Here is a 249,560-nt window from a genome sequence, read left to right on the forward strand (position 1 = left end):
TTTTCTTGAAAAAGCAAGAAGCAGGTGCCTGTGGGGACCCTATCAGCCTCTGCTGCACCTGTGTTGGCTCACAGGGGTGCTCTGCTTGGTGCAGGGGTGCATCAGGGCGGGCGGGTCCCTACCGCTGTCCTCCTCAGTTTGCCATTGGCCGTGTGAGTGGGTTCAGACCCTGCGGGACCAAGAGTTTGGGGGAGAATTTCTGGCACTAAAGTTATAATGACAAAGCCCATCGCAATTATCCCCACTGACTAGTCAATAGAAAACAAAACAAAACCAAAAAGCCCAACGAGAAATGGATTACATTTGTGGTTGCATCGTGACTATCCGAGGCCAGAGGTAGGCGGTGGCGAACGGGGATCTCACCTCCTGGAAAGCTGTGGCTCATTCTGCAGCCACCGTGGGTGCTGGGAAGCATTTATGAGAGACGAGGCCGTGGGCCCACGAATCTGAGACACGTTCCAGTTCATGCCTCAGGAGCTCCTGAGATGGAGAGAGTTTTCAAATACAAATGAAAAGTCATTCATAAAATCAAGGTCAGATAAGTAATGCCAACCAGCAAAAAGATGAGACAGTGTCAAACAAGAAAAATATACTTTCAACTTTTGCTTCCAGGAAATATGGAGTAGATGTACTTTACTTTTTCTTCCCACTCAGTACAACTAAGGCCCCTGGATACTATTTATAAAACAATTCTAAGAGACCAAACAGTGGAAATAAAGTCAGACTGGCTTGGGACACCCGGGCCCAGAGACACAGTGGGTGAGTTTTCTTCCGGGTTTTCTTTCCGCTTCACGTAAACCAGACTGGGTGCTGGAGAAGCCCGCCAGCCAAAAATACCAATAGAGGCAGGCACCCTGAGCCCCAGCAAAAGCCTGCTCTCTCTAGATTCCCAGGAATAAGTCAAAACTTTTTTTTATGAGCCCTGTGGACATCTCGTTCCTCTTTCCTGTGTTTTGGTCGGTATCTTACTGACTTCAAATCATTTTTGTCTCTCCAAATGGTCTTGAAAGAGTGTCCGAACGCCATGTGATGTAGCCTTCCTTTCAGAGTTGCTGTCTGCAATTCTGCAGGGTGATTTAGTCATCTGAACAAGTGTGCTGAGCACCTTGGACATTATTCCCTAGCTGGGAACAACTGGCAGGGACCAGCTGTCACCTAGACCAGCCTCGGACAAATGTGTGGATCCCTCAACAAGATCCTCAGCCTTGGAGGCTGCCAGCTTCACTGCCTGAAATTTCTAGTTATGGAAAGGTGCCATCTTATGCAATTCTGGTGCCTGTCCCTGTCCAACCTCTACCTACTGGACCTCGTTCTCCTCTCCGGATGACCAGAATGAGGACTTCTTCCTCTTTGAGGGGACACTCATCACACGGCAGAGACCTGCACCACTGCTGAGGCCGACGTGAAGAGACTCAGGTGGTCTGTGATTTCTCCTCAGAGTCAAACGTGGCCAGCTGTGGCTTTGGTCTTGGCACCGCGCCCTCCCCCTCCAGCCTCTTCTCCCAGGTGCCGATGACAGAAACCGGAGGTGGACTTACAGGGCCTGGGACCGAGAGGATGGCACGGAGTGGAGGAAGGAATGGAAGGGACGTGGTCTGCACGGGATCTGCTCCAGGTAGCCCTCGAGGGGCTGTGTTCGTGCGACTTCTCTCCTGTCATCTGAACAACACCCCTGTGTGGTGGATGTGAATGCTTCTTTTTCACAGACGGGGATGCCGAGGATCAGAGCAGTTTCGGGACTTCCTCAGGGTCAGCTAGCCAGTAAGGATGGGTCAGAACCGGAGGCGAGGGTGTCCCTCGCTTCCCCTGCCTCCCGTCATTCACCAGAAATGCTGTGAGAGTGGGCTCCTTAAAAAGTGACCGAGGTCGTGAACCTTGACTCCAGTCCCAAGAACCCAGAGGTGGTCCTGACTGCCTCTTCCTAGGACACCAGACCTTCATACGGGGAACAAGAGGGCACCAGGTGAGAAGCAAGACGAGTGTCGTTTGCCAAGGAGAAATGATGTTGAAATGCACCATGAATTACTTAGAGTAAACAATCAGATAAGGAGAAGGTAAGACCTCAGATCACTTATAGCAACTGGTTGCCTGTCGTCCACACTTTCCCATGGGCTAGGAGCACGGGCACAAAGCCCACAGCACGGCTGCCGTAACACCCACCCTTGGCAGGTGACAGACCAGACTCCACAGCAAAGCCACAGGCAGCTGAGCCACCGGACGAGAGAAACCACAGAGGGAGATGCGGGACCTAAGATAGAGCGAACTCAGAATTTACTATTTGAATCTGGTCTCTTGTGCACTTATCACTTCCCGTGGTGTTGGGGGGTTGCTTACATACTCACAAGTATGATAAGGGGCTAATCTGATCCTATGGTGAATGATCATTTAATCCACATAATTTGATGATTATTATAATTAATATCAGCACTATTTCTCAATCTGTTATCAGGTTCTTTTGCAATGTAAATAATTATTGTCCCCAGGCTGCTAACTTCTGGAGGCACGGAGGAAGGCTGGTTGTGTCTACACTAACTTTCCCAGCTCTCCCCACGGGAGGACAGGGACTGGTTCAGGTGGGCAGTTAGACTCCTACTCGGCAACAAGCCAGGCATTGGGTCTTTGAAGGACGACAGGGCAGAGCCAGGTGACCCATCAGCAAGGGAGAGGAGGGACTCTGGTCTTGTGTCGTGCAGGATGGCTTTAACACTAGGTGTCTGATACAGTGAAAAAGCAAGATGTGGCCCTGGGTCAGTGCTGCCCCTCGGGTAAGTTGAAGTCTACTCGAGACAAGGATGACTGAAGACAGATTATCTCACGGTGATGCATGTTTTGTTTTCTCTCCGTGACTCACAGGGATAATGGCAGGAGGCCAGGTGGGGCCAGGAGGGGCGGGGCCACATAGACCGTGGTCCTGCCTTGCCCCAGGGCATCTGTGTCATCCGGGAAGGCTCCTAACTCGTGAACTGGCTACTGTACCCAAGTCGGAGAGCTGATGTGCAGGAACACACGGGACTACCCTGGGTGGTTCACACTGGTCCGTGTTGATTCACGAGACCTTCCTCACTCCATCCCTCTCTTCTCCCTGTTCCCCTCCTCCTTGTCCCCCCACCTTGTCTTGCACTTGCCGGGGTCTTCTGCAATTCCCTGCTGCCCATGTGCATCGCTGCCAGCTGGTTAGGCATCGGGTCCTGTGGCCAGCCGTGGTGGCAAGAGATCCGCTTGACCCAGAACATCGGATGGAAAGGACCAGGCGACATCAGAATAGCACCGCGCTTAAATTCCCCGTAGACATCTGTCCCAGATAGTCACACACAAATGCTTCCTAGGTCAGGTGAGCACAGTCCGTTGTTGGATGTTACAGATTGCTGGAAAGATCTCCCACCTATTGTATCAGAACTTGTCTTCCAAAATCTCCCACACACTTGGACGTTGTTCTCCTTTTTTGGGGTCAGGTAGGTTAAGTTAAAACTTTCCTACACAGAACTTTAGATGTTGGAAGATGACTTTCTTTGACCTTGGCCTCTCTTCAGGAGTAGACCCTCCCATTCCGCCGGGACAGGCATTCAGTTGTCCCCACCCCCGGGGACAGCCCTGATGTGCAAGATGGCTTCTTTCTTCCCTTAACGGGCTGCATCCAGGACCCCACACAGCGCGCGGGTGGGGTGGTATGTGTGTGCCACACAGCCAGCTGGTTGCTTTCCAAGCACGGTTGGGGCCACGGCAGAGGAGGCCACTGCTTAATCAGCCCACTGTATTTACCTTCCTGCTGAGGCTGGAGGCCCAAGGGCTCGTGGCAGCTCCCTTGGGGCTCCCTTCAATAACGACATCTTTTCCTTTGTCTACTGGTTCTCTTTTCCCTATGAAAGGATGGCTCTGTGCTTATTCCTTTTAAGCATGGAAGTCAGAGTCAGATGGGTGTGAGATCAGGCGGTCTTTGCCAGGAGGGGGAGGCTTGAGGGTCACGTTGCTGGTTCCAAGTGCCCTCCCTCCGGTAGCACCTTCTCTCTCCCATAATGTGTCCACCTCCACACCCAAGCTGGTAGCTGTTGGTCTGGACTCTGCACTTTAAAATACAAGACACCCCGGGGGGCCTGGGTGGCTCAGTCGGTTAAGAGTCCGACTCTTCATTTCAGTTCAGGTCATGATCTCACGGTTCATGAGTTCAAGCCCCAGGTCGGGCTCTGGACAGTGCAGATCCTGCTTGGGATTGTCTCTCTCCCCTCTCTCTCCGCCCCTACTCTCCTTGTTCTCTCTCTCTCAAAGTAAATAAACTTAAAAAAATAAAAATAACATACCATTTTATTTCTTATGTAAAATTAACTGCAGAGTATCGGGGCTTCAGTATCCAGAGCTCCTCGATTTGGCAGCTCAGCACGTCCAGTTCTGTTGGCCAAAGCAAACACCTGATTGATATCCAAAGACCATTTAAACTGTCGTGGGTGGTTAACCTCTCCAAGAGCCAGGAAAGAGTGAACTTGGTTGGACTCCTGTCTTCGGAGAAATAGTGAATCCAGGTGGCATAGAAGGAACACCCTTTAAGTCTTACCTGGAGAACTATTGGAGACTGAGAAGAGAAGAATCGTTGAGATTTTAATTTCTATGGGGCGCTTGGGTGGCTCAGTTGTGAAGCGTCTGACTTCGCCTCAGGTTTGTGAGTTCGAGCCCCGCGTCGGGCTCTGTGCTGACAGCTGGGAGCCTGGAGCCCGCTTCGGATTCTGTGTCTCCCTCTCTCTGCCCCTCCCTCTCTCTCTCTTTTTCAAAAATGAATAAACATTAAGAAAAAATTTTTAAAGATTTTCATTTCCATAATTGTCAGCTTTTATTATTTTTTAAAATTTAGGATTAGTGGCCAGTTTCTTCCTTGACCAAGTTATTGTTGCTTAAAACCATTTATCCAAAGCACAGAGGATAACAGTGTTTACAACCTCTCATCTGCTTATGATGTGGCACAGATGCACGAGGAAGGAGGGAAGGAGGGAAGGAAGGAAGGACAGAAAGAGGGAAGGAGGGAAGGAAGGACAGAAGGAGGGAAGGAAGGAAGGAGGGAGGGAAAGAAGCAGAAAAGGAGGGAGGGAAGAAAGGAGGAAAGGAGAGAGGAAAAGAGGGAGGGAAGGAGGGAGGAAAGGAGGGAAGGAAGGAGGGAAGGAGGGAGGGAAGGAGGGAGAAGACAACTGATAACTTGTACACATCTTTTCTGCTTCTTTGTCCTTCCTTGCTTCCTCTGCCTGCAGCATTCTGATGCTCTTGCCTCCACCGTGGACCATGAAATTGAAGGTGAGGATGCCTGACCCCAAACCAAAGGGGACAAATTCCATGGTGGCTTTGTGGCATAGAGCCTCCCTGCAGGTACTATGATGATTTCTTTTGGCTTTTTCATGAGAAAGTAACAAATGTCTATTTAAATCATCGTTAGTTTGGATCTGTGTTACCTTGCAGTGGAACCTAATATTTTTAAAAAACATTTATTTATTTTGAGAGGGGGGGGGACAGCACACGAGCAGGGGAGGGAGAGAGAGAGGAAGAGAGAGAATCCCAAGCAAGTTCCATGCTGTAAACCCTGAGCTCAACACGGGGCTCTATCCCACAAACCATGAGATCATGACCTGAGCCAAAATCAAGAGTTGAACGCCTAACTGACGAGCCACCCAGGTGCCCTAGGAACCTAATCTTAACAGAAACTCTTATCACTTAGAAATTCCAGATGACTTGGCTACTCATTTATCATGTAAATACCAATTCGGCAGCCCACAGTACAAACGGCCATTTGAGAAAAAATTCTAAGCAGATATCAGAATAATTCATTATACCGTTTGGGCAATAAAATCAAATTCCACTGGATTTTGAAGTTATAGAAGTGATTTGCTGACCCCTAAATTAGAGATATAAAAGTCAGTGCCCAGCTTGGGGGCCAAAAGGAACCCAGTGATCATTGTGTGGTATAATGAAACATGTACTAGACTAGGAAAGAATCTGTACTTTGTCTTAGATGGGCTATCTCCCCCAGTTACTTTAAGCTAGTCAGTTAATGAGTCTCAATTTCCTCTTCCATAAATAGAAGAGAATGACCCAGATTCTCTAGGGTTCCTTTCACATGCCATAATTTAAGGACTTTGAGATTTGCTGGTGGTAAATCCAGTCTGTTATGTCATGCACAGATAGACTCATAAAACTTATTATGCTAGAGATCTATCATCACAGCATAAATATATGTAAACATTTCCCTCTTTCTCTCAGACTTCCACTTTAGCATAGGCAGAGCCAAGTTGGTTCGTGCGAGGCGTATGGTTTCTGAATCAACGGCCACCCACGTCCTCTTGGTTTCCTTGGATTATCGGCCTGTCTAATTAAGAGAAAAATTATCCAGCATATCACTGATATAATCACTTCCTCTAGAAATTCTTCATTTTTTTTAAAGAAAGACAAATTCAACTGGAAGTCTAGGAAAGATCTGTGGACTTCCTACTGAAACGAGCGGCCATGGGAAGTTACCGAAGTGTTGTGTTTATATCTGAGATTCCCTCAAAATCAGCTCTCAGAGTTTTAGTTTCTTTGACTCAGGAACAGCGAGAACAGAGAGCCTAAGGTCATAGTTTGCATAGGTTTGGAAGTCAATTAAGGGACCAGCAAGCTGTATTTCATTTACCCAGAGCAAGCAAAAAAGGAATACGATGTGAAGCGTATAACTGAGATTTAAAGTTTTTAAAAAATTTACCTCTTTTCTTCATATTAATGGGTGACACAATTCATTCTTTAGGGAAAAGAATGAATTTGTTCTAAAAGCCAAAATGAACAAGTGTGGAAATGAACAAAAACCACCCAAATGAGAAGAAGCAAATGCTGTTTATTTGGCGCTTGATGGAACAAGGGAGTCAGGCACCATCACTTGTGTTTCGGCAGAGACTCAAAGGCAGGCAGGGTGGGAAGCTTCTCAGGGAAGAAAGGAATGGCTTTGGATGCGTGCTGACGGAGGCTGTGGGCACGGGGCTGCTGGGGGCAGCTGACGAGGAGGGGGGCGTCCATGGGATTGCTTAGGGGCACAGAGTTGGCTTTTCTTGGCTGCTTATAAATGGGAAACAGGGACAAAAATGAGGAAAAGCTGTCAATTATTAATCAGGTCCTGGCCATTTTAGTTTGATTGCTACAAGTGGTTATCTGGCTTTCCGGACTGATTGCTGCAGTCAGTCTGTTTGCGTGTTTACATCTTCTGTCTCTCACAAACTAGTCATTTGTTAGAATAAGCTTTAGCTGCTCTGTGCAAAGAAACCAAACTGGCATTGGCTGGGGAGACAGAACAATGTGATGGGTTGTAGTCACAGAAAATGATATGTGATATCACGTTTGGGGGTGTGATTCTCAGACCTCATCAGAAAAAATCACCAGGAAAAATACAGATCTCAGAGCGGAGCAACTTTCTTCTAGACTCTCCTAGACTCTAGGGCTCTGAGATTGTAATGGTGCAATCAACAATCCAATTTTCCTATTTGATTGAAGAAAAACAGCTCTATCAAAGTGAGGGGAGAAGTCTGGTAGGGGTCCTTATTCTAGAAGATTCTCTAACCTTTTTTCCTTCAAATATTATTTCATTTTTCTCCCCTTCAAACATTATTTCTGTTCCATTCTCCCAACTGGAGTCTTTTCATAAATAATTTGGAGTTTTTCATTCTTTCATTCGTTTAAAAAAAACTTTTGGTCTATTTTTTCCATCTCCTTATTTCTCTGTATTAAAGTCTGCTTTGTTCTCCGAGATATTTTCAACTGATACTTTCCTCTTCTGCTGTATTTAGCCTACAGTTCAACTTGTGTACAGAATTTGATTTTAATGGCTGTTTGGTACCTTTTCAATCTCTTTGCTGTTTTTAAGGTAATTCTGCATTCTTGCGTTACATATTCAATGATCCATATATTTACATATTCAAACTTTTAAAACCTACTCATTTGAAAATATTTTTGAGATTCCCTTATTTTTGTGTTTTTGGGAGTGAGTTATCTCCCATCTTTAGCTTTATTTTGGGAACTCAGTTTCAGCTGCTCATCACCAGTAGGGCTTAAGTCCCTGACTTCTGTTTTTCCTTAGGCAGTAATCTCCAGTGACAAGGGGTGGATGGCACCCCATGGGCTCAACTCATGTTGAAACTCAAGAGCCATTGCTCTGATTTAGAATTCCTTCTGTGGACTCAAGCCTCTAGGGATATCCTTCTCTTGCTTTTGGGCTTGGCTTTCTATCTAACAATGCTTCTATCCAGCATTTCTCTGAGCGAGGAGCAGTGAGATCTGTTACCTCTACCATATTGACCAGGGGCAACCGATACTTACGATGTGTCTGCTGTATATCTACTGTAGCTAGGTGCAGAGAATGAGAAATAAAGCATGGGCTTCTTCCTCAGGGCAAGTAGAGTCCAGAGAGCCAGACAGACCAATGAAACATTTATAATAAATACCAGAGGTCTAGCGGTGCAAGTGTCCTGACGTATACCAGGGTGGGGGACATCTGATTCAGGCTTTAGGGGAAGGGTGCAGGTCAGCAAAGAAAACGCGTATTCTTCGAGACAAAGTCTCCACTGGCAAAGATGAATGTGAAAGGGAATTTGGTGTGGAAAACACTTTTGGCTTTACTTTATTTTAGAATCTATGTGTGGGCCCAACACCCACAATCACACACGGAAGGTCTTGCCTCCCTAGATCCCACAGCCTAGATTTTCACAAGCTTCCTGTTTCTTTCAGCACCAAAGACGTTATTTGATGAATCATTTATTTGGCAGACATCGTCCCAACAACTATTAAGGTAACTTCCCCAAAGATTAATTTTACTGCTGGGATATAGATTATATCCTGGAAGACTTTGAATCATTGTCAACAGTCATTGTAAATGTTTTTATTGGGAAGATATTCCCAATGACTAAGAAGCTTTATTCTGTTGTTGTTGTCGTTGTTGTTGTTAAACATTAAAAAAGTGCCTATTAAGCACTCATTTTTGGTAATACGTGAAATTTATTACTTACATTGAAGATAATAATTTGGGACAATTTAAAAATAAGGGATCTGGAATGGAAGAAATATATTGAACTATCTGCTGAACCACAGGATGTTTGCCCTGGATATTACATTGTTGAAAATTTAGTCCAATCTAATTGCTATCAGGGTTTCTTAATCTAGCAGCATCCCTGGTGTCTTACCCACTAGATGCTCTTAGCATCACCCCGACTGTAAGTCATGACAAAATGTTTCAGACAGTGCTGTATGTCTCCAGATGTCCCTAGAATCCCAATTCTTTTTTTTTTTTTTAATTTTTAATGTTTTATTATTTTTGAGAGAGAGAGAGAGAGAGAGAGAGAGAGAGACATGGAATCTGAAGTAGGCTCCAGGCTCTGAGCTGTCAGCACAGAGTCCGACGCGGGGCTCGAACCCACAAACCGTGAGATCATAACCTGAGCCAGAGTTGGATGCTTAGCCAACTGAGCCACCCAGGCACCCTGAATTCCAATTCTTTATTTTGAGATAAGAAATGGAGACCAAGAGAGGGTAAGTGATGAGCCTTAGATTCTGCAGCTAGTTGCAAACAGACTGGGGGATAGCCACCCTGGTCTTCCTTTGCCTGTCTTCAAGCGGTTTCCACAGAAATCACAAGAGCTGTTGGCCAGTATTAGTTAATCAAGCATCCTGTTTGTATCAGAGCTCTGGTTCAACCCTCAAAATAGCGTCGCTTCTACTGAAAAACTCAGGCTTGGCGAGCCATTTGAGTTGTCTACAATTTACTAAAGAACCAAGATTTTTGTGAAATTTCAATGATGCTCATTGATGTGATTCTACGTAACCGGGATGTTCCTTTCAAGGTCACGTTTTCTTTTTGAGAAAATATCTCTTCCCGCCTCCTTTACTTGTGAAAAAAACAAAGGCCTTGAGCCAGTTTCCGAGGCTTTCTGTATAATCTGATCATTCTCTGTGGTACTGGTGCCTGTGTGACCAAGATGTTTGCCAAACAGCAAATAAATCCTTACACAGCCTTTGTCCGTTTGATGATTGGTTGTAATATATGCAAAGTTAGAGTTTGCTTCATGAAAACACCTAGTTTTATTGGAGGTCATTTCTTCTCGTCAGTACATTCAGATGCCCAGGGGAAAAAGAAACCTAAATTCATATTTTGAACCCCTACGGTCCTATCATTCGCCTCTTACTACCATATTGACAAATCAGTAAAGGAGACAGCAAAGGGCGAATGAAAGCAGGCTCCAGAATGTTCTGCTTTATCCTTGGAGATTTGTGTCTCTGTGAACCAGCCCTCCCTGGTGCGTGAGAAGCTCCCTCACTAATAGGTTGCTCAGGGTCACTCGGCAGGCCTAGCTTGGACTCTGACACTGCAGGCCCGTTGTCATCGACTCTAGAGGCCGGCGGCTGGAAACGACCACCAGCCATATTCTAGCTCCACTCCAATCTATGTCAGTGTGCCAGTGACAAAATTCACAACTTTTCCTCGGCGCTGCTGGGGATCTGTCTGGCAGGGCACATCCTCGCCGACAGCCAGTGCCAGTGGCCTCAGCAGCTGTTCCTTGCCCTTCGCTGAGATGGCCGGCAGCTCCGGGAGACAGCTCAGGAATGCCGCTGGCGTCATCAGGGGCTCAGCACCCTTACCTGCTTACGCTGCAATCTGCCAGCCGGTAAGAGGAACCGCGTCTCCAGACTGTGGGATGGACACACCGCACCCGGCGATGAATTCCGCGCTGGCTTTGCGCAGAACCCGGGAACACTAGCAGTCCACCTGAAGTCTGGGGGTGGAAACAAAATCAGGCCGATGCTGCGTAGTCAGGACATCCATCTGGAGGCCCCACAGAGCCCTCACTCCTTTGCCCTGAATTACCACCTCTTCTGCGCTGTTCCCAGAATCGTGTTGTGTCTCGGTCCAGGTAGACAAGGCCTAGCTCCTGGTCTCTTTTCGCGCACAGCACATGTCCGACGTGGCAGCGTGGGAGAGCAGGAAGATCACCAGTTGAGTCTAAATGTCTGGATTCCATTCACGCTCTGACAGTGTTTACGAGCTGGCGTAAAAAGCTCGGTTGCTGGGGGCCGTGTTTCCTCTCAACTGCCTGCAGCTGTGGTTTCCCACTGCTTCGGAGAGTCGAGGGTGCTAGTTCACGGAGCTGTGCACGTCCCCCTGAGAACCTGGCCACAGGTAAAGTCACTGACTAGGCTTCTGAAAACGTGGTTAGCTCAGACACTCCGGTTCCTAAGATTGTACTTTAGCTGCTTTCTTTGATGCCTGTTCGGGGTCACTTCGCAAATTTCACGAAGAGCCCACACTGTTGTTCCACAGAGCCTTTCCGCTTGAACACGATATACGTATACGTATGTATATGTGTGTGTATATTGGTAGTGTAGAAACGTGAAAAATACGTTGTCATAACAACTTCATTGTGAACCAAGATGTAGAACACGCAAACATTTGTGGCACACTGATGTATTTTCTGGCCACTCATGAGCAGGACCCCTTCCCTGATTTCTGGGAAGGCACGGTGAGGACAATGAGGCCCGACTGGTGACCTCTTTGAGACTCTGGAATTCTCCCTGCACGTCCATTGTGATGACGTGTCTTGGCTTGAACAGCACCTGATCAGATATCACTGAGGTCACTTAAAAATATTTGGAATCGGGCAGCCGGTCTCTGCCCCAGGAGAGAGGACAGCAGAGATCCAGAGACGTGCTGTGCGATGGCAATTTTCCCAAGGACTGAAGTGTTCTGTGCGTGTACCGTTCAGTCTGACAGCAAGTGGCCACGGGTAGCCCTTGAGCTTTGGGATGTGGCAAATGCAAGCGAGGTACCACACTTTAAATCTTACTTAAGTTTAGTTAATTTAAATTTAAAGTTACAGAGACATGCGTGTTTAGCCACGAGCGTATTGGACATCAGTTTGAAGAACCTTTCCCGTGGGCTTCCCCAGGGGCTGTGGTGGCCAGCTGGGGCAAGCCTGGAGCTCTTTTCTTCCCCCTCTCTTTTTTAAGTTTTTTGAGAGAGAGAGAGAGAGAGAGAGAGAGAGAGAGAGAGAGAGAGAGAGAATCTGAGCTGTCAGCCCAGAGCCAGATGCAGGGTTCCGACTCACAACCCTGAGATCATGACCTGAGTCAAAACCAAGAGCTGGCTGCTTAACCGACTGAGCCACCCGGGCACCCCAGGCCTGGAGCTCTTAACTGAACACCCCAAGCCCTGGTCCTGCACTGAAGACGGCCGGCCGCTCCCGTGGATTGTGCGGGCTTCAGTCCGGGTGTCTGCTCACCCATCTGGGCTCCAATGTCTCACTCGCTCGGTCCCCCAGCGTGCATGTGCACACGCACACACACCATCTCGGTTACCGTGTGTGACCCCATGCATGTTGCGGGGTTGGTGGACCGCCGGCCTCACCACCGACTTTACTTTGACAGGAAGAGAATTTGCCTCGGCTCCCCTCTCCCCTCCATCCCCTGAAGAGAGCCCTTCGGTCTCCTCGAGGATCCGCAGCTCCACAGCACCTGCCAAGCAGCCTGAGTCTTCCAGCCCTTCCCCCTCGAAGGCAGCTGCTCTTACCCCCACGCTCCCTCTCTCAGCTGCTCCCATCCAGCCCCAGAGATGGTCTAGCTTATCTTTCTTTGCGGCTCCGCTTATTGGTTTTACGTGGCGGAAGCCACGAGCGAATGAAGAATAAATTAAATAATGCAGGGCCTCTCCAAATATATTCCTGCAAGGTACTGTGTTGGCCCAAACTGGATTCAGTTCAGCTGCAGCTAAAACCAGATTCGGTCTCTCACCAGAAAAGAGCTTCTCAATGTCAGACTTTTTCTCTAGCACATTTTTTCCCCCTTGGGCTCATTTGGCTGCTACCAATTTTCAAGCAGGTAGCTAGCTAATCTAGTAGCAGATGAATTTGTTTTATTTTTAAGCTACAAATATTCCTATTAACAGCCTTTAAACAAAAAACCAAGTTCATATTTTCAACTTTTGGGGGAAAAAAATTGAAGTAGCCAAGCTTTGTAAGATGAGACACCTGAACCATGGATTAATAGCAATTCCATTCTTCCGGTGACTCAGGACAAAGACCTTGATTTCCAACCCAGCACACAAAGGGATCCCGTTTCTCCTCTGAGGCTCTCCTCACTGACTCTAGAGTAAGACCTCCAAATCTCCCCCGCTCCCTGACTCTGGCACACTGGCCTCTTGCCTAAGGTACAGCCTCTTCTGCAGGACCCGCCTCCTCATAACCCCTCCTCACCTCCTTCAGGACTCAGCAGTGCTCACCTCATCAGAGCAGACACCCCAGCACAGGGTGCAGACACACAGCTCTTGCTTTAGTTTTCCTTTCCAGCATTTTGCTCTCGAAAGCATATTTTACATAGTTCCTGTGTTTTGTTTCTATCTCCCCCATCACAGTGCAGGTTCTTCAGGTTGGGGATTTATGTTCCCTGCTCTGTCACCTGCCCAGAGGAGCCTCCAGCACTGGCCCACACTCATGAATGAGTCTTCTCCAGTGTAGTACCCACATTCTGTACTTTGGTGTAGAAATTGGCGTGCTTTGAAATGACTGTCCCTAACATAGATACACAATTCAAACCTTGGTTCCAGCCCCCCTCCTGACCCTACAACCATGGAAGGAGTTTCTCAAACTTAACATTGTAGAATCTTCTTTCCTCTCTTTTCTCTTTTCTTTTCTTTTCTTTTCTTTTCTTTTCTTTTCTTTTCTTTTCTTTTCTTTTCTCTTTCCTTTTTCTTTTCTTTCTTTCTTTCTTTCTTTCTTTCTTTCTTTCTTTCTTTTTAATTGGTAAACCATAAACTGCACATATCTCAAGCGTAAAATTTGATGTGTGCACCCATGAAACTATTACTACAGTCAAGATAATGAAAGCATCTCTCATCTCCCCAGATTTCCTCATGCCCTTTGTAATCGTCCCTAGTGGTCCAGCCCCAACCCACTCCACACAGCCACCTATCTGCTGTCACTAGAGGTAGTCTACATTTTCTAGAGCTTTATGTAAATGAAATCACACATTCTGTTCTTTTTTCCAGCTTTGTTCACTCAGCATATTATTTTGAGAACCATCTATGTTGTGTAGATCAGTATTTCTTTCCTTTTTCCTGCTGTTGATGGACAGCAGTCCATCAGTCTTGGGTGATTTCCAGTCTGGGGTTATGACTAAGAAAGCTGTCATAAACAGTCATGCATGAGTCCTTGTGTGAACATGTGGCTTCATTTCTTCTAGGTAAATACGTAGGAAGGAGGTGGCTGGGTCATATATGCTTAACTGTTTAGGCAACTGCCAAACTGTGCCTCAAAGTAGTCATGGATCATTTGACATTTTCTCCAACAGTGAATGAGAGCTCCAGTTCCTCCACATCCTCACCCACACTTGGTGTGGTCAGGCTTCCTAATTTTAGTCATCTATGCGGATGTGTAGCAGTATCTTACTATGCTGTAAATTTCTATTTCTCTAATGATTTGAGGCTCTTTGAGGTACAATTGAGATATAATAAATTGTACATTATTAAAGTGTACAGCTTAATCTTTTTGTTTATTTGCCACCTATCGTCTCTTGTGAAGCGTCTGTTCATGTGTTTTGCCCATCTCTTATTTGTTGTTTTCTTATTATTAAGTTTTCAGAGTACTAGATGCAAGTCCTTCATCAGCTATGATTCACACTTTCTCCCAGGAGGTGATCCATCTTCTCATTCTCTTAATAGTCTTTCAAAGAGCAGACATCTTTTTATAAAGTCCAATTTATTAATGTATTCTTTTATAGATGGTGATTTTGATGTCATACCTAAGAAATATTTGCCCGACCCCAGATCATAAAGATTTTCTCTTATGATTTCCTTTATGAGTCTTATAGTTTTAGGTTTTGGTCATGCATATATCTATATACCATATGATAATGTATACGTTGGATCTGTGATTCATTTTGAACCAATTTTTATATCAGGCATGAGATATGTATCAGAGTTAATTTTTTGGCATATGGATCTATCCTGTTGTTCCAACATCATTTGTTGAAAGGCTGTGCTTTCTCCCATTAAATGCCTTTATACCTTTTCAAAATTCCTTGTTCATATATGCATGGGTCTATTTCTGTATTCTCCCATTGATCTATTTGTCTATCCTCATGCTGGTACCACACTGCCTTGATTACTGTAGCTTTATAATACATATTGAAATCAATATGTATTATATTATATTATATTATAATTATAATTATAATTATAATTATATTATAATTATATTAATTATATCAATGTTAATTATATTATATTATGTAGTGTTAACTCTCCAACTTTGTTCTTTCTCAAAGTTGCTTTGCTTAATTCTAGGTCCTTTGAATTTTAGAATTATTTGCTTGTGGAATTCTACAGAAAAGACTTCTGGGATTTTGAATCTGTAGATCAGTTTAGCAAGAGTTAAATAACAGTATTGAACCTTCTGATATATGGAAATGGCATACCTCTTTTTTTATCTGGGTTATCCTTAGTTTCTCTCAATCTTTTAATTTTTCAATATAAAGAGTTTGCATATCTTTTGTAAAAAATTTTCTAAGTGTTTTTCTTTCTAGTGTTATTTTTTTGGTGTTATTTTAAATGGTGTTTAACTTCAATTGTTGATTATTGCTAGTATATAAACACTTTTTGCATATTTAGCCTGTATCCTGCAACAGTGATAAACTCGCATTAATTTTAGTAGCTTTTTGATTTTTGTAAACTCCTTCAGATATTCTACATAGATAATCAATTCTGCTGTGAATGAAAACAGTTTACTTTTTCCTTTTCAGCTTGAATGCCTTTTCTTTTTCTTGCTCAACTGAACTAGATAAAATCTACAGTTCAATTTTGAATAGAAGTGGAGAGAGGGAATATCTTGTCATGTTACTAATCTTAGGGTTAAAGCAAGTAGTATTTCACCATTATTATTTTAACCATGGGTAATTCATAGATCCTCATTATTAGATTGAGGATGTTCCCTCTATTCCTAGTTTGCTGAGAGTTTTTATTTTTAATCACAAATGGGTGCTGGATTTTGTTAAATGATTTTCTGCTTCTATTGAGATGATAATACGGTTTTCCAATTTGAATTTGTGAAGATGGTAAATTACATTGAAAGCAAAATTAAACTTTTAGGACTACACCAAAATAAAAAGCTTTTGCACAGTGAAGGGAACCACCAACAAAACAAAAAGGCGATCTACTGAATGGGAGAAGATATGTGCAAATGATACAACAAATAAAGAGTTAATATTCAATTTATAAAGAATATATGCAACTCAACACCAAAAAAACAATCTGATTTTAAAATGTACAGAGGACCTGAATAGATACTTTTTTTTCCCCAAAGGAATCATACAGATGGCCAACAGGCACTTGAAAGGATGCTCAACATCACTAATTATCAGAGAAATGCAAATTAAAGCCACAACAATATATCATTTTACACTTGTCAGAGTGCCTAAAATAAAACACCCATGATTTTTGAATATTAAACCAACCAAGCATTCCTTGAGTAAGTCCTTCTTGGTCATGACATATTATCTTTTTGCTATACAGTTGAATTTGGATTATTAAAATTTTGTTTAGGATTTTTGCATCTATGTTTTTGAGGTATATTAATCTGTAGTTTTCTTTTCTCATGATATCGTTGTGTGTTTTTAGTATTGGGGTAAAGCTGGTCCCATAGAACAGACTAGGAAGTACTGTTTTCCTTTCTCTTCAAAGTTCCGGAAAAATTTGTATAAAACTGATATTATTTCTTTCTTAAATATTTGGTAGAATTTTTCAATGAAGCCATCTGGATCTGGAATTTTCTTATTGAGAAGGTTTTAACTACAAGTTCAATTTTCTTAATAGATGTAAGGCTATTCAATTATCTACATCTTCTTAAATGAGTTTTGGTTTTATGTCTTTCAAGGAATTTACCCATTTCATCTAAGTTGTAGGATTTATAGGCAGGAATTTGTTCATAATATTTTCTTATTATTTTTTTAATGTCTGTGGATTCTATAGTGGTGCCACCTCTCTCATTGCTGATATTGGTAATTTGTGAATTTTCTTTCTTTTCTACTGATTAGTCTGGTTAGAGGTTTATCAATTTTATTGATTTTTTTTTAAGAACCAGCTTTGGTTTCATTAATTTTCTCTATTCTTTTCACTGTTTTCTATTTCATTGATTTTTTGTCCTTATTAGCAGTATTTTCTTTCCTTGGCTTATTTTGGGTTTAGTTTGCTCTCCTTTTCCTACTCTCTTAAGATGATATCTGAGGTTTTTGACTTGGGACCTTTTGTCCTTTCAAATAATAGGAACTCAGTGTTATAAATTTCCTTCTAAATACAGCTTTGGTGTTATTCCACAGAATTTGGTTTGTGATGTTTTAATTTTTATAAAGTTGTTTCTAATTTTCCTTTCAAGTTCCTGGCTGATCCATGGATTATTCAAAAATATTTGAATAATATTTAATTTATATAATTTTAATATTATGTTTTTATTTTAATATTTTAATTTAAAACATTTTAATATTTTAATTTTAAATTTATTTAATTTAAAATACTACTTAATTTTCAAATATTTGAGGATTTTTCAGTGATGTCTCTGTTATTGATTTCCAATTTAATTTCACTGTGGTCAAAGAACATCTGTGTGACTTGACCCTTTTTAAATTTATTGAGACATATTTTATGGACTAGAATATGACTGCCTTGGTAAATGTTGTGTATACACTTGACAGGCATGTGTATTTTGCTATTGTTGGGTAGAATGTTCAATAAATGGCAATTAGGTCAACTTGGCTGGTCGTGTTTTCATGTCTCATATAGCCTTTCTTTCCTGACTGCTTGTTTAATTGATTGTTGAGAGAGTAATATTTAAATCACTGACTATAATTATCAATTCATCCATTTCTCCTTCTATAGCTATCAGGTTTTTATTCATGTTTTTCAAAGTTGTGTTGTCAGTTATATGAACTTTCAGGATTATTATACCCTCTTGATAAATTAATCCTTTATCTTACTGAAATAACCTTTAATCTCTGGCAATATTATTTGCTCTATAGTTTACTTTGTTTGATATTAGTATCTACTCTAGCTTTCTTTTCACTAGGATTAACAAGTCATATCATTTTCCATCCTTTTGTTTCACCCTCTTGTTTCTTTACGTACAAAGTGTGTTTCTTGTAAGCAGAATTTAGTTGGATATTGCTTCATTTATGCATTCTGACAACTTGTGCCTTTTAAAACTCTTACCTAAGATCTTTAGATCATTTATGTTTAATGTGATTATTTACATGGTTAGATTTAAGTCTATCATCTTGCTATTTACCTTTTTTGTTCTTTTTTCCTATGTTCTTTCTTCTTTTGGATTGTTTATTATTATTCCATTTAATCTCTTTTGTTGCCTTCTTAGCTAAAACTTTTTGTTTTGCTATGTTAGTGGTTGCTTTAGAGTTTACAGTAAAAATACTTCAAGAGATATTATGTGACTTCCATATAAGTATTTATATACAGTAGTAGAACTCTATTTTCCTCTTCTTTTGCCTAAAAACTTAGCTATTTTTTAGAATATTTTTTTTCATTTTAAGTAATCTCTATGCCCAATGTCAGACTCAAACTCACACTCCAAGATCAAGAGTCACATGCTCTTCCAACAGAGCCAGCCAGGTACCCCCAAAAGTTAGCTATTTTTTGTTTATTTTTTACTTTGTAAAATATTTATTTATTTTGAGAGAGAGTGTGTGTATGCACAAGTAGGGAAGGGGCAGAGAGAGAGAGGGAGAGAGACAGAATCTCAAGAAGATTCTGCACTGTCAGCACAGAGCCCCGTGGGGGGCTCGAACTCACAAAGTGTGAGATCATGACCTGAGTTGAAATCAAGTGTTGGGGAAAAAAAAAAAAGAAATCAAGTGTTGGATGCTCAACTGACTGAGCCACCTGGGTGCCCCAGCTATCTTTTAAACAGATTTAAGTGATAAAAAAAAATCTGACATATTTACCAATGTAATAGCATTCCAGGTGCCTTTATTTCTTTCTGTAAATCAGTGGTTCTGGGCTGGATGTGATTCTCAACTGCGTGTGATTTTGCCCACTAGAGACATTTGGCAATCTCTGGATAAAGAATTGTCCAGTCCCAAACGTCACCAGTGCCAGGCTTGAAAAAATGCTGGTGTGAATCCCTATTTTCATTTGGTTTCACTTCCTTTAGCCTGAAGGGCTGCCTTTGACGTTTTTTATAATGGGGCTCTGCTGGCCTGGAATTCTTTCAACCTGGTTAGAATTTGGTTTTTATTTTGCCTTCAGTTTTGAAAAGTACTGGGTGTAGAATTTTAGATTAAGGTTTTTGGTTTTTTTGTTTTTTTTGGGTTTTTTTTGTTTTTTTAGTACTTTAAAGATATATTCCACTATCTTGTGTGCATTGTTTCCAAAAAAAAAAAAAAAAAAAAATCTGCCGTCATCCTTATCTTTGCTCCTGTGTACTTAATGTGTCCTTTGGCTGCTCTTCAGATTTTATCAGTGGTTTGTGCAATTTGAATATGAAGTGCCTCTGTATGATTTTTAACTATTTCTCATTCTCAGGGCACCTTTTGCTGTGGGGACAGGCACCTTTTCTGGTCCTGTGTGAGTGCTTGACCCTCTTCTCTCCAGCTCTCTCAGACAGTTCTTTCTCCTGCCTCAGAGTTTCCCCGTGTGCGTGTGCCCTACCTGCATTCTGCTGGATTCTTGAGGGGTTCCCTCCGCAGCTCTCAGAAATTCTCCCTCCGTGCAGCTCTCTCTCCTCTCTGGTGCTTTATTCTGCAGACTTGAGGTACCTTGATCTCTTACACTTTCAGCTCTGTGTTTTCAGTAGAGCTCTGTTTACCCAGGGAGTCCACTGGGCACTACCTCGATTCCCCATCCCTGTACCATGGTCTGGAAACTCTCACGACTATGAGCTGGGGTGATCAGAGGACTCACCTTGTCTATTTCCCAACTCCCTGGATCGCTGTCTTTCATTGTCTGGTGTCCACTACCTTGAACACTGCTGATTGATACATTTCATTTGGTGTTTCTAATTGTTTCAGGAGGCAGTCTGGTCTCTGTTACTCCTTGTTTGTCAGAAGCAGAAGATGCAAATTAGCCAGTTTTTACTTTCTTCTTACAAACATGTATGCGTGTGGCTATGATTTTACACTGTACAGTATTTCATAGCTATCTTCTTAAGCAAAATTGATCCTAGTTTTATACTGGAACTGAACAGGAACCGAATAAATCATGGGTTTGTTTGCTAGGTAAATCACGCCTTGCAGGTACTGAATACCTTGGAGTCTTCCTGCCCTGGTAGATCTGCCTGTCACTGATTTGCATTCAGAACCCTCTTTTCGCCTGAAGGGAATGATTCCCTTCTCAGTGAAGGTCTTTGTTCCTATTAACTACCCACTTGAAGTCCAGTCAAGTTCACTCTTTTCAAATCTCAGTTTTTTGTTTTTTTTTTTTTAATGTTTATTTATTTTTGAGATAGAGAAAGAGACAGCATGAAAGGGGGAGGGTCAGAGAGAGGGAGACACAGAATCCGAAACAGGCTCCAGGCTCTGAGCTGTCAGCACAGAGCCCAACGCAGGGCTCGAACTCACGGACCGCGAGATCATGACCTGAGCCGAAGTCGGCCGCCCAACCGACTGAGCCACCCAGGCGCCCCTCCAATCTCAGTTTTTGCTCCCTTGAGCATGTTACAAATTGACTTCTCCTAAAGGGATCAGAGCACATTTCTAGTTTTAAAAATCTAAGCCTAAAGTAATACAAGTTCTAAAAATGTATTTACCATGATAAAATACTGAGGCATGGAAATGCCTAGATATTATACATAAATGTTCCATAAGTAAATAGTTGGTAAGTAAATGGTAGGATCTCCACTCATGGTGCTTCTGTGTCTCCAGAGGGTACATGGGCACAGAGATCTTAAAAGCAGAAATAAGAGCAGGACAGTCTATCCCAACACAGAAATAGCCTGTTCTCCGCAGAAATGGCGAGCAAGGCAGAGTCAGTACATTTTAGGAAGCTGCAAATTTGTGCCAATGATTTTTTTTCCCCCAGCTTATTTTTGGTCTTCTTATCTTAAGGAGTTTCAACTTACAAAGGCGATTAAAATTTAAATAGATGTTTTTCTTTTATTTCTTCCATTGCTTTTATGTCTTATTGTTCTTTTGTTAGGGGTGTGCGATAAGAAAACAATATGATATTTTCCAAAATGTCAAGAAAGTTTCCCAGCACCATCGCTTTAGAGACTCGTCCTCATTGATTTCTGATGCCATTTTTGTACAATATAGACGTCTTATATATACTATGATCTGGTCATGGGCTCTCAGCTCTGTTTCTTTTTCTGTCTTCTACGTCTATAATGCTACTCTAAATTCTAGAAAAGGTCTTCTGTAGAAAAGACCTGTACTATTCCTATTCACTGATTATTCTTACTCCTTCAATCTATCTTCCACATACAATTCATGTTAGCTTTTTCAGGTTCAGGGCGGAGGAAGAAACATTAGCGACTTCCTTGTAATGAGCATCCAACACATCCCAGCGATGTTACACTTTTAACGTTACCTGTATTTTTCTCAGCAAGTGATTTCATCATAACCCCCTTTTGTCTCAGAATGATGCGCTTTATTTCCAGGCAGAAGTGGAAAGGAAGGTTCCACTAGCTCCGCCAAGCTGCTCTTCTGGGCTGTTTTCTAAGTGAGCGGCCAATTGCACTTGGCCACATCTCAGGGAGTGTCTGTAACGGCCAATACAAACAAACTGTGAACCTTCAGGAAGAAAATCACTGCTCTGGAGTCGCGTTTGCCTGGGGGGTTGAGGCGGGTGCTTGGAACTCAGGGCAGCTCCATAGGAATAGATACCCCGATGGGAACTCGTATCCTTAAAACCACTAAACATGCTTGAAACTAAACATGTCTGCAATCACACACCCTGAAAGACCTGGCTATTCAGATCCCCTGGAGGGAGCCAGCTATGCAAAGTGGATTGCAAATCTCTCCTCCTGTTGTGGCTTCAAAGCCCTCTGAAAAAATTCCCTGGGGGAAGAAATGAGCTTGACCCCAAGGGTCAGGTGCAGCCAGGTTCCCCAGAGGCTGAGGACACTCAAGTGTTTGCAGCATAACCTCCAAAGTTCACAAAAAAAGGGGCATGGGAACTGGATCTCTAGCTTCACAGAAAACATTCGTTAACTTCTTCAACAGATCCGGAGTGAGCCGCTATGTGCCCAAGACTTTGAGTTACAGAGAATGCAGAAGATCTGGTCCCAGGCATCAGGGAAATCAGTACCCAAGTGTGGGCAGGAAGTCGGGAGGGACCTCCACATTCAAATGCAGGGGCTTGTTACTTTCACCTGTAAGTATCAGGGACCGAGCCAGATGCCCAACGTGCGGAATAGTTAGAACGGAGTAGGTTGTCGGTGAGCACAGAGGCTCTCGTACATGCATATCACATGGGGAAGTTATGACGGGTGAAAAACAGTGAGCTATTTCAGAACACCAGGGCTCGAATCTATGCCCTTATCTCCTCTGTGGTCTGGAACACCCCCAACGTCTCTTTCCCCACCTGAAAAATAGAAACAGTTGTATCTACGTCATAATGCTATGGAGACATCTATGGAGAAAATGTGTGTGTAAGATTTTTGTAAACAGAAAGTCCTCCACAAATATAGCTCTGGGTGGTAGGTCCTGGTAAGAAAGTTCACTTCAAATTCACCAACACTTGCTGTCACCGTGCTAATCCCAGAGCGCAGCTAATGGAACTGTACAATGAGCAACTGGGATCATGAACATGTGTGACAATTTGTTTTTCTAACCACAGGTTAAGATTATGATTAAGTACATGTTTATTTCACAAGCCTGCAGGGCATGTATATATAACCTCTATTCTGCAGGCTAAATAAAAATCCCCCACCCAAAGAGCCCACATCGGTGGGGTAAACCTTTGATTTGGGGGTTCAGAGGGAAAAGTGATTATGTTGGTGGTTGGTGGATGTCTGTAAAAGCATATACAAACCACACGCATACGTGCCAAGAGGCTTCAAAGTGGGTTATGTAAAGCAGGATGACTCAGGAAGACGTGCCCGGAGAGGTGGTTTCTGGCATCGCTGCAAGGGGACAGAGCCAGGAGAGGAGGGAGCCTGAGACACACACGCTCCCGTAGGAGCTTTTCTACTTTTTTCTTGGGGTAACAGAGCAAGCCCTGGGTACTCTAAGAAGGAGTCCATGTCCTCGTGATGGATTCCTTCCATGGACATTCGAAAAACAGATTCTCCTTAAAGACACAGGTACGCAGCAATCCGGGCCGTCACTGTCCTCATTTAGGAAGCCGGAAAAAAAGTGTTTTTCTGATGAAAACAGAGACCCCGCAGCGTGATTATGAGCCACCACTGGCACGAAGCCCTTCCTACTTGCAAATCTGAAAACTTCACTAACTCGTTTCGTGGGTTACCAGAGACCTGGCCTTCAGGGTTCAACATCAAGAATTGTCTCCTCATCTGGGTCCATTAGATCAGATTGTTCCACAGCTTGTACCTCAAAATATTTTTGAGGAGCGTGTTAATATTCCACATGAATGCGCAGGAACATCGAAAGTGTGGGCAGTGGTTTTATACTTGTACGCCCGTCAAGTGTTTGTCGAATGCCCACGCCTCCTGTCTGCTCACCTTTCCCTGGATCGTGAACCGCGCAGGGATGATGACATTCACGGGCGCGCGTGCTCTGTCGCTAACACTGTGCCCGGAATATGGTAGGTTTCCATACAGGGATGAATGAGTGAACGGGCCCCGAGCGTGAGAAGGATGGAGAGGAAACATCGGGCAAGTTCCCTGTCCGTCGTGAGCTGGGGAGGCCTGGGCGGAGTTTGTTACGATAGCTTTGCGAGTGTGGTCCGGGCTGCTGGGTGAGCGGGGTGGGGCTCCCCAACCTCCCACTCCCCGCAGCGTGCTTGAGTGAGATGGTCACACTTGGCAGGGAGACTGCGCTCTGATCTGAAGCAGAGCTCCAAAGCTGTCCTCGTTCTGAGGGAGGCTGAGCCGTGGACTCCACCTTGTGGTGTTTGCAGAGTCCTCAGGAACGTGACAGGAAGCAAGCAGAGGACAGCTGCTGAGCCGGCCGCATGGCACCAGGCCACTCAGGGACGCACTTCCCAGGGCCGAGGGGCTGAGGATCCATTGCTCCCAGGAGCTGTGGGCTCTACTCCACCCATCTCCTGCTCACAGAGCGGTGTCCTTGGGGAGACGGTCAAACAGGACAGTGGCGCCTCCTGTGAAAATGCTGTCTGATGTCCTGGATGGTCCAGCTGTGGACCTGACAGCCGGGAGGGTGGCTCTTGTGTCCTTGCTTTCCCCGTGAGTAATCCGAGGTTCAGAGGAAAGTGCCCAGGGAGAAACCCGCCCCCGGACCCCCGCCCCCCAGCCCGCCCTCCCATCCCCGCCACACTAACACCACCTCTCGCTTCCCGTTGGCATGGGGCTCTGCCATGGGCGGGCACGTTCGTGTGTGATCCACAACCTAGCTGGCCGTCCAGTGGAGACATAAGCAGGAGTGTCCTTGTCCACGACAGCGGGGAGGGGCTGGTCAGGTGAGGTCATCCAGCTAGTGAACCGCAGAGCTCACTAGACCCGGCCAGGGCTCTCTGGCATTTGGTTTGAAGAATGATACAACAGGTAAATGGTACAACCTGGTCCACTTGGCCGAGCTCTGCGGGGCAGTTCACTTCCGTCCACCTCAGGGTTTGCACATCCCATCAGAGTCTGGAAGCAGGAAAAGGGAAGATGTGCAGGTTTATTGGAGGCGCTTCTTCTCCCCAAACGAAGTGCTACGTTCACCCACGCTGAATGAACAGTCCAACGCAACCCAAACAATGAAACTACACGGTTTCCAAAGCCTGGTTTATTCAAAACCAAAACCAAAACCAAAAACCCACGTCTGTGTTTTCTTTGGGATGCTCCTTGCGGATTCAGTGTTACAGCATCTCAGTCCCCTGTCGCGTCATGCTCACAGAGATGTGGGAAGTGTTTGGCTTGCTGTGGAAATGCCTCCAACACTCAGATATCAGCTCACGCCGGTCAGAGTGGCTCAAATGAACAAATCAGGAGACTGTAGATGCTGGAGAGGGTGGAAGTGAATTAGATGGGACCAGAAAGTGCAGGGGAAAGAAATCTAAGTTGGCGGAGGGGAGGGAGGATGAAGTTGTCTTGAAGATATCACAGAGCGATATACCGGACGAAGACACGATAAGAGCAAAGGTATAAACTTCAGGACAGGTGGAACCAGAATTGAGTGGCCGGATTGTGCTCTCCGGCCATTCCACCCCAAAGAGAAGGGGACTCTCTGTGTCATTCCACAAACACCCTGTTAGCAGAGAGGACTACCCTACCCCTCATCATTTACCAAGTCCGGGTTTACCTAAAATGAAGCAAGAGTTACTGTGGCTTTCAACTGGAATTAAGAAAACTCAGGAAATGGGGCGCCTGGGTGGCGCAGTCGGTTAAGCGTCCGACTTCAGCCAGGTCACGATCTCGCGGTCCGTGAGTTCGAGCCCCGCGTCGGGCTCTGGGCTGATGGCTCGGAGCCTGGAGCCTGTTTCCGATTCTGTGTCTCCCTCTCTCTCTCTGCCCCTCCCCCGTTCATGCTCTGTCTCTCTCTGTCCCAAAAATAAATAAAAAACGTTGAAAAAAAAATTTAAAAAAAAAAAAAAAAGAAAACTCAGGAAACACTCAACCCTATAAAAACATTTGTTTCAGAAGAGCAAAAGTCACCAAATCTTTTTTCAGGAAGAAGCGCAGAACAAGCCATAATGGATGTTTGCTTGGACTGGGAGCACATGGGATGATCAGGGTGAAGGCTTTTGCACGTGCATGGGCACACACACACGCACACTCACACCTAGTCATACTGATTTGGGCGGGATCCTGTCCTTCTCAAATTTGTATGCGGAAGGTCCTAACTCTTAGTACCTCGGAATGATTGTATTTGGAAGTACAGCCTTCATGTTATGTTATGTTATGTTATGTTATGTTATGTTATGTTATTTATTTTATGTTACTTTATTTATTCTATTTTTTTTAATGTTTATTTATTTTTGAGAGAGAGAGAGAGCACAAGCAGGGAGGGGCAGAGAGAGAGGGAGACACAGAATCCAAAGCAGGCTCCAGGCTCCAAGCTGTCGTCTCAGAGCCTGACACGGGGCTTGAACCCACAAACTATGAGATCATGACCTGAGCCAAAGTTGGACGCTTCACCAACTGAGCCAGCCACCCAGGAGCCCCGGAAGCAGAGCCTTAAAAGAAGTAATTATGTTAGAATGAGTTTGTTACGGCGGACCCTCATCCAATAGGATCAGTTTTTTTATAAGGAGGAAATTTGGACACATACAGAGACGCTACAGATGCACATGTGTGTGAGGAGAGACCACACAAGGGAGGACACGAAGGTGGCCACCCGCAAGTCCAGGAGAGCCCTCCGAGTGAAACCGACCCTCCCGACACCTTGATCTCGGACTTCTGACTTCCAGAGCTGTGAGAAAATAAGTCCACTGTTTAAGCCACCCAGCCTACGGGGTTTGGCAGCCCTTGGTGACTAACACACGCATTGTTTTACACGAAGTACAAGATAATGATGGCTTACAGTGCACATTAAAGTTTATTTATTTATTTTGAGAGAAAGGAAGAGAGAGAGAGGGAGGGAGGGGCACTGTCAGTGCAGAGTCCGACACGGGGCTGGAACCCACGATCCATGAGATCGCGACCTGCGCTGAAATCAAGAGTCAGACGACCAACCGACTGAGCCGCCCAGGCGCCCCGCACATTTAAAATTTTTAATGCAGCGGGGTACCTGGGTGGCTCAGTCGGTTGAGCGTCTGACTTCAGCTCAGGTCATGATCTCACGGTTTGCAGTTTCGAGCCCCCCATCAGGCTCTGTGCTGACAGCTCAGGAGCCTGGAGTCCGCTTCGGATTCTGTGTCTCCCTCTCTCTCTGCCCCTCCCCCACTAGTGCTCTGTCTCTCTCAAAAATAAATAAACATTAAAAAATTAAAAAAAAATTTTAATGTAGGCTTTCTCTTATTTTTATGCTTGACTCGTTCTTCTGCCTCTGCCCAAGGTCACCTGTGTACAACTCATCAGGTTGGAGTTCACATTTCTCTATATCATCATGTAATCAAAGAGGCATTTACCCGCCCCCCCCCCCCAAACATGTATATATTATGTGAGGGCAGGTCATTGTTTCACACGATTAGGATCATATATCACACAGCTTTCAACATCTTGCTTTGAGTTACTCATTACGTATTTTACATTTTGAAACAATTTCAAACTTACAGAAAAGTTGCAAGTATATTTTGAAACAATTTCAAACTTACAGAAAAGTTGCAAGTATAATACAAAGTACCTGTTTTTGTCGTTGTTTTTTTTGTCGTTTTTGTCGTTTTTTTTGTCGTTGTTTTTAAGCCCTGATGCACGTGGATCAAGGTGTAGACATGATGCCTCATTACGTCTGATTACTTTGGTCTGTATTTCCTACACACAGGTTGGCATCGTTAGCAGGAATATTACAGAAATGATGCTGGCTTTTCACCTGGAACCCCATAGGTGGTGCGCAGTTTCATTTACCAATACTCGCAACGTTCACCTTGACAGCTTGATCAAGACGGTGTCTGCCAGTATTTTTTTTTTTTTTTTTTTTTACCATACGGTTACTCTTTTTCCCTTTGTAATCAATGGTTTGTGGGAAGGCATCGTGACTCTCTGCAAATATCTTGTTCCTTGGCCGAATTTTTGTTTACTCGTTTATGTATATCACATGGACTCATACTTGGTTTTTGTATTTAGTAGGTTATAATCTATTAACTATCGTTATGCATTTTGATGCCCGTGTCCGTATCCTTTTGGTAAGTCCTATCACTATTCGAACTCCTTCCTGCTTACCGACACAAGAAGTTTCAAGCCCGTCTTGGATTTTCCCTACCCCAGCATGGAATCTGCCATTTCTTCTTTTTTTTTTTTAATATGAAATTTATTGTCAAATTGGTTTCCATACAACACCCAGCGCTCATCCCAACAGGTGCCCTCCTCAATGCCCATCAGCCACTTTCCCCTCCCTCCCACCCATCAACCCTCAGTTATTCTGTTTTTAAGAGTCTCCTATGGTTTGCCTCCCTCCCTCTCTAACTTTTTTCCCCCTTCCCCTCCCCCAAGGTCTTCTGTTAAGTTTCTCAGGATCCACATAAGAGTGAAAACATATGGTATCTGTCTTTCTCTGTATGACTTATTTCACTTAGCATAACACTCTCCGGTTCCATCCATGTTGCTAAAAATGTCCATATTTCATTCTTTCTCATTGCCACTTAGTACTCCATTGTGTATATAAACCACATCTTCTTTATCCATTTGTCAGTTGATGGGCATTTAGGCTCTTTCCATAGTTTGGCTATTGTTGAAAGTGCTGCTATAAACATTGGGGTACTAGTGCCCCTCTGCATCAGCACTCCTGTATCCCTTGGGTAAATTCCTAGCAGTGCTATTGCTGGGTCATAGGGTAGATCTGTTTTTCATTTTTTGAGGAACCTCCACACTGTTTTCCAGAGCAGCTGCAACAGTTTGCATTCCCACCAACCATGCAAGAGGGTTCCCTTTTCTCCACATCCTCTCCAGCATCTGTAGTCTCCTGACTTGTTCATCTTAGCCACTCTGACTGGTGTAAGGTGATATCTCAGTGTGGTTTTGATTTGTATTTCCCTGGTGAGGAGTGACGTTGAGCATCTTTTCATGTGCCTGTTGGCCATCTGGATGTCTTCTTTAGAGAAGTGTCTATTCATGTCTTTTGCCCATTTCTTCACTGGATTATTTCTTTTTAGGGTGTGGAGTTTGGTGAGTTCTTTATAGATTTTGGATACTAACCCTTTGTCCGATATGTCATTTGCGAATATCTTTTCCCATTCCGTTGGTTGCCTTTTAGTTTTGTTGATTGTTTCCTTTACAGTGGAGACGCTTTTTATCTTCATGAAGTCCCAATAGTTCATTTTTGCTTTTTAATTCCCTTGCCTTTGGAGATGTGTCAATAAGAAATTATTGTGGCTGAGGTCAGAGAGATTTTTTTCCTGCTTTCTCCTCTAGGGTTTTGATGGTTTCCTGTCTTACATTCAGGTCTTTCATCCATTTTGAGTTTATTTTTGTGAATGGTGTAAGAAAGTGGTCTAGTTTCATTCTTCTGCATGTTGCTGTCCAGTTCTCCCAGCACCATTTGTTAAAGAGACTGTCTTTTTTCCATTGGATATTCTTTCCTGCTTTGTCAAAGGTTAGTTGGCCATACTTTTGTGGGTCCAGTTCTGCAGTCTCTATTCTATTCCATTTGTCTGTGTGTCTGTTTTTGTGCCAATACCGTGCTGTCTAGATGATTACAGCTTTGTGGTAGAGGCTAAAGTCTGGGATTGTGATGCCTCCCGCTTTGGTCTTCTTCAATATTACTTTGGCTATTTGGAATCTTTTGTGGTTCCATACAAATTTTAGGATTGCTTGTTCTAGCTTCGAGAAGAATGCTGGTGCAGAATCTGCCACTTCTTAAGGATCCTCTCCCCCAGTCAGCAGAGTTAGAGATTTTATATGCATGTTCACACACACATACACATGTATATTCACACATATGTGCACACACCCATATGTATCTATGCATACACACATGAGAATATGTATATCCGTTCTTATATATTATGTATTATATACATACTGTAATTGTGTATATTGGCAACCATGAACTCACATTGGTACCCCTGCTTCCAATTTAAAACTGCTGGGTTTATCCCAATTTTGGAGTGTTCTTATCTGTCAATTCCATCTCTCACAAGGAGGAATATGGCTCTATCATTCTTAACATGTCATGTGATGGATCCCCTGACATACAAACAGCCTTCCATTGTGCCCTACATCCTCTCCTATGTGGATGCTCTCCTCACCTGCTGCCTGGACCCCACTTTATGCCCCTGCTCCCCCTCCCCGCTGCTGGGGCTCCAGCACCCACACGCTGGGCTGTTCCCCCAGGTAGAGTCCCTCTTAGCCCTCCTGGACCAGTCATCCCACACTGGGCCCCCCCCCCCCCCCGTGAGCACCTCCTTGACCTTCTGGGGCTCTGAGACCCCAGGCCAGGCTCCCACACTGCAGGACCTGTCTTCTCTGCTGAGCCTCTGACATCTTGCCAGGGCACCCCCTGGAAATGGACGCTCTTCTCACTCCCTCAGGCTCTGACACCTCCATTGGGCCACCCCCTTATGTTACGTTCTCACCCTCCTCTCTCTGCTCCGGGTCCTCTGTGCACGGACACTCTCCATGCTCTGTTCAGAATCTGACTTGTCCTACAAGGATGCTGTCCTCCCCCTGACCCTGACCGTCCTTCCCTGACAATCCCAGACTTTAGCCTCTACTACAAGGCTGTAATCATCAAGACAGCATGGTATTGGCACAAAAACAGACACACAGACCAATGGAATAGAATATCCAACATCCCATGTGTGACTGCCCACCCTGCTTAGCCCCACCAAAGACGTTAGGGCTGAGTTGTTCTGGAAAGGATGGGAAAGACAAGGGAAGGGAGAGCCCCACCTTGCTACTCTCACTCAGCAAGACCTCCGGCAAATCATTCCCAGTCACTTCGCGGAGGTGGGCAGTCCCCCTTCCCAATAGCACACACGTTCCATGGTGTGGGTACGTCACAACAGCTGCGTGTGTGCCCCTCAATGGCATTCTCGTCGTCTTCAGTGCGTTACCACCGTGAACAAAGCTGCAACAAACATCCTTGTATATGACTTAAGCGTTGGAATGTGCTTTTATTTCTATAGGACGAGATTTCTGGATCAAAGGTAAAGATTGTAATAATGTCTGGCGACCCTGTGACAGTGTCTGAGAAACTGAGATTTGGTTCTTCACGTGGGGAAATGGCAGTGCTGAGAGGCGTCTCAGATCCTTAGCAGCCATTGAGCCTTGGCAGGTGCATAAGCCTGGAGATGTTGAATCTTCTCCAGTAGCCATGCCAGCCAAGGAAGGCTCCCTCTAATCCTTGTAGGTCCCCATTAGGGGGCAGAGTGCACCCCCTGCCCCCCAACGCTCAGCAGACTGTGATTTGAATGCTGACTGAATGCTGGGCTTGGAGCCAGGTACTGGGTGCTCACCGCCTACTGGGGAGGTCGACCAGCAAGCCAGTCCTTGTCCCCACATGTGCTAAGGCTATGGGGACACAGGACAGGGGTGGCTGGGATACAGTGCCAGCAGGGAGGCCCACAAGGGCTTCCCAGAAGAGTGACGCGTGACCCTGGTCCTGAAGGTCGGGGAGGTACCAACTGGACAAAGGAGAGGCAGGGCGTGTCCCTCAGAGGAAACAGTGACAGGGAGTGGTGTCCCACTCGGGGAACAGGTGCACACCCTCCGCTGAGGTTCCAGGACCTCTGCCTCCTTCATATCTTGCTCCGCTTGGCACCGCTCCTCACCAACACTCAAATGGGTTCGGCCCAGCCTCACGTCCGCACCGCCGCACCCTCCCAGCCTTTCTTCCCAAACAACACCACTTCCCAAAGACTCGGTTCCCAGCTCACAGGTGAAGCCTTTCCTGGCTGCCACAGGTCACGCTCTGGACCCCGGAACAGCGAACCCTGTGCCAGGCACTTTATCAAATCCTTGAGGGACTTATTGACGGGAACACTCCTGTGCTGCGGAGGGGGGTTGGGGTTCCTGCTCCCCAACTAGACGGCTCGGTGAGAGGCCAGCCCTCACCCTGCACAGATGGGGCTCAGCTGGCTGGGTGCTGACGAGGAGCAGCCCGGGTCGGTAGTCCATAGAGGCTTCACCCGCTGAGAGCCCTCCACACCAGTGGGAGGCTGGGCTGGGAGGCAGGTGCACAGTCCAGACCCTCCTCCGGCCTTTGCGGTTTGCAAAGCGGTCCAGTGTCCACCTTTCCATCTGAGGGCTGGGGGAGGGGTGCAATGGTGCAACCATGGAAAGAGGACAGCAGTTTTCCTTCACGGTTTCTCTTCCCACCAAGGCCCTGGCGAGCCGAGTAACCCGGGTCTCTCGTGAGCTAGGAGTTTAGCCTAAGGATTTGGCTCAGGGAACTTTCAGGTAGATCAGGAGCACGTTGTAAATACAGCTTGGAGAGGGCTCAGAACGGCCGAGCGGGGAGGCCAGGCTCCTCCGGGTTCCGGAACCTTCCCCCTGCAGTGCAGGCAGCCGCTGTGCTTCCAGCATCTCATGGTCGTCTGACCAGTCGCTGACCGCCGCTCACGCTGCTGAGACAGAGTCGATCCGGCAGTTTTGAGGTCTCCCCTTTGAAAGAGTTACTACACTTGTCAGTAGAGCTGATCGTTCGAGGCCACTTTCTATGGTCAGTATTTTATAGTCTAGACACAAGTTGCTCTTTGTCTCAAATTGAAATAACTAAAATAAGGTCCAGTTTGGTGGAAAAAGTCACAGTATATTAAGGAAGAAGCTGTTTATGCTAAGAAGTATGTGCACCAGGGGTCCTGCGGTTTGAAATAAGTGTGTTGGCCTGCTCCAGGGATTAATAGATGAGCTTCCTGAAATTATTAGACATCAAAGTCCTGTTCTGTCTAGAGGGCAGACCATTTGCAGATGCAAAGTGTGTGTGTGTGTGTGTGTGTGTGTGTGTGTGTGTTATGGAAGGGGCTGTGATTTCAAGGATCCTGTCGAGGCCTTGCCTTCGAAATGTCAAGCTCAGAGAAGTTGGATCCATTCTGGGAAGAGGCAATTTGTAGGAAACTATTATGCCTGGTAGTCAATCTCTACAAGGACTACTAAACTTTATTTTTTTTAATGGGGGGGAGGGGCAGAGGAGAGAGAGAGAGAGAGAGAGAGAGAGAGAGAGAGAATCTTAAGCAGGTTCCATGCTCAGCGCAGAGCCTGAGGCAGGGTTTGATCCCACGACCCTGGGATCATGACCTGAGCCGAAATCAAGACTCAGAGGCTCGACCAACTGAGCCACCCAGGTGCCTGCCCCCTCGCCCTTTTTTTCCCGTGAGGACTCTATCGAAGAGATATCACCTAGTTAGATTCTGAAAACACCCAGTAGGGGTTAGGTTGGTGCATCGAAACCACTGAAGTTTCTCCCGGGAATCTGGACTCGTGATGGGAGAGTGGCGTGCCCGATGTTACCAACACTGGCAGTAAGAGACAGGCGGCTGGGTCCAGTCCCTGCTCTTTCCTGAACCATCTTGGTGACCCTGGGCGTGTCACTTAGCCGCCAAGACTTTTTTCAGTCCTAGATGTTCTGATGTATTCACCGTTTGGAGGTAGATAAGATGTACTGAGTAGAGAAAGGCATTGCTGATGAGAACCAGAGAAATACACATATATACAATTGTTGCTTCCCATCATGAGCTGGTCCCATTTCTCCGCATGAATGCCATCAGGCTGCAATCACTTAGATGACAGTGACTGGAACAGAGAGAAGCAATGTTGGAAGGGTTTGCGATAAAAGGCAAGTCTTCACTTGGATTTAGAAGGAAGGGAGGAGCCTCGCCTGGGATGGGTGGGATGTTCCAGGCGGGGATTAGCTTGTCTGGTGGCTTGGAGGGGCAGCGGCTGGAAGGAAGAGTGGGTGCTAGGGTGTGAGTGACAAGAGGAAGATTGAGGGACCGAGATCGTGGTAAAAAGGCTTTAATTAATTTGCCGACATAGATACCACACAGACTTTTCAGCCCCAAGAACAGTAGACTCAAAGGAGAAATCCACACTCTAGCAGTTCCAATTGGTTGTGCTTTACGGACCAGGACGGTGCATTTAAAACCTGCGATGACTGACCCGGAGCTGCTGGCAAGACCCTCAAAAGCAGAGCACAAACCGAAGCAATGACAGCAACAAATGTTCTCCTCTTGCCCGGACTTGAAGCAAAAAGGACACGCGGAGACTAGACATTGCAGGCATCGTCGCAGAATGTAGAAATGGAATAAATGTAGCTTTAAAAAATTTGAATGACATTGTATTTTCGTATCTTACCCCCATTTTGACAGAAGTCAGCAAACGCCGTGGGAGGCCAGCACCGCGATGTAACTGACCCATTTTACAGACAAACCGAGCCTGGGAGAGAGAATCACGCACGATGTACCTTCGCTTTCATGGCCTCTCCGACTTCCAAAGCACTTGCGCAAGATCCCCGAGAAGAGAGGAAGGTCGTGTCTTGCTTTTAATTGCAGGGGGATCGTGGAGAGGGACTTAGCGAGAGACCTGGATTGTTTACTGCCTCGTTAGCTCTAAACCCTGAAGTATAGGATAAACTCAGAACCTTTAGCATCAGGACTGTATAATTATGGAAATGCGCGAGACCCACAGGTCCGGTTTGTCTCCCGTTCAGCAGATGAGCCCACGGGGGCCGTGGATAGACGCTTGTGACTGGTTCAGCTTGGTGCCGGACGTGGAGCTCGGCGCACGGACCCACAAGGAAAGCCGGGGGCCGTGTGTTGGCCACCCAGGTGCATTCCAGCGATCACGATTAGCAAGAGTGGGGAGGGGGAGGCCCACCAGATGGGAACTTTTCTATGTGAACGTTTGTTGCAGGAACACGTTAAATTGGAGCTAATTTAAAATTGGTCCAGCGGCACACGGCTGTCTGCCGAAGAACTTAAAAGGAAACCCCTGCACTGTCAGTGTGCTCCCCTCCCTTTCCGATGGAGTTGGCTGAGGACTGCCCTGAGCGGCACAAGGGAGCCTGGGCACCCTCCGGCTCACCTGCCATGGGCCCCCTGGGGAGGGGAGAAGGACCCTGGACAGTGGGGGCAGGCAGGTGGCTCCACCGGGGTGCCAGGCTGGATCGATGCCGGCTCAGCCAGCCGGACAACACGGTGGGGCTTTTGAGCTTTCACGAGCACAGAACCAGGACGATCATTCTAGGGCTCCCCCCACGGACTGGCCATTGTTACTCATACCACGTGCCGCTAAAGGAGGCCCTGCCTTTAAAATAGGACTGCTTTAAAAATAGCAATCATACCCCGTGCCTGGAAAGTACCTCTGCTCTACCAGACACCATCACATCCGCCTACTTATTTGATCCCCACAATGACCCAACAGAGGTGACAGGGTGCAGAAGCTATCCAGGAGAGAGACTCACTCATTTCCGGGCCAGGTATTTGGCAGGAGTTCAGCTAATGCTGAAAGAAAGGAAGAAAGGATGGAAGGAAGGGAGGGAGGAGTCCAGGGTGCGGGTGGTGTCTTGAATTTACCGGGGAGGAAACAGCTCAGGGAGAAGGGATTTACCCAATGTGACACCACTGACTGGTGGGGTGGGGGGTGCTGTGGACCCCTGGGCTAGAGCTCTTCCTTCCCGGGACCCCTCCAGTGTCTCTCAGCTCTTTGCTGACTGGTGCAGTTGGGGTGATCTTTTCAAAGTGAATCAGCCCACGGGGTTCTAGGTCTTGGACTGATGGCTGTAAAGGGGGTCAGGCTATGCCTCTGTAAAGTGCCCAGGGGCCCAGCCGCCCCGGGAAGTGTCTGAGAGAGAGCAGCAGGGTGGCTCTGTGATGTGACCAGAGGATCTCGGGTTACGTCCACTCTATAACACAAGCTTGGTGCATCTTACCAATAGCTGGCCCTCTCCAGGCCACAGTTCTCTCAGGGATATAATCAGGGTCTTCCTGACCACCGGACTTTTTCCGTCTCCATCTTCTGCCTGTAAAGTCCATCCTGGGTGCCTTCCAGAAGTGTTCCACTTGCTGATGCCTGAGACTCACTCTGCCCAGCCTCAGCCTCAGGGGAACATGGTGGGATGGGGGAGGTGCTGGGGAGAGAAGGCTGCAGGAGCCCTGGGGTGCATAGTGCCACCACCCCAGAAGTGTCCTGCTGTCCTCTCCTCCCCTGTGGCCTTGTTGGCACAGAAGAAGAGATTCTGCAGCCAACAATCAAATCAATGATCCCTTGATAAGAGTGTTTAGTGTTTTGCTTTGTCCTTTTGAGTAGGAAAATGTGATCCCTTATGACCTTATTCTTCAGTTTTATTTTAAATACTATCCTTTCAGAAATAATTCCACAGTACAGAATTTTCTCCTGGGACTCAAGATATGTGAGGAAAGAGGGGAAGGAGGGACAAAGGAAAGGAAGTATCTAAAGCAAATGGAGAAGATACATGCCGATAGAAACTGGGTCAGCCCTGAGTGTCTAATCAATGTAAATGAAATGTATTCATTCAATAAACCTCTCCTGGAAACTCATTGTGTACAGAACTCTGGATGGCATGTGGCAACCTTCACCCCTAGAGAGCCATGAAGTCTTTAGCCAAACAATAACTTGCTTGTGAACAGAGCAGAATCTACGAGCCTGGCTGAGCAGTTGCTGGGGATGATGGAAGACGGTAGAAGGTGTCCAGTGACCAGAGTCAGGGGCATCCAGCCGGCCAGAGGAGAGAGACCCACTGAACATCCCAGCTTTCAGCTCACATACGGGAAAGGCCACACTTACAAGCACAGCTACTCTGGTTAGGGTAAGGGCTGCTCTAGACTCATCTGATGAAGCTTAAAATCAAGCCTCATTAGAAGAGCCTGATGTGCCAATAAATCAACTGCCTGTTGGCACAAAAATAGATGGTTGCTGGATGAAGACATTACAGTGTGGGCTCTTAACAATGCAGCATTCATAATTCCAGCCTAAAATTGAAAATCGATGAGCGTGTGACAAGGAGAAAAATGTGACCCATAATCAAGATAAGAAAAATCAGTAGAAAATTACCTTGAAATAACCCAAATGTGATAACGAGAAGGAGACAAGGAATTTTAAAGAGCCTTATAAATATATTAAGGAATTAAAGGCAGCAATGCCTACAATAAAAGGACAGTTATAATATTTCAGTAGAGTAGTGGAAACTGTAGAAAGAACAAAATGGACATTGTACAACTAAAAAGTAAAATAACCAAAACAAAAATTGGATGGGCCTAACAGCAGGCTATGTATGACAAAATAAATGGTCAATAACCTTGCAGATTGATTAATGAAAACAATTCTGAAAAACAAGAAGAAACGGTTTGAGAAGATATTGATCTGTGAGATGAGATCAAACAATTTAAAGTATGTAACTGAAGTCCCAGGAGGAAAAAAGTGGGGCAAAAAATATTACTTGAAAAACTAATGATTTAAATTTTTCCAAGTTTGATGAAAACCCATAACCTTATAGATCCAAACAGTTCACTGAACCTAAGATGAATATATACAAAGAAGCCCACACCTCGGCATGTCATAGTCACACTGCTGAAAATCAAAGAGAACAAGAAAATCTTGGAAATGGTAAAACAAACACAAAAACCAAGCAAGCTCACAATAACTATAAGGAAGCAAAAATATGAATAATGGCTGACTTCACGGCAGAAAACTTGGAGATGAGAATATGATGGAGCGGTGTCTGTAAAGTACAAAAAAGTATCTGCCAACCTAGTAGGAGTGAATAAGACCCTTCAAAAATGGAGGAGACCTTTGCAGATGTCTGACAATTGACAGAATCTGTGGCCAGCAGATTCACATGATAAGAAATAAAACAAGTTCTTCAGTCTGAAGAGAATTGACCCCAAATGGGAATTTAGATCTACAGGGGAAGAAGAGAGCGACAGGAGGAGAGAAAGCACCAGGAATAGTAAATATGTGGGCAAGTATAGAAGAGTACATAGTTTTTATTCTCTTAACTTTCAAAAAAAAGACTTAATATGTGTAACACTGTGTGTGTTGAGAAGACCATGGGGGAAGGGAAGGGGAAAAATAGTTTCAAACACAGAGGGAGGCAGACCATAAGAGACTCTTAAATACAGAGAACAAATTGAGGGTTTATGGTGGGACAGGGGGAGGGGGAAATGGGTGATGGGCATTGAGGAGGGCACTCGTTGGGATGGGCACTGGGGGTTGTATGGAAGCGATGAACCATGGGAATCTACCCCCAAAACCAAGAGCACACTGTATACACTGTATGTTAGCCAACTTGACAATAAATTATATTTAAAAATAAATAAATACAAAAAAAGTAAAAAAAAAAAGACTTAATATGTGTAACACTGTGCGTGAAGTACGTAAATATAATACATGTGGCAGCAGTAGAATCAAGAACGGTGGTAAATGGAACCATATTGCTGCAAGGTTCTTACATGTTCTGAGAAGTGGAGGGATATGAACTCTGAGTGGGTTGTGAGGAGTTTAGGATTTGTACGGGAATCCGTACGGGAACAGCAGAAGCATGAAATCCAACACAGGACCTGACGGATGCTGAGCTGCGCTTCCTACGATGCCCCTTCGATGAGCTGTTGGCAAAGGTGAGCTATAAAGAGCCATTTTGCCCTCCACTGCCTTGGGCAGCACGCAGGATATGACTGATCGATTGAAAAGTATAAAGGTCTGGCTCTTTTGGCCCAATCAGGACTACTCTGAAGAACCAGTGTATTTCTAGAAGTTTCTGTGGGGTCTTTCTGAGGCTAATGCTGGACCCGCGGGCAGGTCAACCTTTCCCTCTGCCCCATTCTCCTTTCTCTTCTGTTCCCCTGGCATGGCCCTCCAGGGCACTCCCGAACAAGCACTTCACATGCTAACCTCCATCTCAGAGACTTTCGCTGGGACCCAGTCTGCAACAATTGGCAGCAGGAATGTGCTGAGACAGCAGGCCAAAAGAAATGGAGTTTGGAGTGGGCACACTCACGAGTCGGGGTGGTAATGAGGACCCCGTCATAGCCCGTGGTAGAAGGCAATAGTCTAATGATTTCAACCCTCTCTGGTGGAGGACTGGGGTGGCAAAACAGGGGAAGAGATTGCTACAATATGGCTGGTGTGATCTATCGGTGTTTAAGCGAAGAATACTGCCTGAGGTCGCTTAACAAGCAACGGAAAGCTACCTTGGTCACATACCAACACGCTCTCCCCCGGTTCTCCTGCAGCAGGGGGGACACAGAGCTGAGGATGAGACCCAAACTGAATTGCCAGAGTAGCCAAGGCCCAGAGAAGGATAAGTGAGAACCAAGGTAGGATGTAATGCCAGACCTTATGGGAAAGAATATGACCGTGGCTCAGGGAACAGGGACAAGAAGTCAGTGTTCCTTCAAATACTTTAAAAACATTTTTGGGATAAAATTCACCACCATATGATTTTAAGTCTGTAATTCAGTGGTTTCTCATCTACTCAAAATGTGCAACCATCATCACTACCTGATTCAGAACATAGCCATCATGCCCAAAAGAAAGAGTGTGCTCCCCTATTTCCTCTTCCTCCCACGCCCTGGACACCACCGATTTACCTCTTCTGGGTATTTCACATAAAGGGTGTCTTACAAAATGCAGCATTTTGTATCCAGCTTCTGTCACGTAGCATAATGTTTTATAGGTTCATCCCTGTTGAGACACGTGTCAGGTGACTAAAAATTACACGTATGTTTCCAAGAAGTTTACAGTTTTAGGTCTCTGGTTCATTTTTAAAAAAAATTTTTAATGTTTATTCACATTTGTAAGACAGAGAGACACAGAGCATGAGCGGGAGAGGGGCAGAGAGAGGGAGACACAGAATCCGAAGCAGGCTCCAGGCTCTGAGCTGTCAGTACAGAGCTAGATGGGGGGCTCGAACCCACAAACCGTGAGTTCATGACCTGAGCCAAAACCAGACGCTTAGCCAACTGAGCCACCCAGGCACCCCAGGTCTCTGATTCATTTTGAGTTCGTTTTGAGTTCATTGTTCAATTGAGTTCGTGAAATGAGGACCGAAATTCACTCTTGCATGTGGATATACAGTATTCTAGCACCGTTTATTGAAAGATTATTCTTTTCTCTTTTGAATGGTCTTGGCACCCTTGACAAAAGTCAGTTCACCAGATCTATGGGCTACTTTCTGGACTTGTAACTCTATTCCATTGGTTTATGCATTGATTCAAAACCAGAACCACATTGTTGTTGTTTTTTTAAATTTTTTTCAATGTTTATTTCTTTTTGAGAGAGAGAGAGAGAGAGAGAGAGAGAGAATGAATGAGTGGGGGAAGGGCAGAGAAGACAGAGACACAGAATCTGAAACAGGCTCCAGGCTCTAAGCTGTTAGCACAGAGCTCAATGTGGGGCTCGAACTCATGAACCGCAAGATATGACCTGAGTTGAAGTTGGTGGCTTAATTGACTGAGCCACCCAGGTGCCCCAGTAACACATTGTTTTCAAAACTGTAACTTTTTAATATATTTTGAAACTGGGAAGTATGAGTCTACTACTGTGTTCCTCTTTTTTAAACGTTCTTTTGGCTATTTGAGGTCACTTGCATTTCCACGTGAATTTTAGGATCATCCAGTCCATTTCTGCAAAAAACATATTGGACTTTTGATAGGGATTCAGTGGAATCTGTAGATCAATTTGGGGAATGTTGCCTTTCTAACAATATTAAGTCTTTCAATCCACAACAAGGGATGTGTTTTAATTGATTTAGTCCTCCTTTAATATCTTACATTAATGTTTTATTGTTCCTGGTGTACAAGTTTTGGACTTTCTTGATTAAATTTATTTCTAAATGTTTTATTCTTTTTGCAGCTGTTGTAAACAGAATTTTGTAAACTTGAAATCTGGGCTGTTGATTGTTAGTGTATGGGAATACCACTGACAGGTGCATATTGTTCTCGTATCCTGCAACTTCTCTCAACTCATTTATTAGCTCTTAATTTATTTTTTTTACATGTGCCTGTAAATGTTTTTGACACAGATAATGGCTTTAGCTCTAGGTGGGTTCCAAGTTAGGCACTATAAAGGCAAGCATTTTGAGCTGGTCTTCCATGAATCCACCAGACTGACCAAAACAAATAATACAATTCTTTGTGAAGGTTTGTCCTGCTCCTTCTGGACTGGTGGCAGGGACACAGGATGGGGTTTTCAAGGCTATCGCTGAGCTGGGGCATGGTGGATGGGATTAGGCTGAATCAAAAAGACACAAAGTTTGCTTTTCTTACAGAGATTCAACTGTTTTTCTTGTATATGTGTTCCCTTGGTTACTGCAAGCTTTTGGTTAGTTTCCAGAGTTCTGAAAAGCTGATTCTGTTAGTTTTTGCCAGTCTTTTTTCATTGCTTTTATGAGGGGATGGGCTTTTGGAGGTTTTTGCTCCACCATTTTTGCAGACATCAAGCTCCCCACCTCCCCACCCCCATCTTGAATCTGGATTCTTGTGGATTCCTCCGAATTCCTCTGAGTCTAGGAAGTGACTTACCCCTCCCTCTTATTTGCATACAGTGCAGAGGTCACTGCCTCACAAGACACCATGTGGCCCTTCAGCTCCACAGCCATGCCTACCCCCCCCCCCACCCCCCCCACCCCCCCCCACCCCCCCCGCCGTCACCTCCTAACACCAGGTCTACAGCTAAGGTTACATTACAGGGACCCAGCCAGGGATGCACTGATCCTGACAAGGGAGGAAAGGGATTACCCCCAAGAAGAGTGATAATAAGCACTGTCCATGTGGGAGCTGGAAGGGAACACATAAGACTGGATCCTGTGGGTGCTGATTCGAACAAAGAGACCAAAACATAAGGTCAGATAAGGGAGAGTTCATTGATTTGAGAGCAGTTTTCCAGGTTATGAGATTTAAGACTCTGGCGAGGACCTCAGAACGTAGTGTGAACTCACTATTAGGGTGGCGCTCACAAGCCCGGAAATAGTGCTGGCCCATGCCAGGTGAGGTAGAAATGCCAGAATTACCATGGCTGACAGTGGGAAAGATGAAAAGGCTCAGAGAAGTGGGCATACTGGGCTGGAGAGACTCTGTAAGACCGGAAAACCCATTAACTGCAAATGTTCCATGGAAAGGCTTTGATAATTCACCCAGGCCACGAGGAGTGCACTGGTGGGGGGCACCAGCATCACTGAGAACTTTGTGATGGATCTCTTCTGTAAGCCAGGGCCGATCAGGGAGAGGCTATGACAGAATTTGGCTCACTGATAGCAATGGGATAGGACCCGAAACCCGAAAGCCGGTGGGGTAGTTACTCACCCAAAGCCAGATGGATGCAATTACCACAATAAATGGCAACGTTGGAGGCTCGGTCAGGGGACCTGACTGCCCAAGTTACAGAGATGATTTATACGCTACAGCATTCTTGGGAGAAAACCAAACATGCTGCCAACAAGGGTACCACTCAATCTGTGCCAAGAAAAAAAATCACGAATGAATGATCAGGAGGTTGAGGGCAGTTGCTCTAATAAAGCATGATTCTTTAAGGAGCTGCTGAAGCTGAACCAATTTTTTGACCTGAAATTCATCTATTAAAAAATGATTCGGTATCCAGGAGGAGGGATTCTGTTACCTCACAGCAAGCATACGTGATAATGATTACCCCAGTCTTTCCCCAAAAGGACTTATGGCCATTTACTCAGGAAACTGTGCACTGGAAAAGAATACCCAATATTTCAACGATTGTTGAACACGGGGTCAAAGCTGACGTAGATATGCAGGAATTCAAAGCATTATCATGGCCCCTATGTTAGAGAGTGGTGGCCAAGATAAGGTTCACAGAGTCCAATGGCCATTTCCCTGGTCCTCAAATAATTATATTTGGAATTGGACTGGACGTTATAATTGGAATAGACATCCTTGATGGTTGGCTTGACCTCCACGTTAGGTCCTTGGACTATGGGGTAAGAGCCCAAGTAAAAGCCTCTGAAGTGCTCTCCTCCCCATCTTGTCTCCATGAAGACAATAAATAAAAAAACAATATTGTATCCTCGGGGGAGTGATGGAAATTAGTGTGCCCTTTAAAGATCTACAGGGTGTAGTGACAGTGTTTTCCAACATATCTTTATTTAATTGACCACTCTGGGCCCTGAAAAACCCAGGTGAAGAAGGACAATAGACTACCACTAACTTAACTGAATGGTAGCCCGGCTTACAGCTGCCATGCAAAATGTACTATGTTTGTTAAAATTTGCTGGAACAAATTTACACAGCCGCAGGTGCATGGTGTATGGCCATTCATTTGGCAAATAGGTTCTTTTACGTCCTTTGCAGAAAAGAGGGTCAGGAAGATTTTGCATTCACATGAAATGGTCCATAGTCTTAATTTGCAGTTTGTCTCAGATCTATGCTAATTCTCTCACTCTCTGTCATAATCTAGTCCCAGGAAATCTGGATGGTTTGAACATCCTGCACATTGATCTACTATGTTAATGGCATTGTGCTGATGTGGCTGGATGACAAAACCTCCCAAGCACTTTGGAAGTTTGGTAAGTCACATGTCTTCCAGAGGGCGTCACATAAACCCCATGAAGATTCAGGGACTGGCCATATCAGTAAAATTTTTAGGGATCCAGTGGCCAGGGATATGCTGTAACATCCATCCCATCCAAAGAACAGGACAAATTACTGCATCTTACATCTCTCACTATAAAGGAAGAAGCATAATGTCAACCCCTATACTGGGTGGCACAAAATTGTCACGTTGAAGTGGTATCTTAAGCAGGAGAAGGCTTGGGAGGATGTCCAGGCTTTGTCACATGGGACATACAACCTGGCTGATATTGTGGTATTACAGCTGTCAGTGGTGGGGAAAAGTGCCGTGTAGAGTTTAAAACACACATCTTAATGGGATATCATAACACTGACCCCTAAGTTTCTGGGACTCAGTCATGCCATTTGCAATAAGAACTGGGTGAATTCTGGAAAACAACTGGCATGTTCTGAGCCCTGGACAAGGAGCCCTGACTGTGAGGTACGAAATGCTGGCATGACAACAATTGCCCACCACAAGCTTGGTTCCATCAGACCAACCAAGTCATGAGATCAGGTGGCGGGCCCTTATGTGATGGAATTAATTCACTTGGGGTTGAACAGGAGCTGAGTCAGAAGGCATAAGCAAGCTCACAAGCGTGTGGCCATGTGACCCACGATTGTTGCACAGTGGCTGTCACTTGCCTTACATCTATGGCTCTAGGGAGCATCATCAGTGGCCAGCCGGAAGTGGAAAAAGGCCCCAGTTTGATTTACGGGTAGGCTGGCCTGATGTGTGGATGAGTTGACAAGAACAGCCTCACCACCCCTCCCGGTGGGGGCTTGGAAGGCCATGGTGAGAACTTTAGGTAGTATACCTGGTCACCCAATTTTTATAGGACGGTAAGTGGCCTGAGTTAGAATATAAGCAGACACATGGGCAGTGGCAAATGACTTGGCTGACAGGTCAGTGAACAACTGGAAGACTGGGGACAGAGAGATCTGAAGCAGATGCGTGTGGATGCAGCTACAGGAGTGTGAATGTCTTCATATTGTATGTTTTATGCTCACTAGAAAGTATCCATCATGGAAGAGGGACCAGCAACCATAGAGAGGGAATGGCTAGGCCAAATGATTACTAGCCAGCCTCTGTCAATGGCTGCTTCAGGGCCAGCTTACTTCCCTGTCCTCTTTTTAGAGGACAAAGGGGGAAAAAATGACCCTTTCTTCATTTTTTTTTAATCAAAACATACTTTTCCAGGTGCGGCGTGGTTGGCTGAATGGTAGCTCCCCCCCCCCCCAAAAAAAAAGATGCGTCCATTTCCTACCCCTAGAAGCTGTAAATGCAACCTTATTTGGAAAGGGGGTCTTGGCAGAGATAATGAAGCTAAGTATCTCAAGATGTGATCTTCCTGGGTTATCTGGATGGGCCCAACATCCACAAAGTGTCCTTCTAAGAGACACACAGAGGAGAGTCACACAGGGAGAAGGGGTGAAGGCCATGTTAAGATAGAGGCCAAGAATGGAAGGGTGCAGCCACAGCCAAGGAATGCCCACAGCCATCAGAATATGGATGTAGTAGGACTGGATTCTTCCCTAATGCCTCAGGAGGGAGCATGGCTCTGCCATGCCTGATTTTGGACTTCCGGTCTCCAAAGCCATGAGAACACATTTCCGTTGTTTTGAGCCACACATTTTGTGGTAATTTGTTACAGCAGACATGAGAAACTGATACACGCCATTATAGGAACTGGGTCCTCTTTCCATTTAGCCTATACTCTTCACTTCTTTCCACCTCTGACTTTCAGCTCTGTCCAGGAGAGGTTAAAAGTCTTCTCGGGTCTTCCTTTGTGAGTGTACCTCAAAGCAGACTAGTACAAACGTGAAATAACAATTACTGGAGGTGGAATAAGAGAGTCCTCCTCATTTTCAAGTGCTAGCAGCCCACAGAAAGATTCCGTTGACAACGGACTTGCAAGGAGCTCACAGGAGAGTCGGCGAGATTTATTACCCACTTCGGAGTTGTTCATTTCATCGTCCACACCGGAGGTCTTCTCACTCTTGACAGAGGGTAGTAAAAAAAGTGGAACATTAGGGATGGAGGGATGCCAGTGCTTCTGTGGTGGAGCCAGGGGATGCTGTCCAGGATTCTAGGACAAGAAATAGAGATGCATTTTATTTAAATAGGGAAAACTATAAATTATTCTGTAGTCATAAAATACTTACAGGATTACAGGAAAGGAATGCTTTATCTTTTGCAGAAGAGGGTCCATGGATACTGTCAAGACTGGCTAAACAAGAAATAGAAGGAGAGGCTTAGAGTTCTACGTGACAGTGGTCATGTCCAGTAGGATTGAAAATGGAAATCATTAAAAAGTGGTCAGCTCTGGGGGACGTGGAAGGGTCATGGGATGAGAGATTGTTGTTTCCTCATAGTCCCTTCGGTATCATTCAATTTTTTTCATGTGCATGTATTATTTTAACTAAATTTTTTGAAATAAGCTATCCCAAAAGTAAAGTGTATGCTCAAGGTAGAAGTTGGGGAAGAGTGAAGAAGGTCAGACAGGGGAGGCAGTACAGTCATGAATCAGGCCCCCTGCCCTTCCCTCCCAGTCCTGGGTATCAGCTGCCTGCCCCCAGAAAGGACAACTTGTAATGGGCTCAAGAATTCTTTTTTTTTTTTTTTTAATTTTTTTTTTCAACGTTTTTTATTTATTTTTGGGACAGAGAGAGACAGACAGAGCATGAACGGGGGAGGGGCAGAGAGAGGGAGACACAGAATCGGAAACAGGCTCCAGGCTCCGAGCCATCAGGCCAGAGCCCGACGCGGGGCTCGAACTCACGGACCGCGAGATCGTGACCTGGCTGAAGTCGGACGCTTAACCGACTGCGCCACCCAGGCGCCCCTGGGCTCAAGAATTCTTGGAAGGTCTCCAGTGTCATAGAGCCCTGGTTGTACTTATTCCTGAGGACCCACATCTCATAAAGCCACCTTTCGCAGCACCAGGGCACATCTGTGAGAAGCCCGGGCTTGGATCACAAATCTGTGAAGACAGGAACAATGGGAAAATTCACCGATTGACGAAAGCAGCACTTGAATCATCTGGGATGCTTTTATAAAGGCATAGCTACGCTGCTCCTGAGTTCATTCGAGAAGGTACCACTAACATTAGTATCTGTAGCAAGGGGCATAGCATGTTGTCAGCGTTCAAGGGCTTGCAAGACACCAGAGTCCCGTGGATATTGTTGGCTTTGGGAGGGCTTTTAAATTTGCTCAGAAAAGAACAATTTCCATCTGGTCCCACCCAATTTTCTCTCTCCCCACTCCACTGAGAGTTGGTTTCAAAGATGGATTTGGGGACATAATTTTAATTCTTTGGGGGGTTATGTAACTGTGCCTATCGAACACTCAAATGGGTGGTCCTTTCCAGTAGAGCTGGAAAAGCCCATGCCTGGAAGTGCAAGGAGCTATCTCTTGTGCAACAGTTTTTGGGGTGGAGATTCTATTTTCTATATTCTTGGCCAGGTTAACTTGAGAATTCAGGCAGTGGCCATTTTCCAGGAGGGCCTTTTCTAAGACAGACTTGGGACCCAACAGAGTGTGGATGACTTCAGCAGTGATCCATGAGCTTTTCTTGGGGCTCTACCCAAGCACCTAGTGGTCAAATGTCAATTACTTTGCAAATGCAGAGGCAGGAACTTGGGAAATCCATCGTGACGTTGATAAAGATATAGAATAGACTAATGTAAAAAGGACTTAGAACCCTGATTGCAGGCTTAGAAACCTGAGTCTGAATCCCAACTCTGTCTCATACTGATGGGTAATTTGTTCTTGTTTGAACTTCACTCTTTCTGAAAGAGAAAAAGGCAGCATGACCAGGTGGGAAAACCATCAGGTTTAGAATTCGACAGGCTTGGATTTTAATTCTGTCCTTGTTATGTTTTGGGTGAATTCACTCTCTCCAATCTCAGTTTTTCTCTGTGAAAAAATAGCATAACAGTTTAACTGAGATGAAGTGTGAAAAATGTCTGGAACATTCTAGTTTCTATTTCACCAAAAGAGGTAAGAGCCTAGGAAGTATAAACAAACAAACAAACAAATAAAAATTCTGCCTCCCGAAATGAGGTAGGAGAAGGAGAAAGAACGGGTAAGAGTAAGAGAGGGACAAATTTGGGGACATGAGGTGACCAGGCTCTGAGTTTCTCCTTGACTGAGCAAAACTAAGCAGCCATTAACTTTGAGGCATTGTATATTTGGGGAACATTTGCTACTGCAGTTACAACTACTTTAATATGAATAACTGAAGTTATGGGGTGGTTACGATTGCCCAAGGAGAGTTGGTAGAAAAGGAGGAGTGCGATTTGTGGGGAACCCTGTGGTATGCCCACGTGGAGGGAGTGGACAGGAAGAAAGAACGCACCAAGAGGTCTGAGGAGTGGGCTTTGGGTCTCTCAGAACCCAAGGGAAGGAAGTGCTTCGGGAAAAAGGAAGAATTGAGTAACATTGAAGGTGACCAGGAAGTCTAAGAGGAACAGATTTCTTATCAATTGGGTTTAGCCAAAAAAAAATTTTTTTTAAATTCCAGTGTAGTTAACGTACGGTGTTATCTCAGTTTCAGGTGTATAATATAGTGATTCAACATTTCCATATGTTAAGTGTTCTCTTAATCCCTGTCACCGATTTCTCCCATCCCCCTACCTACCTCCCCTCTGGTAATCATCTGTTTGTTCTCTATAGTTAAGACTCTGTCTCTCTCTTTTTTTATTAAGTTTTAATTTTATTATTTAAAAAAATTTTTTTCATGTTTATTTTTGAAAGAGAGAGACAGAGCATGAGCGGAAGAGGGGCAGAGAGAGAGGGAGACCAGAATCCGAAGCAGACTCCAGGCTCTGAGCTGTCAGCACAGAGCCCAATGCAGGGTTCAAAATCCACGAACCATGAGATCATGACCCGAGCTGAAGTCAGTTGTTTAACTGACTGAGCCACCCAGGCGCCCCAAGTCTCTCTTTCTTGATTTGTCTCCCCTCCTCCAATTTGTTCATTTGTTTCATTTCTTAAATTCCACTTATGAGTGAACGCATATGGTATTTGCCTTTCTCTGACTGGCTTATTTTGCTTAACGTTACACTTTCTAGGTCCATCCAGGTGGATGCAAATGGTGAGCCGAAAGGAGGTCCTTAACGATCTTGCTATGATGGTCTTAGTGGAGTAGTGAGCACAAGGGAAATTATAGCAGTGGAGGAGATGCTGTAACCAGAGAAGGGGTGGACGGCACCCTGGACGGATGGGGCTGTAGAAAGCTGGGTTTCTTCCTTCTTCCTCCTTTCTTTTCTTTCTTCTTCTTCTCCTTCCCTTTGTTCCTTCCCCTCTCCCTCCCTTCTTTTCCTTCTTTGAGTAGAGAGACGTAAGCATGCTTAAATAATAATGAAAAAAGAAACGGAAGACACAGGCGAACAATTTCCAAAACCCTTCTCTCCTGCCCGGATGACTTTCTCATATGAGCGGCAAGTTGCCAAACAGCTCCATGTGGATATTCCCTGGGTACCTGAAGTTCAACAAGCCCAAACTGATTTCCCCCTCTCCTCCTAGCTTTCTGCTTTTTGTAGGCTCTTGACTGACACCACCAGTTATTCCCTGAGCTGCCACGTCAGGTACCTGTCGTCACCCTGGATTCCCAGTGGCATCCTACGATCCCCTCAACATCCCTCCCATCCATCGGTCTCCTTTGTCCCCACTGTCACTCCTAAGGGCAGCTAGTTGCCGCTTCCTCTCCCTGCAGCCAAATGGCCACCTTGCCTCACGTCTCATATCTCAAATCCTCAAAGGGATTTTCCTCGATTTAGCAACGCCATCTTTGGAAGGATTTTCTTCATTCTGAAACCCAGCTGTAGGAAGTTTTGCGGCTTTCCAAATGTGATGTGTGGATTCCTCGTCATTGACTCTGTCCCTTCATCCTCCTCAGTCTGGCACGCCCTTTGCCCCCAGTATAAGACCCAGCTCCAGGGGTTGTCTGACTCCCAGGAAGAACTGGCCACCTCTGTTCCAGCCTCTGATCTGATGTCACATGCCTCTCACCCTTTCTACTGTAGAGAGTAAGTTCTTTAAAGAAAGGGATACTATTTTATTAATCTCTGTACCTCCAGCACCTGGCCCGATAGCAGAACTCAGCGAATGAATGAATGAATGAATGAAAATGACGACAGGGCGGGGCGCCTGGGTGGCGCAGTCGGTTAAGCGTCCGACTTCAGCCAGGTCACGATCTCGCGGTCCGTGAGTTCGAGCCCCGCGTCGGGCTCTGGGCTGACGGCTCGGAGCCTGGAGCCTGTTTCCGATTCTGTGTCTCCCTCTCTCTCTGCCCCTCCCCCGTTCATGCTCTGTCTCTCTCTGTCCCAAAAATAAATAAAAAACGTTGAAAAAAAAATTAAAAAAAAGAAAATGACGACAGGGCTAATTGTGATTTTGTGGAACTGAGTCCTCGTCACTTTTTGGGCTCAGTTCTCTGAGTCATAGCACCAAGTCATATCATCACCATGCAGCCACACTTCTCTCAGCCACAGGAGACCATCACAGACATCAGAAGGCCATTTGTTGCATCACATATGTTTCCCAAAATGTGTTGCCAGGACACCTCAGTCCTTTAAGATGATCTGTGATAGAAGGATTCCACGGTGAACATACGTTTCAAAAACAGTGTGTACCACATTCCCGCCTGGGAATACACAACGCACTTCGAGGGCTCTGAGAAGTTTTATAGTAAAAAAGCAAAATTTGTTTCCAAAGTCTACCCAAACTTATTTGAATTCTTTCTTCCTTCAAATCACACCTTGGAGTTTTAATATATTTTAACGCTTGCCTAAGATAGTCTTACAACTTACTAACACATTGGGGTTATTCTAGTAACATCACATTTGAGTCCTATATGACTCCTATGCAGTGATTTTTAGTGCTGTCTTCTGAAAACAAAATGGCATATGGCAGTTTTTACAACTGTTTTCCAATGATAATGTATTTTGAGTTTATGGCATGTTTTAGAAATTAATGCTTATTCTTCAACTAAGGAAATTCTAAAAAAAGAAGAACAGGAAAGAGAAAAATCTATGCTTATCTGAAAGATTCCACTTATGAGGTATGCGTTTGTTTTGTACAAGACTTTTTGTTCTTCCTAATGCCTTGGGGGATTAAATGAAATAAGATATATAAAGTTACTATTTTGATTTCTTATTTGAAATGTAAGTGGATTAAAGTCAGGTCCTGCTTCCTCTGGGGCTTCACTCCAGGCTCCGTAAAGAAAAGCAAGAACTATTTCGAACATGCTCTGGATGGTGAGTTTTAACCTAAATATTTCTCATTTTTAAATTTGAGATTTCAGAAACTTATGGTATATCTCCACATGTCTCCTAGACTGAAATCCATACTTCTTTCTGTTTAAAAGTTAAAAGGTACCTTGGGGCACCTGGGTGACTCAGTCAGTTAAGCAGCCGACTCTTGATTTCAGCTCAAGTCAAGATCTCATGGTTCGTGATTTCAAGCCCTGCCTTGGGCTCTGGGGTGACAGCATGGAGCCTGCTTGGGATTCTGTCTCTCTCCCTCTTCCTCTACCCCTCCCTCGCTAATGTGCACTCTCTCTCTCTCTCTCTCAAAATAAATAAATAAACTTAAAACAAAAAAGTTAAAAGTTTCATCATCATTTAAAATATGCACCTGTCTAGTTGATTTCTACAGGTGAGTTTGTACTGTGTTAAATGATCTTTCTTTAATGTCACAACACTTCAGACTGTCTGCTATGTGAAGTTTAGGGAACTGCGTTGTGAGCAGGAAACATTCATGCAGTTCATTCACACAACATCTGGAACATTCACCACCACTCCCATTCATGAGTATTCTTTTCCTGAAAGGATAGCACGAATCTCAAATCTTATCGCAGAGCTGGTATTTAAAAGCTCAATTTCACGTTTTTTTCCAAGCCAAATCTCCTAAATATTTGGATGAACTAATACCATGAAGAAGGGACTTGCCATCTGAACAACAGTACTTAGAATTATGATTCCCAGGCTATCTGCGTCATTTCTCATCTGAGTGAGGATTATGCTAATCACTTCAGGCAAACATCTGCAGAAAGCTGTTTGATGTTCTCTAATGGAGATTTCACAGTCATAAAATATCCAAGTGGGAAGATTTCTTTCAAAATCAGTCAGTTTGTCTATCACTCTTTCTGGTGCATAAAATGCATTCCTTTTAACAAAGGTCTGCCGACCTCGCAAACTGAACATCTTTTAGATTTTGTCTAACACCTGCAAGGGCGATAAGGCATAAATCTCCCAGTGCCCTGCCAAGTTTCCTCTGTAACTGGTGTTTTGGTGTTACCAGCTCATGACAGGCAGATCAGAAGCACATCAGAAAAACGTCAGTGGAACAATAATTAGCAACTGCGTCAGACATCTGGGCCCATTTTGATAATGTGAGATCATGGCGTTCTTGCTCTTGGATGAACAGGGAAGAACGGGTTTCTGGACACCACAGAGGACTTAATTTATTTTTCTCACTTGTATAGAGGGGAAAGTGTTCTTAGACCCGAGCGTTAAAAAAAAAAAAAAAGCGTGTCGGAAAAATGAATATTCTGAACTACTAACCTTATGAGTCATTAAGTTCCCCTTAAAGTGACATAGAGATCCGATGGGTTGATTGTGGACTGTCTTGTGAAATGTCCAGCATTACATTGGGAAAGACATGCATGAGAAATACATAATGCAATCCTGGTTGTTAGGAAGACCAGGAAGACACTAATGACTCGTACGGCACAATTAGAAAATGTACTTCCTGCTAAGTGGTTTGTACTGGGGGTAAGTGGTATGACATGGGCATAAATACCCAAGAGTTAAGAGAGACAAACGTAGGGAAGAGGCACAGGGGAGATGGGATTAAGTGCAACCTGGAAGTGGAGAGCAGTTCAGAAGAGTAGTTAACACGGAACCCTTCTTTGTGTCAGATACTATGGTAAACAGTCAACTTAACAGTGTTTCACTTACTGCTCCCTTCGGTTCTCTGGGCTTAATACTGCTCTTTAGCCTCATTTCACTGAAGAAGAAACTGAGATTCGCTGGGGATCTGTGATGTGTCTGAGACGCCCGGCAAATAAGTGATGGAGGAGGAAATCCAGATCCATTTCCAGAAGTTCACCACCTTGCTCCAGTAGCTGGCAGTGTTGTTGTAAGAGACGTGGGTCTAGCTATGAATACAGATATAAATGTCTATATATGGATAGAAATGGATATGATGTCTATGAACAGCACACCTTGCATATAAATACTGGATGTGTATATATATATATATATATATATATATATATATATATTTTTTTTTTTTTTTTTTTTTTTTTTGGCCGTGACTTAGGCAGCAGACAGCAATAGGAGGGTATTGCAGATGCGAGAGAAGAATTACGCGTAACTGTAGTCGTAGTTGGCATGAGTTTGAGGAGGGGTCAACGAGGATACTTCCGTGAGTAGCTGAAAGGAGGGCTTACCTTGGGAAGGGTTAGATGAAAAGGGGTTGGTTTATGGAAGACCCAGTGGGCAGGCCGGTGGGATAGCATGTGACAGGGAGTTAGGGCTGGTCTGGAGCTGAGATTCAGGGGTGTACTGGCTGCCCGAATAAGTAACCACCCTAATTTGTGTGCTTTGACAGAATGTTTAGGGACACATGCCCGGACAAGTCCCCTGACCTGAGCCCAGGAGACCCGTGGCAAAGAGCTAGAACCCTGACTGTTTGGGGAGGGGGGTGAAATATACACAGACCTGAGAGATAAACCAGAGGTGGGGAGCAGTGGGAACGTAGGGGCTGAGGCTCGAAGAGGTCCCGTCCAGTCCCCCCAACCCCCACTCAGGGGCCCCTAGGGAATCTGAACGAGTGCGGTGGATCTGTTCTTCCATGGCATTGGCCAGCCTCCCAGGGGCACACATCACCATTCTCCCTCTGTAGTTTCAAGCAAGGTGATCCCCCAGTGCATGCCAGTCACCCCACCTGGTCCCTGACCAGAGAAACATGATCTCATCTTGTTCTGGGGTACTGAGAAGACTTTCAAGCCAGATTTTTGACCACACACTCTTTTCTCCGTGTGCTCTGCCTTGAGAACCAAACACGTGTGTAAGATGCACTTTCTCCGTGCATAGGAGAAGCCCCACCCACACTATTGTGGACTTAGAGATTCCTGGGAGTACCAGAACGGGAAAGTTCCAAAACTGCCAATAAGGCCTGTGGGATCCACATAAAGACAAGCCCCAGGGATTCCCAGGAATGCTTGGGTATGCGACCTTCTGCAGAAATGGGGGCCGTTAGGGGCGCCTGGGTGGCGCAGTCGGTTAAGCGTCCGACTTCAACCAGGTCACGATCTCGCGGTCCGTGAGTTCGAGCCCCGCGTCAGGCTCTGGGCTGGCGGCTCAGAGCCTGGAGCCTGTTTCCGATTCTGTGTCTCCCTCTCTCTCTGCCCCTTCCCCCGTTCATGCTCTGTCTCTCTCTGTCCCAAAAATAAATAAACGTTGAAAAAAAAAAAATTAAAAAAAAAAAAAAGAAATGGGGGCCGTTAAAGCTTCAGGGATTCACACAGCCATCCTGAAGTGCTGCATTGGTGAGCACAGGCTGAAGATACCCAGGAGAGCCAGCTTGTCAAATACACACTGTTCTGGTGTGCTTCAGGTGTGTTACCGGATGTGCACACAAAACCCTATGCACCACATGTGTAAGTAAGCAAGACCACAGGATCGCAAACACCAATGGCTGAAACGGTAAAAGAGTAGAAGAAACACACATACTTTTTTTTTTTTTTTTTTTTTTTTTTTGGTTGTAGCCTTCTTATAAGACTTTGGCTTTGGAAAAACATAACTGATCACTGATCACCTAATGGTAAAACTTCTTTCTTTGTCCATCCAAAGATGAATGCTTATTTCCAAGCAGAAGAAATCTATAGCTCCGTGTATTCAGTTTCCCTTGTACTCTGTGCTAAACTCAAGGTCACGCTCAAGACAGCACACACACAAAACAATCCTCAATTTACAGATGGGCGGGGCCCCAAGAGAACACTTGTAAATTGGTTCCTGGAACACTGGGGCATTTCCCCAAGGACACAATGGTAGGAAGGAGTGCTTCACCCTCGGGACAGCCTGGAAAACTCTAGTTAACCCCTTGAGGGCTGAGGCTGGTTCCAAGAGTCACCAGGCACCTGGGAGAGAGAGGATGGGGCCAGGGTGGTGGGGCTGGGTTTGGAGTTCAGGGACCGTCCTGTCCTTGAAAGGAAGAACTCAATGGCACAGTCATTTTGGCCACAAAATATTCAGGACTGGTTGTCATAGCGATATATCAATACTTTTCTAAAAATAACTTTTTATTTTGAAATAGTTTAGGACTCACAAGAAGTTGTAAAAATAGTACAGAGAGTTTCTGTGCACCCTTCTCCCACTTTGTCCCATGATCATATCTTACATAACCCTGGTGTATTGTCAAAACCAGGAGCCTGATACAATCACGATACATTTTACCCAGTTAGGGAGCTTACTCAGACTTGCCCAGTTATCTTTCTTCCCCACACACAAATATAATGTTTTAGAATTATTAGATCATTTTATTTCTCCAGTGTTACAGATGCTAAAAATCTTTACTTTTGCAACAAAATCTCCCATTCTTTACTATAAAAATTTTTAACCATCTTATTTGAATGAAGATTGAGTAGGCTTCCTATTCATACAAATTACTTTAATTCTGACATCAAAAGGCAAAGATTTTTAAAGTTTCTGGAATATGCTATATTTGTAGTCAAAGGAGTAAGTTATGAAATGACACCTTTACAAGATAATGAGTCGACCGACACTTGATAATAGTGTGGGCCGGCCTCCTGCTCCCACTGTGCCACGAGCTAAGTGAAGTCCTTTTAGCTGAGTTACTTGATCTCTTTGGCCCTTAATTACTTGATTGCGAAATAAGGAAATCAGACTACATGACTTCTAAAATGTCTTTTCGTTAAAAAAGAAGTCCTACAATAGCTTTTGTCAGAAGTATTGTACAGAGATCATTATAGAACGCGTAAGATGCTTTTATTTAAAACAAACAAACCAAAAAATGATCCCAGGTCTAAAGCAAAAGCAAAAAATGTCTTGTACTTTCATGAAGGCCATGGGAAAAGTACAAAAGAGAATGCAAAGGCAGCATCGGTGGCCCTGCGGAGACCCACCTGCAGGTGGCCGGGAAGGCACAAATGGTCTGCACTCCCCAGAAGCCACTGAAACTCGTGTGACATTCGGACGGATGATGTTAGCCTTTCTGAGCCTGTGTTTCTTCTACTGTGCAAAAGGACCGTATTCCCGGGGGGTGTGGTTCTGAGGACCGAAGGGAGGGAGGGAGTAAAGCACACAGGCATCCCAGGCAGGGTCCATGAAGGTTACCGGGCGGCCCGAGTGTCAGGGGTGAAGGGAATGTGCGAGACAGGCTGGGAGGAGGTTTTCATTTAGGGAATATGACTGAAAGGAGCAGTCAGCTTGTCTTTTAGCGCGGTTACCTTCAGTGGGGAGCCTCTGTTCTCTGAGGACACTTCAGGAGGAGAAACTGTTATGGGGCTCAGATGGATTTGTCGCCCCGGTCACTTCCCGAAGCATCGAGCTGAGCTGAGGAAGGTAACGTGGCTTCCCCCCATGATGCACAAGACAGACTCATGGTCTCAGCATCCCTGAACTGGCAGAGAGACAGAAACGAGCAACACAGAGAGCTCTAATCTGTTTTTAGGACAAGTAAACACGTCCCACGTACTTTTTATCTCACTGTATGTTTGGGATTAGGATTTAGACTCTGGGTTCCAGAGTCTAAGACGTCTTACTATGAAAATGAAGCAAAGATTTATTATTCCCTCCCCATCTTGCTGCTCATTCTCGTTTCCTGTCGTAAACATCTTCCCTGCTGCCTGACCTTTTCTCCTAATATTTACAGTGGTGCCTCAAACATAAGCCTTCCAATGGCTGCACTCGAGATAAATGGTAAAATCATCCAGACCACGAATGATTCGATAAACTATAGAAAAAAAATAAGACAGAAATATTTGTTTTGGCTGTCCCAGCAGCTATGTGTCATTGCTATTTACATCAAAATTGCATAATGGACATTCTTTTGTTTTTTAATTTTTTTTAATGTTTTTATTTATTTTTGAAAGAGAGAGACAGAGCGTGAGTGGGGGAGGAGCAGAGAGAGAGGGAGACACAGAATTCGAAGCAGGCTCCAGGCTCTGAGCTGTCAGCACAGAGCCTGATGTGGGGCTCGAACCCACAAACTGTGAGATCATGACCTGAGCCGAAGCCGGATGCTCAACCGACTGAGCCACCCAGGCGCCCCTCATAATGGACATTCTTATACTCCTGATTCAATTACTTCAGCTCACATTTTAATTTTTTAATTTTTCATTTCATTCTATTTTTTTTCCAGGCCACATTTTTAAAAGGTTTCCTTTGGAATTTTTCAGGTTCTTTCACATTCTTATGTTAAGACACAGCTTTAAAAAATCTCGCAAAATCGAATATTCCATCTGCCAACCTTGTACCACCTGCATTTGAAAGCCTGTGTTCATACATAGTCAAAAATCAACTCTGGAATATTTCATCATGTTTTCCACTTGGCTACACCTTCTCCAAAGATGACTTTAAGTCTAAGTTCCTTGATATCTCAAGTATAGAGTGAGCATTGATTTCAAAAGGATAATGGTATCTATAATGTTCATACATCTGCTTGTGTCCTGGTTACAATAAAGAATTTGCATGGAAATATATATATGTTATTATACAAAAAATTAGATTTCGCATAGGATGCACTATTACAACTGATCTGTGAATTGCTTCCCCCTGTTTGCAATCGGGTAAGTGCAGAAATTGGGAGTAAGCCTTTAGAAACTTTTATACAACCTGACATCACCATGAAGTGTGTGCCTTGTAGACGGGTCTCCTTGAATAGGATGTAGACCGGTTCTGATGCTGTTGAATTCACCTTGCTGTTGTATGTGTTGTGAACCTCAGGCTTTTTTCATGCCCAGTGAAACCAGGAAATGGTCCACAATTGATAGAAAACAGGCAAACAAACACATCTCTTTTACCACAGATTGGTTGGGAATCATTGATATCGAACGCAGTCTAACAGGTAGTGAGCATCATTCGATTTCAGTGACTATGTGTCTGTAACATAATTTTCTTTTCTTTTTTAGAGAGAGAGGAAGCATGAGAGAGCATGCAAGCCGGGGAGGGGCAGAGAGAGACAGAGAATGCCAAGCAGGCTCCATGCTCACTGTAAGCCCATCACAAGACTCGATCTCACGACTGCGAGATCATGACCTGAGCCAAAATCGAGAGTCGACACTTAACAGGCTGAGCCACCCAGGTGCCCCTATAACATAATTTTCAGTGAATGTGTTATTCTTCAGTCTTTACGTGCAATTAATTGAGAGGTGACTCAAGTTTTAATTGATGCCTGCCTCTTTCCCAAGACTGCATGCTCCCTTTCGAAGATTGCATTAATGGGACTTCGGTATGTTGGCACTGAGATTCAGAAAGAGTGCATCTCTGTTGAATGCTCTGCCCAGGGTAACTACTCCCAAACTATTGAAGGCACCTCACTAAAAGACAATTTCATCTACAATTGAGATCCGATAGCAGAAACCTCTGGGCAATATTTCAGCAGTTAATAGCGCAGTGGCCTTTCACCAAGACCTTTATAAATCCCCAAAGTCATAGATGCTCTGAGTGTTGGAGACCCAGAGGACGAATCATAGCAATTTGGCACTGATTGGGCTGCGTGGACCAATAGAAGCATGATAACTCTTTTACACTCATCCTGCCCCCCCCCCTTCTCCTCTATCTGACATTACTAATCAATCGTGGCCTGCTTTGGACTCAACCTCAAAGTTATCCTCGATAAAGTTATCCTCCAGAGAGCTTCTGCCAAATCACAGGGTGGGACATAAGAAGGAATCCGCTGGTCTAAACCATTTGCCATGAAAAGGCAAGAGTTGCAATGCACTTCACCTTGCACTTGTTAGAAGAGCACAAACCCCACAAATATTGAAAGGGAAGTGGTGAAGGGCTTGCTACCGTAAACGTTAGCAGAGTAAATAGAACTCCACAAGGCTCTTAAAAGCGTCACTAAGTTTTCCTACCTTGTCAAAAACCAACTCTGGAATATTTCATCATGTTTTCTGCTTGGCTACACCTTCTCCAAAGATTACTTTAAGTCTTAGTTCCTTGATATTTCAAGTAGAGTGAGCATTGATTTCAAAAGGATAATGGTATCTATAATGTTTCCCCCTCAAACCAGGAAGTTTCTTATAGGAAAGTCCAAATCGTAATCAACTAGCAAGAGAATGGGTCAGAAAAAGATGATGATGAATACTGGCCAATCTAAATCAATGTTAGGGTCCAGTGTTAGGCCATGTAATAATGGAAGTGCCCTGTAGCATTTACTACATTCATATGCTAAAGTAAAAAATAGTTACTCCGTGTCAGATATGGTAAGAATGAGAATGCTTCAAATATTCTTACCCATTCATTAAAAAACAAAAAAGGAAATATAATTCCTAATTTTTTCCTTAGGCTTGAATACATGCACCAGTCCACTTGCCCAATTTTTTTTTTCCAGTGGACCTTTTTGAGACATTTTGTTTCAAGATTTATTATTTATTCCCAAGCAAACTAATGTCTTTTGGCGCCTTACACACAGCATAAATGTCATTAAGACATCTTTTGGTAACTCAGTATGTGGTGAATACACCCTAATACTTGGTATGTCAATTCCTAAATGCAATAAAAAATACCAGCTATAAAATTTTAGATGAATAAATCTGAAAAATTACCTTTTCAGAAAGAATAAAGTCAGTATGTTTTACAAAGGCCGAAGGTTGTGGGCCAATTGATTCTTGTTATTTCTATTCAGTTAATGATCATGGTATCTGCATCAGCACTGCCCAAGAGAACTTCATGTGGAGAATGGAAATGTTCTGTATCTGCTTAGTCAATATCTTAGCCATTAGCCACATTGACTAGTGTGCAACTTGAAACGTGGCTCATGAGGAACAGGATTCTTTATTTTACTGAATTTTAATTAAATTAAATTTAAACAGCTACATGTGCAGATATAAAATAGACATCAGTGTGTTGGGATAGAAACATGAATTGATATGGCTTTTCTCTTGAAGACCTACAAAGTAATGGGAGAAATAAAATGTGTACAGGATTTTACATCACAGTCCCAACTGAATTTTTATGGACCTTAATAAATATAAATTTTATATGGAAGAAAAAAGCCCCCAAATCACCAAGATAATTCTGAAGAGGAATAAGGTTAGGGAGTGGAGGTGGGATTTAACATCTCCCAGATATTAAGACTTTGTATAGAGCTATTGTAACTAACAAGGAAATATTGGTATGGAGCTAGGGCAGTAAAACAGAATGAAGAACCCAGAAACACGTTCGTGAAGGATTTCTTTTCTTTTTTCTTTTTTTGCAAAAGACAAAAAGCAGAAGCTCTCAAGAAAATTGATAAATTTTACTACAGCTGAACTTAAACTTTTTATAGTCAGCAAGACACTATAAACAAAGTTAACAGACTGAGAGGACAGAACCCATACCACTGATAAAGGAGTAGAATACACAAATATACAAATAACTTCCTAAAAATTCAATAAGAAAACACAAGTAACAAAGAGAACGCAGATAGAGGATATGAAAAGAGGCCTCTCCTGGAAGATAAAACCCGAGTAATGAATAAGCATGAAGAATGTGTTCCGTTTGACCACATACAAATCAGAACAGTAAGACTGCATTTTATACCCAGAGTATCCGCTAGTGGGCTTGAGTTTAACAAAGCTGAGCTAACTTCATACATCATTTGCAGGATGCAAGGTGGGACCACCCCCCTAAGAGCTACCTGGCAATGTCTGGCAAACTCCAAATCCGTACACTCTGCAGCCCTGCTAATCTATTTCTAGGTACTTACTTTCCATCAACTCTTGTACAAAGTGCACAAGGGAGTGTGCCTAGCACATTCACTGCAACGTTACTTGTAATTGTGGAAAATTAAGAATGAGCTAAATGTCTGTCAGTAGGGGAATGGATAAATCATAGTATGGTCATTCAAAAGAATGATCCATAGCAGCTGGAATAAATGAGCTAGATCCATGTTTATCAAGGCTAATGGGTCTCAAAAATATAATGTGTGGTGAAAAAGAGAAGTGACAGAAAAATATGTGGAGTATGGTACCACTTATGTAAATATCAAAGCACCCCACGTACTAGATATTGTTTGTACGTGATACTTGTGTATTAAAAGGATGAAAACTGGACGAGATGAAAATTAACAATTTCACAATAGCTACACCTGGGCAAGACAGGTCTGTGCCCTCGGGGGAGGAGCTCTGGCCTTCCTCTGTCTGCTCAGAGCCCCAGGGCCAAGGGGTAGTACCCACCGGAGGCCTATCACCACTTTGTCTCTCCAGTTCCCCCCTGCTCTGGGAGCCAGGAACCCAAGATTCTCTGCCCAAGGGTCCTGAGCCCTCTTCTTGGGTCTGGGTGGGCCTTCTCCCCTGGCCCACCTTCTGAAGAAATGGCCTGGTGGCTGCCTTGGGGAGGGAGTGAGGTGACAGGAAACAGGATCTGAAGGCTTATGAAGGAGACTTCAACTCTGTCTATGCATGTTAGTTCTTTATAATGATATACCTAAAACAAACATAACATGACATTTGCTAATTCTCGGGGTGGGTGGTATTTTTTTTCATTGCTCTTTTTTTAAAAAAAACTTTTTTTTGAGTTTATTTATTTATTTTGAGAGAGAGAGAGAGAGAGAGAGAGTATGTGAGCGGGGTTAGAGGCAGAGAGAGAGGGAGAGAGAGAAGCCCAAGCTGGCTCTGCACTGTCAGCACAGAGCCTGATGTGGGGCTTGATCCCATGAACTGTGAGATCATGACCTGAGCCAAAATCAAGAGTCAGATGCTTAATTGACTGTGACACCCAGGCACCTCACTCATTGCTTTTTTAAATAGCTGACTCACTTACAGCACTTATCATGTTTCAGTTATTATTCTAAATGATTTGCATTAAAAACGAGAAGGTTCATTATTACTCAGTTTTATGGAAGACAACTAAATAACTTGCCCAAGGGCACTCATTGCAAAAAATAGAAGGGGATTTGAACCCAGTAGGGGTTCTGTGATCTTAGCAATATACTAGGTCTACTTGACTGTATACTTCATTAAAAACATTAAAATTAAAATACCAAGTACAATACAAAGAAAAAGGTAGTGAAATTCAATGAGAGGTTTCTTGGATGTGTTAGGAGCACAAACCAAGAGGGCATTACTTGGGAAGGAAGGCAGTTGCTATGGTGGGAAAGGCTTCACGAACCTGGTGCCAACTTTTAGGCCAGGCCTTCCTGGGCAGTGGGCAGGAGGGGCAGGAGAGTGACCCACCAGGAAGAGGGAACTTCGCGTATACCGGGATGGGTGTAGGAAAGTTCAAGAAGGATTGGAGTATTAGCAAGTAGCTGTGTTTGGCTGCCACATAAGGGAACAACTTGGTGAGGAACATGGGTTAGGATCTTGAAAGGGAGGGTGAGACATGAGGATTTAATTTGGAAGGCAAGGCGGGCCTGGAGCTCCACTGTGGGCAGTTGGTGGGCAGCGTGGGCTGGACCGCAGGACAGGGCCGGGGCGCAGGTGAGGAACCCCGGGGGCACTGCGGGCAGAACAAAGATGGCGGCGGAGAGGAAAGGAGACAATACCTGTGTGTGTATAGGGGGCTGTGTCAAGAAGCACCCAGTTACCAGCACCTACTATGCAGCAGGCACAGTTGTGGGTGGTGGCAACACAGAGTGAACAAAACAGAAATTTCTGCTTTCATGGAGCTTGCAGTCTAGCAGAGGATCACAAGTAAGATAAATGAACAGATGAAGACACATGGTAAACAAAGGAATACGGATATGCATCGTAGGTGGATAAAGCAGGGAAGGGAGACGCAAGGATGGATCGCCCGTGCGTGTGTATGCGTGTGTGTTGGGTGGTGAGGGGAAGGCTGACCGGTGGGGGCGGAGTGAGCTGAGGTGACTTTTGAAGAAAGGCCCGCAAAAGTGAGAGGTGTTGAGATGATCCAGAGATTCATTCTGGGGTTGGGCCTTGGTTACACCAAAAGGGAGGTCAGGAGGAAGAGCTGGGGTGGGGGTAGCGGGTGACAGATTGAGTCTGGAGTCCAGGGAGCCGGTTAAAAATATGGGCTAGGGGGATGCCTGGGTGGCTCGGTCAGTTAAGCATCCGACTTCGGCTCAGGTCATGATCTCCCGGTTCCTGAGTTCCAGCCCCGTGTCGGGCGCTGTGCTGACAGCTCAGAGCCTGGAGCCTGCTTTGGATTCTGTGTCTCCCTCTCTCTCTTCCCCTCCCCTGCTCACACTCTATCTGTCTCTCTCTCTCTCTCAAAAATAAATAAATGTTAAAAAAGGGCTTTTTGTTTGTTTGTTTTTGTTTTTTTAATATGGGCTACAGCCTGGAGCAGGAGACACGTGGACATAGAAATCATTGCTAACTCGGTGGTAGATCTGCTTTATTTAGTAGCCAAGGTCAAGGAAGGTGAGGACAATAAACACCGCCCACCGGCGAGCCCCTGCTGTGTGGCCTGCACACTACCAGGTGCTCTATCCTACACAGTATCTGTCACCCTAAGGACATCCCTGCGCCCTCCATAGCATTAACTCGGCCCAAATAACAGTAATAGCAGCCAACACATGAAAGGGTATGCTCTGTGCATCAGGTGCTTTTCTGGCACTTTATATATTTGTTTAGTCTTTACAGAGACCCCAGGAGGGTGTTAGCCTTGCTTGACAGATGAGAATACTGGGCCGGCCAATGAGTCGCCGAAGGTCAAGAGCTGGTGAGGGGATGAAGCGGGCTGCATAGAGGCAACCTGGCTTCCGGAGTCCTTGATCCGGAAGGACAAAACGTGTCTGTGCTCTACCCGCTTCTGGGAGCTTCCAGAAAAGCGACACGAGGGTACAAAGCTTTTCTGAGGATGGGGTGGGGTCTGGGGAGAAGAGCTAGAGAAATTCTGAGAAAACACATGGCCAGATAGGCTAGGCCAGGGCTGGGTGAACGCCGTGGGCAGTGTGGACCGGGGCGGCGTGGTCAGCACCGCCCCAGGCTGCCGCCTGCAGGGGTCGGGGGTCCCGCGACCCCGCGCGGGAAGACCCAGGAGGCACGGGACACGGCAGCCCAGGGCCCAGGACGCCAGGGGCCAGTGCGGACACAGTCCTGCGGACCTCCGGGCGCGAGTCAAGAAGGTAAAAACAACGCTCAAAGCAACCAACACCCTCTCCGGGCGCTTTCGGGCCAAGAGAGTAGGTCGCAAAGGCCCGGACTTAAGGAGCCCCAAATGCGGCCCGAGGTCCTCTCCCACTTTGAACTTGCGGAACGCGAACGAGCCACTTGGACTCCGTAGACCGCCCAGCTGCCTTTTTGAAAAAGTTGGACCATCTCCGAGATGTCGCCGAACTCGAATCCCGCCTGGAGCCGGCTCGGCGGCGGGTCGCGCGGGGCGGCCCCCGAGCGCCGAGGGCTTGGAGGGCCCGAGGGCGTCTCCCGGGGCACAGGCGCGGGACCCGGAGCCCGCGGCGTCCGTCCCCGCCCCGCCACCCCCTCCCCCCCACCTCCGACGCCGCCCTCGGGGGCCTCCGAGGGGCCGCGACCGAGACCGGAGGGTGACCCTGCAACTTCCTTCTGGAGCGCGACCCCGGGGCCGGCCGCAGAGCAGGCTGCCGGCGGGGACCGAGCGGAGCCCCGCGCCAGGCCGGAGGCGGCCGCGGCCGCCACTCGCGGTCCCGGGCCGCGTCCCCCGGCGCGTCCCCGGGGAGCGCGGCCCGGGCGGGCGGGAGGCGGGGGCGGCGGGCGCGGCGCCCGGGGGCGTGAGGCGGGGAGCGCGGGGCGGGGTGAGGCGGCGGCCGGCGGCGGGGCGCGCGCTCACTCGGAGGCCGGGCGGCGGGCGGCAGGACGCGCCCGCGGGGTCGCGCACCATGCCCTCGTTCGACGAGGCGCTGCAGCGGGCCGGCGAGTTCGGGCGCTTCCAGCGGCGCGTGTTCCTGCTGCTGTGCCTGACGGGCGTCACCTTCGCCTTCCTCTTCGTCGGCGTGGTCTTCCTGGGCAGCCGGCCCGAGCGCTACTGGTGCCGCGGGCCGAGCGCCGCCGCGCTGGCCGAGCGCTGCGGCTGGAGCCCGGAGGAGGAGTGGAACCGCACGGCGCCCCCCGAGCGCGGCGGCGACGCCGGCTGCCGGCGCTACCTCCTGGAGGCGGCCAACGGCAGCGCGGCGGCGGGCGCGCTCAGCTGCGCCGACCCGCTCGCCGCCTTCCCCAACCGCTCGGCGCCGCTCGTGCCCTGCCGGGGCGGCTGGCGGTACGTCCAGGCCCACTCCACCATCGTCAGCGAGGTACGGGCGTCGGGGCTCGCTCGGGGTGGGGGTGGGGGCGGCGGCGGGGCGGGGGAGAAACCCCCGGCGGGACGGGACGCCGCGGGGAAGGGCCGCGGGGGCGCCGGCACCTGTTGGTTGCCTCGGGGCGGGGGGGGGGGGAACCGACCGGGTTCATCCCGCGCTCGGAAGCGCTGCGTCCCGAGTGCCCGGGGAAATGCCTCTCGTGTGTGTCCCTCTGCGGGGAGAGTGGACGGGGGGTGGGGTGGGGGGATGCTTGGGTTTCGGGAGGGAACGCAAGCCGGGACGGATGCTGAGTTGGGAGACGCTCCGCACGCCCCTCCTGGGGAATCCGAGCGGCCAGCGCGCGGCGCGTCGTCGCCCCCCGAGGGGTTTGCGCCGCGGGGGGCGATGTTGGGTCGGCTCGCGGCGGAGAAGCGCAGCCCCGCGGGGCGGACGGCTCGCTGGGGGCAGGGCCCGAGTGCTTTGTGGTCTTCGGGGGGGGGGGGGGTGGTCAGGGAAGGGCGAGACGGTGCCTGGTTGCCCGAACGATTATGTGAAGCGCGAGGGCACGAAGGTCAAGGCTCTCCCGGGTCGCGATTTTGGTAAAACCGCTTTGGGGGCAAAGAGCAACATCGGAGCGAAGTTGGGAGAGCTGAGGTTTTGAATTGAGAGTTCGGGGGCGCCCGGGGAAGGGCTCGGTTGGTTAAGGGTCTGACTTCAGCTCCAGTCGTGATCTCCGCGGGTTCCAGTCCGGCATCAAGGTCTGTGCTGCAGCTTGGAGCCTGGAGCCCGGAGCCTGCTTCGGACTGTGTCTCCCTCCCTCTCTGCCGTTTACCCCACTCATGCTCTGTCTCTCAAAAATGAATAAACGTTAAAAAAAAAAAAAAAGAGTTTTAATTCTTTCTTTCTTTCTTTTTTCCCCCTGCTAATAAATTACAGGAGGGCAGCAGAAGAGGCTTCAAGCCTTACGAAGCAGACCCCCTCCCACCTTCCTGGGAGTGGCTGCTTGGGGCAGGTGGGGGCAGTCCCCCCATTTCCCTAGGTGTGTTTGGGCATGCAGTGCATTGGGGGTTCCGTGGCCCCTCAGCCCTGGCTGCACGGCCGTTCCTACCCCGGGCTGGGAAGGCAGTTTGGCCGTCTTTATCTGCGGGGCGGGGGGGGGGGGGGGGGGGGGGGGGGGGGGGGGAAGGGCTGCCTCTGTGGGGGCTGGGTGGCAGGAACGAGCAGTTTCATTGAACTTCGTCTGCAATCCTAGGTCAATTTAATGTCTGCAAGAAACGATTGAATGTGCTCAGGCAAATTAGGAAAGAAAACCTTTTGTCTTTATTGTCATAAACATTTTAAAGCACCTGCATGAATAATGGAGAAAACACTAGATTCAGCTCTAGCAGTGTGTCTTGTGTCACTGTTGATGGTGTTCTTTGGTCTGGTGTCACTGGTGTTGGGGTGATTGATCTTTGAGTTCATGCATATTCTTTTTTTACGGTTTATCTCTTTTTTTTTAATTTTAACATTTATTTATTATTGAGACAAAGAGACAGCGTGTGAGCAGGGGAGGGGCAGAGAGAGAGGGAGACACAGGCTCTGAAGCAGGCTCCAGGTTCTGAGCTGTCAGCCCAGAGCCCGATGCAGGGCTGGAACTCACAAACCGTGAGATTGACCTGAGCTGAAGTCGGACGCTTAACCAACTGAGCCACCCGGGGGCCCCAAAAATCTATTTCTCTATTTTGAGAGAAAGAGAGTGAGCAAGTGAGTGGGGGAGGGGCAGAGAAAGAGGGAGGGAGAGAGAGAGAGACTCCCAAGCAGGCTCTGCACTGGGAGCCATATGTGGGGCTTGAACTCCCGAACCTTGAGCCGAAATCAAGAGTTCCGCACTTATCCGACTGAGCCACCCAGGTGCCCCCAGTTCACGCATGTTCTGTAGAGTGCCAAGCGTGTGTGGTCCCGTACTATGTGCTGTAGAACTCACAGCAGCCCAGCCAGGCAGTGTGTGTGCGTGTGTTTGGGGTACTTTAATTTCTACCTAACCTGTGGGTGATGCTGATGACTGCTGTATAAACTATGGTGGCCTTGTGGTTAAGGATCTCATAGTTGAAATGGCAGGGGGTGGACTTCGGTAGGACGGGGCATTGCCACTAGTACTAGCTTAGAGCTGCACCGGTTAGGTGGCTCCGTGTATAGCCCTTCACCTGGCTGCTCAGTGCCTACTTCCCAGGCAAATCGGAAGATACCATTTGGAGAGAGGACACCTGATTTGTGAAGACACATAAGCCTCCGATGAAGAATAAGATGAGCCTCTAAAGCTAAAGGCACACGCACTCAAGCGGGGTTTCTGTGAGCAGACGTGACCCCTAGACACCGGAGAAAGGAGACGTAAAAATCTGTGAGTTGGTGCCCCAATGCTTTAGAAACATTTGGGGTTCTGGAGTTGTTTCAAGCGATCTGGGCTTATTTCAAGGAGGGACAGGTAGTTTTATGAAGGTCAGTGGCTCCCCAAAGGTAGCGCGTGGCAGGTGGAAGGGCAGGAGACCCGGTGTGGCACTGTCTGCAGTGAGCTGTGTGGCTCTAGTGGATCACTTAACCTCCCTGGTCTTGGCTTTCTCATCTGTAAAATTAGAGGTTGGATGACGTCCTACAGATGCCGTCCATCAGCGGTATCGCTGGATTGCTGCTCCGTGCGCTTAGAACAATGATAAAAATCTTCAAGGAAAAGTTGAATGATGGCAGGCACTCCTTAAGGCCACCGACAAGTCTTTGAAGCATGTTGGAGAGTTTTGTTTTGTTTTCTTTTTAAGTCCCAAATTGTTTGCTTCTTCTGGCTTGTTTGCTTTTAATGTATTGATTCTTAAGAGGAATCCCCACCTCCCCCCCATCCATTTAGGAAGTTCCGCCATTCAGAGTGACTCATTCGCTTTCAGAGTTCTGCCTGGCTGATATTTTGCTGCCTTGGGTTTTGAATAGGATCCGTTTAGTTTTTGTGCTTTCATGTTCTGTCAGCATTCAAGGAACTATCCTTCTGTATTTGGTTAACACGGTGTATCCAATGTGTTTTTATAGGCTCAGAGTCTAACGTATTAATCGTGGAAAGAGGGTGAACTGCAAGAGTTTAGAAGGTAGAAGGGCAGACCAGACTCCAGGATGTCTCTATCTGGCTATTCTATTTCATCTTTGCACCCCTGTGAGGAGACATCGCTGTCCCGGCTTTGTAGAAGAGGCACGTGAGGTGGAAGGACCTGCCAGAGTCCCAGACCTTTTAAGTAGCCCAGTTGGGTTCAGATCTAAGGGTCGTGAGTGTAAATCGTCCTCCTGTCCTCCATACGGCGTTTGAAGTCTTCGGGAAAGTCCAGGCAATTTGGACTTGGTTCTTGGAAAGGCTTCCCCTTTCTCCTCATCCCCGCCAACCACTCACACTTTAGAAGCTGCAGGAAATCCCGGGGGCCTCTTCGTGTTGACTTCATTCCTCGGGCCAACCTGCCATTGTATTTCATTGCCCGGTGGCAGGAACGGGGTCAGCCATACAGCCAGACCGGCGGATGAGAATGGCCGTCTCCCCTTGATGTGGACATTGCAGAATGGACATTGGCACCTCACCCACTGTCTTTCCATCTTTCGAAGCAGAACGGCTCCGGGGAGTGAAGTCAGAAGCCAAGGCCAAGTGCAGGGCCGTTTAAATCCAGCTCCCTCAGTTACTCCTCTTGCTCAAGGCGAGGCAGTAGATTTTCCACCTGCATGTAGCTTTCTCAGCGCAGTTTCTAAGTCTGAACCTTGGCCTTGTCTGCTTGTCAGACACTGGCCAGAATTAAGCATGATATAATGCAGAGAAGTCCGAGCCCCCTCCCCCCACCCCAATATTTCAATTCATTGCCTAGGGAGTGAGTCTTTGAAATGGATGTTAGGACTTTTAAATGCTTGCTTGTATACCATAAATGGGAAAAAGAAAGAAAGAAAGAAAGAAAGAAAGAAAGAAAGAAAGAAAGAAAGAAAGAAAGGAAGGAAGGAAGGAAGGAAGGAAGGAAGGAAGGAAGGAAGGAAGGAAGGAAGGAAGAAGGAAGGAAGGAGGAAGGAAGGAAGGAAGGAAGAAAGAAAAGGAAGTTCCCTCTAGTGTCTCACTAGGAACTGGGCTTCAGAGCACCTTTTAAAAATAGTCCGAATCATGCTTATTTTTCCTTTCCAGATCTTTTTTTTCCCACAATAAAAGTAAAGTCCATTTGAGGGAAGTAGCCGGAGAGAGTGATGGCTGCTTTGATCTGTGGGGCTTCACGTGTCTCTGCTTTGCCTCTTGAATGTCTGTCCCACGACATAAGGTCAACCCACAGACATCAGTGCCGCCGGCATCCTGGCCTCTCTGTTGTCAAGCATGGAATTGCGCTGCTGTGGAAACTGGAGAAAATCTATCCAGGCCCACGTTTTAGTCTGGGCTCAGTCTCTGATTTGCTCTGGGTACTTGAGAAAGATCTTGCTTTTGTACTGTTTTTATTTCTAATATTATTGGGACCTCCTTTTTTTTTTTTTTTTTGGCTATATCAACCTCACCAGGAGGACATCTGTTTTATTACTACTTTGAAGACCGAAATATGTGGCTGTTCATTTTCATTTCGTTAATTTCTCCTCTTAGTTGTTCTTGTTTCTTGGATTTACTTTTGGTATGCTTCTTCCGATTTACGTTCGATCCATAGCTCTGTTATTTTCAGCCTTTCTTCTTTTCTAGTATAAATATTTAAAGCTATAGATTTCCTTCTATGTACTTTTTTGACTGTATCCGACAAGTTTTGAAAAGCTAATTTTAATATTTCATCCTCAGTATTTGTAATTTCCATTGTTGTTTTCTCTTTGGCCCATGATTTATTTAGAGGCTTGTTTTAAACTTTCAACTGTGTGCTGATGCTTTTATCTTTTAATTATTGACTTTTAATTGTTGTTTAATTGTTTAACTTTAGAGTGGTCGGAGAACAAGGTCTGTGTGACACGGCCTCTTTAGACTTTATCGAAACTTGCTTTTTGGCCTTTAAGAGGTCGATTTTCATAAATGTTCCCTGCGTGCTCCACAGGAATGTACAGTCTTGGGACACGTGGGTGGCTCAGTAGGTTGAGCGTCAGACTTCAGCTCAGGTCATGATCTTGCAGTTTGTGGGTTCGAGTCCCATGTCTGCGCTGACAGCATGGCTCCTGGAGCCTGCTTCAGATTCTGTGTCTCCCTCTCTCTCGGCCCCTGCCCCCCTCCCTTGTGCTCTGTCTCTCTCTCTCTCTCAAAAATAAATATTAAAAAAAAAAACAACAACGATGTACAGTCTTTAGCTGTTGGGTGTAGGGTTTATAGATGCCCCATATTTGAAGCTTGTCACTTAGGCTGTTAAACTTCCATTTGCTTGGTCTGTCAAAATTAACTAACAGGTATTGAAATTTGCCATTATGTTTGTGGGTTTGTCAGTTCCTCCCTATTTTTCCAGCAGACTTAAAAAGTCACATACATGGGGCAGTTTTATTAGATGTCTTTGTCTACAAATTTAGAATTTGCTTTTAACCTACATACTGAATTGAACCTTTCATAGGTGTAGGGACCCTACCTAAAATCCATGTTGTATATTGTTTTAAGGTCTCTTTTGTTTGAAACTAATGTAGCTACTGCAGTTTTCTTTCAGTTAATATTTGCCTGCTGTGTTTTATGTTATCTCTGACTTTCAAGCTTCCCATGTTCTGATATTTATATGTATCTTTTATAAAATGCATATAACTTTATTTAGTTTTGAACTGCTATGCTTAGTCTCTTTATGTTCATTGTGTTAATTGGTATATTTGAGCTTGTTACGCTACACTATTTTCTTTGTCTTGTTCTTTCTATGCTTTTTTTCCTTCCTTTAAAAGATGATTTTTCAATTTGTTTTTCTTACTCTAGTTTGTTCCTTCGTTTGTTTGGAATTTAGATTTTTTATTTCAATTCTTTCAGTGGTTACCCTTGACATTTTACTATGTTTACTTCACAGAGCCTAAATTTAATACTGCAAACTTCTCCTCAACAAGTTAGGAATCTTTTTATTTATTTATTTATTTTTATTTTTGAGAGAGAGAGAGAGAGCGCGCACACAAGCAGGGGAGGGGAGAGAGAGAGAGAGAGAATCTGCTATCAGCACAGAGCCCAATCCCATGACCCTGGGATCCATGACCTGAGCTGAAATCAAGAGTCAGACGCTCAACCAACTGAGCCACCCGGGTGCCCTGAGAAGATTTTATTTTTAAGTAATCTCTGCACCCCACAGGGGGCTCAAACCCACATCCCTGAGATCAAGAGTCACACGCTCCACTGACCAAGCCAGCCATTGTTCACCATTATTCTTGAAAGATGGTTTTGGTGGGAAAATAGTTCTGTGTTGCCAATTTTTCCTCAGTGCTTTGAAGATGTTACTTCTGTCTTAAAGCTTTCATTTTGCTTTGGAGCAATCTGCTGACCATCTAACCATCCTTTTTCTCCCAGGTTGTATCTAAGTGGGTACTTCTTTTGTTTACCCAGATTGGTGTATGTTGCCTCTTAAAGTCATCTGGCATATAATAGGCACTCAGTAAATATTCATTAAATGAACCAGTTGTTGTATTTCCTTTAACTGTGGATTTTGGTTCTTTTTAATAAGTCCTGGGTAACTCTCAGCCATTATCTCTTCAGTGTTACCTTTTCCATGCTCTGTTTTTTCCTTTTGGGATTCTAATTAGACACAAGTTGGACCTTCTTTTGCTGCCCTTCGTGAATCTTAACATTAGCTCATATTTTCCATTTCCATACCTACATGTATGGTCTAGATATTGTTTCAGACCTACCTTCCAGAACACTGCCTTTCTATTCAGAGATTTGGAATCAAAGGACTGAGGTGGGGTTTGGGAATCTTCATTTTTCCCATGGAGGTGGTCCGTGGAGACATGCTGGGTGTTCCTTTATGAATAAGGAGCATGCCGAGAATATCATGAGAGGAACAGCCTTATGTGTGGTTGAAGCAAGTGCCATTCCTCCAGACACTCTGAGACCTTGGGACAAAAGCATCATCCCTTTCCCTGGAGGCACGAGTCCCAGATTGTATCTGGTGAAAAGCCACTGTTGATCTGCAGAAGCTTAGGGCTCTCCAGAGATGGGCAACTGACAGCAAAATCCCATAACTGACTGGGATGGGGTGCCCACAACTGGACCACACTCCCTGCGAATTTTGGCAAACCTGAATAGAGCTCTGGGGAGAGGCAGGGGCACAACCGAATGGGATATCCAACAGATAGGGCATTGATATTTACACTTTCTGATGTATCTTTGGGATTTGATAGATCTGGGCCTAAATGCCAGCTCCTCTGTATTTCAACTTTGAGGAGAAGTCACAGAATCTGCTTCAGCCTTGGTGTCCTCAGCTCTAGAATGGGCGTAATAACACCTACCGTGATGATGGGTGGGTGTTATTACCTACCAGTAGGAGGAGCAGGGAGAGAGAGAATTAGTGGTGTGCCAGATTTGACCCTGCAGCTGTAGTTTGCTGAATCCTGGTCTAGCATAATACATCACTAATAAACTTGGCTTTAAATATAAAGCAAAAAATCTCTCAGACATTAATTTGCCCTTAGGGCAGACAATACCCTGTACTTTCCTCCTGGACACACACGAGATTGTATTTCCCAGCTTCCTTTGCAGCTAGTAGGTCATGGGACAGAGTCCTGGTCAGTGAAGATGGGAGAAGTGGTATGTGACTCTGCCAGGCCCGGAGCCCGAATAACCTTCCTCCGGGTAATCCCCATCTCTTCCTTGCTTCCCTCACCTTCCAGCAGAGAATGCTGACGCCCTAAAACATGGTGGAGTCCTTAGATGGAAGGAGATCCATCCCTGAAAGCCTGTAGGGAGGAAGTCTACATGGGAGTGTGAAATTAATGAGAAATAAACTTTCTTGTATTAAACCACTGATATTGGAGGGGCTGTTTGTTGCATCTCTTAATGTGAGCCCACCCTGACTAACACACCATTTGAGCATATTTTCTGTAGGGTGCACGTCCCTGATTAAATGGTAGGGAAGCTTGTTCCTTCAAGACAGTCCTCCCCTTGGTCTTTGCACAAGGCCACCCTGTCCCTGCCTGTGGGCATCTAGAGCCCTACAGGCACCCAGTGCTCCAGCCACCAGCTGTCCTCTCCAGGCTCTGGAACATGCTGTTTCCTTTTCTCAAAATACCTTTCTTCTTTTTCCATAAGGCTGTTCCATTTTTTCTGCAGCTGGGAGTTACCTATTCCAGAAGTACCTTCCATAATTTCCACCTGCCCTCCACTCCCCACCCACACACACACCTGCCACTACCCTGGGGGGTATCTGGATTCCTTCCTCTTCCTCAACACCCTCACTGTATGCTAACTGTGCTCATCATTGCCTCCTTTGTCGGACTACAGGTTTCTTGAGGGCTGAGAACGTGTTCAGTAAATACATGTGATGAAATTACATGGTGTGTAATTTTTTTTAAATTTATTTATTTAAAATAAATTCAAGTTAGTTAACCTACAGTGTAGTCTTGGTTTCAGGAGTAGAATCCAGTGATTCATCACATACATTCAACACCCGGTGCTCATCGCAAGTGCCCTCCTTAATGCCCATCCCCCATTTAGCCCATCCTCCCCCACCTCCCCTCCAGCCACCCTCAATTTGTTCTCTGTATCTAAGAGCCTCTTATGGTTTGCCTCCCTCTCTGTTATTCTCTTACTTTTCCTTCCCTTCGCTTCTGTTCATCTGTCTTGTTTCTTAAATTCCACATGTGAGTGAAATCATATGGCATTTGTCTTTCTCTGCCTGACTGATTTTACTCAGCGTAACACACTCCAGTTCCATCCACGTTGCTGCAAACGGCAAGATTTCATTCTCTTTGATCACCAAGTAGTGTTCCGTTTTACGTATATGTATGCATGTGCATGCGTGTGTGCGTGTGTGCGTGTACACACACCTTTATCCCTTCATCCGTCGATGGACATTTGGGCTCTTTCCATACTTTGGCTACTGTTGAGAGTGTTGCTGTAAACGTTGGGGTGCACGTGCCCCTTCGAATCAGCACTTTCACATCCCTTGGATAAATACCTAGCAGTGCAATTGCTGGGTCACAGGGTAGTTCTATTTTTCGTTTTTTGAGGGACCTCCATACTGGTTTCCAGAGCGGCTGCACCAGTCTGCATTCCCACCAGCAGTGCAAGAGGGCTCCCCTTTCTCCACACCCTTGCCAACATCTCTTGTTGTCTGAGTTGTTCGCTTTAGCCATTCTGACAGGTGTGAGGTGGTATCTCACCGTGGTAGTTTTTGTGGCTAAATTAGTGAGTCAATGAGAAAAGGGTTGAGAGACAAATTTGACCCCTGTTACAATTTTGGTCAAGCCAACCCTGAAATTGACCTTCGTAGATTAACGTCAGCTCTCGTCCCCAAACAGGCTGCCCCTTGTTGTTTCTCTTTTACTTTAATTTTATGTTTTAATTTAGGGAAAATGGACATTTCAGCAATTCCAATATATTGAACGTGATGTATTTGGTATAATTTGAACGGCTGTGTTGTTGCACTTTCTTAGGCATTATCCAGTTTCTCTCCGCAGCGTCTTGTTTTCAGCGAAGGTCTTACACAGATGTCGGTGGTTTTATTCCTGGGTACTTGTTGTCCTACTGATGGCACCGTACGGGCCTCCTCCTCACCCCATGAGGTCTGACGAGTCCTCAGGTCACCTACCTCAGGACCTACCACGCTGTCTGCTTCTCTGATTCGTCAGAGACCACGGTCTAAGCTTTTAGAAACTATTCAGCAACGATCACTATGCTCGTTCCGTGACTTTCATTTTTAATTTTCCCGAACCTTAACCTCAGGTCCTTCTGGTGGCCACGGCCCTGCAGAAACTGCCCCCATCCCCACCCCGAGGCCGAGGGGCGACAGACCGCACCCCTGTCCCCTGTCTGCACGAGGGTGCTGTCATCCTCAGAATCCTAATTTAGGGGATGTGACCTGGAACAGGAAAGGAAGCAGGGAACAGAACTTCTGGCTCTTCGGGGCCATAATTGTTACGTGCTGACGTCCGCTGGGCAGAAAAGGCTATTTGTTCAGCTGTCCTGGCACACTTTTTGGCACACGTGCGTCTTCGACCTAGCCACGCTCCAGAAGCAGCTGCACACGGGCGCAGGGCCTGGCTCAGCAAGGGGCTTACGGGGGCCTGGCTCTCAACGGTTCAGAGACACAGGGCTGAGCCCCCCAAAGCTGTGGAGAGGGCAGACACTGCCTACCTTTCAGAACCAAATAAAACCTTTCTAACACTCTTCCTCCTCTTTCCCTTTCCTGAACCACAGAAAAGAAAGAAAGTTTATTTCTGTTCTATGAGGAAAGTTCTCTAAAGTTCCTGGTATCGCTTTTTAGAATGATAAATAATGGTTAATGCCATTGTGTCCGGGTGAGAGATCAGTGACGTGGCTTTTCAAGGATTGCTGGGTTCTAACTGTTCCATGCTTGTTGTTTTTTTTTTTTTTAATTTTTTAATGTTTATTTATTTTTGAGAGAGACAGAGACAGAGACAGAGACAGTGCACGAGCAGGGGAAGGGCAGAGGGAGAGGGAGACACAGAATCCGAAGCAGGCTCCAGGCTCTAAACTGTCAGCACAGAGCCTGACGCGGGGCTCGAACTCACGAACCATGAGATCATGACCTGAGCTGAAGTTGGACGCTTAAACGACTGAGCCCCCCCAGATGCCCCTAACCATTCCATGCTTGCAATAAAGCAAAGCAACTTTGGGGCTGGCTGTTGAGTAGTAATAGAGAGAAACAGCGAGGGATGCGGTTTAGGGCCTAATAAGAAGGTGAATAATGAATGTGATTTTAACAAATTCTTTTTTTTTTTTTTAACATTTTTATTTATTTTTGAGACAGAGGGAGACAGACCATGAACGGGGGGAGGGCCAGAGAGAGAGGGAGACACAGAATCGGAAGCAGGCTCCAGGCCCTGAGCCGTCAGCCCAGAGCCCGACGCGGGGCTCGAGCCCACGGACCGCGAGATCGTGACCCGAGCGAAGTCGGCCGCTCAGCCGACTGAGCCACCCAGGCGCCCCTAACAAATTCTTTAAAGTTAAATTCTGCCGACAGTGTGGGCCCTGAGGCAGCACATCATCCCAAGTGTAAGACTGATTTCAGTAATTTCACCTCAAAAGCTGTGTTCGGGAAGATGAAAAATGAAAGCCACGGAACGAGCGTAGTGATCGTTGCTGAAGAGTTTCTAAAAGCTTAGACCGTGGTCTCTGACGAATCAGAGAAGCACACGGCATGGTAGAAGGAGAACCTGGCCCAGGGTGCGGAACCCCGTCGCAGGTTTCTGTGAGCCACCGGGGGCAGCGGGCCACATCTGTGGACCTCTGTCAATTAATTGCCAGTGCATTTCCAAGGTTCCTCCGTGTCTATCCTTCCACGACCAAATCCGTTATCAGGCTCCTGGTGTATTTAATCCCTGACCCTGAGCTCAGCGTCGTCACATTCCAGTGTCTTGGAATGAAGCTAACTTAAAGCCTACAGGTGTTAGTTTCTGGAAATCAGGATGGATTCCTCCCCAGGGCGCCTTTCTTTCGGGCGGGCATGCTATGTGCCGTGAGTGACGTCCACAGGAGCACAGGGGAATGTGGTCGATGGCTGTCCCTGCACCCTGCAGAAGGTGCCCGTCCTGCCTTCTTCAACATTGATCCCAGACCCCAGGGCCTCGTGGAGAATCTGAAAGGGACATGCCACGGGCCACGCACACAACGAAAACCCCCAGGGGGAGGCAGGGGGGAGTGCAAGCCTAGACTTCAGAAACGAAGGTGATTATGATGCTGTCTGATCTGGTCTTGGGAGGCAGGTGACTCCTGCTGTGGGGCAGGAGCAGGGGAGATGACCAAGTGACAGGTGGGTCTCTGGCTTTCCATTTGAACGGCGATGGCTGGGGCCGGGAGTTGAGACAGTAACATGGGAAAATGAACAAGAGCTTCACAAGCCTGTCCGTACTCACACCCTTTGGCCTCAGTGATCTGATCATTAACGTTCAACCATGAAACTTAACATTGAACATGCCAAAACATTTAAGTATTTTAAGCAATCCTGACAAGGTTGCATCCGTTGAAGGGGCATGCAACATTTCTTTTATGGGGTTTGTTAACTTACGCTGTGCTGATTTGTAATAAAACCCAAAGGTGAGTGTGGGAGACCATGTTTTCTGGTTCCTTAGAATAGAGTTCAGAGACCCACTCTGACAGGCTTCAAAACACCTGGGAAGTTAGACGCGCACTTCCTCACAGGTGCAGGTGATGGCAAACCAGGGCTCACGGTGAGAGAGTTTCTTTTGTATCATCAGTCAGAATTGTTTAATTGCTCTTGACTTCGTAACGCAGAAATAGGCGTTTCATCTTCAAGACCTACATTAGCATTTCAGAATATGGGATGCAAGTTTCTTTGGTCTGGAACGAAAGTTGACTTCATTACTGCCGGTGTCACACGGGGGCGGCTTTGGAAAGTGGCGGTGTTCTGTGAAACGCCACCGGCACCGCGGTGCCCAGCACGAGAGACCCAAGTAAGGCCCGTGGTTAGGTGAAGTTAGACGAAGCCAGGGCCTTGGCGGGTCCCGCTGGCCAGAGAAGAAGGAAGCGACACAGAAAAACCAGCCCTGACTCTAAGGCACCGGGGCCCGTGACACTGTTGGGTCCTAGCGAAGTCCGACGGCTTTGAAAGTTTTTGCCGGTAGCGTTGTCGGGTTTCTGGGGTCACCGCCCGTGTCCTCGTGAGCCAAGGAGGCTGAGGGGACTGCCCCCCCCCCCCAGGGAAGACAGCGCTTCCCCAGGGCAGCCTGGACCCCCTCCCGGGCTCCTCTCCTACACGCTGTCCATCCTCCCTGCTCGACAGCGGCTCACGTCTCAGACGCCTTTTTCAGTTGTGGCTTAAGTCCCACGTACGCACAGGGTGGCTCTGATTTCAGGGGCTTCGGCCAACTGGAAGTGCCGTGCGGCCCGCGGCACAGGATGAAAGACAGCGTGTGTGTCTCCGTCCCCGGGGAAAGGACGCCACCAGCTGAGGCCTCGGAGACGTAAGCAGAAGGGAGAGGCGCCAGGGCCTCTGGTTCTGAAGACGGTGGCACATTTATGCGGGGGGGGGGGGGGGCGGGGAGGCCATGGCGCTCACGGGCTGTACGTTCGATGCGGATGCTGTTCTAACCGCGACACTCGGGAGACACCTGTTCCCGTGCACTGTTCTCAAGTGCGTGGTTGGCAGCCGACACGCGCATGGAAGCCACGGGGATAACTGAACGTATTAAATATCGAGGGTCGAGGCGAAAATTAGGGGGAAGCTCATTAAAACGAATGCGGCACCAACTTTTTAAAAAGTCAAAGAGAGAAAGGAATTTCAGGGGTTCTGTCGTGGACGGGAAATTACTCCAGGATCCCGCCCCGCAGCAGTTCTCCGTGTCGCCGTGTCTCGGCAACTTGGGAATGGTGTGACAGATTTCTCTGGGTCCTCCTCTCCTCTGTCACCCCCGCACCCCTGTAGGATTACGACGGCGCCCCCTCCAGGGTGGACGACTTTAAATGAAAGCAGGTCAGGTGTGTTACCAAACCATATAGATGATTAGATAATGGCCATTTATGGTTGCAAGATGCTGTGAAGAAATGATCAGATTTCAGACCTGAACCGGTGCGGTGTGGCCTGTCTCTAAAGTTGAATACGTGGCTAAGGATATAGGCTCATTGGCTGTGTGAAGATGGCAAGTTGCTTAGTTTGACATGTGTCTGGGCTTGGATTCTTTTTTTTTTTTTTAATGTTTATTTATTTTTGAGAGAGAGAGAGAGAGAGCGAGTTGGGGAGCGGCAGAGAGAGAGGGAGACACAGAATCCGAAGCAGGCTCCAGGCTCCGAGCCGTCAGCACAGAGCCTGACGCGGGGCTCGAACCCATAGACTGTGAGATCATGACCCGAGCTGAAGTCGGACGCGTAATGGATTGAGCCCCCCGAACACCCCCCAGGCTCAGATTCTTACAAACGGGAAAACTAGCCACTGAGAGGCTGGCACGGAGCGCTGGCCCCTGGGAAGTGCTGAGTGCCTGGCTCTGGTGGTAGTTGTCGATTATAGATATTCACGAAGTCTACACAGAGAGGCAGCCTGGGTCTGGGGATTAGAGGAAATGGCAAACCCTGGGTCCGAGGAAAGCTTTTGTCTGGCAGACCACCAAGATTCCAGCACTAAGGGACATGGCAGGGGTCCACCCTCTGGAGCTGGTGGAGCTGGGGCTTAGCAATAAAGACTGAGGAAAGATCCAGGATACGAGGCCAGAGCTCCGAGCTTTGACAAAACTTCCCAAGGCTCCTTTCTCCAGCTGCGACCTCCCCCCGTCAGAGAGCTCCACTGATTCCCTTCGTCTTGCTCTTGTCACTAAAGGTGGCCTCCCAGGCCTGGGTGCGCCTGGTCTGGTCTGGGGGTGAGGAGCCCAGACTGGCTCAGGCCCCACGCTGTGTTCTGACCGCAGGCAGAGCAGAGCACCGCCGGGCCAGGGCCTTGGACTTCCCTGAAACTGGGGAAATCTCGGGGCGCTGCAGGGTGCGGGCGGAAAACCCGGCAGCAGGTAAAGATGTTTTTCTCAAGTTTCACGTAAAAGAGAGCTCTCCTGATTGAAGTTATGGCTGTTTTATTCGCGGTGGTGGCACTGTGGGAGACAAGTGACGGTGTGAGCTGTGTGTTGGTTGGAACTGATGCGTTCTGTGCCCCCAGAGAGCAGGCTGCTGCCAGGAGAGCCCCTGGGGAGGGAAAGAGGACGGCCAGAGGCACACGCTGAGGCCCTGCGACCCCCCCCCGAGTAGAATGTGCTTCTTCTCTGGCCAGTTGGGGTGGCAGCCTGGCATCTGTCCACTTCCCTGGGCCCCCTGTGGCTCTGGGGGCGGGGGGGGGGGGTAGCTCACTGTCCGTGATCACTCGGAGCCACACACATGGCTCTGCCTACTGCCTCCTGTGCTGGCTGCTCGTTGATGAAGGATTTTGGAAAGAAAAGGACTAAGGCATCACTATACCACGAAGCCCTCTCCGTCGCGTGTTTTCATGCACAAACCCCTGAAATCCTTCAGTAAATCAGGACGGCAGAGGTTCCCCAGAGGTGCTGTGTTGGGACGCACCGCTGTGGCTCATGCCAACTTTCTGGTCGGGTCAATAAGACACATTTGCCTCATGTTTGGGGGCCGTTTTCAAAGTCTAAATGATATCACAGTTTGCTTGTCCTGTCATGAGAAAGTGGCCTCAGAGAGAAAAGACCAAAAGGGTACCCCCCCAGCCCCCCTGCGGTCTGTGAAATGAGCACAGAGCAGTGATGGGGGGGGCAGTAATCAGGAATATCAGGATTCAGGTTGAGTGAATTTGGCTAAATTGCTCTCTATATTAAGCAGTCCAGTCCCCTGACATTGAATAGGCATGAAAATTTAATCCATGAAAGTAGCTTAATCCCTGATAGGGACACAAAGCCGTGCTGTAATATACTACGTGTAACTATAACCTTACAGTTATTAATGCACATTACTGCTTGGAGACTTTTTTCCTTACTAAATTACCGGAAAACGTAGTAAACAGTCAACTCGTTTAATCCTCACGCACCCTGGGAGGCAGGTGCTCTTTTGTAGGGAAGGAAAGTAAGGTACAGAGAGATTAAGTAACTTGTCCCATGTCTGGATCACTGGGAAAGATTTTTTTTTTTAATTTGAGAAAGAGAGAGAGAGCAAGGACGAGCGAGGGAGAGGGACAGAGGGAGAAAGAGAGAGAATCCCAGGCAGGCCCCCTGCCCAGCACGGAGCCCGACGCCTATGCACAGATTTGCACCTTAGAGACTAAATACGTCTCAAGTGTACAGATATCCCCTGTGTCTTCGTCCCCTGTGACAGCTGGCCTGAGATGTCCCCGGAGCTGTCTACCCGCAGGGATCAGAGACCCTGGGATCATGACCTGACTCCAACTCAAGAGTCAGACACTCAACCAACTGAGCCACTCAGGTGCCAGGAAAAGATATTTTTTGATGTCTGAACCAATAAGAAGTTAATCGATGTCTCCAGAATCTAAACGGGGCTTCCGTGAATCAGTAAGACAAAGGTAACAGGCCTGGTAGGAGAAGTGACAAAGGATAGAGACAGCTTTCATGAAAGTAGACCCAAAAGGCCATTAAGCGTAAGAAGCAATGCAGATCCATTCGTAATCAGAGAAATAAAAATGGAACCAAGATAGCGCTTCACACTCATTAGGCTGGTTAGAAACTACAAGCCCAGCAGTGCCAAGGGTTGGTAGCTGGCAGGATGCCTGCTGGAGGGCATGTGCAGCTGTTTTCCATCACAGTCTGGAACCGCGGATGCCCGTTAGCTGTCCCCATACTGTGACCCAGCAATTCCACTCCTGTGCATTAAGTCCCAAAGGAAGCTCTCAAACCCATCCATCAGGAGGTAGGTATGTTCTCTGCAGCATTACTTGGGTGACCGAGAGTTGGAGGCAGTCTGGGAGAGAGGGAATGTCAGATGCGGTGGATACGCCCCATGCGGTTGTCAGAAATTGTGGGTTAGATGTTCATATGGCATGATGGATGGTCCATAAAGCCTCAGGCAGAATAAAAAGTAAGAAGCAGAGTGAGGTATAGGATACAATACCATTTACATAACACTAAACATATGTGGACACAAAAGAATATAGATTGTATAAGAAGATGAGCCAAAAGAGACACCTTAACACATCAGTATAATTCCTTTGTGGGGACGGGATGGAAATAGGAATAGCGATAAAATAGAATCGATAAAAAAAAATAAGGTAGGGGTCTCGTATAACCAATGACTAGAATACATTATAATTAACCCAACCTTCTTCCATTGAGGCTCAAAAGGGACAAGGGGGTAAAAAGAAAGAAATGGGTTTTTCTGCCAAAGACACTCAAGGGCCTCGTAAGATGTCTTAGAAATCACCCAGCCCCTGGTCTGTTAAATGGATCAGTCCGTAACCTAGGAATATCGACAGGGTCTCACTAGGGTTCTTGCAAACTGTGTTCTTGCCAGTCCTTGGCTTTGCAACGTCCGTCCCTTTCAGCAAAGTAATTTTTCTCTTGGTGTTAAGATTGTTCTGTTTTCTAAGAGGGGAGCTAGAGTTCTTCTAAAATAATATTTGGAAAAACACAGGATGAATATTCCCCAGGATCCCTTCCAGATCTAAAACTGTATATTTTAAACAAAACAACCATCTTGACTACCAGTGTTTTAAAACCTGGGAGTTTGAAATGTCAGGTCCACGTGTGAGTGTATGTAAGAAATTTTCCTGGGAAGGTGTTGGGAACTTGTCATTCCTAAATGCTCATTCAGCCTTTTTGTTAGCTTTCAGTACACCATGGAACATCATGTACATCTATGTGTAGATTTGTACCTTAGAGACTGAATACATCTCAAGTGTATGGATACCACCTGTGTCTTTGTCCCCTGTGACAGCTGGCCAGAGATGTCCCCGGAGCTGTCTACCTGCAGGGATCGGAGACAGCACTGCTGAAGGACAGAGACAGGCGATTTCAGCGGTCACTGGGGATGCTGTGCCCCAGATGCAGACCGTTGCGGCACAAGTGGGTCTTTCCTGTACATGTCACATGGAAGATGTCCCTCAGATTCCATCTCAGAAGTCTAATATAAAATGTAATAATTCAATCAAGTCCAGTAGTGCATTCCCAATGTTGCTTTTTAATCCACAGTTTTTATTATGCTTTTCTGCGTTCTCGGATATAGAATTTCAGGCATTGCTTTTGTCTTTCAAGATCATATCATCTTCCTATTTGGGAAGCAGAGGTAGCAGATGCTGTGCAGAATCTTCGGGGGCACTAGGTTCTTGAAGTCCTGCGACTGGGCAACTCTGCAGGTCTTCCAGAAACAGGATGCTGTAGTCTGTCATCACTGTCCTTTTCGATTTGCCCTCTTTCCTTGTCTTTTGGTTCTGCAGTGAGGTGCCGTCTTCACCTGGGCTCCCCAGAGAGCAGAGCCTGAGACGAGGGTTTGTGTATGTGCTATTTCATGCCTTAGCACAGCCAGGAAACAGGGGTGGGGGCAGGGAGGGTGAAGAAGGGGAGAAGGAAGCAGGCGGCCTCACCATTACACCCTTCACGCCCCTGTGCACCCTGCCCCCGAGAATCAGGTGGAGGACGAGGGACAGAGAGCAGAGAGGGTGGGAAGGGGAAGAATTTATCCGCTGGCTCCCGCCTCCCTGAGGTCAAAGTTTCCTGCCCCAGGCATTAACTGGCTCATGCTTTCAGGTTATCCTGCAGAGGGCGCGTGGGGCTCTGACGTAGGAGGGGGAGGTGCAGGGCAAGGGCAGGAGGTCAGGAGCTGAGAAGGGGGTGGGGGGCGAAGGGGGAGGGGGGGTAGGAGGGGTGGGGGAGGGGCGTCAGGTGGTCAGAGCTCCCACAGGGCCAGGTCAGGAGGCAAGTGAGGAATAGTAGATGGGAGGACTGCAGAGACAGTCTGATACTGGGACCAGTAGATCACTAGCTCCTTCCTGCACAGACTGTCCCGAAATCTAGTAGGACACTACTCACTGGATTTTTGGCTCTCTGTTCCCAAACGCCTGCATGTGGTGGATCCCCTCCCACCGTGTTTTGCCCGGCTTCATGTCAGATGCCCTTGCCCCCTGCCTCCTTGCATGGGGCCGCCTTGAATCCCCAACTTGTCCTGTGGAGTTTTCCCCTTCCGATACTGTGTTCTGCATTCTAGCTCCCATTTTCTTTACAGCTCGCAGATGGGGCTCTCCATGGGGGACCAGCTGTCCCAGTTTGCCTGCCACTGAGGGGGTTTTCTGTGATGTAAGACATTCGGTGCCGGATCTGGGAGAGTCCTTGGCAAGCCGGTACAGTTGGTCACCTCGAGCACGCTACAAGCAGAAAAAGTGATTCACAAGATGTATAAAAAATGAAAATTTGTAAACAACTTGGTTGTGTATTAGAGGGGAATATGGTTAAATAAACATAGTGTACCCATTTGATATGATACAGCAGAGATGATAAAACCATTTACAGCATCGTAATGCGGACATGCTGGGGAGACAATATTAAGTTAAAACAAAGGGCTGGGCTATCAAGTGTGTGCATATTGCACGATTGCAATCGTATGTTTAAAACCTTTGCGTGCAAAATTGGTTATTGTAAAGCAGGGACCGCCTACACCAAGGCCTTGAAAGGAGAGACCTTTTAGTTGCTGTTGCTTACATTTTTTTCTTAATGGAGATCTTCTTTTGCCAAAGTCAGCGCTAAAATAGAGGTAAGGCCATATTAACGTTGTGGTCATGCTGCACTTAAAATTGATGAGCAGAGGGGCACCTGCGTGGCTCAGTCAGTTGAACCTCTGGCTCTTGATCTCAGTTCAGGTCATGATCTCAGGGTCGTGAGACTGAGCCCCTAGTTGGGCTCTGCACTAAGCATGGAGCCAGCTTGGGATTCTCTCTCTCTCTCTCTCTCTCTCTCTCTCTCTCTCTCCCCCCTCTCCCTTACCTGAGCTCTCTCTCTCTCTCAAAAACAAAATGAAATAAAATAAAACAAAATAAAATAAAGTAAAATAAAATAGAACGGATAAACAGAATGCGCATGGTTTGTTCAAAGTAACCGCAATTGTTTTGTTCACCTTGATAGGATTGCCAAGAAACCAGGCAAATCTACAAAAACTACAGTGTGCAAATAAGACCAGGTTTTCAGCAGAGGAAAAAGCTCTCCATAAGGCCCACTAATGCAAGGTTGTGAAATCCTATAGCTAGTGAGAGAACAGTATTGATAATTTCTTATCCAGCACAAGCACTTAATGGCCTACCCAGAAACCTCCAGAAAAGAGGGGGCTGTTTAGAGAAAATCACCTGGGGAGAAGGAGCCTCTAGCATCAAGGGCATCCAGTCTGGAAACTGTCAGAGGTGACAAGACGCCTCTTCTTCAACCCAACGCAAGGTCAGAAAACAAAGCTGGATCTATAATTGCCTGGCTTGCTCTGAATAATCAAAAAGGCGATTTTGGTCCGCTTGGCAGGAATTAAGGGTTGAATCTGACCCGGCTTTAATAGCTAGAGTCAGTTTACATGTGTTAGAGACCGTATTACATTTTGCATTGTCCAGTTTATATTGTTTTACATTAGTGATTTTTTTTTTAACTGTGTGACGAGATGCCCTCACGTGATTCATGAACCATTTATTTATGTGTTTGAGGTTGTGTACTAGGTGGGGTTGTTTTGATCACTGACTTTTATTTCAGTCATAAAAACATAAGAGCTAGATATGTTCTGGGTACTTTGAATGTATTATATTAGCATCAAGATAGCCTTATGACAGAAGTCGTTGTTATTTTCCTGTTTTCCGAAGGATGGGACTGAGGCTGTGAAGATGGGCCACTGTGAGTTGCATTCCTTCTGAGGTCAGCCTCACCCAAGCCAATGACCTGTCTCTACCAACCTGACTCCAGAACGGTGGCTTTCAGAGTCTAGAACCACCTGGAAGGCATGTGGGGATTGAGATCTCTGGGCCCCACCCCAGAGTTTCTGAGTCAGTCGGGCAGGGGTGGGCCCGAGAATCTGGATTCCCAACTGTTGCTGATGCTGTGGATCCTTGGGACCACACTTTGAGACCCACTTGGTCTAAAAGGAGGTTGGCTTTAGTTCATGAATTTTCACGAGGATGGTGACCGGCTAACCTTATACTTGAATGGAAAACAATGACTGTCTTCAAGTAAGGTTCATATGAGGTTTGGTTCTTCTTAAAAATGCAGCTACTACTCACTGATGTGCCTTCTTTCTCAGTCATATTCTCTTTTAGCCCGATGTCGCCAGATGGGTCTTATGCACACAGCATATTGGTCACAGCACGGTTCTATTTACAGAGCAACCAAGCCTCCCTTTTGTCTATGAAATGAAGTTCAGGTACCACCGTCTGGCATTGATCTCACGTGCCTGGAGCAGACTGTCCAATGCCTTCCTGTGCTCTGCCAGTGTGGTCTCCCCCACCAGTCACCCCTGAAAGCGCCACCGAGAGTCCTGTCAGCCCCTGGAATGTGGTTCTGGAGGGACTGTCTCTGGAGTGGCCAGGGTGTGCCAGGCACATCGTAGGTGCGGGGGTGCCCCCTACCTTGTGTTCTTCCAGCTTTCTGTCTCTGTTTCCTCCCCTCGAAGGCCCCCGGGCCCCCAGGACCATCTCTCCTCTTCCTTCTCATCCTGTTTAGATTCAGGCCCAGTTCTGCAGCCCGCATCTTGCACGGCTCTGCTCCCCTTCTCCACGCCTGCCTGGCTGGCTGAGCACGGTCCTCGCCGGTCCTTGGGCCTCCGGTGCTGGCGGGCAGCCTCCCTCCCTCCGGAGACTCCTTCTCCACCGTCTGTCCTCCCCACACCCACCCTTGACCTTCCCTCCTAGCAAGTCCCTTCACTTTCCACTGCCCAGACATAGAAGACTTGGGACAAGAAGCTTCTTGAGTGTCCTGCCACTTATAGGAACTTACCCGTGCCAGCTCCCATCCTAGCCGCCTGACGCCCCTCCCCACGGAAGGCTGTCCCCTCCGCCGTGCCCACTTCTGAGGTGATCGCCCCCTCCACCGCTGCTCTGTCTCCTGGTGTCCTCTACTGGCATCTTTCCCCATCCACGTTTAAAGGTGCTCAAGTGTATCTCATCTATAGGACACCCTCCCTGATGCCCGAATATCTCTACAGCTGAGGTCCATGTTTCCCCCCTAGAGGCTCATTTCCTGAAAGGCCTCTCGCTCTAAATGCCCCCACGTTCTCACTCTCCTCTCCACCCACTGTGCTCTCTCCATCCTCACCATCCAGAATCTGCTCTTACCGGGGTTCCGGAGATCCCGGGGGCTGCTGTTCGTTCAAGCCTCCTCCCTGGTCCCATGTATCCCCCAGAGTGTCACCTGTGCTTGAGGGAGGGGCATGATTCATACTGTTAGTGACCCGGCTGTCATAGGGACCTATTCATATTTCACTGTTTTGCTCATCCTGTGCCCCCAGGCACCTCTGTCCCACCTCTGCCCGCTCAGCCCCCTGCCTGCTGAAGCCAACACACCCAAACAGATGGGTACAGCCGGGCGGACCCCCATCTGCTGGTTCCCGCACAATTCCAGGAACCGTGCTCTGAAATCTGGAGACATCTGCAGAAAATATTCAATCTAGTAGAAATAATTTAGATTAACTCTCCTGTAACCCATTATCTCCACCACTGCTGTTATTTCCAAGTGCCTGCGTGGAATGTAGATGCTCTTAGGAGATTTTCATATCGGTGATTTCATTTTCTCATTGTTCTTTATTTTTTCAGCCACGCTCTGTCTGGAAACAGCCCAAGCCTCAATGCCTGACTTAGCATGTTGACAAATTATCCCTGACTGCCTGTGTTTACTTGTTTAACCTTTTCGACACGAGGCCAAAATCCATTAGCATTTCAAAAAATCTGGTAAATAATGCTGTCGTAGCGTGCTGACATTTTCCAGGCTATTACGAAACTCTTCCACTCAAGTGAGTCATGGGAACCAATGTCGGAATTTACTACTTTGTGGAACCATTAGCACAGCAATTCCGGTGACATGTGCTTGTAATTCTCATGGGCCACTTTATAGGTATTTCATCTCCATTTTTGAATCCTTAAGAGAACCAAATAAAATGCCAATAGCCTTACATGTGAGTCTTTTAGATTTTTTTTTTTTTTTAACATCAACCCTTAGAAATTTACTGGAAATCTTGGCAATTTGTATGTCACGTTAGAAATACAAATGTATTTCATGGGAAGTTTTCCATTAAAAAATACAAAATTTTTCAAAGAACGACTTAAACATTCACACACCACTACCCAAAATGAACAGATGTTAGCCTTTTGTCGTGTTTACTTTAGGTATTTTTTAAAAGAAGTGAACCGTTACAGGTCAATTTGAGACTCCACTTAATACTGCTGTGTGGCAAATGACGCTAAAACTTGGCGACTTGTGACAACCATTTTCTTGTGGTGGCAGAGCCTGTGGGTCAGGGATGCAGAGCAGGCCCAACGGGGAGTGCTTGTCTCTGTTCCGTCATGCGCGGCCTCAGATAGGAAGGCTCACAGGCTGAGATGACCCGATGGCCCGTGGCAGGAGCCATCGGGCAGTTAGTATCCACGCCAGCTGGGACGTCATCTGGGCCTGTCTGCTGACACAGTGGCACCTGACCTCTCCAGGTAGCTAGGGGTTCTCACTGGCGAGGCGGCCTCAGACTTCCCACATGGCGGCTCACAACTCCTTGTGAGTCTAGCTCATACTGCTGATGGCCTCCCGTGGAAGTCACGCCGCATCACTTCCGCCGCATTCCGTGGGCTCCAGGAGAATCGCAAGCCCTGCCTGGATTCCAGGGAAGGAGAGTTCGATTCTGCCTCCTCATGACAGCATGACAAGGTTGTGGGGTGGGAACTGGGGTCCAGCCGTCCTTAAGTAGGCCACAAATCCTCGGGGGCCCCCCACTGTTGTGGTGCGCTTCTGGTCCCTTTTTAATAGTCATCCTGCATCGGTGGGCGTCCACGTGAATTTCTTCTTGTTGTAGCTGTCTTTCTAAGAACTGACCACTGAGGGCCGTGGATATGCAATGTCAGAACCAGGCGTCGCCAGTGCTCTCACAGTATTATTTATCAAGCAAGGGGGAAGGGGGTAGGGGGTAGGGGGAACATGGCATTGATACATACCGTTGATGGAATTATACTCTACTTTCTGAGACTTTCAAATCACTGGTAAAAGTATCCATATCTTACTTGGTGGAGTATTTGACGGTGTTTAAAGGACATTCACATTAATTCCTTTAGTTGAGGCTGCATGAAAACAAACGATTAGAATCTTAAGACTTAGGTATGTATGTTGTGTGAAACAACGTAATGGCTGACCCAGTGCTTCGGGAACCGTCTAGAGCTATGGAGAGGCCCCTTGCTATAAAGTCCCGCAGTCACGCTTTCTGGTGAGCTGCTTATATCCTGAATCCTGCCCTGTGCTGCCCCTCCTGTCTGTGTCTCCTGGCTGACCCTGCCCGCTTTGCTCCCGCTCATCTCCGTGTGTCCAAATGCAACCAGCTCTTCGAGGCCTGGCTCAAATCCTGCCTCCTGCAAGAGACCTTCCCTGATACGTGCCTCGCAGCTGGGACTCATCTCTGTTCTGCGCTTCCAGAGCCTTCTATGTGTCTCTCACGGCATTTAAACACATTCCGCTTCATATTCTCTTCCACATGCTGCATCCCCGATGCTCAGCTGGAAGCTTCTGGCAAACCGGAGCCCGGCTTTGGTGCCCTGTCCGTGCACGACAACGTGCCTCACGGCCAGGAGCAGTCCGTAGAAGTGTTTTGAATGAACGAGTGAAAGAATGAATGAATGAATGATCTCTACACCATGCTTTGCTTCCTCGTACTTCTCTCAGGCGTGGACGAGACAAGGTCTGGGGGTACTTTATATGTGGGAGCACCTGGTAGCTCAGAGGAATCTTCCCTGGCTCGCCCCAGATCACACAGCTTTAGCGAGAAGGTGGTGGCCTTTGCGACGCCGGCCTTTCCCGCGACTCACGCCTTCCCGGCACCAGGGCGCTCATCTCTGGGGGCCCCGGCTTTCCAGTCCGGAGCACATGTGGATTGGGAAAGACCGCAAAAAAGCAAATAGACTTGGAGGCAGGGAGGTCATTTAGGCTTTCTCTGGGATGAGCGCCAACCTCTGGTTTTAAGCACTAAGTTAGAGTAAAGGAATGTGTGTCTTGCCTCCTTGCCCGCGCAGTGCCGCGGTGCGCAGCCGTGTGGTGTGGCAGGTGGATCCTCTGTGAATCCCAGGTGCCGCTGAAGTGTAGACGGAGTCGTGCGGCTGCCCAGCTTCGGAAGTCTGACACCCACCGCTTTCCCGAGTGGGTAGGTGAACAGCGCCACGGGAACGACTTCATGGCCACCCAAAACCTTGGTGGCAGCGTCTCTTTCCAGGAACCGACCAGGCCAGACCCCAAGGAGATCTGGCTCCCAAACAGCCGGATCCACCTCGGTGCACAAAACTAGCCCCGCGAAGTTTAACACCAGAAATACAGCCTTAGCCGTGGCTTATTTTCTTGTGTCTAGCTTAGTCAGAGCCCAGAAAAAGGTAAGCGGCCAAGGCGACACTCTACTCTAGAACCCTCTCTCCTTTTCGAAACAAACATGACTTTAAGACCAAGGTGCGTGACTCTGGTCCTCAAGAGTTTGCCCCTCCCCCCAGCCCCCAAGCAATTGGTCCTAAGAGCAAAATGAAGCGGCTGGAACAGTGTTTGAGGACAACGAATAACCAGACTGGTACATACCCATGCCTTTTTTTTTTTTTTTTTTTTGTATTATACCAGTTGTAGAAAATTTTAGAGAAAACTTGAGGCAGTATTCAATTGGCAAAATGAAGGCAGTAGCTCACTTACTAAAAAGAGACCGTTTAATGAAGTCTATGTAATTATTTACATTTTTTTAATGTTTATTCTTGAGAGAGAGAGAGAGCGTGCGCGTGCATGAACGGGGGAGGGGCAGAGAGAGAGGGAGACACAGAATCCGAAGCAGGCTCCGGGCTCTGAGCTGTCAACACAGAGCCCGATGTGGGGCTCGAGCTCAGGAACCGTGAGATCATGACCTGAGCCAAAGTCGGACGCTCAACCGACTGAGCCACCCAGGTGCCCTATCTGTGTAATTATTAATGCTCATTTGTTTAGAAGAAAATGACAAGAGTTTTTTTTTTTTTAGAAAACCCCCCAAACAAGAGAATTTTGGATATTTGCTGCACCATGCCTCGATCCAAGTAAAAGCAGTTTAAGAATGATCCGTGGCACCTGCTTAAATGAAGAATGTCTATTTTGGCAGATTTTAAGAACTGCGTGCCTTCGTAAAAGGCTGCAGGAGTTGGGGTGTGGCTCTGCATTGGGGTGTACTAGGGGTTGATAATCAGCCTCCCCTGATTACATACTGGCTACTATGCAACTGCTAAGTAGCTTCTAATCTCAGCCTCCTCATCTGTAAAATGATGATAATAATCACGTCTGGATTGCTGGAGGGCTTCGAAGTGACAGCGTGTACCCAGCGGCTAACCTGAGGCCTGGCACGCGGTGCATGGTAGGTGTCAACAGAAATCGGCTTCAGCCACTGGATTCCAGATGTGAAGCCTGTCCCGTTACCCACGGCCGGGCCTCGTCTGTGTATCTATTCACCGGGTGTCTAGATGTATACAATCAAACTGCCCAGGTTGTTGCCGCTTGCCGCTTCGCGGCCGCTCGCGTACTTGGTTATTGTGCGTTCGGGGACCGTCCTCAGTGACACCTCCTTTAAGACCCTGAAAACAGGGTCTTTGTGAACTCCATCTATAATTTTGGTTTTGACCACTCCAAATAAGCATTATGAAAACCGTTGGTCTTAAGCATGTGTTAAGGAGATATTTCCAATTGAGAGCCTTGTACAAGCAATCATAATGTTGTCTTGGGTCCCGTGTATGATGCACCAGAGTGGCTTTCCGGGAGCAGTCAGGGTCAGAGCGCATCTCAGACCCAGAAGGGGAGCTGGGATGCCTTTCATACCTTTTTTCTAACACGCCCAACACCTGGGCAGGGATGGTGCGGGGCATCCTCAGGGCTCAGGGACAGACGCTCCTGGGTGGGGAGGGTGTGTGTGTGTGAGAACACTATTCAGTTATACAGATGACAAAGTTGGATCTGCACCTCAGGTCAAATGATTATCAACTTTACAGTCACAACAAGGAAACGTTTTCAGAGCTGTGCTCTCCAGCAGGAATATTTGTCAATGATCCTATTGTCCCCGGACTTCCCTGAAGCTCTTGGACCACAAATCCCGGCCAAAACTCTCCCAAGATTACGCGTTTCTCAAATCTCTTTCCTGATTCTAAGCAATTGGAAATGTTATCAAAATAAATCTGTTGTCAAGTCCCATTTATTCTTGCTTTCCCATACAGACCACCAAGAGAACAAAAAACAAAGTGGAAGCGAACACAAGACACAAAAGGGGCAGAGACCATCCGCAGAGGCTGCTAAGAAGCTCAGATTTGGCTCAAACATTTCCGTTTGTTTGAATCAGCTCTAACCTTGTGGGAATTCGTTGACTTACACTGACAATAGCTTCTACTTTTCTCGCTTTTATCGAATGTTATGTTTCTCCTCTGAAACTTTTCATCGTATGTTTGTTTCCCTCCTAATCAAATAGTAGTTATTTTAAGGATATGAGTAACCTGGCGTTTCTGCCCTAATACTCATTCCACATTCACAGAATCAGAAAAATACTGGAACAGGAAAGCATGGACCTTCAAGACGGTTCAGTGTGTCTAATTGGATGTGTGAACAAAACTAAGGCCTAGATGGTTCTAGAATGGTGTGTCAGCGTCAGAAAGGTGGTAATAGGATTAGAACGCAGCTTTTTGATATTCATACCAAAATGCAATGATGTTCAGAAGTTTAAGAAAGACATGTATTAAACTGGGAAGATTCCAGATGTCTAAAATCTGTAAGTTACTTTTCATATTCTGGAGAAGTCAGTTTTTATGTGGCGCTCTTGCTGCTGTTTCATCACCTTGGCTGACTATGTCATAAGAGTGTGTTCTTAGAAAACATAGGCTTTGGCAGACTTTAAAAGGTGTATGTGTTATGCTATGTTCAGACTAGATTATGAAAATCGTTGGCAACGGTGGTTTCCAAGTGGAGAAAACGTGTTGCCAATGATCCTGAAGACAGAAACTAAAATCCAGTAAGATGTTATGGGTCTCCTTCTCCACTCTGGAATTCCTCTGCAAGGAATATCCGAGGGACATAATATATATCAGGAGATCTTTGACATATCAAAATGGCAGATTTCCAAAAGGGATTGGAGTCTGGGTGTCCTGGGAGAGGCCCCAATAGTTAACAGGATCCAAATCACACACTCACATGGGAGGTGAGGAAGAGGGGTCTGTCTTTCTCTTTAAAGGACAGAAAAGGTTATGTGTTTACTTTCCTCAAAAGGAATGGTTAAGCTCATTGTGGGATTTATTATTATTGTTACTCTTTTGTTTTCTCCTATCCGTTTCACCCAACCTATAATCAGACGGCTTATGACATCCTTTCTGTACATTCCATTGGCTCTTACAGCCCAGGAAGCTGTCCAAATATCACTGTGTCTGTATTTGAGAAAATTTCCAGTAGCAAAATATTCCTTGGTTCTGTTTTCAAAATGCCAAGTAGATGTGACAGAACTTTTTATACCAGTAAAGGTCCCCAAGTCTCTTGCTGCGTACTAGGTTAATTTGGTACTTTCCTTTTCCCAAACCAAGGAGTCCTAAAAGGCAGCCAAACTTCTATTAGTTACGATTAGTTTTGAACCTTATAATGTTTCTAAAGATAAATCTGATGTGTTCTTTCCCCTTTAGTACTTACAGTTATCAAATAGTTGGCCTACTTTTGTGCCAATTGTGAGCTTTCAAATTCAAGTCAGCCCCCATGTGTAACGGCAGTGTGAGTCTAAGAAAGCAGAGCGATGACCCGTGCTCAGTACATGTCATTGTTTCTGAGTTGTATCTCATTTATGACCTGTGCTCACAAATCATATGCAGATAAATGCATCTAAAATGTACATGCTGACTATGTTACCTGTTTTTATTTTTCTATCATCTAGCCTGGATAGCCTTGTTTCCAAAATGTTGAGTCATTTTATATACATTGATCATGTGCTTTATTTTTGTCACACTTTTAAAAAAAGTTTATTATTTTGAAAGTGGGGGGGGGGGAGCAGAGAGAGAGAGAGAGGAGAGAGAGAGAATCCCAAGCAGGCCCTGTGCTGGCGGTATGGAGCCCGATACGGGGCTCGAACTCACAAACTGTGAGATCATGACCTGAGCCGAAATCATGAGTTAGGTGCCTAACCACCCAGTGGCCCCTGATCATGTCCTTTAAATGTCTTCATATCTTGCAAATAGTTCAGAAGGTTATTCTCATGTAAGGGCTACAAAATCAATGCCACAAAAAACCTGTGATCACTTTCATTAACATTGAGGCTAATCTAGATAGATTCCACATTTAAAAAAAAACTGGGGTTGAAAAACTTTATGGGGAAAAATGGATTTCTGTGAAAAATCATGCATATTTTATTTTAGAAGGTCAATGTAAGAGTTTTACCAAAGAATCTGTAATATGTATATATATATATATATATATATATATATATATACGTATTATATGTATTATATATATAATATATATTTTATATATATATATACTATGTATTATATATATATATATATATATATATATATATATATATATAAATTAGCAACTTGCTTTACATAGTATTTTTTAATTTGTTTTATAATAAGTTGGAATATGGGAACATATTTGCTTATTGTAAGAATACAGTACGTAATACATATAACATACCAAATATGTGTTAATTGACTGTTTATGTTATCAGTGAGTCTGATCAACAGTAGGCTGTTAGTAGTTCAGTTTTGGGGGGATTCAAAAGTTACCCATGAATTTTTAACTGCACAGAGACTTGGTGCCCCTAACCCTGCATTGCTCAAGGGTCAACTGTGTATTCAGATTCCAAGGTTCATGCTTTCTGTGGTTCTCTTGCTTCTGGGGAAGCTCACTCACTTAATTTCTAGCTGGTCTGCCAGTTCAAAGCTCTGGTCTCTTACATCTTTAGACAGGAGGGCTTTGGCTTTCTGTCACCCAAGCTGTACATAGGTTGGGACATGCACTCAGTTAATAAATGAAAAAAAGTGAATCTGGATTTTTTTTTTTTCTAAGACAAACTAAGTTGGATAAAATTGGGAATTAGCATACTGTGGCTCTGATGAGGTAATACCTCCATGATAATATTGAATTTTCCACATTTAAAGACCACACAAAATGAGCTTTCAGGCTTTAAAATAATTGTAAAATGAACGTTTTGTTTCACGAAAAAGACAAGATAGCTCCTACTGAAAAGAATACATCCTTCATAATTTTTGATTTTAAAAATTGTCTCCATTCCGCTGGACTCAATTAAGTTCCAGTTAAATGAATTAAGTGCTGTTGTCATTATGTGCAATACTGGAATCGTGGAGTAAGAGATTTCTGACCACCAGAGGACCAGGCTGAGCTGTTATTAGCTGCCATACATCACAGGGATGTCAGACTTGGCAGTCTGAGTCCAGATAAGGTAACTTTCTACCAGAACAAGAGTCTACAGTTATTAGAAGAGCACAACTGGTTCAGATTCTGTGTCTCCCTCTCTCTCTGCCCTTCCCCCACTTGTGCTCTCTTGCTCGCTCTCTCTGTCTCAAAAATGAATAATAAAAAAAAAAAAAAGCACAACTGGATTGAGAGAGGCTAAGAGAGGCTGAAGTGACTATTATCTGCCAGCTTTAGGCCCTGTCCTTTGACACCTCAAGCCAGTAAGACATGCAGAGCAACAGGAAAGGCGATCATGCCAGGGGTGGTTGGGGTGGAGAAGGGAAGCCAGTAGACTGACTCTGAGTGGTCCTGGGTGTTAGTAGGTAGTCAGACTTCGACGTGGCTGTTGTCAGTACGTTCAGGCAATTGTATGATGTTCAAAGAATTAAAGGAAAAATGGTCTTAATACCGAATGAGTAGGTAACCTCAATAGAGAAATGGAAACAATTTTGAAAAAAAGGAAATTCTAGAGCTGAAAGGTACAATAACTGAGATGATACATTCACTAAATGGGCTCAGTAGGAGATTGGAGAGGGCAGAAGGAAGCATAAGTTATTTTGAAGGTAGATCAGTAGAGATGACCCAGTCCCAAGGAGAGAAAGGAAAAACCTTGAACACAAACAGTGCCCCAGAGACCTGAGAGATAATATCACAGGGTCTGTGTACAAAACCCCAGTTCTGCCTGAGCGTTAGGCTACAGACCAGCCAGGAACGGCAGTGAGCGAGAGCTGCATTCTGCCATGAAAACTCACTTCCCAGAACTGGATTTGCCAGAGGTAAGAGTGGGGACTTGCCTTAAGCATTAGGGCTTTAGCTCTACTTTGAGAGAGATTCTTGATCTGTGTTTTTGCATCTTTAATTATTGCTTACATTTCAAGTGAAACTAAATATTATTGAGAAACTTTTTTTTCCCTTAGGTAGTCACCGTGCCCACCCTAGGGCTTGAACTCACGACTCAGAACAAGAGTCACGTGCTCGACCTACTGAGCCAGCCAGGTGCCCCTCTTGAAAGACTTTTAAGAAGACATTCTCCCCGCCCAACCCTCACTCATCTCTAATTCCCTTCTGAATTATCTCAAACATAATTGTCAGGAAGAGCTCCCCACTCGACCCCATACCGGCCTTTGATAGATAGTTGCTCCCGACTCTGGAGGCCCCTTCTCCCCCCTTCCCCTTGCCATGGTTACATTATTCCCTCAGCCAAAGTCTTTCCCCAACCTTCTAATATATGGCTTTATATTCAGTATACAATTTTTCGGAGGTGGATGTAGTTTTATGGTTTTCTTTTCTTTTTCTTTTTCTTGAGAGAGAGAGGGCATGCATGAATGAGCGGGGAGAGGGGCAGACGGATAGCACAGAGCCCAACGCAGGACTCCATCCCATGACCCCAGGGTTATGACCTGAACTGAAATCAAGAGTCGGATGCTTAACAGGCTGAGCCACCCAGGTGCCCCTAATTTTATGTTTTTCTAATAAAATACATAAAAATAATACATACTCAATGGAGAGAAAATTAAGAAATTACACAAAAACGTATGAAAACAAGATCACCTACCACACAACCACTCAGAACTTCCCCCCCCCACCCCCCACCCAGGCCTGTCCAGATTTCTGACCTCCAGAGCTGTGGGACAATGAGCGGGTGTTGACCGAAGCTGCTAGGTCTGTGGTAATTTGTCACATAGCAATTGAGGACCGAGGCCCTACGCAAAACTGATACAGGGCCCCCGCATTCTCTCAAGAAGCCCGTGGTGATAGCTTGGCTTCCCTGAAGGCGGCCAGTTGTACGCATCAGAGCGTCCAGGTTGCAAACTTACTAACGTAAACAGGATGTCACAGTCCGTGTTTCTGAAGCTTGACTGCGCGGCCGAACCCCCTGCAGGACTGGGTCCGACGCGGGTTTCTGGGCCGCACCCCAGAGTTTCTGATTCAGCGGGTCTATGGTAGACCCCAAGAACTTGTGTTTCTCAGAAGCTCCCAGATGCTGCTGCTGCTGCTGGTCCAAACACTTTGAGAACCACTGTGTTAGGTCACTTAATACTAGAAAAAGAATGATTTTCCAAGGTGCAGTGATTTTGTTCATCTTCCCGGAACATTCATTTTCAGGTGACCTACTGAAGTATCTGAGATTGTAGACGCATAATCTCGCTTGGTTAAGAAGTCACGGGACTTGGTTCTGTACCACTGAGCTTCAGCCATGAGCCATTTTGTTTAAACAGTCTTGTACCAGTATTGAGCTCCTTCTACCATTTTCTTGGAATAACTGACCGGACCAGCCGGTGAACAAGCATCTATCGAGTGTCTACAGAGTGTCGAGCAAGTAAATGTTGATTCCATCATTTAATCCTCAGCTCAACCCGCCTCGGGCCATGTGGTGGCTTTGGTGAGGGAGGACAGAGCTCCTTGACTGACAGTTCCCATACCTGTTCACAGCACGTGGGGGGTGAGTCCCCAGAAGTCAGCCTGGCCTGTGTCCTGCATGTGGAGTCCGAGGCACTTTTCTGTGATTCTGCCAAGGGGCTCTTCTATTCCGTGGGTCTAGCAGGTCAGATACGTGTTCCTTTCTGACCATTCTTGCTCCCGGTGTTGAAGGTGCTCTTACCCCGATAGTCGGAGCCAGGCTGGAGGCTCAGTTCTTCAATCATGTCCCAGCCTTTCTAGAAAGGGGCGCATCTGGTAATACCAGGTGTGTGGCCACAGGACCTGCTGGTAAGCCTGGCTCTGAGGATATACTCCTGAACCTGGTTGGAATTGGCTCCCTCAGGGAAGGCGCGAGAGTCCAGAGAGTGAAGTCTAAAATAGCTGCACCTGGATGAGACTTTGGATGGATCTTTCCTTCTGGATGCAAGTGTACTCGATCAAGGTGGCAGCTAAGGGTGCTTAACTTGTGGAAAATAGGAGCCGTGGCCCTATTTGCACCGAACTCACAACTCGCCTATTAGGATGTTTCATTCTGAATAGACCCCTCCACACAGAGTCGTGAATTTAAAACAGAGTAGTGCTTGTTGAAAGGATCATGAGCTGCTTGTGAAGCATTCCTCTACCTGGGTTCCCTGAATAACAGAGCCTGGGACAAGAGCTTGCATACTGTCTCTCCATCAGGAGCCGCAGCCCCAGCTAGGGAGGAGTGAAGGGGGGAAGCGAAGGGGGGAGGGCAAATCCAAGGGAATGGAGCCCCAGGCCGGCCACAGCTCCGCAGCAAACACTGCGTGTGCTCGGCCTTCAGTGTCTCCCCTGAGGCCGCGTGGACCGCCCACATCTCAGAGCAGCCACGGCAGGGTGGGACCCCTCCCTCCTCCCTCCTCCCTCCTCCCTCCTCCCTCCTCCCTCTTCCCGTCTCCCACCTCCCATCGGTCAGTCCGAACCAAGAGGCCTCCGTTCCTTCTCCTGTCTGAGATGTCAAGCCCTCTCTGCCTGGGGAGCCAGCACGTTTGGCCACCTGCACACAGAAGGCCTCCACACTGAGCCCCTCGGCCCAGGCAGCAGTGGTGGCTGGCCCCCCCAGTGAGAGAAGGATCCACGCTTTCTCCGGGGCCCTACACCAGCGAGATGGGCCACTGAGGGAAACGGAGCTGTGCGGATCTGGATCCATTATGCAGTTCACCCATGCATCCCAAGGAGCTAGGACCAGGAAGGAAGAGCTGTCTTTTTTTTTTTTTTTTTTTTAATCCTTCATTTTATACAAAAACTTTGAAAATGTCCTGATTGATACGTGTATTGGTTTCCCAGGGCAGGCATAACACATTACTACGAAGTGGGTTATATGAAACAGCAAAAATTCTTCTCTCGTGATTCTGGGGGCCAAAAGTCTGAAATCTGACGTCAGATGTTCCGGGCTGAGATACAGCCACCATCACCCCCCGCCCCCGCTGAATTCATATGTGCCTCAGACTGTGACTGTATTTGGAGACAGAATCTTTAAGGGCAAAGCAAGCTGAAATGAAGCGATCAGGGTGGGCTCTAATCCAAATGGCAGGTGACCTTATTAGAAGGGGCGGTCAGGACACAGACATACAGAGGAGGCCGGCGCAAAGGTACGGGGAGAAGGTGGCCGTCTACAAGTCAAGGAGCCGCCTCACCAGCCCTGTGGACACCATGGTCTTACGCTTTCAGCCTCCAGATTGGCGAGAAAATAAGTTTCTGCCATTTAAGCCCCCGTCTGAGCTACTCTGCCATGGCGGCCCTGGTAGGTGAATACACAGGTCTGCTTGGCCATCCTGAGCAGTGTCTGCCTACGCCTTCCCATGCCGTTCCCCCTGCGTGCGTCTGTGTCTCTGTTTTCTCTCCATATAAGGACACCCGTCATTGGATTAGGGCCCCGCTCTGATCCAGTATGACGTCATTCCAACTAATTACATCTGCAAAGACCCCACTTCCAAATAAGGTCACATTCTGAAGCTCCAGATGGGGAAAAACTGGGGAGGGGCCCTATTCCATCCGGCACAATATGCAGAAGTAGTGGCAAAAGTCCACTGTCCCCCAGCAGGTGTTTACAGAGCTGAGAACCGGTGGGTTTCGACCTCAGCGGCCCACCAGACTAGATTTTGACTGAATTGGTCTGGAGGGGCCTTAGACATTTTTTTTCCAGTTGTCCCCAGTAATTCTAATGGGCAGCCAGTGTGGGAAAGCACATTTTAAGACCACTGGTAATGCTATGGGTTATTATCATTATCATCGTATCACTAATCCTAATGCAAGAGGTAGCATTTAGCAGACATTTAAGATGTCTCAAGCATTGGGGGAAGTACTTTACATAGTTTATTTCATTGGCATCATTAGTCCTGTCCTTAACCTCGTTTTATAGATGGGGACACAGAGGGTTGAAGATGTAAAGGCCACACACCTAGCAATGGTAGACCAGACACCAGGCTGGCTGACCCCAGCCCCGCGGTTCCTCTGCCCTTAGATGTGCACACACACACCCAGAGCCTCTCGTCCTCCTCCTGTCTGTGGACATTCAGTCGTTTAAAGAAATCATCAACATTTTAAGATAAGTAACAGCCTGTCTTCTCCACAAAGAAGCAGAACGGTTTGAGCTCTTAAGATTAGAGTGTGAGTCGTGACAACCGGGCATTATTACCATTGAGGTAAATTCGGTTTTGTATTTTTTCTTTACTTCACAAGCCCAGACGAAAAGCCATGTACTGAAAGAACACCTGCTCATTCTATCTCGAGGGCGATATGCTTAGCCGTACCTTAAAGCGCGGCTGTTATTAACCTTGGAGGACAGCTTAGGTGACAGCTTATATTAGCCTGTTAATCAAATTTGGTGCCTCCTCATGCCAGACCCGTGGCAGATCGCAGGTTCCCCTCCGTCTCCTGGTCTTGCTCTCATCTCCCCGGAATCGTGTTCTGTCCTGGGGCCAGGACATCTGTTCTGGGCCTTTCCATTTGCGACCTTGCAGCTTCTCCCTCTGTCCTCTAGAACTTCCTCCTCCCTCTGTCCTGAATTGCCCTGATGTCTCTGGTTCCCTGAGAAAGAAACTCACTGTCCCACGTCCTGGGCCCGCCCTGGGCCCTGTTGGGTGGGACAGAGGCAGGTGGTTCCCAGCTTAGGATCTGAGCTCGGCACCCCCACGTGCTGTAGGCAGAGCTGAACCTCACTGGCATTCATGGCCCCTGCCCTGGGCTGGCCATCACTCTGCTCCAGTACCCTCCTTCTCTCCCATTTTTCCTGCTAAGCCCAGCTCATTGCCGAAGGATCTGTTACATCCCACCTTCTTCTGTAACTGACTGCTCTGGGCCCACCTGCCATTTCCTCCGCTGAGGCCCTCCTGCATTTCGTGGCCCATCACTCTCAGCCCTGATCTCAGTTGTTCCACGGCTGCTTCACCTACGTTGACCTTGACTCTCCAACCTAGGTACTAAGCTCCTCACAGAGGCAGGCTGAGCACGCCCCTGGAAGCTGCCTGGGTTTCTTGCAGCTGCAGTTAGTTCATTGTGATGGTTCGTACCTACCAGAAAAGCTTTCATTGTTTCATGTTAAGAGGCCCATATAGGCCCGCAGATCACGTGAAAGACATGTTCATTATGACTAGAATTACTTATGGTATCCTCCACCCTCATGGAGGCCCAACCCACATTTTTCTCTTTACGATTACAATAGTTTTTAATCATTCTTAGGCTCTGTTAGGGTGGCTTGGTGTTGATTAGAAATGGAAACCGCCCTGGCGCCTGGGTGGCTCAGTGGGTTAAGCACCTGACTTCGGCTCAGGTCACAATCTCATGGTACGTGGGTTTGAGACCTGCATCAGGCTCGGAGCCTGGAGCCTGCTTCAGATTCTTTGTCTCCCTCTCTCTCTGCCCCTCCCTCACTCATTCTCTGTGTCTCTCAAGAATAAAATATTCTCTCTCAAGAATGAAAAAGAAAAAAAGAAATGGCACCCGCCCGTGGAGGTCGACATGTAATTGGCCAGGGCTACCTTTAGCCAGGGGCACCCCATACCTGATGTCAAATCAAAGGTACGTTGGTGTTTTTGTTAACACTGATGAAGAGTTTAGTGGCCACTGATTTTGAACAAAAAGTTGATTAGGAATGGCTCAATTTAGCACTCATCCTTAGAAAATGCAAACAGTAAAAAAAGAAAGAAAGAAAGAGAGAGAGAGAGAGAGAGAGAGAGAGAGAGAGAAAGAAAGAAAGGAAAGAAAGAAAGAAAGAAAGAAAGAAAGAAAGAAAGAAAGAAAGAAAAAGAAAGAGAAAGAAAGAAAGAAAGAAAGAAAGAAAGAAAGAAAGAAAGAAAGAAAGAAAGAAAGAAAGAAAGAAAGAAAGAACAGAAAATCGAAACACAGGCACATATGTCTGGTCACTTGACATCAGAGACTTCCCTTTCTCCCACAACAGTACAAAGAGCTAATGAGGACTCTTCCTCACGGACGTGACTGAAGTCAGATGCTGTGATGGCCTCTAACCTTGACCCTCTTACATGACAGTTTGTTCTAGAGACATCTGCAGAAAAGCCAGCAGCTGGCCATCCAGATCCACTCTCTGTGCTTAAGGAGCAGGCAGGCCCCCTCTGACTTTCTAAGTCTTTTGCATACCTGCACTATTTGTACCTAATTTGTTGCCTTTGACCTTTGTATAGTGGAGATATTCTGTTGCTCTAGTCTTAAAGGGGACTTAGAAATCAAAACTGTAACAGGTATTGAATGGTAACTCGTCCCAGCATTTTATCATTGTAGCTGAAGTTAACAGAATGTCTATTTGGATTGTAACAACGAGGAAATGCTAAGAAACATCCCTAGGTCTAGAAGCCCTTCAAAAGTATCTAATAAAGCTGGAGTTGTGCTTTCTGTGAAATGAAGCAACGTGATTCTTTCAACATTACATGAATAGTTATTTGAGTCCCAGGGGAGTAAATTCTCTTTGTGTAAAGGTGATTTTGAAGATTAGTAACTAACAGAATGGGTACACATGGATTTATGAGTATTTAAAAATAATTTTAAATGTCTTTGTGTAGACTCAAAAAATAAAAAAAAAGAAATGTCTCATTTGCTCTTGATAAATTGCCTTAGAAGAAAGACATAAACACGTGTGTCTTTGATTCAGACTTGGGTACATTTGACAAGAGGTAGGTTTTAGGTCTGTCTGGGAACTACAACAAACTTTCAGTACTTTATTTTAGGAAAAAGTCCGTGGCCTGCGAAGCTCATCAGCTTCCGTGCCTGCTGACCTCTCTTTAAACATGAAAACATATCACAGACCCAGAGCTGTTGTGATAGCAGGCAGTGTGAGCTAAGACCTGATTAGCAAGCGCCGGGCCCAGGAGGCAGGAGGCAGGCTGCCTCCTGAATGTATGAGTTAGAGTCAAAACCAAGCCCCCGAATGCGTGTCCCTGCTGTGTTGGTCCCCGTACTGGAAACACAAGTGTATGTGTGCTTGTGTGCATTTCCTAACAGGTACATGATTTAATTTATTTTGTACTTTTTTTTTTTTTCAACGTTTTTTAATTTATTTTTGGGACAGAGAGAGACAGAGCATGAACGGGGGAGGGGCAGAGAGAGAGGGAGACACAGAATCGGAAACAGGCTCCAGGCTCCGAGCCATCAGCCCAGAGCCTGACGCGGGGCTCGAACTCACGGACCGCGAGATCGTGACCTGGCTGATGTCGGACGCTTAACCGACTGCGCCACCCAGGCGCCCCTATTTTGTACTTTTGAAAGATAGCAGGCTCCCATCATAAAAGCAGAAACCAGGTGAGGTATCTCAAGCAGGAAGGGATTTAGTAAAAGGATTTGGATTCGAGTTGCTTTGGAAGGGCTAGAAAAGCACAGACGGGAGAGATCAGGAAGGATAGCGCCTGCAGATCCCTTGCCCTGTGTGGGGCATTACAGTGCTCACAGTGCCCGTGGGCCCAGTGCCCCTTTGCTCCGACGTGGACAGGGCATGGTTAGAAATGCTGGCTGACTTCAGCCACCAACCACTGTTGTCACTGCCACGGTTCGAGCTGGAGCTGCTGCCATATCCAGAAGCAGAAGCCCCACTACCTGCTTCCAGCCTTCTGAGCTTGCACTTACCTCCCCCTTCCCCCACTGGCGGGACCAGAACTCGGAGCCTTGCTGGCAAGGTATTCTGGGAAAATGAAGTTTTCACACCTCCAGCCCCTGGGATGCAGACTAAAGCACAAAGAGCAGGCAACACGTAGCCCAGATGCATCACAGTCCTTTAGAAAATGTCATCACAGAACTTAAACCACGTAGACATTTATTTTCAATTAAAGTATGAAGAACATTTGTTTTGGGGTGCTTGGGTGACTCAGTCGGTTAAGCCTCCGATTTTGGCTCAGGTCATGATCTCACGGTTTGTGGGTTTGAGCCCCACATGGGGCTCTGTGCTGACAGCTCAGAGCCTGGAGCCTCCTTCAGATTCTGTTTCCCTCTCTCTCTGTCTCTCTCAAAAAAAAAATAAACATTAAAAAAAATTTTAAGGAAAAATATTTTTTTTTAATTTTTTTTAATGTTTATTTATTTTTGAGACAGAGCATGAACGGGGGAGGGTCAGAGAGAGGGAGACACAGAATCTGAAAAAGGCTCCAGGCTCCGAGCTGTCAGCACAGAGCCCGACGCGGGGCTTGAACTCACGGACCGCGAGATCGTGACCTGAGCCGAAGTCGGCCGCTTAACCGACTGAGCCACCCAGGGGCCCCTAAGGAAAAATATTTTAATACGAAATATGAAAAAACACTTTTTGATAGTTTCTCTTACGGGAGGGTGAAAAAGATCATCAGTTTTCTATTGGAGAATCTTTCATGGATTTAAAGAATACTTGGGGAGCATTTTAGTTCGTGCAATTCAAAAGCAGCTGCGCGAATTCGTTGGAAGGATAGCTCTTGCTGGGCCTTGCCGTGTCATCTGTGCAGAGCTTGCCTGCGCCCCCAGCTAATCCCGGTACCTGCAGCACAGCTGGAGGAGGTGACTTCCACTCTCGGGGAACTTATATTTGACATTGGTTGCTACTTTTCCTGAAGCACAGTGTTTTCTCTGGCAGCTAAGTTGCCTGTTTGATATGCTTTTTTCCTTTTTGCATTCTTTTCTTTGTTTTTATTTTTATTTTTTAATTAAACAGATTGTTTAAAACGTTCCTTTTATTTTTGAGAGAGAGCGTGTGCACACCTGCACACACCGAGCAGAGGAGGGGCAGAGGGGGAGGATCTGAAGCGGGGCTTCAGGTTGTCCGCAGAGCCCCTTGTGGGCTCGAGCTCACAGACCGGGAGATCATGACCTGAGCGGAAGTTGGACGCTTAACCAACCGAGCCACCCAGGGGCCCCTTAAGTTTTTATTTTAATTCCCGTGTCATTAATATACAGTGTTATATTAGTTTCAGGTGTACAGTATAATGATTCAACAATTCCATGCATCTCTCAGTGCTCATCATGACTCGTGCACTCCTTAATCCCCGTCCCTTACTTCACTCATTCCCCCACCCACCTCTCCTCTGGTACCATCAGGTTGTCCTCTATAGGTAAGAGTCTGCTTCTTGGTTTCTCTCTCTCCCTCTCTCTCTCTCGCTCTGTCCCGTTTCCTAAATTCCACATGCGTGAAATCATATGGGATTCGTCTTTCTCTGACTGATTTCACTTAGCATTATACACTCTAGCTCCCTCCGTGTTGTTGCCCATGAAAATATTTCCTTTTTTGTGGCCGAATAATATTCCATTGTATATATACACTACATCTTCCTCATCCATTCATCTATACGTGGACACTTGGACTGCTTCCATTGTTTACCTGTTGTAAATAATGCTGCAAAACATAGGGTTGCGTGTATCCCTTTGAATTATGTTTTTGTATTTGGGAGGTAGATACCCAGTAGTGCGACTACTGCATCATAGGGTAGTTCTATTTTTAACTTGTTGAGGAACCTCCATACTGTTTTCCACAGTGGCCGCACCAGTTTGCATTCCCATCAAAAGCGTAAGAGGGTTCCTTTTTCTCCACATCCTCGCCAACACTTGTTTCTTGTGGTTTTGATTTTAGCCCTCCTGACCGGTGTGAGGCGATATCTCATTGTAGTTTTGATTTGCATTTCCCTGATGATGAGTGATGTTGAGCATCCTTTCGTGTGTCTGTTGGCCATCTGTTGTGTCTTCCTTGGGGAAATGTCTGTTCATGTCTTCTGCCAATTTTTAGTTGGATTATTTGTTTTTTGGGTATTGAGTTGTATCAGTTCTTTATATATTTTGGATACTGCCCTTTATCGGATATGCCATTTGCAAATACCTTCTCCCGTTCAGTAGGTTGTCTTATAGTTTTGTTGATTGTTTCCTTCACTGTGCAGAAATTTTTATTTTGGTGAAGTCCCAATAGTTTATTTTTCCTTTTGTTTCCCTTGCCCCAGGAGACCTATCTACAAAAATGTTGCTACAGCCAACATCAGAGAAATTACTGCCTGTACTCTCTTCTAGGATTTTTAGGGCTTCAAATATCACGTTTAGGTCTTTCATCCGTTGTGAATTTATTTCCGTGTGTTGTGTAAGAAAGTGGTCCGTTTTCGTTCTTCTGCATGCTGCTGTCCTCTAGCTGCATTCTCTGCATGGTTAATTCCAGTGGGAAATTATTGCAGTTAATTTTAATCGTCTGCAAGTTTACTTATAGTCAAACTGCCATGCCTTGAGAAACTAGTACCTGAATGAATGGATGATAAAACTCACTTTAAGGGGCGCCTGGGTGGCTCGGTCGGTCGAGCGGCCGACTTCGGCTCGGGTCACGATCTCGCGGTCCGTGAGTTCGAGCCCCGCGTCGGGCTCTGGGCTGCCGGCTCGGAGCCCGGAGCCTGTTTCGGATTCTGTGTCTCCCTCTCTCTGACCCTCCCCCGTTCATGCTCTGTCTCTCTCTGTCTCAAAAATAAATAAACGTTAAAAAGAAAAAAAAAATTAAAAAAAAAATTAATTAATTAAAAAAAAAAACTCCCTTTAAGTTACCAAAATTACTCTCCTCTGCATATATGGAAATCTTTTTACTTTTTAATCTCCGTAAATCTTCTCAGCAACTCTGTGACATGGGCCAGCTACCAATGCTCCCATTTTCTCCCCAGCTGTGTTAAGTGACAGGTCATTAGCTGTGGAACCAAGACAAGAAGTTGGGTTCCGTAAATAAATGTGACAGTTTGCTTATGAATGTGTATTTATGAGCGATCCTCAAGCTGGGGTGGGCAAGCCATTTGGAGGTATGCAAAGCCATTCGTTCACAGGGTGGAGGGTCTGGATACGTTGAAGGGACTCCACTGTCAGAGCCTCGGCTCATGTAGGTCCAGAACGGATCTGCCTGAGAGTATGCATGCGATGAGGACGCGGGTCCTTTTTCCTAAAGGTCCTTCTCCCACTTGGCTAAAGGAACCCTACCTCTCTCCCGTCTCGCTATGATGCACTGACTTGATGTTTTAAAACCTGTGGGGACATAGGGTAGATCAATTTTTAATTTTTTGAGGAACCTCCACACTGTTTTCCAGAGTGGCTGCACCAGTTTGCATTCCCACCAATGTTTATAGCGGCACTCTCAACAATAGCCAAATTATGGAAAGAGCCTAAATGTCCATCGACTGATAAATGGATAAAGAAGTTGTGGTTTATATATACAATGGAATACTACTTGGCAGAGAAAGAATGAAATGTGGCCTTTTGTAGCCACGTGAATGGAACTGGAGAGTGTTATCCTAAGTGAAATAAGTCATACAGAGAAAGACAGATACCTTATGTTTTCACTCTTATGTGGATCCTGAGAAACTTAACAGAAGATCATGGGGGAGGGGAAGGGGGGGGAAAGTTAGAGAGGGAGGGAGGCAAACCATAAGAGACTCTTAAAAAGTGAGAATAAACTGAGGGTTGATGGGGGGTGGGAGGGAGAAGAAAGTGGCTGATGGGCATTGAGGAGGGCACCTGTTGGGATGTGCGCTGGGTGTTGTATGGAAACCAATCTGACAATAAATTTCATATTTTAGAAACTGTGGGGAATGAAATAGTGGGACAGTTTAGGCTATTGGTTTTGGTATGAAGAAGATCATGAGGAGAGAAAGTAACTGAGCCTAATGATTTGATTCAACAACTTTTGTAAGTGTGGTGGTCTCCTTTTCTTTCCTTGCAGCAAGAGCGTAGGACTGAAAAGGGCATGTTGGTTAATAGGCAAGTAAAACTAATTTTGATGATAGATTGCTCTGTGAGTCTTGGCACGTAGCTGAGAGGGAGACAGAAGAATTGAGTAACATTGCTGTAACAAAACTCTCTCAGTTCTCAATAATTTATTTATACACATATGTTTTCCTGGCATGTGTATTTATAAAAATGAAAAATGGAGCAGAATTGATGTTTAGCCATAACTGACTCTAGTAATAAACAGTCTTCTTCCACAGATGACATGAACTGGCTGGAAAACCCCAGGCTTTCTTAACATTCTTCTAGAAACAGAGAGCCGCATTTCCAACAAAATGTTACCCCTGTGCAGTAATTCTTTTTCAAGATTCCTACATTTTCTATTTGCATCTGTTGCAGTCTAGTAACTGTAATTATAACCCCATCAGAAAGGATGAAAATATTTCGAGACGTTGTCACAGGGAAAAATTTGTAATTAAATGTCAACTCATACATATAGTTTTTACACACAAAAGTATCTGTGTACCTCACGGCTGATGCAATACGCACTGACACAAAACACAATAAAATATGTTCTGCTTATAATACGAGGGTGTAGGTATGTGGGAACGAAAACAAGAATTCAAAGAGAAAAAAAGATCGACTTCAGATTGAGACCACTGAGGAACTGGTTTTTACTGGGTGATGGTAGGTGTCCGGTGGCTTCAGTATTTAGACTGTTGGAGACAGTGGGGACATCTTTGCCAGTTATTGAAACTGACCAAAAAACAAAAACAAAACAAAACAAAAAACCCTTACGTATCAATATAAAAATATGCATGTGAAACGTTTAAAAATGTAACGAGTGGGCAAAAATGTTTAACGATCACAAATCTAGACAGAAGACCAGATGTCTTGAGGATAAGCATGGTCACATGACTCCCATGCATTTCCTTTGTTTTCCCAGTTTGACCTCGTGTGTGTCAATGCTTGGATGCTGGACCTCACACAAGCCGTCCTAAACCTGGGCTTCCTGGCCGGAGCCTTCACCTTGGGTTATGCGGCGGACAGGTAGGCACGAATATGACAGCCATTGACATGATGCATAAGTGTGGGGATGAAAATATTTTATGTTAACATTAGGAAACAATTTTTGTTAAACTTGGGGGGGAAAATCTTATTTTCTCTACCTGTGACATTCACACTTGTTTGGTTAGACTAATTCTCTCCTTGTTGAACTACGTCTCCTTACTCCTTGAACTGTACAAATGGATGGGACCGCTCCCCGTGGATCTGAAAGCATCTTAGTGGAAACACACACCGGCAAGGCAGTAACTTCATCATGGGACAGACGGATAGCTGGCTGGACACTGCGGACAGAGTTGATTCCCTGTGCTTCCATAACTCACTGGTTGTGGTCTGGATTAATTTAGTCATAGAGTCGGCCCCTTCCCAATATGTTTCGGTTATATTTTTTAAAAGAAATCCTTGTATTTTATTCTACAAGTTAAAAACTCTGCAAGAAAAAAAAAACAGTTTTTCCAAAGACCTTTAAGAGAATTTTATCTATTATTTAACATTCATAAAGATATAGATTAATGGCAGACATGGTGAGTGTGTATACTGAACATAGTAATTTTTCTATTCAAACATTCCTGTTTCGGACATTATTGATGTTGGTTATTGTATCCATGCCTAACTATTGCTTTATCCCAATTCTAACTATGAAAATACATGCAGTAATTTAATAATTCCTTCTATACCCCTTAGGACAGGGGTAGGAAAGCTTTGGCCATTGACTGTGTCTGGCTGGATATCGCTCTGGTCACTCTAAGCCCAGCCTTGATGGGTCCCTGTGACCCAGCACACAGTGCACAGTGCTTAAGGGTACTTCTTGGAGAACTGCCCACAGCAATTAATTAGCTAATTGGAGACAATAAAATGCCCCAAATGCTTTAGCCAGTTGACAATCTGAATTTGGCCGGATCAGGCCTTCAAAGTATAACCTTTGTTTTCTTTTTCTGCTCCCTCGTCTGTCTCTTGTTTTCCTCCTGCGGCCCCCTGCCCCCGTCTTCTGCATGTGAGTTTCTCCTTAATCCTTGTGTCTGATGCTCTTTCCCCGTCTTTTATCCGTGTTTTTTTCTATGGTTTCCTCTTATAGCCCTTCCCATTCATCTTCCTTTTCTTAATCTCCCCACACATCACTTTCTCTCCTAGCTGCTATGGCTTCGAATTGAGTGATGTGTTTTCAACACGTGTTTCTTCATTTTAGTTGTTACTCTTCCTGATTTAAACATTAGGTTTTGCTGCTTCTTCATGTTCTTCTCTCACAGTCAATAAACATAATCCCCAAACAAAAGAACTCAACTAAAGGAGGGGGGCTTTTCCTACCTATGTTCCAGCAGGGGCCTGCACACCTGTCCTCATTGATGATTCCGTGCTTTGAAGAAGAAGACAGACCCATGAATGATTCTGCCTCACCACAGGGCCAACCGTCTGTCGGCTCCTTCTCTGCTTCTATATCGTTGAAGGAAAGGACCAGAAACAATTTAATAGGCCCCAAATCTACCAGAGGACAGTGTAGGAAGGACAGACGGTGAATTTTAAAACCGGAATAAATGAGAACTACATCCGTCTCTGCTCCGCTGACCGAAGCAGGACACTGCATGAGTGAATTTGGTGGGAATTTCTATGGGAGAATGTTTTTGAATCAAGTCTCATAAAGGTCATTGACGACAGACTTTCACCAGCCAGTAATCTGGCACAGTTGTACTGAACCGTTTAGCATCAGAATCCCAGAGTATTGCCCACGACGGTAACCTGTGCCCTTTGCCTACGCCTTTAGTAACAGCTACGTAAACGGTGAGACTAAAATGCGAAACTTAAGAACAGCTCGCCCTGGTCGTGAACTTTAGAGTTTGTAAGCAGCTTTCACATCAGCATCGCATTTGAGCCTGTACAACTTCACTGTAGAAAGGGAGGGGAGAAACAAGCAAACAAACAAAATCTGAATCTTGGTTCCCTTAAGAAACGGACCCAAGGTCGCATGGTTGGTGGATGAGTGAGCCACGACTGAAGCCCGCTCCTGGGGCTTTCTCCCTTTCTCCTTCCAACTCCACCCACAAAAATGCTAGAAAAGTATCAAAGCTGGGCCACCGGGGCGACCGTATGTGACAGAGAGGGTCATCTTTTTGGAAACTGCAATCCCCCCAAAAATGCATTCTGTGCCTTGCGTTTTGCAATGCCATTTCAGGAACACATGTCCTTACTTGCCTGGTTTTGCTGCAAAACGAAACGCAGAATTTTCAGCCATCCTGTACACGGTGGTAATAACGCAGCGTCGAAAACAAAATTTCTGTCCTGAAGCCTCTTCTAACAACACTTACCGATAGTGCTTTTCACTGTGTCGGAGAAAATGCCAAAGGTGACTTCTTCCTCTCTCTTTCTCAAAAAGGTACGGCAGGATAGTCATTTACCTAATATCCTGCTTCGGTGTTGGCGTCACCGGTGTTGTGGTGGCGTTCGCACCAAATTTCCCCGTGTTTGTGACCTTCCGCTTCCTACAAGGTGTGTTTGGAAAGGGCACGTGGATGACCTGCTACGTGATCGGTAAGACACTGCTGCGCTCCGTGTCTCTTTGACGCCAGGGTCAGGTGTCTGGGCGGTGCCGGCCGCTGAGCCTCCTCGGGCTCACATGATGAGGCTTCGCGGCTGCCACACGAATGATCTCTGCAAATAGGAAGGTCGCCGTGGTGAGACTCTGACTCTGGCAAAATGAACTTCTCATTTTTAGGTCCTGGCCACATACGGAATATCACAAAATACGGGGGTGAACCACACTCTTGCAGATAACTGCTGTACTGTTATCACAAGTTATTGTTTGCCTTCTGGGAGATTGACGTTTATGAAAAATTTCAGCAATTCTTTGAAACCTTTTTAAAGCATTCTCTGTGCATTTCTGGGATATAGTTTGAGACGACACTCCTGTGTCCTCAAATATTTCTTAATTCTATTCCTTGTGTACAAGCGGAGAGCTTTTTAACTGTGAAGGAGATAGGACCTCAAAATGAGACGCTCATTTGTGAACCTTTGTTACTTCCGTAACCAGAAAGTTTGACCTTTCTAGAAAGAAAAACTTCCCTTTGCTGTTTGCTCCTTTTACTGAGAAAAGTCCTGGATGCTACTTGGGCTCTGTTGCCAGTGATGTCCAGACCAGTCACCTCCTCTAAGGGTCACGGTGGATTCGTGACCAGGGAGAGGCAAAAGCTTCTTTTACAGTATTGCTCTGGATCTGTAGGCTTCTAGTCCCTTCCATTACTGCTAGACAATCCTTCCCCAAGCAGTGCCCACCTTAAGGACCCTCTGAAGGTCTTTGTATGGGCCGGGAAGGAGAGAGAGTGTCGTGAAGTTGCCTGTCGCTGGCTGGGACAGAAGGGGTAACTTTGGCCTATGAAGCATTTCTAAGGAGATCTAAGTGTAGGTGAATTTTCAAAGCTGCGATCTTAGGGCACAACCAAGTAGCGTAATCCCAAGATGATCGGAATAGAATTAATGACAGATAGAAATGGATTCGTTTGGGTGGAGAAGGATGCCAGCAATAAAATTCCCCATGTGACTTTTAAAGAGATAGCACCTACATGTAAAGTCTGGCACTGTGGAGAGGACCATGATGTAATAGAAACTATCTTGTGATCTTGAAAAAATCATTTGTAGAGTCTAATGCTCATAAAGAATCTCCTAAGGAGACTATAATATGCACCCCTTTAGAGATACCGTGATAGAAATCTAGCCAGTTTGTTTTGCTTCTGTATTGATACAATAGTCATCATTTAAGCTTTCCTAAAATCAACAGATACATTTTTTTGTATAACGAGAAGAGTGCTGGGCTGTGTGTGTAAGATGAGTGTGGCCAGTGCCTGCCAGTAACTGGCAGAGAAGAGGGTGAGCAGAAAACCCAGCCCCAGCAGGCATGGAAGTTTTAGTGTCCTTAAGAATGTTGTGGTGTTGGGGCACCTGGGTGGCTCAGTCGGTTAAGCGTCCGACTCCAGTCACGATCTCACAGTTTGTGAGTTGGAGCCCCACGTCGGGCTCTGTGCTGACAGCTCGGAGCCTGGAGCCTGCTTGGGATTCTGTGTCTCCCTCTTCTCTCTGCCCCTCCCCCACTCATGCTGTCTCTATCTCTCATAAATAAATAAACTTTAAAAAATTAAAAAAGAAAGAGAGAATTCTGTGGTGTTCTAACAATGCCGATGGATATGACAGATGTAATGTCTCTGTGTGTTTATTTTGGAGCTCAACTCGAGCTTCCCTAACCTCTGTGTTTGTTTTCCTTCAGTAACAGAAATAGTAGGTTCAAAGCAAAGGAGAATTGTGGGGATAGTAGTCCAAATGTTCTTCACCCTTGGAATCATAATTCTCCCTGGAATTGCCTACTTTATCCCCAGTTGGCAAGGGATCCAGCTAGCCATAACGCTGCCCAGCTTTCTCTTCCTCCTTTATTACTGGTAAAGTGGTTCTGGTCATTATTGAATTTATTCTTATTCCACAGAAATGTAGAATCTGCACTTTCTAAACCAACAGGAAAATGAAAGCAATTAAGGAGATTTTCTGACATCTCCAGAGTAGCCGTGGGCTTTGAGAATTTCTAGAGTGTTTGAGAATTTATAGAGAGTGGTCATTAAGTGACTAATAGTTCTCATTAAAATAGATTAATAAAGTACCAAAACACAAAACTCCAGAGTATTAGTTATGTTTTGTTATTTTGTAATATTTTCACGAACACTGTAAGGTAACAAACCCTACCTGCCGATATTTCAACATGCAAATTAAATGCAACGAAATCGCTTTGCTTCCCTGTGTGTTCTATTATGCAAATTAATATTGTTCAGGAATCCTCTCAGGAATAAGAAAATGTTGAGAGCATCAGAAAATTAAGTTACCAGAAAGCTACAGGTGTATACATTTGACTCTTACTGAAGCGAATACATTTTGATCATTTCTCTAATTTAATTTTAATATATGGGGAAATCAGTTTACATACATGCCTAAGTGCCCATTGAATTCTTTTCACGTGTGTAATTTCAGTTCTTTTCATGTGTGTAATTTAGGACACTGTATTCTAGGTTAGCCCGGTCTTACAAGAACAGTGTAATATTGATTGTTTTTATCATGACCAATGATTCAATTATCAAGTGAGCATTTTTTCCCTCCATTATAAGCCTTCCAAGATAATCTATGTTTCAAAGAGCATGTCCTGAACTCTCAGAATCTCCGAAAGTTCTATCTAATTGCAAGCTCTATTTTAAGAGGGAAAGTGAGGTTGTTAATTAACTGTTAGGGTTTTGAAATTCCTAGACGTAACTCAACAAAGTCTTCTTGCCAGGGTGGTTCCTGAATCTCCTCGCTGGCTGATTACTCGGAAGAAAGGAGATAAAGCATTAAAAATTCTGAGGAACATTGCCAAATGCAATGGGAAGTATCTCTCACCAAATTACTCAGAGGTAATTTCGTTTATTACTGGTAACAAATATTTTTCAAGTGAGTGAATTAATTTGTCTCATTATCAGAACATCTGACTAAATCATTTTTAGTTTGGCTTTAAAAAAGGAAAAAAAAAAACCCCCGCCTTGGGGAGAATCACAAGGTGCATTAGAGAAGACACACTTGGAAGCTGTGACAGCGTTAAGGTTGAGCCCAACTGGCCACTGAGTCCGTATTTTCGTAGTTGCACCTTGTCACTTACATTATTAAACTTTACCTACCGTAGGCCCCGTACTATGAAATCATTCATTCATCTTAATTGCACAAACTAGAGATCTTTTCTTGACATTCAGTGTAGTCTAAAGATTTGTCTTTAAATTTAGTCTTGGAAATACTGTTTCTTCGAATCAGAACTTAAGCAAGAATGTAGTTTTCAACCTTTAGACTTACACATGCTGGCTGGCCTACTCCTCCCTCCTTACCTCGTTCCCTTCCTCCCTTCTTTTTCTTCTTCCTTCGTCCAGCAAAGCCTTTTGGGGTGCTTCTGTATCATTACACTAAAAGAAATGGTGGGGACTAAAGCTTATTCGTTGCTCTTTGGAAGGTTTGATATGCCTCAGATATATTTGAAGCCACACCTGAATAATTAGAGAATAATATCTAAAAAGATATGGCAATGTGGGGCGCCCGGGTGGCTCAGTCAGTTGAGCGTCTGACATCAGCTCGGATCATGATCTCATGGTTTGTGGGTCTGAGCCCCGTGTCGGGCTCTGTGCTGACAGCTCGGAGCCTGGAGCCTGCTTTGGATTCTGTGTCTCCTTCTCTCTGCCCCTCCCCTGCTCATGCTCTGTCTCTCTCTCAAAAATAAATAAGATTTTGAAAAAAAAAAAAAAAAAAAAGACATGGCCATGCTTTACTACAGAGACGAAGTGAATATAGAATAACAGAAGGTTTCTTATAAAGGGATGTGAGGGAAGAATTTTTGGAAGATACGAATCTTGAAGAATATTAGGTTGCTAACATTTTTTTTTTTTGGTAGCACTCAGTTTCGATAGAACATTCTGAGAGAAAACAGGCTTCGTTGGTTTTATTATCACCTCCCCAGCCCCCCAGAACTTGGTCGGAGATATTTGGATTTCTACCTTTTTCCTTCACTCTTATGTTCGGCAACAAGCAGGAGCCTCCATGTTTACAAAGGTTTCAGTTGACCAGTTGTCACTGGATTGTGATGATGTACCTGGGGGTTTACAGATTGTACAATGTGTGGTAAAGATAAAAAGAAAAAAATCTGCTTTAACCATTAAGGTTAAAGCGATCCTGGTTCTCTGAGCACCTTTGGGCTGTGTATTCCTTTCAGGGAAAAAGTATCCAATGCCTTCACACCTTGCTCTCATCCCGTTAGCCTTGGCCTTCACAAACAGGATCAAACGTATAATAATCTGCACTCAGTTTTAATAGTCCAATAAGTATTTTTACTCCTCGCTCAGCAGTATCCTGAAGACACTGCACACGTAGTCCTGGCGTTAAGCATTTGTCAGATCTACATCAAGGTTTTAAAAAAATAGAAAAAAAAAAAAAAAGAAAGAAAGAAAGAAACCAGTGTGTTCTGATGGCTTCCAGAAGAAGGCACCACTTGACGAGGCACGTGATGTGTTATTGTGAGTACCGCTGAGAGGCCCCAGCTACTTCTGCACATCCTCGGGGGACCAGTTCAACGCTGCGCCCATAGACCCACTGACCCACTTCTAATTCACAAACACTGTAGAGACATTTCCCCGGGGAAGTAGTCCAATGCTCTACATGGTTGTGCTTGTGGAAGGATCGTGAATGATGGATCCAGTGGCTTCCAAAACATGTTAACTCTGGCTTTAAGCAGTGAGATGATCTCCATTTGAAAGTCAGGTTCGAAGCCAGACATGAATTTCTCTCGGAGTTTAGTGCCCCAGCCACCACTGTCTGATGATTACATATTGTGATTGGCTCATAAGCCTCTTCGGTCTTTAATCTATAGGTTCCTGTTCTTTTCTTTTCCTTGCAACCTTGGGAATAAAGAATGCTAGGGGTTTTTTTTTTTTCTTTCTTCCTCTTTTTTTTTTTTTTTGTTTCTGTAGACTTTTCTGCAGTCTAAATTTTGTTGATTACATCCTTAGGATCCTTTAATATGGCCCTCTGTCTCTTGTGTTCCCTATCAGTTGGTAGGTAGATCTAGAGCTTAATTAAGTTTGGGTTTGATACTTTTGGCAATCCTACTTCGTAAGTGGTTTAGTACATTTCCATTAAGAGATAGCTCGTGTCTGCCTGTTTCTCCTTTTGTGATGTTAGCTGCCACTGATCGTCGTTGCCTGGATTTATGAATTTATCAGAGGTCGCAAGTGACAGTATTCCCATGTTATCGTTATTATTTCATTTATTGCTGGAATACTTACATAAAGACTAACTTCACCCATCAATCATTTGGTGACTCTGAGATACAGGTCTTACAGGAAAGGCAGGAAACATGTGTAATTCTTTCTTTTCAAAATAACAAGTCGGTTCACTGCATTCTGCAAAAGTTATCAGTGAATTGTGTGTTGTGGGGTTTTTTTAAAAAAAATTTTAAGCCTCATTATTAACATCTGGGTTTTAACCTACTATGAGTCAGCCCTTCTCAGTTATTGTCATTATCCTGATGTGTGCTTAGATTGCCCCATCTTTGGACAGACAAGGCTCATCTTTGTTGGTTCCGGGCTCCCTCTGCCATATCCTAGGAGTTTCAGAATGCCGCTTTGCTCATTAGCACGGTGACATTTTCCCAGGCTCATCTTGTGGTCTCTGGTCTCACTCTTGGAATCACCCACTTCTCAAAGGGTGCTTTGAGGTTTGAAACAAATGTCTTCAAACTGAACCTATCCATCCCCAACCTTTTAAAATTGTACAACGTAAGTAGAAAAGCAAAGTATTGTCTTCAAGAAGAGAAGGAATTGACGTTTCAGTTTAAAACCCCTTGCTAATAGAGGAATTCAGTCAAATTATAGACCAAACCACAATTTTCTGTTTCAGAGATGTTAATGTTCCCACAAAGCATAACCATGTGCAAGATACAGTTTATAGTACTCAGAAATACTGGCCAGTGGTGGAATTGCACTCAAGTGCATTGGCGTGAGCCCCAATGCCAAAAGCAAAGCAGGATCCTGTTATGGTTTCTGTGTAACCCTGTCAATTTCTCCTGTTCTAGTGACTCAGATAACTAATTGCCCATGTCAATGTCCGGGTCACCTTGAAACCTGATGTTTACATAGTCACTTCAAACCTTCTGTGTCCTTTTGCTGCCTTAACTGGTATCCCTGCTCTCTGGATATAATCTCAAGGACGCCCCCATGGCCCAGGATCATAGCCTTTTCTCTTTCCACAGAACCTTTTTGTCAGTAAATCCCGACTTTAGGAAGAAGTTATTATCACGTAAATTACCGCATCCTCCAAGACCTCTCCAATCCCCACCTCATCCTAAGGGTGCACATCATTGATTGCAGTGAAGCTAGAATCAACTAGAAAGGATCTGCTTGACGCACATTGTCCGCAGGAGGACTGGCAGCTATGCTGTCTTCCTCAGCCACCCCCAAACCCCAGCCCGTGCCATCGCTGGCACCAAAGATCCTGGTCTGTTTTATGGGGATCAAAAGACCTAGCTTAAAACAATGCTCTGTATCACAGAAGAGATCCTGAAATTCACCACAAACTAGGATTACACTAACCCCCTGGGCTTTATAAATTTTTTTTTTTTAACGTTTATTTATTTTTGAGACAGAGAGAGACAGAGCATGAATGGGGGAGGGTCAGAGAGAGGGAGACACAGAATCTGAAACAGGCTCTGGGCTCTGAGCTGTCAGCACAGGGGCCCGATGCAGGGCTCGAACTCACGGACCGCGAGATCGTGACCTGAGCCGAAGTCGGCGCTCAACCGACTGAGCCACCCAGGTGCCCCACCCTGGGCTTTATAAATGGAAGGGGGATATGGGAAGAAATAGGTAGGGTGGATTGAATTCCAGCATTCAACCAGGTGGGTTATTCTAAGGTTTGGCTGTGTAATAAACCATCACAGTTATATTTCACATGGATGTTACTCATCTCATGGGCCAATAAACTCTGGCTCTCTGTCTCACTGGTCCCTAGGCTTCCATTTGCCAGAATTCCCAGCTGGCTTCTGACTTTGTTAAAGCCACAGCTGGCAGGTAGAAATACAGGTGATGAGAACATCAGGCTCTCTGGATATATGAACAGTGTAGTTATTATTTACTGAAAAGAAAAGTCCAAAAATATAAACCCAATGCAGATGAGGCAGGTGGGTGGAACTTCTAGGAAGCTGAAGCAATGTAGAAAACAGAAATCAAAGACCCCCGTAGAGGGTCAGCGGAGGGGCTGAGTGTGGAACACGAGGCACTTAGCCAATGCAGGAGGACAGTTGGCTTAGACACTTACGTGGGTGCCTTTGCACTGTTTAAGGCACACTTGAAGAAATTAAAACCAAATTCTTGGCAAGACCACGGTAGGTATAGCCCAGGCACAGCAATGGCACAACAGCGTCTCCTAATGTCATTCGGGGCATCCACAGCCATCCTCTGACCTGGGGAGCATGTCGGTGATAGAACTGTTTCCTGCCCTGGCCACGCCGGGCAGACTTCTTGCACGTGGCGGTTAAATTTGGCATCAGTCTGACGTTACTTCCGACCTGTCACTTGGAGTGTGTTGTTTCTTGCCTCACGCCTAGTAAGTTACCAGTCGATCCGACTTTCCATTCTCGTACGGTAGACACGCACCAGTACTGCGTGTGTGATTGAACGAGGCATCGAATGGCGATGCTGGTCTGAAGAGATGGCCATTGCCCTAAAAACTGAATGTGTGTCAAAACAGCTGAGAAAGCGAGCAAGGATTTAAGTGGGCTCAGGCTTAGGGAGTAGTAGGCTTGGTCTGTTGGTACGTAGTGGAGAGCTGGGCTTGTTGCTTAGTGGCCTTTTCTCATCACGAGGCAGTACTACTTGTGATAGACCGTGTTTTTGTTCCCAGCTCTTCACCTCTCTCTGTAAGAAGATGACACCCCCCCAACCTGTGGCCATGTGACTGGCCGCAGTGCCTCCAGGCAGGCAGATATACTTCCCCACTGAAGCTTGGCCATCTGACTTGATGGCCCAAGGAACAGAAGTGGCCAGGTACCCGTTCAGAGCAGAAGCTGTAAAGGCAGCATGCATTTCTGACAGCTCTCTGGCTCTTTCCTTCTGCCACAAGGACAGCATATCCCAAACTGGTATTGTTCCTTCAGCGTGGTCTCAGAATGAGAAGAACCACAACTTGGAACAGAGCTGCAGAAGCTGACCTACAGCCACTACGTGGAATACAGCCCAAACCCAACTGTTTCCTCAGTAAACTACACTCCACTCAATGTGTCTTAGTGTGCTCTTGGAGATTTGAGAGTGTCTGTTATGGTGGCCAAACCTAACTAATGTAGCTGATCGTAATAGCACTGTTTCAGTTGCCAGAGTAGGGTTTAGTGATTCAACACATTTTTGGTTACCTGGGTGACGGTGGATTGTGGTAGTTTATTATTTGAAATATTCATGTCCCCCCCCCTCATTTCCACTGGGTGAAAATACTTCCTGGTTCCATTGATATCGGGCATGGCAGCATAACTCGCTTTGGTCTCGTGGCAGGTGAAATGTATGTCCTGCCCTTTGACTTTGGCCTTGATCACGCCTTGACCATGTGAGTTGCTTTGGCCAATGGCAGGTTACCTACCACCAGACGTGATGCAGTAGACTTTTGAGATGTGGGCTTGCTCTCTGCGCTTCAGCCATCACCAGGAGAAGAATATTCCCAGGCTCGCCTCCTGGCCCCAGAGGAGGCTGAGAGGCATTTGGAGTAAGGCTGATTTTACCAAAGCTTCCCAAACCTAGATCAGCAGTCTCTCAGCCAACTCACAAATGTGTGAGGTAAACAAATGCTTATTATTTTATGCCACTGAGATCTATGGTTGTTATGCAGCATTATTTAACCAATACACTGGTCAAACAGCTTTTGTCGCTTACCGACCCAGATTATACAACTGCGTAGGTAGCAGCTGTGGCTGTGGTGGTGCTTGCATTTTTTTCTAAAGGATTTTAAAAGCCCTTACCCGAAAGCTCCCTCTCCTCCCCTACTCCTCCACATCTTGTCTTTGTATGCGATATGCTCATGGAAAAGAATATGTTGCAATTCTCGTTAACAAAGAGCCTCTAACAGCGTAGAACTGAATATTTGTCCATATTCGTTAGCGATGTTGTTCTGTGTTGGCCCCCAAAACCAATAAGTCTTGATTGTAATTTCCCTATTTTGATGCTATGCTTATATAGTTCCTTCTTCACAGCTAACCTACAACTTACTAAAATACAAGTGCCAGATGTTATATTGATGCCCATTCATGCGTAAATACACTCGTGGGCAGTGTCCCTGGTGGCATGTTTACATAACATCAGGAGCTAATGCTCGAGCTTTCTGATCCCACGCCTTTAGGTAGGTATATAAGAAATAGAAAATAGAAAAGATTAAGACCTCATTAGATAGTGTCAGGCTAAAGTTAAGATTACCTCAGTTACCAGAGTGATTTCCAACTCTTCATGGCTGCCATCTTATCTGTATTTTAATGAAGTATCACACAGACGCCAATATCACTACAGAAAGGGACTTTCCAGCCTTGGGAATGTCTGTTTATGACATTGCCTTTCAATGGGGGATTTTTATAAACGTAACTCTTGTTCTTCCAAAGAAGGAACCACACCAGGATTCTGGCTGTCATGAAGCCCATCTGGGCTGTGCGGAATTTCAGCCCAATTATTGTACTGTCTTTGTTAATGCTGTGTTTAATTACCATCTCAGGACTTGAAAACTCTCTTCCTGGCATTCAATTACAGAGAAAGTAATTCAGGCCCACGCAGTGCCCAAGGCGGGGCTCCCGTCCACTTCCCATGTCAAGAGTGGGAAAGGCGTGAGTCTAGAAAATAGTGAAGGATATCGGAAAGAAAGTCACCGGAAACTCATACACCACTTTCCCTTCACAGAATTCCAGCTTCATTCTTTGACCTCACACAGAACTAATGGTGCCAATCGTACCAGCAAAGCCATCATCCTTAAAAATGGCATATAAAAATTACTGGAATATGCATGCTACCATGTTAACTTTCATTTAGAATATTCTCAAATGCATAAAAAATAGCAGGACACTTTATATAGCTAACATAGAATGGACCTTTGGAGCTGAGAGTTAATTTAGTAGTACTCTACCTAAATACATTTTCACAAATAGCCTGAGTTCAACGAATGACCTATATTTAAATGGGTTGTTTACTTGGTTCCCATGTCTTTAACCTTTTCAATATGTGACCGTATTGCACGAAAAGGGTAAAATGTTGCGTGAAGAAAACTAATGCCTGCAAAGGGGGAAAATGCTACAATATAAACAGCCACAAAAAACAGTCCTGATGGACTTTTGAATCAAGAGTGAGCTCCTTCCCCCCGCCCCAAAGTGGGTGATTAAATTTTAAGCCCCTCCCATGAAAGGAAATTCTGCCTAAACTCTTTCCAGGTCGGTGGACTCTCGTTTAACCTATACAAATACTGATGGGAGGATGTTCCAGAGCATCATATGGCTTTCATTGAGCTAGGAATCCAAGTGACATATCTCTTATGGAATGAGATCGCAGCTTTGGAGCAGATAAGGCAGATTTTTCAGGACGCCTCCCCAAAGAACAGCATCTCGAGTGGGGAACCGTGGAGAGGCAGGGCCCCCCACCCCAGTTCCTCATGCCCAACTTCCAGACTCCCTCTAGAAATAACTGGGCCGTACACCTTTGTCAGAACCTTAACTGTTTCATTTAAATACAAGTAAAAGCTTGAAAAACATCCGTCAGAAGTGTGAAAGGAAAGCACGCAGAGTTACTGTTAACGTGCACTCCGGGTGTTCTATCCTGCGCATCGGTCCTGGTGTCTCATGACACATCACTGACGAGTAATGGGATCTACAGGACCCAGGACAGCGGACTCAGGCGCCAGTAGGGTGACCAGTTGTCCGTGTTTGCCCAGAACTGGGGGGATTCCTGGAACTCGGGAAAGTCTGAGAAAGTCTCAGGCAAACTGGGACGAGCTGGTCAGTCCTCGCCCGCCCGGCTGTGTCAGAGGGAGATACAAAGGTTTACGTACGTGGGCTTCACGTCTGCCTGCCTGCCTGACGCCACTAGAGGATGGGCTCCGAGTTTGCTCGCTGGACTGGTCCCAAAGTCAGATGCAGGCCGCCACGCCCCAGGGCCCACCGGACCCCTGTCTTTCTAGCCCTCTCTTCTTCAATCCCTCACTTCTTTTCTCTCTCTCTTTGTCTTCTTCTTTTTTTGTTTTTTAACTTTTACGGCCTTTATTTGAAGTTCCCACATGAAATGATACTCCTTTTTTAAAATAACACTTGACTGACATCTGATAAACACACAATAAGCTGCACGTATTTGATTTATTCAGCTTGCTTACTCCCCTTTCTATTCTAGTTCTTATTTGGCCTTGAACCCTAGCCTATTTGGGGTGCCTGGGTGGCTCTGTTGGCTAAGCGTCCGACTCTTGGTTTCGGCTCCGGTCGCGATCTCACGTTTCATGGGTCGGAGTCTCACATCGGGCTGTGCGCTGACACCTGGAGCCTGCTTGGGATTCTCTCTCTCTCTCTCTCTCTCTCTCTCTCTCTGTCTCTCTCTCTGCCCCTCCCCTGCTCACTCTGCACACATGCTGTCTCTCTCATGCTCAAAATAAATAAACGTAAAAAGAAAAAGTCTGATTTGAACCCTAGCCTATTTGAGGGCCTGACCCCCGCTTAATGTTTGCCCTCTCTCTTGAAAGTAGGAGCCTGTTGCTTATGTATCTGCTCACCGGTTCTCTGAAAGCCACATGCCACATTCTCTTGATGACCGGCACCTGCTCTTTCAAGAGACCGCTGCCACTAAGAGCCCCCTCTGCAGATGCGTCCCAGACCACAGACAGCCGTGTGCCCATGCAAGACCCACGTGTGCCCTCCCTTGCACCGGCCTCTCCACCTGCAGGTCCTGGTCCCATTTGTGGCCAGGCACAGAGCCACAGCCCCTCCGTTCACACGTGACCTGTTCTCCCTCCTGCTGAGACTCCAGCAACTCTCTGTGGGGGATGATGGAGGTGGGGGGCACAGAGAGCTCCAAGCTCTGGTGACCTTCACAGTCATTTCAGTGGGTGATTCGTTGTTACATAATCTGGGAATCAGGGACCCCTCCCTTTTTCCTTCTCAAAGGCTGATCCTCACCCTGGAGAGTAATGGCCCTCCCCTTCCAGCCGCAGCATGCTGTAGGATGCAGAGGGGCACTTGCCTCTTTCTGTCGAGCCCAAGCCCTGGTGGCATGACGAACAGAATGAATTCAAATATAAAAGAAAATGAATAAGCCACACGGGCTTTTTCTATTCTGTTAATAACGGTAGCTCTCTTTTGTGGGCATTGTGAAAATGCTTAATTCAATTATTTTAATTCTGAACCCCGCTCTAATAGAATAAGGGAGTGGGTTTGCTCTTTCTTTTTCTTTTTCAAGCATTTGCCAAGAGAACGGCCCTCTAATACCGTCTTTGAAACGTTCACGCTCTGTGTGAGTGAGAATGATGCTCGGCTTTTCGAAGCATTTTGTTCCTGCGCCATTTGGCCCAGTCTCGTGTTTTTGGCAAAACCAGTTTGTGCAATCCCAATTGCTGTGCTTCCCCGCTGTGAATAAATGAGAAAATACTAGCTCTTTGTGAACGCGCTCCCTGCTGCGAAGGCGATGAGGGGTACAATGTCCAGAGCCCTGTGTGTCCAGCTCCCTGGCAGGGATTCTGGGCGTTACTCCTAATCCAGAGCTGCCGTTGCCATGACGATACTGGCTGCTCGACCTTCATCCCACCAGGAAAGTTGCCTTTGTTCACGAAATAATCCTAAGAAAAGAGGTGCAGCCTGGGGAGCAGGTGAAATCATTCAGATTCTCCAAGGCCAAGTTGATGCTGGTGAACACAGAAGAGCTCCACTGATGCAAATAAACACGGGAGGAAATTGTGTAAATTGAGGAAATTGTGTAAAGGAGAAAGCACACTAAGGTCCACTTGTTTTTTCCTTCGCTCGAGGCCCCATCCGGGAAAATGGTAGGAAAGATGTCAGGTGCTAGATCTTTCATGGGATCAACCCTCTCTTTCCTGAGAGGGCACCCAGATGGCTGGATGAAGAATATCGACTGTGTCGCCTTCCCAACGCTTCCTCATGTGGGTGCAGATGCAAAGGGGACTAGGCGTGCACAATCCAGAGATGGCTGGATGTCTTGTTTTGGAACCAAATAGTATGGACCTGTGCTGTTTTCTTTTTTCTTTGAATTTGGTGCTGTTTAAAGGGAACCTGATTGGGAGGAAGCCTTCCTTCTCCACGTAGTGAATGCACCCTTCTTGATGTGGCCGGGTGAAGGAGGGCTGAGAATGAAGTCTTCATGTCCTTCCCAGGAGAAGAACCTGGGGAATGTTGGGGGGAATGGCCAGAACCGAGGAAACTCTTTCTGCTAGAGGAAACTTTCATGTAAAAGCAAAATTTGTCACCTTCCCTAGTAAGGGGCATGGAGGGCGACCAGATAGAAAATCCTGATGAGCAGGGTTGCTAACACACTGGTGTCTCCCAGCAGCTGTAACTTCAGCCCCACGGCAGATGGGATAATCAGGTGGCAGTCTGCCCCAAGGGGCCACAGACCCTTGGGGACCATGGAAATTCTGCAAGACTCCTCAAACCATTTGCAACCAAGCCTTATCTGTAGAGTGAATTAATACACCTTGGATAAATACGTACTACTTTTTCAGATGAAGGCGGACGCAATTGTTCGTAATAATAACCAATGGGTTGAAAGATCTTATTGGGTTTGTAGTAAATCTATGTTGTTATGTGGCCTCAATGAACAGAAATTAAAAGCACAACTTCTGTCATGTGGGCAGCCGTTATATTCTTTGACATTACCTGGAAGTGGTAATACTCGGGAGGGATAAGAGTCACTGATCTGTCAGCACAAGTAGGATTAGTCTCCATCTGCTGCAAAACGGTTGTCTGAGCTGTCACAGTTAAAGTTACATGATGTTCTCAGGAAGAGCTGAAGGACCTCTCATCGTCTTCATAAACATGGAATCTTGACAGCTTCCAAGATTCATTCACTTTTTTGATTCAGTAAAGTAAACGCAAGTGCATCGTATTCTGCCCTTTCACTGACCTTGTGGACAAGTTCTACGTGTTGAGTAGGAAGGGTTGAGTGACTCGGTGTACCATTGCCTTGCTACCTCGAAAAGGTGAATCCTGGTTTTCTTTCCTGCTCACATTTCAGAGCCAACACACACAAATAGTTTAGATTTTGAGGAAGAATGAGGGAGGCTTACAGAATGAATGCTCGGCGTGATTATTTTATTTAGAGTGCCGTAGAGTTTAAGTACGTCTCCTCCTGTTTCGTTCATTATGTGTAGTCTCCAGGCATAAATAGTTGTCTTTGAGACCTTAGAGAAATTTTGCTAAAGACAGTTGAAGGGACGCCTGGGTGGCATCCAACTCTTGATTTCGGTCATGATCTCATGGTTCATGAGTTTGAGCCCTGTGTCGGGCTCTACGCTGACAGCGTGGAGCCTGCTTGGGATTCTCTCTCTCCCTCTCTCTCTCTGCCCCTCCCCCACTAGTGCTGTCTCTCAAAAATAAATAAACTTTAAAAAAAGACAGCTGAAGCATTCACTCTGCCATTTATGATCGTTTACATGCTGTATTTATAGAGACTGCTCCAAAATTAGCAGGGGATGGACTTTTTGATGGCAGTTGAGTGAACCGTAGGGTCTGCTTCGTGTAGTATTTTTTTCCCTATCTTTTCTTCCCAAGTTCTGCAAACTATTTGGTAGGCTTTATTGCCTAAACATAACCAGCTTCTTAAGTTCAATAAGTCATTGATTGTTGCCATGAAGATATTTTTCACGTTACAGAGTGAAGCACAGAATATTTTATTTGGTGGTCACATGTTTAGAAAAACCATTTTAAGTTTAATTGACATGAAGCTGCCCAGAAGCAAAAGGACACTGACTCACCCGGTGTAGCTGGTACTCATTGTCATTTGTGTATCTGTTTAGTCAGCAAATAGTTACCAAGCGCTGTGTTCAAAACATCTGCTTTTTAAATTTTTTTTTTTCAACGTTTTTTATTTTTATTTTTGGGACAGAGAGAGACAGAGCATGAACGGGGGAGGGGCAGAGAGAGAGAGGGAGACACAGAATCGGAAACAGGCTCCAGGCTCCGAGCCATCAGCCCAGAGCCTGACGCGGGGCTCGAACTCACGGACCGCGAGATCGTGACCTGGCTGAAGTCGGACGCTTAACCGACTGCGCCACCCAGGCGCCCCAAAACATCTGCTTTTTAAACAACCTCCATGTAATATTCACTTTCAAATAATGTTTCTTGACAGGCATTCAAGATGCATTTTTTTCCAATTCTTTGTGGTTGCTTTTTTGTTTCTTTTGTCTTTTTGGAGCTGTTTTCAGTTTCCGTGACTGGTAATTCCTTATCTCTTCAACTATACTCGCTTTCATCATATAGGGATGCTGAATAGGGCTAAATCTAAATTCTTGTCATTTATAGTTGAAGGACAGCTTAGCTTTCATGGGCAGTGTTTGGAAACCATTTCAGTGTTTTGTTTTTTTTATTGATTGCATTTGTTTATAAATAGGAAGGTATTCTTATTGGATCTCAGTCAGTATAGCTGGGAATGATGAAAACGAACATATATATTTGGTGAAATATAATAAAAAAATTCACAGTTCAAAATTAGGGTAAATCGTGTGCACAGGCTCACCTCGATGCACATTACCGTGGTCCAGAGTCAAGCCGTGAGACTAAACATGCTTCATTATCGAAAACCTCCGGAAACAGAATTCCAGGGATGGCATCTGCCATCTGCTCGTGGCTTGTACATAGAAGCATCTTGTCCCTCTCTAAAGATTGTTCCGCATTGAACAATAAGGACATACCAACGAACAATAAGTAGCTGGATGGGAAAAAATTTTTCGCAAATCAAGGAAAGGGAGCAGCTTGCAAATTCCAGAACGCACCAAGGATTGTGATATTTACGGAGGTACACCTCAACTAGTCTTTTGACTGTTCGGTTGTACTTGACCGTCGGCAGAAAAGTTTCTCCGCATCCACCAACGCAAGCGAATAAACAGGAAACGAAGGGTTTTCTGAGGTACCAGAGGAAGGCAAGATTTGGAGGTTCCCCGTGGAGTGTAATGCTGGGTCCTGTGATGCATGCAGGATTCGTGCCCTGAGTAATGCCAGATTGCTTTCCATGTACACCCATCGAGTGTCCAGGTGCCCACACACATTGGGTATTTTCCGATCTTCTAATTTTGGCCCGCCTCCTGAATGTTTGCAGTGGCACATCTCTGGTTACTAGTGAGATTCCGCATATCTTCAAGCATCTTACTCTGCCGTTTGGGCTCCTTCTCTGTGGGTTGCCTTGCCGTCTCCTTGCCCACGTGTGTTGGATTTTCTGGTATTTGCCTCCTTCAATTTATAGGATCTCCTCTCATATTCTAAAACCACCACCCCTTGTGGGTTTTCGACATTCCAAGTATATTCTCCTCCATGTTTTAGTTACTTTTAACTTTGCCTACTTTTTTCTTCATTGAACAAAAATTCTTACAGCCTTAAACTTCTTCAATACGGGCAAGTGAGTGTGTATCTTTGCGTATTGATTGTATTATAGGTTTTGTTTAAGAAATATTCTTCTACATCCAAGGGCCGCAAAGATATTCCCCTATTAGCTATGGCTTTAGCTACCACAGTCATGCCCGAATTTTTCTGCCACCGACCATTCCGACTGAGAAGCAGTGATCCACCTTTATTTGTTTCAATGCCAAGCTGGTTGTTTTCGTCTTTTCGGTTTTTTTTTTTTTTTTTTTTTTGAGCTCCAGCTACTAAGCAAATTCATCATTTATCAAGTTCCTGTTTCAGAGTCTGAATTAGTTTACAAGCCAAAGCCTGTCTCCTATTTTTAAGGAACCAAATAGCTGGTGACTTAAATATGTGCTTCTGTGCTGCAGACTTGACCCAGGATCCACACGGGTTGCAGATGTTATCAGTGACGGCATACTTGCAAAGCTCCATATGATAAAGAAAGGGGTAATGAGTCACAGCATTTAGACCCCAGCTTTGTGTACACTACCAAACAGTCATCTTCACCTTGTTGGCCTCAAAAGATGAATACGTGGGGCACCTGGGGGGCTCAGTCGGTTAGGGGGTCACGATCTCTTGGTCGTGAGATCGAGCCCTGCGTTGGGCTCCGCACGGTGGGCATGGAGCCTGCTTAAGATTCTCTCTCTCTCTGCCCCTCTCCTTCTTGCCCTTCTCTACAGCACCCTTTACAATTCTGTTCGTCCCAGGAATAAAGCAGAAGGGATATGATAGTTCCTCCAAATACTCAGCATTTCTTTATTTAAAAAAAAAATTTTTTTTTAACGTTTACTTATTTTTGAAGGAGAGAGAGACAGTGTGAGCAGGAGACAGAGAAGGGCAAAGAGGGAGACACAGAATCCGAAGCAGGCTCCAGGCTCTGAGCTGTCAGTACAGAGCCCGACGCCGGACTTGGACTCACAAACTGTGAGATCATGACCTGAAGCTGAAGTCCAGACACTTAACTGACTGAGCCACCCAGGCGCCCCTCAGTATTTCTTTAAACAGTGAGATTTGCGGTGGCGCCTGGGTGGCTCAGTCAGTTAAGCATCCGACTTTGCAGTCATGATCTCAAGGTCTGTGAGTTCGAGCCCCACATCGGGCTCTGTGCTGACGGCTCAGGGCCTGGAGCCTGCTTCGGATTCTGTGTCTCCCTCTCTCTCTCCCCCTCCCTCACTCATGCTCTGTCTCTCTCTCTCTGTCAAAAATAAACAAACATTAAAAAATTTTTAAAAAATGAGATTTGCTCTCTGCGACAGTGATGCCCTGCCCTCCCTCTCTGTACCTTGTAAAGGGAGGTGATGTGTATGAGCACACTTCAGAAATGTAAAAAGAGATCATGATTTTTAGATCCACCAACACCTTCATGAGATCTACCTGGGGCTGAAATTTGATTTGTTAACGTTTCCTTTCCTTGGGCAGTTGCACAATTTCTTAGCTGAAAGCCTTCCACAGGATGGAAGTTCGCACCAGGGCCCTCTGCTTTAGTGTTACACTTTCATGGTTTATTTCTGTGATAAATTGATTAGTGCCTGTGAATCGAAAATGCAGTAGAAATGGTCCTCATTTCCTTTTAGGCGTTTTAATGGTGTGATTTTGTCAAAAGGGGTTATTACGAGAAACAAAATCGTAAAGATTGCAAGTTTTCCAAATTTAAATCAGACAGTCTAAGTTTAATTCCAAATAGAAATTTAGTGTTTTGCATGGTGAATTCCCATCAGGAAGAAGGTGTGGACCAGAGGTCTTTTGGGTAAACCTGAGAAATCTACAGACTCTTGGTCACCCAGGATAAGCTAGGCCTGTGTGTAACGAGCACTCCCCAAATCTCAGTGGCTTAAAACGATAAAGGGCTAAGTCTCGTCTGTGCCCGTAGGCTCACTGGGGTTCCTCTCCTCGGAGCGGGGTTCTCCGCCTATAATCCAGGCTGTCCTAGCGGCTGCTGCCTGGACTATCAGAGGAAAGAGAATTTGAGGGGGTCTTACTTCAGCAGTGAAATGCTCACACGTCCTTGGCAGATTTGGGTAGCAGGCCCCTCCCCCCCCAGGCGCAAGGGGCCAAGAAGTACAATCTTATCATGCCCCTGTGATGGGGTAAGGAGGGAGGGAGGGAAGCAAAATTATTTGGCAAACTGTGCTAATAATAGAAACAAATGATTAAGAGCACAGGATTCAGTTAACACTGACTCAGGAAGATAAATGCTTTTCAGTTCAAATGATTACTGCAAAGTGGGCTTCACCTTCTATAACTGGTAAAAAATAAATAAATAAATAAATTTGGTCGAAGTGTACCCACATTTTAAAAGTTGTGATGGAAAGACATAGTAGCAATTATGAAGACCCGTTTCCCGCGAGAGAAACCCCAACTTCGGGGCACCCTGGGAGCGGACGGAGGGCCGTGCCCAAAGGAACAGACGTCAGGGGCACAGGGACAGGGGCAAGTGGAAGAGCCGCCAGGTGTCCCCCCCGGCACAGCCGGCAGGTGGGGGCCGGTTCGGGGCAGGGATTCGCACAAAACGCCCTGAAGAGATGCCCGAGAACCAAGCGGAGGGAGAGCACCCGGGAATAGGCGGGGACCCCACCTGGGCTTGCGGAGAGGCTGGGAGGGGCCGGAGGACGGAAGAGAAGAGAGAGACCCCATCCCTGGGGGGACATACAGGAGGCAGCTGACACCAACCTGCAGGTTCTGAGAACACCATCCTGGACTCGCTCCATCACCGTGGCCCTGGGCACTTGTGTGGCAGAGCCTGTTGCCGCCTGGCTGTCCTTGGCCTGTCCAGAAAGGGCTGCCAACTCAGAGTCGGGGCAGGAGTCCTTTAGGCCCGCAGGCCCGGGCAGAAAGACACCTGCCGGGAATCTAACTGGGCAGAGTTGTCGTTTTACTGGAATCCTGCAAATACCTGAACATCTGGAAAAGAGAGCTGACGCGGGCAACAGCTCGCAGAACCTAGTGGAAAATACCACCCCCTGCCCCAGCTGATGAAGAGAAAGGCCGTCTCATGAGGTTCTATCTACCCTGTTATTAACACGTTAAAGAGTGTGTTCTTGTTAAAACCATGTCTGAAGCATTCAGAAGACTGAAAAGAAACGATGATAAAAAGATTGATGAGTGGAAGAGTGTGGTTTGGCTTTCATTTGTGACATATCAGATGACTTTAACTCACTCACTAGCTTTTTCCTTTCTCTTAAAAAAAAAAAGTCCTTGGCTAACCAGTGACTCATAGATACTCAATTTGTGGATTCACAGAACTAAAACTTTTGTGTATCCAAGCATGCTACTTTAGTATAAGACAATGGACGTCCTTTAAAACGTGATATTTAGAACTTTTCTGTTTCAGTGATTGTCACTGACGTTTGTAGGTGCTATAGGAGAGTTGACGGACATGTTCAATTCAATCATTTTGGTGTCCCTGCGCACCCCCCCTCCAAATTCTGAGCCTTTTGGGTTAGAGTTTTAGATCTGAGAGTGCCTTTTCTTCTTTCTCTCTCTTTCTCTTACTTTAACACACCCCCCCCCAAAAAAAAACCTCTTTCAGTTTGTTTTTTAAAAATGAAGAAATGTCCCAACACGTGACCCACAGCTGCAACCCGTTAACCTTTGCTAATATTGAGTCTGCACTTTGGATCCCTCGTGGGACCTCTAGATAGATGTGCTTTTGCTGTTCTAGGCAGTGTGCCTGCTTGGGGAATGGAGGGGAGGGGCTCTCTCCAGCCAGACTCAAACGGATGGAATAAATATCTTCTCTGCACGGCACCGTAACAGAAGACCTGGCTGGGCCCCAGGTGCTTGGGACCCGCTCTGTCCAGTACAGCAGCCACTAGCCATGTGTGGTCATGGAGCTTTGCAATGTGGCTAATCTGAACCAAAATGAGCTGTAAAAGCAAGCTGAATAGTGAATTTCATAGAGCACATAGAATATCTTGTTAACTTCATATTAATTACCTGTTGAAATGGTAACATGTTGGATAGATTGGATTAAATGGAACATTTTATTAGAATTGATTTTGACTGTTTATTTTCACCCCTTTTAATGTGGCTTCTAGAAAATTGAAACTGAACTGTGTAAGTCGCACTATAATTTTGTGGGGTGGCTCCGGTCCATGTGACTGAGATGTGTCTTTAACTACCTTAATAAGAGGCAAATGTCATCATTTTAATGTGGACTTTTCCTTTTACTGTGAACTCTGCATGGTAAATATTTTATCTACTCTTATTTTTCTTAAAGTTTACCTATTTATTTTGAGAGTGAGAGAGAGAGCACACACACATGCACAAGTTGGGGAGGGACAGAGAGAGAGGATCCCAAACAGGGTCTGAGCTGTCAGCACAGAGCCCGATATGGGGCTCGAACCCATGAACAATGAGATCATGACCTGATTCGAAGTCAGACGCTTAACTGATTGAGCCAACCCAGGCTCCCCTATGAACTCTTGTTTTAAAGTAGAATGAGGTTTTTAACAATTCCTGAAGCACTATGGGTTATTTGACAAATTCTCTTTTGTGGATACCAGGTAGTGCTAAGCTGGCCTAGGCTTTCTAATGTTAAATACTTACCCTTGGACCTTCTGGTGCCAGCCTTCATCTCACTGATGGGGGTGTGCACGAGGCAGGGGGCCAGGGGGTGAGGGCATGGGTGCCCAGCAGGCATGGGTGGACTTCCTCCCGCCCAGCCCCGCCTTCTGGCCCCTGACCCTTGTATGAGACACGTGTGGGCAATTGAACTCCGAAGGTGGCCCCTGGGCCTCCAAATCAGTGAACCCCAAATCCCCAAGCAATATTTTATTCTCACAGCTTTCTGAGTGAGTCAAGGCTTCTAGAGAACGGCTTTCGGGAACCAGCGACAACTGATTAAATTACAGGGTCTGGCTCAAGAACAGATAAAGCCTCCTTCTCATCGGTGGCCTCCTTTTCCTTGTGAAATATAGCAACTGATGAAAAATCCACCTGTTGGGAACAAGCAGGTGAAACTGCAAGGCTGGAGACACAGCCACCTGACATTGTCCCCGCCACCCCCACCCCTAGCCTGGCCAGCCCTGCGAACGAGTTCTTTCCTCTGAAGCCTGGGGGGGCGCTATTACTTCTCAGCCTGGGGACAGTAAACTCTAGGAGGCAGCCCTGAGGCGGGACAACTCACTGACTATCAGTGCTTCTCACACTAGTCTCCTTGGATGTTGTAAAAACTCAGATTCTGATTCCCTAATCTGGGTTGAGGCGTGTTGAACGAGCTCGCGGGTGATGGCCACACTGCCGATGCGCGGACCACACACACTTTGAGAAGCACGTTCGCAAAGCGTCATCTGCTCGTGTGGACATTCCCGAAAAATTATCCGGCCTGAGGCCTGAGAGGTCAGTGTGTCAAACTGGCGTTAAATATACCTGGTAAACTTAAGAAAATCCAATATAAAAAGAAAGCCTTGAAAAAGGATTGACCATTCTTTTTACAAAGGGATTCACAACAGGGAACCTTTAAAAGCATCTCCCCTTAGGCATTATGGCATCAGCTACAGTTTACTAACTGAAAAGATAAAAAAGTGCCAAGGGAATCATCATCTGGAAGTAAATATCTCGGAAATGTTATAAAAAAGCAATAGTAATGCCGATCACTTCCATTACTGAATGCTGTGTGTGTGCCCTGTGTGTGTGTGTGTGTGTGTGTAAACAGATTATCTAATTGGATCTTCAAAATACTAGTAAAATGAGGGTTACTATCCTTACACTCCTGACCAGAGAAGTAAGGTCCATGGAGTTTAAGTAACATGTCAGGAAGAAAACATTCTGAGCAAGACACCGTGTCTCAGGCCTGATCCTGGCTGGTTGTCCTTTTTTTTTCTTTTTTTTTTTTTTTAAGTGTTTTTAATGTGTATTTATATTTAGAGAGACAGAGACACAGAGAGAGAGAGAGACTGTGCTTGAGTGGGGAAGGGGCAGAGAGACGGAGACAGAATCTGACGTAGGCTCCAGGCTCTGAGCTGTCAGCATAGAACCTGATACGGGGCTCGAACCCACGAGCAGCGGGATCATGACCTGAGCTGAAGTTGGAGACTTAACCGACCGAGCCACCCAGGCACCCCCTGGCTGGTTGTCTTTCACATCAGGGGCACACTGACACCATATTTAGAACAGATGGCAATTTATAATGTCCATCTCTTCCTCGGCAATTTAAATTAAAATGTCAACTTAAAGAATGGTTTCAGAAAGGCACCAGGAAGGATTGTAAATATAGCTAGATTGAGCAAAGAAAGATGAACAAAGTATACTTTCAGCGTAAGCTGAATCACTGGTAACGTAATGTAAAAGTCTTGGAAAAGCTAAGAGACCATTAAGAGACAGGACAGATGGCACTCAGCTCAGTAAATACACATCAGGAAACCAACGTGTGCAATCTACCTGTGAGCAACACCTTTTCCTATGAGTGACATCACTAGGCAACGAGAGTCCAAACACGCAAATGTTACCAAGAGCCTTCCCCGTCTTCCTTTACTCCGAACTGAAGCAGGCACATACCACTTAGATGGCATAATCATACGACGAAATAGAATACCAGGCTAGATACAAAAGATAACATTCTGTGTGGCTCCCTTTATATGAAATTCTAGAAAAGGCAAAACTGTTATGACAGAAACCAGATGAGGGGGTGCCAGGGGCTAAGAGTTGGGGGTGGGGAGAGGGTGACCCTAGAGTCAGGAGGAAACTTCCTGAGGGTAATGGAGACGTTCCATCTCACGATGGTGATGGTGGAAGTAGGGATTTCTACAACTCAACCCATTAGTTGAAACTCACCGAAGTGCACCCTTGGAATTGCTGACTTCTATTGTATGAAAGTTCTGTGTCGATGAAGCGAATTAAAATACATATATATGATAACCTAATATAGCCTTTCTACCCTTTTGTATCTGACTCAGAGTAAGTGAAATTCAGTAACCTTCTGGCAACAGAAAATAAACCCAGCTTGATTTCAAAGTAGAGACCTAGAAGTTGCTGTAAAAAAAAAACAAGTAGCTGCAGCAGCCACTGAGAATGAGTTGCCAAGACTTTATTGGATGAATTCCATCCGAGATACTGCATTTAGTCTCTCAAGGTCTTTGGACACCCAGAAAGTGGGTCGTCTTTCAGAATATCTGCGTCACTATGGAGAACATGTCAGTAAATCAAAAACCAGCTGGATTTACTCTTAAATTGGCAAAATGCTCACTTGCTTGGAAGTACTATTAATCCCTTCCTTCACTGGACAGGGAAGATTGGTTTTATGGTCTTGATTACCTTCGGTTTTATCCATACTGCATGTTCTTTTGGTAGAGGGTACGTATTAGGCATTAAACTTGTGCTTTGGGAAAGCAGGGATCATGTGACTGCTTGATTCTAAATCTTAAGAATTTGAAACTAAGATGAACACTGAAAATTTTTACTAAGTTGGAATACAAAAGCAATTATTTTTAACTAGTTAACAGAGAATTATTTTGCCTAAAATATTCAATTATTAATGCCAAAGCATTGTTCTGCCCTGAATTCTCCAGATAATCCTGCTTTTGGCAACGAGTTACAGAAACCAACTTACATGGGCTTAGACAGGAAGCCCATTTCCCGGCTTGTGTATCTGGAATTCTAGAGTTACAGCCCCGTTCAGGGTTGGCTAGACCTGGGTCTCAACAGTCCCATCAAGCCATGGTTTCCTTCCTCTCTACTCTGCTGCCTGGGTGGCTTTATCTTTACACTGGTTCCCTCCTGGGTGTAGCATGGCTGCTAAGATCTGTTTGAGCCCACCACTTTTTCACTAATTTCCTGAGAATCCAGAGAGAAGATTCCTTCAGGAGCCTCTGACTTAAGGTCAGTGAAGGACTTTCTGGAGGTCTTTTCTCATTGGTTCAAATTGGGTCACATGGCCATTTCTCATTGGTTCAGATTGGGTCACGTGCCCAGTCCCTTGTACAGAGGATGAAATCCCCCTTCGGTAATCAGGTCTGCCCTACACCTGGAAACAGAATCAGCTCCCCTGAGAACACGAATGGATGAGGGGGGGGGGGGGGGGCAGTGGAAGTTCCATTAAGAAAGAGAAAGGGAGAGGGGCACCTGGGTGGCGCGGTCGGTTGAGCGTCCGTCTTCAGCCAGGTCACGATCTCGCGGTCTGTGAGTTCGAGCCCCGCGTCGGGCTCTGGGCTGACGGCTCGGAGCCTGGAGCCTGCTTCCGATTCTGCGTCTCCCTCTCTCTCTGCCCCTCCCCCGTTCATGCTCTGTCTCTCTCTGTCCCAAAAATAAATTAAAAAACGTTGAAAAAAAAAATTAAAAAAAAAAAAACAAAGAGAAAGGGAGATTGACACTGAGTCAACAGTAAAAACGTACATTAGGGTCTAATTTAAATCCGTTACTTTAAAGGGGAGCTATATTTTTTTTTCTTTTTAGGAAAGTACTCTAGGTTTAAATTTTAAGAGAATATTTGTAACAAAAAGGAAGAGAGTAAAAACCACTACAATCCCACTACCCCGTAAGAACTATTAACGAGTGATACAAGCGTATTTTTAAATAATAAAATATTCTACTGTGTATTCTGTAGACACAGTATAGTCTAATGGTTAGCAGTATACAGGCTTAGATGTCACCCTGCTATCTGTGTGTGTCCTCACTGAGTAAGCTACTTATCTTTCCTGTGCCTCAACTTCTTCTCTGTGATACATGTAAGAATAGTATCTATAAGTTACTCTGGCAGTAACCCTGGAGCTCAGAGATCAGCAATCTACAGCCTGCGGGCCAGACCTGGCTTGCTGCCTGTTTTCATAAACAAAGTTTTACTGGAATCCAGTCACGGTCATCTGTTTGTGTTTCCATCTATGGCTGCTTTCACACTACAATGGGAAGGTTAAGTCGTTCCGACAGAGACTATATATAGCGCACAGAACCAAAGGTATTTCTGATCTGGCCCTTTGCAGAAAAAGTCTGCCAACCTCTGGGTCAGACCATCAGACTTCTATTGCCTTGTCAAAATCTCACATGTCATAGTTCTGTGGTCATGCAGTAACTTAACCAGCCTGGAGATACGATCAAGAAAAAGTGACATCTGCAGAGCTTACACAAAGGCGAGCGATGATGCGAAGTTATTTTATCAGCTAGAAATAGTTAAGAACCATGAGTAATTGAAAAATCTACCAAGGTGTTTAAATGCCAAATTATCTATCTGAATTGACCAGAGATCTTAAAATACGTGATACATGATTTCCCTTGAACTCTGGCGTGTTGACACTGGGACATGAACGAAAGTGAATTTGTATGGAGTCACAGCTACAGGGAGAAAATAAGACTGAAGAGCAAATGAAAGAGAACCCATAACAAGTCATTGCAGATGTTGCTGTAGAAAAGAAAAGATTGTCGCCCCCTGTGTGCTCTGGGTGAACAGTGGTGGAGATGTGTGGATGGGAAGGGCTCCCCAGAGCAAAGGGAATAGTCTGAATGGGCACAGTGAAGCCGACCCAAGCCTGAGGCTCGGAAGAGCCATAAGGGAAGAGAAAAGCATCCCTGGAATAAGTGATACATCCGTGGAGGAACACCGCCCTCACCTTATGGGTCGTTTTGGTCTTGAATTTAAAGATCCTCAAGATCTAAATTATTTTGGTCACATCCAACTTTTCCAAAAAATAGTGTCTTAACTAAAGGCCGTTAGATTCTTGGCCAAATGTGTGATGTCCTTCTCTAAAAATGAAGTGACCATCAACTACAAAGAACTTTTCTAGAACAAAAAGCTTTCCATACATTCAGCAGTGCAGTGTGAGGATTAAGAATAAAGGATCTCCATCAACTGCCTGATTTCAAATCCTGGCCCAACCACCTTCCATTTAATCTTTAATGCCCTAAGGCTTGTTTTTTTTTTAAATTTATTTACAAAACAAGATTGATAAAAAGGACTAACTTTAGAGAGTTTTGATGATAATCAAGTGAAATAACCCATGGAAAATAGCCCAGAATCTAACAAATACTACATGCTCCTTAGAAGTGAACCGTTTTGATGTGGACAAGATAGTTGTGGAAAACATTTGATAACCAACCATATAATGATATATTGTTGTAATATACTAAGTTTTTCCACTTTTGGTATTCCTGCTTTATTTTTGGACCAGCAAAAGTGAAGATAGATTTTTAGAACCCTTTACTGGCGTCTTAGCATTTAGAAGAGCAGATCAGGGAACATTTTAATAAGCACGCTATTAGTTGAGAGTATAGGTCAACTTGCTGCTGAAACAGAGACCCAAAAAACAGAATGAGAAAGGAAGGAAGGAGCAAAGGAAAGGAGGGAGGGAGGGAGGAAGGAAGGAAGGAGGGAGGGAAGAGGGAGAGAGGAAGGAAGGAAGGAAGGAAGGAAGGAAGGAAGGAAGGAAAAAGGAAAGAGGGGGGGAGGAAAGGAGGGAGGGAGGAGGGAGGAAAGGGAGGGAGGGAGGAAGGAAGTAAGAAGGGAGGGAGGAGGGAGGGAGGATGAAGGGAAGGAGGGAGGAAGGAAGGAGGGAGGAGGGAAGGAAGGGAGGGAGGGAGGAAGGAAGGAACAAAGGGAGGGAAGGAGGGAGGAAGGGAGGGAGGAAGTAAGAAGGGAGGGAGGAGGGAGGGAGGATGAAGGGAAGGAGGGAGGAAGGAAGGAGGGAGGGAAGGAGGGAGGAGGGAAGGAAGGAAGTGAGGGAGGGAGGAAGGAAGGAACAAAGGAGGGAGGGAAGGAGGGAGGAAGGAAGGGAGGGAGGAAGGAAGGAACGAACGAACAAAGGAGGGAGGAAAGGAGAGAGGAAGGAGGGAGGGAGGGAGGGAAGGAGGGAGGAAGGAGGGAGGGAAGAGAAGCGTCTTTAACATGCCCACCCAGAGGTAAGCAGGCCCAGCAGCGGAAGACAGCTCTGCTCCATGAGGGCCTCCAGGACCCAGGTTCCAGGTACCTTGTTTGTCCACTGTCAACTGCAGTAGGTTGTATCGTAGAAGCTGGTTCACTAGTATCTTCTCCTTCTATCCCTTAGGAGAGGGAAGGCAGTGAAGGAAGAGCAAAGCCATCCTTTTCAAAGGATTGTATGTAGAGCTTAATTAAATACCTGGCTTCTATTCGCACGTCATTGCCAAGATTTTAGTCAAATAGCCAGCCACAGTTGAAAAAGAGGCTAGAAAATGTGACTCTAGCTAGGCAGCCTTGTGCCCAACTAAAATTCAGTGGATTCTGTTATCAATAGGGAGGAGGAAAGAATGGACGGTGGAAGCCATTAACAGTCTTCCACGGGTATTGTCATGGAAACTAGTGTTGTTTCCCCAAGCTATGACACTATTGATTGTAAAACCCATCATTTTATGCACCATTAAGTAAGAAAAAGCATTCTATTAAACATATTGTTTTCTTATTAGCTCAGTTGTAGGACCCATCCCAATTTAAGAGGTGTTAAAATGTGAAAAACCTGTGTCTCAGTATAGAAGAAATACAGTATTGGAAAGACTGAGGAAGAGAAAGGGATCCAAAGACATTCATTTTTGCAGTGTGTGTGTGTGTGTGTGTGTGTGTGTGTGTGACTTTCCTTAGAGCAAGCTTTGACAGGAGATATCAAACTTTGTTTTAGCCATCAAGTGTAATGCTCGACTAGGTGACTAACAAAGTACGATCAGTGTGAGCGTGCTCTAAGTCAAATTCCTGTGACTGCTGGCAGAGAGACTTTTGTCTCAAAGTCTTGGGGGAAATTTTGCCTAAATCTCCACTCAGTCTTGACCGGATGTGGAGTTGAGTAAGACGGTAGGGGTCCTGTCTTTCCTAGTCGGGGCTCTCCCTTAGTAGGACAAAGACTGAGGGCAGTATTCCGAGGGAACAGGCATGGCCTGGGCACTTGGCTTCTGGCTTCACACTCAGTCATCACCCAAACGTTGGCTGACCGGCCACTTTGCTTGGTGCTACAACACGGTCCGTGCCCTCCTGGAGCTCCAGAGCTCGGGGAGGGAGAAAGAGAAGTAGATGTGCAGGTGAGTAAAGGCACAGACCGGAGCAGCCGTGGTGACCCAGGGTCTGCCATTCAGCTTTGTTTCCCTTACAGTACCTTATACATGGTAGGCAAACAGCAGTATGTGTTTATTTTATTTTATTTTTTTTTTAGAAATAATTTTTTTTTAATTTTTTTTTTTAACGTTTATTTATTTTTGAGACAGAGAGAGACAGAGCATGAACAGGGGAGGAGCAGAGAGAGAGGGAGACACAGAATCTGAAACAGGTTCCGGGCTCTGAGCTGTCAGCACAGAGCCCGACGCGGGGCTCGAACTCGCGGACCGTGAGATCGTGACCTGAACTGAAGTCGGCCGCTTAACCGACCGAGCCACCCAGGCGCCCCATAACAGCAGTATGTGTTTAATGCAATTCAAGAAAAGACCCAACTTCTTGGACGGCCGACTAGAGATGAGCTGAATTTTCCTGGCTCCAAAAGATGCTGGATTCCAGGAAACGGATGGAAGCAAATTGGTCTCTTTGGTGCGGTGCTTGCTCTTGAACTCGCTAGTATTTGGTGTGTGAACATCAGGTTGATATTCAACAAAGAAACACTCGTTTGGATCCCCCCCTGCTTTTGCCACTTTCACGTTTATTTTCTCCAGTTTCATAAATGCACAAATGTATTTTACTTTAAAACACCCCGTTTTTCCTTGTTTAGTCAGATTAGAATTCAGTACTGCTGATACGTGCTTGAGTGTCAGTGTGGCAACCACATCTTGGTGAAATCGACCTTTTAACAAAGCGAGGGAATCAAAAGTCTTCATTCTCAGGTTTTCAGATGTAGAAAGTGGAAAGACCCTGGTCAGTTCAGTCAAATCATTTGACTCGGTGGCTTTGAACCTGGTCAGTGAAAATCTATAATGTGCAGGTGTTTCTTGCTGTATTTGCTACTGAAATCTGCTTCTCTCATATAGATCACTGTTACAGATGAGGAAGTTAGTAACCCATCCTTTTTAGATCTGGTGAGGACTCCCCAAATGAGGAAGTGCACACTTATTCTTATGTTTGCTTGGTAAGTCTGACTTGTGATGAGCTCAAAACCTTGTATCGAATTTACGACGCGTCCCCTTGTGCAGGTCAGGCTGAAGTTATGTCTTACTTGCTCTCCGTTGTCTCTCAATGTCGCCCCAGGTTCACAAGTGCCGTGGTTTATCAAGGACTCGTCATGCGCCTGGGGATTATAGGAGGCAACCTGTATATCGACTTCTTCATCTCGGGAGTTGTGGAGTTGCCTGCAGCCCTCTTGATCTTACTGACCATTGAGCGTTTTGGACGCCGCCTTCCCTTTGCGGGAAGCAACATGGTGGCAGGCGTGGCCTGCCTTGTCACCGCATTCTTACCAGAAGGTAATGGGCCCCTGAATCTGTTGGGCACTCAAGGCCTTGAAGTAGTCTTAAATCAAAATAATCAAGAATGGGGAGCCTCTTGTCCTCAGAAAACATATCACTGCATCAAAATCTTAGCACCAGGCAAGCTGTAGTGATGGCACTCGATTTTCTGCTTAATCAGTGTAACGAGTTTGAGTGTAGCGGTTGGTTCCATAGACTTTTCTGTTTTCTCCACTTCGGGTGCATTTATGGATGAAATAGGTGTGCAAAATCTAGCTTGTAGCCATGTAACTTGCTTTTGATCGCCTTTATTTGACTTATTTTCATGATATCGCCGACCATGTTTTGCATATTTCCTGAGCTTCTGCCATATCACTGGCCCCATGCAAAGCACCAGGGTTACAAAAGGAGGAAAGGAAGACACTTCTGACTTCCAAAGGTTCACAACCTAGTAAGAGATATAGATACCTTATTTTTGAAATTTTTTTCTTACAAGTTTTTATTTGTATTCCAGTTAGTTAACGTACAGTGTAATAATCGCTCCAAGGGTAGAATTTAGTGATTCATCACTTACATGCAACACCCAGTGCTCGTCACAACAAGTGCACTCCTGGGGCGCTTGGGTGGCTCAGTCAGTAGAGCATCCGACTTCAGCTCATGTCATGATCTCGCAGTTTGTGGGTTCGAGCCCCACATTGAGCTCTGTGCTGACAGCTCGGAGCCTGGAGCCCGTTTTGGATTCTGTGTCTCCTTCTCTCTCTGCCCCTCCCCTGCTCACGCTCTCTCTCTCTCTCTCTCTCTCTCTCTCTTAAAAATAAATTTAAAAATTTTAAAAAAAATTAAAAAAGCAAATGCCCTCCCTAATACCCATCACCCATTGAATCCATCCAACCACCTGCCTACCTCCCCTCCGGCAACCCTCATATTGTTCTCTGTAGTTAAGAGTCTGTTTGTTCTTTGCCTCTCTTTCCCCCCACGTTCATGTCTTACGTTTCTTAAATTGCACATGAGTGAAATCATGTGGTTTTTGTCTTTCTGACTGGCTGATTTCATTTAGCATAATACTCTCCAGCTCCTTCCACACAGTTGCATTTAAAATGGCAAGATTTCATTCTTTTTATGACTGGTAGTATCTCATTGCATATCTATACGATATGTTCTTTATCCATTCATCATCAGTCAATGGACACTGGGGTCGTTCCATAACTTGGCTCTTGCTGATAATGCTGCTGTAAACACCAAGGTGCATGTTGGGATATAGACACTTTAATGCTTTCACAACTCACTATAATACATGAAATAATGGAATTATTTACAGTTGACCTTTGACACAACGGTGGGGGCGCTGACTCCCTGCATGGTTGAAAATCTGAATATGACTTTTGACTCCCCCGAAACTTAACTGCTAATAGCCTTCTGTTGACCGGAAGCCTTACCAACAACAAAACAGTCAGTTAACACATATTTTGTATGCTATATGTGTTATATTCTGTATTCGTACAATCAAGTAAGCTAGAAAAAAGAAAATGTTATTAAGAAACTCATAAGGAAAAGAAAATACAGTTACAGTACAGCACTGTGAAAAGTGTCTGCTTGTGGGTGGACCCACGCAGTTTAAACCTGTTGCTCCAGAGCCAACAATACAAGATTTAGAAAAATAAATCTCTCTGAAGGCTCTGACTGATTAAAAAAATAGACGCAAGCAGTGATATGCATGGAGTACTCAGGAAAAGCTTCCGGAGGCGAGAACTCGGCACATACGAAGGAAAAGAAACGTACTGGACAGGGGCACCTGGCTCGCTCAGTCAGAAGAGCATGCGACTCTTGACTGCAGGGTCACGAGTTCGTACACATTGGGTGTAGAGATTACTAAAAAAATAAATAAGCTTAAAAAAAGAAGAGAAAGGAAAGGTAGTGGACAGAAGGGAAGGGTAGTAGAGATTGTCCACAGTAGGGCAGAGCTCTCAGAAGTATGAGCCATCTTCGGGAGTCCTGGGACCACACGTTCTCTGTTATTGCTGGAACATGCACGAAAAGGGGCCGAGGATACCTGCCACCAGCAGTGACTGGCCTCCCTGGCCGTGCCAGGAACTTGGGCATGGTCCTGCGAGCTTCCTGCTCGCCGCATCAGGTTGCATCTCTCCAGTGAGGAGAGAGATGCCGAGAGCAGGAGTTAAGGTTGTGGCAGGCGGCCCGGGGGGCACAGGGTGATTTCAGGGAGAAGTCAGAGTTCGTGGGGGGGCCCGAGACCAGTGCACGCTGAGGAGGTGGCGGGTGACCCCAAGTGCACCGTTAACACAACCTGCGTTATCTCTGCCACAGGACACAGCAGACGCAGGACAGGGAAGCCTTTCAAAGCCCCACGGAATGCGTAGGAATTAGAGCAAGTTGGTTCTTTCCATGTTCCGGGGTATGTGGGGTGGGGGATACTGAGAGGGCTGATTCTCTGGGAGCCCTTTTGTCGGCCCCAAAGAGTCTGCCTTTTCTTTTGAGAATCACTTGAGGGTCAAGAAAGAAGCTCCAGTATTGTGGAAGTGAAAATAGACATTTACAGATGAGTTTGTTAATTGTATGAAGGTTTATGAAGTCCCCAAACCCTATTTAAATAAAATTACAGAAATGCCCCCCTTCAGACTAGAAAATTAAGATGTAAAGTCTTCTGGGGCGCCTGGGTGGCTCAGTCGGTTAAGCGACTGACTTTGGCTCAGGTCGTGATCTCACAGCTGGTGAGTTCAAGCTCCATGTCGGGCTGTGTGCTGACAGCTCGGAGCCTGGAGCCTGCTTCGGATTCTGTGTCTCCCTCTCTCTGCCCTCCCCCACTCACATTCTGTCTCTCTCTGTCTCTTAAAAATAAACAAACATTAAAAAAAATTTTTTTTAAAGATGTAAAGTCTTCCGATTGGAATGGTTGATGATAAACAGAACTGTTTATTTATACTGATCTCATTTTTGATGAGTCTACCAGATTCCTAGGGCTATAGCAACAAAGCACCACATCCCGGGTGGCTTGAAACAACAGAAACGTATTCTCTCACAGTCTCGGACACTGGAAATCTGAAATCCCAGTGTGGGCAGGCCCACACTCTCTCTGAAGGCTCTGGGTGAGAATCCTTCCCTGCCTCCTCCTAATTTCTGGCAGTTGCCAGGAATCTTGGGTGTTGCTTGACATCATTCCAATGTCCACCTCCACCCTCGTATGACTTTCTCTTCTTTATGTCATCTGCAAAGATCCATATAGAAATACAGTCACATTCTAGGTTCTGGGTGGACATGAACTCTAGGGGACACTATTCAACCCACTACACTGGATTCAAGCATTCTAACAGCTGAGGAATCTGTATAACTCATATTGGTCAATACATGTCTATTTAGTATCTTTTTTTTAAATGTTTATTTATTTCTGAGACAGAGAGAGACAGAGCATGAGTGGCAGAGGGGCAGAGAGAGAGGGAGACACAGAATCCAAAGCAGGCTTCAGGCCCCTAGCTGTCAGCACAGAGCCCGACACGGGGCTCAAACTCACAGACCGTGAGATCATGACCTGAGCCTAAGCCGATGCTCAACCGACTGAGCCACCCAGACGCCCCTATTTAGTATCTATTAATTGCCACCACTAAATTAGGAGTGGGAACAGAGCCTGAACAAGATAGACGTAGCTCTTATCCTTGTGAACAATGCACAATTGAACTAGAAGGGGGACGAATGGGGAACATTGGAGACCTCACTGTTGTTTCCCTTTTTGACACTGTATCATTTTGGATTTAGTTCCCTAGAGCGAAGTCTTCTGTCCTCATCGCACATGGAATAGGAATTAAGTATTTATTGCATATGAAATTAGGAAGGTGTGGAGAAAGGTTAATGACTTACAGGTGGCCCATCATTTCGTGATACAATCTTTCCCTGGAAAATTCTCTCTGGCCCCGGACTGATTGGGCTCATTTTGATGGGTGCTGCATCCCGCACAATCTCAGAAAGCATTCTAAACCATATGTCCACACCAACGTTGGAGGAACTAAATGTGTAGGAACGGAGCTATTTTGTAGAGAACACTCATAAATTGAAAACTATAAGGCAAAGAATAGACTTTTCTGTCTGGTCTGATCCGTCTTATTTTGAAGACATAATTTCCCAATTTCAGCCTTAGAATTGTTCTCATCAGGACTGAAAAACAATTGCTTTCATTCTGGACACATCTGATGTGTACATTCACAGATTCAGCTGCTTTTATAAAAGCCTACATCGGCCATGATTGACAAGAATAGGTTCAAGCCCTAATGCTCCTTGTGAGCACCAAATTTTAACAGAGGTTCCTCGCTGGAGTTGGCAGCCCTAACTTCTACTTAAGGGAGGTTTTGGACCTGGTTACTTGGGCTGCTGGATTAACATTAGAAAGACTCTTCCTCTCAGTCGTTCTTGACGTCATGAACAGGAGGAGGGCCCCTGCACTGAATGCTGATTAGCCTTTTAGAGGAATCAGCTCTAAAATTATCTCTTAGAGAACAATTTAACTGGCTTTGCCTCCACTGAGCACAACTTTTCATGGTCTAAAGAATGACATTCTGGAAAAAGAAAGTCTTTCTGGCTGTCTCTTCACTTAAGGCACTCTGCTTTTGACCCAAATTTCTGAACTCTAACTGAAGTCTGAGAACTAGGTTTTCTTTATCCGTAGCTGTCTGCATCTTTCATTTGGGTTTGTTTAGGATGGGTACAAACCTAGCCCTTTTGGTAAGTAGTCTTTTTGAAAGGAGAATTCTGCCTTTTATTTCTCTTGCAGTGAGGAGTAAGCCAATACATCTTAATTTACATATCTCTATTACAAATTTTCACTACCGTTTTATTTCAGAACTCCAAGCAGATGGTACAGAGGAGATGTAAAATAGTGTTCATTTAAAATCCTGCATATCCTTTCTTCAAAAATTGAGGCATTATTCTCAGTAATCTCCAGTCCCTTGACCAAATAAACGTCTATTCAGAGGGACCATCTTTCTCTGTGTTCTCAGGACTCCACGGAGCCTAGTTCCAGCGTCACTCCTCATTTTTAAGTTGTCTTGTGTGTTTTCTTGTCACTGTTCCTGAAAGGTGCCTGTTGCCTCTCTGAGACGAACTTCGAGTATTCCTGCGATGGATGATCAGACGTTTCTGTTTGCATACGTAACATCCACACATCATTTACACTTCCTGACAAATCGCTTTCACTTCACTTTTAAGTTCAGGAACAGTGCAGTGCCCTTGGGACTTCTGTTTTATTACACGTTTCACCGAAATCTCTAGCTCGGGGTGGTTAGATAGTGGCCTCTGCTGCTCGGAACGAACTGAGAGTCTTTCGGGGTAAAGTCAGCATGTAGGAGAAACCATGTGTCCCCAAGGGTGGCCGCTTGACAGCATTTTCTCAACATACCGCTGAATTGACTTGTTATCTGTCTGTATTCACTGAGCTAACCACGTGTTGCGTGTGTGTGCGTGTGTGTGTGTTCGGTTTCTTGGGTTTCGTGTGGTTCTTTCTGGCAAACGGTGATAGCCTCACTCGTAAACTTAAATTGTCATGAAAGTTATCAGCGGGACTCACTTGTAGAGTAGTCTTGATTCAGTAGGAAAAAAAACCCCTCTAACTTAAGAATTTAACCTGGATAATCAAGTCATTTCCACGGTAGCCGGCGACATTCTTTGCAGCCCGAGAACAGCGAGAGGTTGCCCGGTCGGGCTGGGACCCAGGGAATCTGGGCAAGGGCTCCCACTTTCCGTTCCCTGGCCCCTGGCGCTGTACCACCTGCTCATTGAAGGCTGGGGTGGAATGCATTTCCTAGTCCCCCTCTCTGGCCTTCATGAAGAGGCAAGGCCTAAATAAAACACATGTTTACCACTGCTCTGTGCCAGGGCACATGGCAGCCCAGCACATCAGCACAATCCTGATACTCCTCACCCCCTGATGTAACTGTTAGCGTGAGAGCTACAGGTGTCCTCGTCTGGGAAAAACGTCAAGTACACCAGGACGTCCTCGGCCAGTTTGCGGTCAAAATGTAGTAACCCGGAGCCTCCCAGCAGTGATCTGGATTCTTAAACCGTCTTTCTCTGTGCTTGCCGTCCTAGGCAATGGTTTTATTTGGTCGGTTTTAGCTTTGTTGTTGTTGCTGTTGTCGTTGACTATTCTTGTAGAGAAGACCAGTAAATCTACCAAGCTCAATTCTTTTCTTTCATCCTCCGCCTCCACACCTGCTTTTCTACTAAAAAAATCATGTGCTCGGGAAGGAGCATTAATCCTTCTAGGAGACAAGAGGACCATTTAGTACTGAGTGAGCATGAATAAATATGAATATAAAAGGGAAGAATTTCATTTTCAAAGATGGAGGTCAGGATGTCCTTAGCTTTGCTTGGGAGAACAGATATGTGCTTGTCCATCAGTCACATATCTCAGACCCATGTCCACTAAGGACGGATGGCATAAGTCGCACAACTCTTTGTGTGTGTGTGTGTGTGTGTGTGTGTGTGTGTGAATCTTGCTAATCATTCTTTTTTTAACATTTTTAAAATTTATATCCAAGTTAGTTAGCATATAGTGCAACAATGATTTCAGGAGTAGATTCCTTAGTGCCCCTTACCCATTTAGCCCATCCCCCCTCCCACACCCCCTCCAGTAACCCTCTATTTGTCCTCCATATTTAAGAGTCTCTTATGTTTTGTCCCCCTCCCTGTTTTTATATTATTTTTGCTTCCTTTCCCTTATGTTCATCTGTTTTGTCTCTTAAAGTCCTCATATGAGTGAGGTCATACAATATTTGTCTTTCTCTGACTTATTAATTTCACTTATAATATAATACCCTCTAGTTCCATCCACATAGCTGCAGATGGCAAGATTTCATTCTTTTTGATTGCCAAGTGATACTCCATTGTGTGTGTGTGTGTGTGTGTGTGTGTGTGTGTGTATACCACATTTTCTTTCTCCATTTATCCATCGATGGACATTTGGGCTCTTTCCATACTTTGGTTATTGTTGATAGTGCTGCTATAAACATGGGGGTGCATGTGCCCCTTCAAAACAGCATACCTGTATCCCTTGGATAAATACCTAGTAGTGCAATTATTGGGTCGTAGGGTAGTTCTATTTTTAGTTTTTTGAGGAACCTCCATACTATTTTCCAGAGTGGCTGCACCAGCTTGCATTCCAACCAACAGTGCAAAAGAGATCCTCTATCTCCGCATCCTCGTCAACATCTGTTGTTGCCTGAGTTGTTAACATTAGCCATTCTGACAGGTGTCAGGTGGTATCTCATCGTGGTTTTGATTTGCATTTCCCTGATGATGAGTGATGTGGAGCATTTTTTCATGTGTCGGTTGGCCATCTGGATGTCTTCTTTGGAGAAGTGTCTATTCATGTCTTTTGCCCATTTCTTCACTGGATTATTTGTTTTTTGGGATGTTGAATTTGATAAGTTCTTTATAGATTTTAAGTACTAACCCTTTATCTGATATGTCATTTGCAAGTATCTTCTCCCATTCCGTCAGTTGCCCTTAAGTTTTACTGATTGTTTCCTTCTCTGTGCAGAAGCTTTTTATTTTTTGAGTTCCCAATAGTTCATTTTTGCTTTTGTTTCCCTTGCCTCTGGAGATGGGTTGAGTAAGAAGTTGCTGCGGCCAAGGTCAAAGAGGTTTTTTTCCTGCTTTCTCCTCGAGGATTTTGATGGCTTCCTGTCTTACATTTAGGTCTTTCATCCATTTTGAGTTTATTTTTGTATCTGGTGTAAGAAAGTGGCTCAGGTTCATTTTTCTGCGTGTCGTTGTCCAGTTTTCCCAGCACCATTTGCTGAAGAGACTGTCTTTATTCCATTGGATATTCTTTCTTGCTTTGTCAAGGATTAGTTGGCCATACATTTGTGGGTCCATTTCTGGGTTCTCTATTCTGTTCCATTGATCTGAGTGTCTGTTTTTGTGCAACTCTTAAGAAATTTAGAGCACTGACTTTTTAGGGCAACGATGGTTTACTCCTTCTTCTCTTAAAACTCAAAAGAAATAAAACATTTAATGAAGAACTTTGAGCTTTTTCTCCTAGTTACTTTGGAGGATAGGAGAATTTCCTCGTATAACCAGTGCAGCCCCTAGAACAGCTCATTTTTAAATTAATGAACCAACTGATTTTTAAGAATCTGGCCTCTTCTAGATGATTTCTTGGGGAAGTAGCAAGAATGGGGATGGGGAAGACAATAAGAAACATACACCCTACCAATAACACAAGGCATAGATCTTCCCTTCCGAAGGTTCCAGTCCCCAAGCCTTTGCTACCCTCTAGAAAGCAACATTGGCTTCACATCCAGATTCTTTCTGGCCTGCTTGGAGCAGGTGTTCTGTGTGTTATCACTAAGAGGTGGGAACAGAGAGAGGGCAAATGGGCAATAGGCTGTGGTAACGGTTCTCAAGGGCCCAAGTGAAGACCACCTTCCAGACCACCTTCCAGAAGGCCAGGGCACGCAGGCCCTCTAGGATGGCAGTGTCGGGAACACTGTTTTCAATACAGTGGCTGCTTAACAAATGGTTCTTGAATTGTATTTCCATCATCTAACCCTGCTCAGAAAGGCAACTAGCACACTAAATATGAGCTATCATCCTGGTGGTTGTTGCTGCTAAAATTTGGTTACAATATGGGGCACCTGGGTGGCTTAGCCGGTTAGGCGTCCAACTTCCACTCAGGTCATGGTCTCACAGTTCGGGAGTTCGAGCCCCGCGTCGGGCTCTGGGCTGACAGCTCAGAGCCTGGAGCCTGTTTTGGATTCTGTGTCTCCCTCTTTCTCTGCCCCTCCCCTGCTCATGCTCTGTCTCTCTCTCTCTCAAAAATAAATAAACACTTAAAAATAAATTTGGCTACAATATTAGAAGATATCTGTCATTTGTGCTTAAAATTAGCAAAGACTTAGGGCTGGGAGAACACTAAACAAATGCCTTTTGTTGTTTTGTGATATTTCATTGAAAGCAAACCCCTAACTCTGCCCTTCCACATTTTCTGTTTTCAGGAATACCGTGGTTGAGAACCACAGTGGCTACCCTGGGAAGACTAGGGATTACCATGGCCTTTGAAATTGTTTATTTGGTAAATTCAGAATTGTACCCAACAACATTACGGTAATTCCAACCTACATGTCCTGGTTTCTCCTAAGTGATTCTGCAGCCAAATGTTTTCACCTAGAACCCATGAAACAGTTTTCTTAACTTGATGATATATTAGCCCGGGCTGGAGGCAGCCAGTAAAGAAGATCCACTTGGAGCTATAGCTGCTTTCTGCATTGCTACCCTCCGCATCTCTTGACAGAAACATTTCTCATATCAGTATCTTTATACACAGCGGTGGTTTTGTGGGATCAGAAAATCTGGGTAGCGTACTTGCTTAGATGCGGGTCAAAACTGTGCTCGTCGGCATCACCCTGTTTAAAGGCTACGGCCTCTGTTCTGACCACATTCCACGTCTGGCAGCTGTGAGTGATTGAGGAAGGACAGAGTGAAACAGCGTGCGTGGGCTGCACGTTGGCCTCCTTTCCTGGGGGAGTATTCACGGGCCTTCCTTACTGTCAAGTGAGGGTGCCGAGGTGATCCCTGAGCATTGCGGCGTGGGCTGGGCGGTGAGCCTCCGGTGAGAGAATGATTTCCACCGGCGCTGTAGACCGCCTCGCTCTCCGGTGACTCGGCGTTTGCCCGGATATGAAATGGGGCAGAATGGAAACGGCGTGCTTCGAAATAGGAGAGGAGGTCGTAGTTCTCAAAGTCGAAAGCTACAGAAACAGAAAATATTACTAAGATTGCTTTGTTGCCTGTGTATCTGAACATTTCCCTTATCCTGACTACATTAAATATTTTTGTCTCTAAAACAATGTTTTACTCTACAGAAACTTCGGAGTTTCTCTCTGCTCGGGTTTATGTGATTTTGGGGGAATCATAGCCCCATTTCTGCTCTTCCGGCTGGCGGCCATTTGGTTAGAACTACCTCTTATCATCTTTGGTAAGAACTCCTTTCATATGTGATTCCTAAATGCTTTCATCTATATTCTTTGTATTTCATCTATAGTGATTACTAGGTTTGCTATTAATGAGATCATTCAATTTTTTTATGACAATTGCTTGAGTTTTGAGTGGCCAAACCGATTATAGTTCTATGGGAAACCTAAATGATTTTAATTTATTTTATATAAAAATGTCGTGATGAGCCATTAGCTTTCTTTGCTTAAGTTCTGAGTTACATTCCAGTACTACAAAACTCTTGAAATTGGGGGACCACACGACTAATTTTCAGGGGACCAATTTGGACCTTCCGGCTGTTTCGGAATAAGCCTACAAACTAATTAGATTTTTAAATGTTCGATACCTATTAGATATCGTATCTTCGTTTGCTTTGACGTGAAGCAGGCTGTGCGTGGAACCCCTTGCCCATGTACTGTAAGCTCTGCGATGGCTCTCAAGTTCATGCCCTCCTTCCAACTCCAGTTTCCGCAGGCCTCCTGAGGGGACAGAAGCAAGGCATAGGGGCTGGAGGCTTAGGGTAATTCAGTCCAGTGCTTCTCAAGTGTTGTGCTCACCTTTCTGCCTGTGTCTCGTCCCTGCCTCTACTCTCTCCAGCAAGAGAGCCCACAGGCTGGCCCCCTTCCCACCTACCTTCCCTCCACCTCCACGTCCTCACTCCTGGTAGAGACTGTGTTCTACTTTGTGCTCAGCAGTTTAACTTGCAATGAAAATATTGAGTCCGTGGGGACATACATCCTGAATAATGCAAAATCCCTAACAGTGCTCACTAGCTAGGGGCAGGAAAGCTCCTAACCACGTGACAGCACCCAATTCAAGAAAAGATTACTGCAAATTATTTCATGGGGTCTGATGAACAAGCCCAGTGTTGACTCTGTGGCCAGCATGAAAAAGCAGAGAGTGCCTCTGTTCAACCAAGACCAAATGGTCTGGGCTGGGGGTGGGGCGGCAGTCGTTCAAGGTCTGGGCCTGGCTTGCAGCCAAGCGCTGGGAAAGCCGGCCCTGATGCTGTCCTGTCCCCCCTTCCTGCCGAGTCTGGCTGGGGAGAGAGCCACACTTCCTTCCAAACCATCAGTCACAGCACAGTGTGCTAAACACTGAAAGCAGAGGCGCGGGCAGGCGAGCGCAGGGTAGGGACACCTGACCCTCTGGAGTGGAGGAGGAAGGAGGAGTGCATAGTTGAGATCGGAGAGGAGTAGAAATTACCTACGTGGGAAGCGTGGGCCTGGGCTCCAGGCAGTGGAAGGCCTAGCGGCCAAGGGTGAAGCTGTTGTCTGGGAAGCGGGGAAGTCAAAAGCAGACGCCAGATGTGGGGGGTTGGGGGCGCGGGGAAGGGAGGGGACGCTGGGTGGCAGGCTGGACCAGATCACAGTCATGAAGGGTAGTCCTGGTCCCGCAAAGGTTTGCTCTTTATCCAAACAGCAGTGGAAGCTAGGAGATCTAAGCTGGGATTGACAGTGTTAGGTTTACATATTAGAAGCAGGACTCTGATGTGCAAATGGGTTGGAGGGAGGCCGTGCTGGTGGGGAGCCAGTTCCTCAGGGAAGGGATCATGCCTGGTGGCTGGGGGTTAAGGCCATGACACCAGGAGCACTGGGCGCAGAGATTTGAGAAATACGTTAGTAGTAAAACTGGCAAGGGGGCACCTGGGTGGCTCAGTCGGTTATGTGTCTGACTCTTGGTTTGGGGTCAGGTCGTGATCTCATGGTTTGTGAGTGCAAGCCCCACATCGGGCTCTGTGCTGACAGTACAGAGCCTGCTTGGGATTCTCTCTCCCTCTCTCTCTGCCCCTCCTCTACTCGTGCTCTCTCCCTCTCTCTTTCTCTCTCATGATAAATAAACTTAAAAAGAAAGTAAAACTGGCAAGAGGGGTGACTGAGTGGGCTCCCCGGAGGGGCTCCCCAGAGGCAAAGGGAGGGGGGAAGATCGAGCTCCTGGCTGGGAAAAGCGGAGACAGCCAGGCCCTCGTTGAGTGAATGCCAGAGGAGCTGGCCCACGGGACACCAAGGAACCTGTCTGGGTGTGGGTCGCAGCACACCCAGTAGCCTTTGGGGCGTGAGAAGAAGCGTGGCCCGGTGACAGAGATCGGGAGGCCATCTGAGTGTAGATAACCACTGACATGGGAGGGTCTGAGACCCCCACCCCAGGAATGGGACCAGGTGAGAGGAAAGGAGAGGGCCCGGGCAAGGCAGAGCCCTGATGAGAGACAAAGCGTCTTGGGTGGCAAAGGGCCTGGAGGCCTCAAGAAGAGGAGGAGGGATGCGAGAGGGATGAAGAGGCCAGAGAGAAGCGGGGCCAGGGGAGGGCAGCGGCTTCACCAGCAGCCGGTGCTGCCGTGGGGCCCGACCAGTGGGCAAGGTGGGTCCGGAGCACGCAGGGCGGACCCCACAGAGAGCGGGCGGGGGGGGTGGGGGTGGCACAGGACGCCAGCCAGCACCCACCTGCCAAGGCCACCTGTGAAGTTTTCAGGGATTTTTGAGCCCAGGGGTTAGCATAGCCATTGTTCAAACTTCCCTGTATCAAATCTATTAAAAACAGAGGAGATAATTACTCAAACCCCATCACTTCCTAGTTCACGTACATTTCCCTACTCTCTGTGTTCTTCGGGCCACTTTGGTCTGTCGTGTCCTTATGGGGGAGACGCGACGTCACACGTTGTCACCGCCCCTCCCTTCCCACCGCCTGGATCCATGATATCGTGGCAGGACCTAGAGATGCCCGCGGTGGGGGTACTCACACCACGGAAATCCACAGACGCTGCAAGTCGGCGCTGTATTTTCAGGAGGGCCGGTTGCTAAACATTTACCGACATATCCATAGGACGTGAAGAGATGTGGAAAATAGGGGAAGACGATGTTTCAAGAATTTCAGCTCTAAAGAACAGGAAAGGTGGGGACAGCAACTGGAGGAAAACGCGAGGTTGGGAGAAGGGTCCCGAAAGAGGAGAGGCTGGCATAGGGTCCGTGCCTCCACCAGTCCGTTGCAGACACTGGAGCCAGAGGGTTCGGCACACAGTGAGAAGCCCAGAAAGACTCCAAGAGATGGCCATTGGGCTAAAGTGGGGACGAGTCCAACCGTGTAATGTGACCCAGTAAGGAAGGGGAGGGAGAGGAACCGGTAAAGCGCTTGATGGGTAAAAGGAAGCTGAGAGGAGTCCTGTGAGAAGCAGGAGGTGAGGTCTTCTCTCTCACTTAGGCGCCCGGTAAGTAATAGTGAAGTGAGCGAATGAACAGGTGTTTGCAAGAGTCCCGGGACGGTGGGACCGCACAGGGTCCAAGGAAGGAAGAGAACGTTTCGAAGGGTGGCAAAAGAGAACTGGAGAGCTGGGTGGGTAACCAGAGGGCTGCTGCCAGTAAGGGCTGGTTGAGGTTACTTGGTTAGCTGGTTAAGGTTAAGCTCCAGGGTGAGCAGGGAGGGAGGCCACGGGCCAGCTGTGCGTTCCTCGTGTGCTGTCGCCTTTCTTTATTCCGTAGGTATCCTGGCATCTGTCTGCGGCGGGCTCGTGATGCTGTTGCCTGAAACCAAGGGTATCGCCTTGCCAGAAACAGTGGACGATGTAGAAAAACTCGGCAGGTATCGTATGAAATTCAGTGCACCTTAAATAAAAGCAGCGTTTCAAACTACTAAGGGAAAAAAGGGTGTGGAGAAAATTGAACTCTCACGGGGGGAAATAATATCAATCTGTCATCTCACGTCCTAAGCAGAAGATTCAAAGTTGATTTGGAAGATTAATATAAAAAAAAAGCAACACTCTGAAAGAATGTATATTATTTTTAAGATGTGGTTATGAAGAGGGAAACATTGCTAAGGTGTTAAAACTCAGAAAAAAAAATCTAAAGGAAGAGAATGGGTCATTTGGCAAAGCAGAAATAAATGTGCATCAGTAGGAAACTGATCGTGAGAATGATAATATATTCATGGTATGGCTTACTATATAGAGATGAAAAGAATTGAGATATATCTGTGTGGAATGACACAGTAAGATCTTCAAGATTGATTACAAAGTGAAAAGTTGCTGAACAATGTGTTTCAGTATTTATTATTTTTTTAAAAAAATTTTTAACGTTTATTTATTTTTGAGACAGAGAGAGACAGAGCATGAACGGGGGAGGGTCAGAGAGAGGGAGACACAGAATCCGAAACAGGCTCCGGGCTCCGAGCTGTCAGCACAGAGCCCGACGCGGGGCTCGAACTCACGAACTGTGAGATCGTGACCTGAGCCGAAGTCGGCCGCTTAACCGACTGAGCCACCCAGGCGCCCCTGTTTCAGTATTTATTAAAAAATAAAACCAATAGCGAATTCTCTCTGGAGCTAGATGAGAAGACAGAAGATGGAAGGAGAGAGAAAGAGATAATGGATGGATGGATGGATGGATGGATGGATAAAAATAGATCAATAGAAGATGGAGAAGGAGAAAGATTAAGTTTTGAAGAAGGCCGTCTAACTGGTGTGTAGGGCAAGTATCTAACCGATACACAAACATGAAGAGTTATATCAAGAAAAATTCACACTACACAAATTCTTTCTAATTTCCTCTGCTGGAAATGTTTCATAATAAAAAGAGGAAGAGAGGATATGAAATATTAGAGTAAAATATTAGTAAATTAGTAAAATTACTAATTAGTAAATTACTAATTACATTAGTAATTTACTAATTAGTAAATTAGTAAAATATTAGAATAAAAGATCTAATATAGTAATGTAGACCCTCTTGGGATAGCAATGAATTGGGAAGAAGACTTCACTTTTACACTCTGTAGACTTTTGTTTTTACATGTTTTATTTATTTTTGAGGACAAATAGAGACAGAGCACAAGTGGGGGAGGGGCAGAGAGAGAGGGAGACACAGAATCCGAAGCGGGCTCCAGGCTCTGAGCTGTCAGCACAGAGCCCGACGCGGGGCTCGAACTCACAAACTGTGAGATCATGACCTGAGCCAAAGTCAGACGCCCAACTGACTGAGCCACCCAGGAGCCCCATACACTCTGTAGACTTTTGTATTATTTGATTAATTTTCTCATTACAACACATGGCCTTGTATTATTTGCATAGTTAAAAAACAATTTAACTGCTGATTTTTAAAAGAAAACCAGTCTTCTAAATAACGGCCTGGAAATTAAGTATGTGGCTCTCTCAACTTAAAAAAAAAATTTGCATCAAAAATATTTATAAGAAGACTGAAGTGTTAATAACCTCATGGCAGTTCTTTTCCTCACTTGTAGATTAGGAAGAGATTAGAAGGCGGCATTTTTTAAGTACCAGTGTGATGGATGGTTTCACACATGCCATTTCATTTAATACTCAAAATGATTTTATGCAATTACAGTTCTTATCCTCACTCATTTCAGTACTAGGAAATCTATGCTTAGAAAGGTTCACAGCTTTGGGGCACCTGGGTGGCTCAGTCGGTTAAGCGTCCGACTTTGGCTCAGGTCAGCAACCATTGCTAAGTGTCTCCTGAGTATGTTACCAAACCTCTACAACTTATACAATGATTTCATTGGATTTTATCGCCCTGTTTCTTGATGCTATTTTGAAACATAAGATTGATTCATCATCTCAGAACTTTCCTAAGGAAAGCTCATCAGTGTGTGTAAAATAAAACCATCAGCTCATATCGCAGTAACTGACTTATAACAGTCAGAGAACAGGTGGGCATTTGCCTCGGGAAGTAATCCAAACAGATTCTTACACTTGTTTGGAAATGAAGTGACGAGTAATGACTTACTTCTCACCCAAAAGCTCCACCTATTTTTCACCCTTAGAGCAATGATACCTGAAATTTGGAGTGAGGTCGAAGATTCTCTTTGAGATACTGCCATTTTGCAAATCAAAATTAAGAAATTTATAAAAGGTGTTAAACTGTGTGAAATCCTCTTGAGCCTGATACCATCGTAACGCCCTGCCTTATCCAAAAGAGAGAAACATTTTGCTAACTGTGTCTTTCTAGACAATTGCTTGGTTTGTATCCGAGTTCAGGGACCAGGTCAGGGTGGGTGGCGTCCTAGTCCTGTCACATAAAGAACTTACATGCAGATTAACCCTGCCTAGGGTCTGAAAGCAGGTTTTAAAAAATGAGCCTGGTGACAGTTTTTTTGTCACCTTTGAATTGGGCTTTTATGAGATGTTACACGTCTGTGTGTTTGATCAAAACCAACTATAATGTTGAGCAAGAAAACTTTGTTGTAGCTTGTTGTATAATAGTTCATAAAGACTTTCTCTTCTCTCCTTGTTTTGTTAGTCCATATTCCTACAAATGTGGCAGGAGAAAGAAAACCCAAGTTTGCAGCTCGCACCTTTGAGGCCCCCCTGCCAAAGACAGAAGGAAGGGGCTCTCTAGGTCGATGTCTCTCAAGGAACCGATGTGCCTTGCACACACGTGCGTGTTGTCCATTTTAGCCACATTATGCCGCGCGGCTCCAAGCGTTCGTCATGCTGTACAAAGACATTCAAACTGCCCAGAGTATTTTTATATGATGTCGGATGAATTAGGATTTACGGCGCTCGGGAACTTTCTGGGCGCACAGAGTATGCGGCTGGTTTAGCAAAGAGCCTGTTGCACATACAGCGCCCCCCGCCCCAGTTTTTGTCTAAAGTTGGGGCAGCGGGTCTGACCCAGTTATAGAGGGACGAGAGAAACCTTCACCAAGTTCTCACGACTGCTTGCTCCATCAAAGATGAAGGACGTGCAAACCAGGGATCGGGGAAAAGTGTCCAGAGTGGGTTCATCAAATCTGATCGACGAATGAAAGCTCCGAGCTGAGCGTTCTGAAGATTCCAGGGAGGATGAAGGTTTGGAGATCCTGCCTGTGAAGAGACTGAATCTAAGGCCCCTGGGCCACGTGGTACTGAGGCTTTCCTTTCTCTTCTTGTTTTGCCCAGTGGAAGCCACTGTAGCATCTGGGCCTGCGGGCATGCTCGGGCCTTCTTCCGTGATCATGAACAAATCTGCTGTACAATTTGAGGATTTGACCCTATTGTTTTCTTAAATCAGATTTGGGCCTCAGAAGATAGAGCCCCATACTCAGTTCAGTATTGAACAAAATCCATGGATTCTGACTTCATGGGTCTTAAGGTTTTAATCTTGAAGGGATATTTATCTTATATCTTGTGAGTTCAGTTCTATGATGCCGCCCATGGTCAAGGGTGAAAACCATGGACTGTTCTCATTCAACCTTGACACGTTTAACCTGTCTTGGGAAGCAGCTTACATTTTAATTTAAAAGTAAGGTCAATTTATATCCATGTTTAAAAGAATTGGGAGAAGCTTTAGAAGTGATGTCATAGACACTAATAAGGGATTTGATCTTTCTTTTTTTGTTACTGAGACTTTTGAAATGCAGAGCTTAAATACGTATCTGTTACCTTTTCCTGCTGTTCTGCTTCATATGTTATATTCGTGGTATTTCCGATTCAGTATATATCTTATGCAGAAGTTTTTCATGAGTTATTTTGTGTGGACAGACAAAACGAGCACCGAGGAGAATCTTGCCAACGAAGAAGACAATTCTCTGTGAACACATGACAATAGGTACGGGGTGTGGGCTAATTGTAAAATAAGTTTTGTAATCCTCCAGCACAACAGGACTGAATATGAATGTTTTATTTTTCCGTGAAATAAACACTGCTCTTTGGGGACTTCATGCTGCCGTCACCCTGTATTCGTCCACACTCGCAGTTTCTCTGTTTTCGCACTTCTCTATGCTGGAAGATGACTATTCCTGCCTCGATACTCTCACCTTCGAATTGCATCTTGGGTTGCTATTTTGGTTCCGGTCACAATAAAAAAGTGTTTAATTGTCAAGAACAATCAAGGTTTGTTCTCGGTCTTCCTTTTGCACACGCGTCACTGGAAAACACCATTCCCGCGTGACAGGACAGGCTGTCTGGGCAGACAATTAGCGATGGAAATTAAGTGCTCTACCTTCAGTCTGCGGTCGTGGATCTTGGTACCATTCCTAGATTCAAATGTAACCCAGAATAGCACGCAGGCTCCCTACGGAGCCTGTATTGTATTACACTGCCATTGCCCGGTTCCCTTCACCGTGCACAAGTCTCCGCCCGGTGTCCGCTGTGCTCAGCTAACGTCAAGTTGTCAGTAACAGATTTCATCCCCAAGAATAGAATTTGTTCTCATGACTCCCCATACATGCTGCAGCTTTGAAAACATCCATCGCGGTGCCAGAAATAAAGACGTGTGTCAAACCGTCTTTTATAGACATGATAAACATATGGGCGGCTTACTAGGACTTCTCTGCTCTCTTCTCTATGATCTTACAGGCTTCTTTGTCCTTTACGCAACGACTCCTTATGAGAAAGAGAGAGATCACCTAAGTGTGGCAGTCACACTCTTTAAAATGGGTAGGATAAACGAAGAACAAGAAAACAGTGAAGCTCAAAAAAGTTAAAGGAAGTACAGAATTTATTTTCAACAAATGTTATAAATGTGTTACTTTTTTTATTACAGAATCCAGCAGTCCACGGACAGGAACAATTTATCCACGATAATACTAAAAAATGTTGAGGTTTAGCAGCGGGTGGTGTAAGTACAGTGTGTTGGTCTGATTACTGTCAATCATTTCTGAGCGTGCTCAATTCCCCACCCGCGTTCCAGCTTCTAGATGTGCTGACGCCTCGCTCTGTCTCCCATCCAATTAATTGTTTCTCATTATCCCTTCAATCCAAGGAACAAACCTTGAAACACGAACATAGACACCGGGCTTATTGGGGCGGGCACAGCCAAGACCCCAAGAAGTGACTCCTTGTAAAATGTACTTGTCCTTCTCGAAGCAGACCAGAGGCCCTCCGCTGTCACCCTGGGCAGACAGAGAAAAGAACCACGAGAGGATTAAACCGGCACCCTTTTATTATGGGATGTCACCCCTGTTACCCAAATGTATGTTTTCCCAGCACTTGAACATTCTTTTGCAATTAGAAAGAAACTTATTAATGTGTTATTTGAGTAGCTTCAGTACCCAACAAGGGCTGAAGTGCTTCGGTACTTAACAGGGTACATTTAGCAAACCCACACCGTTTGGTGTTCCTGGGGGAGAAGTCCCTTGTGAAGAGTGGACTCATCCCTTCGTGCCTTGGGGTTTCCCTTAGGCAGAGTAAAGCCCAGAGTAATTGCAAAGGGGGCACAGTTGGTCTTTTCCCCATACCCTCCCTTGCTTCCCTGCTAGCAAGGCCACCACCCGAGTCCCGTGCTCCAACACGGTCCCCAGGTGTGTGGGGCTCTGGCAGTGATGATACTTAACGACTCCCTTACAACCCATCTGGAACTCAGGGCCCAAGAAATCCCCTCAGATGATCTCAGTCCGCATTCAGGGCCAGACCTGAAATGTTTCTGGGTAGCACGTGGACGTGGCCTTCAATGGACAAAGGCTTCCTGGATTTGCCACTTGGGGGCAGAGGTATCTAAGAGGCCGCCGCAGGACAGCAGAAGATTGGACTTTGTCCTTACCTGACAACTGTCGGTGCCTCCGGCCAAATTCCCAGCACAAAGCTCTGTGGATTTGACTCTTCCGTTGAGATACTCGTAGCGATTGCACACCTTGTTTTCGATCACCGGTAGCTGGGCTTCCTTGAGGAGACCAGCGCCAAAGGTCCCTGTGTTTAAAAAGATTAAGGAAATGGCTACCAGATCCCAAATATGCCCCCAAGGAAACTTCTGGCACAACAGAGCAACAGTGACAGGTCTCTTGTTTGACCGTGAGGTTGTATAAAGAAGTCAGTTCCCCGGGCGCCTGGGTGGCCCCGTCGGTTAGGCGTCCGACTTCCACTCAGGTCATGATCTCGCGGTTCGTGAGTTCGAGTCCCACGTCGGGCTCTGTGCCGACAGCTCAGAGCCTGGAGCTGCTTCAGATTCTGTGTCCCCCTCTCTCCCTGCCCCTCCTCTGCTCACATCCTCTCTCTCAAAATAAAAATTAAAAGAAGTCAGTTCCTAATACTACTGGAATTCTTCTCTTTCTTTCTACCCCTTAAAGGTATAAATATTATATATGATTTCATGTTCCCAAGACCTGGGTTTAAAAATCTGGGTTTCTTTGTGGTGTTTTGGGGCTCGTGTTGTTATGTTTCTTTGGTTCTTTTTTTAACTCTAAAGAAATCTTTTTTTTTTTTTTTTTTTAATTTTTTTTTTTCAACGTTTTTTATTTATTTTTGGGACAGAGAGAGACAGAGCATGAACGGGGGAGGGGCAGAGAGAGAGGGAGACACAGAGTCGGAAACAGGCTCCAGGCTCCGAGCCATCAGCCCAGAGCCTGACGCGGGGCTCGAACTCACGGACCGCGAGATCGTGACCTGGCTGAAGTCGGACGCTTAACCGACTGCGCCACCCAGGCGCCCCAAGAAATCTTTTTTAACATGTAAAGAGAGATTGAGAAATACAGGTGTTACTATATCATATATTCACTTTCAGTCTTTTTTAGATGCTTGTTTCTTTTTTACTACTTATATCATATTGCACGACTTTATACCCTGGTTGATTTCACACAATCTTATATAATAAGGGCTTTTTTTTTTGGATACTACGATCTTTGTAATTAGTGGGTTGTGTTTTTTTTTTTTTTTGAGAGAGAGAGAGCGAGCGAGAGCACACACGAACAGGGGAGGGGCAGAGGGAGAGGGAGAGGGAATCTTAAGCAGGCTCCATGCTCTTCGAGAAGCCAAATGTGAGGCTGGATCTCACAACCGTGAGATCATGACCTGAGCCAAAATCCGGAGTCTGATGGTCAATGAGCCATCCGGGTGCCCGTAGTTAATATCTCGATGGGGGTGACTGCTTCATGGGTGGGCGGTTTCCTTTTAAGGTGAGGAAAGTGTTCCGGAAATAGTAGTCGTGGTTGCACAGCATTGCGAAGTGCTACTGAGTCGTACTCTTCAAAATAATTAAAAGAGTAAACTTTATGTCATATATATTTTACCACAATATAAAAAAAAAAAAAAAAATGGCTGCCTTTTACCGGAATAAACTTTTTCAGGCACAGGCTCGTTCGGTGGTGTCTCTCATTTAATCCTTACCATAGTCACACGAAATAGGCACTTTTGTCAATCCTATTGCACAGTGAAGGAAACTGAGGCTGGGAGAGGGTGTGTAGTTTGCCCAAGATCACCCAGCAAGTCAGCGGAGGAACTGGGATTTGAAGTTGGGTCTGTGACATCATTGCCCAAATTCCTCACACCCGTGTTTCTGGGCTCCTACAGTGGTTTCCAACTGTCCACATCTTTGTTCATGCATTTTATTTATATTCCTTAATATTTTCTTACCCTGGTTCCCAGAAATTATATACATGTGTTTATGGCTCCCGGTTAACGTTGCCAAATTATTTTCTAAAAGTGTATGACAGGACACGATTTCACCAGAACAAAAGGGCACTTCACCCTACACTTCTGAGTATTTAATATTTTTTAAAATATTTGCTAATATTATAGGTGAAAATTGTCCTGGTTTGTTTCCTAGTTTTCACTTCTTTTCCAGTTAGGAAGAGTAAATATTCTCCCATGTGCTTGTCTTACTCGTATTTCTTTTGTAAAATAACTGCTTTTTTTTTTTTCTACTTTGGCAAATTGAAGTGGAACATTTGCAAAACAGCCAGAGGAAACGCTGCTTTTCCAGATAGACACACCCGGGCATGTGTTTTCAGAAATAATCCAGTTTTCGAATCTTGCAAGCCCGGCTTTCACGTGTCTCGCAAAAAAGCGTTGCTAGCGTGGAACAGCCAAGAGACGGGGTGCTACTCCTTCTCCAAAGACTCTGAATAAACTTGGACGGTCGTGTCGAGTTTGGAATACCTACGCTGGATCTGGAGTTGACAGGAGCGTGGACGGGGACCGCCATCTGGGAAGGAGAGGCTTGACCCAGCTCTGGCTGGGCAGAGCCACCGCGGAAGAAGGGCCCGAGGAGGCATCGGGTGGGGTGCACTACTTGAGTTGAGTACTCGTGGGGAGGGACCAGCCCTCTCAAATATCCTGCTGCAAATTGATTTATTCAAGTGTCTTGCCCTTGTGTCTGCTTTCTGAGCAAGACCCGTCCCGAGGCTGGTGACAAAATCCACCACTAGCTGGCGGGGAAATTGGTGTGGTCTGTGCAGAAGTGCTGCCATCGTGTGGCCACAGTAGAGACAGCATTGCTGAGGGCCGGGAGGCTGGAGGTGTCCTAGATAGGGGCGCCCTGATAGGGGCTGTGGGGAGGAAGAGGCAGCAGCCCCAGAAGCACTCTGCTGATGAAGGACTAACCGGAACGAGCCCCTTGCCTGAATGCTTCCCTTGCTTTGAAACAGCAAGTCAGGGAAAGTCCGGAGACTGAAAGGGAGAACGGGAGAGTTCTGACTTCACGCCGAGAAGCCGAGGACACTGATCTAACGTTACTCCTGACATAAGAAAAGTGGTAAACAGGCCTAACTTCTGTTTTGTGACTCCTCCTGGTTCACTGAGTATACGGAGAATCGTCTTCCCACTCGGCCTGAGGGCGAGGCCAGGGTAGATGGAGGAACCTAGCCCAGGATGGCAGTTAGAAAATTGTGGATGGTGGCCGTGCTCAGTGCTCCGTGCACCCCTCTCATCGTTTCCCCCACCATGGCCCTGCAGCCCGTTTTCCAGCTGAGGAAACGGGTTCAAGAAGAGCCTGCAGCCGATAGGTGGGAGTCGGGGTTCTGACTCAAGAACCCCCCTTGCCCGCCCTTTGTGCATGCGGCTCCCAGGGGGCCGCCCTGTACCTTCTCGGAACCTCAGATCCTTCATTTCCAAAATGGAAACAAAAAATATTGAACTCATAGGGGTTTGGGATGTTTAAATTTTTTTAAATGCAAAACAACGGAACAGACTGTCACATCCACAGCGACGCTTCATTTGGGAAGCTTTCCCTTTAACTTCTCAGTGCTCACAGCCTCCAAAGCACGGAAAGTAGGGGACGTGCAACATTCAGGAGGTGAGGTTTCACAAATGTAGGAAAAGTGCAGAAAGAAGGAAGGCAGATTTGAAGTGACCAAGGCCAGTCATTTTTAACTTTTTTTCCCCAAAACCACAAAACCTTGCTTAAACGAAAGCTAATAACAAAATACTGTGTGAAACACAATTCGAAAACGCGGGTTTTACAGGTGAGGGCTTCCAGGCCAAGTGGTACAAGGAGGCAAGGTGATCTGTCCAGTTTGCCCAGCGAGCGGCAGAACGAGATCTACCCTCCGGAGCCCCTGACCCCCATTCTGGAGCCCTCACCAACACTTGGAGAAAGCGAGGCAGAGATCTAAGACATTCTTACAATGTTTTGAGGCCCGAGTCTGACGAGTATGATCCCTCTCAGGGCCTACTGCCAGGAGAAGATGGGGCCCCCCGAATGCAGCACGAGTGCTGATACAGGATCCTGCATAAGCATTTCCTCTCTCACGCACACCCCGTCGACCAACACCGAACGCCACCGTAGGGCTGGAACCTTCCTTCCTTTCCCCCAGCTGTCAGTCTGTCCCACCACCAACAGCCTCTCCACGCCTACGAATGCATGCGGGGACCTGGGGAGATGAGCTTAACGGCAATTTTTGTTGTTGTGTCGTGCCATGTTAGGGAGCTCAGTGTGGCTAACTTCACACGAAGAATAATCAAACACCCTTAATGTTTAGGTCTACTTCAAAACCCTACTTACCTGGGGATGGGATATCAACGTTGCATGCATGGGCCAAGAGACTCAGTCCCAAGAGGGACTACTCCGTCCCTCGCCCACGTCCCTCGACGATGAATTATGGAGACTTAGGCGGGAACCAAGACAGAGTCAGGAAGGGTGGACCCTCAGGAAAAGTGGTAGGAATTTGCACAAAGGGTCGTTTTCTCCTGTAGGCTATAGGTCTACACCAATTCCTTGTGTGAGTTTGGGAATTTCTCTCACCTTGGGTGTCTCCCCAGCCAGTGATGTAACATAATGTCCGGTCAGCAACCACATAATTTGGGGGTGGCAGACAAGCTGGGATCACTTTGGAGGTGATGATGGCAGATCTGAAAGAAAAACATCAAAAGTTACATCGGACTGCCTCGTTAGGATTCTCGCGCCACTCCTCTGTTGGTCACCCACAACAAGATGCCATCGGCCCAAAGCCCCCAGAATCCTCTGAGCTGGTATTTCCCTGCTCCAGTGACACAGTGCGATGCAGAAAACACCTTTTCTCCTTGTGCTGGCCTGGCCCATCCTGGCTCATCCCACGCTGTCTGGAATCCACCAGATACGGTACGTGTGTTCTCTGGGCCTTGTTGCCCGGCCCAAATGCGCCTATTCTCAAAATAGCTGTCCGATCAGCCTTCTCCATTGGCACCAGCTTCCAAATATCACTAACTTTAAGTAACATAAGCAGGTTTATCACTTCGTCAGACTTAACAAAATTCTATTTCAACAGGGAAAATAAAACCAAAGACAGGGAAGGGCGTCTGGGTGGCTCCATCGGTTAAGCATCCGACTTCGACTCGGGTCATGATCTCGCAGTTCACGCGTTCAGGTGAGCTTGAGCCCCGCTTTGGGTAAAAACATGAGCTCCGCTTCGGGTGAGCCCTGCTTCTCTCCCACTCGCTCTCTGCCCCTCACTCACTTTCGCCCTCTCTTTCTCTCTCTCTCCCAAAAAAGCACTCTCTTTCTCTCTGTCTCCCAAAAAAGCAAAAGCAAAAACAAAAACATAGGAGGAAGAGGAATTTGCATTTGTGAATTGTGTATGTGTTTGTGTGTGGGTCTATATTGTAGCTTTTTGAAGAAACTATTTACTTGGGGCGGGGGAGAGCCCAAGCGGGGGCGGGGCAGAGAGAGGGAGACAGGGGATCTGAAGTGGGCTCCACACGGATAGCAGTGAGCGACACGTGGGCTCGAACTCACAAACTGCGAGATCACGACCTGAGCCAAAGTCGGATGCTCAACCCACTGAGCCATCTAGGCGCCCCTATATTGTAGCTTTTGAAGTGCTTTGAAACATGTAATTTTGTTTGGTTTCCCCCAAACAATTATTGTTTTGAGAGGAGAACGGTCAACCTGGAAGAACTGAATACTTCTCTGATTATGGATGTATGTTAGCTGATTGGCCAAGGTTAAGTGAGAGCTTCATGCACTTCGTATTTCAACTCACTCCTTTTCCACACAAGGAAACCGAATCTTGGTGCCTCTTTTTAATGATTAGTCTCAAGTTAGTTAACATACAGTGTAGTCTTGGTTTCAGGAGTAGATTCCTGTGATTTATCACTTACATCCAACACCCAGTGCTCATCCCAACAAGTGCCCTCCTCAATGCCCATCACCCATTTTCCCTTCCTCCCACCCCCCATCAACCCTCAGTTTGTTCTCTGTATTTAAGAGCCTCTTAGAGTTTGCCTCCCTCTCTGTTTTTCTTATTTCCCCTTCCCCGTGATCATCTGTTAAGTTTCTCAAATTCCACCTACGAGTGAAATCCTGTGATATCTGTCTGATGCCTTTTTTCAAGAGCACAGCTAATGTGTGGCAGAATGGGACCGAACCCAGGTTTTCTCTGTTCCCCAAAGCCTTTGCGTCTTTCATGTCCTAGACGGTGTCTCCCCCCACCACACACACACACATACGCACAACTCTGTTATGCTCATGAAACCCGGGCATAAACAAATGTTATCCCTGATCTTGGGGTGAAAACCAAGGGTGAGTTAGTACCTGCTTAGCTTCAGCAAGGCGATATCTGCACGTGTGGGCTCCAAGAACAGCTTGGATACCTCTATGTCCTGAATATCCGTTTCAAGATTTATTTCTCGGTGTGCGCCCAGGATGACCTTATACGCTGCAGGCCTTGAGGATCTAGGAAAGGTGGTGACATTTGGAGCAAAGTCATGTGCCAGCCCCTTCATCAGGTGGCCTTCTGAGTCATAAACATGGCGTCTTCTCCCCACCTCGCTACCCACAGTCAGCGACCTCCAAGTGGCAAGAGAGGAAGCTCACCGTTTACTTGAATCTGGTCACTAAGGAATGTTCTCGAGCTGCTTTTGGCCTGACCACAGAAGAAGAATGGACAGATACCCATGTCGGGAGAACCTGGGAGGACCCGTGTCTGTCACAGTGAGGAGGTCTGTTCTACCATGGACCCAGGCCTACATACCCACCCTCCCTAGAAATATTCCCCTTCTCTCTCATCCAGTGGCCCTGGAAATTCTGATTCAAACTTCACATCCATTCCCTGGTCCCTAGTGTCACTGCCATAAAAAGAAGGAAGGAAGGAAGGAAGGAAGGAAGGAAGGAAGGAAGGAAGGAGAAAAGGAGGGATGGAGAAAAGAGGGAGGAAAGGAGGAAAGAAAGGAGGGAGAGAGGGAGAAAAGAAGGGGCAGAGAGAGAAAGAAAGGAGGGAGGAAATCAGGAAAGGAGAAGGGGAGAGAGGCAGAGAGTTTTTAAGACAAGTCTTCATGTTCCCCAGACATACCTCTCCAAGCAGTGGGCAGCTGTCAACACCCACTCTGGGGCTATTAAAGTCCCTCCACAGAAGTGCTTTCCAAATCTATAAGGAAAATTGCCAGAATTTTAGTTCAAATCAGGTGATATGTTCTACAGAAAGCCCGAAAGAAGTATTCACTCAATTTTAACAAAGTTGATGCTCCCATAGGAAAAGGCTACCAGCCTATCATCGGGATGGCAAGAACTTTGAGTTGTGCTTCAGTAGCATATTTTCCAGAAGGTCTCATCCTCACCACACTTTAGCTGGCAGGGGAAGACCCAGGCACAACCGGTCCACAGGAGAGCAAAGCCATGGGGCTGCAACACCCGTGGCTTAGACTCGTTGGCCCCGGATTCCAACAGGAGTGACCGGCCAAAGGTCCTACCCTTGAGGCCTCTTTTATTTCTTTATGGCAAGACCTATGCAAGGCCTGAACCAAATCTGACCCCGAATAGCTGTGATTTGTTGGGAATCTGCTCATATGTACCCTTTGGGTGTCAGCCACTCCATCGTAATGAAAGGGATACAGATTGTAAGTGCCCGAATAATCAGTCAGGAAATAGACCACAGCACGGTTGGGGAAAGAAAGAACTTGAAATGTGTGAAAGGTGAGGGTTTGCATAGCAAGGAGTTAATAAATGATAAGGTGAAGAGAAGAAAAGCCAACTCAGCAAAAGAATGAAATACACTGAAGTCGAGGTTAGTGGTGGCATCTCCCAAGTATAGGGAAGGAAGGCAATCGAGAACAACAACCGAATGCAGAAGTGTTGCCCTGGTGTTGAAACAAGATGACAGAGCAACACAGAAAACAGATCAGCCTGTTTCACACGTGCGCTTTACAAGAGGCATCCAGGAAAATCGAACTTATTAAAAGCCCATGCCACTGAAACCGTCACCCAAACCTTCTGGGTTCCATAGGACCAGAACTGATCACTCTTGAATTATGGTGCTCCTGAACTATCTGAGAGTGAAGACATGGGGTGTGCTTGTGAATGAATGGCTGAGCACCCTTTGATTAAATTCAAGAATTCACAAAAGTGTAAAAAAAAAAAAAAGGCTATCGGTCAAAGATTATAGATAACTTTGCCCATGCCTCCCTCAACGTAACACATTTCTAAAAATACCCCCTGCCCTTTGTCTTCCAAAGAGACAACAGACATTGATAAAAACCCTCCAGGCATCTCCAATACTTTGCCAGAAATATCGGAATTTGGTATAAATTACTACGTCCGCAGAGTTTGATGATAGATGCCCAGATCAAGGAAAATATTCCAATTCTGGCTATTTTCAAAGTAGAGAACCTAGAAAAATATAATTTTATTTTCGTAGTTTTCCTTCCTCCTAAGAATATAGAGGCAGGTACTGATAAGCTCTGTGGATTCAGTGTGAAATGAGAAAGGTTTTGCAGGGCTTACATAGAAGAATGGAACTAATCGTTTCTGGAAATGCCGTTACCTTGTTCTAAGACTGACTTGCCAGGGCCAAGAATGTGGGTTGGCCACACATCCACCTACAACCCTTCCAGGACATTTCTTCGGCTCCACCTGGGGCTTCCCACAATCAAATGAAGCGGACACTGTGGCACAAAGTGGAGAAGAGAGTCACATTTAAAGAAGCGAAATGAAAGGTAGCCATTGTGTCACACAACTCCAGAGAGATCAATGGGTCATGACCAAAGCACGAAGGTTTTGACATCTCGAAGGCCAAACTGAACAGCAAGGTCATAAGCATCTTTTGGGATATTTTTTTCCCTTTGATTTCAAAAGTGGCAGTAGACAACACAGAACCTTCTCCTTTCAGGAAAATGTAAGTGCTCTTGTATTGTTTTGCGGGGAGGGATTAAGCAGAGCTAGGTGTTACAGTGAGAGTTTGCTGAGGGCGCCATGACACAAATGTTATTCTGACTTGATGTGATTTATCTAGGTTCTCCTCTCCATCATCATCTCCCTCTTCTTCTTCCTCTGTCTCCTTCTCTGTCTCCTCCTTCTTCTTCTTCTTCTTCTTCTTCTTCTTCTTCTTCTGTGCCATCTGAACCACATAGTTTACTGAAAACCATAGTTGTCATGTCCATTGAAAGGCACGATGGGTATTTTTTTGATGTGAAACTCTGTGTACATACACGTACCCATGTGTGTGTCTGTGTGTGTGTATAGTTGTATGTAACAAAGATAACTGTCCTAAACATCTCTCAGCCAACCTCGGGACAGGGCTTCCAGAAGCTTCCAAAGACTAACCCAATGCCCTGGGGATGACTTACAGCCACTTGCCCTATTCTCTATTTCCCTCCTACCTTTCCCCCTAGGCAATAAGGGTAGTGCTCCTTCCTTGGTACCACCCACTAATGCCTAAAACAGCTCTAGCCTCCAAAAGACCAGAGCATCTGGTGGTGGCCTAGGGCTGCACCTGTGAAGTTACTGTACTTCTCCTCCATGGGCATTGAGGAGCATCATCCCAGGCACAGCTGTGAAGCCCATGACAGGAATGTCATGCTGATAAGACAACTTAAAGGCCATCCTGCCAAGCAAGCGGCCTGTCCAGCATGGAGAGCCTGGGCCGTAAGAGGTGGCCAGGTATTCCAGAAGGGGCAGGGCTGATCAGGAGTGACCCGCTGAAGGGAAGGCAGTAACCCCATTCAGAGACTTTCAGATGAAGGGGCCACCAAGAGAGCTTCTGCGGAACAGAGAGAACACCCACTCGAGGAAGATTCAGCTATAAATTCCCCCCAAATCCAGACAGCAGAATAACAGCAGCCGAGTGCAAACTTGCCTATCACCCTGGCCGCTCCTTCCACCCCGCGGCTCTACCCAGGAGGGCCCCAGGTGCAAAGCCTGGCAAAGTGGCTCCCGTGCTCTTCACCTGTGCTCCCGACTGGCCCCCAACCGCCTCTGCACGCTGGTCTTCAGTGATTCCACAGTCAGAGCTTCTCCCTCCCCAGCACTAGTCCCTCCACCAGGCAGACACAATCAGACACAATCAGACACAATCACATGTAACCAAGCCGAGCAAAGGGGAGGTCCAGCCTGGTTTTCTGTAACCGGTACAAATTCTGTGTGCAAAGACAGGTCTGCAGGAAATGACACAGGGTCCAAATCAAAGAGGCTTACGTTGTTCTCCAGACCTTCCCATGGATCTGTTATTCCAAATTTTCTCCTTTCCCTGATCCAAGCTTCTGGCTCCCTGGAAAACCTCAGGGAAATGAGGAAAGAATCCAGACAAGCTTTCTCTAAGTTATGTGGCTAATGTGTGGGTAATGAATAGTAATCTGAGGAGAAAGGAGATTTGGGGCTTGGTAAAAATCTACATTACTTCTCATTGAATTCTTAGGATGACTGTTTATAGGTTTGCAACGTACATGGTATGCTTAGCTGGGTCATGTTGTTTGTATGTTTTTTCTTACTTCTCAGCCACTGAAAGAGAAGAGTCACCTGTCTGGGGACTGGACTTAAATTTGCTTTTCAGGCAGCCCAAGCAGGACATGGAGAATTCAGTGAGACCATCCTGAGGCTGATCGGATCACCTCTAAGTTTGCTCTTTGCGAAGATGGTGTATTTACTTTGTTTAGGTGTCAGGGAAGGGGACTCCCTGACCAATGGGGCCACCAGGAGGACAGATTCAAGAGGCCCAGGATGAAGAGAGGGCAGCCCACCCGACGCACTCAGCTCAGAGCCTTCCTTTTGCAAATCTGTATCGGGGAGATGATGCTGCATTTATCCGAGAAGTCATCTTCCAGAAAGGAAAGCAACTTACCACACTGAGGGACATCACAGTAGTCAAAAAGTTTCCTTGGACTCATCGTGTAGCACCAAGGACCATTGACATCACCATCGGGATTGCGGCAGTACTGAAAACAAAAGGCAGGTGTATGGAGGGCTGGGCACAGCAGGGCAGAGAAGGTATTCAGACAGACATTTCACTGCTGTCGTTAGAAGCTGCGTAGTGGGGCGCCTGGGTGGCTCAGTCGGTTAAGCGTCCAACTTCGCTTCAGGTCATGATCTATCAGCTCAAGAGTTCAAGCCCCGCCTCAGGCTCTCTGCTGTCAGCCCACGGCCCACTCCAGATCCTCAGTCCCCCTCCCTCTGCCCCTCCCCCGCTCAATCTCTCTGACTCTCTCAAAATAAACACGCTTAAAAAAAAGATAAAAGGTAGTGTTCCTAGTTTTTTGCAGTAGGGGGCAAGGTTATTTTTTTAGGATATTATAAAGCTTCTGACTCAGTTTGCCATCGGTCAAGCCCCCTGTGAGTGGATAGAACCCCCGAGGGGCTAAGGGAGAGGTGCTATAGGTTTTTCTCTTTTAAAAAAAATTTTTTTTTTACATTTATTTATTTTTTGAGAGACATAGATAGGGCACAAGTTGGGGAGGGGAGAGTGACAAGGAGACACAGAATCTGAAGCAGGCTCCACGCTCCGAGCTGTCAGCACAGAGCCTGACGCGGGGCTCGGACCCACGAACTGTGAGATCATGACCTGAGCTGAAGTCGGACGCTTAACCGACTGAGCCACCCAGGCGCCCTGAGGTGCTATAGGTTTTCCTTAATGTTTATTTTATTTTTGAGAGTGAGGGAGCACGCATGAGCAGAGGAGGGGCAGAGAGAGGGGGATAGCGGATCCAACTTGGGCTCTGCGCTGACAGCAGCCGGTCCGATGTGGGGCTCAAAGTCATGAATTGTGAGATCATGACCTGAGCCAAAGTCAGACGCTCAACTGGCTGAGCCCCCCAGGTGCCCTGGGTAGAGGTGATAGAAAGGGGCCGCCCTCCAGCAGCCTGTGTCAGCAGACCTCTTAGAGACCAAGCAGCAGCAAAAGTGGACCGTGGGACACGACTGACTCATCCCTAGGTTCACCTCTGCGGTGTCCTCCCCAGTGACGCCCGTCTGCTCTTGTTCCAGAAACTGTTCTCGGCAACCATGCACATTCCAACAGGGTCAAGCCACAGGAAGGCGATGTCTTTCTTTTCCTGTCCTGTATAGACCCCCCCACATAAACCACCCCACAGAGTGGGTGAGACGAGGAAAAATCGTACCGCGTGGAGTCCTAATGGACCATCCACATTTTTTTCTAGAAAAATTTGACTAAAATGTCACAAAAGTCACCCTTGACCACCAGAACGTAGAAGACAAATGCGAGAAAGTACAAACAGCCCACAGTGTTAAAGGTCACAGACGAAGTGAGGGGCCTGAGCCCAGTGGCCACAAGCCCAGAGGTCCGCTTGCCCTTGGAAAGGGTCGTTGCCACGTGCTGATGCCGGTTACACGGAGGCTGAGTTCCCGAGGTCTCTCCTAATCCTCTCTGCCGCCCCCGAGGACCTGTCCAGCTGCCTTGCTGTACCACAGGACCAATCCTCTTTGCAAAGATCGGTCAGCAGAAGGCCAAATAGAGTCCAAATCAAAGTGGCTTACGTTTTTTTCCAGACCTGACTGTGGATTTGTCACAGGAGTGAAAATACCGTGTCTGTGGGGCTCCTGGGCTCCCCACTCCTGGCAGGGGATGCCCGAAACGGTGGTTGCCCTCTTGCCCCGGTATCCTTTGCCATTCCCGAACATGCAATCTGTAGGGAAAAGAAAATGGGGGGGGGGGGGGGGGTGATATGTCCTGCGCGGTTCCGGGATGGCAAGGAAGATATACAGCCTGCGCGGATTCTCTGACGACAGATCCTGCGGTCACATTCTCAGGGCCCTGGAATGCTGACAATCCCAGTGAGCGCTGACTACTTTAAAATGTTACTGGAAACGCTACTGCCTGGGAAATCATCACAAGCCAAGATGTTAGCATGGGAATTTTGGCTAGGACAGTAGGTCAATTTCGTAACAAGGGGAGTTTCAGCACGTGGAGGGTTAACAAGACGCAGGTAGTTCTGTGAGCCGTCAGGCGACCCTTGGGCACCCCATTCTCATCAAGGGTGGATAAAAAGAGTGCGGACTGAAAAGGATTTTATAAACAAGTCTATCTTGGCTGGAGCTGTGCTGTGAGTTCCCACCCTCTGCGGTGAAAGGGTTCCTAAAGAAATGACTTGGCTGTGTCTCCCTCTCTCTGCCCCTCCCCTGTTCGTGCTCTGTCTCTCTCTGTCTCAAAAATAAATAAAAGATAAAAAAAAAATTAAAAAAAAAAAAAAAGAAATGACTTGGGGCCTCTTCCTCAAGCCCATCGTCAACTCAAGCCTCGGGAAAGGGAGCTTCCACAAGACCCCCCCCCCCCCCCCCCCCCGCCGAGAACATGATACATACGCCATAGGGGGACCCAGGGCACCAGTGCTCTGATGGCCATTTGGAAAATACAAAAAACGAAAGCTGGGCCAGCTAGCTTCTCTGCCAAGAAGGGGGGCCATCTGGGAAGCCTGGAACCTCGGTGTTTGCCAGGACCAGGGGAGGGGAGTTACCCCACACACCAAAGGTGAGTCAGGCATGTGGGAGACCCATGGGGGGGTCATCTCAAGTACTATCTAGGAGGGATATGCAGACGGGCACAGAGCCTAGGGTGTCACCGAGAGAGAGGAAAGAGAGATGTGCTCAGCCTGGTCAAGGGAACGGGAGGTGAGCATTTCAGAGGAACCAAGCCCATCTCAGCAAGGAGAGGGGTCTCAACTTCCAACCAAGTTCTTGTTTTAATCATTACCCTCTGGAGGTGTTTGAGTTACCTAAATGTTGCCAGATGGGCCCTGGACCCCTGAGTCTCCATGCTGGGGCCGAGGGGAGACAAGCCCAGAAGTAGGTGCTAAGCGCTCAGAGCTACATACACTCCCAGGGCCAGGGAAGCACAGGGGAGGGTGATTATTTTCCTCGGATGACAATCACAACCCTGTGTTCGGGCCCAGGCACCCCGCAAGCCACATATCCACCTTCCCAGGTTTGTGTCAGGGAGCCTCACCCAACTGCCTTCCGAGCCTCCTAACTCAGTACATTCAAAACCGAATTAATCATTTCTACTTCCCCATGGAGGAGGTGAGCGTTGAGTGTTCCAGCAGATTCCATCCTGGCCAGTGCTGCCATGGTCAACCCCTCAGTCTCCTCGGGCTCACATTTCATCCATCCCTCACCACCAATTGGTTTGCAAGTCCTTAAAACGTGGCCCAGCCACGTCACACAGGCAGTAGCGGCTGTGGCCTCCGGTGGCCGACCATCAGCCGGGGCTCAGTTGCCTGTAGCAATAAAGCCCTTCCAAGAGATGTCCCACCTTGCGTCCTCCCGATGCCCAAGTGTGTGGACGTCAGGGCACGGACTTCTCACCTGACTCGGAAGGGTCCTCTGCACTCGGAACCTGGGAAACAGTCGGGGACTTGGTGGCACTCTCTTCTCTGTCCGGACATTTTTTCAGGTTACAGAATTCCCAGCGGACACTGGGGTCGGTGGTGTAACACCAAGGGCTCTTGTCGGCGTCTGGGTTCCTGCAGTAGTTCATGGTCAGGCCGCTGTGGAGTCCACAATACAGGGCGTGAGAGGTGGAGAATCTTCTGGGGCCCTCCCAGACTTTTGTTATAACAGACTGATTGATAGTAAGTGACTTTGAAATCGTTCCATTACCTGTACCTCAGTGCCAATTGCTATTATAATCGTGACAAGCACAGATGGTTCTCAACTTCTAAACAACGGGGTACATTTAAAGCACAGCTTATAGGGGCGCCCGGGTGGCTCAGTCAGTTAAGCACCCAACTCTGGGTTTTGGCTCAGGTCACCTTTTCTTGCGGTTTCATGAGTTCGAGCCCAGTGTTGGGCAGAGGCTGCTTGGGAGTCTCTCACTCTCTCTCTCTATCCCCCTTCCCCACTCATGCCGTCTCTATCTCTCTCAAAATAAATAAACTTAAAAAGATGTTTTTAAACCATAGCTTATAATTTTTACTTTAATAATATAGTTTATATGCATGTCATATAAAAACAGATAATACCTAAATGTGTAAAAGAAAGTACCTGAATGTCTTCCTTTCCCTGGGAATGTTATATACATTTCCCCAGGGATAACCAATACTGATTTTAAAGCAGATGTTTTAGATTTTTTTTCTTATGCACATACAAATATATCTCTATCTCTATCTTATGAATACACAGAGGTATGTAAGTAGGAACTGAATATTTCCCCTGAGGAGTGACTTGTGACCACACTCCCAGGCCAGCCCCCTCCATCGACCGGTTCACCATGTTGCTAAAATGCTGTGCACTTAGCATGAAAATACTGTAAATAGCCTCTCAGGTAGATCTCGTGGGCTTGGGCTTTGAAAGACTTAAGAAAAGCTCGCCTGGGAAACTAGCTCCCAGGCAGAATGTGTTTCTAAAGGATGCCTTCTGGGGAAATGCAGGGGTGGGGGCAGGCAGACTGGGGACTCCCTCGCTGCAGCCACATAGGATGGAGGGAGGCAGACGATGCTAAAGCGGGGGTGAAAGGAGATGTGAGGGTGCAGCAGCGGGGCTGAGGGCTTACGGGAGAGTCAGAGACTACTGGGAAAGAGGCACAGCAGGTGAGGAACCTGGGAACACTGGGCAGTGTGGTCCCTGCCGCCCCCCTTCCCCCCCCCCCCCCCCCACCAAACTGCCCCAGCCTCTGGGATTTCTCAGCTTTGCAATCCTCTTTCGAGTTCAGACCCACAACCTGCTGAGAAAATCTGAAACATACTATGAATTATGGGAATCCAGCACTATGTCTGTGGACACTACAGGCAAGTGACTGTCACGGAGCCTGGCCAACAATCCGAGGAAGCCCTTCAGAGAGGCCCTCAAGCAACTGGATGTGTCGAAAGTTCTACCTTTTGAAATGGGGCCCTGATCTCTTTCTTCTTTAGAATCGAGGTATACTTAATACAGAGCGAAATGCATAGACCTTCAAGGGAGTTTGATGAGTTTTGTTGACCACATATACGTGTATAACCCACGGGATTATACGGGATTCCCATCCCCCCCGAAAGCGGGGTCAGCGTTCAATGTATCTCTGCTGCCCCTTTGGGGGAGGAAATACTATTCATTTCTCTCACCATAAACCAGATTTGCCTCTTCCAGAACCTCATAAAAACGGACTCATGGTACGTACGTTTCTGTGTCTGGCTTCTTTCCTCAGGATGATTTTTTTGAGCTATTTAAGAGTATCGGTGGCTTGTTCCCTTTTATTGCTGAATGATATCCATTGTATGAATATACCACCAATTACTGATTCCTTTTCTTATTGCTGGGCACTGAAGCAGCTTCCAGTTCAGGGCTATTATGAATAAAGTTGCTCTGATACGAATATTCTGGTAGATATTTTTGTGGACTCGTGTTTTTATTTCCTCTAGGTAAAAATTCAGGGATAGAACTGCAAGTCTGTAGGGTAGATGCATGTGGATATCAGACTGATTTCACATGAAATGATTGTACATTTCCTACTCTACCCAGAACACGGGGCGGCGGGTAGAGTTGTTCTGCAACCTTGGCCCCACTGATTGTTGTCGGTCTTTCCTCTTTTCAATAACAGCCACTGCCATTGGTTATTGTGGTTACAATTCTTATTTCCTCGATGGCTAAGATGTTGAGCTTTTTTTTAGGTACTTAATGGCCGTTTGTGTATCTTCCCTGTGGAACGCCTAATGAACTCATCTGTCCATTTTTATTAGGTTGTTTGTTTCTGTATTAGCAAGTAGGAAGAATATGTATATATTCTGGATATAAACCATGCAGCAGATATATGAATTGAAAGTATTTTTCTCTCAGTCTGTGACTTACCTTTTTTTTTTTTTTTTTTAACAATGACTTTCGGTGAGCAGGAGTTTTCACTTTGTTAAAGTCCAAAGTATACATTCTTTTTTCTTTTATTCTGCCTTTTAGGTCCTGTCTAAAAAAATTTTTCCCTTCCCTAAGGATATTAAAATATTCTGGAAGCTTTATATTTCAGCTTAGGTTTTAGCCTGCACCTTCAGGTCTAAGAGTTTTCTCTAATTTGAGGTAAGAAGAGTCAAGGTTTGGGTTGTTTGGTTTTGTTTTTCCACGTGGATATCCAGTTGTTCGAGAATGATTTTGGAAAAGACTTCCCTTCTGTACTGCTTTGCTTTGCCGTCATATCGAAAATCAATGGACCATGTGTATGTGGGTCTGGTTCTGGACCGTCCTTTTTTCTATTTGTATACCTTTCTGCCATTACCACTGTGTCTTGATTACTGCATTTTATAGTAAATCTTTAAATCAGGGTGGGTATGTCTTCCAACTTTGTTCTTCTTCTATAGATTGTTTTGCTGATTCTAGGTCCCTTGCCTACAGATTTTGTCTCTTTTTCAAAAAAAAAAAAAGCTGCAGGAATTTTGCTTGAATGTAGGTTGAATCCAAAGATCAGTTTGGTGAGAATTGATACTGACTCTTGTAATCCATAACATAGTATATCTATATTTAGATCTTTTAAATTTTTCTCAACATTTTGTAGTAAGCAGTATGTAGTTCTTGTACACACTTTGTTAAATTTATCATTAAATATTTTGTTTTTGATGCCATCGTCAGTGACATTGTTTTAAAATCTTTCTTTTCCAATTGGCTATTTCTGGTGTATAGAAATACAATGGATTCTTTGAATATTGATATTGTATATACTTTTGTATATTTCGACTTTGAAAAGCTCACTTATTTTTGTCCTTAGGACTCTGTATTATTAATCAAGTTTTCTGTGAATAAAGATAGGTTTACTGATTCCTTTCTAAACTTTAGCCTCTTTATTTCCTCTTCTTGTCCCCAGTCTTATAGAGAGAGCATTAATCTTTACCCATTAATATATTAGCTGGAGGTTTTTTGTAGATGGCCTTGATCAAATTGAGGACATTTCCTTCTATTCTCAGTTTGCTAAAACTTTTTTTATCATATGAATGTTAAATTTTGTCTAATTTTGTTCTACATCTATTGATAACATCATATGATATATCACTTTTATTCTGTTGACACGTTGGATTCGTTTGGTTGTTTGCAAATGTTAAACCAATCCTGCACTCAAATTACTAATTTTTTGTTAAGTCTTTTGTCTATGTTCACAACAGATCATGTTCTGTAGTTTCTAGCAATATTCTTGTCTACTTTTTGTATCTCAGTTTTTTGGGCCTCACAAATTGAATTGATAAGTATTCCCTCCTCCACTGTTTTCTGTAAGAGATGATAAAGGATCCGTATTTTCTCCTTAAATACTTGATAAAATTTTGAAATTCTACTTATGATTCATTGAGCTTCTTAAACCTATGAGTTTATAATTTTCTTCATATTTGGAAAAATTTCAGCCATCATAACTTCAAGTATTTTTCGGTTTCAATATCTCTTTCCTCTCTTTCTGGGACTTGATTTACACATATATTGGAACTTTTGATATTTTTCTAGAGATCCTTATTTCCTTTATTTTCTTTCAGTCTTTTTTTTTTTTTTTTTTTTTTGACTTTGTGCTTCAGGGTGTATAGCTTCTACTGCATTGTTTTCAAGCTAACACTTTCTTCTGTAATGTCTAACCTGATGGTAAGGTCATCCACTGTACTTTTCATTTGATGTATACATATTTTTTAATCCTGCCTTTTCCATTTGGTTCTTTTATAGTTTTGCTTTATCTTTAGAATATCTACTTTTCTCTTTTATAGTCATACTTTCCTTTAAATTCTTAAACACAATTATAATATCTTTTTAAAATTTCTGTCTGCTGATTCCATCAGTTCTATCTATTTCTGGGTCTGCTTGTATTGACTGATTTTTCTCTTGGCTCTGGATTACATTTAATGATCTTTGCCTGTCTGGTAATTTTTAAATTTATGCCAGACATTATTGGATGCCACATTACTGAGTGACTGGATTTGGTTGTTTTCTTCTGAAGAGAGTTGAGTTTACTTGTGGCAAGTAGTTAATTACATAGAGATTATTTTGATCCTTTTAAGATTGCTTTTAGGCTTTGCTGGGTGTTTCTAGAATAGCCTTTATTTTAGGAATACACTAAGTCTACTCCTAAAGTGTGACTTTTCTATAGTCTTGACTAAATGTTCACGGTGTCCCATGAGGTCTCCCCTCTCTGGCTAGTCAGGATCTCAAATCTCTGAACACAGAATCTCCCAATGCTGTGTGATTTATCTCACCACTCCCTGGTAGTTGTTCTTTCTTCAGTAGTTGTTCTTTGTCCTGCAAACTTTGTGGAATCTTTCCCTGTGCAGGGGCAGCTTTTTATTCAGCCAAAGATTTAAGGAGATCTATGCATATTCTTTCAGCTCCTTCTCTTCGTGGATCCTTCCTCATCATTCCCCAGCCTACGAAATCCCTGCAGCTTCAGTAATCCTATAACTAACTTACTACCTACTAATTTATTTCCCTTTCTAAAAGTTCTCAGTCCTGTGACACCTTTTGTCCATCATGTGAAAATAGTTTTTCCTTACATTTTCTAAACATTTACAGCATAAATGCTTGTTTTTGTCCTTCTACCTGTTTTGCTTATTGGTATCTGTATACTTCCTGACTTTCATCTGCCCTTCTGCTTTCGCTCTTCATGTCCTGGCAACTCCTATCCCTGCAGACCACTTGTGCTCAGGAGCCAAGTGTCAGTACAACTTAAGTGATATATATTACATGTTATATATACTTGAATATATATATATGTTTGTGATCCAGTGATAAACACAAAGTCCACTTCAGAGGTTGCAGTTTGGAATGATAAAACTCCACAGTTGAAAGATTTCATTGATCTTTAGCAGGGGTTATAGAATGGTTCTGTTTCTAAGTTTTTGGTCATGTGCTCTCTTGAGCTTTCTGCTGGTGTGACTGTAACACCTCTATATATCTTCCTTTTCTTTCACAAAACTACTCAGGAAAGATAGCCAGTTTCTAACGTCTCTACTTCCAGAGCTTTTGCTCAAAGGTGAGGTGCCTAAGACATTTTGCCTCACGTTCTGGAGCCAGGGTGTGAAAGAGAAATTTGGTTCTAAGAAGTTAGCTTAAAGCACGGACCTCCTAACAGAAATTTAGTTTGGCTATCGTTCCCCTCGTGGTTAAAATTCAAGACATACGCGTCTGGGTAGCGTTCTGGGGTCTTCACATGTCGGTGTGGTACCATAGATGACCAAGGTTGACACTTCTTTCCTGTGATGGTAGTAGATGATGTGCCTCGATAACTCTGTCCATTGCCTTGGTAGCACTCCTGGACCACAGGAGTTTGTTCAGGTGGTAGTGAAACTGAAATAGAAGAAACCAACTAAGTAATGACTAGAACAGAGATATGTGAAGCAATTTATGACGCAAACAGAACAGTAGTCTCTTGGAATTAGCTTTGCTTTCTTTTCCATACTGGCAGTCAGATGGACTTGTAAAGAAAACAATAGGTCCATCACACTGTAGAATTTTAATCACGTACTTTCTTTTGTAAAGACTTAATTTAAAATTCAGGAAAAAACAAATGGGTCAGAGTACTTTAATTGGAAACTGCACTCATGTGCAAGTTCTTTTTCTTGGATGTCCACTGGGTGCTCATGAGAATAGATGGGTAGGAGCCCAGAGGCACATTCAATAGTGTAAGCTGCACATGATGATTGGCTTCCAGTGGGGGCAGAAATGAAATCCTTGTGTGTGTGTGTGTGTGTGTGTGTGTGTGTGTGTGTGTGTGTTTCCCCAGGCCTTTTGCTTATACAAAGCCAAAGCCTTAATCTGATGGGAGATGGGGCAGGAAATAGTTCTGCACCCAAGAGTGCAGGCAAAATGTCCATTGTTTCTCAGGGAGGGATAGAGGCAAAGATCTATTCCCCTGGAAAAGGGACAGGGAATTCTCCGGTGCTCAGAATCCTTCATTGACTCAGAGCAGAAGTCTGGTACTCTTCCACTTAAGATCCACCACAGATACAAGTTGGAATTTAGTTCCATGGAAAGAAGGAGCAAGAACATTAAGAAAACACTACGTTTAAAGCCCAAGTGCACAGAGTCCATCTAAGAGTGAGGGTAGATCAGGAAGGTAGAGAATGCTTACCTCCACCAAAAGCTTAGCATTGAGTAACAAGAAATAGCAGTCTGTCACTAAAAGCAGGTTTAGAGCAAGAGCCCTCTGTGATGCAAGCATGTAGTGACTGCTAAAAACTAAGACCGGATTAGGAATCCTAAGAAAACTCTTGAGCACCCCCAAACTTTACTGTAAGGAATGTGAAGGAATGTGAAGGGGATATGAGGAATGTGAAACCTGCTTAAAGCAAAAGCAGCAACGACAACTCAAATTCTGTTCATCTTCTGATTAGATTGACTCAGTTACCCACACAAGATGCTTACAGAAGGAGGGTGTCCATTTCAAAGTGTAAGTACTATTTACTGCCATCGCTACTATTCTTCTACACATAGTGTCCCACATTTGATAAAAAATAACAAGGCACACTAAAAAAGCCAGTAATAAAGAAATTAATAGAGCCAGACTCAGAGATGACCAGAGCAGACTATCAGAGATTGTGAGGTAGCTATGATGAATATGCTAAAGTATCTCATAGGAAAGGTGAACGAGATATATGAATAGGTGAAGAATTTCAGCAGAGATAGAAAGGATAAAATGCAAATGATAGAAATTTAAAAAACATGATTATTAGAGACGAAGAATTCCTTTGATGGGCTGATCTGCAGACTAGACACAACTGAAAAGAGAATCAGAGAACTTGAAAATAGGTTAATAGAAATGATCTAAACTGGGGCTCCTGGTGGTTCAGATGGTTAAGTGTCTCACTTGGGCTCAGATCATCATCTCACAGTTCACGAGTTTGAGCCTCACATCAGGCTCACTGCTGTGAGCACAGAGCCCACTTCAGATCCTCTGTCCTCCTTCTCTCTCTCTGCCCCTCCCCCAGTCATTCTCCCTCAAATACATAAATTAAAACTTAAAAAAAAGAAATCGTCTAAACTGACACACAAAGAGAGGAAAAAAGTGGAAGGGAAAAGAAGAATATATAAGAGGTATGAGGTAATATGAAAGGGTAATTAGAGTCTAAAAAAGGAAAACAGAAAGAGAGAGAGCAGGAAAAAAATATTTTCATAATAATGTCTGAGAATTTTATAAGAGTGACGAAAATCATCAATCCACACATACAGGAAGCTCAGAGAACCTCAAGCAGGATAGATACAAGATGTAAATAAATGGACAACACATGTGGACATACCACAATGAAACTGCTGAAAACCAAAGATGAGACAAAATCTTGAAGGCAGCCAGAGAAAAAGGAAGTATGAAATACTTAGGAACAAAGATAAGATTTCTGGTCAGAAGCTATTCTAAACAGAATATCATGAAAGTAGTGAAAGAAAAAAAAATTAGCCTAGAATTCTACACCCAACAAAATTATTTTTTCAACTGAAGGCAAAATGGAGACTTTTTAAGACATACAAAAGCTGAAAGACTTCATTAGCAGCAGATCTGTACTACAAAAAATGTTAAAGGTTAAGTTTTTTTTTACAGAAGAAATATGATACCAGATAGAAATTTGAATCTTCAAAAAGAAATGAAGAACATAAGCACTTTAATTTATAATCACTTTGAAAGGTGACTATTCGGGCAAAAATAGTATCAATATATTGTGAGATTTATAACATAGTAGAAGTAAGCCCTTTGGGAACAGTAGCACGACACTGCAGGGAGGAAGTGGAAATACAGTGTTCTAAGATTCTTGCATTTCAAATATAGGAGACTAATATCATTTGAAGGTGGAATGTGATCAGTTAGAGATGGACATTGTAGAAATTGGAAAAAAATAGTAAAAACATTAAAATTGGTTTAACTAATAAGCACATAGCGGTGATAAAAGAGAATCAAAAATATTGAGTGAACACAGAGGCAGAGGAAGATTGAAAAAAATAACAAAAATCAAACAGGACAAGTAGAAACAACTTTTAAATCCAACCATATTAACAATTATATTAGGGGCACCTGGGTGGCTCGGTTGGTGAAGCGTCCGACTTCGGCTCAGGTCATGATCTCACGGTTCATAAGTCCGAGCCCTGTGTCAGGCTCTGGGCTGACAGCTCGGAGCCTGGAGCCTGCCTCAGATTCTGTGTCTCCCTCTCTCTCTGCCCTTCCCCTGATCTCTCTCTCTCTCTCTCTCTCTCTCTCTCTCAAAAGCAAATAAAACATTTAAAAAATTAAAAATAAATAAGAATAAAAATAAAGCAATTACATTAAATGCAAATGCTAAACATCTCAGTTAAAAGGCTGAGAGAAAAGAGGTATCATACAAACAATAGTGAAAATGGAGCTGTAAGGGCTGTATTCCTACAAGTGAAAGCAGACTGAAGCGGGCAGTCTTTCCAAAGATAAGGGGAGGCATTACATAATGATGAATGGGTCATTTCTTCAAGAAGACATAACAATCCTAAATGTATATATGCCTAACAAAGAGTTCCAGAATGGATAAAGCAAACGCAAGACCAAGAAGATATGGACGAATCCATAGCTCAAGTTGGAGACATCACCATTCATCTCTCAGAAATCTATAGAACAGAGATAAAAACAAATATCAGGAAGGATTCAGAAGAGCGAAACAACACTAACCCACCCGTCCTAACTGGCCTTCGTAGAACACTACCCGACAACAGCAGAGCTAACTGCTTTTCAAGAGCACGGGGCACATTCACCAAGACAAGCATATTCTCGACCTTAAAACAAGCCTCAACAAATTCAAAATCATTGAAATCATACAGCATGCTCTCTGAACAGAGCAGAAGGAAACTATAAACAAAGCTACTGTGTCCTGTGGCACCACTGAAGTGGAAAAACCCAGAATGCCTCGGGGCCCTCGGTAAGCTCTCATTCCCCTTCCTTACCTGCGGTGTCCAAATGTTCTGAGGACAGTGGCGAGGACTCACAGGACGGGATCTGACAGTATTCCCACCTCACTTCGCTGTTGGTCGTATAGCACCACGGAGTTGTTTCTCCATCAGGGTTGCGACAGTAGTTTTCATCCAAATTTCTGAAAAAGAAGTGATTGGGAATCCAGGTTTTCAAAAAGGCTCAATAAATAATGGTGCATGCATGCTTGTTGATGGTGATATCGGGGATGCACCCAGCTAATTCTCCAGAATGACACAAATCAAGTAACAGGCGGAAACTTAAGCACAGAGGGATTCCGCAGGATCCACAGAATTATGGCACCGATGCTTCTCACTGGCAAATGATGGGACTATATGCCTCAACTGTGGATAGTGAAGCAAAATAGGTCTTTTGCTGTGGGCTGGGTGCTATGCTCAATGTGGAAAACACAGTGGGTATTTTCCAGACCGTTTCTGCCTCAAGAAGGATACATCATAGCTGTAAAATTTAAGTGTTCTCAAACCTTACTGTGCATTTAGTGGAGAGCTTTCCAAAATACATTGTCGGGACCCACTTCTGAGTTTCTGATCTAGTGGATCTGGACAGGGCTCAAGAATCTGCATTTGGAACAAATTCTGATGATGCCAGTGCTGCTGGTCTGGGGAACCACACTTAAAGAACGAGCGTTAGAAGAAAGGCAATGTGAAATTTCACTTCCTTGTGTATGACTTGGCCAGTTCTCATTCGAGAATGCTTTAATGTTGGTTCCTCTAGTAACAAAGCCAAGGCCAAGTCAGTGGGATTTCACATTCCATTCAGCAGACAGGGATTGAGACCAGAGGCGGACTTACTTGCAAGGGAAGTTTTCAGGGGTCCTGTTGTGCTTGTGAGGGGTCTGTTCGCTCCAGCGCTGACAAGTATGTCCAGATACGGTGAGGGACACCTTCCCTCGGTAGTTTTCACCTTTGCCTTTCAGACACTCATACGTTGGACCAGAAGTTGGGGGTGGTGTTGCTTGAATGGAGGTAATAAATTACTATGAGTATTTTAAAAATAAAGACTGCACAGATGGATATTGTAGGAGGGATGGAGACAGGGAGAATCAGCCTGTCTTTGGCTCATCCTCTCCTGGAATCTGGCATTTGAAAATTGTCCATCATTTTCAAAAGAAGTTGACTTGGTAGAGTTTATTAGATCATCTAATGAGGAACTCTTCCCAAGACAAGACCCTTGAAGTGGATGCTTCTTTCTATATTTTCTCTGCTCAGTTCATCATTCATGGTAAGAGTCACATATGCCAATGATACAACTTCCTTTGCAATGAACAAATTATTCACTGAGTAAACATAACTGGAGAACACCCAGCATTCCATAAAGCCGAACAACAAGGAGCCCACTGAAAGAAGGCAAAAATTACCTCCAAGGAAAAGCGTATGCATACAGAAGTCAAGAAATTCTTGAGAGGAAAAAAAAAGATGACAAAATAATTGATATTCATAAAGGGGAGCACCTGATAACCTTCAGAGTCCCAAAGCACGATTGTGACATCAAAGAACAGGAAGCCACCATCAAGGTCTCCTGCATCTTTTTTAGCCTTTGATGACTGTCCTTGTCTAAATGTTTAGTCCTCTGTTACAGGTTCTCACAGAAGGAAAACATAAAATTGTTTCTTCCAAGTCATTCCTGCCAAGTCTTCCCCTGAACACTATCTTTCTGCTGCTCTCTCACAAGTCTGGCTTACTGAAAAACTGCACATCCAGAGAGATCGCTTTGTTTACAAAGCAACAGTCACGAGGAACCCGGATTGATTTGAAATCCATGTATCAGAAAGCATGGGTCTGTTGCCCTTGTGTACTAGAGAAAAGTAGGATAGCAGAGATACTTCCCCCAAACCTACATTGAACTGTACTTGGAAGAGGCAAGAAAAACAACAACGAAAACATAATCAGTAGAAGCTCTGATCAATTACCTACAGTCATCAATAAATTGTTTTAAAAGAGCAGTTATATCCCACGGGACCTATAAGGCACGTTTTAGGCACAGCGCTCGAGCCTGATGCAAGGTTTCTGTTTGTTTTTGTTTGTTTGTTTGTTTGTTTGTTGTTGTTTGCTTGTTTTGTTTTGTTTGTTTGTTTCTATATCCAGGGCATAACAGGTGACGATCCCTGAGGACTGGGCAGGAGCCATACTTACTACAGCGCGGGATGTCACAGAATTCCCAGCGTTTGTTGGGATCTGTGGTGAAGCACCACGGGCGGGGCTCCCCATCAGGGTTACGGCAGTAATTCATCTTCAGGTTCTTGTTTGGAAATCTGAAGGGGTAAGAAGGATTTTAATAGCACCGAGCATTTACATTTATGGGTGAGAATCACTTCAAATGAGCAAATATTGAGCATCTGCTGTGTGCTAGGCACAGTCAGGCACCCAAGGAAATGACTGGATGAGAGCTGTCCTCAAAGAGGTAACTATCTCATTAGAAAGATTAGCTCACTATTCCAAGGGCTGTTTTTCTAACAGTGTATATATGCAAAAATCACAGGCCTTCATCATTTGGGCCATCTGGAAAATTAATGTAGGCAAACTCCAGCTATTCAGCTGCAAATGATAGCCATTTTAAAATACAAAGAACTCACTGACCAGGGATGGTCATCTAAGACACTGTATAGTCAAGAAGTTGGCATCTTCATAACTTAAAGGAATGGTCCTTCTGGTCTACCAGGTTCTGGTCCTGTTAGCTTTTAAGCTTATAGAGAAACTGGAAGGGAGAAGGTATACTCCGGAAGCACTTGGCCAAATAGTGCCCCAGGGACCTCAGCAGGGACCTAGTGATGGAGACTATGAGATGTACGGCAAGCCTGTGGCCATTTGGGCTTATTTCACGTCCCTGTCTGAAGCTGTGAATATTCAGTCAGGAGGTAGAGAACAACCAGCAGTGGCTTAAACAAGCCTCTTCTAGTCTCTGGAAAGTGAATTTATCCAGTCTGGGCCTTGAGGCCTTTCCCGTATTTCTCCTTTGAAGGCAAATGACAACGGCTGTGTTTCAAGCGAGCCCTGTGGAATGGGATGTATAGAAATTCAGGGGAGTTGTGAGCCACAGTGAAATCTGTGGCTTAGTCCCATTTCCTATGAGTTTTATAAGGCCCATTACGAGGCATTTTCCAGTACAATTAGTGTGAGAAGGAAGACCCAGAAAACCTTACTCTAGGAATCGTCATTACTTTCCAGATCATGGATTCTTATTCCTATTATAAATTCATGATCCCCTTTGAAACTCTGGTGGAAGTTGAAAATCCTCACCCCGGAAAAATGCACTGATATAAATACACATAAAACGATGGGGGATTCACAATCCCTAAGACCCGTCCGTAGATCATACATTAGGAAGCCTTGAATCTCATCAGTATAAAGGAAAAGGAAAGGAATAAAGAGAGGAGGGAAATACTTGGAAATTACACAAGTGAGATGTATCTGTATTTCTCACAATTCAATGTGCGTATGAATCAGCCAGGAATCTGGTTCTAATGCAAATTCAGATTCAGAGGGTCAGAGATTCTCCATTTCCAACCAACTCTCAGATGATATCACTCCTCTCTGCCCCACATTTTGAGTAGCAAGAAATTATACCTCAGTTGCAATGGTGCGGGAGGATACACACTTTCAAATTCAAAACATCAGATGTGTTCTCTTCCTGAGGCATGCAAAAACATCTAAATAACATTAAACGCTCCCTAGAGGTGTAGAGTTGTAAACGTCTAATTGCTTTTCCAGTAAGACTTACTTGGAAGGAATATATCCGTGAGCATGTGGGGTTTGAGAGTTCCAGGACTGGCATTCGATTCCAGAGATGGTCTTGGAAATTTTGCCCTCATAGTTTTCTCCACTGCAGTGCATACATTCATCTGGGCAGAATGGAGAAGGAGGAAAGGAATGAAGGAAGAAACGGAAATGGAGGAATCAAAAAAGAGTAAAAAGTAGCAATGCCTCAAATACCACTTGCTACTTTTTCATTTGCATTTTCCAACAATCACTTGACAATGAAATCGCTGCAAGCACTCTTCTAATACACTCTAAAACGTCATTCTCTCCTTCAAAGAGTAAAATTCATGTATTTCGGTCAATACCCCCTCAACTATTATACTCATGACCACGTCCAGAAATTCCGTAACGCCCTGTTCCTCAAACTGGGATCCACTGGCCCTTGGTGGGTGGGAAGGGTATGGGGAGAAGGTGCACGAATCCTCAGAAATCTGTAAGTTCTCTACGAAGATTTTTAAATACTTGATGTCTTCATTTCAATAACAGCCTTTAGAAATTTCTAGGAAGTTATTCTGATCATGTGGATGACTGCCAGCGAGTTGGATTTTAGTGCTTGAGTTTTTGTTGGTGCTCAAGGCCTGCCCGGAGACCAATATTCACCTAAAGTGACAGGGCTTCTCTTTTTATATTATAGCAGTAGCCCCTCCTTATCCGTGGCTTTGTCTTCTGTGCTTCAGTTACCCGCGGTGAACCGCAGCCCGGAAGCAGATGATCTGACCTATCGTCAGAGGGTCGACAGTAGCCCAAGGTTACATCACAATGCCTACGACATTTCCCCTTGCTTCGTCTCATCTTGTAGGCATGTTATCATCTCACGCCACCACCAGAAGGGAGGATATGGTACAATAAGATATGGAGGTGGGGAGGCCGCATTCACGTAACTTTGGTTACAGTTATTGTGTATAGTGTATTGTCATAATCACTCCCCTTTGTCATAATCACTCCCCTGTATTATCACTTATTGTTGTTCATCTCTTACTATGCCTTATTTATAATTAAACTTTATTGTATGTAGGTACAGGGAAAAAGACAGTATATACAGGGTTCTGTACTGTCTACAGTTTCAGGCATCCACAGTGGGGCTTGGAACGTATCCCCTGCGGATAAGACGGGGTTGGGGGTGGGGGGGGCACTCTTGTACTGAGAAGCAAGACTGGTTGTTTTTTGCACTCCTACATTATTTAAAAACTGAAACTTTGGTCTGGAGTTCTTTTTTTTTTTTTCCCTCCCATTTACATTTTCTTTCTTTCTTTCTTTTTGGAATTATTGGAATAACATGGTGCAGTGGAAGAATCCATGATTTTAATTTTTATGGAATGATAACGAAACCAGAGGCGGACTTGATACAAAACTGATGCTTTCATGTCATTTAAGGGCCAAATGACCTCACGACACCATATACCAGTAAGGCATCTCTGTGGTTGGAACGAAGACGGGAGAAGTGACTGTCGCACCGTGCATATACAATCCACACTGCCACACAAATTCCGCCCTCATCCATTCCCCTTTTGCACCGATAAATGTGGCAGAAAATAGAAAACAAAGAAAAGTTTTTCAATAGGAGGTTCTTAAAGTTTTTAGCATTTACTCTCAAGGTACGCTATTCAACTGGTTGGTCCTTAAAGATAGCGGATTGCTGGTTTAAAAACCCGGGTTGGTGCTTGGCTTTGACAAAACAGCAAAGTCTACCGCATTAAATGAATACATGTATTTGGATTTTACTGATGCTGTGGTTCTAACGATTTAATCGCAAATCTGTTTTTGGCTTTATGCTGTGTAAGAGCTTTAAGCATAAGAAATGGTATCTAGGAGGGGCGCCTGGGTGGCTCCGTCGGTTAAGCGTCCGACTTCAGCTCAGGTCATGATCTCACGGTCCGTGAGTTCGAGCCCCGTGTCGGGCTCTGGGCTGACGGCTCGGAGCCCGGAGCCTGCTTCGGATCCTGTGTCTCCCTCTCTCTCTGCCCCTCCCCTGCTCATGCTCTGCCTCTCTCTGTCTCAAAAATAAGTAAAAACATTTTTAAAGATTAAAAAAAAAAGAAATGGTATCTAGGGGCATCTGGGTGGTTCAGGCGGTTAAGCATCCGACTCTTGGTTTCAGCTCAGGTCACGATCTGATGATTCATGAGATCAAGCCCCACGTCAGGCTCTGCACCGACAGTGCGGAGCCTGCTTGGGATTCTCTCTCTCCCCCTCCCCCTCTGCTTGCTCACGCTCTCTATATCTCAAACTAAATAAATAAACTTCAAAAAAGAAATTGTATCTGGAATTTACATCTACTTTGATACTTGTGCATATTGAAACAACATTTAAATAAAAATAATTGAGGCCAATAAAGAGGGATGAGTGTGAGCAAATTTTTGGTCTTTTCCCAGAGGCATACACATTACTCAATTTTGTCAACCATGCCGCTAATTGATTGTTAATAATATCCCTGTAGGGAATCGCTCTACAGCACGTTACAGATAGATGGCAGATGTGAGAACATTTTCTAGAGCCGCTCCTGACCTTCACACTCTGGAATGTCGCAGTAGTCGAACCTCTTGCTTGGGTCTGTGGTGTAGCACCAGGGTCCGTCCTCGTCATTGTCGGGGTTCCTGCAGTAATTCTCCTCCAGCCCCTCCAAAGGGTACTTGTCAGGTGAATAGCTGTAGAGCATGGGAAAGAATCCCCGTGACTATACAGCTGACCCTTGAACAACACAGTTCAAGCCCAGTGAAGCCCAGGGTGAGCCCAGTGAAGGGCTCAGTTTCACAACCACGAGATCACGACCTGAGCCGAAATCAAGAGTCAGATGCCTAACCAACTGAGCCACCCAGGCGCCCCAGGGGTCAAATGTGTTTTAAAAGTCAGTATGCTGGGGCGCCTGGGTGGCTCAGTCGGTTAAGCGGCCGACTTCGGCTCAGGTCATGATCTCACGGTCCATGAGTTCAAGCCCCACGTCGGGCTCTGTGCTGACAGCTCAGAGCCCGGAGCCTGTTTTGGATTCTGTGTCTCCCTCTCTCTGACCCTCCCCCATTCATGCTCTGTCTCTCCCTGTCTCAAAAAAAAAATAAATAAAAGTTAAAAAAAATAATAATAAAAGTCAGTATGCTGTTAGGAAGGCAGAATGAGATGCCATTCCCATCTGAGGTTCAAGGTTCTGTCATCCAAATGCATTTCCGCTATGTGCTTCAGCATTTGTGTTGTCTGATTTCCAATGCTCTACTGTTAGACTGCTTCAGCATAGTAGCTAATATTACCAGACCTCAAAAGCCTGCCAAATTCTTGATTCCTTCCAAACACCTGCTTTTTTCAGGTAACCTTCACTCTGTCAAAATAGTGGTAGTTAATGCCATTTCTGTCTGTGTGAACAATGCACCAGGCAATACTGAAATCTTCCTCTACGTTCTCTCATTTAGCTTTAATAAAACCCCTAAAGGGAAACATGTTATTATCCCTATTGTACAGATGAGAAAACTGAGGCACAGCAACGTCAAACAAAACACATCTTGCCTCAGTGGGAACACCTAATTAACTAGCATCTCAAGTTCAAATCAACCTGTCTGATTCCAAATGCGTGGGGGTGGGTAAAGTTAAGCTCATTTCCAGCTCTAGAAATTAGATGCTGTGTCGAGATAAAAATTAGATCAAAAGCCCAAGACTTAGAGTCTAAATGGCAGATTTCATTTCTGTTCTTCTATGTACCTGTTTTTGATAAAGTGCCTCCCGGGGCCTCAGTTTCCTCATCTGCTAGGGTCAAGATGGCCTAGATTATCTCTAAAGCCCCTGACACTCCATGACTTTGCTTTTTGGTTTGATCGTTTTTCCTCTATAAAACATATGTCTTGGGAATATTATATCTGCCAATGGCAATTTTTTTTTGGGGGGGGGTGGGCGGTCATATACACTAAATTCTACTTGATAAGCACTGTCACTAAGAATTGATGAGAATTGTTACTGTTAATGCCACCTAATGCCATACTGGGGAAAGCACAAAAAGAATGACACGAAAATAATAATAGGCAAGTTGCAGGATAATCAGTTTTTCGTTTATGTTCTATTTGCTACTTTGTAATGTTGAGGTGAACACGTGGGGAGGGTTCTCACTTGATATGTTTGGGTTAGACTAATCCTGTCCTAAACAGGATCATCTGTGCTCTTTTCTGAGTCACCTGGGATTCGTGGTTTTACTGTTCTTTTCCACTAGGCATCCTTCCACATTCCAGGTCTTCCAAAACAGTACACACACAAGAGCAAATGGGACCATTCTCTGCTTTTGTGCTATAAATAACTGACCCGTTCCACATCAACCTCAATAAGGCTCTCTCCAGACCAGTTTATTCGCATATTCTGTTTGATTTAGAAGTAATGGCGGCGGGGGGTCAGGGAGTGGGTGCTATGCCTCGGTGGCTCAGTCGGTTAAGGGTCGGACTTTGGCTCAGGTCATGATCTCACGGTTCATGGGTTCAAGCCCCGTGTCAGGCTCCATACTGGTACAGAGCCTGCTTGGGATTCTCACTCTCTCGTCTCTCTCTACCCCTCCCCGTTCATGCTTTCTCCCTCCCTCTCTCTCTCTCTCTCTCTCTCTCAAGATCAATAAATAAACTTAAAAAAAAGTAATGGGGATCATTGTAAATATCACAGGCGAACACAGAGATGAGAGTCTTACTTAGGTTTGTGCGGAGCATTGTCACTCCATTTTTGACAGGTGACACCATTCTTCGTTTTGGACATTGTCCCCCTGTAGCTCTTCCCGTTTCCAGTCTTGCACTCTGAAAGATAGACTGAAGGGGGATCCACACAGCGGTCAAGATCTCCGCAAGAACCACCACAAAGAAGCCCTGTGCTGCTTAGTCATGTGGAAAAAATTCGCGTTCGAGACATCGTTTTCCTACTCCTTGGAAAGGCCATGTTGTGCATTTTACATCTGCGTGAGAGCTGCAGTTCACCAAGCTGTTTGGTGCTTTGGTTTATTCAAAGCCACAGCCCCTCTGTGTACCAGGTACCAGGCTGGGTGCTGGAGACACACGGAGAGGAGAACAGAGGCCCTACCCTCATGGAGCTTCCAGTCTAGGGGAGGCAGAGGGGCCGGTGACAGAAAGTAATCAAGGTCACAGATCATGAAATGAGACAACCTCACGGTCACACACAGAACAGACAGAACAAATAACATGAGGAGAGAGTCAAAGGGAATGGGAAGGGGGCTTTTCAGAGGTGGAAAGAGATCCAAGCCACTTCTGTTTTTTGAGGCTCCCAGTATTTTAGATATGGAAAAAAAAATGTCAAACAGAGTTATACGCTTGAGAGTACACAGTAGACACTCTCAACTAGCCTCCATTTAAGCAACTCACTGGTCAGCCAGTAGAAGTCTCCAGCCCATTTTTAAAATACACTGTCAGATGCCCACCTGTGTTCTCCATGTGATAAGGTGGGCACCTGTGGCTAGCAGGCTGCTTTCCAGTGTGCCCACCCACTTCTGTTCCCACCAGTTGGATTTTACACTTAGAAGAGTCAACTATTTTCATCATTAAACTTTTGATACAGCTGTATTTGATTTAAGATGATCTAAACTGAGAAATGAATGTGAAAAAAAATGAAAGATGAATTAAAAAAAAAAAAGCTAAGATGAATGCTTTGAAGGACTCGAAAGACTCGAATCGTCTTTAAAAAGGCTATCAAGGGGCGCCTGGGTGGCTCAGTGGGTTAAGCGGCCGACTTCAGCTCAGGTCACGATCTCACGATCTCGCGGTCCATGAGTTCGAGCCCTGCATCAGGTTCTGGGCTGATGGCTCAGAGCCTGGAGCCTGCTTCCGATTCTGTGTCTCCCTCTCTCTCTGCTCTTCCCCTGTTCATGCTCTGTCTGTCTCTCTGTCTCAAAAATAAATAAACGTTAAAAAAAATTTTTTTTTTAAAAATAAAAAGGCTATCAAACCCACTGAGGGCAATCCATTCATACTGTTGGCTATATAATTTTGGGTGGGAAATCCTAAAAACACAAAGGTATTTTACAGTCAGACTGATTAACAGATGTCTCTAGACCTTGCTTCACTTCAAAGAGATGAAAGGCACTTATCCTAGACGGTGTGCTTAGAGTGGAGTTTGCGCAGGAAATGACCTGATAATTGCTATGGGTGGCCCCATATTCGAAGAAAAAAGCTTCCACTCCTCATCAAAAGGTGCCAATGTGAATTGTGTTTTCTATGAAAATACAAAATACGTACGGTCTATTTGTGTCATCTTTTACGATTTCCTGCCAAGTTTTTAAATTAATTTGATCAATTATCTGGGGCAAGTACTTCTAACACACCCACAGCAAACAAATGCTTTTAACTCAAGTTCGTGTATGAAGACTCCAAATATATCTTCATTTGATAAGCTATGGCAGTAGACATACTTCAGTGATCAAAAGTATAAACTGAAGGCACTTTGGAGGCCCAGGGGTCCGGGGAGACTTTTCAAAGAAGGTGATGTTTGAGCCGAGAGACGGGAGGTGAGAAGGGTCCGGCCGCGGAAAGAACAGAAGAGGGCCTCAGCATGGGGGTGTGTGCCTGGCATGTGGGAGGAACAGATACAAGCCTGGAGTAGAAAGGCCTAGTGAACCAGCAAATGGGGTGGGCTTAAATAGTACAGGTTCCAGTCATAGTAGGTTAAGTATTTGGATTTTATCCTAAAGGCATGAAGAGTAGCAAGCAGGGAAGTTACAGCCCATCTGCGGCCATGGCCTGGCCGGTGATAGTGATGGCTTAGACCCAGGTGGTGGCGGTGACCGTGGTGGGGAGGGGCAGATGTAAATGGGATCTGACATGGAGTATTCCCAGAAAAACTCAGGCAGGGAATTTAGCAGCGGGTCGATGTGCTACAGTAAAGAAACAAGCACCACAAAATGACTTGACTTTTGACTTTTTACCTCTCTTCTGTTTGTATGTACCCACTAGAGTTTATATAACCTTTTGCTCCTTTCCATCACCTTGAAAACAAGCCACTATTCAACTACTCATGCTAAGCCTAGCGATCACCCCCAAGCTCCTTCTGGTTAACAATTTACGAAGGATTTATTTAAATGTTAGCATTTTGCAGAGAAAATCCTACCGGTCTATTTTTTTAAAAAATCTACTAGGAAAAAAAAAAAAATCTACTAGGTAACCCTATATAGCTCACCCTGCACTGACTTGTAAAAATGAGTAACTTCAACAGATAAACTTCAGATTGACTCTGCACTTGAATCTTGAGAATTAGAGATAAACATGGGGCGCCTGGGTGGCTCAGTCGGTTAAGCATCCGAATTCAGCTCAGGTCCTGATCTCACTGTCCGTGAGTTCGAGCCCCACGTCGGGCTCTGTGCTGACAGCTCAGAGCCTGGAGCCTGTTTCGGATTCTGTGTCTCCCTCTCTCTCTGCCCCTCCCCCACTCATGCTCTGTCTCTCTGTCTCTCTCTCTCTCTCTGTCAAAAATAAACATTAAAAAAAATTTTTTTAAAGAATTAGAGATAAATAATGGTAAGAAAGGGAGTATAGTAGGCATACAACTAATTAAACCTCAGAAGATGAACCAAGGCACAGAAGTAATCCTAACCTAAGGAAATGCTTCAAAAAATCTTATTTTGAGTTTTGTGGTGAGATTAGAGAGAATGTTGCAGGTCATTGTCAATAACGCATGATACAGGATGTTTCTTGTTGTCTTTCACACCTGTGACACAGTATATTTGGAGAGCTATGTTGTTATTATAAATAGTCTTACTCCGGGGCGCCTGGGTGGCGCAGTCGGTTAAGCGTCCGACTTCAGCCAGGTCACGATCTCGCGGTCTGTGAGTTTGAGCCCCGCGTCAGGCTCTGGGCTGATGGCTCGGAGCCTGGAGCCTATTTCCAATTCTGTGTGTCTCCCTCTCTCTCTGCCCCTTCCCCGTTCATGCTCTGTCTCTCTCTGTCCCAAAAATAAATAAAAAACGTTGAAAAAAAAATTAAAAAAAAAAATAGTCTTACTCCTAGCCAACAACAGAGTACAGAGTAGCTTTTAAAATGTCACACAATCACTGAAATCTTCAGGCATACTTAGTGGGATCTGGCATATCTAAAAGGACATACAATTTTCATAGGAGTCTAGCCCATCTGTCATCCTAAACAATGGGATTCTTGATCCAGAATTTTCAAAGAAATTATGGAAAAGCAACGGGGCTTGCACATTTTCAAAAGATCATATTTCTGAGCCTGAGGTAAATGCAGACTGTGACATAAAAACATCTGTAAAGTTAAAAATGAAAATATATTGTCTGTATTCAAATGTTACTGAGGATTTAAGGCACCTCAGTTTTTCTATTTCCCCAGGCTTCAGTCCAGAAGCCAGGGCCCGAGGACCATGGTCCCTGCAGAATAAAAAGTCACGATCATAAGGAACGTTTAGACTCCCCTCTCCTCAAAGTTGAATATCTTATTTTCAGGGTTATAGAGGTAGGGTGATTTTGTCAGTTCAATTCCTTCATTTTCAAATCAACAAAAATGAAATCTAAAGGGGGAAATAATATGTACTCAATATATAATATAATATATATCAATATATATTGGATTCGTGACCAAATCTTACCGTGAGTCTGAACTCAATTTCCCTGCGTGATAGTGTCTCCATTCTCTGGTCTAGCTGCTAAAGGACAGATATAAAAGAGGAAGTGGGGGGGGGGGGGGGGAGGAGGAGGGGAGGGGGGAAGATGTGGGGAGGAAAAGAAGGACAGGAACAGGAGGAAGAAAACATTGTACTCACTCTTCTTTTCAAATAAAACCACATCTCTCATCCTGAAGACAGCCGAATTCTTGCTGTTTTCAGCCATGATCACACAATGTTGCTCTTTACTGTGATATTGGAATGACCTGCAGAAGAAAATCAGGAAACACAACAAATGCTTTCCCCTATTAAAGGAAAGCAAACCTGTGTTAATAAATAAGAGACTCAAAAGGTAATTGTATCTCTTGATGGGTCACGGAGCTCAGAATGTTTCCTTTCCATTGAATTTGGTCCAGTTATCAGTCAAGGGCTGTGAAAGGACACATCAACGTGGTAATTATTCTTGTGTTCTTCCACCTTTGCCTTCTCCTCCTCCAAAGTTTCTCTTTCTGTTTCAACTTCTCTGCTTCTCTGCTCTTTCTTCACTTTTCTTTTTTTTTTCTTTTTTCTTTTTTTTTTTTTTAGTTCAGTGCTAGAATATTTGCTTTTATGTTGGAAAGAACCAAAGAACCAACTCAGATTTCTCTTTCCAGGAGGGTCTATGTGACTTCTGGACTCCCAGAATTTTCCCTTGACTTGACTTCTGCCTCTACATTTCCCCTCTTCTCCCTTCACCTTAACTGCCTTGCCCATCGCCATGGTCTTGCCGTGGACATTCAGTCTGGCATTCAAAGCCATCCACAACTGTCTTTCCAACTCCATTTTCTCCATGAGCCCTTCTTTAGCCAACTTGGTACTCTCACTGTCCTGTTCACAGGGCCACGAGGCTCCCTGAGCCTGAATGTCTCCTGCCTCGTCAGTATATCTCACTCCTCCTTCCAAGCCCCGTCCTCCCCAGGCTTCCTCCAGCCTTCTCACTCCTTAGGAGTTCTTTTCTCTGCATCTTCATAAAGCACCCATTGATTATGTCACTTACGGACACCTCAAATTGCCTGTGTTCTTAAACAATTTTTACATTTTGTCCAGTGTCTGTGAGTACAACATAAACAGAAAAAGGCAAACACCGCATGTCCAACTATACAGAGAGTTATCACATACTGACACAGATCATATATATCATATATGCCGGTGATACAGATCATATACATCATATACCCTGGATCACTGCATCTGTGCTTCTTGGCTCCTTAGGCACAGGACACTTCCAGTCACGTGATGCTCATTAAATATTTACTGACGAGGATGTCAAGAAACCAGAGCTCAGAACAACAGCTGGTGATATCATGGGTAAAAATAACATCCTTTGGGGGCAGTTTCCTAAAAGGGATGCGAGTCAACTTTGACAAGGAACTGTTCACATGGCTTCAGATCCAGAGTGCAAATACACTCCAATCCCATGAAACTCCTCTTTCTTCTCAAATGCTATTTTTGCTAAGAAATCCCTGAGCAAATTTCTCGCTATCAAAACAATAGGGTCCCAAACAGCAAAATCTCTGCATGTGAGCAGTGACGAGGGAAATACCTGCAAATGAATCCTGTTTCCGCCTCACATCGTGCTGCGCATTCTTCTATGCTTCCTGCTGACAGCTGCTTCTTAGTGAGGCTTACCAGAGAAGCCCCCTGGGTATTTACATAGTCATCCAGGGGGTCTCCGTGACCTACAAATGGAAGATAAAGGTGGGATAATTGGTGAGATTCATCAACACCATGGTTCAATTATCATGACTTCATAATCATCGATTTGCTTTGCATCGACCAAATAAAACTTGCTGCTTTCTTGGAAAGCAGAACGGGTGTCATGAATAAGAATGTTTAGTCAGGAAAACAGTTCCATCATTGGGTTGCATTCTATTAAAAGATCAACTGGACCAATTGGTTAATTAAGATTAGAATTATTGGGGCACCCGGGTGGCTCAGTCGGTTGAGCCACCGACTTCGGCTCAGGTCATGATCTCACGGTTCGTGAGTTCGAGCCCCACATCGGGCTCTGTGCTGACAGCTCACAGCCTGGAGCCTGCTTCTGATTCTGTGTCTCCCTTTCTCTCTGCCCCTCCCCCACGTGCGCTGTCTCTCTCCGCCTCTCCAAAATAAAGAAAACTAATTAAAAAAATTAAAAAGAAAAAGATTAGAATTATTTAACAACTTCTGTTGCTACATTAATGGGCATGAAACCTTAAATAAGAAAAATTCGATTTGGGGGCGCCTGGGTGGCTTAGTCGGTTGAGCGTCCGACTTCGGCTCAGGTCATGATCTCGCGGTCCGTGAGTTCGAGCCCCGCGTCGGGCTCTGTGCTGACAGCTCAGAGCCTGGAGCCTATTTCAGATTCTGTGTCTCCCTCTCTCTCTGACCCTCCCCCATTCATGCTCTGTCTCTCTCTGTCTCAAAAATAAATAAACGTTAAAAAAAATTAAAAAAAAAAAAAAGAAAAATTCGATTTGTTTGCTATGGATCGCCACACCATGATAGAACAGTAAGAGACCACCAGTGGCCACTATGTTAGCAATTACTAATGTTGATTTGTCCTTCGCTGGATGTGAACCCAACTTGGAGGCCATTCCTTGATTTCCAACACTATAAACTTTGGTTGCGACTCTGTTACTTAAACTGATGAGACAGACATTCTCTGAATGGTTCCACGTTAGCAAGTTGATGATTTTAAGAAAGAAGCTTTGAACTAAGTCTCAACTACCACACAAGGTCATTTTTATACTGGGCTTAGTACAGTGACACCTCACTCTTAATTAAAGAGAAATCATTTTTTCCCCACAATGATGACAAGTATCTGGCATTTCTGAGGAAATTATAAAAAAACAGATCCTGGGACGAACACTGGCCTTGATTTTTCTAGAAGATAAAATCTGAAGCAAAGACTCTGTCCCAGGGTTGCTCTGCCCTTGCCACCTCAGAGAGTGTTCCCACAGGAGCTACAGGGGTGTTCTCTGTCTCGAGGCCTCCAGGCAGCGCTGAACTGGCTTTGATACCTTGACTCCCCACCCAGAGACGACGGCCTCCCCACTTTTTGCTTTTGGTGTGGAACCCCAGTGATGTTCCCAGGGTGACAGACTGGAAGAGGTTAATAAAACGAAGACAGCAAAGTTGCCTAAAGTTTGCATAAATGGGATTAGGCAACATGGCGGCCTTGACCGCCTGGAGGGGAGCGGTGAGGACAGAAGCCAGGCTGAGCGGGTTGAAGACTGACAGGAGCCCTGGAGCCTCAAGAGCAGGCAAGTCTTCAGAAGCCTGGCTGTGAAAGCAGCTTTTCCCAGAGGGCATGTGCCCTCACGGAATTTTTGTTTAAGCTGAGACATTCTAGAGCTTGTTTAGATGCTAATGAAAACTATCCACTAGGAAGTACCGTTAGAGGTCAGCCCCTCATTCTCTGAAAGACCCTCCCTGCCCACCTTGGAGAGACCTGGGGCACAGACGCAATGCACTCTAGCAGGTGGAGACAAGCCATCTTCTGGAGGCCACCCTCCCTTCCTTCTGGTAGGGAGGCTTCCCCAATTCCCTCCTTCTGGCTTTCCCCAATTTAGGATACTCTAAACTGGAAAGTGGCAATGGAACAGGAAGTTAGCTGATGTAATTTACATTTAATGCACCAGAAAGCACTGGAAAAATGTTTCAAAGGATTATGGAGAAGCAGAGATTTTAGACCCATATCCGTGCCTTCATCCTGCATTTCCCCCCAATTTGAGCTTTCATTTCCAAGAAATGGTGTGCTTGGCTGAATTCTATAGATGGGAATGTGATTTTAAAAAACAAATATGGTGATCACAGTAACTCTGGAAAGCATATCCTATAAAGACATAAACTTTCTGAAGAGTTCTCAGAAAGTTGAGAAGGCTGGGGTGTATGAATGATACCAAGACAAGAAAATTTCCATTTATATTACCCATTAATTAAGTGACCTTTAATTGTGTTGTTATATTTCATAGCAAAAAGCTGCTGAGACCACCTGAGGAGTTGATATCTCAAAGCAATATCCCAAAAGAGATTAGTTTTTTCTTTCTCACTTGAAAAGTTTTCCCACGTTATTTTCTTTAACTGCAGGGCTATAAAGCAGTGGGGCGTAATACAATTTATTGGTTGACCAAGAAATATTAAACACATCTTTTTAGTCAGGAAAGTATGTTTATGTTCTAGGCCAAATGTAGATGTGTATTGCCACCAAAGCAAATGTATTGTGTTAATAATGTGGTGGGTTTTTTTTGTTGTTGTTGTTTAATCACTGTAATGCGTATGCATACACCCGTGCTTGTGTGTTTGAAAGGAAAGTCTTAGTGGTTTATTAAACCACCAAGAATGGCTGTAAGAGGATATTTTTTCCCTCTCCCCAGTCATGTCTGTGCCCTGGAAAGATGAAACACATCCACAGAAACAGAGTAAATGCCTTCCTTTCAAAAAGAGCCTATGAAAGTCTCCCCCTGCCAGGTTGACAAAAACTTATGTTTATTTTATTGCGGAAGAGTTTGCTCTCCCATTCTGATGTGACCCACTGTATTGGTTCATGGTGTTCCAGATCCTGTTTTCCATAGGCTAACACAAAAGACACAGACCTGCACCCCCACACAGGACCGTTGCCCACAAAAAATCACTGTGTTCAATCTTTGTTTTGTATTTCTTTGGTATTTCTTTAAATGGATCTGCTAACTTCAAGTACATTTAACTCTAAAGTACAACCTACAGTGGGGAGCCTGCCTGAGGAGCTCAGTTGGTTAAGCGTCCCACTTCGGCTCAGGTCATGATCTCACAGCTCCTGGGTTCGAGCCCGCGTCGGGCTCTGTGCTGACAGCTTGGAGCCTGGAGCCTGCTTCAGATTCTGTGTCTCCCTCTCTCTCTGTTCCTCCTCCACTCACTCTGTCTCCCTCTCTCAAAAATATATAAACATTAAAAAAATTTAAAGTACAGACTATAAAATTTTATCCAGCAGAATTTAAAAATTGAATTTCAAGTATCTATGCATTGTTTATATGAAGAATTACCATCATAATGCATGATTTTATTTATATGAAATGTCTAAAATCAGCAACTCAGAGACAGAAAGTAGATTGTCAATTGCCAGGGGCTGGGTAGGAATGGAGGTAGAGAGATGGGGAGAGGGACTAAGGGTGACAGCTAAGGGGCCTGGAGTTTCTCTCTGGGGTAATGGAAATGTTCAAAAATGTATTGTGGTGATGGTTGCACAACTCTGAATATTCTGAAAACCACTGGATTGTATGCTTTAAATGGGTGAATTGTATGTGAATTGTAATTCAATAAAGCTGTCCAAAAAAAAAAAAAAACCCAAACCTACAAGGACATGCTTAGAATATTTTAAAGACAGTTTAAACAAAGTTGAAAAGTGAGAAGAGCACCAGATTCCTTCTGGAAAAGGCTTGGTTTAAATTCTGGTTTCTTCACTTCCTGGATTTGGGAGTAGGGTCAAAAGAGAAATGACATAATTTCCCTAAGTGTGGATTTCCTCTTCTGTCAAATGGGAATGCATATACTACCCTACCTATCATACCACCTGAATAAGCTAGTAGTATCTAACGACACATACACACACACACACACACACACACACACACACACACGTGTGTGTGTGTGTGTGTGTATGTATAAAAACGTGCTTGGTCTACCTCAAGCACTACGTGAGTATCTGTTAAATTTCCTCATGCACACATCATTCTGCACATCGATGGCCGTGATTTCTCCACGCATAAGAAGCAAACTTACACGTGTGGAAGACGGTCTTAAAGCCGAAGCAGGCAGAGAACTGGTGACGACCGCCACAGAATGGTCAAAGAACACAGTCAAAGAGATAGTTCACCGCTTACATTTAAAAGTGAAGAGAATACAGGACACTAACAAAAATGATCTCAATCAAACTGAGGGCCTGGCAAGGGGGCCCACAACTTTGGGGGTCTTTCACCTCCGTGGGCTATTATTTCCACTCTAGCAACCATCACTGAGGTGCAATCTTTTATTTTTTTTTTAAATTTTTTAACGTTTATTTATTTTTTGAGAGACAGAAAGAGACAGAACGTGAGTGGGAGAGGGGCAGAGAGAGAGGGAGTCACAGAATCGGAGGCGGGCTCCAGGCTCCGAGCTGTCAGCACAGAGCCCGATGCGGGGCTCGAACTCACGAGCCGTGAGTTCATGACCTGAGCCGAAGTCGGATGCTTCACTGACTGAGCCACTCAGGCGCCCCAAGGTACAATCTTTTAGATTTAAAAAGTCATTCATTATTTCCTCTGCCCATTGGTCTTTAGCATTCGCAGAGAAATGAAAGTTAGTTCTTAGAGAACTCTTCAACCTTGCACGTAGGTTTTGGTTTGGGACTCTCATGAATCAGGAGCTAAATTAAACAGGTTGCCCAGAAAGCCGTCATGAGATCTATCTTTAGGACATTGCTAGGAAAACCATTTTAATTAAAGTAAAACAAACACACCCTCTGTCTTACCTGATTTCAGAAATATAAGAAGTAGAAGGATGACTTCCTTGTGTTCCATTTTGGGACCGGCCAGCAGTGCCCAGAAACCTGGGTGCCCCAATCCCGAGATGTTATTGACTTACAGGAGAGAAAACGCATCCACAAACAAGATAATCGCATGGAGTTAATTATTCTCTGAGACGCCCATCACCACTGTGCTCCGAAGGGTTCAAACATTACCTCGGCTGGAGCACCTTACAATGTTTGAGAGCCAAGTATGCAATAGATGCTGGGAAGTGGTGAAAGCCGTCCTACCCTCCTCCCCCCTTCCCTCCCTCCCACCACCCTAGGCTGCCTTCTTATCTCCCGACCCCTGTCCTCTCCCCACCAAGCCTACCATTTTCCCCTGTTCCATCCGGGTTTTCCTCCCCACTTTCCTTCCCTGGCTTTGGGTAAAATGGAGGCGAAAAGAAAGAAAGACAATCATGCTAATAGCCAACCTCTGCTGAGAACTTTCCTAGGCCAGTCACTCTCCTAAGAGGTACATACGCACAGTTTCACTCACCCTTCAAAACAAGCAATATTAACACCCCCTCTTTAGAGGAGGGGACCCAGGCTCAGGAAGTTTAATTTTCTCAAGGTTATTTAGCTGCCAACGGTTGAGGCTAATAGACCCAGACTGTGTAGGCCTTAGATTATAAGCATAAGCTAGGGCATTGGCATTCATATTCCCACGGCCTACCAAACAATATGGAAATTACTACGAAAGTTAAAATATTTTCTTATCAAAATTTCTTTATGCCCCCTGGACTCACATGCTTTCCATGACTATAAATTATGCTATAAAAACATTCGTCTTTTCCCCCAAAGAAATTCACAGTGCCTCTCCGTCTCTTTCTGTCCCTCCCCCACTCGTGAACTATCTGTCTCTGTCTCCCTCTCAAATATAAATAAATATTTAAAAAAAATTTTTTAAACCCCTCCTATTTCAGTGTTCACCAATACTTAGGAGGAGTGGAATGGATTCTATTTTAATTGTGAAATAAGAACTCTAGGCTATGAAATCCCTTTCTGTAAATTAGCAAAGTGTAGAGGTCGTCACCAAACTGTCTTGGGTGGAACCTCTTGCTAAATTCCCTGGGACCCAAGTCCTCTGCGGAATTCTCCGGAACAAAACGTGCTGGAGAATAAGAAGGCAGACTATTGTGAGTGGCAGGGAGGACCTGATCACATTTCCTGGTTTTCTACCTCCTCCTGGCTTTCTTCTCTCCCCAAACTCTTCTGTCCCCCTCAACCCTCCCTGTCCCCAATTGGCCTGGTTTACTAAAGGGGACACAGTGTGGAGGCAAGTGGAGGAGTCAGAACTGGGCAGACTGTTTTTCTTAAAAATGTTCCAAAAGTCTTTTAGGGGGATTATGCTGATGTGCTTGAAAAAGTTCTTTGGGGAAAAAAACCAGACTTTTCTGATACATAATGTTTCCAATATGCATTTATTTCCATTTAAAATATTTTAGTTTTGGGGCACCTGGGTGGTTCAGTCGGTTAAGCCTCCAGCTCTTGATCTCAGCTCAGGTCATGATCTCATGGTTCATGAAATCAAGCCCATCAGGCTCTGTGCTGACAGAGAGGAACCTGCTTGGGATTCTCTCTTTCTCTCTCTCTGCCCTTCCCCCACTCATGCTCTCTGTCTCTGTCTCAAATAAATAAATAAACATTTTTTTTAATTTAATATTTTATTACTGCTTTATGGATAAAGCATCAGGAACAATGTCATCAAGAAATTCTATATCCATGTGATTTTCTTTTTCCTGTTTGATTTTTTTAATTTGGGCGGTGGTGGTATGCCTTTTGTCCCCTTTCCTCCTGGAAGCTTCCTGAACGATTTGATTCTACACCTGTTATTTTGTAAATCAGGTTGCCCTCCTATGGTCTTCTGCCTATACATTCTTCCTCACCTTCATAACGTATCAGCATCATGAGAGCGCAGATAAACATGAAGCAGGGTTTTGTGAATGTGCCCTCAGATATTGTAGTGTGTAAAGAGAAGAGCAAAGAGGAACGTGTTGCTCAGGTGTGTACCAGACTGAAAGCATAGAGACTTCCGTTATGGCATGGTCCTCCATGATTTAGCTCCACAGGCACAGCGTAAGCATAAAGCAATGGCCTATTCTAGAGAGTTCATAGGAGTCTCACACCAGCACTCTTAGAAGGATGTTGGGCGGGGTTTTTGCTCAAAGCTGCAAAGGCAATTAATTCAAAATAAGTCATTTTCAACTTGAAAGAATGGCAAAAACTGAGGAAAGAGATGAAAGAGAGGTCATCTCTCTATACTTTCAGCAGGTTGAATACATTCTGAGATGTGCATTCTTATTGAGTTCAATTCATTAAGTATTTTTTAAAGTTTTTTTTTAAACATTTTAACTATTTTGAGAGAGAGTGTGTGTGAACAGGGAAGGGGCAGAGAGGGAAAGAGAGAGAATCACAAGCAGGCCCCGCACGGCCAGCACAGAGCCCGATGCGGGGCTCGAACCCACGAACCAAACCCACGAACCGTGAGATCGTGACTTTAGCTGAAACCAAGAGTCAGATGCTGAACCGACTGAGCCACTCAGGCGCCCCCAATTCATCAAATATTTACTGACCACCTACTGTGTGTTGGGCTCCTTTAAGATTACATGGAAGGTACGAATCACAGTCTCTACCCAAAGGAACTCCAGGAAACTTCTGCATCTAAGATTTGTGAAGACTTATGCTATACTTGTAGCCAACAACAAGGACATCAAAGTTAGACGGAAGATGAATCTCATTTCCTTAGCTCTGCAGCACGGGGCCTGCCACCAAGATCCATTCAGGTTCCCTTAGGAAGGGGAGAATTAGTACCTTCCCTTCAGGCATTACAATGGCAAATTCCTTGTAAGAACCTGAGAGGTAAGTTATGAACACGAGGCCAGTTCAACCTCACCAGGAGAGTGAGGCAGTTTCCCCTTTGGTGGCACCTGCCCCCACTTTGCCTAAAGTGGAAGCTGTGGCCAGGTCACAACTTCCCAGGGACTTGCTTTCACATTGCTTGGGCCTTGTGTTGCTGGCCTGACATTTGCACGGGTCACCTTTCTCTACCGACTCTCCCCCTTCCTCCAGCCCCAGTAGGGTTCTTTCCAGCCCAGGCTCTGCCCCCTGGGAACTGTCATTCTAAGACACCTCATTTCTTTACCATGACCATTCTCTGAGTATCCCCAACAAGACCATATATTTCAAAATGAAACTAGCAACAATTAATTAATCCAGTAAGGGTTCAAACAAAGTATACCTTCCTTGTTGCAAAGGTTCTAGGCAAGTTTTTCTTTGCCCTGCATGTCAATTTGCAGAGTGCTTTTACTGTGTTATTTTATTAGAACATATGACCTAGGAAACATGTCCTCGTTAACCGGAAGGTGGCTTTCATTTCTTTAATCCGACCTTTCTTTCAAATCTGTTAGCCTTTGTTCCTTAGTCTCTGGCACTATGGAATGAGATACGTATCAGCTCCCGTAAAGAGATAACAGGGCTGCTCAGTTAGCTCAGGAGTTAAAATGTAACCAGTCCAGGAGCACTTTCTAAGTAAGATATGACTGACTAATTCAGTGTTCAGCAAGGCAATATTTTCTTAATTGAGTTGTGTTTGCAGAAATCAAGATGTTTTCATTTTTGGAAAAACAAAATTAGCCTTCATTGGGATACCTTTTCATTAGATTTTTATCCGCCTAAAAAAAATATTAGCAGAGAAGAAATTTACCAGCTCACACTGAGTCAGCACTAGGACTCCCCCGAGATCCAGGCAAAAACATCCTTTCTGTTCTGAGATCCAGAGTCACCACATATAAAACAAAGAGAGAAGCCAAATCATTCTTTCCATCTTTAAAATTCGTTATTCTCTAAGCTAATTATGACAGAAATCTTTCTTCATAGTACTTGGAAGACACAAAACATGTACATAACATAAAAATGTTTTAAGAAAAAATGAGTCTATATCAAAACTGGTGATGGGGCGCCTGGGTGGCTCAGTCGGTTAAGCGGCCGACTTCAGCTCAGGTCGTGATCTCACGGTTCGTGAGTTCGAGCCCCGCGTCGGGCTCTGTGCTGACAGCTCGGAGCCTGGAGCCTGTTTCGGATTCTGTGTCTCCCTCTCTCTGACCCTCCCCCGTTCATGCTCTGTCTCTCTCTGTCTCAAAAATAAATAAACATTAAAAAAAAAATTTTTAAAAACTGGTGAAATCTGAGCTACGTCTGTGGACTAGTTCATTACGCTGGACCAATAGCAGTTTCCCAGTATTGACAATGAACTTCAGTTATGCAAGTTTTTACCCTTGGAGGAGCTGGGTGCTGGGTAATGGAGATACCAAATCTCTCAGCATTATTTTTGTAGCTTATTGTATGTTTATAATGACTTCCAGCTAAAAAGCAAAAATATATATCTACATATGCATATATGTCTGTATGTTTATATATTTGTGTATATTTGGCTACATGTGTACATATTTGGCTATGTGTGTATATGTATTTACATATGTGTGTATATATATTTGGATACTTGTGTATATATTTTTGGGTACATGTGTATATATATTTGGAGATATATATATATATTCGGACATATATGTATATATTTAAGAGGACCCAGGATGAGGTAAATGCTTCCATAATACTTAAAAGAACTACCAAAATATTAAAGCAGCATGCAGGACTCAGCCTTTGGCTGATTTCTGTGAGCGCAGGGGAAGTGTGAGTGGAATGGGAGAGGCCCCCTCCCCCACCTCCACTGCCCCCTCTTCCAAGGCCAAGACGACTATTAAGGTCTGGTTGAGCTACCCGGCAGCAGGAGCCCCCACACTCGGGTTTGGAATCCAGAGGCTGGAGGAGTCCCACCTCTCAGACACCCAACACCTCTGCACACAGGTAAAACACCACCCAAACCGAGCGGGCCCCACATGATGACGCCTCCTTCGTCTCCCACTCAGCCACACCAACTCTACAGTCCAGCGGAAGTGTGGGAAGGTCCCCGAGTGAAGCAGGAGGGGGGGTGGAGGCCGGGGTTTGTGCCGGGTGCGGCCCTCCTGGGTAGAGCCTCTCCGGTGTCTACAGTGTTTAGCTCCGTGCGGGGAGCTGGCTAGACGAGTGGGTAAGACCCGATTCCCGCTCTCAGGGAGTTTCCCACCTGACGGACACGGGCCGCTGTGGATCCCTAAGTTGGGCTGTCAGGTGGCATGGTGAGTGCTCAGCCCTGCTGAGGCCCAGGCTACATGGAACCAGCAGAGCGACACCTGGCTTGTCTTGAGGAGTGAGCACACACTTCCCCGAGGAAGTGACATCGAGCAGAGCCCTAGAAGACAAGCGGGAGGGATGAGAAGCAAGAAGGAATAGGTGTGCAAAGTCCCGGAGGCAAGAGGTCCGGGCCACTGAAAGGCATTCAGGCTGAAACGGGGAACCGGTGGCTGATTGAGGAGGGTCCAGTCTTGCTGGCCTCTTACACTGCGGCAGGGGGTTCTTTAACCGACAGACAGCAGGGACCACGGAAGGGTTTTAGATTGGAAGAGTGGCACCCTCCTTCTGCCTGCAGAGTGGGAGGGGATTGTAAGAAGCAGGGGGGAAGGAGGGGAGGACACAGGGGTCTCAAGGAAGGCAGCAGAGGAAGAGAACAGCGACGACATAAGGGAGATGATTAGAAAGCAGAATTGATAGGGTTTGGTGACTGACTCTGGGGGTGGAACCAAGGCTCGTGCCCGCCTTTCTGTCCTGGGCACCTGCCAGTGGTATAGTTCATTGAGAAGGAACACAGAGCCGGGAGGGAATAAGACGAGTCTGTTTGGAGACGTTGTGTTTGGGAACTAGTGAAAGTCCACGGGGAAACTTCCAGAAGTAACTGGATATTTGGGCCGAAGGCAGGTGTTGTCAAATATAGCCCTTGGGGCCGCCTCCTGTTTTAATAAATCCTGTTACATTGGCAAACAGCCACACCCACCAACTGACTACTGGCTACTGTTACATTTGCAGGACAACGTCGAGCTGAGGTGGACAGAGGCGGCGAGATGTCCAGCAGGTGCATAAAATATTTACTGTCTGGCCCTAGAGTCTAGGAAAGAGGTGTGGGCTGGAGATGTAGAATCTGGGATTGCAGCAGGACCATGGCATTGAAATGAGAGTAAGGTGAGGGTGCCCTGACAGAAGAAAGAGGGACCACGGGAGGTCCCAGAGAAAGAGACGCCCCTCCAGGTTACGGGGACCAGTTAGCTGGAGAGAAGAACTGACTGGAGGTTCAGAGAAACTGGGCGTCTCAACAATGCCGATCTCAAAAGGGTCTGGCCTCCCACAAAAGTTCACCCTGTCCACTGCTATCACCAAATATGTAAGAAACCTAGGAAAATAGCATATTTTTATTAAATTCACGAGCCACCTCTGTAATGCTCTTTCCCTAACCTTTTTGGCTAATTTTTTATTGAATCTTCATATAACAATGGTTTTGTAACATCAGATCCCATGAGAGAATAGAAAAATAATTCATTCTTTCCCTTACATTTTATTATTGATAGACTGTAAAAGTTTCAGCTTCCATAGCTTATTATTCATAATAAAAGATAAATTTTCAGGATAATAGTCACATCTAGGAAAGCCTCTGTCAAACTGTTTTTTTTAGAAAGTTTTTTTTTTTAATATTCATTTATTTTGAGAGAGAGAGTGAGCATGAGCAGGGGAGGGGCAGAGAGAGGAGAGAGAGAGAATCCCAAGCTAGTGCAACCCTGTCAGCACAGAGCCCGATGCGGGGCTCGAATTCACAAACCGTGAGATCATGACCTGAGCCAAAACCAAGAGTCCGATGCTCAACCGATTGAGCCACCCAGGTGCCCCACCTGTTGAACTATTCTTATGTCTGAGCTGTAAAGTTTCGAATAATTCCCACAGACTCTCTTCTTTGTACATTTCAAATCCACATGCCATATGGTGCATTGTCATGATACGATCTGTAGTCCTACACATTCCTGTCACACCCCCAAACCGGGACAGCGGTTGTTAGAAATATTTTGGAAGCTATTTACAGTAGTAACTTACACGGAAGTGAGTCCACAGCACATAAATACACCACAGTGAGCCCAAGTTAAGTGAACCCCAACTCAATTTGCCTTTAGCTGAATCCTCAAAATGCCCACACCTACTCTAATGCCACTTGCAGAGACAGAGGGGAAGTCAGGGTGGAAAGAGACAGAAATTTTAACCAATTGTGGCTAAAATATCTTACCTTTGGAAATCTTACAAAAGCATATGATCACATTGGACACATTGCTGGGGCCCTTGCAGAGCCTCCAAGGGGCCTGTTAAAATTGTTTATTGCGATGGAATGAATCACCCCTAAACGTGGTGATCCATTTCATAGCAATAAGAACAATTATTGTATCATATCCTACAACTATGTAAGTTGACTGGGCTTAGCCTGGTGGTTCTCTCACTTAGGGTCACTCCGATGTCGCAGTCAGATGGTGGTGAGGGCTGGATTCCTCTCAAAGGTGTCTTGTCACTGGGACCTCAGCTGGGACTACAGGCCAGAACACCTGTAGCTTCTCCATGTATCCTGGGCTTCCTCGCTGTGTGGCAGCTGGGTTCCAAGAGAATCTGGCAGAAGTTATAGCTTCTTTGAGACCTAGCTCGGAAAGTATACCCATCATGGCCACAGGCCTGCCCGGACTCAAAAGGAGAACACGTAGGGCCTACCTGTCAGTGGGAAGAGTGTTGGCCTCACTCTGTAAGAAGAGCATACGTGATGGGCAGTCCTATTGCCGCCATCTTGGAAAACACACAGTCTGCTGCAGGGGACCCTGCAGCCTCAGCTTTATTGGTTTCACTGTACATCTGGATCTGTTGACATGCGTTTCATAATTCAGCTCTTTCTATAGCTTAACAAAAGTACTTTGCTAAAACGCTTCCCTCTCCCACCTAGACACGGATCAGATTCTTACAGTTTGCCCAAAGAGCTTCAGGCACATCTGCTTCCAAAGAAAGTAGAGCCAGAGATTTGTTCTCACCCACCTTCCACTACTGGTGTCAAAGCACCTCAATATCACTGCGCCTTTGTTAGGTAAAGGAGCTTGTTCATCTGTCCTCAGTGGCTCGCAGACAATTAACTCCAAATTGTCATTGCACACAGACAGGGAGGTTTTGGCTTATTGGAAGGATAACATCTCCCACCCGTTACGTTCATTCAGGGATATAACAACACAAAGCTTCTTGGGGGGGTCCAAAGTGTTCCAATCTTCAGTTATCATAAACACGAAATCTTTTTGCAAAGCATATTCAAGTACGTGTTTTTTGGTACTATGGTGTCAGGATGCGAATGGACTTCTGGCATTAGTGCCTTATTCTGTCTTGAACCCAAAGTCCCTCCAATTTGATATCACGGTATTGGGGTAGACCTCTGGTATAAGGTCCTTTTCCCCTTCATGGTACATTCTCTCCCAGGAAGCCTGAGTGGTTTCCCACAAGTTGGTCATCTCTTTACATCCTTGAACTTCAACAGGCATTAGAGTGTGGACATCCCAGTAGTTTTCTCCCAGGTGGCTCCTCTGTCCCCAGGCCAATCGGGGAGGTGAAGACAGGGTAAGAGGGTCCTCCCAGCTCTGCATTTGTACCCAAGCCCCAGCTGTAGATCAGTTGGGGGACACTCCAACTCTCTTCCTCAGTGCTGTAGGAGCTCCAATTCCTACTCGACCCAAATGTCCCTTTATAAGGATGAGGACTGAAAAACGTTCGTTGAGCTCAGCCATGAGGGGGGGCAGCAGACAGGTGGGAGGGGGCGCCAGGCCACAGCTGAAGCGTCGGTGGCAGATAAAATGGAAACAACGTGCAGTCAGCTCTCTCAGGAAGTGGGTCCGTGAGGGAGTAGAGGGAAGATACAGAGTCGGGGCTGGAGGGAGTGTGGGGCAAAGGCCACATTGTGGGGTTGATGGGACAACGCATGGGTGATGAGGAGGCCAGAGCAGAGGACACTGACTCGAGGTGCCAGAGGAGGCCGCGAGCCAAGCACCAGGAGAGGGAGAACCCTTCTCTGCTGACAGGGAGTTTGCAGTTTCCCCGAGGAAACTGAGTGAGCCCCTTCAGGGTTCTGTTTTGTCCCCAGAGCAGAGGCGGCACGAGGGTACAGGCAGGAGATGAGAGGAGGTAAGGGTGTTTTGAGCCAGTCCGTGAGCCTCCTCACGGAGACTGGGAGGAGCCCCAGGACTGGCTGCCCAGAGAGGTGGCCTGGACTCTGGAGCCTGAGACCCCTCTGGCCTCTTGGGAGAATGAAGCATAGCCTGTTCGGATCACATCTTCGTGGGTGCCCTGGCCCAGGGGGCAGACTCCCAGCACCTTCATCCCCGCCGGAAACATCTCCCAGGCCTGAGCTGCTCCGACTGAGTCTGGGTTGGAGGGGTGGAGACAGCTCAGAGGGAAGAGTGACAGTGAATGTGGTTCTGTGTGGCTGGCGAAAGTGACAATTCTTTGGTTTGCTAGTGACTATGCTTTTAAAAGTTGTACTTGCTGGGGTGCCAGGGTGGCTCAGTTGGTTAAGCCTCTGACTTCAGCTCAGGTGGTGATCTTCTGGTTCATCAGTTCAAGCCTTGCATTGGGCTCTAATAGCACAGAGCCCACTTCAGATCCTCTGTTCCCCTCCTGCCCCTCCCCCACTTATGAACACACACACACACACACACACACACACATGCACACACACACACTCTCTCTCTCTCTCTCTCAAAAAAATAAATGAATATCGGGGCGCCTGGGTGGCTCAGTCGGCTAAGCGTCCCACTCTGGCTCAGGTCATGATCTCGCAGTTTGTGGGTTCCAGCCATCGTCAGGCTCTGTGCTGACAGCTCAGGGCCCGGAGCCTGCTTCGGATTCTGTGTCTCTCTCTCTCTGCCCCTCCCCGGCTCGTGCTCTGTCTCTCTCTGTCTCTCAAAAGTGAATAAACACTAAAAAATATTTTTAAATAAATAAAATGAATGAACGTTGAAAAATAAAATAAAAATTTGTAACTGGCTCTCATCAGGATTCATTTTACCTGCCTGGCTGTTGAAAGCCATGGTTAGACCACGAGCATGGGGGGAGGATGCTAAGAGTGGAAAATCAGAATGGGGTCAGATGACTGGAGGGGGTGCTTGATAAATATTACACATTTTAACCTAAAGGCTGTGACTTAAGGTAGGGTATACTACAAACTGGGGAGCTCCGGGTTCCTTGAAAAAGAATAAGTTGTCATGTGTGAAGAAAAGAAGGTAGGGTCCTTCCTTTTCTAGGATCATCTGACCTTCACAAAAGAGTAGTTTCTCTGGTGCTTAGTCTTAGAGCACGGAAACAGAAAGTAGTTCCCTGGACTTTTAAAAACCCTCTTCTGAATCATTCCAGCCTGGCTTCCTGAGTCCCGAGGGGCGCCCAGAGAGTAAAAGGCATCTGCTAAGTCCGCATTCCAGTTCAGTAACGGGTGTGCATATCGTCCTGAAAAGGTATACAGGTATACAGGGGATGGGTACCCGATATCTCACTGCCGGCCTCCTGCCACGCGTCTCTAGCCCCGTTCCTTCCAGAATCCTTTCCTGTCAGCAAGGAGTGCCAGATTGTGGCAAATATTGTTCAGTTTGATTTGATCAACTTCTCAAAACCAAGCAGCGTATCCGAATAATTGCCGGAGCTAACAGGTTTGGTTTCTCTGACAAGACCCTCCACCCACCCAGGCCATAATCACCGGTCATCACCAGCAAAAGTCCTCAAGGCCCTTCAGACTCAGACAAAGTGCTGTACACAGTCACTGACCTTCGAGTCACAGAGTTCAGACACTGGCAATTTGCTAAGAATTAACCTTCTGCTAAGTAAATGGATGGAAAAGTGAAATGAGACAAAGACGTGAATATTACCTCAGGGGACAATTAAGCATTGGTGGTTAGTCTAAACATAGCCTTTCAAAAAATTTATTTGGGAAATTTATTTGGGTGGCTCAGTCAGTTAAGCATTTGACACTTGATCTTTGGCTCAGGTCATGAACTCACGGGTTCGTGGGCTCGACCCCCGCATCAGGCTCTGTGCCGACAGCTCAGAGTCTCCTTGGGACTCTCTCTCTTCCTCTCTCTGCCCTGCCCCCTCTCTCAAAATAAATAAAAATTAAACTAAAAATTTGTTTTACTACTAGCTACCACTTACTGTAGTCTTGTCCACTCTGCACTGGGCACAACCAACTCTACAAATTAAGCACAACGTCACATCACGAAATAATCACCATATCCTTTGCTGTTATAATCATTGCCATTTTATAGCTCAGGAGATTGAAACTCACTTGTCCAGTGTTATGCCAGTGGAAATTGGCCACCTTCCTACCCAAATATCTGGGTTTCAAGTGACTGCTTTTTTAAAAATTTTTTTAGTTTTTAAAAAAAATTTTTTTTAACGTTTATTTATTTTTGAGACAGAGAGAGACAGAGCATGAACGGGGGAGGGTCAGAGAGAGAGAGAGAGAGAGGGAGACACAGAATCTGAAACAGGCTCTAGGCTCTGAGCTGTCAGCACAGAGCCCGACAGGGGGCTCCAACTCACGGACCACGAGATCATGACCTGAGCCATAGTCGGCCGCTCAACCGACTGAGCCACCCAGGCGCCCCTCAAGTGACTGCTATTAACTAGTGCATTGCAACTTGGGGAAAGAAGGAACAGCAGTGGTAACAAAAAGGATAATAGCACCACTTGATTGAGTACTGGCTATGTACTAGGCTCCACCCTAAACACTTTACATACGTTATTTCCACTTACTCTTCATCCTGATCCTAAGCAGGAGGCACTGTGATTATCATTTGCATTTTGATGGCCGAGGAGTGAGGAGAGGTTCATAACCGGTCCAGTGTCACACAGCTAGTGAGGCTGGTTGGGGTAGGGACTGACAGGGCATTGAATGCCCCAGCCAGACCCTTCAGCCTCACTGCTGCAGAAAGCCTCCAGCTTCTCATTATCCACCAAAGTTATCAACCATTGCATCAACCATAAATAAGCATTTATGGAGCGCCTGCTGCATTTGCAGCAATGAGGCAAAGCCAAGGACAGGTAGACAAAGCAGAATCCAAATCAGAGGCCACTGCCTAAAGGGTGCTGCCTAGACCAACTTACTCTGGGGCCACTGCCCCGGGACTATCTGCTCAGGTCTGCACATTTTAATTTCTTGCAATGAGTTTGCCTCTTGGTTGTGCAGAGTTCGGTTTGCTTCCTGCTTTTGGGATGGACATCGCCAAGCTGAGTTGAACTCCCGCAGGAAACACACGGCTCATTTTAGTTCTCTTTTATATCCCCAAACCTGCAGAGGGCGTCTTGGTGCTCAAGTAGAAACCTGTTCAGTCGAATGGAACGTTCCTTTTCAAATCGCCTTCCTGATTGATTGTTCAAATGCGTTTAAGTGCATCAGTTCGATGCTGCCAACAACTCCCAGGCAGGGAATCGGCACAGCCAACATTTGCTTCTCCGAAGAAAACTTCTTCGTAAGCCCGATTTTGCAGAGGCTTGCTCGTCTGGAGAGACGGTAAACCAGAGGAGATAAAGTAGATTATGTTACGTGCTCAATGTGGAAAGTTGGCTTCCCGCTAGGGCTTGGAGTTTCCAGCGACGCAGCCCTGAAACCGCCTCTCCTGCCGCGATCCCAGCGCCTGGGGCCACCGCTCTGACGCAGGGAGACTTAACTCCGGCCCACGCGGCCGGCGGCCTTTACTCTGGACGTGCCTTGGAGGTGCTCCGCTTTTCTGGAACGCTGCTGAGCAAAGCGCGCGCCGACTCGGGCCGGCAGGGGGCGGCAGACGCCGCCGCTTTTCGCGGCGGAGGCTGAGCGTCGCGCCTCCCGGGTCGGAGTCTCCGGGTCACCGAACCTGTCGCAGGTTTTAGCCTCAGCGACTCCGCCAGCAGATGGGTCACATCCCTTCGGAGGCTGCAGACCCCGCGCGCGGGAAGGTGGGGGGGGGGGTGCTGGTGCGGGCCCGGGGCCGTTCCCGTGCACGGTTAGGGCCTGGGACGAGGGCGGAAGCCCCCGGGGAGGACCGGGGGAGCGGGCGGGGCGCAGCTGCGCGCGTTCGGGCCGAGTGACGCGGCGGCGGCGGCGGGAAGCAAAGGTAGGAGCCCTCCTCCATCCCGCGCCCGGGGATGGGCTCCGTCCAAGGGCTGGCCCAGCGTCGGCCGCCCGGGGTGGGCCTGCGCACAATCCGCGTGGAAGAGGAGGAGTGGAATTTCCACCTGGCACGTGCGTGGATGCGTAGCCTTGACGCTCTAGACGCCGAAGCCTGCGCTGAGAAACGGTGCGCGTAGGCGCGCGTAGGCGGTGTTTGGAGGCCGGCGGCGCCCTGCCTTTCCCGGTTTCAAAACACCCTTTTGATGAAGGCAGCGACTGGGGAGGCTAGGTTAGGGAGGAAGGGGCAGGGAGTTCGCACCTGTGTTTTTTGGCCGGAGAAATTCAAACACCGGACAAGCCAGTTCTCCTTCTCCTTAACGTGCCCAGTGTGACTTCGGTAAGCTTCCTTCCACAGATCGGCCTTGTTTTGTGCGATAGACGGGTTCCTAGAAAGCTATGCAAAACAATGTTCCTTTATGGAATCTGATGGAAGTAGCTTACCACGGGGCATATTGATCCCAGGTAACACGGGTTTATATACCCTTAATTAAATATGGATAATTATATGTTCCGTCTGCCTCATGTTATATAGAAGTACCGATGAGATGATCTTTTCTAAGTGATACTGAGAATTGTGAGCTGGTTACTTCAAGGCTATATAGTGGGGGCTGGGGGGCTTACTGTTTTCTCTTTACATCTCTCTCCCCTTATTTCCAGAAGAGGGAATAAAGGAGAAACCCTTTTACTTAGATCAGTTTAACGTTTATCCCCCACTATTCTGAAGCTTGGTCTTCAATTAATATAAGTAGAGTAAAATTAATACCCTAAAGCTAGCTGATATGCTTAACAATCAGAAAACGTTGCAATTTCTAAAAATTTTATTTCCTCTAGTATTTTAACCCATATGATGTACATGTGTATACGTGTATAAGCAGCTAGATATCTTTATAAGAAAAAGTGTGTTATCCGTTGTACTAAGTCTATCCTTTCATTGCTCCTCACTAAACCCTTTTTAAATGAAAAAAAAAAGTGACTTCTAAAGATCTGTGAAATAAGCAACAGGAACAAAAACATTGCATGTTTTTGTGATTTCATAAGCGCACTGAAAAGCCGAAGGCAATAATCTGTACTGCTGCTTAAGCATGCGGTTACCATTATCGGCAATCAGTAATAAAAATGCAGTCGAATGCAGGAGACCCAATCCACATTCTCTCAGTGTGATACCTTGGAAATGACTCTTTTGAACACATTTTTCTGGCTTTCTTTGTTATTTATCTTTCTTACAAAAGTAGAAAACAGGTATAAAAAATTGCATTTAGGAAAGTAAATTGCATAAGGGAAACTTAAATGCGATCACGGCATCCTCATAGAAGGCGAGCAAAAAATGTTGTCAGTAACAAGGACCACTTGTGCTGGACCAGTCATCCCTCAGCCCCTCTTGTAGAGGACAGTCTTCCAGAGATGTCTGCAAGCATCGCTCAGGGCTACCAGTCTCCTGAGTCCCTCGTCACCATCCCTTGAATATGCACCACCTTAGAAAAGACCACGGCCTCCAGGTATGTTCCAGAGAACTAAGACAGAGCCCCATGGGTCCGCTGTTATGCATCCCTTGATCAGAATGCCGGATTTCTATGAATTCTGCAGACATTTTTTAAAAGATCCTTCGTTTTAAGTTAGTAGCTCAGCAGTCGCGCGCGCGCGCGCGTGTGTGTGTGTGTGTGTGTGTGTGTGTGTAAACCATCCTTCAGGTAGCTTTCCATCCTGGATTGTGAAGCTAATTATAGAGTTCATTAACATATGTTAATTTAAGAAATGTTAGCTATACAGAAAAGTACAGATTGAACAAATACCAAAGCAATTTATCAGCTTTCCCACAACCTGGAATGAATAATTGTGAACCTTTCATCCTTTGAGCATTATTCTTTAAAAAAAAACAAAGGATGATGGTTTCCTGTCTCACATTCAGGTCCTTTATCCATTTTGAGTTTGTTTTTGTGAATGGTGTAAGAAAGTGGTCTAGTTTCATTCTTCTGCATGTTGCTGTCCAGTTCTCCCAGCACCATTTGTTAAAGAGACTGTCTTTTTTCCATTGGATATTCTTTCCTGCTTTGTCAAAGGTTAGTTGGCCATACTTTTGTGGGTCCAGTTCTGCAGTCTCTATTCTATTCCATTTGTCTGTGTGTCTGTTTTTGTGCCAATACCGTGCTGTCTAGATGATTACAGCTTTGTAGTAGAGGCTGAAGTCTGGGATTGTGATGCCTCCTGCTTTGGTCTTCTTCTTCAAAATTACTTTGGCTGTTCGGGGCCTTTTGTGGTGATGGGTATTGAGGAGGGCACCTTTTGGGATGAGCACTGGGTGTTGTATGGAAACCAATTTGACAATAAATTTCATATTAAAAAAATAAAAAATAAAAACAAAAGATGAAATCCTCAGTGTGCACCCATCCAATCTATTTTGGCATTAAACATTTTCTTTTAATCTAGTTATTAAAAGCTCAACTTTGATATGTGCACGTGGAGAGCCAAAAAGTTCTGAGAAGCACCTACAATTCCCTCATCCCAAAGGAAACCACTTTGAACTCCTTAAACGGATTCTATGGGCACTTACCTTCTGCTCTCTAAATAACATTCCAATCCTAGTGCTTCTAGATTTTTTTTTTCAGCTATAATCATTATCTTTTGAGTTCTCAGTTTGCAACATTAGGACTGAACTCCCTTTAACTCACCTGTCAACGTCACACCGCATACACACACATGCACGCACACACACACACACACACACGTCCTTTCTCAAATGCTCGCAATATAATAGATAATTATGTTGTAATTTTGGTTACATAAATCTTCAGTGTTCAGATCTTTAATGAGTCAGAAAATGCTGTTTATAACTAAGTCATGTAGTATACTTTTACATTTCTCACTAGAATTCGTAATTTTTGTAAGCTTTTCATGGATTTTCACTAATTCCCACCCCAAATTCTCTACCAGTTTTACAAATCTTTTTTGTATACACCCGGATCTATTAGGCAGTCTAGTGATTTTCTGCTCTTAGGGATCTCTTCTCTGGACCTTCTGTCTTGCTCCCACCTGGCCTCGGTACGCGTCAGACCTGATGCACACTTGTCATGTGATCCCCGTGTCTTGTCATCTACCAGATCCCTTAGCCTCCTTGATTTGACCCCCTGATTCCTGGATCTCACATCTCTTTCCTTTTTTAATTTATTACTTCTTCATTTTATCGGAGGAAATCCTTAGAAAAGATACGTGACTTTTTTTTAATGGAGGTAAAATTCATGTAACAGAATTAAACATCTTAGAGTGAAAAATTCATTGTCATTTAGGACATCTCTAATGCTGTGCAACCATTCCCTCTGCTAGTTCTAAAATATTTCCATCACCCCAAAATAATGCCCTGTACTCACTCCCTTTCCCCTTCCCCCAGCCTTAGCAATGAGCAACCACTTAGCATAATGTTTTCCAGGGTCAGACATATTGTAGCATGTGTGGGTACCTCATTCCTTCTTGTGGCTTAATAATATTCTATTGTGTATATATACCACAGTTTGTTGATTCATTTACCCACTGACAAACATCCGGGTTGTTTCCACCTTTTAGCGATTGCTATGAAGATTTGTGCTCAAGTATTTGTTCGAGTACCTGTTGTCAGTTATTTGGGGTGTATACCTAAGAGTGGAATTGCCGAATCATATGGTAATTCTATTTAACATTTTGAGAAGCTGCCAAACTATTTTTCATGGCAGCTGAACCATCTTACATTCCTGCCAGCAATGAACAAGAGTTCTAACTTCTCTATATTCTCACTAGTACTTGTTATTTTCCATTTTCTTAAGTTATAGGCATCATAGTGGGTGTGAAGGCATATTTCATTGTGATTTTGATTTGAATTTCCTTCATGACTAATGATGTGAACATCATTCCATGTACTTGTTCGCTATTTGTATATCTTTGGAGAACTGTCTGTTCAAATCCTGTGCCTATTTTTTAAGTTGGGTTGTCTTTTTGTTGTTGAGTTGTAAAAGTTCTTTATACATTATAGATACTAGGCCTTTATGAGATAATATCACTTGTAAATGTTCTCTCCCATTTTGTAGGTTGCTTTTTGCCTTGTGGATAGTGTTCGTTAATGCACAATATTTTTTAATCTTGAAAAAGTCCAACTTATCTAGTTTTCTTTTGTTGTTTTTGTTTTTACTGTCATGTCTAAGAATCCTTTGTCAAATTTCAAGCCATGGAGATTTGCCCCTGTTTTCTTCTAGAAGTGTTACGGTTTAGGTCTTATATTTAGGTTGTTTGTCCATTTTGAGCTAATCTGTGTGCATGGTGTGAGGTAGGGGTCCCACTTGGTGCTTTTGTGTATGGCTGTCCAGTTGTTGAAGTGACTGTCCTTTCCCAATGGAATGTCTTTGAACTCTAATCGAAACTCAGTTGACTCAATAGATCTTTTAATATCTTCTATGTCTGAAAATGTCTTGACTCCACCTTTATACCTAATTGACAAGTCGGGTGGATAAAAATTTCATTTTTTCCCCCAGAATTATATTCCCGGTCCCACAGTTGCTGTGAGATGCCTGATGCCTCACCTGTAACCTGTATTTTCTCTCTGGTAGTTTTTAGGATATTTTTTAATATCCAGTATTCAAGTACTTCATTATGATGTACATTCATGTGGGTTTTTTTTTTTTAAGGTTTATTCATTTTTCAGAGACAGAGAGAGACAGAGCGTGAGTGAGGAGGGGCAGAGAGAGAGGGAGACACAGAATCCGAAACAGGCTCCAGGCTCGAGCTGTCAGCACAGAGCCCGACGCGGGGCTCGAACTCACAAACCGCGAGATCGTGACCTGAGCTGAAGTCGGACGCTTAACCGACTGAGCCACCCAGGCGCCCCGTGGGTTTATTTTTTGAGTGGGCTGTTTCAAAGTGCAAAGTCATGTCCTTCAGTTCTGGGGATTTTTCTTTGTCTTCATTATACACACACACATACACACACACACACACACACACACACACAGAGACACGTACGTTATTTTACTTTTAGATTGTTCGTGGATAAACACACAGACATTATAACATTTCAGTGACATATACACATATTTTGATATTTTGCCCCAGGAAAAAAAGATACTCTTTTAGATAACCATAATATCCTTTCAGCATACTTGTAAAAATTAAAAATAATTCCTAATGTTGCTTAATACCCTGTCTTGTTTTTTAAAATATTACCTGTCTCAGGACCTCAGTGATCTTGCCATTCTCTATCTGGCCACAGTTCAAGCCATTGCTTTTGGGACCCACCTCCTTATAGAGACCTTGGGGGTGGCAGGGCACTGTATCGGCGCTGTTTTCCTGTGTGGAGGCCTGAGCAGGAATCCCCTTTTGTGCAGGTGCACGCGGACATGACAGGCATGCCTGTGGTCCTGTCGCAAGAAGTGGAGTCTGTTCTTGTGGGCGCCGTCATTCTGGGTGCCGGTGCCTCTGGGGATTTCACTTCTGTACCGGAGGCAATGGCTAGAATGCGCAAAGTTGGGAAAGTCGTGTTTCCTAGACTGGAGGATAAAAGATACTATGACAAGAAATATGAAGTATTCCTGAAGCTGGTTGAGCACCGGAAGGAACATGCAGCAAATCGTGCAAGGAGACTTAACAGATCCTGCAGGGGCCAGCGCCAGAAGGTTCGGGGACATTCCATTAGGGACCTCTGTCTTCTTATCTTATATTCAAGACCCTTTAGGTATCACTCTATCACTTCTGTATCATCTTTTAATAAAGACAACCGAGATGTGTGCAAAAGATAAATAAATAATAACAATAAAAATACTACGTACACCTCCCAATTCTGCTCTGCTTCCAAATCATTGATAAAAGCATTGCATTGAATGGAGCCAATGACAAAGCCTTGTGACAGGTTCCTAGAAACCAGTCTTCAGGTGGGCAGTGATCTGTCCTTACAGAATGTGGGGCTATTTACTTAATTTAATTTAACGTGCTATAATTTCACTTCACGTTTCCCTTTTGCACAAGGCTACCGTGAGCAGCTTTGTGACATGCCCTATTGGGGAACAGAGACGCATTGTATCTGCAGCAAGCAAAATCATTAGACTAAAAGAGGAAATAATGGCTACCGTTTATTGTATTGCTGCAAGACACCATGTGTCTTCACGCAATGTCTCTAGAGCTGCCACTAAAATGGAGCATTATTACCACAGTTTTAGTGATCGGTAGAGTGAAGCTCAGAGAGATGAAGGAGCGAGTTTAGGTGACAGTCTAATCTGATGCCAAAGACCATTTTCCCCTCTACTGTTTCCAACTGCTTATCGAGATCAGCTTGCCTTGATTTTTTTCTGAGCCATCACCTGTTTTCTTCTAAGTGCTCAGGAAGGCGTACGACAGCCAATGTTTGTTGTCATTATCATTATTAAGCTGAATCATCAGGACTAGTGAATGGTTTCTAGCTTTGACCCCTTTGGGGGAACTTTCTTCTGAAATCTACATAGACACCAGTCTCAGCCCTTGACCTCCAATAATGGTCTGTAAAAAAGAACATAGAATCCTAAATAATAGAGCGTCTGGTTTTTTTTTTTTTAATTATAAACAAAGATTTTAATCCAGTCTTCCCCTCCTAACACGCGCGCGCACACACACACGAAAATCTTGAACACAAAGAAGAACCAACTGTTACTTTTATGCAGAGTCATCTGATAGTTTAAAAATGTATATTAATAATGAATCTCTACACTTTATTTAATTTCCAAGAAATAGCTTTAGAGAAAATACAAATATTGTGTATTCTGGCCAGTGGGCTAAAATCTATACCTGCATTTAGAAGTCTTGTTTGCAAGATACCACAACCTATTTCCCAGCTCCCAAAGAATCTCTGTACCTTTGGAATCTCCTCATGGGAGGTCACCCAAGAAAGTGGTAGACTCCCTTCTTTGGCCCATCTGGGACTGCGCTGATTTGGGTGGCTCTCTTCCTCAGGCCAATCGCATAAGGAAAGAATGGAATATGTTGGAATAAATAAACAAGCAAACCTCTGACAATAAAAAAAGAAGCATCTGTCTTGAGAAATATTTGTCCTTTGAATGTTTTATGTTAGAAATCAAAAATTATAGGAAAGCAAAGATTAAAACGGAAGTTAATGAAATACTGGTTACTCTTTCACGGATTCATGCCACAAGTGTATATGGATTGTGCACCATGTCTTAGGCCCTGGGGTGCAATTAAAACAAGGAACAAGTTAGCATGGGCATTGTACACCCTGAGCCTATGGGTAAGAGGGAGATACAGACAGAGAAAGGCAATTACACTCTATGATAAAACCCATGATGAGGAAGTACAGGGTGTTATGGTATCCATAGGAGGCAGTGAATCCAAAATAGGGTGCGTAGGGTAGCCAGAGAGACTTCTGGAGTCCTTTCTGCGCAGGGATCTGAAGGAAGAATGAGGTAAAGACGGTGGATTGAGAACATGGGGGTGGAAGGAATAATCTTCTAGGCAGAGAGAATAATATCCACCAAGGTCTGGGGCTAATGGAGAGCCATGCACATTAAAGGAAATAAACACAGGACTGAGTAATGGGTCAGAGAACTGAAAGAATCGGGGTACTTCAGGCTGACTGTCTGAAGCCTGCTGTTGGTAGCAGTCCTACTAGAAACGCCATGAAATCCTATCATCTGAATTAGACCAGCCATGTGGCCAGACCTTGAAGTTGAAAATGGAAAGCAACCTAAAAATGGTTGGCTCGCTCACTAGGTAGGTGTAGACCCTAACTTTTGTTGGCCTTTGCTTGTTCGTTCTTGTCTTTGGTTTGGGATCTCCTATTTTTCGACTTATTTGTCCTGCTGTGTTAATCACCGCTATTCTGCCCCTGACCGTTTCAAGGAGGGATTCTGTGGCGTTGACTCAGGTGGCCTCATCCTCACCAAACCCTTTTCCCCGATTGGACTTTATCGCCTCCGTGACCTCCTCATCTTCCAGGGCTCCTTCTGATAGACCTCCTCTCTGCGGCAGAACTTAACATTTGCTCCATTAGAATCAAGAGGTGTGGGGCGCCTGGGTGGCTCAGTCGGTTGGGCGTCCGACTTCGGCTCAGGTCATGATCTCGCGGTCCGTGAGTTCGAGCCCCGCATCGGACTCTGTGCCGACAGCTCAGAGCCTGGAGCCTGTTTCGGATTCTGTGTCTCCCTCTCTCTCTGACCCTCCCCTGTTCATGCTTTGTCTGTCTCTGTCTCAAAAATAAATAAACGTTAAAAAAAATTAAAAAAAAAAAAAAAGAATCAAGAGGTGTAACAAGTTATGACAGTTTATTTCTCCTTTTGCTATGTTTTCTTTAGAAAAACCTCCCTATTTACTGTCTTTAAAGTGATTTATGGGTGACTGCTTTGTTTCTACTCCCCTAGGACACCCTGGCTTGTTTATTTTATCCTTCTTTTATCAAAATACCTTGAACTGTTCCTCACATGGACTTTTTATTTAGGTATCATTTATGCTTCTGTCTTTCCTGGACTACTTTTCCATGTGACCTTTTGACAGTCTTTCCAGAAAGATTTTCTTTCGGGATGTGCTCAATATGGCCTCTTGTTCCCTTGTAGATTTTTTTTTTTTTTTTTTTGCTACCTCTATTTCGCCACATTTTCCCCCTGTGCTATATAGAAGGGAAAGTTTTGGTGATAAAAGGGGACCTTAAAATAAAATGAACAATCAAAGGAACTTGGCCTTCCCCATTTCAATCAGAAAATTGAGGGCAGCAAATTCTCTGAAGGTGTATAGAAAATGCCACTGGGGAGCTGTTCATATACTTCTGATTAGAGATTTGACGCTTTACTGCCGTAAACTATTGACTGACTGCTTTGCCTATTTGGGTCAACATAACTTCCAGTATGTTTTGAATATTAGAATTTTCTGTGACCTTAAGTGTGCATTGGAGCAAGTATTGAAATCATATGTAATCTAAGTCAGTCAGAGAGACAAAAAACCATATGATTTCACTCAAATTTTAGAAACAAAACAAACAAGCCAAGGAAAAAAGACAGCGAGAGAGAGACAAAGCAAGAAACAAAACTGTTGACTATAGAGAACACACCGAGGAACACCAGAGAGCCGGTGGGCGGGGACACGGGTGGAACAGGTGATGGGGATTAAGGAGCTCACCTGTCATGATGAGCACCGAGTGACGTCTGGAATTGGTGACTCACTGTATTGTACACCTGAAATTAATACAACACCGCTAACTACTGGAATCAAAACCAAAACAATTTAAAAAATCAAACTGGAAAAGAAACAGTAAAATTGTTCTCACACGCTTCAAAAACAACAAAACACCACGTGTAATCTGTCAGATGTTTCACCAGTGCATTTGCCAAAGCAGAAGAACTTGATGGCACTAACCTATGTTCAGGCCACGTTATGTCTCACTTTGCGTGGACCTCCAGATCCGAGATCACTTATAACTGTGTCGACGTGCCAGTATCCCGGGGAAAGGTAAAAACTTACATCACTATTTCTAATACATGACTGTTACAGATCAGATAATAGGATTTTTCTTTCATTCATGTCTTTAATGAAACCATTACTCCTCGCATCATCAGCTTTGACGCTAGGCAGAGAGAGAGGACTCGACATCACAGGTAGAAACTCCCTCAGTGGTTGATTTACCTTATTTGTTCTTAGGAATCTGAACATCTAAAATTCTCAGATTGTTCCCAGTTTTTACTTTAATGGGTTGAATAGTTATTGCCTGGTAGTTATGACATAAATAAGTATAGTTTCAATTTCTGTTCGTTAGCCAGGCTGTGAAAATGATGACTTAAATCTGAGAGATACTTTTACAGCTGCTTTTGATTGTGGCCTTCTGACTAATTGCATCATGATTACGTGGTGTCTTAATTTTGGGAAGAATGTTAATTCACAGATACAGGACTAACTAAAGTGGAAAGACACATCTATGGAGCATCATGGTATATTCTTTCTGACATATAAATAAAGTTTCACATTACGCTGTGATTATACCTACAGTGGCATATCCATAAGCCCTCCATGGACAACTTTTTAACCTCTTAGCCATTTTTGTATTTTGTTTGAAAGGAACATACTAACAAAATTGCAAAAATAGTTATTTCTGTTATTTAATGACCCTAGCCAAAGTAACTAAGAAATAAGCTGATAGGGGCGCCTGGGTGGCGCAGTCGGTTAAGCGTCCGACTTCAGCCAGGTCACGATCTCACGGTCCGTGAGTTCGAGCCCCGCGTCAGGCTCTGGGCTGATGGCTCGGAGCCTGGAGCCTGTTTCCGATTCTGTGTCTCCCTCTCTCTCTGCCCCTCCCCCGTTCATGCTCTGTCTCTCTCTGTCCCAAAAATAAATAAAAAACGTTGAAAAAAAATTTAAAAAAAAAAAAAAAGAAAAAAAAAAAAAAGAAATAAGCTGATTATAGCCAAAATTGTACTGCAAATATCTCTTCCCCCACTTATCTCATACCATTCCTACAACACGTATACGTACCCGGGTCCCTCCTCTGTCCTCCCACCAACGCTTTCCTTAAGACAAAAGAACCATCCTCAATTAACCTACAACAAAGGAGGTAAGAATGTACAACGGGGAAAATATAGTCCCTTCAATAGATGGGGCTGGGAAAGCTGGACAGCTACATGCAAAAGAACGAAACTGGACTACTTTTTAGAGCATACACAAAAATAAACTCAGAATGGATTTAAAGACCTGAAAGCATAAAACTCCTAGAAGAAAACATAGGCAGTAGTCTCTTTAACATCAGCCTTGGCAACGTTTGTCTAGATAGGTCTCCTCAGGTAAGGGAAACAAAAGCAAAACTAAATTATCAGGACTACACCAAAATAAAAAGCTTTTGCACAATGAAGGAGACCGTCAACAAAATGAAAAGTCAAACCCACTGAATGGGAGAAGACATTTGTAAGTGACATATCCAATAGGGGTTCATATCCAAAATATATAAAGAACTTCTACAACTCAATACCAAAAATACAAATACTCTGATTGAAAAGTGGACAGAAGATCTGAATAGACATTTTCTCCAATGAAGACACACAGATAGCCAACACATACATGAAAAGATGCTCATCGTTACTAATAATCGGGGAAACTCAAATAAAAACCACAGTGAGATATCCGCTTACACCTGTCAGAATGTCTACTATCAAAAAGACGAGAAACAACAAATGTTGGCAAGGGTGTGGAGACAAAGGAACCCTTGTGCGCTATTGGTGGGGATGTAAATTGACAGAGCCATTGTGGAAAACAGGATGGAGTTTCCTTAAAAAATTAAAAATAGAAATACCATACCTTCCAGTGATTCCGCTATCGGGTATTTACCCAGAGAAAATGAAAACACTAAATTGAAGAGATACATTCACCCCTGTGTGTAGCGTAGCATTAGTTACAGCAGGCAAGATATGGAAGCAACCTAAGTGTCCATCCATAGATGAATGGATATGCACCTACATACCAGCACCCTTCATGTTTGAGGGCAGAAAGCCTTTTCACCAAAGCCCTATTTTTAGAGTAGTTCTGCACCAGCCTATACTGTTTCCTTTTTGTAAGTTGAAAGCAATACTCCGCCTAAAAACTGTTTTGTTTTGTTTTGTTTTTTAATTTTTTTTTCAACGTTTTTTATTTATTTTTGGGACAGAGAGAGACAGAGCATGAACGGGGGAGGGGCAGAGAGAGAGGGAGACACAGAATCGGAAACAGGCTCCAGGCTCCGAGCCATCCGCCCAGAGCCCGACGCGGGGCTCGAACTCACGGACCGCGAGATCGTGACCTGGCTGAAGTCGGACGCTTAACCGACTGCGCCACCCAGGCGCCCCTAAAAACTGTTTTGAAAATGTGTTGGAGCCTCCTTGGGAATAACCCAGTGGTTTTGCCGAGCCCCCGGCCCACCTTTTTTTCAAGGTTACGGAAGTACAAAGAGTAGATTCAGTTTGTTACCTAAAGGATGTGCTTGGAGGAAACGAAAGTTACTTCTAGTTAGCGAGTTCTTTGCTATTCGGGTAACAACAATTTGTCACAATTTGACAAGATACACTTTTTAAATGCGGGGTTGGAAAGGAGGGTACAGATCGCTCTAGGCGGGAAGGAGAGGTTCTCAGGGAAGCAGATAATGTGTTGTGATATGATATTTTACTCCACACCCATATTGTAAACAAACACCGCCGGAGTGTGGTATATAAACCCTCCACTCCCTCACTGGGGCTGATGTGAAAGCATGTGTGCTGTGTTAAGAGAACTAGTGTCGATGGGGCGCCTGGGTGGCGCAGTCGGTTAAGCGTCCGACTTCAGCCAGGTCACGATCTCGCAGTCCGTGAGTTCGAGCCCCGCGTCAGGCTCTGGGCTGATGGATCGGAGCCTGGAGCCTGTTTCCGATTCTGTGTCTCCCTCTCTCTGTGCCCCTCCCCCGTTCATGCTCTGTCTCTCTCTGTCCCAAAAATAAATTAAAAAAAAAAAAAAAAAAAAAAAAAAAAAAAAAACGTTGAAAAAAAAAAAAAATTTAAAAAAAAAAAGAGAACTAGTGTCGGGGCGCCTGGGTGGCCCAGTCGGTTGAGCGTCCGACTTCAGCTCAGGTCGCGATCTCACGGTCTGTGAGTTCGAGCCCCGCGTCAGGCTCTGTGCTGACAGCTCAGAGCCTGGAGCCTGCTTCCGATTCTGTGTCTCCCTCTCTCTCTGCCCCTCCCCCATTCATGCTCTGTCTCTCTCTGTCTCAAAAATAAATAAACATTAAAAAAATTAAAATAAATAAATAAATAAATAAATAAAAAGAGAACTAGTGTATATGTTTGCATTTGGAGGGATTGGCTGGTCATTTTCTTCTCCACACTGACTGTACGGTTCGCAATTTGAAGTTCAGGTTACTTCTGGTTGGAGCACGGTCCATTTTCACTTATAAAATTTGCAGATGATCAGTCGGTAGTTCACTCTTTTTGGTAATCATTTCAAAGTCTAGCTGGCCTCGGCTTTCTGTCTGAACACTTTCTGAGGTTTCTTTCCTTCCAGTGCCCTCCTTCAGTGTCCCCCCCCCCCCCCCCCCCCGTGTTTACAAAATTTGGAAGATAGGTAACCCTACTCGGAGAAGGGAGGGCAAATGTGTTTCATTTTGGTTACCTGCTGTTTTGGATGGTGACATCTCCAGGCAGTGTGTCATTTAAGGAGCCCTGCCCAGGAGCCAGTCTCTAACGAGTTTGTTAATCTCACACTATTGGAGAAACCACTAGGCTGTGACCCGGGACTAGTGCTGTGCTAGTTTTTAGCACTTATAATTCAGCTGCGTACATATGGACATCTCTTCGGTAATAAAACAGCGGGAACCATTGTCTTTTGATAACATAGACAGCTTTTAGGTGTTGTTATGTGTCTTACCAAAACCAGTAACTTTGAGGAAACTTAAACCAATTATTCCACTTTTGGGAAACCAAAACCCCATTATTTTTACTTCCACATGTAATACTGTCACCTTGGGCTGCCATTGGGCTGAGCGCCGCCCACGAGTGATGCAAGCATTGTGGCATTAAACAAACACGTACTGATGTCCTGCTGTGTGTCAGGACCATGCTGGGTGCTAAGTGTGCCAAGGTGAGCAGGGCAATCCCTGTCCCCCAGGAGGTTGAGAGCTAGGGAGGGAAATTGAGCCAGGGGCGAATGACTGTAATTCCATGCGGACCATGCCGGTTTTATGTGACACGGAGAAGCGTCCCTAACTGCGCTTTCGGGAAGAGGCAGCCGGGAAGGCCTCCTGATGAAGGATGCTTGGATTGAGTCAGAGAGGATGAACATCAGCCTGTCTCCAACCAGAGTGGGAGGCGGTGTGGGAGGGGACGGCAGTGACGGCAGAGATGTCCCGTGAGTCACAACAAAGAGCAGTCTGCATTCTGAGGAGGGCGTTGTTGGCATATACAGTGAAGGAGATCAGAGGCAAGGAGGAAGCTGGAAAACGAGGCCAGACTGACTCCTGAGTGCTCCGGGGCCGTGTGGATAAGTTTGGGCTTCATCCTTCGTAAGCCAACAGGGAGCCATCGAGAGTTTTCAGTGGAGGGGCGCCTGGGTGGCTCGGTCACTTAAAGGTCTGGCTTCAGCTCAGGTCACGATCTTGTGGTTCGTGAGTTCAAGCCCTGTGTCGGGCTGTGTGCTGACAGCTCAGCTTCGGGCTCTGTGTCTCCCTCTTTCTCTGCCCTTCCCCTGCTCGCACTCTGTCTTCCTCTCCCTCAAAAATAAATACACGTGAAAAAGAAATTAAGAAAAGAAAGTTATCAGTGGGGAAGTCACGTGGTCAGAGTTGCACGTTAGGCAGTTTAATTGACAGAGGACAGAACTGACAGCAAGATGGAACCCAGGAGGGGAGCTGTGAGACTCTGCTGGTAGTTGGGGTAAGATGTGGACCAGACGGTGTTAGGGCTGGAGGAGGGAGGCAGCCTCAAGAACGATAAGCTTCTGACCAACAGAACGTGACGATTTCCTGGATAGGAGGCCGAGGGAGCAAGAGAAGTCCAGGTGACTCCCAGCATCCTAGCTCAGGAGTCCGGATGGATGGCAAGATCAAGAATAAAATGGAGTCTGTTTTGGGGGCAAGTGATGGGTGAGGCTTTCTCTACACCTGCCACGTGACCAAGTACACACACACACACACACACACACACACACACACACACACGAGTTTTAAATTTGTCTTGTTCCCACAGTGCCCGTGCTTCCCCTATGGGAACAAAACTGTGCTTCATTTTTATTACTTGTTTAATTGTCTGTCTTCCTCACTAGACCGCAGGCTCCTGAGGACAGGGATCGTGCTGGCCTTCTTCACGATCATTCTGCCGTTAGCAGGCTGCCTGGCACAGGGGAGGCTTCTGTATGAAAGGAGTATGAGTTGTTTTCAGATCATCATTAACTGTCCGCCGTACATTTTCAGTTAGGTTTCTGCAGTAATTTTTTTCCAGTTTATTTCTTTATTTTGAGAGAGAGACAGCACGAAGGGAGGGGGGAAGGGCAGAGAGAGAAGGAGAGAGAGGAGAGAGAATCCTTAGCAGGCTCTGTGCTACCAGTACAGAGCCCGATGCGGGGCTTGAACCCACGAAAGCGTGAGACTATGACCTGAACTGAAATCAAGAGTCAGATGCTTAACCAATTGAGCCACCCAAGCATCCCTCTACGGCGTTTTATTTATTTATTTTAAAAAAATTTTTTTAACGTTTTTTTATTTATTTTTGAGACAGAGAGAGACAGAGCATGAACAGAGGAGGGTCAGAGAGAGGGAGACACAGAATCTGAAACAGGCTCCAGGCTCCGAGCTGTCAGCACAGAGCCCGACGCGGGGCTCGAACTCACGGACCGCGAGATCATGACCTGAGCCGAAGTCGGCCGCCCAACCAACTGAGCCACCCAGGCGCCCCACACAGCGTTTTATTTTTAATGACAGCCCTGTGGGACTTGTTAGTTGGTAAAGAGACTGGAGCTACCCACATCACTGAGCCTGGAGTCCAGCCCCAACCCTGCCCTTGGCAGCTTTGTGATCCAGGGCGAGGGACATCCCCTCTCCTGGGTATTGTTTCTTCATGAAGCTACTAGGGGATTTGGACACGGATGACTGATGAACTCCTGCCCACTCGTAATGCCTTGCAAGTGAGGGAGACCTTTTATTGGACTGGTTAAAAAGAGAAAAAATAGAAATATATTAAACCCTTTGCTGAGCGGAAAAAGAAAAAAACCCTCAGGAAAACAGAAAGCCCACCCTGTGAGTACACTTGACATTAAATTTTCATTCTTTCCCAATTTTTTTGTTGTAGGTGGCCTTACTAAATCAGAGACAAATCAACTGTGTGATATCTGTTCTGTTTCCACGAGCTGTAGTTGTTGTCCTAAGGTTTTATGGTGCCAGTGGTCGACCAAGTCAAGGGACGGTTTCAGTGACGCCGTCCGTGTTCATGGTGTGCCAGCCTGTGCCTGAGTCCCCCTCGTAGCTCCGTGTGCACTGGAGGCTCCCTTTGTCGCCAATGTCTCTCTGTCCCTAAGAGCCCTGCATTGATTCCGCTTCTAAATGGCTTCCCCTTCTTGCAAAGCATCATTATACTGCATAGGAAAGAATGTGAGCTCAGAGGCGTCTTTGTCCAAGAAAACTTTGAAGGCACATTTCTTGAACTGTTGAGACATTCAGCAGACAGTAGCTCCTTTCCTCATGGATGCATGTGTTTGACTCTGGCAGGAACCTTTGACATATTTTTCCATAGTTTCATTTATTGGGACTTCCTAGGGACATTTGACTTTGGAAGGTTACACCAGATGCGAAAGTATGTGTTACTCTTGCAGGGTTTTAAACAAGCTTGAAAAAACCCATTTGTTTTTACGCGATGTATTTGATAATAACCTTATTTGATAATAACCTTCTTAAGACAGCTGTGGGTGGACCTTGCTTACGTGGGAACGTGTGCTGGGGTGATGTGTGTGGTTTCTGTAAATCAAAACATACTAGGCAAGATTGCTAGTTAGAGGCGTTTGTCGTTTTGTCACAGTCCTTTTTGAAGTGAAAATCTACTTTAGGGGTCAGGCTCCTAACTTGCCTATTTGCTGATTCATCGGATTATGCGCTCTGACCGGCGCGGTGAGGCCGACCGAGACCACTCTATTCCAGGCCAAAGGCTTCACTTCCACGCTTTACACCTACCCCATGCTCTTTCCCTGCTCTACTTTGGGCCTCACCACCTTCTGACATACCGACTATGTATTTGCTCATTTAGTAGGCCGATTGCTTTCATCAATAAAACGTAAGCCGAATGAAAGCAGTATCTGTTTTGTTTTTGTGAGATGCTGTATCTCCAGTGCCTCACGTGGTGCCAGCACACAGTAGGGTCTCTAAATATTTGTGGAATGAATGAGTGAGTGAGTGAGTGAGTGAGTGAGTGAGTTAATCGGGTGTTTTTCATGTTTACTCTAAGTGGAGTCAAATGTTTATTTTCTGCACGGTTTAAATCTAGGTGGGAAGGATACAGTGCATCAACTGTGTATTTTAAAAATTGTTTGTAACCAGCTACCAAGGACGTTCTTCATGATGTAAGGAATCACAAAGACTAGGTCCAAACTTAGGGAGGCACAGAAGCTCGCAGAAGGAGAGAGCACGGACTTACGGCTTAGCTAGAGCGGTCGCTCTCAGTGTTTGTCGCCTCAGGAAAATGTGCATGATGACACTTGGTATTGTTGTGAACATTAGAGACAATGTATATAAAGCGCCTGGTCCACAGTGGCGGTTACTGCATGAGCAGAATAGTCGCAAGCTTCGTGTCATTCTTTGGAGCCATCCTGGAGACTGCCTCAGCTGTCCCAGTGACTTAAGACTTCTGATGGGGCGCCTGGGTGGCGCAGTCGGTTAAGCATCCGACTTCAGCCAGGTCACGATCTCGCGGTCCGTGAGTTCGAGCCCCGCGTCAGGCTCTGGGCTGATGGCTCGGAGCCTGGAGCCTGTTTCCGATTCTGTGTCTCCCTCTCTCTCTGCCCCTCCCCCATTCATGCTCTGTCTCTCTCTGTCCCAAAAATAAATAAAAAACGTTGAAAAAAAAAATTAAAAAAAAAAAAAAGACTTCTGAGAAAGCAAACAAACGGATTTCCCACTGGAAGCCCTTAGCCCACCACACCCCTCAGGAGGCCCCTTGGGGACTGGAGCAGTGCACGGCATCGAAGCTATGCACCCGTACTGTTGTTCTAGAACAGAAAATCAGTGAAGGAACGGATGCCGCCCGCTTGCCCCGGAGAAAGCAAAAGCTTCCTTTCGTTGGCTTTGTGCTTCCAGCCGTTCACAAGCGCGCGGTACCTTTGCTGTGTGAGAGTTAAGGCAACGACAGTCGCACTTACGCCCGAGTTCCCAACAGCTGCCCGTGGGTCCGAGGTGTCCTGAACTCCATGTAAGTGGGCCTTGCACCATTCACAGCTGTCCCGCATTTATGCAATGAATATTTGAATTCTTTTTACGCACCAGACACTGTTCCAGGAATACGGTGGTGCCTCTGTCCTCGTAGGAGAAAAAGACAATAAATAATTAGCAAGAAGATGTGCAACATGCCTGGTAGACATTCCTGCTCTACAGAGGAAAGAGGAAGGGGGAGAGGCATCAGGTGTCCTGTCTGACGCTGGGCAACCAGGCGAAGCCTCACAGGGAAGGTGGCATTTTGGGCAGAGACCAAAGCGAGCCTGCAGACATCTGCCCAGTGTTGCAGTGAGGGAGGAGCAGGTGCAGAGCCCCTGAGGCAGGGCCAGGTTTGGATACTGGAAGCGTGGCAAGGAGGCCAGAGTGGCTGGAAGAGGTGGGAGAGCTGGCAGACGGCCAGGCCATGGTAGAACTTTCCAGGCTATCATAGAACCTTGACTTGCGCTCCAAGTGAGATGCAAGGAGAGTGGGATTGAGGGACAGGGGTTCATTCTGCTGCTGTGTCGAGAAGACTGAAGGGAGACCAGGGGAGCCGGGAGAGCAGATCTCTCAACAGACTCACCTGGGAGCTGTCACAGCAGAGGTGCGGAGAGTGGTTCCATTCTGGATGTACCGTGCAGGTAGAACTGGGAAAATCTTGCTGAACGTTTGGAAATAGGGTTCGAGGGAAATTAGAGAATTCTAAGCTTTTGGCTTGAGCCGCTGGGAAAGTGGGGTTTCTGTGTCCTCAAAAGGGAGATGTTGCAGGCAGAGCGGGTTTTTGTAGGTCTGATTGTTTCTTTGAAGGATGCAAGAGAAATCAGGAGTTCGATGTGGGACGTGTGAAGTTTATTAGCTATCCAAGTGGAGATGTCCAGGAGGCATGTTCATTAGCGAGAGTCTGACAGGAGCCGGGGGCCTGTTCTGGGTTGGAGACATGCATTCGGATACATCAGTGCAGAGATGCGGTTTAAACCCATGAAAGTAGATGGAATTATCTGGAGAGTGGGTCTAAACAAGGAAGTGGCCACGGTCAGAGACCTGTAGCAGTCTAACATTTGCCAGTTAGTGGATAGCAAGGGACCAGCAAAGGAACATGAGAAAGTGTGACCCGAGGGGAGGGGAAGCAGAGAGAGAGGTGATGTCCAGAGGGCCTGGGTGGGGTCACCTCTTCAGGTGCTTCCAATAGGTCAGGTGTCGGGAGGTCTGAGACGTGAACAATTGTGGCAATGTGCAGGTAGCTTCAATGGGCTGACTGTTCTTTCTCTTTCTCGGTGTCAAAAGTAGTGTTAAAACACAGTAATAATGGCAGAAGCTTGGTCTTTTTATTTTTGCATTGCAATTTTTAAAAAATTTGACTTATAGAAATATATGCTCGATGTAAAAACTTAGGAGTATGAAAAGCAAAGAGAAACCAAAAAAAAAAAAACAACAAAAACTTGCCCACAATCCAACCATTCACAGTTTTTTAGTGCATTTTCCCCCTGTATTTGAGACCATATTATGAATACATATTTGTGAGTATGTGTAATTTTCTTTTATAAGCTTAATATTGCATCATATATTCCCAGGCCATTGAAAGTGCTGTGTAAACATTATTTTTGGTGACTGGACTGCACAATACCTTATTCTAGATCCTAATTTAATTATTCCATTACTTCTGGACATTTAAGTTTTCTAGTTTCTACCACTATAAATATCATTGAAAATAACATCTTAGTTTTCATTGGAGGTTAATTCTTAGGATAGCTTAGCCACAAGTAATACAAGTCAAGAAGAGTCAAGGGTAGGAGCATTTTAGGGCACTCGCTGCCTTTTGAGAAAGTTTGTAGGAATATACACACCCATCCGAAATGAGTGAGAGATGATTTTTACCACCCCCTTCAGGCAGTGAGTGCTATCAATTATGTTCAAATACATTTTTTCTAATTATTAAAGCTGTGCCCTTTACTGAAGAAAATTTGAATAATCAGAAGTGAATTGAGAATTTTAAAATAAAAAATAAAATGTTAATACTTTTTTACATGTGTATTTATTTATTTTGAGACAGAGAGAGATCCAGGGAAGAGCTGAGAGAGAGAGAGAGAGAGAGAGAGAGAGGGAGAGAGAAACCCAAGCAAGCTCTATGCTATGAGTGCAGAGGTGGGCTCCCAAATCACAAACCATGAGATCATGACCTGAGCTGAAATCAAGAGTTGGATGCTGAACCGACTGGGCCACCCAGGCGTCCCAAAATATTAATACTTTCGGTGTTGTCTTTCTGCTTACTTAGTTACAAATTAGAATCATACCATCTGTGTATACACACACACACACACACACACACACACACACACACACGGTATGTGTATGTATTTGCCTTCTTGATATTACTTTATGAATCTTTTCCATTTCATTATTCCATATTCTCATATGTGGCTTTTAATGACTGTGTAGTCTTTCTTTTCTTTTCCTTTTTTTGTGTGTGTGTAAAATTTATTGTCAGATTGGTTTCCATACGGCACCCAGTGCTCATCCCAACAGGTGCCTTCCTCAATGCCCATCACCCACCCTCACCTCCCTCTCACCCCCCGACTGCATAGTGTTTCATCTCATGGGTGTGCTCTAATTTATTTGCTTTTCTCTGATTGCTGGGTGTCTGTATCAGTTTTTCAGCATCGTATATAATGCTTGTGTGGAAATCACTTCATACTGCAGTATAAGTTTCGAGAAATGGAGTTGTAAGGCCAAAAGTGAGTATGTATTATAAATGTCCCTCCAGAAAGACCGTTCCAGTTTTTGCTCCTCTTGGCTTTGTGAAAGAGGAATGCTTATTTTACTGTGGCTTCACCAACATTATGTATTGGTCATTTTTCTTTCTTTCTTTCTTTCTTTCTTTCTTTCTTTCTTTCTTTCTTTCTTTCTTTCTTTCTCTTTCTTTCTTTCTCTCTTTCTCTCTTTCTCTCTTTCTCTCTTTCTTTCTTTCTTTCTTTCTTTCTTTCTTTCTTTCTTTCTTTCTTTCTCTTTCTTTCTTTCTCTCTTTCTCTCTTTCTCTCTTTCTTTCTTTCTTTCTTTCTTTCTCTTTCTTTCTTTCTCTCTTTCTCTCTTTCTCTCTTTCTTTCTTTCTTTCTTTCTTTCACAACAGAGTTAAAATTGTCAATGATGTTTGCAATTTTTTCATGAGCTTGTTACAGCTTTGTAGGCCTTTTGTTCGTGTCTTTTGTCAGTTTACCTGTTGAAGTCTTCTATTTTTGTTAGTTACTTGATCAAGCCACCAGTGCAGTAAGAATATTGATATTTTGTCATATTGGGGTAAATATTTTCCTCAACTATTTACATTTTGGTTTTATGATGGCATTACATGCTCTATAGAGTTTTAACATTTTATGTGGTCAAATTGACCTGTATTTTCCTTTTCTTTTAAATATAAAAAATTGTTTGCTATCTGAAAGTAATATCTATCTGTAGGCGTATACGGGTTAACTCAAGATTTCTAAGTTTTAAGTGTTTTGAAGTTATTTATTATTATGTATAAAGATAAGGCCCTTAACTGCCCTTTTTCCCCCCAAAGTAACCAAATCTCTTCACCCATGTCAGAAATTTCTACTGTATGTTCCACATTCAGCCTCGCTTTGAACACTTCTAGACAAAGGCAATATGAATAGTAAATAATCTGTGTAAATAGTTTTAGTAGCTTAGGGTTTTGTCTCAAATCTCCTTTCACATAATTTCTGTATCCGTTAGGATATGATAGGATATGCTTCAGTAATAAACAGCCCACATCTCTTCTATGCCTTGTCTGGAAGTGGCACCTGTCACTGCCACCCATACCCCACTGACCAGAGCTGCTCACGTGGTGCTACCTAACTGCACGGGGGCAAGGAAGGCCCAGAAGCAAATAGAATGCCTAGGGGAAACCCCTCCTTTTGTCTCAGCTTCCTGCCGCTGGTTCTGGTGTTGGCCTTAAGAACGCAGAGTAAAACTTTTCCGCACATGCTTTCAAATATTTGAAAAGAGCAGTCACATTACTCTGCCCCATGTATATAGACCCCCATATGCACACCCCCGTGCCCTTTACAGTCTTCTGGTTTTTAGAAAACAAACCCTAATCTTTTGGTCTTTCTTTCTTTTTTTTCTTTTTCTTTTTTAATTTATTTTTTAAATTTACATCCAAATTAGCATATGGTGCGACAATGATTTCAGGAGTAGATTCCTTAGTGCCCCTTACTCATTTAGCCCATCCCCCCTCCCACAACCCCTCCAGGAACCCTCTGTTTGTTCTCCATATTTAAGAGTCTCTTATGTTTTGCCCCCCTCCCTGGTTTTATATTATTTTTGCTTCCCTTCCCTTGTATTCATCTGTTTTGTATCTTAGAGTCCTCCTATGAGTGAAGTCATATGATATTTATCTTTCTCTGACTGACTAATTTCACTTAGCATAATACCCTCTGGTTCCATCCATGTGGTTGCAGAAGGCAAGATTTCATTCTTCTTGATTGCCGAGTAATACTCCATTGTATATGTATACCACATCTTCTTTATCCATTCATCCATCAATGGACATTTGGGCTCTTTCCATACTTTAGCTATTGTTGATAACACTGCTATAAACATTGGGGTACCTGTGTCCCTTCGAAACAGCATACCTGTATCCCTTGGATAAATACCTAGTAGTGCAATTGCTGGGTTGTAGGGTAGTTCTATTTTTAATTTTTTGAGGAAATCAGACTGTTTTGCAAAGTTGCTGCACCAGTTTGCATTTCCATCAGCAGTACAAAAGAGATCCTCTCTCTCCGCATCCTCGCCAACATCTGTTGTTGCCGGAGTTGTTAATGTGAGCCATTCTGTCAGGTGTCAGGTGGTATCTCATTGTGGTTTTGATTTGTATTTCCCTGATGATGAGTGATATGGAGCATTTTTTCATGTGTCGGTTGGCCATCTGAATGTCTTCTTTGGAGAAGTGTCTATTCATGTCTTTTGCCCATTTCTTCATTGGATTATTTGGTTTTGGGGTGTTGAGTTTGATAAGTTCTTTATAGGTTTTGGATACTAACCCTTTATCTGATATGTCATTTGCAGATATCTTCTCCCTTTCCGTCGGTTGCCTTTTAGTTTTACTGATTGTTTCCTTCTCTGTGCAGAAGCTTTTTATTTTGATGAGGTCCCAATAGTTCATTTTTGCTTTTGTTTCCCTTGCCTCCAGAGACATGTTGAGTAAGAAGTTGCTGTGGGCAAGATCAAAGAGGTTTGTGCCTGCTTTCTCCTTGAGGATTTTGATGGCTTCCTGTCTTACATTTAGGTCTTTCATCCATTTTGAGTTTATTTTTGTGTCTGGTGTAAGAAAGTGATCCAGGTTCATTTTTCTGCATGTCATTGTCCAGTTTTCGCAGCACCACTTGCTGAGGAGACTCTCTTTACTCCATTGGATATTCTTTCCTGCTTTGTCAAAGATTAGTTGGCCATAGGTGTGTGGGTTCTCTATTCTGTTCCATTGCTCTGAGTGTCTGTTTTTGTCCATGGTCTTTCTTTCTATGACTTAGTTTCTTATCCCCTTGTCAGCCCAGTTACCCTTTTCCTGGTATTTCTCTGCCTCATTGATGTCACTTAATAGTACCCAAAACGTCTTTGTATTTAAAGAGATGTTTATAATATTTATTTTCTGTTTCATTCAATCCAGCCTTGTATTCTTGAAGGCAGGGCGTGTATCTTCTTCTTCTTGATATCCTCTGCACACACCTTCCTTCCCAGCATGGCACATGGCCGCCCAGATGGCTGCATGGATTGTAGACTTGTATTTCTCATTGATTCAAGGCCAATTTGAGAAGCCGTATCCTGGAGCCGTGACCAATAATCAGTTCATAAAAATACTATAACTGTCTTATGATATGATTGCTCAAGCCACGCAATCACATCCAGGGTCTGTGTTTCAGCTCCTCAGTGCTTTCTGCTGCTACCTGCTTTCCCATCGGTCTAGTGAGCCCTGGGCTGCCTGCGGGAAGTAGACAGCGTAGGAGGACAATGTTCCTGAACTGATAATGGGCGTGGAAGTCTTCAGTCTCTGCTGATTTAGAATGGGGACAGGAATAGACTCCTGGCGGCTCTATTCTCCAACTCCTCATAGGATGCTTAGATGGGAGAAGTTGCCTCAATCCGTCTTGTGCTCCCTAAACCTAAAAGCTTTCCTCTTTGCCACCCTATTCCCGCCCCCAGGGGCTTCACTCTCCCACAGAGGCAGAGAGTGACAAAGGGCCAGAGGGCTCTGCAGGACCTCTTCACAATGCTTCTGACGGAAAGGTTAACGGTGGTGGCATTTGAGAAGGTTTATGGAACAATGCACAGTGGACTTCTGTATTACCTATGACCTATGCGTTATTTGTGTTCAAAACCTGTTTAAAATGCTAAGTAGAAAATACCTGTACCTCACAACCCATAACTGCCATGCTAAAGACCTGTGTGGTTGCTGGTCGTGTGTGCGATAGCTGGTCACACGTACGGCAACTAGTCACACACGTGATTACTAGTCATACGTGTATGATGGATCCTTGTCTGGATCCAGAGACATGAGTTGTTCAAACAGGTTGGATTCAAACTTTTGTCAGGACACTCATGGATATTAAAGCTTAAACTTAACGTGTTCTTTAACGTACCTAGGAGTTTCCAAATACACTTTCAGCCTCTGCCGTCTCCTGACCTCCCTCACCTTCGTGATTGAATATGAAGAGCCAATTTTTCCGGACTGAGGCCACAAAGCCTCTCTTGAACCCAGTGAAATCGGACCCATATCCAACTGCCACTCATTAAATGCGTGATAAGCAAATCTGAAAAAGTCAGCAATTCCATGTGGCACCCTAAAGGTATTTTCCAGCGTTATTCCCAAAACATGTTTTTATTCCAAGTACTGTGAGCAGGCCTCGCAATTAACTAATTTCCAGCCAAGTCTGAAATATCAAAGGTTGCTCCTCAGAGATGGCAGTGTGTAAAAGAATGGGGGCTCTTGTTTTAAAATTCAGCTGTGTTGATTTTTACAATTTCAGGACTGGAAAACGGCCAAAAGACTGGATTAACCTTCTTTTCAATCTTTCCTAAGAATTCTCTTCTTTCTAGGATGCCAATCAGATTCCAAGAACTCATGCTAATTCCGTTGTGCCTGAGGGAGGCACGCTGCTGTCAGTAGGGTTAACTGCAACGCCCGGGGTGAGGGATGGAAAGAGCCAAAATCAACTGTTTAACCCAAGCGGGAGGCATCTGTTTCACCTGGTGTCACAGTCAAGTTCAGGACCACCCTGAAAAGAGGAAGGAAGTTCCAACATGCAACCGCTGCTTGGGGCTAAGCCCCCGACTGCTTGGTTTTCAGCCCATTCTCTTGATATTTTGGTTCCTGTTACCTGGGCCTTCAGATTTATAGGTTGGAATCCTAATAGCCGTGGCTTTGTGTCTCCATTCCCACCTCTGGACCCTTCTCGCGTCCAGCCAGAGGACTCTGTCTCCCGCGTGCCCCAGCTCTGAGGACAGGCTCTTCGGGGCTGTGCTTCTCAGGGTTAAAATGCTTGCTCTCATCACTTAGAACATTGCAGAGAAAACTCAGATACAAGACATTTATGATATGATTTAAACCAATTTGAATATACCTTAAGAAAAGGCGCACTGTTTGAAGTACAAAAACTGAAATCTATTCAGAAATGGCGTTAGTAAACTTTTGTATGCAAATTCACAATATGTAAAGATGCAGATGGAATTTTGCAATGACAGTTTTTTTGGTTTTTTTTTTTTTTTTTTTTTTTTTTTTTTTTTTTTTTGCAGCACAGCTATAGGCCCAGATTTCAAACAGAGTAGAGGTTGGGATCATGCACACACTACAAATCGGTAAATCTTTAAAGGTAATCTAATCCCCCCAGCCCTCAAAAAGTAGTCTCTTTCATTCATTTCTTGGTAGCAATATTAAATCCGGTAAAGACTGTATTCCTCTGGCCATAATTAAAAGTCTATATATAAACAAAGACATTTCCATAAAAGCCAACTGTCAAAACATATGAAACCTCTAAAATGTTGATATAATGGAAACCCCTCTCCAGTATTTGCAAAATACATGTCTTTCCTCTCCTGACATCAGGTAAACAACTCCAGTTGCCTACGTCTGGGTTTAACATTACAAGACCTGGAGTCAAAGTACCAAAACACAGTCACCTCTGATCTTCTCTGGATTCATGGGTTATTTTTAAGATAAATACTAACTATATAACAAAGTAAGATCAACACGCTGTATCTGGTTAACTAATTATTTGGAATATACAATCTCCCACATGTTAGAAGGCGATAAAAAATGGTTATCAACTTCCCCTACTCAAGAATGCCAGATAAGTTAGGCAGGTACCCCTCCCCCCACGAGGGCGGCACATGGTGACTTCTTTCCAAAGAGCAGAGAATGAAAGGGGGAAAAGAGAAACTTTACAGTGGGGAGGCCTGATGAACACGAGTGAGGTGGTCAAGGTCAACGTCAACGGTGATAAGGCCCCTTGGTATGATGTGAAGAGAAGGGCACTTCATCTGTGGTCTTCCTCCTTCACATCCATAACTGTGGTCTAACTGTGGGGAAAATGTCAGACAGACCCCAGTTGCTGGATTTCCTGCAAAATACCTGACCACTACTCGAAACCGTCATCAAAAACAAGGAACATGAGGAACTGTTCCAGCCATAAGGTACCCAAGGACATGTGAGGACCAAAGGTAATATAGTATCCAGGATGGGATCCTGGAATGGAAAAAGGACATTAGGAAATCTGAATAAAGTATGAGCCTTAGTTAATAATAATGCATCAATGGTTGTTCATTATTTGTGACAGACATACAATACTGATGTAAGATGTGAATGAAGAGGGGAAAATAGGTTTGGGGGATATGGCAACTCTGTATTATCTTCACAACTTTTCTGTTAAGTCCAAAACTATTTTAAAATAAAAATTAATTTAAAAAAGGCCATTAACAGACCACCCAAAGGAGCCAGTATGGCTTTCTTTACTATCTGTTGTGCCATTTAACAATCTGATTCCAAGCCACCCCTGCTTCGGTGCTCTCACTCAGATTCCCTACCTGGTGACCTTTCTCTGGACCTTCCTTGAGGACCAAAGCATCTCCTAAAACATCTTTTATGTTGTTCTGCATATCTGGCACCAGGCCTGAAGCTTGCTCGAGTCATTGGAATCCGTGTCCAGCCCAGAACAGAGTCCCACGCAGGTGCAGTAGAAGACATTAGCCTTCTCAACACCTGCCTCGTATCTGTCTTTTGTGCCTTATGTGTCTCCCTGTGGTTTTTCAGCACAGAAGCTGTAAATTCCAGACACCAGCTCCACGTGCCAGCCACAGCGATACCAGCCTTGCAGTCTGGAGGCAAAGTGGGGGAAGCTTCGCAGGGGTCAGCCCCAGGGGAAGAGAGGGCAGTAGGGGCCGGTGGACAGGTCCACTGTTGGGTAGTCACGTGGTGGCAGCAGCATCGTTGGCCAACCAGTTCTGTAGCAAGCTTCGTTCCCAGATGTGAAGCCCTCAACCTGGTCCTTCAGCCTTCCTAGCAATACTGAAGCCACATGGCATTGCATAAAATTGTCTCTTGAAAAAGGACACACATGCATAAGACTGCACAAATCTTAAGAGTATACTTTGATGGATTTTCACGAAGGGGATCAATCCTTACCAGCATTCATATCAATAAACAAAGCCCTAGAAACCCTTCATTTCCCATCAGGTGCCTTGGCAGTCACTGCTGCCCCTAGAAGGAAATCACTATCCTGACTTCTCACACCGTTCATTAGTTTTGCCTGTGTTTCGAATGTTAAGAAGGTGGAATCGTATAGCGCTCTGTGGTGTTGGGCTTCTTCATTTTGCAGTTGAGAGGCCTCCGTGTTCCGCGTTGTTGTCGGTCATTCACTCTCATTCAGATGCTGTTTCCCACTGGAGGAATATACGTATCGCAATCCCTGTGTCCATTCCACTGGGCACGGACATGTGGCTTGGGTCCAGACGTGGCTCCTACGAATAGGGCTGTCGTGAACATTGTTGTACATGTCTTGGAGGCCAGTATTTAAAGAAAAATACGTTTTCTGTTTTGCCTATGTCAGTTAAAATGAGCTTTCGTTGTTTTTAACTAGAAGCTCTGAGGGGGGCCTGGGTGGCTCAATCAGTTAAGCATCCGACTCTCGATTTCGACTCAGGTCATGATTCTCACTGTTCGCGAAATTGAGCCTCACATCAGGCTTCTGCGCTGTCAGACTCTCTCTGGGACTCTCTCTCTCCCTCTCTCTCTCTCAAAATAAACAAGTTAATTTTAAAAAAAAGAGCTCTGATATCCAGAAACATCAGTGTTGTTACATCTCCAGATGCTCTGGCCATTTCAAAGCTGAAAAGCTAAAGACGCTTCGGACAGTGAAGGTAGAGTGACACGGTGGTGTTAAATGTGAGGATTCTTTTTATGATGACAGTTCCGGAGCGTGATCTATTGTTTGTGTTTTAAGTTTTATTTTAATTCCAGCATAGTTACATACAGTATAATGTTAATGTTGGAGGTGCCATATAGTGATTCAACAGTTGCATACATCACTGAGTGATCCTCATGACAAGTGCCTTCCTTAATCCCCGTCACCTATTTCCCCGATCCCCTCCCCTCTGGTAACCATCAGTGTGTTCTCTATAGCTGAGTCTGTGTCTTGCTTTGTCTCTCTGCCTCTTATTTTTTTCCCTTTGTTCATTTGTTTTGTCTAAAGCGCTATCCTTATATTTAAACTTTGATATTGATTTTAAAGGTCATTTTGTATCTGCTCCTGCTTTTTTCTTTTTTAATATTTACTTCTTTTTAAGAGGAAGAGAAAGAGAGTGTAGGGGAGGGGCAGAGAGAGGGAGACAGAGAATCCCAAGCAGGCTCCAAGCTGTCAGCACAGAGCCTGATGTGGGGCTCGAACTCACGAATCATGAGATCATGACCTACACCAAAGTCAGATGCTTAACCAACTGAGCCACCCAGGCGCCCCTGCTCATGCTTTTTTTTTTTTTTTTTTTATCTTACAAAGTTTTTTGGCCAAAAGCAATACATTTCTACCTTGATCAGATGATGCCAGTCTTTAACAGGATAAAAAAAGTTACGAACAGCCGTGTCCTTTACCCATCTCTACTCAAGAAACTGTATGTGTTCCTGTTCCAGTGTCCATCAGATCAACACTGGACATTGTACCACATTTTAGATTCACTTTGTTGTGAATCTGAAACAATCGGGTCTGAGTCTTAAAAATAGTGTATGTCTTGAAGAGCTTAACCCAATGTCATATTGCTACGATTAATTAAACTGATATTTGCATTATAAAGAAATACTGGAGTAAGCTGTGAGAGCACTTTTAAAACAAGGTGCAATTGGGCCAGTACTTTGATTTTCTTTGGCTCAGCTTGAAAGACGTAAGAGAAAGGAATCAGAGTAGCAGACTGGCTCAGGGAGGTAGCGATTGCATTTTGGTGGTGGTGACAAGAATCATTCATACGGTAGATTAAAACGGATTATTTTAAGGGCTTGGTCTTTTTCCAAGTAATAAGTGCCCACGTTGTTATAACCCAGCGATTTGTTATGAATGATTTTTAGTGCTGTCAAGACACTGAAGTTGAGTTATTGTTTATTCGTATCGCTGCAGGTCAGGTCTGCAAGGAAACAGCTGTATTGTATAATTTGTTAGCAGGTAGATTAGAATGATGTTAATACTTAGCTCTTTCTCTGTGTGTTTTATAGTGGAAAGAACTTCGGAGTCGAATATACATGGATTCATATCCTGGTTCATTGGCTTTGTGACCTTGAGTCACGTAGTGACGTAGGTAATGTCTCCCAAGCCTCAGGTCCTACAAATGAAAATGGGTTAGTGAAACACTTATTTCCGGGGTGTTTGGAAGGCTTAGATGAAATAATGCACATAAAATGCCTACACTGTGCTTCGCGTGAAGTAGCTAATAAATACTAATTTCAGCAGCAAATTCTACTGGATTTAATTAATTTATTTTTTCGATATTCATCTTCTTTCTCCGCTTCAGACATCATCCTTAACTTAATTCCTAGATGTTTCTTCATTGATTAGCATATTATGTGATTTTACTTGTCTGTACTGGGCAAAGCAAACCTTCAGGTGTCATCCCTGACCACACCTCTTAGGGATCCTGCCCCCTCATGGGTCCTTGCTGGTGCCACATCACTCCCATCCCACTCCGCCCTCGAAGCCACAAACAATTGGGCCACAGTTGGGCATCCGACTCAAGAGAAACAAATCCGTGAGCTGGCCAGTGACAAACGGTCTTCAAAATTGGGTTGGGCCAAAACAGTGATGTCTGTGGGGAATATGAATGGGTGAATGCTGGAGTAGCAGCTAAAAGGATGTCATGAGTGAGAGTCCGGGCCATGCGGTCTGAGACTGTAAGAGAGAAAAGCTGTGATTAGTAGAGGTAGCGGCCAGGAGACAGAACGGCGGGAGAGCCGGGAGAGGTCAAGCCCGCGTGGGCCCTGCATCAGTCCCCAGGCCTGTTTCGTACCTCAGGTTCCATTTCCATTTTCCTTGTGTCCTTACGATAAGCGCCACTTTTCCTGAGTTGATTAAAGCATGCTTCTGTTCCTTGCAGCCAAAACAATCTGAATAGAAACTCTCTGCTGGGCATACAGAAAACACAGCCCTCCAGTGAAAACTATAACTCGCTCGTGCCAGGTCTCCTGGGAACCTTCAAAATCACTGGCTTTGAGGGGGTAATTAAGGACACTATAGCATGAAGAATGAGGTGTCTGTCATTTAAAGGTTAGGCTTAAGACCATGGTATTTTTAGAAGCAGATATAATGTCAGAATGGAGAATAGGGAGGGGGTGGAGCCAGTGACCCCGCACGGATTCCTGATGAATGAGCTTCAGTAAGCCATGTCTCTACCTACCTGCCTGTGTGGTCACAGGGAGAGAGCATGGAGAACCTGGGCTGAACGATGGTGGCTGAGCGAATGCATAACAACGTTACGTGGCAGTGAGTCTCAGACATTCATTTGAGATCAGTCTATGTCAGGGCCAGATGTTGGGGGGAGGACGGGAAAGTGACAGCACTGAACAAAACACGAGTGCCTTTTGCTCATGTGTTTGCTAACAGCCCATGTGTCAAATTTGATGAAATGCATTCGTGAGCCCCTGCCAGACGTTCAAGAAAGCAGCTGTGAGTTCTCATCCTGTGAACTCGATGAGCCACCCGAACAATTTGGCTGATGGTGCTGAGTATCAGTTTATGCTGAGACAGGGTGTGGGCTGCCTCCTTCCGTGGGCCATTTGCCTTTTGGACAGCTCGCGGGAACACGTGTAGAGATACAGAGGGCATGTAGGGCATTTTAGGAGAAGCAGGAGTCTGCAGTCAACGCTGACACGTTTATGCATCCACTCAGAGTTCTAAGTGGTTTGAACTATTTTTTCTAATTTATTTTACTCATTTGATCTTTGCTAGATAGGTTTCTTTGCAAATACTTGCTTAGCACCTGCTCTGCAAAGTCCAGCAGAGAATTTCCAGTTAGTATTTGTAACATTTTTCTCCACTTTGCATTTCTTCCATTACGAACTCTCTCAGGTCAGGGATTTTGTCTTTTCCGTGTGTGAATCCCAGTGTTGGAGGGGTGGGGAGTGGCCAGTGCCTGGCTCACAAAAAGAGCTCAAAATACAGCTACTGAATTAATAACTTTGTGATATGTTGATCTTCAAAAGGAATTCGATCTTTTAAAGTTGGTTTTACATAATTGAAGCAGAGAGCATTTAGAAAGTGAATGCACAAAGCATCTGAGTTCATATGCTGGCTCTTGTGTTTATTAGCCGTACCCCAACGGGGGCCTGACCTCCGAGCCTCGATCCTAACCTGTACGATGAGGAAGGATGGAGTGTGTGTGAGGTTCCTGGAACAGAGTGGTGCTGGTGGTCACTGATACAAGCATTCTAAGAGCGGAATGGTTGAGAAGGAGGATTTTAGAATCAGATCTCAGCTCTCGTCTCCGCTCGACCACTGTCTTGCTGTGTGGCCCATGTAAGGCATATGGCACTCTGCTTCGCACACAGCGGGTGAGTGATAAATTAGTATCATTATGAATAATAAAAGACAATTATCATTATGGCTGTTACTAGTATTAAATTACTTCTCTAAAAGGACGTACAAAACAGAGATATTCAAATCCATTTGGAAGGAGGAGAAATACATTTTAGAGGACCTCAGAACGAGAAGATCTCTATAATCGAGCACCAAATTTAGCTTTGGGTTTCCTGGCAACTAATGCAACAATAAGAAATACAACAGTTTATGTAATGTTTTTTTATCAGTTAATAACTAGTCAACCAGTGCTGCGCTGTCTAATATGGTAACCAGTAGCCACGTGGGGCTGTGATTGAGTCTTTGAAAAGTGGCTCATCTAAATTGAGATGTGCTATAAAAGTAAAATACGCTGGATTGTGAGGACTTAGTATGAAAAAGTATATATCTCATGAATAAAGTTTTATATTGATTACATGTTGAGATTATGGTATTTTGGTTATTTGGACTAAATAAAATATATTTATTATTAAAATTGATTCTATCTGTTTCTTTTTATTTTTTTGATGTGGCTGATTAAAAACTTTATATATGGTGCACCTTTGTGACTTGCATTATATCTCTAGAGAGGATGCTAAACTTTTTTTACTCTCACTATTTTAAGTGGAACTTATATAACTTATATTTTATGTTCATATAAAATATGTGATATGTTATTATATAATTACATTATAATATCACTGTATAAATATGCAATATAATGAAATATTTAATATCAAGTATATAGTATTAACATAAATACGTAATCATATACAATATAGTTCATAGTAAACTAAATATAAAGTATATTATATATTGAGTTCAGCAAAGAACGTGGTCACCATCAGAGCATAGAACAAGTAACAATCTGAGATACATGTTAGAGATCTGGCTTTATCACGATTATATTCGCTGAGATGTTTTGAGGCAAATATGAAAGATTTCAATGATCCCTCGTATCTCTGCCTGCGTTGTACCACCGGATGGTCTGGGGCCTTGGGGTTAGCTTTTTATGTTTGTCAGAAATTGGCTCCAAATACAAACAAGACTGGTTATGACTGGTTGTGATGTGAAAATAGATACCCTATTAACTTTCGCCTTTGGAGACCCCAGCTCATAACTAATCCTGACTACTGATACTGATTACATCTAGGTCATTCTCTACGAGATGCCCGGAAGCTAACAGTTGCCCTGGAGCTGAGCGGGCCTCAGTGAAGACTGAGCCCTATGCTTTTTTTTTTTTTTTTACCTGAGTATTAATTCAGTCTTTTCCACGTGCTAATTGCTGAGGAGGATGCAAAAGAAATGTAAATGTGTGTTTTGGTCCCCCAAAAGATCGCCATCCAGCTCGGGGACAAATGCACCGGAGACCATCAAGTCAGAAGCAAAGGCAGTGCCCAGGGAAGTGGCAGAATGAGGCACGAATACAGGAGCCCAGGAAGGGACAGACCGGGCCACCTGGGGAGGCTGAGGACTTTGTCACAGAGGAGGTGGGGCTTGGGCGGGAGCCAGCAGGATGGGCAGGAGGTAAGCAGACCTTACTGCCTGACATTGTTACTTAATTGTTACCCAC

At 45.3% G+C, this 249,560-nt stretch overlaps 3 protein-coding genes across 4 annotated transcripts; 2 read left to right on the forward strand and 1 right to left on the reverse strand.

Annotated features, from left to right (window-relative positions):
* Nucleotides 1-64,131: 64,131 nt before the first annotated feature.
* Nucleotides 64,132-158,684, forward strand: SLC22A3 (solute carrier family 22 member 3). 2 transcript variants are annotated; one of them, XM_058735833.1, is made up of 11 exons: nt 64,136-64,634; nt 108,307-108,410; nt 110,794-110,948; nt 112,675-112,843; nt 113,722-113,839; nt 140,464-140,561; nt 140,681-140,895; nt 149,877-149,985; nt 150,744-150,856; nt 154,347-154,446; nt 157,116-158,684. In XM_058735833.1, exons 1-11 carry the CDS (start codon nt 64,224-64,226, stop codon nt 157,174-157,176), a joined length of 1,653 nt encoding a protein of 550 aa, XP_058591816.1. In that variant the 5' UTR covers nt 64,136-64,223; the 3' UTR covers nt 157,177-158,684. The 2 variants fall into 2 exon arrangements, with proteins under 2 accessions (XP_058591817.1, XP_058591816.1); XM_058735834.1 differs by lacking the exons at nt 110,794-110,948; nt 112,675-112,843; nt 113,722-113,839; nt 140,464-140,561 and having other exon boundaries at nt 64,132-64,634.
* A 594-nt stretch (nt 158,685-159,278) lies between these two features.
* Nucleotides 159,279-203,026, reverse strand: PLG (plasminogen). Its single transcript, XM_058735832.1, has 19 exons — nt 202,894-203,026; nt 197,971-198,106; nt 196,548-196,654; nt 192,466-192,580; nt 190,323-190,462; nt 187,780-187,900; nt 186,195-186,313; nt 184,854-185,016; nt 184,017-184,162; nt 180,245-180,410; nt 174,507-174,688; nt 172,683-172,831; nt 171,034-171,127; nt 168,742-168,862; nt 167,275-167,349; nt 166,518-166,658; nt 164,751-164,857; nt 160,338-160,483; nt 159,279-159,690 (listed from the first exon to the last, which is right to left on the reverse strand). Exons 1-19 carry the CDS (start codon nt 202,940-202,942, stop codon nt 159,529-159,531), a joined length of 2,439 nt encoding a protein of 812 aa, XP_058591815.1. The 5' UTR covers nt 202,943-203,026; the 3' UTR covers nt 159,279-159,528.
* An 18,279-nt stretch (nt 203,027-221,305) lies between these two features.
* Nucleotides 221,306-221,956, forward strand: LOC131513542 (FGGY carbohydrate kinase domain-containing protein-like). The gene has a single exon (XM_058732638.1). It carries the CDS (start codon nt 221,410-221,412, stop codon nt 221,806-221,808), a length of 399 nt encoding a protein of 132 aa, XP_058588621.1. The 5' UTR covers nt 221,306-221,409; the 3' UTR covers nt 221,809-221,956.
* The last annotated feature ends 27,604 nt before the right edge of the window (nt 221,957-249,560 follow it).

Source organism: Neofelis nebulosa, chromosome 6 (genome assembly GCF_028018385.1).
Source record: "Neofelis nebulosa isolate mNeoNeb1 chromosome 6, mNeoNeb1.pri, whole genome shotgun sequence".
NCBI lineage: Eukaryota > Metazoa > Chordata > Mammalia > Carnivora > Felidae > Neofelis > Neofelis nebulosa.

Coding starts and splice junctions, on each gene's coding strand:
- SLC22A3 (XM_058735833.1), top strand. CDS start 64,224: ATGCCCTCGTTCGACGAGGCGCTGCAGCGGGCCGGCGAGTTCGGGCGC. Junction 140,562..140,680: donor CTTATTCTTATGTTTGCTTG/GTAAGTCTGACT, acceptor ATGTCGCCCCAG/GTTCACAAGTGCCGTGGTTT. Junction 149,986..150,743: donor TTGTACCCAACAACATTACG/GTAATTCCAACC, acceptor TTTACTCTACAG/AAACTTCGGAGTTTCTCTCT.
- PLG (XM_058735832.1), bottom strand. CDS start 202,942: ATGGAACACAAGGAAGTCATCCTTCTACTTCTTATATTTCTGAAATCA. Junction 185,017..186,194: donor CTGTGACATCCCGCGCTGTA/GTAAGTATGGCT, acceptor CCTCCATTCAAG/CAACACCACCCCCAACTTCT. Junction 180,411..184,016: donor AGAACATTTGGACACCGCAG/GTAAGGAAGGGG, acceptor CTTCTATTTCAG/TTTCACTACCACCTGAACAA.
- LOC131513542 (XM_058732638.1), top strand. CDS start 221,410: ATGACAGGCATGCCTGTGGTCCTGTCGCAAGAAGTGGAGTCTGTTCTT.